This window comes from Euprymna scolopes, chromosome 6, assembly GCF_053919585.1.
Source record: "Euprymna scolopes isolate OS-2025 chromosome 6, ASM5391958v1, whole genome shotgun sequence".
Classification (NCBI taxonomy): domain Eukaryota; kingdom Metazoa; phylum Mollusca; class Cephalopoda; order Sepiida; family Sepiolidae; genus Euprymna; species Euprymna scolopes.
In genome coordinates this window covers 147,655,456-147,915,455 of record NC_136487.1, presented here as the reverse complement: position 1 = coordinate 147,915,455, position 260,000 = coordinate 147,655,456, and the positions used below count along the sequence as shown (strand labels likewise).

Sequence of the window (260,000 nt, the reverse complement as noted above, 5' to 3'; positions counted from 1 at the left end):
CCTCATATATCTTCTCTACTGATCGGCCCTACCTTTTTCCTAACTTACATCAACACTTTCTCATCTCCTCGCCTACCCAAGCCATTACATACAGTATCTATTATCTCCCCCGCCTCTTATAAACTCTTACCGTATACACTCAGTTTATCTTCCACACTTAACTGCATATAATGTCGAGTTCTGTATCGAAAAGCTCAGTATGCCAAATTATGTATTCGAACGAATCGACCGAAATATCCTGGTCGCGCTTTAATATGTTTAATATATTTAATATATTTAATATGTTTAATATGTTTATTTTACTAACATGTTGCATTCCTCATCCACTATTCCATACTAACGTTTCACACACACACACACACACACATATATATATATATATATATATATATATATATATATATATATATATATATATATACAGTAGCGTCCAAAAGTTAAGGGCTAGTAAAACCTTAGCAAGTTTAATCATATATTTGAAACAAATACACACGAACAACAAAAAATTAATTCACAATTATATAGATAACATGTATATCTTCAATGGGTCATAATTTCGTTAGCCTACACTAAGTATTTTTTGAATAACTACCATTTTAAATAAAATTGTTCAAAATTTGTGTGTCCAAAAGTTAAGGGCTAACACGATTGCGGCTTTTGTCCTTGCTGTGAATGGCTGAAATTACCAACTAACTAGTATTTGGTAAACAAACCCTTGCTATTTATGACTTATTGACACCTCTTGGCACAGGAATCCACCAACTTCTTGCAAAACGCTGGCGTTATCGCACTCCATTCAGCATGTAAGCACTGCCAGAGTTCTTCTTGATTTTTTGGGCACTGAAGTTGAGCACGTTCACCAACTATTTTCCAGATATTCTCAATAGGATTAAGATCTGGACTCTGAGGGGGCCAACGCATCGTTTCAACTTCTTCCTCGTCTAAAAATGTTTTTACTTTCTTAGCAGTGTGACAAGGAGCGTTATCCTGCATGAAAATTGCAGGTTGATAGAGCGACGACCGAAGACTAGGAACTGCATGCTGCCGTAGAATCTGCTTATAAACTTCTGCATTTATTCCACGTTGCAGACGAATCAGTAGTCCACAGCCTGCAGCTGACATAACGCCCCAAACCATTACACTTCCTCCTCCAAATTTCACAGTTTTTTTCACGCACTTAATCTCCAATCTCTCACCAGTTCTTCGCCGGACATACGTGTTGCCATCAGATCCGATAACGTTAAACTTCGATTCATCACTAAAGTGCACACGAGACCAATTTTCGGTTGTCCACACAACGTGTTCTTGGGCAAAAGCGAGGCGGAGTTTCTGATTCTTTTTGGAGATAAGAGGCTTCCTTGCTGGCACTCGAGATTGCAATCCAGAAGCGTGCAACCGGCGTGTAACAGTTTGCCGAGACGCTTGAACAATAGACCTTTGCTTTAGTTCTCGAGATATTTTAGCAGCAGTGTTAAATCTGTCTTTAAGTGACATTTTGACAATAAGACGATCCTGTTGAGCAGTTGTGATTCGAGGTCTACCAGATTTTGGGGCAGCTGCCACTGATCCTGACTGCTTGAAATGTGCCACAATACGCTTTACTACACTAGGAGACCTTCCTACGGTGTCAACAATCTCAGAAGTTTTCTTGCCATTACTATGAAGATGAATAATGAGCTGTTTTTCTTCGACAGAAACGGGACGACGTTGTTTTGCTGCCATGTTGTACTAGTGCGATACAAACACTCATTTCTTTTACTCAATTACAATAATTTTAATGTTCTTTAGTAAAAATTTGAAGTAGGATTATTCATAGTACCTGTCTGACACCTATACAGTACCTTACTGTTATAATAATTAAAGATTATACCGCCTAGCCCTTAACTTTTGGACCACGAGAATTTGGACAAACTTTTGTGTTATTGGTCATAACTTTAAAAATATCCAACGGATGCTTATTAAATTTAGGCGAGACATGAGTGATGAGTATATCTATAAGTATATATGCATATTAATTATTTTAAATGAACGGTTTTTCTTAAAAAGTACTTAAACTTGTCTTGAAACTACTAGCCCTTAACTTTTGGACGCTACTGTATATATATGATTAGTTTTTTTTTTTAAAGAATTCCAGCAGAGTGCTCAATTAAAAGGAAAATCTGAAGATATCCGAAAAGTAAGAACCTATTTATGTATTGTATTTTGTGTACAGGAAGATGTTAAATGAGATAAGTCATTGGTACCGTCGGTTTGAAGCCCAATAATTAGGACCGTTTTAGATATCCATATCAAGATCTCTTCAGCCAGCATTCTTGAGCATTGGCTGAAGAGATCTTGATATGGATATCTAAAACGGTTTTAATTATCAGGCTGTAAACCGACGGTATCAATGACTTATCTCATTTAACAACTTTCTGTACACAAAATGCAATATATATATATATATATATATATATATATATATATATATATATATATATATATTACAAAGAATATATATTACAAAGGAGTCCTCTCTTATGAAGGCTTGGAGGCCATTCGAGGATGAGGATTAATGAGTATACGGTAGTAAATGAGAAAATATCATCGTAATCGTTAGTAGTGGAAATTTGGTAAATCGGATTACTTAAGGAAACAGCACATCAAGAACTTGTTTACATTGGGCTTGAAGACGACCTTATTGTAGTCAGCTGGAAAGCAGGAAAACGGAAGAGAGTTTCACAGGCGTGCAGTTCTAAGAAAGATGCTTTTTACATGGAATCTACGTTTATGTTCAGGCACAGATAATGAGTGGGGGAAATTATTGATAGTGGTTTCAGCTAGATGAGTGTTTTTCATGAAAGTTTTGAAAGGGAGCCCGGGAGATCCTATTTAAGAAGGATAGAAGATGATAACATACTACGAACATTAAATTAGTGAGGCCCCAGTTGCGGGCTTTGGGGAGTGTGGGGCCACCCTTTAATCGCCATTGCTCCTAGGTCCACGCTTGCCCGGAGTGGTAGTACCTGTTAGGGTCCCAACTATAGGTTAAATAGAAACCGACTTGAAAACAACAAATATATTCTATTAAAAAAAAAATTCTCCAAAATCTTTGGATTCGGCATTAAATAACCTGAAAAGGGTTGATATGCCGTAAAACAAAAACAACCAACCAACCAACTAAGTAATGTTCGTAGTATGTTATCACTAGAGCTAGGACAACAGCATATTCTTTTCATTGTTTTGACTCTCGAGTGTGTATCCGTTGATATCTTATATGCTTTTATATAGAGCGATGTGGTTCTCGGTTGATTAACTGTGCCTAACTGTCTCGGATATATATTCGGTAGTCCAAACAATGATAAGAATATTCTGTTGTCATAGTTCAAGTTATCACCTTCAATCCTCTTTCTTAATAAATAGGATTTCCCGATCACCGAAGATGCAATGTAAAAAATAAATTAAAATAGAAACAAAATGATGTAAAAATAAAATATACATTCCTTGTCTTCTGGCGATGATCCAAGGGTAGTATCTGTTCTGTCTAAAGATAGTATAATGATATCATAAGTTTTTTCCGTTCACGCCGGGCGTCCATACAATGGCAATATGTCATAGAATCCTATAAAGATATTGAATATAAACCATAATAACTAGATATATTCTCACACTACATTAACTAGATTACTTAGATTAATACTTTTACAGTTTTAACAAAAAGGCTTCAATAATATCGCAAGGTCTCCATTTACCGTGAAATATTCACAGAATGCCTCGTAGCAATATATTACATATGAAATATGCCACTGTGGAATTTCCACATTTCTCACTATTTTTATATTATTGTTTTTTGTTTTATTTTTATTTTTTGTTTTTTCCCCATTATCATGCCTATAAAGAAGGCTAAAACACACACTTCCAGTCGTAAATTCAAGTTTCGCTTCACTTAGCACTTTCAGTAAGGCACAATCGGGCGCAGAACGCCAACCCTGATCACTTGCATGCGAGACAGTCCCGTGTACAAGTCACAATTGTTATATAAACAGTGCAACGGTTGAAACGTAACAGAAATGCAGATATCTTTGCCGAAGACAATAGTCCGAAGAAAAACGTACAAATTCTTCAAAAACGGTAACTTATTTATATAATGATTGAAATAACAATTCAGTAATACTATGCAGCCTACGCAGGCACAATAACCAAAGCAACATTTTTTTTGTGTGCGACTTTGTAATTCCTAATTGACGAAAGTAGATGAAGTTAAAAAATACTATTTTTCATCTCTCTCTTTATTTACCGGTATTATCGGCAAAGGGTTAGCTCACTTGTGGATAAAGCAAAATAAACGCCCCTTCTTAACCAGTGTTAAAATAAAGTCCAAATTCGATATGATTTGTGTGTTCCTTAAGAGAAACAGTTATTTCTTTGCATTGTCACGCTTAAGTTTAAAATACCATATTAAGTGGGTTTTAGTTTGAAATAACACTGTTAGATGCATCTATTTAAGGCTCTTTCTGTCAGTCTGTGATGCTTAAGTTTAAAATGACATTTCATCGTTGAACGCGCAAGTTGAATGGACGTATCTTAACAATTAATCTGTGTAGTCGGAATGCTTTTTTTTTTAATTGTTTGGCTGTTTTCTTACAAGTTCCACCACTATTATATTCTATCTCGTCTCACTTTGTATATAAATCTCTAGTTACACATGTTTTAAACTCTTCAACGAGTAAAAAAAAAAAGATACAAATGAATTTATCATAAAATATTAACAACACTTGTCGCTTCAATCTATTCTTTTCGCTTAAACTTGTCGTTATCGCATCAATTATTGATGGCTATTGATTTCCAGTTTGATCATATATGACGTGCTTGCATGTGTGAGCGACATTAGCGAAGTTTTTCTCTTATATTTATTGTTAAGAATTAATAATATATGGCATTCGAGGCGGTTTTGCGGCGCCATTTTGTTTCTGGACAATTTTAGAGAAATCATAGGAATAGCTGCGTCGAATATTGTTGTTATTTTTCTAGCGATGGTTATATTCGCCTGAGAGTTTCAGAATTATTGTTACTGAATAGTTGCCCAAAATTTACGGTATTTTAGGGACGTGTACTAATATGCGTACATATATATATATACATATATATATATATATATATATATATATATATATATATATATAAATATATATATATATATATATATATATGTATATATATATATATATATATATATATATATATATATATTTCCATAAATAGATGCAAACACATGCACACATATATTCGTTTTTTATGTATTTACTTATGATAGATAAAATAGTTATTCACGGACACTGTTTCGCCGTATATACGGTCATCAGCGAGGCTGACTATACCAAGGATTGATCCAGCAAACACAGAGTCTGTGGTCGGGGCATTATCACAACGTTACAAAGTCCCGGCTGAAATTACGTGCTAGGTTATCGTCTTTAATTTATGTCGAATTTTGTTGTTATATTTCTAGCGATAATTTTATTTGATGTGAGTTTTTTATTGCATTAGAAATAGAACACGTCTCTTGAAAAGAGCTGTAGTAGTGCTAGTAGTTTATATATATATATATATATATATATATATATATATATATATATATATATATATATATATATATATACTAGACTACCTGTGATCTGTTGGGTCAGTATGTTATATCAGCTATGACATTCATGTATGAGCGTGACATTTGTGACGTAAAAAAATAGAGGGTTTTTTTTTTGGCATAACAGAAACATTTCTATGAAAGTATATTAAAATGAAAAAAGAATATAGATAGATTTCTATAAGTCGTTCTTTTTATTATAATTGATTATTTTTGAAAAAAAAAATTTACAGTTACTGAATTATAAGTGGTTGGTCATACTTATAACTAAATATGCACTGAACAGTACCATAATACTTATTATTGTTAAATTCAAATTTTTATATATCTGCTCTTTTTTAAACCCCCACTCTTCCCATGTTAAATAATAATTTCGAAATAATATCGTTAATATTTCAGCGTCCCAATAGTTCTTTTGTTTTTTGTTTATTTTAAACCTCACTCTTCCCATGTTAAATAATAATTTCGAAATGATAACGTTAATATTTAAGCGTCCCAATTGTTCTTTTTTTGTTGTTTGTTTGTTTTTTCGCGTTTAAATTATCCAAATAAACAATTGTTAATATTGTCTGCTTTTTTTTTTTACATCGTTCATTTCTGTATTACGTTTAAGTTATTTTAAACCCCACTCTTCCCATGTTAAATAATAATTTCGAAATAATAACGTTAAAATTTCAGTGCGCAGGTTATGCACGCATACGCAACCAGATGTCGTAAACCGGAAAGTGGGTTACATACATCGTTACAAGGTCATTTGATTTTTATAATTGTATGGATATATATATAGAGAGAGAGAGCGCGAGAGAGAGAGAGAGAGTAAAAAAGAGAGAAACTAGCAGTAGTAGTAGTAGTAGTAGTAGTAGTAGTATATTTATTCATATATATATAGAGAGATGAAAACTAGCAGTAGTATATTGTATGCAAGCAATGTGCTGAGCATTAAGTAGTAGTAGTAGTAGTAGTAGTAGTAGTAGTAGTAGTAGTAGTAGTAGCAAGAGTAGTAGCAGATTATTACGCTGCCCAACACATTTATTGGTTCCCAAGGTTTCTAAGTTGATATTTAGATTAATTTGGGATTCTGAAAATCATATTAGTTTTTCATCATCGTCTGAAGTTGTTGAGATATTTTCTATTTTATGCATTTGTTACATTAAAATTATGTGTTCTGCCTCCCTGTTTTGACCCCAGCATCCCCCTTTAAATTACTCTAAACTAAAAAGTGTCCTCTTCCGCTTGGTTTTACTTCATTTTTGCAACCGCTGGCTACACATCACGCCTCTTTTTTCTTTATCCGCTCGCATCCCCGGCAACGACGGCATGTTTTACTCCTTTTTTTTTTTCCTTCCGGATAATGTGTTTGTTTACTTTGTCGTGCAACTTGACATTTCGTGTTTCATTTCTTAACGAACTTATTCAGTCTTTCGATTTCTTTAACTCCTGTATTTTCCTACCTTCGTTTGTTGTTATGGTTTTTACTTTTTCATACCTGTCATTTTTTTCTCTTTCAGTTTTTACTTTTTCTCTTCAAATAAATATACCTGTGGATTATGTACTAGTTTTCAGAGTCGTTATTTTTTATTTATTTATTTTTTTTAGAATAGTTTATCTGACTGTGACGCGTAGGAGCATGAGACGACAGTACAATAGGCGTGTTTCTATATACATTCTAGCTTTATAATTACAATTCTAGGTTGTTATTGTGGTGTATGTTGATTGATTGTGACATCATAAACCTTAAAGTAAAAGTCAAATTTGCAATGAGTTATGTAGTTGGTAAGAAGTGGACACTAAGTAGTAAATAGGCCTACTTATTGTGGCATGTTTTTGTTCATTTCTGGGTCAAAGTAAGGTTTATTCTCTTAATGTTAGGAATTCATCTATAAGTAAGACAGGAAATAATTAAGCTGTATTATTTTACTTTCGTTGCAGATTTTTGGATCCAAAATATAACCATGGCTACATCATCTAGGCGATGTCGTTTAAACAATCCAAATGTGTTTTGCTATATCTACGGGAAATATACGTTGCAATCCAGCAGGAAAGGGATTAGTGAATTTGTGAAGAGTGCTTATCTTGCTTACTTCAAAATAATGTTGGGTGATCAAAATAAGGCATTGGCACCTATATTGTATGCAAGCAATGTGTTGAGCATCTTTTACAGTGGGCAAAAAGGGAAAGAAAGTCACTTCGCTTTGATATTCCAATGGAAACGAAAACACATTTCGATGACTTCTATTTCAGTGCAATCAAAACGAAGGGAATCAACAGGAAGAAGAGGAATTCATTGGTTTATCTAAACCTCAACTCTGCAATTAGGCCAATTCCACACTACAATGTAATTCCTGTTGCAGTGTTTAAAGGCTTGCCCGAATTGGAATTGCCTGGTTCTTAAGAAGACCAAGTCTCTGTTTTGTCTACTAAAAGTAGTGAAGCCACTGTTTCAGATGTCAGTTTTTCTCCTTCTTCTCTACCACAGCCTTTTTTCTCAAGGAGAACTTAATGGTCTGACTAGAGATCTCAACCTTTCCAAAGAATCTTCTGAACTTTTAGTTTCAAGACTCAAAAAAAAAATCTACTTCAGGCTGAAACTCTCATAACCTCCTATTTTGCCATATCGAATTCTTTCAATAGTTTACACGGGAAAACGACATAGTATATTGAAACGACGTGGCCGGCCTAATGCAGCGGCTTCGTGTCGAACAGCATTATTCTCAAGATTTATAGACAATTCCAAAAGAAGTTTAAAACGTATTCTTCACAATGGCAACTTATATGGATCAGGCCATTCAACGACCCTCAAAGAAAAATATGATGGAATCAAATTTGTTCCGAAGAATATTTCATACAGACAGCACCAATGGATCATGTGTGTCTATTTGAAAATTATTGGATTCTCCTCAGGTTACAAGGTGTCTACACAAAATTTCCTTACTATTTGTGTTTGTGGGATAGCAGGACAAGAACATTGCATTAGATAAAAAAAAAGCGACTGATTCCTGGCACTATCAATGTTTTGGCTTCTCCTTTGGTGGAGCGTTCCCAAAACTGTGTTTCCTCCTCTTCACATAAAGCTTAGCATCACGAAACAGTTTGTGAAGGCTCTTAAGAAAGATGACGACTGTTTCAAACATATTTGCATGAGATTTCCAGGCCTAAACATAGGGAAATTAAAAGTTGGAATTTTTTATGGACCCCAGATTCAAAATTTAATGAATGGCGCAACTTTCTATCATTTCATGAATCCTGCAGAATTGAGTGCCTAGACGGAGATGAATGTAGTAAAATTCTTCTTGTGAAAAATAAAGGCGCTCAACTGCAAAGGCCTTGTTGAAACATTATTCATAAGTATCCATCAATTATGTGCAAATATGAGCATCAAGTTACATTTTTTGTACAGCCATCTTGCCCGTTTTCCAGAAAATCTAGGTGATGTGAGCAGCGAGCAAAGGTGGGGGCGCTTCCATCAAGACATCAGCGACATGGAAGTTAGATATCAAGGTCGTCGGGATGACATCATAATTTAATACTGCTGTTAGTTTATCGAACGGGATGATTCCTTTTGGGTCGGTTTGCTGCATTCACTTACTATATGGTTTATCGTTTCGTCTCTTTGTCCACAAAGTCTGCATTTGCTGTTTTCTTGTGTTTTGTCGATCTTTGCTTTGATGTGGTTAGTTCTTATCGAGTTATTTTGTGCTGCGCTTATTAATTATTATTATTATTATTATTATTATTATTATTATTATTATTATTATTATTATAAAGATAGTATAATAATATCGTAGGTTTTTCCATTTGCGCTAGACGTCTATACTATGGAAATATGTCATAGACTCCTGTAAGGATATCGGAGATAAACCATAATAACCAGATTACTTAGATAAATACTTTTACAGTTTTAACAAAAAGGTTAAAATAATATCGTGAGGTCTCCATTCACGCTGAACGTCCACAGAATGCCCAGGAGGAATATATTACAAATGAAAAATGACGCTGTGGAATTTTCACAGACTCCGCTAGTATTTAATGAAAATACTAGTCAAGCACAAAAAGTTAAGTAATATTAAGTAAATATATTTCTATGAAAAGAAGCGCTTACTATTCAAAATATTTATTTTTCCATTTACTTTTAATGTTCGATTTGTATCTTGTAATATTCACTCTGTGTGGAAAAAAGAAACAATTTGGAAAACATACTTTATTAAGTCGCCTGACGAGGACTTGTGGTCTTTACCGACCACTTGTTCAAAACACTAGCATGTCCAGTGTCGCGACCAAGTAAATCTGTTTATATCAATAAAAACATATATTGCTCTATCTTATTGAACATTCTTAATAACCTCATTAAATTCACGGGTTTTCTCTCCTGAATACCTTTAACTCTCTCTCTCTCTCTCTCTCTCTCTCTCTCTCTCTCTCTCTCTCTCTTTCTCTCATTCACTCTCTCTCTCTCTCTCTCTCTCTCTCTCTCTCTCTCTCTCTCTCTCTCTCTCTGTATATATATATATATATATATATATATATATAATTTTCAGAATTTGAGAGATTATATACAAGAATTTCATTAACCAAACAGATCAATCAAACCGCGCTGAAATCTGACTGTGTGCGGGGCGTTTGCTCAGTTGGTAGAGTGCTTGCTTCGCATGCAAGGGGCTCGAGTTTCGAATCCTGAGTTCGGATGTGTCTAACTGATCAGCCCAAATGAGGGCGAAACTCGAGTCTTAGACTTCTGGGTCATTGACTGTCATGGCTCTTGAGGGCTGCGACGTTGTTTGGTTGTAGAATTTATATATATTCAAGGTTAAAAAACTGAAAAGTAAATACCATTCAATTTCAACGAGGTTTGTTGATAGTGCTCAATTAAACTGGATAAAATCTGCGAACATTTTCGACTTCCATGAGTCGTGTTCAGACGAGTGACGAATTAAAAGAAATTGTGTTTAGTTAATTTATTGAACAAGTTGATTTAAATTGTTTAAAAGCACTTAAGCGTACCCCCATCCCCATCAAAGATATTCACTTCGGATTTTACAATGCAATTGTGATGTAAATTTTTATATCCTTTTCATTAACTTCCCTTACTCTATGATATTTAAATACTTAAACACTTTTGATTGTGATTTTCCATGTCTCACTGACTTTAGCAAATACGGTGTAAATCATTATAATTATTTGCTAATATTTTCTCCTATCGGATAAGGAGTTATAATATTTTTAATGTATTCTTTGTCTTACATAGAATAATAAAAATATTTTGATTTGAAATTTAACCATTCACGCGATAATTTTTTTTAATTTATTGCATGACTAAAATTTGATTTATTTGCTCTATCTTGTATATCGAGCAATTTTTATTTAGATTGGATAATACTTATAGAATATTACTGCCAATAATATTTTGTAAGACTTATAATCACCGGTTGTGAAGTATATATATATATATATATATATATATATATATATATATATATATATATATATATATATACACACACACACACACATATATATATATATATATATATATATATATATATATATATATATATATATATGAAAATCTACTTAATTGCTTTTTTACTATTTTGACGATTGATCTTGTCTACGTTTTTTTTTTAATTTGTGTTTTTGATTTGAAACCATGAATATTCGCAGGTGACTGATCAAGCCATTGTTGCCTTCTGGGCGCGGTCGTCTTATATACACTGCCAAATAGTCGAGACATTAATAAAAAAAAAACACCTGTGAATGTCACCTGTTCGATTCAATTAAGATACACACACACACACATGTATATATATATATATATATATATATATATATATATATATATATATATATATATATATAAAGACAAGCAACAAAATTATAAAATCGTTATTATTATTTTGTCCACTCAACGTTATGACCCTTGACCTCAAAGAACACTCAATGACGTTTGCTGTAACTGAATCCGTTTGATGACAGTCGTCTTTATTGGCGTTGAAATTTGAACCCTTTTATCCTACTTGTTTTATTTAGTCTTTTTTTTTAAGTTATAATAACCGTTCGGGTTATTCAGAACGAAACAATGTCTTATTTGGATTCTTCGTCTTCTCATCTTCAGTGTTTCTTTTCACAACGTTTCGGTCGATGTAGCGTCCGGTCTTCTGCAAGTGTATTTTGCCCAACTCGGAAATCTTTCTGCCGAACTTGGTCAACCGTTCTATCGAATTTGGTGAATCTCTCTGTCGAACCTGTGGATCTGTACGGAATTTCGAACAGACCACTTTATTTAATCAATGAGTATGGCATGCTCTCGCTCTGTCAGCCATGACTGGGCAGAATTCGTAAGTTATTCCCAATTGTATTTTTGGTGTAAAAGCTTGCTGTTAGATCACGAGCAACAGTAGTTAGAATTAAAGGTGCATCGATTTATTGGTAGGTTATCGGTAATCAGCTTTATCAGCCATTCTGCCGATTAATCAGTTGATCACTTACTTTTCTCTTTCCTATTAAGTTTAAACTAGTTTATCAATACCAAGTGACTCATTAGAGAGCTTTGGCACATTAACACACTAACCGCCAATTTAACATGGCATTTGTTAAATTTTGGCTTTTTGCTTTATATTTTGCTTTATTAAATGAAATTTCAAAATACAAAAGTACAATTTCCAATTCTGAAATGAATATAAGCCAGTTTACTCAGCAGTGGTAAGGTCTCTTGTGTCTTCTTCCACGACTGAAATGGATCATCATCTCTTGCAAGTAGTGATAAAGCTACATAGTGACCAAGTTCTTTTGTGCATTAACCCATAAGGGATTTACTCCTTTTGAGTTTAGATTGTGATTCTTGTATTTTTGTTGTAGTTGCCGCTGCAGTCTCCAGGTTTAACATCCTCTACCTGTTTTAAGTTTTTGCTTGTTATTGTACGCTTATTTGAAACTAATTCATCAAACAAGCTTGAATGAAATATAGTTTGACTTTCACCTTTGATCTTCTTGACCCTCAGCAGAGCGTGAAGAAGTGTATCCTGCTGATTCTGATTCATTATCATCAGTGGAAAGTTGATGTAGAATCCAATTCTTAATGGTGTTTTCCATGTAATTTTTGTTATTTAAATTTCAATCTTGGATCTAGGAAAGTGGACATGAATAAAAATCTTGTTTTGACTTGTTCAGCAGTGGTAAAAAAATTCATTAAATTAAAAAATGTCAGAATTAGATTTGATATCTTTTGACAGAAATAACATCAGAGTTAAATTTTAAGTTTTATTATGATGATACGATTGAAGTTCTATTGTTTTCCTAGTGGTTTCTTCAGATGAGCTCAGTAACTGAACAATTTTTGAACAAGTCCCCATTGCTAAGTTGTTAAGGTGGGAATTTTATTGTCAACAACATACATTACAAGAGCTTTTCGTGGCTCTAAATTTCTTTCAACATATAATGTGTTGAATTCCAGCGTGTGATCACATCTTAAACGGGTGTGTTTTTCCAAATCACGCTGATCCTGTATTTCAGTTAATTTGCTAATTGCTAATGGAGAATGATTAAAGTGAGAGACTGTATTTCTCTTCGTTATAATGATTGGGAAAATAATGCATCATTTATTGAGAGTTGTAATATATGCATGAAGCATGATAGTGATTCTAAACCACATTGCCTGACACTAGCGACCATATTTGTTCTTGGATCCCGCAAGACTAAGAAAACTTATTATTTTATACTCATCCAGAACATTGTACAATTAATCACTTATTCTTCCACCTGTGTGTGTGCCAGGGAATGGAATAACTTTAAGCACATCTCTCCACTGTTCAAAGTAATTTCTCAAACTCAGAAAGGCTCATTATTTGTAGGAGCTACCCAAATGTTTCTAGTTGAAGAAATGCTACTAATTTCATCAAGAGATAGTTGACTTTTTGTTTTTAGTTTTATAAATATATCTGAAAGTATTTTTTCAATAAAGTACGTTTTTTGATGGAATACTGTAATTTGGAAAAGTTTTGCAATAAGCCTATTAAATCCAATGTCAGATTTTACAGAATATGGTTGAATATCAACAGCAATCATTTCTATTCTCAGATAATGGATCTCTTGTAACTTGTGGCCATTAATATCCCAGATTTTCTTCTTGGACAATGTTGATTCCATTGTTTTGCTTTTTCACTGGAAGCTCGTAGTTGCTGCTACTTGTTCCTGAAATGTGTGTTCCTGCATATTTATTGAGTTCCCTTTGCTTATTTGAAACGTTTGCTTCGTTTTTGTTTTTTTACAAAGGAATCAACATCTATTAAGTCCCAGAGACCACTCGAGGATAAGGGTTAATGAGTGTTCAGTGGTCAAAAGGACAACATCATATTAATCGTTAGAACTGTTAATTTGGTAAATTGAATTACTTAAGGGGAACGGTTCATCAAGAATTTGTTTACATTGGACTTGAAGACGGCCATATTGTAGTCAGCTGGAAAGCAGGTAAACGGAAGAGAGTTCCACAGGTGTGTAGTTCTTAGAAAGAAGCTTTGTTCATGGAATTATAGGTATTTGGCTATAATAGGGGTAGATATTTAATTGTTGCCCACCACAGCAATATTTGGCACAAAGCCGGAAAGTCGGGATCTAAGCAGGCTCCCTCCAGGGGCACTCCTGCAATTGCAAAACTTGCTTGAGTAACCCCGTCAGCGGTGGACCTTATGGGAATTACCCAGGCGGTGTACCTCAGCCCGACAGGTGCTGGGTCGGTTCCAGGACCCTCACCTGTCGGGCTGAGTGTCAAGAAAGAATCCCTGACGAGTACTCTACCCTGTCTCCTGCAGCCGAAGCCGCTAGGAGACCATCCCCATCATAGTAAGACTATAATGGGGATATGATCCCAATGATTTCGGCGATCGTTTTTATAACCGTTATAATAACCATCAATCAGATCTTTTTTATAACAGTTATAATAACCAACCAATCAGATCTTTTTTATAACAGTTATAATAACCAACCAATCAGAAGCTTCAAAAGTTATTATAAAAATGTCGAATTTTGGATTCAATCATTTCGCCGTCGTCTCTGTCAGGAAACGACTCAAGATCGGGACTGCATTGATTCTTCGCCGCAATCTTTGTTACTAGAAATTACTATACACTCGAAATCGATTCTTTGCCGATTTGATTTACTGTCGCCATCTTTGTTCAACATAATGTCTCAACACTTAACAAGGTGTCTATTTACTTTTTTAGGTCTGCATTTATGCGACTCAGGACCCATTGTACCGACAAAAGTCTAAAATAAATCAATTTTCTCTATTTTTCTTATCTATTTTTTAACTGGAGAAAGTGTCAAGATTGAATTTTCCCAAGTCAAACTTGACCTAAGAAATCGTGAATCTCAAAGGTATCGCTTCGTGCTGTGATTTGACCTGTGATTTGACCTCGATAACGAAAGTCAATTATCTACTAAGCGAGGAATGTCTGTATTCAAAAGATTCCACTGTTCAAAGATTTCGATGATGGATCATCAGAAAGTCCACCTCACCTGTGTAATGATGATCAAAGGAGCCGCTTCTGTAGTTGTCGCCTGATTCGGTCACACCTTTCAAAGTTTATTACGAACTGTACCTGTGCGACCAACGCGTAGATTGGAATTAAGCCAGGTAAAGTAACACATGATTGATTTAATCTACGCGATTTCACATCAAAGTCTTTTTGGGTTGACGGACTATTTAAACATTTATCTTGTAATGCACATATGATTGTCATTAATTTTCGCAAATGCCTCACATTCATATATATATATATATATATATATATATATATATATATATATATATATATATTAGCCAATGTACCCGTCGTTGACTGGGTTCAAAAACAGCCTACAGAAAATGGACTCTGATTTATGAAAGTATGATAGGTTATGAAAACGAAGGGTTGTAAAGGTATAGCTTCGAATTTGGAGTATCAAAACCAAAGCAAAATATGATAAAAGTAAAAATAAAATAGACAAACCCCATAATTTATTATACCATACCTGTTCATACTGAAACTCTTATCACAATATTTTGTGGATCTATATAAAAAAAAAATTTGTTAAACTTTGTGACATATTTCCATTCTATGGAGGTCAGGTGCGAACGAACACCCCATAATTTTATTATACCATATTTCTTCAAACTGAAACATAATTATCAAAGTATACTTACGCAGATATATATGAAAAGTCTTTATTAAAGTTTGTGCCTATTTCAATTCTATGGAGGCCAGGCGCGAACGCAGACCCCACAATTTTATGATACCATCCCTATTTAAGTTAAAACATACTTATCAAAGTATTCTTATGAACATCTATATCAAAAACACTTGTAAACGTTTTTTTTAATTTTAAATTTTTTTATTTCCATACTTTGTGGACCATGTGCGAACGCAGACCCCACAATTTTAATGAACCACCGTTTGTCAGATCAAATATACCCATTCCTGTGTCTCGATACATCTTCTATCATTATAGGTAATCAGTTTTTTTTAAATAGTCAACCATATTGGCGTTTATTCGTGACCACACACACACACACACATACACACACACACAGCTTTATATTATAATATATATATATATATATATATATATATATATATATATATATATATATATATATATATACTAGGAGGGAGACTCAACGTTGCTCGGGATTGAATGATGATCAATGAATATTTCATACTCCTATATTTTTATTGTCATCGAAATCCGTGAATTCGCCTGGGAAGAAGCTTCGCATGCCTCTATGCAGTAACTTAGTCCTAAATATATGTTATTTTACATTGCACTCTAGAGAATCTACTTTTTCTGTTATAAAATTATTTTATATAAACTTCTCTCCAGTTAACGAAAAGAGAAAAACATAAAGAAATTTACATGCTGTGTTTGAACCTACAGACAACGTCATGTAAAAAAAAAAGCACGTACATTTTTAAGTCTTATAAAATTCTTTGCTGTTAATGAAAAAAAATTTTTAATTTTACATGCGTAGTATGAATCTGCAGACCACGTCATGCAAAACAAAAGCAAAACAAAGAAAAACAAAAAAAAACAGGCTAATAACTTACCCACGGTAGAATTTTCACGGCCCGTTGTTCTATCATTGTTGCTAAGCGACGACATGGAAAAATGACTTTACGATGATACATCAATTCAAAATAACGGTATCGATTATCGGTAATTATCGGGGGTATTCTGAGACAAAATAAGATCACTTTCAGACTAAAGTTCCGTAAATGTTGAAGAAAATCTGTTCAGCCGTTTCGGAGTCTATAAAGAAACGAACTCACATCCACACAAAGTTGCATTATTATTATTATTATTATTATTATTATTATTATTATTATTATTATTATTATTATTATTCCTTTAACAAGTTTCCAAACATTTTTGCACAGACATTTAAAATTGTCGTAGACTCTTGAAAATTCAATATATTATTGTTATAAATCTTATGAGATGACTGACCATTTTTTATGATTCCAGGTTAAAATGAACAGCTACTGTATGGATTGGAATGCACCCTACTAAAGCCTGATTTTCACAGCTGGTGAATTTTTAAAATGCAATCTGGACGTGAGGACAATCAACTTTGGTGTTCTGACTTCCTTACTCCTCCCACACCTCTCATTATCCTTCCGTCAGATTCCTTGCCTTTCTTGAATCTATTATGCCACTCAAATACTTATGCTCCAAAGTCCAAAGACAGTTTAAAGCATTCCATGCGTTTCTCTGGCATTTTTTTCCAAGTTTAAAACAGAATTTTATTGCATATCTTTCTTCTTAAGTGTCCTCGCGTCCAAATTGCATTTTTAAAATTCACCAGTTGTGACGATCAGGTTTTAAGTCGGGTGTATTCCAATTTCAATGTAGCTGTTCATTTGAACCTGGAATCGTAGACATTAGTCAATCATCTCATATGTATAGCAATAACAGACTGAATTTTCAAGAGACTACGATAATTTTAAATGTGTGTACAAAAAGTCTGGAAACTTATCGAAGGCGCCTCGTATATATATATATATATATATATATATATATATATATATATATATATATATAAGCAAGTAGTTAATAAAACATGTTTAAAAAACTTTGAAAAAGAGTGAAAAACATATTTAATTTTAAAAAGGAAATACTAAATAAATGGATAGACCTTAATTCGCGGAGTTTCGAAGGATACTTTCCTCCTATCAGAGGGTAGGATTTAGCAAAATGTGGGATCGGATTTTGCTTGCAAAAGTATTTGATGGGACTACAAGTAAGTCATAGATCTTACTTGATAACAAAATGTGAAGCAAAGGGAATAGGGTGCAGAAAAAAGTGATTTCACGTGAATGGATAGTCTGGTGAAGGGTAAAGTATCCAATGACGGTAAAATGCAGAATCCAAGGTTAAATTTACATTCGCACACGTATAATCCAAGGGAATCGCGTAATTATATATATATATATATATATATATATATATATATATATATATATATATATATATATATAAATGTTTTGAGGTACAGAATTTAAATAAAGTTTTAAATATAATGGGCGGAAGTCTCTCGAGAGCTCTTTCAGCTATCATCTCATCAGGAGAAAATCGATAGCGTAAAAATAATAATACTATGTAGAAAGTAAAAAGTTCTGATGGGGAACTATTGAATGTGCCAAAAAATTACGGGGACACTAAAATAAAGTTTATTAACGTTTAAAAAACGATTAAAATAATGGCACAACGAGGGGAAGAAAAAAAAACGAGAGAAAAGATTCACAGATCCCCAAAGAGAAACAATGTATTAGATGTTTCTTTCTGCCGGCACAAAGAAGGTTTCCGCACCGCAATAGACAGACTCCAAAATTTTTAAATGGTTTGTGGAGTCCGCTCTATGTAGTACCTCAAACCATTCAATTTTATATCTATCGGCACAACACGGGTTGTCAACCAAATGCGGGCTAATAGCAGAGTCCAAAGCTGCAGAAGGAGGGAGACTACCAGACCCCATCCTCCCTTGTCTGATCTTCGATGGAACATGCTGGTTTATACGAGTCAAAAGATGCAAGGATGTTCGCCCAACATGACCAGCATCGCACTGGCATTTAAATTGACATACAATATTGCTATTTTGGATGTAAGGCAAACTATCCTTGCGAAAAGAAGGAAATGCAGGTCTCGTAGTATATACCAAACGCAAGGGCACAGAATAAAAGCAGTCATAAATACTTCTGCGAATCCGTTTGGAAAGTCTGTCACTCTTTTCCCCAATTCACGGTAATTTTAAATAAACTGGGCATTTCAAAGGTCCAAACTTTCTAGGGGATTTAAAATCCGCAACCTTTTTGAAAATACAGTCATCAATAAGGTCAACAGGATAACAATTATTGATGAATATTTCCCTGATCTTATCGAGTTCGGCGTCCAATCTGTTAGGTGAACAAATCATCATATGTACCAAAGTATTAATTAAGTCGACCTTACATGATTTTGGTACAAAAGACAACCAGTTCACATATAGGCCAGTAAATGTCGGCTTCCTATAAATTGTATCGAGAACGACCCCCCCCCCCCATTGAACGTTCGACAAGAACATCTAAGAAGTGAAGCGAATTGTCCTTCTCACTTTCCATAGTGAACTTTAGAGCTCCATGCAAAGAATTCAACCTATCAAAAAATATCGACGCTTCACTTTGCGATGGGAAAACAGCAAAAGTGTCGTCAACATATCTGAAATATGCAGTGGGTTTTGTTGTAAAATTAAACAAAACGGATTCATTGTACCCGACGAAAATATCCGCTAAAGTTGGGGCCAACGGACTCCCCATTGAAACCCCGTCAACCTGACAGTACATAATATCACAAAAACTAAACTCCACAGATTTTGAGCACATTAAAATGAGTTCAATAAGAATCCCTTTAGAAAGACGTGGAGCAGTCAGGCGACCATCGTAAAGCGCGTCGGTACATATACGTATAGTCTCATCCAACGGTATGTTGGTAAAGAGACTAGAGACATCAGTTGAGCACATAAAAGACGTCTCTGCATTAGAATCCAACCCACGTACATAATCAACAAAGTGAAAAGACTCAGGGATACAGTGCGTGGTATATAACTCGCGCACAGGTTGCAGAATTTCCACAAGCCACTGAGCCAACGAATATTGTGCCGAACCAACCATTGATAAAATAGGTCTCAGTGGAACACCTTGCTTGTGTATTTTGGAAAGACCATACATTCTAAGACAGGGTGAACCAGAGGGTCTAATCCTGTCATAGACGTCCTTGCAAAAAACTTTCTTTTTAAATAATGCAAGCAGACGTCTTTGCATTTTTGCCAATATTGTATATCAATTTAAATGCCAGTGCGATGCTGGTCATGTTGGGCGAACATCCTTACATCTTTTGACTCGTATAAATCAGCATGTTCCATCGAAAATCAGACAAGGGAGGATGGGGTCTGCTAGTCTCCCTCCTTCTGCAGCTTTGGACTCTGCTATTGGCCCGCATTTGGTTGACAACCCGTGCTGTGCCGATAGATATAAAATTGAATGGTTTGAGGTGCTACATAGCGCGGACTCCAGAAACCATTTAAAAATTTGGGAGTCTGTCTATTGCGGTGCGGAAACCTTCTTTGTGCCGGCAGAAAGAAACATCTAAGACATTGTTTCTCTTTGGGGAACTGTGAATCTTTTCTCCCGTTTTTTTCTTTCTTTCCCTCGTTGTGCCATTATTTTAATCGTTTTTTAAACGTTAATAAACTTTATTTTAGTGTCCCCGTAATTTTTTAGCACATTCAATAGTTCCCCATCAGAACTCTTTACTTTCGACATAGTATTATTTTTACGCTATCGATTCTCCCCTGATGAGATGATAGCTGAAAGAGCTCTCGAGGGACTTCCGCCCATTATATTTAAAAAGTATATATACTTGTAAGCAAGAAAAAAATGGGCCAAAGAAATTTTATTCATTTTATTGCACTAAAAGCTATATTGAACAAAGAACAATTGAACAAGGAAACTTAAAGTAGACTAATAACACAAAACAAGACATTTACTTTAATAAATACTTAGGATGGACTCGCAGTCCCTTTTGATTTCTTCATAAGATCAATCCTTTTAGACATGCTCTCAGCCAAAGTGGAGCACTGTGAAGAGGAGATGCTATTCCATTCGCTTCGCACAGCTTCTTACTGTTTGTCATTATTCTCAAAAGTTCTTCCGACCAATGCACGTGATATTATGGACCAAATATTTTCGATTGGGTTTAAATCGAGGCTTTGATCTGACCAAAATATCAATAATCACATTTTTTTACTTTAGCAGTGTGTGCAGGGGCATTATCATGTTGAAAAATGTTCTGGGATATTCCCAGCTTTTAGATACTTAGAAACAGTCCTGTTCCTAACATTCGAATGTATTCCTTTACATTGATTGGCTTCTCACATCTATAAGTTCCCCGACTCTTGGTGCAGTAAAAGTTCCTCATAATAATATCCCTCGATTCCCGTGTTTTACTGTCGTTTTTATACAACTTGGCGAAAATCTTTCTCCAGTTCTTCGATTGCACCGTTCGGCAGCATCGGGAGCATCACTAACAAGACAAAATCTTGATTCTATCTAACCGGAAAACATTCCTGAACCAGTCTGTATCTTTATTGTCATAGCACGAGAAAAATCATTTTTTATCATTGACGTTCTTCTTAGATAAAAATGGCTTCTTTGCACGCCTTTTAGTGGAAAATTCTATTTCTTTCGTTCGTCTAGATATTGTATATCAAGAAAGAGAATTTCCAGCTCCTGTTTTAATTCTTTGCAATGGTAAACATAAGTTTTCTTTTAATCTTTCAAAATAGTTAATTTAAGCTTGTGGTCGTCCTTCAAAGTGGATGCTCTACGGCGACCAGATCCAGATTTCCCTTTTACCGAGCGTTCGACTTCAAACCTTTGACCAATTCGCTTTACTATAGAAAGAGATGTTTTCACATTTTCTTTTCTTAAAATATAAAAAATCTGCTTGTAAGTCATTTTGGACGGCCTTAATCTTGCAATTCGTTTTTTTATATCCTCGCCAAGATGCGGTCTTACCATTTTTAGAATTAATTTTTCCACTTATTATTATATGCTATGATGAGACAATTTTTATTTTTGTACCTTTTCTCCACGTTAAAAAACGACCCTGGTGTCTAACTCTGTCCCGTGGGGAGGCATAGTAAATAGGTACAATAATAATGATCTGCAAAATAGAAATTTTCAGTTAAAATTAACAAAGATTCATGGAAAAATATTGAAAAATCGATTTCTTCCTTCTTTCACTCTTGGCCCATTTTGTTTTGTTCATGAATATATATATATGTGTGTGTGTGTGTGTGTGTGTGTGTGTGTGTGTGTGTGTGTGTGTGTGTGTGTGTGTGTGTGTGTGTGTGTGTATGTGTGTGTATGTGTGTGTGTATGTGTGTGCGTGTGTGTGTATGTGTGTGTATGTGTGTGCGTGTGTGTGTGCGTGTGTGTGTATGTGTGGGTGCGTGTGTGTGTGCGCGTGCGTGTGTGTGTATGTGTATGTGTGTGTATGTGTGTATGTGTGTGTGCGTGTGTGTGTGCGTGCGTGTGTGTTAGTGTGTGTGTGTGTGTGTGTGTGTGTGCGTGCGTGTGTGTGTGTGTGTGTGCGTGTGTGTGATAGTAAAAAATAATTATGACAGCCCCTTTAAGAAATTCGTTTCTTATCGTTGAGCGCTTTCAGTTGAATTAAAGTCGGTCAATTTAGCTCTTATACATAGATCATCGTATAACGATTAGATCACTCTGACTGACGTAAGAACATTTAAAATTAAAAATGTTTAAATTCAATTAATGGTAGCCGAATGGATACGGTATTTGCTAATCGAGCCAGAGATGTCTCGTGTTGCCGAGTTCGAATCGTTCAACTGGTGTTAATCGTGACACCCTGCACTGAAGATTCCCGAAAGGATGAAACACTAGTGTCTGTAGGTATTTATTTATTATAGTAAAAAAATAACTATATATATATATATATATATATATATATATATATATATATATATATACTTAGTAAGTGGTGGCTCTCTTATCAGAAAAAATAATCTTAAAGTTCATCCATTGCATTAGGCATGAATACAAAATCGTTTTTTATTTGGGGTAGGAGTCATGGGGTCATTTAATTTTTGTAAAAAACTAAGATAGACATTCCCTCTACATCTACGTTGTGATTTGATCCCCAATTTATTTTGACCTTTGTTTATTTACCAAGTAATCTGCCGTAACTCGTGGGACAGCATTTAGAAAATTTTAAATAATAATATTTTACTGTAATTATTGTTGTGATTTCCGTCCTACGGATAACGATGAACTTTTCCGCTTACGATAAATACCGAAAGAGTATGCCTCACGCTCTTATGCACAAGTCTGGCATAGTTGGCAGTCGGACTGGCGTATAACCGTAGTCTTTTTTTCTGCTCAATATTTTTGTACCCAATAAATAACAAGTGGTGTCTTCTTTTTCCGGGTCTTTACAGGTCCATATAATGAATTAAATATTTCAAATCTAAGACATAAAAATGAAATTGTGGCCATTCTCTGACTGACTCGTGTTAAAATTCAGTGTAAAGCGTCTTTTGTGTAAACAATTTTCCCAGAGAGTTTTGAAGGTCACTGATTGGCTGAAAAAAACTAATTTGTGCGTTATTAGTTCGACTTAATATTTTATTTTTTCCAGGAAGCTCGGAGAATTCTCTCTTTGTGTTCACAAGTACTTCCTGATTGTTTCTGAAATAAAAATGAAGTCTCATAAAAATGTTGATAATAAAAGTCTTTTTTTTTATTGCAAACATTCTTCTGGAATTGTTGAATGCTTTTAATAAGCACATTAATTCGACATAAAAATTGAATACATTTATATGGCAAGGTTTTGCAAATAATTATTCTTTTATTGCAAGGGTTTGATTGATGCTTAATACACCCTTTAATATCTAAACGAAGCTTTGTCGGTAAGTCTATTTTTATTTGATTCTAATTTTAGCAAGATGTGACACAAAGCTGGAAGATAAGGAAAACCAGCTCCCCGAGTTTGATTGGGTACGACAATATAGCCGTGAGTGAACCGATCAGCATTCCCCGGTAAGTGCGCCATAAGCGAGCCTTAATAAACTAACACCTTTAAAAAAGAGGATGTAATGCTTAGAAGGGAGTATCCTCTAGGGGCAAACCGGACTATATTAAACGCCGACAACAAAGAAGGGTAATTGGTTCAAGTATGTTCCTAGGTTGCCGGAATGAGTGCTAATACGTATTCCAAGCTGATTCTTAAGTCAGTCGGTAGATTGATTATTCGGTTCAACTGTTAAGTTGAATTCGGACTATTTGGATTCTTCGGACTACTGTTCTCATCTTCAGCGCTATTCTCACACGGCTTCAGCCGATGTAATATCCGACCTTCTTCGGGTGTATCTTGTCGAACCCAGTAATCTTTCTGTCAAATTCAGGAATTTTCACGGAATTTCGACCGAAATCGTGCATTTTAAGATTTTTACAGTTGTAAAAAAAGGGAAAAAATTTCTCCTCAAAATAAAATTCAGGAAGGAAGCAAAAATTATCTGAAAGAGAATTCGTGAAAGGACCGTGAAGAAAAAGCATAAAATTACGGCCCCACGTGTAAATGTAAATTTTATATATATATATATATATATATATATATATATATATATATATATATATATATATATATATATATATATATGGTAAGGTGATTGATAATTCATGATTCATTTTGCTAATTCCTACTATCTGATGAGAAGGAAAGTATTTCTTCGAAACTCCGCGGATTAAGGCTATCCACTTATTAAGTGTTTCCTTTTAAGATTAAATATGTTTTTAACTATTTTTCAAAGTGTTTTTTTACATGTGTTATTAACTATTTGCTCTTATTATAAGCTCTATTTCCTATTTGGTTTTATCGAGCTTTTACATCTGGTTGGGATTACTTTATAAATATTAATTCATACTTTTTGGTATTACTGCTAACCCTCCGTCCGTACAGATAATTGTCACACAGAGCATACAGTAGACTGTAGAGTTTTACATCAAATTTTCCTTCTCCTAGATGCATGTCTATACGAAGACTGGGGGTGCATCTTTCCCAGTAAATTAAACTCATCTCCAGATACCAACGTGGAGATTTCTACGACTCGGCACGGTAAATACAGCACCTAACCTTCCCAAATGGTCACCCATCTGGTACTGGGTAGGCTCAACGTTGCTTAACTTCGGTGATCTGGCGAGAACGGGTATTTCAACGTGACTGTGCTGAGCACTATATATATATATATATATATATATATATAGAGAGAGAGAGAGAGAGAGAGAGAGAGAGATATGCGGGGGGGGGTATTCAGTTTCTTTATTATACAAACATTATTGGTTACATATGTGCATACATGTTCCAATGGAATTCTAATTCAAAGACACCACTTCATCGGACCAAAACAGGAGCGATATTAAAACAAGACTCAAGATTACATTCGTTTTTTATTAAAAATTCGGGTGTGGTTTACGTTCTGGAAGAAAGTGTGTTGTATGCTTTGTGAATGTAAGCAGTGGAGATTGTGGAGGGAGTGGTAAAGGAAGGGAGTAGGAGTTGCGTTGTAGAAAGAGGGGGGAGTACGATCCAGTGTGGTCAAGCTGTCCCAGCGGGGAAGTATGTGTATTATTTTAACTTGGCGTTGTTCATTGGCCTAAGTTTTCGCTTTGATCTGAAGTAATAGTATACCCTCATTTCCGTCCTTTACTATCTTAGATTTTTATGATTGTTTTTGCTTTTCTGGTTGTGACTTTGTTATCGATTTATTTTATTGATAAGCTCTATTTATTTATTTTCTTCTTCGCTTTTTTATCCGTTTATTTGTGTCTTGTTTGTTTTAAAACTAACGAAGTTTTCACCACGCTTTCTTCTAAAGCGTAAACCCCGCACGAATATCTTATATAAAAACGGATGTAATCTTGACTCTCGCTTTAATATCATCTCTTTTTTTTTTTGTCTGATGAAGTGGTCTCTTTGAATTGGGATTACACTGAAACATGTTTGTTCAAATATAACTAATAATGTTTGTATAATAAACAGATTATGTAACAACTCTGTCCTCCATTGAGTACTCTTTAATAATCATGCGGGTTTCATTAGATTTATTTCTAGGAAAACAATTTATACAACCATCACACACACACACACACACACACAAACACGCACACACACACACACACACATATATATATATATATATATATATATATATATATATATATATATATATATATATATGATAAGTGGGTCAGCGCTTATCAACGCGTAAACGCCACTCGAGAATAATTGTTCATCAGGGTCAGGCGACCAGTTAGAAACTTCGTGATAATGGGGAATAGTGGAAATTGGGAAGGATTTTAAAATGACGATATATATATATATATATATATATATATATATATATATATATATATATATATATATATATATATATATATATATATATATATGAAATAGTGTTAATTCCACCGTATACCGTTTTCGTTTAACGTGTTGTGACTGTTATGATAAAAACTGAATTATCGTTGATTTCGAGTAAAGCTCAATGCATCTATTTTATAGGTGCAGAGCATGTGTAGTACAAAACTTTGTTGAAATTCAAAGACTTACCTTTTTCCTTTGTTTATTTGATCTTGGATTTCTTGATTACAGCCGTTTCATTAATGGGATGGCATTTTTATGATTTTATGTGTTCATAAAAATCTCCCATTACTTACCAACTCGTCGGATGTTATTTCCATTCGATGTTACCAACAAAAAGTTAATTTTGTATATGATAAACCTGGTGTTTTCGTTTGGGGAAAAGAAATTCCATCTCCACGATGTTACAAGTCGGCCGACTTGTAAGAACGTGGAGATGGAATTTCTTCTTTTTTTTTTTAGCTCGTTTGCGTAGACTATAATATAATGATTAATTCACTCTGACAGACGTTAAAAAACATTTTTAAAAACTTAAAAAATATTTAAATGTCAACAGTTAACGGTGGCCGAATAGATTAGGTCCTTGCTAATGAAGCTAGAGATTGCTTCTGTTGCCGAGTTCGAATCTGTCGATCGGTGTTAATCGTGACACCCTGCACTGATGATTCCCGAAAGGATGAAAAAACATTAGTGCCTGTAGTTAATAATTATTATAGTAAATAATTATATATACATATATATACATATATATATATATATATATATATATATATAGATGCATCTTCTCTATTCTTCTGATGAGAAGCATTAGGCTTCGAAATACCTTGGCACAAAGAGTCCCCCTCTATCCCCCAACTAAATGTGTATACCCTTATTGAATAAATGAACCATTCTATATTTACTAATGTATAGTTTTTGTGATTTCATTTCCTATTCTTATTTTATATATATACTAGCATGGGTGCACGGCGTTGCCCGGGTGTTTAGAGGTGTATGCTGAGCAAAAAAAAAGGGGGTAATTTTTTAAACTTTGACCCCTATTATGACCCCTGAAAATCAAGTTATTACGTTAGATCCATGTCCACGGAACCTATATCTAAAATTTCAAGGGTGTAGACCCAAAATTGTCGGAGGAGTTTGGTAGAGTTCTTAAAGGTCAAATCGTTGAAATTTGACCCCTTAACAGCCAAATTTCTTGCTGACACCCGTCACATCGATTTTCCCAAATCTCAGTACCCGGTATTTCAAATTTCGAGTCTATAGACTAAAAATTGACAGAGTTATTGCGTAGGGAAATGTACACAGACACACAGACACACAGACACACACACAGACAGACAGACACGTTCACTTTTATATATATATATATATATATATATATATATATATATATATATATATATATATATATATATATATATATATATATATATATATATATAACGAGTGTTCATTTATTTTCAAAGTTTAAACAAAGGTTTTTTGTATGTTTGGAATTTATAAATAGCACCATATTATAACCGTACAACAAAGAAAAAAATGTTAATGATACAAGTAAGAAACGTGTTATAAAAACCCAGAATTTTCCGAATTGTAAACAATTGCTTTCGGGCAACGCCGAGTTACCTCGCTGGTTTACAATAGCTATTTACTTTATTGACTAAACAAGGTTAAATAATATTATGACTCATCCACAGCACATTGCTTCATCGGCCGATCATCGTGAGTCGTTTAAATTCTAATGACTTTACTAAAGCGTCTGACGTCAAGAACAAATTTGAAGGAGAAAAAGAGAACTTAAAATCATTTTATTACGAAGCAGTTTTGACCAATTATTTTTTTCTCTTCTCTTCTACGCTAGTAGTTTCTTCTCTCGAACTGCTACGCGGTGATTTTGGAATTCCCTCTCGGTTCCCTGCTTCCCTGACTTCATTAACTTGCAGAAATTTAAATGTAGTGCGAATAGAGATTTTGCTACCCAACTTCCTACAGCCTCTTGTTAGTTAGATGTGATCCCAAATAGCAACCCTTACGTTCTAAGTGCCAATACGTCTTTTGAGGGGGAGGGGCGAAGCGAAATAAAAATAAATATGCTTTTTAGAATTCAGTGAATGGGATGTTCGCATTTTTAGTAAACAGTGTTGAATGGTCACACAACGTGTTACTGTTATCTCTTCAGGTCGGGTAATAACTGCTGGTAAGTCAAAGCAGACCTTCGTATAGAGCGCCATTTGGGTTTTGGTACCTCGAGATACGAACTAGTTTCAGGACTATTAACCAGAATTGTAATCGGAAATTGGAAATATCGGAATTTTTTAGGATATCGGAATCGATATTAAAATCGGATAATTTTCTGCCTATTTTCCGACGTCAAAAACGATTCTTTAATTATATATTTTATTTGATTTTGTTTTGTTTTTTTGTTTTTTGATTTTTTTTGCTTTTTGTTTTTTTTACTTTTCTACTGCTAGTAGTAATAATAAAATAATAAATATTTATTGATTTCAACTTCCAATAAAATCAAAAATCTTTGATTTAAACTTTTTTTTTTTAGACGGGTATCACCACATTATCAAGGCCAAGAGGCCATTCGAGGATAAAGGTTAAAGAGTGTACAGTAGAAATTGGGCAATATAGTAATTATTAGTAATGGAAATTCAGTAAATTTGTTAACTTATATGGAAAGGCTCATCAAGAACTTGTTTACGTTAGACTTGAAGACAACCATATTGTAGTCAACCAGAAAGCAGGAAAATAGAAGACAATTCCACAGGCGTGCAGTTCTAAGAAAGAAGCTTTGTTCATGGAATCTACGTTTAGGTTTAGGCACAGATAAAGAGTGGGTGAATTATTGATAGTGTTTTCAGCAAGACAAGTGTTTCTTGTGAAAGTTTGGCGAAGGGGGACCATAGACTCAAGCTCAGTCGAACACTTTCCATGAAAATAACGATACATCAGAGACAAACTCGCAACATCTTTTCTGTAAGATAGAGGTTGCAGGGAAGAGAAAAGGACATCTCCTACGAGGCTACGAAGTCTATTTTGAACTCTATCAAGGCAGGACAAGTCCTTTCTAGCAGCTCCTGCCCAGATGTGGCAACAGTATTCCATCCTTGGACGTACCTGGCTCTTATATAGAGAGAGAATTGCATCAACAGTGAGATATCTACTGGATCAATAGAAAGACCCCACCATTTTTCCAGCGGCCTTGGCAACAGATTTGATATACGTATTCTATTTAAAATCAGGAGTAATGGTCAAGCTCAGAAGCTTGTCAAAACTTGAGGCCTCCTAAAGACGAGAGCCATTCATTTCAATTGATGCCAGATGTGGATCAGAATGTTGATGATGTAAAGAGAGAAGCCTGGTTTTAGATACATTAAAAGTAACCAGCCACTCCTTTCTCCATTGTAACACGTGCTCAAGATTAGAGGAGAGAGAATTGGAGAGAACTTGGTCGTTTACTGTCTTAGATGTGCTACCATAAATGGTAGTGTCATCAGCATAAATGTCTACAAATGATGTAAGGATGTGATTTGGAAGATCATTAATGTAGATCAGGAAAAGAGTTGGGCCCAGGATGGACCCCTGAGGGACACCAGCATTAATACTGTGAGCTTCTGATTTTTGCCCCTCAACTACTACTCTTATGAACCTATCAGAAAGAAATTATTTAATAATTGAGAAGACATTTCCAGCTATACCATAGCTAGAGATCTTGTGAAGTAAACCTTTATGCCATACCCTATCAAAGGCCTTAGATATGTCAAAAGCAATTGCCCTATAAAGGTTGCCTCCGTCGAGAGATTTGCTAATCCTATGCGATATAACTGTAAGCACATCTGCTGTAGATCTAGCAGAACGGAAACCATACTAAGTGTCACTAAGAAGGCTATTTTTGTTGAGATGGTTGATTACTTCTGTATTTAATACAGATTCCAGCAACTTACTCATGACACACAGTTTTGTAAGTATGGGCGCTAATTCCAATGAAACTAAAATCTATAGATAATTTCCTCTCACAAGTGTGTGTTTTATGTTTGAGAAAATATATGCACATTTAGGATGTGTTTTTACGGTAATCGTGAGAAAATAACCATTCCATATTGAAATATTTAGAGATTCATGACGAATCAGAATCGATAATGTATCGGAATCGTGAATTCAGTACGGAATCGGTAATTGTATCAGAATCCGGAAAAATATTCCAATCGTCCCATTACTAGTATTAACTAATATACCACTTTTACTATATCATGGATGGCTATGTGATTTTGTGTGTGTGCGTGTGTGTGTGTGTGGTGTGTGTGTGTGTGTGTGTGTGTGTGTGTGTGTGTGTGTTTTAAACGAAAGTGATTAATGTTAGTACTTCCACAGCGTTCGCCATCTTTCAGCTACCTACATTTTCGGCCCCATTAATTATCCTCGTGTTGCTTTTGATCATGATTAGTGATGACCCAGTATAATTTCTTATCCAAGTTTTTAAACCTTAAACTGTCAACTGCCCTAGTGTAACGTTGTTCGCCGAATCAACACGTTGTGGTCTCAGTAGCAAAGGTAGCAAAGAATAGGAAAGAACTTCAACTCACTTTTTGTTTTCTACAACATTTATATTCTCTTGTTATCGCTGTGACGTCCCTCACGTGAGAATCATTCACGCCTCGCACGTGATCGCGAACGTTATCAACGTCCCTCACGAGATCGCTCTCTTTCTATTTTTAATAGTCTTTTTTTTCTTTCCTTTTTTTTTAAATTTTCTTCCTTTCTAGATTGTAATGCTGGGTATGGAGTGGCCAAACCAGCTGGCAACATTGCCCTACTTTTTATTAAAACCAACCAAGTCTTTTTTTAGTATCCTCGCTGTTTCCTAAAGTGCGATTATCTTGATTTCTTTTGCACTTAGTTCACCAGGTATATTAGTTAGGTAGGACTTCAGGTTCTTCTTCATAAGCGCCTATAATAACTGGTATGATTGATATCTCCTTAAGACTCCAGTTTCTTTTCATATTATACATGAGACGTTGGTATTTGGTCTGTTTCTCTCTTTCAGCTCTATTCAGACCGCCATCATTAGGGACACTCAATTCAACCAAGGTTGCCACTCTTTCTTTTACCGGCAATGTCATTGCGCGTGTATTTACAGCTGCGCTTTCGCGCTATGTTATACTTGTGAACGGCAAAATTAAGATGTTTAGCCGCTTTCGAAGTAACGTGAGATAGTCGTACAACATTTCACTGCAATTTCTTCATCGTGCAGGTACCCTTTCAGAGGGTAACCGTTGTTTCTTGAAGCATAAGGGGGGGAGGGCAAGCAAATGCAATGCGTGCGTGAGCGCATAAGTATTTACACACGCGTGTGACGAATAAACTATTGTTCTTTCGACAGGCGAGATCATATCTTAATCAGAGGGCGGACCAGTTTGTGTTTAGCACTTGACGACCCCCAACAATTTTTCTTTTCTTTATATATATATATATATATATATATATATATATATATATATATATATATATATATATATATATATTTTTTTTTTTTTTTTTTTTTTTTTTTTTGTAAGGAAAGCCTTCGGTGTTGTTTCCTCCACGTGTGACATGTGTGCTTTGCATTTTTACACGGGACCCCGGGAGACGAAAAATGTCTTTCAAGCTCGAATCACTTTGTTTCCTGACCGCAGTCACTCAGGTCGACCGGCCTGTGTTTGTTTATTTGTCGGACGAGAAGCGTTATTTTCTGGTGCGGCTTCTCTACACGAACCCATTCTTACCACAAAAGCGACGTCACGCCTTTCAAACGATCAACATCAATGGCGAATTGTTATCGATTGTTTTTGTCGCTAAATGTAAGGTTAAAAATGAATATTGACAACACACACACACACACATTTACTGAGAATCCACGAATGTTTCATCCTCCCATATTATATTGTTATCGAAATCGGTGAAATCGCTTATTTTTGGATCAAATCAATTAATTGCCTGCTCTCGTCGGAAATCCACCGCGATGCACCGTGAGGAAGCTTTAGATGCAATCGCGCAGTGGCTTAGTCCACAAAATATTATATTTTTTACATTGCACTGTAGAGACCCTACTGTCTATTTTATAAGATTATTTTCATATAAATGGCTTGAATTAAAGTTTAAAATACAAAAGTCAAGAATCATGCTTCATTTGTGCTCTAAACAGTAGAATGTATTTCGAACGCGCCTCTGTCATATCAAAGAACGTACTGTTGATTTTATATGCTTGGCCTTTCTGCCTTTGCAGTAAAGAAACTTCTCAGATGTATCCGTGATGCTAAGCTATTTAAGGTGTTAACTTTAGTCAAAATCACCTGTTCCTTTTGTCACCGGTTTTTTTCGATTATCGATTATCGATACTTATCGAAGATATTCCGATACAAAACCTATCTAAGAATACTGCCAGGCACATAAAGTACATTTATGTGAAATTTCAAAAAAATCTGCTCGGCCGTTTCGAGGTCCTTAGTGAAGAACTCCATTTCTCTCACACATACAAAAAGCTCCTTTTATATAATTAATAGATAGACAGACAGACAGACAGACAGACAGACAGTTCCTCTTATTATTTCATTCCGCGTAAATGGGCCAGAGGAAATTGCAAATTACATTGTTATAATGACTTAATTTATGTATTCATGACCTAAAAGTTTTATCTCTCTGTTGGAGATATTGACGGTGTGAGACTAAGAAATTAATGTGCACGATCTTCTGAGACAGAGAGTGCATCATCCTTCTGGATTTCTTGGAACCAGGGTTGACAGTCAACTCTAACCGTTACGATGACACGTTGATCAAGCTGGAGGCCCGGATTGCCCGTGTAAGGCAGAGAAAAAGAAAGCATTCTAATTGCAACATGACAACGACAGGCTACACACGTTTGAAGACCACGGAATGTATGACAAAGTTCGGTTGGACGGTGATGTCTCATCCACTGTATAGTTCGTACCTGGCACCGTTAGACTTTTATTTGTTCGGGCCTCTGAAGGAAGCATTACGTTGGCTACAGTCCATCGACAACAACGCCATAATCTCAGCCGTGTAAAAAATAAACCGCCTTGGCAGTAGCTGACTTTAACAACCGAATTATCAAGGCTTTTATTCATCGCTGGCAAAAGTGCATTAAGAATGGTGGTGACTATGTAGAAAAATAAATTATGAAGCACAAATGGTGACTCGCTTTAATGGTACCACCCTCGTCTCCGTAGCTCTTCAACTTTTTAGTTAAAAAGTAGGAGGAATTACTTTTTGAACGGCCTTCGTGTTATATTTCTCTTAGTATGTCTGTCTGTAAATACGGCACAATCACGTTGGCACACCGGTTCTTGCAAGATCACCGAAGTTAAGCAACGTTGAGCCTGGCCAGTATCACATGGGTGACCATTTGGGAAGGCAAGGCGCTGTATGTACCGCGAGGGTTAGAAACTGGCGCGGTCTATCCTTCTCTCAAGGGTAGATGGGACTCTCCTAAATCGTCGTAGGCTTCCTATCTAGTGATGGCGTCACGATAAAAAAAATACCCTTGATAGCCCTGGCGAAGCATCAAGTATTCAGCTACCGACAAGATTTAAATTACAATAAAAAAAAAATAAAAAAAAAACTCGTGTAATGAGTTCAATCTCGTCTGCGGCCGCGATGGATGGATGTCTGTCTGTCTGTCCGTTTCACTTTTTCTCGAGAACTAATGGGCCGATCTGGCTGAAATTTAGTATAGAATTTTTGTTATGATAAGACGTAGATAATTAAGTGTTAGAGTATCCGTCTGATACACAGTTAGAGATTAATATGGATTAATAGAGATTAAAAGAGATTAGGCACCAAAATACTACATTTACTTTTAAAGTTTTATGGGAAACTACGGGACCGATCTGGCTGAAGTTTTTTGTATATCTCTCTTATGATAGGATGCAGGAACTAAATATTATGGGTATTTACAAAGAGCTTCTATTCTTTCGTTGCATAAAACTAACTTGAAACGTCTAAAATGTTAAGTGTTTAGACCCAAAATTGACGGAGGAGTTTGGTATAGTCTGCAAATGTCAACTCTTTCAACTTTGACCTTTTGGAAGCCAAATTCTCGCCCAAATACTGATCAAAAAGCTCGCTGCATGTCTGAATACCCTTTATGTAAAATTTCAAATGTTTCGACTCAAAAATTGACTGAGTAATTATCTTTTTTTTAATTTTGACTCCAATTTTGACCCCTTAACATTTATTGTTTTGGTCTCAAAGCATATTAAAAAGTTTGATCCATGTCCAAGTAACCTACATCTAAAATTTCAATCCAAAGTTGGTGGAGGAGTTTGATAGAATTTTCAAAGGTCAAATCGTTGAACTTTGATCCCTTGACGGGAAAATTCTGGCCGGAAACGGATTTTGAAAATTCCCCAATCTCAATACCCGTTGTCAAATTTCGAGTCTGTAGACTGAAAATTGACAGAGTGGTTTAGTATGGAAATGTACACACACAAACAATTTCACTTATATATATATATATATATATTTTTTTTTTTTTGACCACAGTTCCCGATGACTGCATAGCGAAGGCCCACAGCCCACTCGGGAACGCTGATCATGCAGTGATAATGGTTGAAATCGCCCTAAACTCTAGTCCCAAAACTGAAGAGCCAGTGCTCAAAACAACGAGATATTATAATAAGGCTGACTGGGAAGCCATCAGGGAACTAATTAGAGATGCTCCATGGAAAAATATTTTCTCTCTCCCTGCTGAACAGTGTGCAAACGAGACCACTGACTGGTTCAAAACTGCAATCGAAGCGCATGTTCCCATGCGGAAATTTTATAGTAAGCCCCACTCTCCCCAATGGTTTACGTCGACTTGTGCAACTGCCATTACTCAAAAGCAGCATGCATACCGTAGGTTTAACCGACATAAGTCTAGTTCAAACAGACTGAAGTATATAGAAGCTAGAAATAACGTTAAGAAAGAAATAGCGACAGCTAAGAGAGAATTTACGGAAACCACTAAAAAGCGCATCGAAGCACAAAAACTAGGAACTCGAGACTTCTGGAAAATCTACAACAGTGTAGTAAATAATGGGCAATCAACAATTCCCCCACTAACCAACAATCACGAGGTTGTCTCCTCAGCAACCGACAAGGCTAACATGCTTGCCAGTCGGTTTGCCTCAAACTCCACACTGGACCCTTCCAACCACCCCCTACCTGACTTTCCTATGCGGACAGACGCCACACTAGACGATTTGAAAACCACCCCTGCTTAGGTGCATGCTATCATAAAAAACCTTGACACCTCAAAAGCATGTGGACCCGATCTTATCCCAGCTGTGCTATTAAAAAAGTGCTCAGCCGAAGTAGCTCCAGTTCTCTCCAAACTCTACAACAAATGTCTTAATGAAGCTTGCTTTCCGGGCTGTTGGAAAACTACTTCTGTTGTACCAGTATTCAAGAATTCTGGCGAAAGGACAGACCCATCAAATTATCGCCCCATTAGCCTCCTCCCACTTTTTGCCAAAATATTTGAGACCATAATTAACCATGCTCTAGTCCATCATCTTACAGATGCTAAACTACTGACTGACAAACAATATGGATTTAGACAAGCCCGTTCCACAGCAGACATCCTCACCGTGATCTCTGAACGTATATACCAATCACTGGACAAAGCGGGGGAAGGCAGAGCGGTAGCTCTAGATATATCTAAGGCTTTTGACAGGGTATGGCATGAGGGTCTCCTCAGGAAGATTAGATCTTACGGTATCACTGGTAGAATACTTAACATAATTAAATCCTTCTTAGATAAGAGAAAAATCCAGGTAGTCCTCGACGGTCGCACATCTAAACAATATGATATAAATGCGGGAGTGCCCCAGGGTTCTATCCTTGGACCTCTATTGTTCCTGATATTCATAAATGACCTCCCCGACAACATTGCCTCTGAGATGGGTATATATGCTGATGACACTACACTCTATGGCAGACACGACAGGAAGACGAATGAACACATTTCTAAAGAAATGGCAGAAACACTAGAGGAAGACCTCCAATCTGTAGTGGAATGGGGACAAAAGTGGTTGGTCGCGTTCAATGCTGCCAAGACTAAACTAGTTTCATTCAATAATTACAAGAAACCCTCTCTACCACCAATAGCAATGGCCAACGACCCTTTATCTGAGAGTCCATCTTTCAAACTCCTTGGCCTAACGTTCACAGGAAACATGAGTTGGAACAATTACATTGAAGGCATTGCCAGGGCCGCTGCAAGAAAGGTAGGCTCTCTCTACCGTGCTAGAAAACTACTAACACCCGAAAGTATCCTGTACCTCTATAAGGCCACCATTCGCCCATGTATGGAGTATTGCTGCCACATCTGGGCTGGTGCATCTGCTACTAGTCTCTCGCTCCTTGACAAGGTTCAAAAGAGAGTCGCAAATCTGATAGGCCCTGAACTGGCATCTAAGCTTCAGCCTCTGTCCCATCGACGAAATGTTGCATCCCTCTGCCTGTTCTACAAGTATTTTAGTGGTGAATGCTCTGATGAACTGCAATCACTTGTGCCCCCACGACGCGAGCACCCTCGACAAACCCGACAGGCTACTAGATCCCACCCCCACACTGTAGAGGTCCCTAGATGTAAAAGATCTTTTTACTCCAATAGTTTCTTCCCCAGAACCGCAAGACTCTGGAATTCCATTCCAGGTCCCTGCTTCCCCAACAGTACTGACGTGCAGAAGTTCAAGTGTAACGTGAACCGACACCTTGCTGCCCAAATCCCTACATAGTACCCCAGTAGTTGTTGCCCCTGATAGTAGCCCCCTACACCAAAGTGGCAATTTGCCTTGTTTGGGGTGAAAATGTAATAAAAAAAAAAAAAAAAAAAATATATATATATACACACACACATATACACACACACACACACACACACATATATATATATATATATATATATATATATATATATATATATATATATATATATATATATATATATATGCAGCATGTTTGCATTCAGACAAGTATTGTTGAATAGCACGGGGTGGTTTTAAAAGTTACAAAAAAGCTCATTAAGCGTTTTTGCAATTTTTCGATTTTTCTCGGTTGAATCTGCGCAAGAAAGTCCCACAGTCGTCTTCTCCATCTGTTTTTTCGTTTGATTGTGTTTGTTGGGGGGGGGGGGGTTGAAAGTACTTTCGACGGAGTTTCATAATTCCTCTTCAGAGAGTTTTTGATTATTGTTCGTTGAAAATCTGGATGTTTTTATATGTTTCAGTTAAAATTATATTTAACTTTCTTGAACTAGTGGGGCATCTCGTGTGTAATATATATATATATATATATATATATATATATATATATATATATATATATATATATATATATATATATATATATATATACGTTTTTCAACGTACTAAGAATATGGCTGAAATAAATGTACAATGGTTTTTATATATATACACATATATATACGTGCATATATACATATATATACAAACATATATACGTTTATATATACATATACATATATATACATATATAGATAGATATATACACACACGAACATACGCGCACACACACACGCACACACGCACACACACACACACACACATATATATATATATATATATATATATATATATATATATATATATATATATATATATAAGTTTTCGTTTCGATTTCAATTCAAGATGATGCACAAAAGCCATATCGCTACATTTTTTATTTTAAAAATCGATAGAAAATTGACTCTATAATAATATATACAAAAACTGAATGAATTAAAATATCATATTTAAGCATATTTTACGACTGGGCTACGCCAGGCGTCTCTGATACAATTCATACAAAAGAGCTATATCACGGCTTCTCCATTTACGCTGAACACACACAGAATGCCAAAATTAATATGTTACATATGCAAGAGTCCACTATGAAATTTCCACAGATCTCGTTAATATATATATATATATATATATATATATATATATATATATATATATATATATATATATATATATATTCAATTTGCCGAGCGGTCTTTTTAATTTCACCAGGCATGTTATAATATTATATAAAATGGCGCCCAAAATTTGTTTGGCCATATTTTTCTCAATCGCTTTCTATCGGTTCGTCGGAATTTTGTCAGGAGCGATTGTTGTTGTTTTCTTTTGCTTTTTTTTTTTCCTTTGGGCTTGGTGTATTTATTTATTTATTTTTTTTTGTTGTTGTTTTTTTTTGCTTTTTATTTTCCTTTGGGCTTGGTGTATTTATTTTTTTATTTTTTTTTGTTGTTGTTGTTTTGTTTTTTGTTTTTTTGTTGTTTTTTTTTTAATTGGCTATAAAGGTGATTGAAGGAAGGTTGGGGCGAATTATTTTTATTTTATTTTATTATTATTTTATTTATTTATTGTCATTTCAGATTTCTTGCTTATAGTTTATTTAGTTTCATGTTAGTTCTTAAATACTGTTAATATATTTCTCCCGGTGTTAAATGAGATCCGGTTCAAAAAAGGCTGTAGTTTTTTTTATAAGTATGGCTTCTGGTAATTTTAGTCGTTGTGTGCAGTTGTTAAGATATCGAATTTTAGTATTTTTAGTTAGGATATTTCTAATGTTGGACGACTGTAGGTTTTTATCGTGGGATGTTAGATGTTTTATGGCACTCTTGTCAGCTAACTGATAGGTTAGTCGTCGGGAGAGTGTTGTTGTTGTTGTTGTTGTTGTTGTTTGGCCTATGTATGCGTTGTATAAGTTTTTAGAATGGGTTCGGAGACATCCTTCGAAGGGGCAAATAAACTCATACACTACATTAGTTTGGTTTAGTGTGGTGTTAGTATTATTATTGTTTTTAATTATTAAATTGGGAGTTTTAAATTTAGTATAATATATTATTAGTTTAATCTTTTTGTTTTAGTCGGTGAGTCTGGTGTATCTTTTAATTAGGTTTTTTATTATTTTTTCATCTGTTTTGTAGTTACTGTGTAGTTGGTTTTATGGTATACCTTGTTTGTGTCGTTTTTGTTAGGGTTTATGTTTTTGTTGTGGAGTGAGTTCAAATAGTTTTATGTGCTTATCAACTATTTTATTTGGGAAGTTATTGTTTATTAAGGTTTGTTTTATGTCAGTTCTTTGAAAAATATTGTCGGGTTGATGCTATATTGTATGAACGGTGAATCAATTTTTTTATCAGGGCAGTTATATATTTTTCTGGGCATTCGCTATGGTAATTTAAAAATATTGCGTTATTGTTGGTAGGTTTTTGTATGTTGATGTTTTGTATTTAGTTAGGTTGCTTGAATCTACTAATACTTTGAGAAATGATATTTTGTTATTTATGTTTGATTCGTGTGAAAATTTGAGGATGGAGTGTGTTTCTAGGTTTAGTTTAAGTTTTTTAATGTCTTGTATGGATTCAGCTGCAATGAATATGTCAACATATCGGCCCTAGATAATGGGTATATTTTTTGATCTGATAGTATTGCCATTGTTTTTAATTATTAAATTGGAAGTTTTAAATTAAGTATAATATATTATTAGTGTGATCTTTTTGTTTTGGTCGGTGGGTCTGGTGTATCTTTTAACCGGGGCAAATATACTAACAGCATTTAATAATTACAAGAAACTAAATAAACTATAAAATAAGAAGATCGAATTGAAAATAAAAATAAAAATAATTCGCCCCAACCATCTTGTACCCACCTTTATAGCTAATTAATATATATATATATATATATATATATATATATATATATATATATATATATATATATATATAAATGCACCAAGCCTCAAAGGTAAAGAAAAAGAAAACACAACAATTGCTCCTAACGATAATCAGATGCACCGATAGAAAGCGCTTGACAAAAATGTGGCGGAACAACAACTTTTGGGCGCCATTTTATATAATATGCCTGTGAAATAAAAAAAAAACACTCGGCAAATTGAAAAGATATCCAGAAAGATCGGCAAAAGGAATAATTCTGTCGTGTTTTATCAGACTTGTTGAATAATGACTTGTTGCGAATATATATATATATATATATATATATATATATATATATATATATATATATATATATAATATGAGCAGATAGTTAATAAAACATGTTAAAAAAACACTTTGAAATGAGTTAAAAACATATTTAATCTGAAAAGGAAACACTAGATAAATGGATAGTCCTTAATCCGCAGAGTTTCGAAGAAATACCTTCCTTCTCAGATTAAATATGTTTTTAACTCATTTCAAAGTGTTTTTTTAACATATTTTATTACCTGTCTGCTCTTATTATAAGATCTATTTCCTATTTGGTTTTATCGAGCTTTTACATCTGGCTGAGATAATTTTATAAATATTAATTCTTTAATATTTATAATATACTTTAATTTTACTTGGATCATTTTTATAAATTTAATTGTTTTATATATATATATATATATATATATATATATATATATATATATATATATATATATATATATATATATATGAGTCACCACTTAGGATAAGGGTTAATGAGTGTACAGTAGTAAATGGGACAATCTTGTAGTAATCGTTAGTAGTGGAAATTTGGCAAATGGTGCGACTCATCAAAAATTTGTTTATGTTGGACTTGAAGACGACCAAATGGTAGTCATCCGGAAAGCAGGCAAACGGAAAAGAGTTATATATATATATATATATATATATATATATATATATATATATGATGATTGCAACGTCTTGTCAGACGAGTGCCACTCCCTCAGATACTGAAAGTTCATGAGCCCGAAAAATGACATATAGTCCTGCCAGCGAATTCACATGCTCAAGCAGACATGACACTAAAGACGGTCATTGTTATACATACATATATATACACGCACACACATATATACATTCGTACATACATAATACACAATACGCACACATACATATATATACACACACACATGCAAACATAAACAAGACGGTCATTGGTATACATACATATAAATGTATACATGCATACATACATACATACATACATACATGTCTATAAGCATACGCTCATATATACCCATATACATACACAATGCATAATACACAAACATACATATACATACCCACATTCATACATACACATATACATACATATACATTCACATATACAAATACATACACACATATACTTACACATACATATACGTACACATATGCACATATATATACATACACTTACCTACATATACATACACATCCATATATATGCATTAATACACATACACACATACATGCACACATACAAATACATATACATACACACCTGCATACATACACATACATGCATATACACGCATACATGCATACAAACATTTATAAATGTATATATGTACACACACAAACATATATACACATAGACACATATACACACATATACACATAGATATAAATACATATAAACTCACATGTACATATATAAATATATACACACATACACATATAAACATACACACGCACATACATACATAGATACATATAATGATGGCAGAATAGTTGTTACATGCATCCAGCATTACAGGCATACATACGTCACAGCTTTTTTATCGCCACAGGACTTTTCTTTTTTTTTTTTATAATAGACAAATACCTAAGGGAGTATCTATACAAAGATGGTGTTACAGAGTTTTAGCTTTGTACGACAGCTAAATCTCTCTCTCGGTTCAAAATGTTGACATCAAGCAACAAGCAAGAGCAAGATAGCCAACAACAAGTCAAACTGCAGACCAGCTTAATGCGGGTACTGGTTTCCCGCTTTGTTGTTTTTTTTTTTTAAATAAAAAAAATGGTTGAGACAAACACTTTTGGAATAGTAACTGACGATGATATAAACAAATTCACACATTTTTTCACAAAAAAACTCAGCGACGAATAGTCAAAATGTAAACAGTCCAACGGACATAAGTTAAAGACGCTTATTTTTATTTTATTTTTTTTTTTTAAATAAAAAGTTTGGTTGAGATACGTTTTATTTTTTATTACCGTATCTTTCTGTTAAATAAAAAATAAAAAAATAAAACGCATATTTGCTCTGCAACAGTATTGAGCACTTTCTTCAGTTTTTATTAATTACCATTTTACCATTTCCACTATATATATATATATATATATATATATATATATATATATATATATATATATATATATATATATATATATATATATATATATATATATATATATATATATATATAACTCTTTTTCCGTTTGCGTCTTTCCGGATAACTACAATTTGGTCGTCTTCAAGTCCAACATAAACAAATTTTTGATGAGTCAGCCCCTTAAGTAATCCAATTTGCCAAATTTCCACTACTAACGATTACTATGATATTGTCCCATATATATATATATATATATATATATATATATATATATATATATATATATATATATATAGGGCTCCTTCAGTCTTTTGACAAACTATCGATACCCGCGAAGCGGTGCCTGCGCGTTAAATTTTTTGTGGCAGTTGGTGCGCAATATACCTTCTCTGGGTCGACATTGTTAAATACCAATGGCAAATGAAGTGTATGTATATGACGACTGGAAACAAATACCGAAATAAGTGGTTGTCCTTAGAAAAGCAAATATCTTAAATGTATTGAATAAAAAACTTCAAGATATTGGAAGAAAACGCAAAACGTGATTAAAAATAATACGTATAATCATCGACTTGTTTCATATATACGATATATATTATACTAAATAATCAACGCGACAATAAAACGCATTGTTTTACCGTGTACGTTTTCAACGTCTCAATTTTTTTCGGGTTTAAATTATCCAAATAAACAATTTTTAATACTTTCTGCTTTTTTTTTACATCTTCATTTCCGTATTACGTTTAAGTTATTTTAACGCAATTTTCTTACAAATAAATCTACTTTAACCCGTTAACAACCATAAGAGCATTTTACAACGGCTATTTACCCACCGCCTCCCTTTATTTTAATTTGTTATCCATTTTTAATACACCTTTCTTAAAAAACATTCATATATTTTCTTCTACACTACCAACATTAATAAATAACCCCGAAAATATGTGGGTTTTTTTTAATTGCGTTACATATAAATAATCAACGCGACAATAAAACGTATTGTTTTACTGTGTACGTTTTCAGCGTCCGAATTGTTTTGGTTTTCGCGTTTAAATTAAAAGATATATCAAAATTTGAATTTAACTTTAAGTGTTATGGTATCTGTTCAGTGCACATTTACCTATAAGTATCGCAAACTACTTATAATTCAATGGCTGTAAGTTTGTTTTTTTTTCAAAAATAAAGAATTATAAACAGAACGACTCATAGAAATCTATCTATATTCTTTTTTTCATTTTAATATACTTTCATAGAAATGTTTCTGTTATGCCACAAAAAACTATTTTCTTTACGTCACAAGTGTCACGCGCATACATTAATTCCATAGCTAATATAACATACTAACCCAACGGGTCACGGGTAGTCTAGTATATATATATATATATATATATATATATATATATATATATGAAGACTAGTTTTTCTATGGAAAGCAATCATTTATTAAGTCGCCTGATGAGGACTTCTAGTTTAACCGACCGTTTGCGCGAAACATTGGCATGTCCATTTTCGCAACAATGTAAATTTGTTTATATAATATATAAATAAATAAATAGTGTGTGTGTGTGTGTGTGTGTGTGTGTGTGTGTGTGTGTGTGTGTGTGTGTGTGTGTGTGTGTGTGTGTGTGTGTTTATATAAAATGGGTTGAGAGATTCTAACTTGAGAAAGATGGATATTTACATGAGTGGGTTCACCAACAATTGCAATGCATTTTTTTAAACATATTTTGTTATATCATATTTTCATTTTTGATTTTTAATTATTTAGATCATTGTGAAAATTTTTTTGCAATAATTTTAAACAATTATTAGAATGTTCTAAATAATTAAAAACTTCAGAATAAAAATATAATCCATTTTAATTTAAACTTTATTATTCTTGTTTGGATATACAGTGCCGACATGCCACGGACTGATAGCAGTGGGGGAGATGGACTATGTTATATGAAAACGAATAGAATGTCCAAGTATTAGACCCTCGAAGAAAGGTGGTCATTCCGACCTTCAGTCATCTATAGAAGTGCATTTCACTTTTAATCGATACGATAAAACATCCCACCACCCGCTGCGATTTCATGATCACGGCACTTATACACCATGTCATCAAACACCACATGAAAGATTGTGAAATAAAAGATGAGAATTCATTCTTGGTAACCACAACAAACAACCTAACACACACACATGCACACACACATGCACACACATACATACACATATATCTATTCCTATTATATAAAATGAACTTTGCCTGTCTGTGAATTTGTTCCCTATGGACTCGAAAACGGCAGGACCGATTTTTATGAAATTTCACACGAAGGAACTTCATGTGCCTGGCAGTATTCTTTGATATGTTTTGCATTGGAATGTCTTTTTTCTTTTTCTTTTTTTTTTACAAGGGAGTCACCACTTACCAAGGCCCTGAGGCCACCCGAGGATAAGGGTTATTGAGTGTACAGTAATCAATGGGATTATACCGTAGTAGTCTTTATTACTGGAAATTTGATAGATTGAATTACTTAAGGGGGCGGTTCATCAGGAATTTGTTTATGTTGGACTTGAAGACAACCAAGTTGTAGTCAGCTGGGAAGCAATCAAACGGAACAGAGTTCCACAGGCGTGCAGTTCTAAGAAAGAAACTTTGTTCATGGAATGTACGTTTTGATTTAGGCACAGTTAAAGAGTGGGGAAAATTATTGACAGTGGTTTCAGGCGGATGTTTATCGAGAAAGATTGACGAGGGGGGACGAGAGATTGGAGCTCAGACAATCGATAATCAAAATAATCCGATGAAAGAAGAAACATGCGATTCGGACCGAAGTTAACCCCTTATGCAGCCTTACATCGCAAGTACATTTGTAAAATTTTATTACCACACAAGTCGAAAGGTTGAACATATAAAATCAACAGTAGCTACTTTGATATAACAGGGGCGCGCTCGAAATGAATGTTTCTGTTTAGAGCACAATTGAACCATGGTGCTTGACGTTTTGCATTTTAAACTTTAATTCAAGCCATTATAAATAAACATATTTTTATAAAATCAGCAGTAAGTTCTCTACAGTGCAATACAGACTACAATGTATTGTGGAATAAATCATAGCAAATGATATGTGAGTTTCCTTCCGGTGCACTGCAATTAGAGCAGGCAATCAATCGATTTCATTAAAAGAAAAAAGTGGTGATTTCACCGATTTTGATGATAAAGACAAATATGAGAGTGTGAAACATTCGTTGATCATCATTCAATCCCGGGCAACGTCGAATCACCATGCTAGTATATAATAGAGAGAACTTGTATGCCTACTAGCACTATCCCCGAGTGTCTGAGCTCTCTCTGTACAGGGGTTTGTTAGGACAACCTGGCATGAGGATAGTTTCCCCCTACATACCGGCTAAATATTCAAAATCACATAGTATTTGTTGACTAAATAAAATCTCATTAGTATGGCTAATCCACGTTGGCTTTTACAAGGAATGGTGCACCTTCTCTAAGTGACGAAGCTGGATACTGTACCAGACTAGATGAATTCCTGTCCTGGAATCCAGTAACACTATGCCAAAAGGAAAGATGCATTATAACATATTAAAATGGTTAATTGGGGAGGGGAAAATTATGTTCTCAATTCTTGGTCTTCGGGAAAGATCAAAGCGTAGTTTATTTTATTGACTATAAAAATAAATAAATAAAAAACACACACACACGATATGATTTGAAAATCTTAGATAGGACGAGCCCCGGTGTGCTTGAGATGTTGTATTGAATGAGAACTTTAGCTAGGATCAATCATAGACTAGCACAAATACAGTGACAAGGGTGACCATAGACAACCCCTCCCCAATTTTTGAGTGGCCCTGTGCCTAATTTTCTGTTTATTTTTGTTTTAGTTGTAAACTTTCAGAGTGAATGAAAAAATATATAACTCAAAGTGTAGTACCTGTTCTTCAGATGCTGCGCTTCAATTTCATGTTCTCTCTCAGTGAAAAAGAAATCCTTCACGACTGAGACATTTTTTTTTTAATTTTTGTCCCTTTTCTCTACGTTAAAAAACGACCCTGGTGCCTAACTCTGTCCCGTGGAGAGGCATTGTAAATAGGAAGTCAGTGCTTTGCTTAAGAGATAAAAAAAACATTAATGGAACATTCGAATACATGTCTCATATAGAGTTCAAGTATGAGCCCCAAGTAGGGGAGCCCTTGGTATCTGAGAACTTCGACTGAAGGAAAATAAAACAATAATATTTAAAGTAAATTCAGTTTGGTATTCGGTAACTTTATTAGCAAAAAAATCGCTACTGATTTATGGCAGTATACACAAACACATACATACATGCACTATGCTATGGTTTTCTATCTAGATGAATTCGAAAGTTGTTTATTTTCATTTATCGTACCAATATTACCATTAAACCGGGGGGGTCGGGGTCGGGGTCGGTGACGGTGACGGTGACGGTGGCCTAGTAGTTAACGACACGAACTGACAACGTGGGTGTTCCAAGTTCGAATCCAGTTCATTCCGCGAAAATCACTTTTACTTCACGTGCTTCCTCACGTACGTATCCAATATCTTTCTAAAATGAATTCTGACTGGAACAAAATCGGGGAAACCAATGCCATCCATAAAATCTTTGAATTCAGACGATATTATAAGTTAATTAAGTACCTTCATGATCAGCTTCGAGGGTTGCAACTCCTCTTTAATAACATGGAAGTTTCAGTTTTTTTCTGGTTACACACTATTCTCTCAGTAAAAAAAAAATATCGATGTTTATTACGGTGATCGATCACGTTTATTTTCATATGGAGATACAGCGATTCCTTGAAAAAATCAATAAATCGATTCTTACACCTACTAACGACACACCACGCGATCAATATCAAGGGTTTGGTCGAGATGTAAATATTCGATGAATAAAAGAAATTTTATAGCAGAACTGTAGGGACCTCCAAAGCAAACCATAAAATCGTACTACGTCATCACTTTCTGCGTAGATTAATTATTGAGTATAACTGCTTTCATTTCACTGTTTTGAAATCCCCTCGAAATAATGTTATATTTACAGGAAGTACAGAGCGCACTGAAAGAGTAAATTAAAGATTGTCTATTACAATGTTATTTTATTATTTGTATTGAACTATGTAGCACAATATTACTTTATCTGAGTATTCATTAGTACTTATTAATTTATTTAATTTGGGTCACTTTTATATTTAAAATAGAATGAACAGGATTTCAATAGAAATGTTAATAAACTCATAAAATTCACAGTATTGTTAGTTTTTTCTTTTTTTTTTTGTCCCAAAAAACTAAATTTTTTTGCGCTATCCAGAAAGATATCAGCTTTATCAAAACATATTTGTTGATTCAATATATTTCTCATTTGTGTGGAATTTCCGCGGTTCTTGCTAGTAATTATTATTACCATACATTGAGAATATTCTACAACCGAAAAATAAAGAGAGAGAGATGAGTATTGACTGAAGAGAGCTTGATATAGATATCTTAAACGAGCCTAATTATCGGGCTTGAAAACGACGGTACCAATGACTTGTCTCATCTAACAACTTTCTGTGCACAAAATAAAATATATAAATACGCTATTATTTTAGGATTTTCCTTTCAATTGGGCACTCTGCTGGATTTCTTCTTCCAAAAAAACTAATCATATATATATATATATATATATATATATATATATATATATTTGTTTACAAGCAGGCGGTTTGAGCACTGTAAAAGTGGTGGCGGATATCTATTTAAATAGACATTCCGACGAATTATTTACGGGCGTCGCTTCTGTGGTCGAGTGGGAGAACTGCTGACTGTCTACACGACGGTTCTAGTTTCAATCCTTGGCTTGGGAGAGATGCTAGTCTAGCGGCACTGATGAGTTGTGATACAACGAAACAGGACTGTATATCGATGACTACAAATATATATATATATATATATATATATATATATATATATATATATATATATATCGGATTTTATGATACTTATATAATTAAGAATTCGGTAATCGTTCATATACTAATAAATTTTAAGTCAGTATAAGGTGATAATATATATTATCACCTTATACTGACTGATATATATATATATATATATATATATATATATATAGTAATTTATAAAATATATGGCGATTAAATTACTAACTAGCTCTACCTACGTATTGAGCACTTTTGAAGTAAATACTTAGTTTACGCATAAATCTATACTTTCGTATATTAATTTTATGTGCGTAAATGAAGTAGTTATATATATATATATATATATATATATATATATATATATATATATATGGTGTCCACAAAATCTGGCTACATAATCTACACGGTGCCCACAATGTCTGGCTGCATAATCTACACGGAGCCCGCACAAAGTCTGGCTGCATAATGTAGCCAGACTTTGTGGACACTATATATATATATATATATATATATATATATATATATATATATATATATATATATATGTTGTTTGTTTTGGTTTTAGCGATATGTTTTGAATGAATTCAATTATTTACGAAAGTGCATTTTTACCTGAAATCGAGTTGGGAATAATATTCCCTTTAACCAACTTGGTACCCCCCCCACATGGGGAGCGGTATCTATATTATTTTTAAAATATAATTATCTGCTCACACGTGTTTCGTCGTCTACGACTCATCAGAGTGGCTGAATCTAGCGAGATTCGAAATCGGGACCCCACAGTAATGCGCCTAAACCCTTTACCGCTGACCCATCTCGCACGATTATCTGGATATACGAGGTGCCTTCAATAAATTTACAGACCTTTTTCGTATGGGCACTTTTATTGATAGTACTCGCACATGAAACACTAGTCTCCTTTAAAGTAATCTCCTCTGGCTGCAATGCACTTGTACCATTCTAACGACTTCTGAAGGGATTCATGGAAGTCCGATTGTGTGAGGGTGTCAATGACCTTCGTCACAGCCTCTTTCATCTCCTCAATTGTCTCCTTGGGATCATGGAAAAAAAAGTCACAGGAGGCAAGGTCTGTACTATAGGGGGCGGGACTGTCTTGATGCCCATCTTGGTCAAATAGTCTATGTCAAGGATCTTGGAACAAACTTCGCGCAAATCCTCCTCAGCTTCAGTTCTTCGCTAATAATCGTGTGTATGGTTCTCACAATATCAAACTAAGCACTTATTGTCTCTTTACATACACAACGGTTCTTATCCATAAAATTCTTTATTTGGCCAATCAACTCTAGTGTTCTGACTTCCTTACTCATCCCTCACAGACTCCCTGCCTTCCTAGCACCTCTTACGTCACTCAAAAACTGATGCTTGATACATCCAAGATGGTCCAAAGGTAAAACATTTCATACGTTTCTGTGGCATTTTTTCCAAGTTTCAAGCAGAATTTTATTGCAAAGTGTTCTTCTAAACTGTCCTCACATCCTGATTGCATTTCTGAAATTCACCAGCTGTGACAATCAGGCATTAGTAGGGTGTATTCCAATTCCTGTTCTAGCTGTTCATTTGAACCTGAAATCATAAAAATTTGGTCAGTCATCTCATAAGATGTATAGTAAAAACATACCGAATTTTGGAGAATCTACAATTAGGCACCTCGTATGTATATATATATATATATATATATATATATATATATATATATATATATATATATATATATATATATATATACATTTAACTACTTCATTTACTCACATAAAATTAATATACGAAAGTATGAATTTATGCGTAAACTTTAAGTATTTACTTCAAAAGTGCTCAATACGTAGGTAGAGCTAGTTAGTAAGCTATAAAATATATATGCCGATTAAGCTACACTGAATATTCCGCGTTTCATCCACTCTATGGATTCTTCGGGCTTATATATATATATATATATATATATATATATATATATATATATATATATATATATATATATATATATATATATATATATATATATCGGGTTGTTTCATAAGTTCCCGTCTTTTCATAAAAAAAATTTGCTCTAAAACATGTTGTGAGATTTGGCAAAGTGTTATATATCCTTAGAAAGCACGTATTCTATTCTACAACATATATATATATATATATATATATATATATATATATATATATATATATATATATATATATATATATATATATTAAATAATGAACCATTTCTCATTTTAAGTATTGTCTTTTATTTTTTTGGCAATAAATAAATTTTATATATAATTTTCTTTTATGAACCTTAAATACATGGCTGTAGTCGATTTCTATAAAGAGGACAAACGTAGTCGTTTTTTACTCAAACAATTTTTCTTCTCGTTTTTCAGAACCGCCAAATATATTGTCAAGTAGATAAAAAATCACATTTTCAACACCTCCTTCTTTTTGCTTTCAATGGAGGTCAAAATGTGAGTGAAGTTACCAAGGATGCTGTCGTATATGGAGAAAACGCTATAGCTGAAAGCATTCTTCGAGATTGGTTTACCAGATTCAAACACAGTAATTTTGACCTCAATGACGCTCCTCGTTCCGGAAGACCAATTAAGATAGATGAAGACTAACTCAGGGTTCCTTTGAAGGAAGATAGCCATCAGAAATGTAGAGAATTGAGTGAAAAGATGAGGTGTGATTTTGCGACAATTTCACGCCACGTGTGTTTGTGTGTTTGCCTCCATTTTTTTTTCAAACTGCATTTACCTCCGAGATGCAAGGTTGTAGAACGACGCGAGGCAGATTAAATGATTACATATTTTATGGAACGTTGTTATATACATATCTGTCCATATAATTATAAAACTCAAATGACCTTGTAACGAGTGATGTAACCACTTTCCGGTTTGCAGCATCCGGTTGCGCATACGCGCATAAAGATTACCCATAACAACGTAAACAAATAAACACAAATCGCTTCTTTTGCAGGTTGTGACCTGCGCACTAAAATATTAGCGTTATTATTTCGAAATTATTATTTAACATGGGAAGAGTGGGAGTGTTTTGCAACTATTCTTTATTACAACTATACTGTCGCTATTTTCTTACAAATAAACAACTTTAACCCGTTGACAAACATAAGAACAATTCTAGTAAAGCCAAGACTACTACTACTACTACTACTACTACTACTACTACTACTACTCTCTATCCGTCCCTTTTACTTCTTTCCTCCCTTCCTTCTTTTTTTTATTTTTTGTTTACATTTCTAGATACAAAATAGTTGTGTGAGAACGGTGAATTTGTTGACACTTTTACTAATCTGTTTCAATATTAGTTTTATTTTATTTTATTCATTTAGGTTTTATTTTTATTTTTTTGCTTTAGATTTGATTAATTATTTTATTTTTTATTTTAGATTTTAAGTTTCTATAACTTGGTTGAAGGATTCCGATATGGGTTTTTCATTCTTATATTTCTCATCGGTAGATTCATGTGCGTTTTTGCTGCTAAATGACTTCCGTCAGCGGTCGATTTGTAGGAAAATCATGTTTAATTCACGATTTTTGCGCGATTACTCGAAAAAATATGCAACTTTACACGAATAGGAGGATTTTTTTTTCATGTTTGAGTGATCCGTCCGTGATTTTTTATTTTAATATACTTTCATAGAAATGTTTCTGTTATGTCAAAAGAAAAAAGTGTCACGCTCATACTTGAATTCACTAGCTAATATAACATACTGACCCAACGGGTCACGGCTAGTCTAGTATATATATAAAAGTGAACGTGTCTGTGTGTGTACATTTCCCTACGCAATAACTCTGTCAATTTTCAGTCTACAGACTCGAAATTTGATATACATACAGGATACTGAGATTTGGGAAAATCTTTGTAGTCCGTTTTTTGGGGGGGGGCCAGCAATTTGGCTGTTAAGGGGTCACAGTTCAACGATTTGACCTTTGAGAACTCTACCAAACTCCTCCGCCAATTTTGGGTCTAAACACTTGAAATTTTAGATATAGGTTCCTTGGACATGGATTTAACTTAATAACTTTATTTGAGCCCAAAACAATAAATTTTAAGGGGTCAAATTAAAAAAAAATTACTGCTTTTTTTTTTTTTTTTTTTGCTCAACATACACCTTCAAACACCCGGGCAACGCCGGGCTGAAATGCTAGTATATATATGTGTGTGTGTGTGTGTGTGTGTGTGTGTGTGTGTGTGTGTGTGTGTGTGTGTGTGTGTGTGTGTGTGATAGACTTTCTCGTCGATTTCGACGTATTAGCTTCCGCTACATCAACCAAGTTGCTCGGAAATCCACACAGACGATTTGCTTATAGTGCTAAAAGCTTTGTGTAGGACCACCCACACTTTTTGGTATTACTGCTAATCTTTGTTGGTGCAGATAACTACCACAGGACAGAATATACAATAGACCGCAAGTTTTACATCAGAGTTTACTTCTAGATACATGTCTTAACGAAGATTGAGGGTGCATCCTTCCCAGTGAATTAACACGCCCCCAGATACCAATCTGGAAATTTCTACGACTCGGCACAGTACATACAGCACCTAGCCTTCCCAAATGGTCATCTATCTGGTACTGGCCAGGCTCAGCGTTGCTTAACTTCGGTGATCTCGCTAGAACCGGTGTGTTAACGTGATTGTGCCGTATGTATGTATAAGCCGGTAAAAATAGCTGTTAGAGGGTCAAAATCGAAAAAAAAAATTAAATAAAACTTAGCAGTTGTATGTATTTCTTGGACTACTGTTCTCATCTTGAATGTGGTTTTTACAACGTTTTAATCGATGTAACCTTCGACCTTCTTCGGTCTTGTCGAATTCGGGAATGTTTTTGTCAAACTCGGGAGTATGGACGGAATTTCGAACGAAACTTTTTATTTACTTCACAGAGTTAGCATGCTCTTGTTCTGTCAGCCATGACTGAATAGAGCAGGTCTAAGTCGACGAAGTACTCCTGTGTACATGTGCAAATATGCGTTTTACGTTAAAGGTGGTCTATTTTACTAAGTTTTATCCATTTGAATGTTGCTCAAATGGTTACGACTAAGATTGGAGTACTATATGTTTTGGTTTCGATTCTAGCTGTTGGCACTGAAGTTATATATATATATATATATATATATATATATATATATATATATAACTTTTCAAATCACTTCTATATATTGGGTACAATATAATAATCAATAGAGAATTAGCTACGAAATCTGGATTAATCAAAATATCATACACGTTACACTTTAAAAAAAAAAAAAGGCAAAGTATGACTTTTTAAAGCAAAACTGCTTCAAAAAATATTCGCGATATTTGGCTTCAATAAAGACAATCTGACAACCCTGGACAAAAATATCAGAGTGACCTTCCTTTGGTGTAGCCTTGTTTTTTGAATATCGTTATATGGTCATTGTTGTAATGGTGTGAGAAAATAACTCATAGTAATTTCGACGTTTAACTTTTTTTCACCGAAGGAAGAAGTCAGCGAAACGTTATGTTGAAAGGGAACATTCGAAAGAAACAGGGCAAAAAAGGAAGAAGATTGTCTACCAAGTGTTCTGGACTGAAGGAATAAATTTAACCTTTTCTCTTATAATGTGATTTTATTATTTGTATCAAATTAAAGATTGTTTCTTATAATGAGATTTTATTATTTTCATTGAACTGTGTAGCACAATATTACTTTCTGAGTATTTATTAGTATTTATTTATATCATTCTGATCAGTTTTATAATTAAAATACAATGCACACTATTTTCATAGAAATATTAGTAAACATAATAATTTGCTGTGTGTCATTTGTTTTCCTGTCCAAAAAAACTTTTTTTGTGCTATCCAACAAAAATATCGGCTTCATCAGTTGATTCAATATATTTTTCATATCGTGAAATTTCGACGCGTCTTGCTAATTTATTAAACATTTTTACACAAAAAGGAACTAAAACTTAACTGTAACATTTTATGAACAAAAGTTTAATGAACAGTTTGTATATGTCGTTTTCAAAGACATGTGTAGTGTGCATGGGTGCTTTATCGCCAATGAACGATCCAAAAAGGAGGTGTAGTTTGATATGAAATTTATATCTGTAGTTTTTTTTACGCAATACGGGGGTCGAACATTTTTTAAGTTTATAATTGTCGTATTGTGGAGAATTTTAAGTACAAATTCGAAAGTCGTACTAAGTGAAAATTTTCGTCGTATTATGGAGACTTTTAAATACGCATTCGAAAGTCGGATATTGTGAAAATTTGTGTGTTATGAAGAATTTTTAATATACTTTCGAAAGTCGGACGAAGTGAAATTTTGTTGTGCATTGGAGAATTATAAATATGCATTCAAAAGTCGGGCGAAGTGAATATTGTCGTCGGGCAATGAAAATTTTTAAATACGCATTCGAAAGTTGAAATTTGCGAAAACTGGTCGTGCCATCAAAATTTTAAATATGAATTTTAGTGTCAGACTTTGTGACAATTGTCGTCGTCGCGAAAAAAATTAATTATGAATGGAGTTGAATGAATGAATGGAGAAGTTATGAATGGAGAAGATTAACTTAAAATTGACAGGGGATTATCTCCCTTCCATCATCGAAATCAGTTAATTCAGTTTATTTCTCCCGTACAGAAAAAAAAAAGGATTTAAGGTTGAAGACTGAATGTACTCTCGCAAATTAATGAAGTGCTGAGAAAACTGAAGTCATTTTTTAAGTTGCCCTGGATTTGTCATAATCTCGTGGTTTCATCACTAAAAATGACCTTATGTCGAACGGAAGCGATTTAATCGCCATACACTTGAAGCCGTATTCATCTCAAACAATACACAAGAGAGAGCCGAGCAGAACAAAAGTGTCCGCGATTTCAAAAGAGAAGCACACAAACGTCACTTAGTTGTACCAACCAAGAACTCCATTGTCCACTTTCTGCTAAGCCGATGGTTTGTTTTGAATTACCTGCACTAATTTATTACCCGGGCTTTCAGATCCGTGTCCAGTACGATGGAAACCGAACGAGATGTTACTATGGAAACTAAATCTAATCTGATTACCTTGTGCATTGATTAGAGAAGCAACAACCTGCCTTTTGAATAGAAGCAAAACGAAGAATGTTTTGTTCGTTTATTAAGAAAGGCGCATTAAACTCGGGTAGACTAATAAACAAATAAATAAATAAACGAGCGATAAAGAACCCCTTATATATATATATATATATATATATATATATATATATATATATATATATATATATATATATATATATATATATATATATATATATAAGGTGTAGAAGAAAGTTCTTGCGAAATTTTTAATTTTGATTTCAAATGATGTATTTCCAAATAAGTTTTCGTTGTTAATTTACTATATATCATTTTGAGGAGCGTGTTTCGTTCTATCTAGTCGTTTAAATTACAATCGTTTTAAAACAATTATGTCGTCTTTTTAGAATATAAGATGGAAGAAAAGCAAATTTGCACAATTTTCTTATTTCAATTCAAGCCGAAAAGCTGCTAAAACAACTCGGGATATATTGACAAAGAGGAGGTAACTCGATACGTTTGGCCCAGGAAGCATTACTGAACACACAGAACAATAGTTGTTTAGGAAATTTCGTGGCGACGGCGAGTCTCTTGAAGTTGATGAGCGTAGTGGTCGGCCATCGAATGTTGACAACGATCAATTAAGAGTCTTAGTCGAAGCCAATTCACGCACAACTGTTCGAGAACTAACTTCTGAATTAGACGTAACATATAAAACGATTTCAACCACTTGAGAGGGATTGAAAAGACAAAAAAATTTGATACATGGGTGCCTATCGAATTGAATGACAAGCAAAAGAAACGCCGTTATGAGGTGTCATCTTCCCTTCTTTTACGCAACAATAACAACCCGTTTCTCGGCCGGGTTATGGTTCAACTTAGTGATTAGACGCTGATGAAGCTCCACGACACTTCTTGAAACGAAAGTTGTACCAAAAGAAGGTCATGCTAACTGTTTAGTGGTTTGTGACCGGTCTCATCCATTACAGTTTTTTTTAATGCAGGCGAAACCATTATGGCGGAGAAGTACTTTCAACAAATGGATGAAATGCATCAGAAACTTCGACAACAACAACAACAGCATAAGTCAACAGAAAAGGTCCCATTCTCCTCCATGAGAATGCCCGACCACAAGTTGCTAGGCTGACCTTGCAGAATTTGAACGAATTGGGCTATGAAACCCTGCCTCATCCGCCATACTCTCCAGACCTCTCACCTACTGACTATCACTTTTTCAAGCATCTAGGCAACCTTTCTGCGTGAGAAATGCTACAAAATTTAAACGATATCAAAAACGCCTCCAGCGACTTCGTCATCATTAGAAAGCAAGATTTTCACGTTACTGGCATAAATGCAGTTTTGCGTTGGCAAATGTGTGTTGATTCTGATGGTTCTTATTTCGATTTATAAATTTTTTTTTAAACCAAGATATGTTCCTTGGAATTCAAAAGTTAACAACCGCAAGAACTTTCTTCTCAACCTTATATATAAGTTTAATGATCAAAGTTAAATTCTGCAGATCAAAATATATACTCAAGTTAAGAATTTATTGTTTGAAACAAGGAATATATAGAGAAAAATTATATTTATTTCCTTAATCCATGAGCAAATGAAATGCAATTAGCAAAATGTTCAGTTATGAATGAAAATATATTTTGCTTTTCAGCACATATATTGAAAATGTTATTTAAAAGTTATTTAAATGGTGCTTAAAATTCATAGAAAAAGGATATCATACAACCTGGTCCGTCCAATGTCAGAATGAGTTTAATAGTTTTGGGGATATTACTGCAAGGTCGGACGAGTAGTGATCCAAGAGGAGTCGCATGGCTTTGCCCGGTCGTAAAATACGCTTAAACATGATATTTTAATTTATGCAGATTGCGTATATATTATTATAGAATTAATCATCTAGTGAACATTTTCCCCGGTGTACTAATTCACAAAAACAATTTTTAAAAAATAATTAATAATACTGATAATATTAGTCATCAAATTCCGTCTGTGTTTGTTTACAATATCACGTCAGCTTATATTTGGGCTTAACGATGAATACCCTGGAAAAGTCACTTCTGATTAATGTTTAATTTTTAAATTATGCAAACGAAGAAATGATTTGCGGCGATTTTAAATTGTTCTTTTATCGTAAATTTAACACATTAATAAGAAAAAAAAGTTGAAAGATGAAGTACACCAGGGCTTGAACAAGGGATCATTGAATCTGTAGCCTAATACTCTACTACCAAGCTATGTCGCCAGATGAGAATAAATCTGGGGGGGGTTTATAGGAGAAATGATTTGTAGAGATTTTATTATTTTCCTTGGCCTGTGTAACGTAAAATATTTCCCTGTAAAAGTTATTTCTATCTATAAGAGAGAAAGACTATTTTCTAAGATCGAGCTTTTTCGATTTTCGAAAATGATTTGCTGAGATTTTATTATTTCCAGTGTTGCCAACAAAGTTTAAAAAAAAAAAAAAAAAAAACATGAGGGTAAAGAAATCTCCAGAAAATCGCTAGATTTTTAACTTTTGCCGTCTGAAATTTTCAAAACCCGCTCCATCAAAACAAAAATAAATCTCCAAAAAGGAAAAACAACAACACTCAGCATTAGTCGACAGTTAACTCCCTACCCTATATAAAATACTAGCCTGGGTGCCCGACGTTTCCCGGGTGGTGTGAGGTATTTGTTGAGTAAATAAAAAAGGGGTTAGTAGGCGGGCAGACTCGAACCCGTACCACGAAGAAGGAAAAGAATGTGAAAAAAAAACGTGACGTCTTTGCTGTTGCGCTCATCGCCAAACCAAAAGTGACGTAGGTTTAAATTAAGGCTAGTTAATCGAAAATAGGGTATGATTTTCAAAAATATCTGCGAAAAAAGCAACCCCTCCTTATAAAAAAGTGCCCAGTTGAGGGTGAAAGAATTTTTATTTTTTGCCAATTTTTCGATATTTGTCGTCCGAGTGGTCGAGCTTCGAAACGATACCAATCCTGTGAAAATCCATGTCTTTTGTCGAAAGTTTTAGGCACACATACATACATTTAAACAGACAGGTGAGCTTTATATTGAAGATTACGAATATACAAAATATTCCGTGTTTTCTCACTATATAATTTTGGAATTACATTGAAGTTGTCGGTTGGCTCCCCAGGTTTTCAAATTTTATCAGCTAGTTTTATCTGTTTTTCGGAGAGGGCATATTTTGTTTTGCAAGACACAAATCATAAAATCAAACAGTGTTTAATATATTAAAAATTAAATCGAAAGATATTACAAATTAAACATCACAATAATGGCGTCCCTACGTATTTAATATTGCCGAATAAATTCTTCTCAAGCATCAGAAAACATAATAATGGGACATCTGAATGGATGCCATGGCTCGGGGCAGATAAAAAAAATGAACTGATGTTATCCGGCACCAAAGACGCCTCGACAGCCGGAGATGTGGATGCTGGTGCTTGGAGGGTCGTTTTCCATGATGGTGTCAAAAAGCTCCTTGCAAGTTCCCAGAGTTTGACAAAAAATATTCCCAGAGTTCAACAAGGTACACCTGTAGAAGGTCGGAGGTTACATCAGTTCAGATGCTGTGAAAAAAACACTAAAGAAGAGAACACTAGTTCGATCAAATCCACAAAGATACACACGTGTTTTTTTGTTTGTTTTTTTTTATTGTTTTTTTTTATTGTTTTTTTTTTTTTTTGCTAAGAATGACTTTTGGATTTGTCTTAACGTTGGGGTTGAAAATAGTTTGAAGCTAGAAACTTCTCACAAAATGATACACTATTATGGCGTGGATTAGGGTTCGATTTAAGAAAAAACAGAATTTCTAATTTCAATTAAGTAGAAAAAGCCGAAAACCCCACCAAGTAGACATTAAAACTGACGTGTTCACGAAGTTACTGCATAGATAGAAAGTCTTGAGTGACATATAGTGAATAAGATAAGATTTTTTTTATTGGTAGCGTGAATGGATTTGGAGCGCTATAATTCCCGGTACAGAGCAAAAATAATGGCGTCTTTTTGATTTCTACAATTGAAAAAAAAGAGGAGAGACACCACAATGGGTTGATCTTATTGCGTATAAACAAAACAGCTGTTAATCGACTAGATGTGGAGCAAAATATCCTTTGAGAAAAGACAATCGACCATAACGTTACATAAGTTTAGAAATGTAAGTTATAAAATAAATCTAGCGTTTAAGAATATGACATCTGTCTATATTATGTGTGTGTGTGTATATATATATATATATATATATATACATACATGTACATTTCCCTACCAAACAACTGTCAATTTTCGGTCTAGAAACTCGAGACTTGACATAAGGAGTATTGAGATTTTGTGAAAATATTTTTTATCGGTTTTCGGTCAGAAAATTTGCTGCCAAGGGGTCAAACTTCAACGATTTCACCTTTGAAAACTCTACCAAACTCCTCCGTCAATTTTCGGTCTAAACATTTTAAATGTAGGTTACTTGGACAAGGATCAAACTTTTTCATTTGATTTGAGCCCAAAAAAATGAATGTTAAAAGGTCAAAATTAGAGTCAAAGTTGTAAAAAAATTTACCTCTGCAGTCACTATCAAATTACTCAGCCAATTTCTAGTCTAAACATTTGAAATCTTACATAAAAGGTATTCAAAAATAGGGCAAGCTTGTTAATCGGTTTGGGTCGAAAATTTTAGCTGCCAAGAGTTTAAAGTTCAAAAGATTTTACCTTTGTGGTGTCTAGCAAACTATTCAGCCAATTTTGGGGTCTAAGCATTTGAAATTTATACATAACGGGTATTCAGACATGCGGCAAGCATTTTAATCAGTTTTGGGGCGAAAATTTGGCTGCCAAAACGTCAAAGTTGAAAGAGTTGACCTTTGCAAATTCTACCAAATTCCTCCGCCATTTTTGGGTCTAAAGACTTGAAATTTTAGATGTAGGTAACTTAGATATGGGTAAAACTTTGTGTTTTGATTGGAGACCAAAATAATAAATGTTAAAGGGTCAAAATTAACCTCTGCAGTCTCTTCGAAATCAAACAAATTTTGGTCTAAACATTTGAAATCTTACATAAAGTGTATTCACACGTAGGGCAAGTTATGAACAGTACATAGGGCCCGAACAAAGCCGGGCTGAACTGCTAGTATATCTATAAAAGTGGAATTGTGTGTGTGTAAGGGGTCAAAATTGGGGTCAAAGTATTAAAATAATTGACCTCTACGGTCTCTACCAAATTACTCAGCCAATTTTTAGTCTAAACATTTTGAAATCTTACATAACGTGTATTCAAAAATAGGGCAAGCTTTTTACTCGGTTTTCGGCTGAAGATTTGGCTGCCAAGGTGTCAAAGTTAAAAAGATTTTACCTTTGCGGTCTCTAGCAAACTATTCAGCAAATTTTGGCTCTAAACATTGAAAATTTTATATAAGGGGTATTCAGACATACAGCAAGCTTTTTAATCAGTTTTTGTGCGAAAATTTGGCTGCCAAGGGGTCAAAGTTGAAATAGTTGACCTTTGCAGTCTCTACCAAACTCCTCCGCCAATTTTGGGTCTAAGTACTTGAAATTTTAGATGTAGGTTACCTGAACAGGAGTCAAACTACAATATATATATATATGCACATAAAGTTATGAACAGTACATAGGGCCCGAGCAAAGCCGGGATGAACTGCTAGTTATGGAAATAAAGTAGAGTGAACAAAATAGCAAAATTTTTCTCTTTGGGAGTCCAAAGATATTTGGGCGTATTTTTTATAGGCCTAGCCTGCCCTCCATGAACGAACGACGAAAAGCTTATGTGCTTCTAATGTATCTCTTTTTTTTTTTTCAGCTTTCTTATTTTGCTCTAGCTTGGAATTGGAGCATCCTACCGAATGCCAAACATTTATCTGCTATCTCGTACATTCCAACCTTTTTTAAAGATTCTAACCGTCATTTAAAGTGCAATGGTTGTAATCTTTCTTGCATTTGGTCCACTATGTATATTTGCCATGTAGTTTATGAAATTCTTTTTCACGAGTCCGATTGTTTCTATAATAATTTATAATGGAAATCTTCCTAAGATTCTAATTTCTTTTCATGTTGTGCACTGTATTTAATACGATTGTATTTGTAAAAAGAAAATTAATCTGGACAAAGAACATGGAAGTCACAGAAAAATAATGGAGTTATTTAATTGCATTGGCTGCGACTGTAAACAAAAATGAAGAGAGAAAGACATAGAATCTACACAACGTTTATTGCTGCTACTAAGAAAAGAAAAAAGTCACCATTGATTAGGACGTCACTATCCATTGAGACAACTACTAAGTATTGTTTTTTTATCTTTTTTTTAACTCATTGGAATTTGACTTCAGCAATAAATAGCCAAAAAGAAAATAGGTTATGAGCAAAATTATTGGATAACGTGGGTGTACCTTATTTGAAAGGTTATTGCGAGAAATACATTTTTTACAAAACAGTAATGACTTATCAAGGCCTGAGGCCATTCGAGGATAAGGGTTAATGAGTGTACAGTAGTCACTGGGAAAATGTAATAATCGTTAGTAGTGAAAGTTTGGTAAATTGGATTACTTAAGGGGAGGGCTCATCAAGAATTTGTTCATGTTGGACTTGAAGATGACTAAATTTTAGTCAGTTGGAAAGCAGGAAAACGGAACAAAGTTCCACAGGCGTACAGTTCTAAGAAAGAAGCTTTGTTCATGGAATCTACATATAGGTCTAAGCACAGATAAAGAGTTGGGTAAATTATTGATAGTGGTTTCAACTGAACGAGTGTTTTTAATGAAAGTCAGGCCTGAGGGGAGCATAGATTGGAACTCAGACGAGCACTTGCCATGAAACTAACGAAAAAGCAGAGACAAGCTGACAACAGCACTTCATCCTAGGCTCTTATACAGGTAGATAATTGCATCAGCAGTGAGATATCTACTGGAGCCGGAGAATGATCCTAGCATTTTTCCAGCAGCTTTATTTATTAACAGAATAGACTGGAGGAAGAAGACCACATAAGAAAATTTGTCTTTCTTTAACTAAAACTAGCCTGGGTGCTCGGTGTTGCCTGGGTGTTTGGAAGTGTGTGTTGAGCAAAATAAAAAATTTTTTTAAATCGTTAAAAAGTGGTAGCAGGCTTGAACCCGTACCGCGAAGGAGGAAAAGAATGTGAAAAAAAAACAAAAAAACATAACGTCTATACCGTTGCGTCCATAGCCAAACCAGAAGTGGCGAAGGTTTAAATTAAGGCTAGTCAATCGAAAAAGAGAGGATGTCTTTCGAAAATCTCAGCTAAAAAAGCGACCCCTCCTTGTAGAAAAGTGCCCAGTGGAGGGTGAAGGAACTAATTTTTTTAGCCAGTTTTTCGATATTTGTCGTCTGAAGGGTCGAGCTTCTAAACAATACCAATCTCGTGAAAATACGTCGTGTCCATCAAAAGTTTTGGGCAGTCATACAAACATACTTACATACATACATAAACAGACAGGTGAGATTTCTATAATAGATAATTCATGAACAAGCAAAAAATTTGAAAAATAAAATGAAACAAAAAAAAATGAAACTTATTAGAAATATACCAGCTTAACTCTTTGAACTCTGACCCAATTAAGGAATAATTAGCTAAAAAGACAATATATGATTAGCAAAATTATTTGATAACATAGAGGTACCTCTTCTGCCTTCGATCAGTGGAGGAGAAATCCTTCATGACCGAGACAATTTTTATTTTCGTTCCTATCCAGAGTGCACCTTTTTGGGAGCTGGATTTTCCCCACATTAAAAACCGACCTTGTATCTAACTCTGCCCTCGTGGGGAGGCAAGTAAATGAGAACGTAGAGGTACCCCTTGTTGATAGGTTATGATGAGAAGTCAAAACATCAGACATATAGAGAAATATATTTTTGAATGGGACAAACTGGAGAAACAGTACAACATAAAAATTATTAATCTAATCTTTACTTAGAAAGGAACTGCTTGGCCTAATGTTCACAGGAAACATGAACTGGAACAATTATATTGAAAACATTGCCAGGGCCGCTGCGAAAAAGGTAGGCTCTCTCTACCGTGCTAGAAAACTACTGACACCTGAAAGTATCCTGTACCTCTACAAGGCCACCATTCGCCCATGTATGGAGTATTGCTGTCATATTTGGGCTGGTGCATCTGCTACTAGTCTCTCGCTCCTTGACAAGGTTCAAAAGAGAGTCGCAAATCTGATAGGCCCTGAACTGGCATCTAAGCTTCACCCTCTGTCCCATCGACGAAACGTTGCATCCCTCTGCCTGTTCTACAAGTACTTTAATGGTGAATGGTCTGACGAACTGCAGACACTTGTGCCCCCACGATGTAGACACCCTCAACAAACCCGACAGGCAGCTAAATCCCACCCCCAAACAGTAGAGATCCCTAGATGCAAAAGATCTTTCTACTCCAGTAGTTTCTTCCCCAGAACCGCTAGACTCTGGAATTCCATTCCAGGTCCCTGCTTCCCCAACTGTACTGACATGCAGAAGTTCAAGTGCAACGTGAACCGACATCTTGCTGCCCAAATCCCAACATAGCGCCCCAGTAGTTGCTGCCCCTGATAGTAGCCCCCTACACCAAAGTGGCAATGTGCCTTGTTTGGGGTGAAAAAGTAATCAAAAAATAAAATAAATAAAAAAAAAAAAAACAAGGAAAGTGTCATCTTCTCTTACTCGAAATCACAGATTACAAGTTCTGACTGTCTCTGTTATTTTCACTTTTTTTCATCGCTGCGTTCAGATATTTCTTCCTCGCTTAATCCAATCCCATTCACGCTCGCTAGTTATCACTTGACTTTCCGACATTCCTTCACACAAAAAACTACTCGTTGAAGGTTCAATCCTTAGTGTGAGCGATGCTAAGAATCCAATTTAGAATTACATAAAACTAACACCGCAAATTAAATGAATGGTCCTGTTCGAAATTTCGTGCAGAAAGATTCCCTGATGAAGGCCAGAAGAATAGTTGGCCGAAACGTTGCGAATAAACAAACCAATAAAAAAAAAGATAAAAAAACAACTAATAAAGATGAGACTAATAGTCCGAAATGAAAATAAATTAAAGATTCCCTGACTTCCACAAGATACACCTGCAGAATATCGGAGATTACATCGGCTGAAACGTTGTGAAAATAACACTAAAAGATGAGAACAGTTGTCCAAATAACTTAATGATGTTACGATTCCTACTTGTTCAACCTTACCTTCTAACTCCCAAGAAAAGAAAAAGAAAAAGAAAACACTTGCTAAGATTGTACTTGAAAAGTTAAACGGCACCTGCAACAAATATACAACAATACTATCACTAATCTTGAATCCGCTGTGGTCATAGTGTATCGTTATGGCTAACAAATTCTTTATACAGGGTGTCCATAAAGTTCGTGTGCACTTTAAAAAATTTACAACTTTATTTATATTTGCGATAGAAATAATCTGTAAAAAATGTTATAAAGTTTCATGTATCTAGTTTTAAGTATAGTTATTGAATAATTTTTCACCACAAAATCCGTAACAATTTTAAGATAAGTAAAAAATATTTTCTTTTGTTTTTCAGAATCAATTTGATCCCATGGCTTCAATTGAGGAAAAAGTAAACTGTGTCCTTTGGTTAACTGAATTGGAATCTACTATTGCTGTACAAAGAAAGTTTAGAATTGAATAAAATAAAAAAAGCGCCTCATAGGAACACCATTGTTAAATGGATGAAAAAATTTAAAGAGAAAGGCTCTGTCCATGATAAACCACGGTGTGGAACGCCATGTGTTAGTGACGAAAGTGTTGCTTCCATAGAAGTATCTTTTACTGCAAGTCCAAGAAAGTCTGTAAGACGGGCATCATTGGAGCATCATTATTTCTATTGCAAATACAAATAAAGTTATAAATTTTTTAAAGTGCACACGGACTTTATGGACACCCTGTGTATTATTTAATTGGAATTCATTATTGAAACGAATATCATTTATTAATTTATTTATTGCGGACTATTATCCCCATCTTTATTAGTTTTTGTTTCATGACGTTTCGGACAATTATTACTCTGGCCTTCGTCAGTGAAAACAACAACTAAGAAAGATGAGGATAATAGTATGTAATAACTAAATTAATTAATAATACTCATCTCAATAATGAATTCCAATTAAATATATATATATATATATATATATATATATATATACTAGCACAAGAACCCGTTCTTGACTGGGTTCAAAAACAGCCTACAGAAAATGGACTCTGATTTATGAAAGTATGATAGGTTATGAAAAGGAAGGATTGTAAAGAGATAGCTTCGAATTTGAGGGTATCAAAACTAAAGCAAAATATGATGAAAGTAAAAATAGATAAACCCCATACCTGTTCACACTGAAACACTTATCACAATATTCTGTGGATCTATATTAAAAAACCTTGTTAAACTTTGTGACATATTTCCATTCGATGGAGGTCAGGTGCGAACGAACACCCCATAATTTTATTATATCATATTTCTTCAAACTGAAACATAATTATCAAAGTACACTTACAGATAGTTATGAAAAGTCTTTATTAAAGTTTGTGCCTATTTTAATTCTATGGAGGCCATGCGCGAACGTAGACCCCACAATTTTATTATACCGTCCCTATTTTAGTTAAAACATACTTATCAAAGTATTATTATGTACATCTGTATCAAAAACACTTGTAAACGTTTTTTTTTTAATTTTTAAATTTTTTTATTTCCATACTTTGTGAACCAGGCGCATACACAAACCCCACAATTTTAATGAATCATCATTATGCCAGATCAAACATACCCATTCCTGTGTCTCTATACATCTTCTATCATTATATGTGATCAGTTTTCTATAATAGTCAACCATAGAGGAGCCTATTCGTGACCAGACACACACACAGATGTTCAGCTTTATATTATAGAAGGTATACCATTCGGTACGGACCGACCATGGAAGATCAGATAATAAATAAACGTGGATTTATAAGACCAAAAAATCCAACCTTGATTACCCTTTGGGCCCGTGGCGCAGTGGATGCAGACGTTGAACCCCTACGGTTCCAAGTGAGAATTGTCTGAAGATAGCAGTTTCAATCCTACCCAAAGCCGGCCAGAGGCTTACTTGGCCAAAATATAGCAAGAGGACAATAATTGCTGAGAATGCATTTATGAGATTCAGAGTTTCTATTCTCTCACAGTTATGACCTGACAAAGACCAGAGGAATAATTGGCCGAAACGTCGTGAAACAACTAAGAAAGATGAGGTGAATAGTACGCAATAAATAAATTAATAAATTCTTTGACTACATTGGGTTATGGTTTCTTCCTATAGTATCGCCAATAACAATTGTCTATATAGAACAACTAGCAGACCGCCAGACATTGCCAGTCCTAAAATACGCTTAAATATGATATTTTGATTAATTGTTATATTATATTGGACCCAATATATAGTAATGATTTAAAAAAAAAAAAAAAAAAAATGACTCATGCGCTAACATCGAGAATCGAAACCATATAGTTTAGCTTGCGTTTTACTTTTTCCTTTGATATTAATGCCTGAGCTATGAAGACATGTTTGCTGCAAGGCTAAAAATTAAAACATGCATATTCGTAATACTGTCATTCGATCTTCACCTAGCAAATTGCATTTTTTTTTAATTTTCATTTTTACACAGATTTTCCCCAGCTAAAACCCAAATATAAAGTTTAACATGGGTTCGAATACCCTATATATTAAGTTTCATGTCTGCAGACCAAAAACTGACAGAGGAGTTTGGCAGGCAAAATGTTTTAAACAAATATATATACGCATATATATATATATATTATATATAGTGGTTACTGTTTACTATAACCTTTTTACGCAAATATTATGCAAGTATAAATCATATAGAATATCTGCATGAATATAATTACATCTAATAGTTAACTAAAAATGATTATCCTATAATAAAACTGAAAAATATGCAAATAAGTTAGACATTTTGCTAGTGAATGCAATACCACGACCCATATATAACAAAGTTGTATTTTCTTAAATAAATAGGAAAAAAAGTTTTTTTTAATATGAAAAAAATACATAAATGAATACACAAAAAAAAAAAAAAAAACAAATATATAGGAGTATAGAATAGAAGATCACATTGACACACAGGTTCTCGTTAGATCACCTAAACAACATTGAACCTTCTCAGTACAAGATGGGTGACCATTTGGGAATAATAAATGCTGTAAGCATTTAGGTAAGGTGGGGTATGTATAATACCTCAAGAGAGATGAACGCTCTTGCTTCACACACTTCCAGGTTACCAGTGAGCAAAGTGTAGCCCCTGTTAGCCATCTCCTGATATTCTGGAGTATGACAATGTAAGAAGATAGATGGAATTCCTCAGTCGTAGGGGAGGGGCTTGGTTGAAAAACTAAACCAGATAGAGGGTGCCAGGCGGCCATGTACAGCAATCTCATACTGATTGTGTCACAAACAAAACATCTGTTTGTCATGAGTCAGCATGGAAGTAGTAAGACCCAGAAAACTGTCATAAGAATTTAAATCAAACTAAACTAAAACCTGATTAAAGTAACTTGTTTGCGGGTGTAATAAGAACAAAATAAAATATATATTCTCACTTACCTGTACCTACATCCTCTATTGTTTGGACTTAGAAATTTTCAATTGAATACACGTTGGCATGTCTTGGTCTATAGGATTCTCATCTACCTGTACCTACATCCCCTCTTGTTTGGACTTAGAAATTTTCATTTGAAAATATTTTTTCTGGATTGCATTTTATTTTTTTTACAGCAAGTACATTGTGATGACTGCACCTTCCTAGCCATCCCCCTTTAAGGGTAGTGAAAGAGCCCCCCACCCCCGCAAAAAAAAAAAAAAAAAAAAAAAAAAAAAGAGTCTGTTCACTTTGTTATCAGACACCCAAGAGGCGAAAATCATTCTGCAACTTCCTGCAATAGCAGCCAAATCTGAAATTTAACTTCTAATGAAAAATTTCATTTTGCAGGAAACTAACTTTAAGTGAAAAACTAATATTTTCATATACACACATCCAGTCTTGCTAGAATAGGAACAATGCAGCGATGAGTAGCTCCAATCCCTGGTCCGTCCCCACCCGTAAGTCTTTCACAGCAAGAACACACTTAGCCACAACAAACGAAATTTCCATGAAGACTTCTTTTCCAAGAACATCACTGCTTCCTAATTGACTACAACATGGCTGCCTTCAACTCTAATATAAACAAATATCTGAGGAGCAACTCTTTTGGATAAACAATTCCTCTTAAGTAATTTTCTGCCCATTTCATCTATTGTTTCTAGTTCTCACATGGAGATGCTCATCATCCTATTGCTGACCTTTATAACCCTTATCTTCGAGTGGTTTTTGGGCCTGGATAAACAGTGACCCATTAGTAAAAACAAAAAGTTTCTGGAGGTGATCGCAGAGTTGTAGCACAGATCTATCCGCTGATAGAGATCTTCTCGACTGTCTTTGACGAGCTGGTTCTGAGAGCTAGCAATCCTGTCATTATGCACTGGATTGAGGTACCTCTGAGATCGATCCGGAGACTGGAATTTCAACTCAACAGATGAACTTTTGCTGTGTGCTATCAACCTGTTCTTTTCGAAAGGCCATTCTTGGTGGCACCTAGATAACGGAACCTTGGTCAGGAATGTTCCTCTTCGGTGGAGTTATTTGGGATCCACTTCCTGTCACTGTCCGACAACAAACTCGAATGGTCACGCCCCTGAATCGGGGTATACATCCAAGGCTCTGGATAAGGTTCATTGTTCGGGGTGTATTTGAAACCCATGTTCACCCATCAATTGACGTATGGCATAAGCACATCGACACACTGGTTCTCGTTACGTCATTGAGATTAAGCAACATTTAGCCTGGTTAGTAAATGCTGAGTAACCATTTGGGAATACAAACCACAAAAACATCGACTGAGGACAATTGCTTATAAACTTGATATTCCCATGAGACTTCCTCTGAAGGAAGAAGCCGGTTTAACCCGCCTATAATGAGTATCATTTTTGGTATATATCCTAGTCGACGTACCAAGAAAGATTAAATTTATACTGAGAGCGCATATACAGACAAACAAATAAGAAAAGATGAAAAATGTTTTATATGAACATATAAAATTTTTTTTTTTTAAGGAAATGAAAAAACACAAAGAAAAAATGCAGAATAAATTTATTTTTTGTTTATTCTTTTGTCGGAGATCATTGAAAAAAAACCTGATTGACTGGTTGGTCAGTTTTTTTTGAGTCTTGATGGATGGGTTAGAAAAATTAAAATAAAAAAAAATAAAAAAAGATATATATATATACATATATCTCTTTGTTGGATGGTATGAAATAGTTGGATGGTTTTGAGTCTTTACTGCCGATTTTTTTTATACCTTTCTCTTATACTATTCAGACACGTGGTGTGTTCAGCATTCTTTAGAAACGACCTTCTTCATTTCCGCTCAAAGAAAGGGTGGGTTTAAGCTTGAAAACAATCGTTTCAATAATCGATTTTAAATTTCATGGTGGGTCGGAATTTTAGTTTGGTTCCATGTCATCTTGTACATAAACCTTATTTAAAAAAATTTAAAGAAAAAAAAAATTGGTGGCAAAAATTACCATATTCTATTCATGACAAGAAATGATAGTTTGGAAAAAAAAGGGGGAGGGGGGCAGGTTAACCATTTATTTTTAAACCTGCCAAAGAAGCAATTCTTTAGCTAAACTGGAATTAATATCACCCACTAGTCTACATGTGAAGAATCCTGAAATTTATTGCCAACCTTTTAAGCAAGTATGTCTGAGATTTTTCTAGCATGACCATTGTTTCTTTTTTTTTCTTTCTGTTTACAGATTTGCACTGTCTGTTTGTACTTTTTTATATTTGTATTTTAATACTATTCAAAGTAATTAAAAAAAAAATTGGAAAAGTTTTTAAATAAGGTTAATTTACAATATGAGTCAAGGTAAAAATGTTCCTTTTGGCAGCATGTGAATATGTTATTAAATGACACAAAAAAAAAAAATACAATCACAATTGAATACGACTAGATCAGTACTTGGTTGATTGTTTTCATTAAAACGTAAAAAAAAAACAAAAAACAAATAATGCTTGTACAGTCATTGATTCAATGAAGGGAGACGGTTTGTTTTTAGATCACAAGTGGGATGAATAATTATAATAATAATTATAAATTCCCCTACATTCCGTCACACCGAAAACGTGTGGCGCAGAGGTCTAGTCTGTCATAAGTGCTGGTAAATTTCCAATGCCCGACGGCAAACTTGTGGGGAGTCCATTAAATCATATTCGAGACTGAAACTCTGAACAGACTCTTTGCCACAGTCTTGTACAATTGGACAGTAGTTGTTAATGTCTGTATTAAGGAGCCGTTCATTAGTTTCAACATCCTGGTTTTTGCCCTGTGGGTCAGTTAGCGGTTGCAGAAGCAATAATTGGCTACCATTCTGTTCACTGTCACAGCTGTCGTAAGAAAAGTCCAAAATATCCCCAGAAGAATTCGAACTGGCACTACCAATGCTCAGACGTTTTCTCGGGTCACTGTTACTACTGTTACTGCTACTACTACTGCTTCCACTGCAACTTGTGTTACTTCCACAAATGACTGCTTTCTTCAGGATACCTCGCCGCCGGACAAAGTTATCTATCCCACTTGGAATGGAATTGTTTCCACCGCGAATGTTTTCATTACTCGTGATGATATTAACGTTTCTTTCTACAGATTCGACGGAAGACGTGATGAAACCGGACCTGGGGTCGACACGTTCCTTAAGTATCTGTCCCAGTATGCTTCCATCAGTTCTGTCCGATGTGTCGTTAGCAGTAGGAGAAAGTTTTTTGGGTTTTACTAATAATTGGTCAAGAGGAACATCGTCTTTTACTACCATGTGACGTGAAGCTATGTCTACCACCGACGACAAGGGTTTCTGATACGAGGAAAAGACTTTGTAAGCCGCATTGTCTTTAGGATCCGGTTGGCTGTTTTCTTTACAAGAACTTGTTGAAATGATTAAATTGTTGGACCCTTTATGATTACCAGCACCTGTTATATGGTCATCGTTTCCAGTCCGCTTAAGAATACTCCGGACTGGCTTCCGATCAAGATCTATCCGCTGATAGAGATCTTCTCGACTGTCTTTGACAAGCTGGTTCTGGGAGCTAGCAATACTGTCATTGTGCACTGGATTAAGGTGCCTCCGAGATCGACCCGGAGACTGGAATTTTGACTCGGCAGATGAACTTTTGCCACGCACTGTCAAACTGTTCTCTTCGAAAGGCCATTCTTGGTGGCACCTAGATAATGGAACCTTGGTCGGGAATGTCCCTCGTCGGTGGAGTTCTTTGGGATCCACTTCCCCGTCACTGTCCGACGACAAACTCGAACGGTCACGGCCATGAATCGGGGTATACATCCAAGGCCCTGGATAGGGTTCATTGTTCGGGGTGTACTTGAAACCCATGTTCACCCACCAATGCCGCGCCACGGTCTCGACTGTAGCTCTTCTTTCGGGACTCACTGTCAGCAAATGACGTATTAGGCCCGCAGCTTCTGAAACAAAGAGAAACACCAATAAACAGTTAGCAGTTTCATTTAAATAAATGCTATATTATTAGGTTGTCTGGAAAGAAGTGTTTTAAAAGAACAAAGAAAGAACGGTGAAATCAAAAATACGTACTCTCTGAAAATATTGTATTTATGAGAAAAAAAATACAAAAAAACAAGTTGATTGTTATAAAATGATTTCTGATTGGTTTTCTTACTTTGCCGTCACAAAACTATTTCAAAGAATAAAACTAAGTAAAAATTAAAATTTGATGAAATCTAATTCAATCGTTCATCTGAGGATTTTCACTAATCGAGAAAATAAATTATGAGAAAAGACTAAATTGTTATGTCAATTTTCTTTCTTTTTAATATATATATATATATATATATATATATAATCTTTATTATTATATAAAAGAAACTGTGTGCGCATGTGTCTGTCTGGGTCTGTGTCTGTCCGTCTGCCTCTATGGGTCTGTGTCTGTTCGTCTCCCTCTATGGGTCTGTGTCTGTCCGTCTCCCTCTATGGGTCTGTGTCTGTCCGTCTCCCTCTATGGGTCTGTGTCTGTCCGTCTCCCTCTATGGGTCTGTGTCTGTCCGTCTCCCTCTATGGGTCTGTGTCTGTCCGTCTCCCTCTATGGGTCTGTGTCTGTCCGTCTCCCTCTATGGGTCTGTGTCTGTCCGTCTCCCTCTATGGGTCTGTCTATCCATCGCTCTGTGTCTGTTCGTGTGTCTGTGTGTGCCTTAGCTTGTTCCTTTTATAAGCAGCTGGGCTGATTTTTATGAAATTTTACATATCGGTACTTTATGTGTCTGGCCATGTTCTTAGATGGATTTTGTACTGAAATGTCTTCAACAAATATCAATAATAATAAAAAAAAATGCGATGAAAGAAGGTATAGATGATTTTGATCAAAGTTAACACTTTACACAGTCTAACATGACAAGTGCATTTGAAAAGTTTTATGACAACACAAGCCAGAAGAATCAACATAAAATCAACAGCAGGTTTTTTTATATGACAGGGGCAAGTTCAACTTTTGGAATGCCCCTTATAAATAGTAGATACTTCTAAGTTTAGAAACACAACTATTAGACATAATAAAGTGGACTATATTTAATTGAATTTGCAAAGCAACAAACAAGGAGTGGAAGCCCATCAATAAAAATTCAGAAAACTAATTTAAATTGTGAAATTTTAGCAATCAAGAATTGAAATATTTCAGATTTGCATAAAATTTGATCCACAATCGTTAAATACCAAAAGATTCCCTGGATTTAAATGTTAAGCCTTATCTAAAATTTAATTCATGTAATGGATTTTGATCAAATTTGGAACAACGATCCTAGACATGAGGTTTACTAACATTATACATTAATATTAATCTTTGTAATGGGGACAGAAATGTGGTGCAAAACTGTTCTGTTCAGGGAATTAGTTTCACCTACTCTGGGACAAATAATCCGACTCTGTATTATCTACACAAGTCCATTTCATCAGATCACAGCCTCCTCAGTGTAGCTAAATGAGCAAGTGCTTCAAGCAGAGTTTAAAAGAAAAAAATGTTTTGCCAGCAGTTGTGGCTTCTTACCACTACGCTTACTATAGGAAATTATAATACTTATATGAGCTTACATTTCCATTATCAACTACTCAGAGTGCTTAATTCTTTTTCGAAAAGCTAGGCCTAACACTAAAGGTCAACTATTTATTCCCTTAGCAGAGAGCTCAACCCATGTGGGTCATCTCCGTCTTCTCGACTATGCAAGAATCATATTTCATTGGTTGATAGTGTTCGTAGGTCTCATGTCTACCAACGTCTCTCAATGTAGATTTGAATAACGAAATTTTATTTAGCTTGCATTATCAACTACGTAGAGAGCGCGACTTTTTTTTTTTTTGAAGAGCTCAGCCAACAAATAAATGAAATACTCACCAGAAGATTTTGTTGGTTCGTAATAATCTCCGTTTGATATCTGCTTCCTTAGCACCTTGAAGTTACTTCCATCAAACGGCATTGCACCATACACTAACGTGTACAGAAGCACCCCCAAACTCCAGCAGTCCACCTAAAGACAAAGAAAAACAATAAAAATGGAGATAACAGACTGTTGAAAAAAAATAATATTGAAGTAAAAAACACTTGCTTTTAATCTATATCTTATACTAAAACTCTGAATATAATATCTATATAATTATAAAACTCTGTGGACCTTGCTTGTTTGCGTTGTCTTCAATTATCAGGTGATTCCATTATTTAAAAAAAGGCATGACAGGTGAATCTATATATATATATATATACATATATATATATACTAGCAAAAGTACCCGTCGTTGACTGGGTTCAAAAACAGCCTACAGAAAATGGACTCTGATTTATGAAAGTATGATACGTTATGAAAAGGAAGGGTTGTAAAGAGATAGCTTCGAATTTGGGGGTATCAAAACTAAAGCAAAATATGATGAAAGTAAAAATAAAATACATAAACCCCATAATTTATTATACCATACCTGTTCACACTGAAACACTTATTACAATATTCTGTAAATCTATATTAAAGAACTTGTTAAACTTTGTGACATATTTCCATTCGATGGAGGTCAGGTGCGAACTAACACCCAATAATTTTATTATATCATATTTCTTCAAACTGAAACATAATTATCAAAGTATACTGACACAGATAGATATGAAAAGTCTTTATTAAAGTGTGTGCCTATTTCAATTCTATGGAGGCCAGGCGCGAACGCAGACCTCACAATTTTATTATACCATCCCTATTTAAATTAAAACATACTTATCAAAGTATTATTATGTACATCTATATCAAAAACACTTGTAAACATTTTTCTTTAATTTTAAAATATGTTATTTCCATACTTTGCGGACCAGGCGCATACGCAGACCCCACAATTTTAATGAATCATCATTATGCCCGATTAAACATACCCATTCCTGTGTCTCGATCATCTATCATTATATGTGATCAGTTTTCTATAATAGTCAATCATATAGGATCCTATTCATGACCAGACACACACAGACGTTCAGCTTATATATATATATATATATATATATAAATAAAGTGCAGGAGATTAATAATTGTGAAATTATCAATAAAGTTTTCATAGAAGGAAACATAACAAATCCAATTTATATGTACGATCGTTTCGGAAACTATCTTTTTATTTATTCGATATTTACAAATAGAAATGGAGATAACAAACTGTTCAAAAAAATAATTATTGAAGTACAAAACACTTGCCTAGCTTTTTAAAAAATGGTCGCAAATACCAACGATCTCTTTTAGATTTTAAAAAATATCCTTATCAAGGAAGGTTTGTGCACCGAGAGGCTTCCCTATGTTAAAAAACTAGATTTACTTCGATAAGCTGGTTAAATTTTGGTATCTTCTCCCTCTTCTCCTCCATTTATGCTGGCAAAGAGACGATATCCAGAAATATTTTACTTATTTTTCGATGGTTTTATTTATAAATATTGAATGAATAAAAGGGTATTGTTTCCGAAACGATCATACATACAAATATGATTTTGTTATGTTTCCTCCTACAAAAACTTGATTGATAATTTCACAATTATTAATCTCTCACCCTTTCTATTGATACAGCTCTACGTAATTACAACTATTGAGCTTATAACTGCAATACTCCAAGCACAGCACCTTTAAATATATTTTATTGGGGCTTTGCTCATTTAGAACCTGTATATTACAATATATATATATGTGTGCATAGGGGCATGGCTCACAGGCTAAGGAAGAAAGCTGGAGAGTTGCATGCTTTGGTTTCGATTCTTGCTGATGGCACCCAAGTCATATATGTATTTATTTTTAGTTTTGATCTCACTACCATATATTAAGTTCAATATAACAATCGATACAAAATTGTCAGTATAATAATAAACAGGTAATCTGCATGAATTATACTATCATATTTAAACATATCTTATGACAGGGCAACGCCGGGTGACCTGCTAGTATAATTCTATTCTGTACATCTTGCTTGCTTGCTTGCTTGTATCTTGTCTTCAACAATTGGACGATTCTATCATTAAAAAAGGGATGACAGGCGAATATATATTATATGCATATGGGTGTGGCTCACAGGCTAAGAAATGAGGGTAGAGAGTTGCATATTTTGGTTTTGATTCTTAACGATAGCACCAATGTCATATATATATATATATATATATATATATATATATTAGTTTTGATCTCACTACAATAATATATTAGGTTAAATATAATAACTGATAGAAAATTGTCTCTATAATAATATATACGTAATCTGCACAAATTAAAATGTCATATTAAAGCGTATCTTACAACCGGGCAACGCCAGGCATCCTATTAGTACAAGTATAAAAGTTATCCATACAGCAATACTATGAGATACGAACGCACTAAGATATGATTTTTTTTAAATACAATGATACATTGTATTTATATTTTCACCCTAAGAATTTTTTGAGATATGATTTCAAAAAATCGTGCGATGCTCTCAGTAGGTTGCAGCTACTTGAGTAGATCCGAACACTCACTCAGGTTTGTTGCAATTTTATTCTGTATTTTTTTTATTCATTGTTCCTGTTGCATTTAGACTTAAATATTAAGCATTTAGTTGATTCAACATTTTTAATTGAGCATAATTAGTTACGATTATTGAATGCTAGTGTACAACTATTTTTTTTCATCAAAATTACTATATATCTATGTTATTGTTGTATTCATCTTTATTTTAGTGAAATTCAGGAATAATTTGAGTTTGTTTTGAGTAAATTTTACTTTCTTTTAATTCAAATGGGAATAATTATTTTGTGAGACAATTTTTTTTTTTTTTTTTAGATTTGTCGATCATGGAACAAATTAAATTTGGATATCAAAGTGTTACTGTATATGTATGTATATAAGTGACTTCCGTGTGAGGAAAGGTTTCTACCAAACTCCTGTGCTAATTTTGGGTCTACAGACTTAAAACTTGACATATAGGGGATTTGGCCCTGTGGATCAAATTCGATTTGGTTTTTAATTCATAAAAAAAAGCTAATAAGATGTCAAAATGTGTAAAAAAAAAAAATTTTTTTTAAATGGAGCTTGGCGTAAGTCAACTTAAAGGGTAAATATATATTTATAGGTTAAACGTTATTTTTTAGCTTTATACATACATAAATTTTTGCTTTTATATATTAGATGGCTGGGGAGTTCTATGCTTTGGTTTCGATTCTAGTTGAGACACTTGAGTCATTTTTTTTAACTTTTAAAATTCTGACTATATATAGGGTACAATATACTAATAGATAGAGAATTAACTTTATAATAATAATAATAAATATCTATTCAGCATAAATTAAAATATATTTAAGCATATTTTTATGATCTGGCAACATCAGGCGTTCTGCTAGTTATAAATAAAAATAATTGCATACATATGTTTCTATCTTATATAATACTTTTTTAGTCTTTTGAATATGTGGTATGATCACAGACACATTTTTTTCTTAGTTTGGTTTGGTTGTTTGGTTGAATGACATATTACTTTCTGAGTTATTTAATGCCGACTCCAGTCCTTTTTGTAAAAGCTTATATGCTTCAAGTTTTTGTGTCTCTTATTTATTAATGGCGTTTGGTTTGGTTTGGTTGTTTAATAGAGGAGGATTTTTGTTTTTGGCTTCGAAGAACATGATTGATTTTTGTTAAGGAAATGCAAAAAAAAAAAAAGGCATACTATCAATATTTGGTGTATTTTAAGTCAGAAAGCAGGTATCTTCAGACAGACTCATCTGGTAACACCAGCTGTTCTCATTGGGTGACAAAAGTTAAGCAATGTTGAGCCTGACCAGTACTAGATGGATAACCATTTGGGAATATCAGGTGCTGCATGTAGAAGGATAGTGATACCTCTTAGCAAAAACAAAAAGAAAAAAGGAAAAAGAAAAAAAATCAGCCATAAAGATGCATTCAGCAAATAGTCCAGTATCACAGTCTGACCCAGTCTTTTGAATATGTGGTATAATCACATAGACACATTTTGTCGTTTGGTTGAACGACATATTACGACATATCAAGCTTATATGCTTCAAGTTTTCATGTGTCTTATTTATTAATGGCGTTTGGTTTGGTTTGGTTTGGTTGTTTAATAGAGGAAGATTGTTGTTTTTGGCTTTGCAGAACATGATTGAGTTTTGTTAAGGAAATGCAAAAAAAAGAAAAGCCATACTATCAATATAGTCAGAAAGCAGGTATCTTCAGACAGACTCATCTGGTAACACCAGCTGTTCTCATTGGGTCACAAAAGTTAAGCAATGTTGAGCCTGACCAGTACTAGATGGATAACCATTTGGGAATATCAGGTGCTGCATGTAGAAGGATAGTGATACCTCTTAGCAAAAACAAAAAGGAAAAAGAAAAAAAATCAGCCATAAAGATGCATTCAGCAAATAGTCCAGTATCACAGTCTGACCAACATGTTTGCTGACACATGTAACAACTGCTTTTTGGGTGAAAGCTCTGTTCTCAATCATGTTACAAAGCTTTTAGAAACGTATGAGGGGAAAAAGCCGTTTATCAATAACCTTAACATATTTTATCAAGATATTAAAGACAGGAATTTTAACTAAATATCTAATTACAGAAATAATAATTACATAATTAAAAATTACAGCTACATTATGTTTAAACACCAGTTCTCACTTGTTGCCTTAATTTAAGCAACTCTGAGCTTATCCATTACTTATGGGTGATAGGTGGAGTCCATCTCATCCTTAAGTAATTATAGGATGGAAAATGGCATATTTTTATTGTTATATTGGCCAATCGTTTTGTGCATTTTGTTTTATCTTTTTTTTTTTTTACAACTTTCTTCCCATTCAATATTTTATTATTATATGTGCTTAAATTATCATTTCTAAGTTTCTACAGAAACTGTAAGACAGTTTTAGGTTATTTTTATTGAAAATTTTGTGCATAAGTTTGGTTATGGGGAAGTGTTTTTCAGCAATTAATTTAATTAAGCAATTTCTTGCCAAGTTTAGTTTTTATTATTTGATTATAGGGTGGTGTAAACCAAATTTTACTTCTTTTTCTTCTAATCGTATTATAATCATTGTCCTGTTGCTTATATTTAATTTTGATATAGTATCCACTATTATTTTAGAACTGTGTTGTAAATGTTGATCGATGTTTTAAATATATATTCAACGCTATAGCCTAAGTTCGATAAAATTAGGAATCTGCTTTGTGATTGATAAGGGGGTGGATTGACTTGCAAACTGAATATTTTTGTTTAAGTCTCCAGTTTAAGGAAGATTATCAACCAAGACGAAGAAAGCTTCCCCTAATTATTTTTTGATGAGGCTTGAACATGAAATTTCAAAATGTGTTATGGTTTTCACGCTACATACCTCTGGCCCCTTATACGGGATCCCATTAATAATTTCTGGGGATGCATACAATGGACTGCCACAGAATGTTGTAAGTTGTGACGCAGAACTGTAGAAATTTGATAAACCAAAATCGGCAATCTGCAAAAGTAAAAAGCAAATACATAAAAATTCATTATTCCAGGAATCTGTTATATTAAATCCAAATCTAATCAACTAGTGCCACAGAGGAATGGGCTGAGCAGAGGAGCAAGATGGGGTTCGGGAGAGAAAGATGAGAGAAGTAGAGAGACAGAAGTTTTAATGGGAATAGGTTATACTTTTGTCCAGGGCAATGCCAGGTAGCCATGCTAGTCATGAAGACAAAGACAGACAAAGCAGAATAGAGGGATGCATTGTCATAGACACTAAAAGTTTGGATCTGCGCTAGGAGGGGGGTAGCGCTATTAATAACTATCAATGGATAACAAGGTTTTCTCATGAATAAAATGAATGAATCAAACAAGTGTTGCTTGTTTCTGAGAAGATTATAGAAACGATTTGTAAATAAAATTTAATATATATATATATATATATATATATATATATATATATATACTAGCAGGTCACCCAGCATTGCTTGGTCCTAAAATACGCATACTATATATATATATATTATATTATATATTATATATATATTAATATTATATTTTAATTCATACAGAAACTGAGACATATGCATGCAAGTATAATATTTTTTTCTAAACAGTTCACTTCCTGTAAGAAAAAAAATTTTTTTCAAATAAATAAAATACTCGGGCTGAGATCAAAACCAAAACCTAAAGACAATGAGTCAAGTACAATAACCATTCGGCCAGCATGATACACTCTTAAAAATGTGTTTTTAAACCGACTTATATTTAACATAAGAAATCTGCAATGCAAACCATTCACGCATGTGCAATTATGAAACAGCAAACAGATCAAAACCGACGACCCCCACGTGCCAATTTTTCAATTTTGACCACGCAGCAGCTCCTTTTTAACAGAGGAAAACCTATTAAAACGTTTTCCACATGTCTAAATAACCTATACACCTAATTTCAAATCTGTAGATTAAAAATTCGTTGAGTATATAGGTTGAGAAGTGTCTTCACTCACACATTTTCACTTTTATAGCTATATGTATATATCTAATTAATAAAAGGCTATATGTCTGTCTGTCTCCGTATTTTCAAACCATCTCCTCTGAAACTAAAAGTCACAGAGCGGCACTAGGGGTCTCAAATGATGGGATTTTTTACGCACCATTCTTTTATGGATCTTTAGCCAGTTAAAATAGTTTTTAAGAGGTCAAAATTGAAAAAAATCGTTATACACTTTGTACGTTCATCTTAGTTAATTTTTAGTTTTTAATCACTTCATATGCTTGTCATGTAGGTACAGGTTGGTTGGTTGGTTGGTTGTTTTTGTTTTATGGCATATTAACCCTTTTCGGGTTATTTCATGCCGAATCCAAAGATTTTGAAGAAAATTTTTTTTAATATATTTGTTGTTTTCACGTCGGTTTCTATTTAACCCATAGTTGGAACCCTAACAGGTACTACCACTTCAGGTCAGAGTGGACCTGGGAGCAATGGCAATTAAAGGGTGGCTCCACACTCCCCAAAGCCCACAAGCTGGGGCCTCACCACTGGATATAGTTTAAGGTCATATCCAGGACCGATGTAGGTACAGGGGTAGCGTTACCAGCTTTGAATGCTACAGTTTTGGTTTCAATTCTAGCTGATGACACCCAAATGCGTTTTCCTTTTAACTATAATAATATATACGAAATACAAAAAGGCAGTCCTAAATGCATAAAGCAAATTTTGTATAAAATTAAAAAATAAACATTTTTTTAAAAATCGTACCTGCCGTTTTGGAGTCTATAAGGAATGAACTCACACAGGCCAAGTGCCTTTTATATATGAGTAGATATACAATAGTCATTCCAAAAGTAAGGCCTCCTATTTTAACTCAAAATCAAAAAGGTTGACGAACTATGAAAACGAGAATGAAACTATTAAGACGAGTGCTCCAGAATTTATTTTTCCACATAGTCACCACCATTCTAAAGGCATTTTTGTCAGTGACGAAAAAGGCTTTGTTGTAAAAGTCAAGAATGCGCTTTGTCACTCACATCTGTTACCACTCCAAAATCAACAAACCCATCTCCTAACTGAGCTGACATCAACTGCATTGGCTTCTATAAACGTTCAACAGGTGCCAGTGAATGTCCAATTTTTTTTACATAAATGGAATTCAATTATGCATCTCTGCTTCTGAGACACATCCATGACAGGGGTTACTGTCTTAGAGTCTCACATCGTCAATATCTGCAAGAGAGATGAAACTATCAGGTTATGAATGCCTAAGTTCAGTCATCATAACAATGCAATTTGCAATCCCTTCTGATTCATTTGGGCAGATTAAAAATAGGAGCCATTACTTTTGGAACGTCCCCCATGTGTGTGTGTGTGTGTGTGTATAGCTCAGAAATTAAAGTTTACAAAATAAAGAATTTTGGAAACTTAAAGAAATTAAATAAATTTTGATACTAATATTTGGAAGAAAATCCTAACCACATGAAAATGCTCAATATTCCAGATAAAGTATTGACATATAAAATAAGTTTAAATTTTGCAAATTAGATTTTACAACTATTATTCAAATCAAAGGATGCAGATTAAAAATTATTAACTTATTTCATGAAGTTTCAAAGAATAGCACCTATCCTCAGAGGAAAAACAGTAAGCAAAATAACAGACTAGCTATAATTTTCCTGGTTACCACAGTTTGAAAATGTGGAGAATGAAAGAAACAATGTTTTAAAGATTATATATATATATATATATATATATATATATATACTAGCATGGGTGCCCGGCGTTGCCTGGGTGTTTTGAGGTGTATGCTGAGCAAAAAAACAAAAAAACGGTCAATTTTTTTAACTTTGACCCCTATTATGACCCCTTAAAATTTATTGTTTAGGGCTCAAATAAAGTTATTAAGTTAGATCAAAGTCCAAGGAACCTATATCTAAAATTTCACGTGTTTAGACCCAAAATTGTAGGAGGAGTTTGGTAGAGTTCTCAAAGGTCAAATCGTTGAACTTTGACCCCTGTATCACCAAATTTCTGTCCGAAAACCAATCACATCGATTTTCCCAAATCTCAGTACCCTGTATATCAAATTTCGAATCTGTAAGCTTAAAATTGACAGAGTTATTGCATAGGGAAATGTACACACACACATACAGACACGTTCACTTTTATAAACAATTTTATATGGTTGTGATACTGCATATGCTAAAAGTTTCGGATAAATGGTCAATTAAAACTAAAAGTACCCATCAGGCTACTTTATAAATGGTTCCTTTCCACAGAATAAACGAATCCTCAAACATTGTTTCTTTCAAAAATTTGTTTATATTCATAAAAATATATCTTGTTCTTTTATTGAGCACTCTTCATAAATTTGTTAAATTCATTAGTTATTACTCTTAAATACCTTTTACCTGGCGTGTGTATATATATATATATATATATATATATATATATATACACACACATACACACGAGGTTATGGTGCGGGAAAATATTAATCTTGTATTATATATATATATATATATATATATATATATATATATATGTGACACACAGGGTGGAACGATAAAATTGTTGCCCTAGAAAGGATGTAATGATTCCATTTCCACTTGATGAAAACCGGTTTTCTTTGTTTTGTTGCAGACAATCTACTAGTTTGTCAGTTGTATACAAATCCCAAGAGTGATAGAAGCCTTCTATCATTGTCTGAAAGTGACATAATGTTCAACAAGCAAGATTGGAGATGCACCGCTGTACACCTCATGCTCCAAGTTATAACAACAGGACCATTGCCAACACCCTCAAAATGCATCGCTGGATTGCCGCAAATCACAGGGGCATGCCCAGGGTAATGAAAACAGTTTCCAGCCACGATTATGTTCTTCGGTGTGCTTTCAAATGAGGGCCACATCATGCCACCTCACATCTTCAATATCGGCATGAAAGTCAACACCAAAGCGTACCTGGATGTTCTAAAATGTGTGGTATCGCCTGGTGCAATCACATAGCCACTGCAGACCCTGGGTGTGGCAACAGGACTCGGTGCTGGCCCACAAGTCCAAAGAGACCAAGGCTTGGCTTCAGAAGGAGTGCTATGACTTTGTACCCTTTTCACTTCCCCCGACCTGAACCCGCTGGACTACGTTGTTTAGTTCTATGTCAGGAACATCACAAACATGACCTCCCACAACACCAAAGCCAACCTGATCACCACCATCCACCAAATATTCGCAGAGCTCCTGCCGGCGCTTGTGGAAAAGGCATTCTCCCAATTCCAGACACATAGTGAGGCTGAGGCCGGCTACATTGAATAGAGGTCAGCTCTACTACATGATCAAGTTACCTGAATTGATCTTTTTCAATAAAAGTTTTAAAATAAAGCCGTAGTGTTGTTTTCTTTAGGGCGACAATTTTATCGTTCCACGCCGTAGATATTTAGGTGGAGGGAAGTTCTATTAATAGAAATCATTGAATGCAAAGAGACGAATGAAACAAGTGTTTTTTGTTGGTGGTGGATTTGCCTAGTTTGAAACTATCTGATAGAAACGATTTATAAATAAAATTACAACATTATGTGTGTGTGTGTGTGTGCGCGTGTGTGCGTGTGCGTGTGCGCGTGCGTGTGCGCGCACGCGCATCATGGTTCCTGATGAAGCTTATCAGTATGTACTTGTGAACAGACCTGGTGCAGAGACAGACAAAAGAGTTTTTGGCGGTTCTCTTCCCATCCCTAGGGCAACCCCCTCCACACCTATCTATGCGGCTGAATTACCACCACCCCACCCCACAAGGAGAATGAAGTGAGAAAGAGTTGGGGGGGGGGGCAGACTCCCATGTTTTCATAGCCAACTCTCAGGTCTGTCAATTACGACTTGAAAAGTGAAAACAGCAGAATGGAACAAATTCCAGGAATTCCAAACACCCACACCCATGGACATACCCACATGTCTCCCTCTAAGGGAAAAATAGATGAAGGGAGAAAGATCAGAGACTGATGGAGTTGGAAAGAGTGAAATGGATTGAAACAAATAAAAAGAGGTAGAAGGAAGAAAAAGTTAGAAAAAAAGGGGTAGGAAGAAGAGAGGAGGAAGGAACAGGAGGAGGGAAAAGAGAGGAGGAAGGAACAAGAGGAGGGAAAAGAGAGGAGGAAGGAACAAGAGGAGGGAAAAGAGAGGAGGAAGGAACAAGAGGAGGGAAAAGAGAGGAGGAAGGAACAAGAGGAGGGAAAAGAGAGGAGGAAGGAACAAGAGGAGGGAAAAGAGAGGAGGAAGGAACAAGAGGAGGGAAAAGAGAGGAGGAAGGAACAAGAGGAGAGAAAAGAGAGGAGGAACAAGAGGAGGGAAAAGAGAGGAGGAAGAAGAGGAGGGAAAAGAGAGGAGGAACAAGAGGAGGGAAAAGAGAGGAGGAAGAAGAGGAGGGAAAAGAGAGGAGGAACAAGAGGAGGGAAAAGAGGAGGAAGAAGAGGAGGGAAAAGAGGAGGAAGAAGAGGAGGGAAAAGAGGAGGAAGAAGAGGAGGGAAAAGAGAGGAGGAAGAAGAGGGGAAAAAGAGGAAGAGGGGGAGGAAAAAGAGGAAGAGGGGGAGGAAAACGAGAATGAGAAAGGAAAACGAGGAGGAGGAAAAAACAAAAAAAGACAAGGAAAAGTGAATGAGAAGAAAAAGAGAAAGGAAAGACAAGAAAAAAAAGCAAAAGATTTTTAAAATGGAGAGTAAGTAGAACTAAAAATTTTCTAAAAAGGATAAACACATGAAAGAAAAAAAAAATCCTCATCAAATAGAGAGAGTTGGAGGCGGGGCAGTGGCGGGGGGGGGGGGGAGTAAATAAATAAAGGGTTTATCATTCCAATGGAGGAAGTGAATTGACACTGAAGTCTAGAAAGACATTCTTTTCTTTATGTTACGGGTGAAGGGGGGGTAGAATAACCAAATATTGGAAGATGGTTGAATGGAAACACTAACAAGATTCACAAAATTCAAGACAAGACTAGTTTTCTGCAGATTAAAATATTTTGCCAGCAAATCATTATTCAAGCACGTCTGATTAAACACAACATAGTTCTCCTTTTATCCGATTTTTTTTTTTTTTATATCTTTTCGATTCGCCAAGCGGTCTTTTTTATTTCAGCTGGCATGCTGTATATTATGACGCCCAAAAGTTGTTGTTCAGCCATATTCCATTCAAACGCTTTTTGTCGGTACATCCGACCATCGTCAGGAGCGATTGCTATTGTCGTTTTCTTTTCTTTTTTTTTTATAGTTATTTTTTTTCTCTTTTTTTGGGGGGGGGAGAGGTTATAAATATGATGGGTAGAGGCAAATAATTTTATTTTTAATTTCGATTTTCTTATTTTATATTTTATTTATTTAGTTTATTGTTAATTATTGAATACAGTTAGTATATTTGTCCCGGTATTAAATACCATTTCTCGACGTATTAGTAGATTCAAGCAACCCCACTAAATACATAACCTCAACATACAAAAAACTACCAACAATAATGCAATACTCTTAAATTACCATAGCAAATGCCCAGGAAAATATAAAACTGCCCTTATAAAAACATTTGCTATACGATATAGCATCAACTTGACATATTTTACAAAACTACCAAACTAAACAAACCCTAATAAACAATAATTTTCCCAATAAAATTGTCGATAAGCACATAAAACTATTTAAACTGACTCCACAATAAAAACATAAACCCTAACAAAAACGACACCATCAATGTATACTATAAAAACCATCTACAAACTAACTACAAAACAGACGAAAAAAATAACAAACCTAATTAAAAGATACACCCGACTCACTGACCAGTACAAAAAGATTAAACTAATATATTATACTAAATTTAAAACCTCCAATTTAATAATTAAAAACAATAATCATGCTAAACCAAGCTAATGTATTGTATGAGTTTATTTGCATCTTTGGAGAATGTCTCCGAACCTACTCTAAAAACACATACAACACATACATAGGCCACACGACAACAACACTCTCCCGACGACTAACCTATTATTTACCTGACAATAATGCCATAAACAACACCTAACATCCCATGATAAAAACCTACAGTCGTCCGATATTAAAAATATTTTTACTAAAAATACTAAAATTCGATACCTTAACAATTGCACACGACGACTAAAATTACTAGAAGTCATACTTATAAAAAAAACTACAGCCTCTTTTTAACCGGATCTCATTTAATACAGGTACAAATATATTAAGAGTATTCAATAACTAACAAGAAACTAAATAAATTAAATAAGAAAATCAAAAATAAAAATAATTCGCCCCTACCCATTCTACATCCACTTTATAACCAAAAATAAAAAATTTTTAATAATAAAACTAACTATAAATACATCAAGCCTCAAAAAAATTTAAAAAAAAAAAAAAACAATCGCTCCTGACGATGATCCAATGTACAGATAGAAAGCACTTGAAAAGAATATGGCTGAACAACTTTTGGGCGCCATTATATACAACATACCAACTGAAATAAAAAAGACCGCTCAGCAAATTGAAAAAATATTTTTATAAGTTGGAAAAAAACACTGTCCTGTTCAATCAGACGTGCTTGAATATATATATACACACACACACACACACACATACATATATAAGCTGCCTTATCATTCATCATATATGAATCTAAAGATGGTATTGTTGGCATTGGTTTCTCAGATATTTTTCTAGCCAGAATTTTTTCTAGATAGACATAGGGTACTTACAAGAGGGACCATGTGAAGGTTGCCAACATCCTAAGTGAAAGTGATTTTTTGTGGAATGAACTGGATTTGAACTTGGAATACCCAGATCGCAAGTCCATGTCGTTAACCACTAGATTACCATCACTAAGACATAAAAGAGTTACAGAGATTAGAGACTATTATAGTGGGCATCCTTAATTAGAGTTGTCCAGTTAGATGTCTGTTCATATACATTTAAATTCTTACATTTGGGTGCAGTTGGGGAAATAGTTAGCAGGGAAGGAATTTCAAAGGTATCAGGACCGATTAGGTTGGAGACTGTTTTTTGCATGCTGTTCAATAGTATGAGACTAGTGGTCAATGCACCAGCCCAGATGTGGCACCGATACACCATGGACATGGGGCGATATTTAAAAACACAATTTATAAAACAGACCAAGCTGCCAATAAATAATTTTCTTTTTTTGTGAAAATCAGGAATCTTTCTGGTTTGGTTTTGTTATATGGCATATCAACCCTTTTCGAATTATTTAATGAAAAATCCAGTAATCTTGAAAAAAATAAATAAAAAATGCCTTCATGCTTTAAGTTGCTTATATATTCAAATATTTATTAACAGTGTTTGGTTTGGTTGTTTTGTAGAAAAAGTTTTTTTTTTATGCTTTGTAGAACTTGATTGGGTTTTGAAAAGGGAAAGGAAAAAAATAATAGCATCAATGTTTGGTGCATTTTAGATCAAGGAGCCAATATCTTCAGACACGTCTGATCCAGTAATGAATCTGACTGGAAAATGAAAAAGAAATCATATAACCTTTCAGATAAGGACTTACCTTAATATTTTCGCTTTCATCTAAAACAATATTTTCCAATTTCAAATCTCTGTGCACAATGCCATGCTAAAATAAATAGAAAGAAAGAAAATTAACAAATCAAACGGTTTTCATTAATTTTTCTGATTATAAGTTTGATCTTATAAAGAAAGAAAAAAAACAAAAAGTCACTCCTGATGCAAATCTCTACCTATATAAAACCCAACGATGAGGTACTGTTGCCACATCTGGGCAGGATAAGCTGCTAGAAGCAGCTTATCCTGACTTGACAGAGTTCAAAATAGACTTCGTAGCTTAGTGGGGGATGCCCTTTTCTCTTCCCTGCAACCTCTTTCCCACAGAAGAGACATTACAAGCTTGTCTCTGCTTTATCGTTATTTTCATGGCAAGTGCTCGTCTGAGCTTCAATATATGGTCCCCCCCCCCTCGCCAAACTTTCACGTAAAACACTCATCTAGTTGAAAACACTATCAATAATTTCCCGCACTCCTTGTCTGTGCCTAGACTTAAATGTAGATTCCATGAACAAAGCTTCTTTCTTAGAACTGCACGCCTGTGGAATTTTCATCCGATTGCCTGCTTTCCAGCTGACTACAATCTGATAGTCTTCAAGTCCAATGTAAACAAGTTCTTGATAAACTGTCCCCCTAAGTAGTCCAATTTGCCAAATTCCCACTTCTTATGTTTACTACGCTATAATCACATTGACTAATGTATACCCATTAATCCTTATCCTCGAGTAGCCCCAGGGACTTGATAAGCGGTGATTCCTGCGTAACAAAAAAAATTGTAAAAATATAAATTCTAAAACTAAATTTCGAAACAAATGTAAAATATTTTAGGACGATATTTTATTTTGATTAGCTAAAAAGTCACCAACGAGCTAATGTGTCCGACCGATAGAAGTCACGAGTTACTTTAGTCAAGAATGCAAACCCTGCGACCGGTAGTACAGTTATATATAGGCAGATTGGTGAGTCCTGATTAAGATGAAATATACATTATATATATATAATTCCCAGTTAAGATATAGAAAGATAAAGACCAATGAATTTAACAAGGTTATTAATAGTGCTCAGAGCAAGATGTACTTTTATTTAATTTCAAGTAAACAATTTATATGATCACAACATAGACCATGCCGATGTTTCAGTCAACTAATAACCCCATCGGGTGACTCAAAGTTATTTCAGAAGAAATGTATCCCTTGAATGAAAACACAAAACCTGTCAAGTTTTTTAAATTTTGCAATTAAGAAAACGGGTCATAACTCGTAGAACCAAGAAAGAAAAAAAAATGAATAAAATGTGGCCATTGGTGGTGGTGGGAGGTAAGATGTGGAAAAAGAAGGAGGTAAATAGAGAAGGTTAAAGAAACCTTAACCAGATAGCAAGGACCGTCCGGGAATAATTAGGTTAAAAGTTCGGTGTCACAATTCCGGTTAACAATCGCCAGATAATCTACAGAACAAAGACGAGGTGAGGGGGTTAAAGAATATGATTCAAACTTGTTACTCATCTCGCCCCCGTCTATATTCTCCCCCCCCCCCATTTTTTTTTTCTTTCTTTCTTATTTCTGCGAGTAATTAACACGTGGCCAGTTTTCTTAATTGCAGGATTTATAAACTTGACTGTTTTTACGTCTTCATTCAAAGAATATATTTCTTATAAAATAGGAAATTTAGGTTACTTGATGAGGCCATTAGTTAACCGAAAGATTGGCATTGTCTATGGTGTGATCATGTAAATTGTTTACTTGAAATTAAACACACACATTATTTTATTACAGTTTTATCTGTTTAGTTACACATGTTTCAGCTACCGAATCGTATCAACGATTCAGTAACTTCGTCAAACTTGGACAGAAGTGGTCATTATGATTTGAAAAGACAATATTAGAAAACAACGATTTAAAAAAAAAGGGAGGGTCTTCATTTAGATTCGACAACGCCCCCCCCCCCTTTTTAATCGTTATTTTCTGATATCGTCTTTTCACATAATAATAACCACTTCTGTCCAAGTCTGACGAACTTACTGGATCGTTGATACGATCCGATAGCGGAAACATGTGTAACTAAACAGATACAACGGTAATAAAATAAAAAAAATATATATATTTGCTCTGCAATAGTATTGAGCACCTTCAAGTTTTCACTATTTACCAGTTTTGCTATTATATATATATATAATAACCATGCATCTAAATAATACTAATTCTATATATAAACATTTGATAAAAGACCATAACTGCCTCCCCTCCAATCTTAGAAAGGTCCTCGTTAACATATAAATTATACAATATGAAAATAATATGAAAAAATTAAAAATACGTGAAGCGTCATACATTAGAACCCTTCAACCTACTATGAATGATTTGGCCAAGATCAAAGTGTAGTATCTGTTCTTCAGATGCTGCAGTTCCATTTCTTGTTCTCTTTCGGTGGAGGAGAAATCCTTCGTGACTGAGACAATTTTTATTTTTGTACCTTTTCGCCACGTTTAAAAACGACCCTGGTGTCTAACTGTCCCGTGGGGAGGCACTGTAAATAGGTACTATAAATGATATTGCATTCGAGAAAAGCAGTAACGTTCTAAAATGTCTTGCGTAGTTCGAAGTGGACGGACTTTGTTAAGTGTCCACGAACTTGCCGATTTTAATACTCTAATTTTTAATCGACCTATATTTTTAATTCGATTTTTTGATTTTTTGATCGATTTTATATCGACTCTATATATTTTAACTTATCACCTAACGCCGTTTACTGTATATTTTGGTTTTCACTTTTAATTCTCATTTTCGCTCCTTCGCACTTTTACTTCAACACCTGATGATGATTCGTTGACGAACCGAAAGCGCTCGTGACAGCAACAATTATGGAACTTTTATTAATATTTTTGATTTCAATATAAAAACAAAACATTATACGGAAGATTGAAAAATAAAAAAAGATCCATAAAGCAAAGTGTCTCTGTTGTATTTAATAATATTTGCTTCAATGAAAAAATGATGCCTAAATAATATAATATATATATACACATATGCACACACACTTGTTGACTTGGCATTTTACGTGCGTTTCAGAACTCATAACGAACAAGGCCGATAGCCATTAGTCGCGTGCTCTCGTGTAATGTGTGAATGTAGGATTGATATGAAATTCTTAAAGATAAACTAAAATGACCGGAAAATGGGCTGAAATGACTTAAATTTAAAGTAAATGACTTAGAATGACTTTAATGAACTTAAAGATGAATTGAATGACCTTAAGAACGCCTTGAATGATTAAAAAAAATAACTGGTATCCTTCAAAACAACTTGAATGATCTGGAGAATGACTTCAATGGCTTTGAGACTGACTGATTGTAAAGTGGATGATCGTTTTACATTAAATTAATACAGAAAAGTGATCACAAAGTTACAAACATAAGTACAACATGTAAGAACAGATACTACACTTTGATCTGGGCCAAAAGGCCAAGAAAAGGTTAAAAAGCTAAGAGCAGCATGTATTAACAACAGATCTTTGATCTTAACCAAAAAGGCCAAGCACAAAAGTGTTAGACAGACCGACCGACGGAGTGACTTATAGAATCGATTGCACGCGACTAAAAACACTGCCTTTAGTCTATAGAACTGTTTCATTACGGGTTGTGAATCACGTGTAAGATTCTAAAGAAGAAACTATAGGCAAAGAAAAAACTCAAAATAAAAATTATGCTTGTGGTCCGATTATTTCCTTTGCTAATTGGAGTGCAATTAACCAGTATATACATAAGCTCTGAAGCTTCATTGAGCTTGAGCTTGTTGTTTGAAACAATTTCGACGATATTATAAAAGATATATACCTTAACATACAAATGAGAAATTTGAAAACTTTGAAGTCTCAGAAATAATAAAATCATTTTTATTTACTTTTTTTGTAAGTCCAATATTTCGCTAAAAATAGCTTCATCAGAGTAGGAAGTCCGGTCCGAGATTCTTTTTTTCTTTTCTTCATTAATTCAAAAAAAAAAAAAAAAAAAAAAAAGCGCGGGCCGGACTTCCTATCCTGATGAAGCTATTTTTAACAAAATATTGACTTACTAGAAAAAAATAAAGTAAATAAAAATGATTTTATCATTATTTTCGACACTTCAAAAGTTTTCAAATTTCTCATTTAAATTTTATTCAAAATAAGTGTCTTCTAAAAGTGTGTGACCATCTTTTATTTTATACCATAACATATTTTTAATATAAACGCAAGAAATGCGGGATACGGCATTAAAAATTAGTAACAAAATATAGTACAGTATATAATACACATGTATATAATCAAATAATATTATAAATAACACAGTTAGGCCGGGAAAATACCGTAACCAGGGACAGGAAAAACATATTCCACATAGTAACCTTAAAGAAAGAAAACGTATCCTAGGGTTCTACATTGTGTATTGATTTGAATTGCTAATCATACTTCAAAACTCTTATGCACCATTATAAGGCAACTACATGTTTTCCAAAACGTCTAACGCGAGCTGTGCATCGCACAAACGAAACTATGACACACCAATCGTATACAAGTGGTTTTCTTTATGGCATATGAAATGTGGATGTCTCTCACAAAGAAAAAGAAACGTTCACATTAGACTTGCCTGGAGGTTGGAGTTCGAGTTCAGTTAAAGTGCCCCAATTACATCAGGCTTTTTGCACCTGAAAAACGGTAGCATAGTCTACCAGTACAAGTTAATTTTGAAAACCTTGCGGTCACCAGTCCAAGGCTCTACCCTAAATTAAATCGGCAATTGCGTAAAGTGTACGATTTCAAAATAAAAATAGTACAACATTTGACCTTTGACCTGACGCATTCAGAATATTTCGCTTTATTTTGAACTAGAGCACAAAATAGATAACCTTTAAGAGTGATTTAGTGTTTAGGCGGCTGCGGTGGTTGTTGAAGAGGCTGGGTGGAGAAAAAAAGATGTCGTAATTATCTTGTCTTCCAAAGAGTGGGAGCGGGACAGGGGGCGGCAAGGAAGATGTAGAAAAACTATGGGCGTTGAGGAAGGGGACAAAATATGCATCGGAAGAAAAAAGGATGGGGTGTGAGAAAAATGAGACAACGGAAGAGAGAGAGAGAGGGGGGGAGACGGGCAAGAGACAGGGGAGAGACGGACAAGAGAACTTTAGTCAAGGGTTCGAATCCTGTGACAGTTATGTATATAAGCACACTGATGAGTCCTGTTTAAGATGAATAGAGATGGACATAGGCTGAAGAGACGGGCATGGAAGAGAAAAGAGAAAATCAAAAAGGAGGAAAAATCCGAGACGGAAGATTAAAGATTAAGGGAATTAAAGATCTGTAAATACCAAATGCAAGCATAATAGTAAAATAGTCAGAGAGTGTTCTAACGACTGGAATTTATGAACATCGCACACACACACACACACACACACCTATGTAAGGTTAATGGAAGAGAACTCTAGCAGAGTGCTTATTAAGAGAAATTTAAAATGAAGAGCATAATATTCATTCATGCAGGTGTCACAGAAAATCAGAACAACGGTATCGTCGGTATATTTCCAGCGAGACGGATATGAACAGAGGCTGAAGAGAGTCCGATATTGGCCGCCTTTTGTTTGGATTTGAAAACGACGGTAACGATGTTTTTCTGCTCTACTGTAACACACGTATATATAAACAGGAAAATGCTGCATGCTATTTTAAATGTAAAGAGGACATGGGGTTAGACAAGGGGTCATCTGTTAGCCTAAATTTAACTCTAATGCCGTAATAACCGTGAATTGATTATCTGCTGCTACTCCTCCTGAGCCGCGGCATACATCTTTACCTCTTCAAAGCTTTTTGAATATAATTAGCTGAACTAAGGGGTAGATGGAGGAGTTGAAAGGGACTCTTTCTAAAATAAAACTTGAATGGTTCCAAACAAATGAATCAACTTTTTTTTCTCTCATTAAAAAGAAAAAAAAAAGAAAAGAAAAAAGAACACTATCATTTAGTAGAGTGCACATCACCACCAAGAAGCTCAGCAGTTGCTTTTTATTCAGTAGTAAACCTCTATAAAAGTTATTTTTTAATCAAATTTATAATCTTCATTTAAGATATCTTGATTTGTAGCCAACGTCAAAATAAATAAATAAAATTCTTCGTTCGTTCATATATATCGTTAAATTCAAATGATTTTAATCTTTCTATGGCGATGGAAAAGTGATGTATAACAGAAACAGCTTTTTAGCGGAGTTCGAACCCCCCCCCCCCGACCAATAGCAATCGTCACTTCCTGCACTGATGATTGCGAAAGCACGAAACACTAATGTTTGTAGGCATAAAAATAATTACTTACAATTATTAGTTCCTTTAAGAAGTTGAACACTGAGAAATATAAAATAAAATGGAAGTTAGTTAACCTTGTGCGATGTTAAATTCCGGTCGTTTGAGCACTATTGACTGTCTTAACATTGTGTCCGTATTTGGCATTTGTAGTTGTTAAATTTCCTTTAATTCTCGTGGCGGTTGATCATAGCCTGGAAGTAACGTCCTAGCAAATGGAACACCAGTAGCAATCGTCACTACCTGCACTGATAATTGCAACATCAAACACTAGTGTCTGTATATATATATATATATATATATATATATATATATATATATATATATTGAAAAAGGATTCCAACAGAGTGCTCTATTATAAGGAAAAATTCTGAAAATAAGAACGTATTATATATATATATATATATATATATATATATATATATTAATTTACAGAAAGTTTAAATGAGATACGTCATCATTACTGTCGGTTTCAAACCTGATAATAGGGGACCGGTTTAGATACCTAGATCAAGCTCTCTTCAGCCGATGCTCAGATGTGTTGGAACGATTAATTGGAAATCATAACTTTTGGGGATATCGGAATTGTAAAAATGTGTGCCTATTTTCCGATGCCAAAATACAAGTCTCCATTTTTTTCATTTGTTCGTTTTTGTTCAAAATTTAAATTATCGATCGTGACACTTATGATAAAATAATAAATATTTATTGATTTTTAAACTACCGGCAAAACTAAAATCTTTACATCACGCCCCCCCCCCCCACAAGTGTACATTTGCATTTTATCAAAATCAAAAGAAATATTGGAATCATCCCATTACATATATAACTACTTCATTTACTCACATAAAATTAATATACGAGAGTATAAATTTATGCGTAAACTTTAAGTATTTACTTCAAAAGTGCTCAATACGTAGGTAGAGCTCGTTAGTAAGTTATAAAATATATATGGCAATTAAGCTACACTGAATATTCCGCGTTTCATCCACTCTGGGACTCTTCAGGCACATAATTATATTTTATAACTTACTAATATATATATATATATATATATATATATATATATATAGATAGATAGATAGATAGAGAGAGAGAGAGAGAGAGAGAGAGAGAGAGAGAGAGAGAGAGAGAGAGAAATAGAGAAATAAAAAGGAACAAACCAAGTTATGCGTTCATCAACGTTTGGTCTTCATTGCAAGACTTCCTGTGCGTGTGTGTGTGTGTGTATATATATATATATATATATATATATAAACTAGCAGTCTGCCCAGCACTGCCTGATCATAACATACGCTTAAATATATTTAAATTTATGCAGATTTCATATTTATTATTATTGAGCCAATTTTCTATTGATTATTATATTGTACCCAATATATAATAGTGATATCAAATGTAAAAAAAATATTTTGTGTGCACTTACACCTGCCAAATTCCAATGTTTTTCAATTTTTACCCCATAGCAGCTATTTTTACCGGATAAAAACTGAATCGCATTTGTTTTCCAGGTTCAAGTCTTCTATATGTCAAGTTCCAAGTCTGTAGACCAAAAATTGACAGAATAGTATTGCTAGAGAATTGAGAATTTCAGAGAAACGAAAAATGTTAAAAATGCCAGAAGCTAAAATACAGATTATTTACTTAACAGTTACGCTACATATTCGAGAGCTATACTGTTGTGGAGACACCTACTAATTAACATAGGCGGGTGAGCGAGATATATAAAGGTATCAATCACCAATACCGGGAGAGTCCGGCAACGACCGCCAAACAGGCAAGATGCCTATGCTCCATCCAGTAAGACATGCAACACGCCACCTGCCGGAATATTTCCAACTGAAGTATATCTGAAGACATGTAAATATGTATGGTTTCATCGACATGGATTGACTTTATTTTGTCAGCTGCTGAGGATTTTAATGGATTAACAGCATTTTTAATTGTAAAAGATCAATCCATGTCAATGAAACTATAGTACGTCTCTGGAATATGTAACAGTATATGTATGTATGTATGTATGTATGTATGTATGTATGTATGTATGTATGTATGTCTTTGGAAATATTCTTTATTCACTTATATTTCCTTTTATATATATATATACGCCAATCCTTATTTAAGAATCCAAAATGGCGTAATATAAGGCATTTGCAGCTTCTCTTCCAATTTTTGGATTTTATTTTTACTCATGCCCAATTGCATCTTATTTCCTTTCAGTGAATTGATTGTTGCTATTTCTTCTGATGAGTTAAGGGCAAAATAGATTCACTAATTGATATAATAAGTGATCGTTTTTCGCTATGAAACAGATACTGTCAAGAATTGTAAATGTCAACTGAATTAAAGGAATAAATTGTAAGATGGTCAACATCATGAAATTTGGAATATAGACTTTTGTCATTAATTCATTCATATGTGTGTTCCTGCATTGAAAGCGTTGTTTAAAATGGTAATTAAACTGAATTAAAAAAAAATATTAAAAAAGATGGGTTGCATCGAAATATATCGACTTAAATAAACATTCGTTTAAAATCTTTGTGTTGTCTAGCGTTTAAACATTAAATATACATATTTCAATTTACTATATACAAGGTGTCACAATAAAATGTATACACTCTTTAAATGACCATAAAACCAACATTTATTATGAGAAAGAAAAGTTTCATACATCAAAATACTGTGAACAAATATAGAAACTAGCTAATTATCAAGTGCTCCATCCTGATGGAAGTGCCATTCTGTATTCTTAAATATCTCTTGGGAACGTGGCATAGCGTATTCATGTAGCAAGTTGAGATAATTTAAAGAGTGTATACATTTTATTGGGACACCCTGTTGTACAAGCAATTCATCTAATGCACTCACCTCCAGAAGACAGAAAGTCTGTTCTGTTTGCTGTCAACACACAGGGGGAAGAAGAGGAAGAAGTGGTAGATGTGGTTGGTTTTATGGGAAAGAGGGTGAGACTAACCGTGAAAATTCCGAGATTCGAGAGGAATAAAAGACCGAACTCAGACGGATAGGCGACTGTGCTTTTGCTCAAGCAGAGAAAACAGTGGGAGGAGAAAAGAAAGTTCCGGCTCAAGGTGAAAAAGAAAGTGAGGCTGAAGGACCCAGCAGTTTTCAACTGTAATGTATATTATTTACAAGTTCATATAATTCAGAGGCAAAATATTTAATGAATTCAATCAGGTTCATACAAGAGTGCTCAATGCCAAGGTAGAGCACAATATACTTTTCATTTATTTTTGCATAATCATTTAGGTATCGCTACACATTCATGAGTATGTTTCAGTCGACTAGTTATGACTAACCAGAGACATTAGCTTTAACAAAAGTGTGCAGTTGCTTCATTTTGTGTCATCTGTAAGCGTTAATTTTGCTGGGTAGATTTTGACCACAGTCAAAGGTATATTTTCAAAAATGTTTGTTTCTGGCTAAATCAACATTTAATATTATAACAGAAAAAAAATATACGAAATGACCGCAATGGTCTGGCGACTGGTCTCGGTCATATAGTATCGACCAATAAGCCGGCTGAATGACACCTTCCTCCTCCTCCTCGTTCTGTGCAACAAGCAGGAAATAGTTGTTTTCAAATGACATTTAAAATTCGATAAGCACATTCTATTGTACAGTTGCAGTTGCTAAGCAGCAAGCGAATTTATTCTTCTTTTTAAATCTATAACAGATTTATGACAAAAAAGAAATCAACATGTGTAAATACAAACAATATATACTTTTTTTTTATCGATCTACTTTGGATTGAAGACGATTAACAAAGCAGGTTCTTGATTGATTTCAAAAACACTAGGTTGGTTGTTTTTGTTTTACGGCATATTAACCCTTTTCACGTTATTTAATGCCAAATCCAAAGATTTAAGGAAAATTTTTGAATAGAATATATTTGTTGTTTTCAAGTCAGTTTCTATTTAACCCATAGTTGGGACCCTAACAGGTACTACCACTCCGGGTCAAAGTGGATCTGGGAGCAATGGCAATTAAAGGGTGGCTTCACACTCCCCAAAGCCCGCAAGCTGGGGCCTCACCACTGGATATAGTTTAAGGTCATATCCAGGACCAAAAAACACTAGGAGAGCGACTACGTGTATGTGCTAATGTTGAATCCAGTTCATTCCACAGAAACACTTTCACTTAGGATGTTGGCAACCTTCATGTAGTTCCGTCCATAAGTATTCAATGTCTTTTTAGAAAGGATTCTGACTAGAAGGATATCGAGGAAACTAATGCAATCACTATTATATATCGGGTACAATATAATATATAATAATCGATAGAGACTTGACACTATAATAATATATATGAAATCTGCGCATTAATTAAAATATTAGATTTAAGGGTGATTTACAACGAAGTAAGGTTGTGTGCCTCTGCTACTATATTATCTGATTCATATGAAACTAGTGGGACCTATGGAAATTCCTCAGTGGCATCTTTCATATGTAATATATTGCTGCTGTGCATTGTAAACATTTAGCGTGATTGGATACCTTGCAATATAATTGTAGCTCTTTTGTTAAAGCTGCAAAACGTACTTATCTAAGTAATCTGATACATGTAGCGTCAGAATATATATCTGGTCCTTATAGGAGTCTGTGACATATATCCATTGTATGGACACCCGGTGCAAACGATATCATTATACCATCTTTACAGGTGCTCAATACCAAGGTAGAGCAAGATATACCTTTTATTTATTTTTACATGAACACTTGGGTATCGCTACACATTTATGAGTATGTTTCAGCCAACTAGAGACATCATTAGGCGATGTGTTCTTCGTTAAATAAAGAAGGATGCAGCATTCTTCCAACTCCAAAACCAATGAATAAGAACATTTTCCCCCACTCTCAAAAGATCCGCAGGCAGAAGAAAAGATAATTAAAATCAATTCCTGTTTAAGAATCAAACATAATTGTCGCAGACATTTTCCACTCACCGAATGGCAGTAATAAATGGCAGCAGCAATTTGCCGGAACATTCTCCGGGCTTCTTTCTCGGACAATGGCTTATTCTTATTGATGTATTCGTATAGTTCCCCTCCAGCAGCGTAGTCCATAACAAGGATTATCTTCTCTTTGTTTTCAAAAACTGGAAAGAAAGAAATTAACAAAATAAATAAATAAATAAAAAAGTATCTACAAAAAATCTAGATAATACTAACATTCGATAATCTTGTATGCTTGGTTGATTTGTTTGCAGGGGATCAATGAGACAAAGAGTGGTGGGAAAAGGGGAATAGAGATGCATTAAATATATACTATTTTTGTGAAGGCTGTCTGTTCAATCACTGTACAAATACGTTTTTGATTGGATTATTCGGACTGCTGTTCTTATTTTGAGTGTTATTTGCACAATGTTTCGTCCTGTGTAACCTTCGGCCTTCTTCAGGTACATCTTGTCGAACTCTGGAATCTTTCTGTCAAATCGGGGTATCTGCATGAAATTTTCTCATCCTGTCAGCCATGACTGGGTAGAAGTCGTAAGTAACTCACAATTTTTATTTTTGAGTGTCGACCACACTGAGAATTGAACCTACAACATACAGAAAGGTGGAACTTGACAACTGAATTTTACCAAGTACTTATCCACTAAGTCTCAAATTAGACAGATGGTACGTTCCCTAAGTCCAATGGTACGTTCCCTAAGTCCAATGGTACAATCCCCAAGTCCAATGGTACAATCCCCAAGTCCAATGGTACAATCCCCAAGTCCAATGGTACAATCCCCAAGTCCAATGGTACAATCCCCAAGTCCAATGGTACAATCCCCAAGTCCAATGGTACAATCCCCAAGTCCAATGGTACAATCCCCAAGTCCAATGGTACAATCCCCAAGTCCAATGGTACAATCCCCAAGTCCAATGGTACAATCCCCAAGTCCAATGGTACAATCCCCAAGTCCAATGGTACAATCCCCAAGTCCAATGGTACAATCCCCAAGTCCAATGGTACAATCCCCAAGTCCAATGGTACAATCCCCAAGTCCAATGGTACAATCCCCAAGTCCAATGGTACAATCCCCAAGTCCAATGGTACAATCCCCAAGTCCAATGGTACAATCCCCAAGTCCAATGGTACAATCCCCAAGTCCAATGGTACACCTGAAGAAGGTCGGAGGTTAAATTGACCGAAACATTGTTAAAATAACATTCAAGATGAGAATGATAGTCCAAAAAAAAAAAAAAAAAAAAAGTATAAATAATCAATCCTCATCTCAAAACTTCAAAAACGTTCAATGAGAACGATAGTCCAAGTAATCCAACTAATTCAGATTGGAAGACATTATCTAAAAATGAAAACAAAATCAAATTATCCAAAACAAGGTTTTTATGATTATATTTAATCAAACAACAAGAAAATATTTCAGTTGAAGCATTATCTTGTATTTAATCTCGATTTGCAAACAGTTTTCGAATAAGCTTCTTAAATAAAGCATTATAAAAAAAAAAAATAATTTTGCATAGAAACAAATAATGGAAAGTGGATTAAGGGCCGAGATTTAGGGATCGCTGACAGACTAAGTGACACTATCACGGTTTGAAGGAGTAGGGCTTTACAAGATTAAAAAAAAAATGTTGGGGGGGGGGGGGCGGAAGAGGGGGTTCTAACTAGTGGATCCTCAGTTATACAAAGGTCAAAAGCCATTCAAGTGTAACGGTGAATGAGATGGAAGTTTGGTTTGGTTATTTCATTTTATGACATGTCAACCGTTTTCAGGTTATTTAATGCCGAATCCAGTAATTTTGGAAAAATAGTTCTAATGCTTTTAAAGTTTTTTTTTTTTTTTTACATCTTCATATATTTATTCATGGTGATTTTTTTTTTTTTTTTTTACATCTTCATATATTTATTCATGGTGATTTTTTTTTTTTTTTTTTTTTACATCTTCATATATTTATTCATGGTGATTTTTTTTTTTTTTTTTTTTTTACATCTTCATATATTTATTCATGGTGATTTTTTTTTTTTTTTTTTTTACATCTTCATATATTTATTCATGGTGATTTTTTTTTTTTTTACATCTTCATATATTTATTCATGGTGATTTTTTTTTTTTTTTTTTACATCTTCATATATTTATTCATGGTGATTTTTTTTTTTTTTTTTTTTTTTACATCTTCATATATATTCATGGTGATTTTTTTTTTTTTTTTTTACATCTTCATATATTTATTCATGGTGATTTTTTTTTTTTTTTTTTACATCTTCATATATTTATTCATGGTGATTTTTTTTTTTTTTTTTTACATCTTCATATATTTATTCATGGTGATTTTTTTTTTTTTTTTTTTTACATCTTCATATATTTATTCATGGTGATTTTTTTTTTTTTTTTTTACATCTTCATATATTTATTCATGGTGATTTTTTTTTTTTTTTTTTTTACATCTTCATATATTTATTCATGGTGATTTTTTTTTTTTTTTTACATCTTCATATATTTATTCATGGTGATTTTTTTTTTTTTTTTTACATCTTCATATATTTATTCATGGTGATTTTTTTTTTTTTTTTACCTCTTCATATATTTATTCATGGTGATTTTTTTTTTTTTTTTTTACATCTTCATATATTTATTCATGGTGATTTTTTTTTTTTTTTTTACATCTTCATATATTTATTCATGGTGATTTTTTTTTTTTTTTTTACATCTTCATATATTTATTCATGGTGATTTTTTTTTTTTTTACATCTTCATATATTTATTCATGGTGATTTTTTTTTTTTTTACATCTTCATATATTTATTCATGGTGATTTTTTTTTTTTTTTTTTTTACATCTTCATATATTTATTCATGGTGATTTTTTTTTTTTTTTACATCTTCATATATTTATTCATGGTGATTTTTTTTTTTTTTTTACATCTTCATATATTTATTCATGGTGATTTTTTTTTTTTTACATCTTCATATATTTATTCATGGTGATTTTTTTTTTTTTTTTTTTTTACATCTTCATATATTTATTCATGGTGATTTTTTTTTTTTTTTTTTTTTACATCTTCATATATTTATTCATGGTGATTTTTTTTTTTTTTTTTTTTTACATCTTCATATATTTATTCATGGTGATTTTTTTTTTTTTTACATCTTCATATATTTATTCATGGTGATTTTTTTTTTTTTTTTTTACATCTTCATATATTTATTCATGGTGATTTTTTTTTTTTTTTTTACATCTTCATATATTTATTCATGGTGATTTTTTTTTTTTTTTTTACATCTTCATATATTTATTCATGGTGATTTTTTTTTTTTTTTACCTCTTCATATATTTATTCATGGTGATTTTTTTTTTTTTTTACATCTTCATATATTTATTCATGGTGATTTTTTTTTTTTTACATCTTCATATATTTATTCATGGTGATTTTTTTTTTTTTTTTACATCTTCATATATTTATTCATGGTGATTTTTTTTTTTTTTTTTTTTTACATCTTCATATATTTATTCATGGTGATTTCTTTTTTTTTTACATCTTCATATATTTATTCATGGTGATTTTTTTTTTTTTTTTTACATCTTCATATATTTATTCATGGTGATTTTTTTTTTTTTTACATCTTCATATATTTATTCATGGTGATTTTTTTTTTTTTTACATCTTCATATATTTATTCATGGTGATTTTTTTTTTTTTACATCTTCACATATTTATTCATGGTGATTTTTTTTTTTTTTTACATCTTCATATATTTATTCATGGTGATTTTTTTTTTTTTTTACATCTTCATATATTTATTCATGGTGATTTTTTTTTTTTTTTACATCTTCATATATTTATTCATGGTGATTTTTTTTTTTTTTTACATCTTCATATATTTATTCATGGTGATTTTTTTTTTTTTTTTTACATCTTCATATATTTATTTATGGTGATTTTTTTTTTTTTTTACATCTTCATATATTTATTCATGGTGATTTTTTTTTTTTTTACATCTTCATATATTTATTCATGGTGATTTTTTTTTTTTTTTACATCTTCATATATTTATTTATGGTGATTTTTTTTTTTTTTTTTACATCTTCATATATTTATTCATGGTGATTTTTTTTTTTTTTACATCTTCATATATTTATTCATGGTGATTTTTTTTTTTATGACATATAAAAGCTTGTTTTGGGTTCAGTTATTTTGGTACAAAGTTTTATGCTTACCCATTTATGACCAGGTTGAACTAATTCGTTCAGTTGTAAATAAATGAATATAACGGCATAAAGTGGGGCTTAATTCAAACACACCTTGTACGTATTAGTTTAGTATTTGTGTAGATGCCAGATATCTTCAGATTGTAACTGTCCATTGCTTACATTCAGTATGCCGCCATCTGTCTTAGAGTGGAGGATTTCGTTTGTTGTCATAAACACACTTTTTCAAGCACTGGATAATAATCAAGGTAAGTTTATGAAATGCAAGAATTCTCAGTGGTAGTTTAACTATTGTTCATAATTTTTCCAGTTTGAAGACAATCATAGTCTCATTATTCTATAACTAGAATTAAAAATACATATTTTTTTATCATCTACATCATAACTCAGGTCATAAATCGTTAAAGTTATTTACATCTTCAAATATTTATTCATGGTGTTTGGTTTGGTTTGGTTGTTTTACAGGCGAAAACTTGTTTTTAACTTTGCAGAACATGATTGAGAACAAAAAAAAAAGCACTATCAATGTTTGGTGCATTTTGGGGCAGGGAGCTGAGATCTTTAAACAGCCTGATCTGGCAGTATCAGCCCATTGACTGATGTTGCCAGATCAAGCTGTTTGAAGATCTCGGCTTCCTGACCTAAAATTTAATAACGTAAAGTATCAAAAATACATATATAAAAAAAATTCTATTAAGAAATTAAATTCACCAAAATGCATTTCAGTTTCTTCAGAAATAAGTCAGCTACTTTTTATCTTTAATGGAAGAGATGAAGAACTTTCAAAGGAGACCGAGAATGATCGACGGAATGTACCGAACATGAATACTAGCAAGGATGGTTCATGTTGTAATTGACAGGAAAGTAGTTTCTTGATAATGTGTTCTTCCACATATTTGAAGTAGAAAAATAAGCAACTAATAGTGTTAAAGGCTAGAATTTTAATGGCAGTTTGGCAAACCAAGGGTCATTATCTCAATTTGGAGAAGAGATGCTTCCAGAGTTTAAGCAATATTTTTTGTATTATTTTGAGGGAGGAGGGGGATCAACAGTAATCAAGGCCAAAAGCTACTCGAAGATAAAGGTTAATAAGATGAAATCATTGTGAATTTAGACATGATGAACTTGATAAAAGACAGAATAATTGATGGATGCACCATGTTTGAATATTTGCGGAGACTGTTTAAATGGCATGAATTTGTTAACATTGGATTTGAAGATGACTATTTTTTTTTTTTTTTACAAAGAAGTCACCACTTATCAAGGCCCAGAGGTCACTCGAGAATAAGGATAGGTTAAAAAGTGTACAGTGGTCAATGGGACAATGACATAATTGTTAGTAGTGGAAATTTGGTAAATTGGATAACTTAAGAGGAACGGCTCATCAAGAATTTGTTTACATTGGGCTTGAATTCAGAAAGCAGGCAAATGGAAGAGAGTTCCACAGGTGTGCAGTGCTAAGAAAAAAGGTTTGTTCATGGAATCTATGTTTAGGTTTAGGCACGGATAAAGAGTGAGGGAAATTATTGATAGTGTTTTCAGCTAGACGAGTGTTTCTCGTGAAAGTTTGGCAAGGGAAGACCATAGATTGGAGCTCAGACGAGCACTTGCCATGAAAATAACGATAAAGCAGAGACAGAAGCAATCCCCTCGTAATGTGTCCCAGATGGGAATTAAAGAAACAATAAAAACAAAGTTACGATTTAGGAACCGCCTGACAGACCAAAAGTTCTTATCTCATTTTAGGGGAGAATGGTTTCCATAGATGAGGCAAAATGAATATAACAGCATAAAGTGGGACTTAATTCAAAGACGTCTTGTACATATTAGTTTAGTATCTGTATACAGGGTGGTCAAAAAGTCAGGTAACATGTTAAAGGTAGAAAAAACAATATGATCCATTATAATCTTATATAGGGATCTTACCCCTCCTGATTTCTGGCTTTGGGGCTATGTAAAGGATAGCGTTTATGGCAAGAAGCCTGATACAATAGCGTCTTTAAAGTTATTTATTGAAGAGGAGATTGCGCGGATATCAGCTGACATGATTACACGTGTTACACAATCAGTGGTTAATCGCTTCCAGCGATTGATAGAGAGAAATGGACGACAATTAACAAAATAAACATATTTCATGTTTGTTTCATTTTATATTTCAATGTATGGTACTTAAATATACGTGTATTGCTAATATCGTTTTTCTTTAAAATGTTACCTGACTTTTTGACCACCCTGTAGATGCCAGATTGCAACCGCTCATTACTTACATTCAGTATGTCGCCATCTGTCCCAGAGTGGAGGATTTCAGTAGTGAATAGGCATTTAAACTATTAAAAAATATATAAAAACTATACTCCTAAAATTGTGTCACGATCCCTCGTGTATCTGTTTTTCGTCTCTACGTGACTTGCACGTTTATTTGTTCTGTTATTTTATTTTGTTTGTTTTATTATTTTATGTTATTCTATTTTTATTGTTTTTATGAATCGATTATCTATTGAAAACAAAAATTTAATAACGTAAAATATCAAAAACAATTATATAAAAAAATTCTATTAAGAAATTAAATTCACCGAAATGCATTTCGATTTCTTCATAAATAAGTCAGCTACTTTTTATCTTTTGTTTATAGTTGAAAAAAGAAGAAAAAAAAACTAGTTTGTAAATAAGAATTAAATTATTACCAAACAATATGGTCAAATTTAATCCCCTGAAATTAATCCACAATTCCGTTTTAACCCGATTAAAAGCAATAAAGATTTGGATTTACTAAACATTAAAAATTAAAAAAAAAAAAATGGAAGATTTAATTGTAAATTAAACCTTAATCTGACATCTTAAACCCTAATCATAGTTTTTTTTATGGGGAGGGAGGTCACGGAAGACGGATTCCCTTTCATCAGAAATGCTTACGATTAATTTTTTTTTTTTTTTAAGATTATATTTAAGTTGATTTGATTGTATGCTTAGCTTAAATTTAATGAGTAGGATAATTATCCAAAAAGCGAAAGGAATTATAGTAAGAGGTTTTCAAAGAGCACGTTTAAAAAAAACGGTTCTGGTAGAAAAGATTTGAATATAAGTAAAAAAAAAATCTATTACTCGATCTCTTATATTACGGTATCTATAATTTAATAAAAAATAAAACTGTCCTCTAGTTTTGGGATCGATGAGTGCATTTTTTTTTTTTTAATAGCCAGTTTTCACGTTTGTATAAAACTAAATATAGCCCACATTACCTAGACAGTTACGATGAGGAGTTATCTTAAAAAGTTCATAATGATCGGTTAATAAGTTTTGAAGTTGAAAACGACAGAAAGGACAAAAAACGAAAGACAAAAGGAAGAAATAGAAAGAAAGAAAGAAAAAGAAAGATAGAGAAAGAAAGAAAAAGAAAGATAGAGAAAGAAAGAAAAAGAAAGATAGAGAAAGAAAGAAAAAGAAAGATAGAGAAAGAAAGAAAAAGAAAGATAGAGAAAGAAAGAAAAAGAAAGATAGAGAAAGAAAGAAAAAGAAAGATAGAGAAAGAAAGAAAAAGAAAGAGAAAGAACGAAAGAAAAAGAGAAAGAAAGAAAGAAAGAAAGAAAAAGAAAGAGAGAGAGAAAGAAAGAAAGAGAGAGAGAAAGAAAGAAAAAGATAGAGAAAGAAAGAAAGAAAAAGATAGAGAAAGAAAGAAAGAAAAAGATAGAGAAAGAAAGAAAGAAAAAGATAGAGAAAGAAAGAAAGAAAAAGATAGAGAAAGAAAGAAAGAAAAAGATAGAGAAAGAAAGAAAGAAAAAGATAGAGAAAGAAAGAAAGAAAAAGATAGAGAAAGAAAGAAAGAAAAAGATAGAGAAAGAAAGAAAGAAAAAGATAGAGAAAGAAAGAAAGAAAAAGATAGAGAAAGAAAGAAAGAAAAAGATAGAGAAAGAAAGAAAGAAAAAGATAGAGAAAGAAAGAAAGAAAAAGATAGAGAAAGAAAGAAAGAAAAAGATAGAGAAAGAAAGAAAGAAAAAGATAGAGAAAGAAAGAAAGAAAAAGATAGAGAAAGAAAGAAAGAAAAAGATAGAGAAAGAAAGAAAGAAAAAGATAGAGAAAGAAAGAAAGAAAAAGATAGAGAAAGAAAGAAAGAAAAAGATAGAGAAAGAAAGAAAGAAAAAGATAGAGAAAGAAAGAAAGAAAAAGATAGAGAAAGAAAGAAAGAAAAAGATAGAGAAAGAAAGAAAGAAAAAGATAGAGAAAGAAAGAAAGAAAAAGATAGAGAAAGACAGAAAGAAAAAGATAGAGAAAGACAGAAAGAAAAAGATAGAGAAAGACAGAAAGAAAAAGATAGAGAAGGAAAGAAAGAAAAAGATAGAGAAGGAAAGAAAGAAAAAGATAGAGAAGGAAAGAAAGAAAAAGATAGAGAAAGAAAGAAAGAAAAAGATAGAGAAAGAAAGAAAGAAAAAGATAGAGAAAGAAAGAAAGAAAAAGATAGAGAAAGAAAGAAAGAAAAAGATAGAGAAAGAAAGAAAGAAAAAGATAGAGAAAGAAAGAAAGAAAAAGATAGAGAAAGAAAGAAAGAAAAAGATAGAGAAAGAAAGAAAGAAAAAGATAGAGACAGAAAGAAAACATAGAGACAGAAAGAAAACATAGAGACAGAAAGAAAACATAGAGACAGAAAGAAAAAGATAGAGACAGAAAGAAAAAGATAGAGACAGAAAGAAAAAGATAGAGACAGAAAGAAAAAGATAGAGACAGAAAGAAAAAGATAGAGACAGAAAGAAAAAGATAGAGACAGAAAGAAAAAGATAGAGACAGAAAGAAAAAGATAGAGACAGAAAGAAAAAGATAGAGACAGAAAGAAAAAGATAGAGAAAGAAAGAAAAAGATAAAGAAAGAAAAAGATAAAGAAAGAAAAAGATAGAGAAAGAAAAAGATAGAGAAAGAAAAAGATAGAGAAAGAAAAAGATAGAGAAAGAAAGAAAGAGAAAGAAAAAGAAAGAAAGAGAAAGAAAGAGAAAGAAAGAGAAAGAAAGAAAGAAAAAGAATGAAAAAAGAATGAAAAAGAATGAAAAAAGAATGAATAGAATGAAAAAAAAGTATGAAATAAAGAATGAAATAAAGAATGAAATAAAGAATGAAATAAAGAATGAAAAAAAGAATGAAAAAAAGAATGAAAAAAAATAAAAAAGAATTAAAAAAAAAGAATGAAAAAAAAAGAATTAAAAAAAGAATGAAAAAAGAAAAGACAGCACACCATAACAAACGTTAATTTTCGAATGAAGAAAGGAAGGGTTTCTACGCTTTTCATGCCCACCTATGACCCTTTAAATACTGTGATGATCAATTTTGGGAATCTCCATCAAATTTCATGCAAATCGGAAATATTTGAATTGGGGATCACTCTTATTTCACCACACTCCGAAATCAGACAGTTTCAATAACATTTTTAAATTGTTCTGAAATACATTTCTACGCCAGTTCTTGTTGAAATGAAAAAAATAAAACAAAGTTTTCAGTTAAAATATCAAGATGGCTGCCGAGAAAAACGAGGCGTTTTGTAGCTTTATCAATTTCTAATTGCAAGATATTTTTATATTTAGAAATGCATGCAAGAAGTAACATGTCACACCCGCTCAACGGACGGACAGTTTCATCAGACGATCAAGTAATTGCTGACCCAGTTATTAGAGAGAGCTGTCGACAACTCTAGTATTCAAACGACGAATACTCTTTATTCGGACGCCTTCCAGATGCGTCCAAGCATCTTTTAAAAGGGTTCCGTCGGTCTGTCTGTGGTGACCCGACCATCTTCGTGATTGTGCTACGATAAAACCCAAGACAAGTATTTGATACAAACTACGTAAGCTGTGTGTGTGTGTGTGTGTGTGTGTGTGTGTGTGTGTGTGTGTGTGTGATACCGTCACAAAGTATATAAAAAAAAAGAAACACCAAAAATTGCCCGTCAGTAGTTGTCTGTTCGTGTCAATTCCCAGTAATTTTTTTTTTTTTTGGGGGGGGGGGGGTTCGATCTAGCTTTTCCCGGTTTAGACTCCAATTTCTCTCGGGGGACCTTCGAACCAATAACTCTTTCAAAATGAACCGTTGTGACGACTGGACACTGTTCTTAACTGAAAACTGTTCCAAAACTGTTACAAAATTCATTGCTATTCCTCAACGTGCTGGTAAACTAACTCGAAATATATCTACGAAGGTCGTTCCAAATTTAAATCTTCTATATAATTAAAAAAAGTTAAAGAACTATAAAGATGGGAATGGTACCATTAAAACGAGCGACCGTTTGTGATTCAGAATTCTTTAATCTGCCAGAAATTCAAGGACGCATCTCTGCTTCTGAGGCACGTCCATGACAGGGTTGCTTTCTTAGAGTAAGTAAGGAATTTCACAGCAAGATATCTGTTTACATTACACTAGAACTTCTGCATGTCAGTACAGTCGAGGAAATAGTAACCCGAAAGGAAATTCCAAAATCTAGCAGTTCTGGGGAAGAAACTATTAGAGTAGAAGGATCTATTGTATAATTATGGGATTTTGCTACTTGTCGGGGGTATTTACGTCGAGGGGGCACAAGGACTTGTAGTTCGTCAGAGCATCTACGATTAAAATACTTGTAAAACAGGCAGAGAGATGCATTTCCTCAATGGGAGAAAGGCTGACGTCTGGCTGACAGTTCGGGACCTATTAGGTTGGCGACTCCGTTTGAACCCTGTCCAGGAGCGAGAGACTGGTAGCAGATGCATCAGTCGAAATGTGACAACAATACTTCAGACATGGGCGAATGGTGGTTTTAATAAGTCTAAATATGCCCAGAATTTTATGTTAAGACTTGAAAGTATAAACATTTAAATTTCTTCAGATGTTTTTAAACCTTCGTTAAATAAAAAATAAAAAAAGTATATTATTTTATTAAACCTTTTATTGTTTAAATAATTTGACTTTGTTCATTTTATTAAAAAAATTAGGGTTTGTGTAACTATACACATAGATTCGAATAAGTTGTCAAAAATCAAATATATAACAAATGTTATCAAAGGCAAGATAAGTTACTCCTCTACCTATCTGCAAACGTTTTTAGTGGTTTTACTCACTTTAAAACGTGGAATCTTTCGGAAATCATACTGTGTTTATCGATATATTTGAAAAAGAAAAACGACGGCGTGCTTACTGTTGAACACGATAAGTTTGGGAAAATGAGTTCAAACTAAATAATTATACAAAATACTGTTAGAAACTCACTCAGTATATGTTACCGTGACATAGGCGGACATATAATCGATGGGTTTCTAACAGTATTTTGTATAATTTAGTTTGAACTCATTTTCCCAAACTTACACACACACGCACTAATACAGAGGGATACAGCGTTTGTTTCTTAACGTCATTTCTTTTCCCCATATACCTTAATAACAGAAAATACATGCGTCAACATTCTTTAGTTCTGGTATTGAGTTATGTTTTTAATTGTTCTAATTGTAAATTGTAAATAACTGATTAAGATGCAGAGATAACTTAGCACTGTATTTCTCTCACCCTCTCTATGTCGAACCAACCACTCTCTAATATATTTTATGTCTGTGAACATTTAAAAAATGAATCTTTAAAGTGGAATAAATAGCGATTGTGATTCAACGAGTCACGGGTTGTCTACAGTATGTGTGTGTGTGTGTGTGTGTGTGTGTGTGTGTGTGTGTCCGTGTGTGTGTGTCACGCGCGCGCAGTCGCGCGTGCGCGTGACACAGAGCCGCGTGTATTATGACGGATTAATTTGTTGAAAAGAATCGAGTTTCCCAATTTAAATAAAAGGGAACGTGAAGCGTTAATAGCTATCTTCCGATTACTTTTTAAATTATATTATTGCCTAGAGTGATTAACTATTTTTTTTTATTAGTTTTTCCCCTTATTTTATTGAAATGCGGATGAACAGTAAAAAAAATAAAAAATAAAAATGGAATATCGTCTTAAACAAATAATTTTTCAACAGGGATGATGGAATTCAAGCAGGTGACATTGTATTTTTGCTTTAATGTTTTCCTTCAAATTTATCAGATATTTTTTTTTTTTTGCTGATTTTCAGAAAAAAATGGTTATGGGATAATCATATTTTTACAAAGAAATTTTTTTTAAACGGGGGGGGGGGGCTTATGCATTTTACTTTTTAAGGATGTTTTTAGTTTTGAAGACTCACACTCGGAACAGGGAGGGGAGATAATTCGAGTTCTTAAAAGTTATTCAATAATGACTGTTCAAAATTATTTTTAAATTTTAATGCTTAATTTTATTACGAAAAGTTTAAAAAAGAAAAAAAAATTTTTTATAAAATTAAGTCATACATTTTCATAAGACAACTTCTGGAAGTCTTAAAAAATAAAAACAAAAAATGTTAACATGAAAAACAAAAGTTAAAAAAAAATATGTATGTATGTCTACCTAAAACTTTCGACAGAGGAGACGGATTTTCACGAGATCGGTATCATTTTGAAGCTCGACCGTTCAGACGACAAATATCGAAAAATTGGCCAAAAACATTAATTCCTTCACTCTCAACTGGGCACTTTTCGACAGGGAGGGGTTGCTTTTTTCGCCGATATTTTCAAAAGTCATCCACACTTTTCGATTGTCTAGCCTTAATTTAAACCTACGTCACTTCCGGTTTGGCGATGGACGCAACAGCAAATACATGACTTTTTTTTTTTTTTTTTGCACTTTCTTTCCCTCCTTCACAATACGGGTTCGAGCCTGCCTACCAACTACCACTTTTTTTTTCTTTTTTTTTTTTTGCTCAACACACAACTCGCCGGGCATACAGGCTAGTTAAACTTAAAATTGAAATTTAAAACGTAAAAAATTTTAAAATATATTTAAAGAATATTTGTGTATGTCTAACTGTAGTTAACAAAACGAGAAATTTGGATTATTCAGGGCCAGTTTGCAGGGATACTATTTATGGAGTTGAGCAGCAAGGAACCTGAGAGGGAATTCCAAAGTGAAGCAGTCCAAGGGAAAAAGCTATTCGAGTAGAAGGCTCAATGGCATCTAAGGATCTTTACAGTGAAGGAGTGGGATTTTGCTGCTTGTTGGGTTTGTCAAGAGCGTTGTCGTCAAAGGGTGATAGTGCTCAGAGTTCGTCAGAGCACTTGCCATTGAAATAGTTGTAAAACGGGCACAAGGATGCAACGTTTTGGCAATGGGCAGAGGTTGGAGTTTAATTGGTAGTTTAGGACCTATAAGGTTGGCAACTCTTTTTTGAACCCTGGTTAGGAGTGAAAAACTAGTGGTAGACACACCAGCCCATATGTGGCAACAATAGTCCATGTGTTGCAATATTTTTGCACTATAATGGGGTATGATCCTGCACAGTCGGGAAATTCTATTTATAAACAATGCTGCTAGGAACTGACAAATCAAATTAATTCACGTTCTGCTACCAACCAATCAGAAACCAGAATTGTTCCATAAATATTAACCCTTTTCTGTAGCAAGTGTTGCATATGTTTTCTTCATGTCAACACGTAAAGAATCACCTCCAGGACTTGAGTAGGACAATTAACCATCGGAAGCTGTTCTGAAACTAAACATGGCTTACAACTCTAGAGGTTATGGGACCAATGCGCTTTCACTGGCCACATGTTAATATATATATTAGTGATGGGACGATTCCAATATTTTCCCCCCGATTCTGACTCTTTATAAATCTCTAAATATTTAACTATAAAAGTATTATTTTCTCCCATTATCGTAAAAACATCTTAAATGTGCATATATTTTCTCAGATATAAACACATAATTGTGAGGAGATTATCGAGAGATTTTAGTCTTACTGGAAGTTTAAATCAATAAATATTTATTATTTTATTATTACCATAAGTAATGGAAGATTTTTCTTTAAGCAAAATCAAAAAAAAAAAAAAAATAATTAAAGGAATCAGTTTCGGCATCGGAAAATAGGACAAAATTTTTCAGATTCCGATACCCCCCCAAAAATTCGATTTTTCCGATTCATCGTCCCAATATATATATATATATATATATATATATATATATATATATATATATCATATATACATCAGTTAATATATATATATATATATATATATATATCTCATATATACATGTTAATATATATATATATATATCTCATATATACATGTTAATATATATATATATATATCTCATATATACATGTTAATATATATATATATATATCTCATATATACATGTTAATATATATATATATATATCTCATATATACATGTTAATATATATATATATATATCTCATATATACATGAGTTAATATATATATATATATATCTCATATATACATGAGTTATATATATATATATCTCATATATACATGAGTTATATATATATATATATCTCATATATACATGAGTTATATATATATATATATCTCATATATACATGAGTTATATATATATATCTCATATATACATGAGTTATATATATATATATATCTCATATATACATGAGTTATATATATATATATATCATATATACATGAGTTATATATATATATATATATCATATATACATGAGTTATATATATATATATATATCATATATACATGAGTTATATATATATATATATATATCATATATACATGAGTTATATATATATATATATATATCATATATACATGAGTTATATATATATATATATATATCATATATACATGAGTTATATATATATATATATCATATATACATGAGTTATATATATATATATATATCATATATACATGAGTTATATATATATATATATATCATATATACATGAGTTATATATATATATATATATCATATATACATGAGTTATATATATATATATCTCATATATACATGAGTTATATATATATATATCTCATATATACATGAGTTATATATATATCTCATATATACATGAGTTATATATATATATATATCATATATACATGAGTTATATATATATATATATCATATATACATGAGTTATATATATATATATATCATATATACATGAGTTATATATATATATATATATCATATATACATGAGTTACATATATATATATATATATCATATATACACGAGTTAATATATATATATATATATATCTCATATATACACGAGTTATATATATATATCTCATATATACATGAGTTACATATATATATCTCATATATACATGAGTTACATATATATATATATCATATATACACGAGTTAATATATATATATATATATATCTCATATATACACGAGTTAATATATATATATCTCATATATACACGAGTTAATATATATATATCTCATATATACACGAGTTAATATATATATATATCTCATATATACACGAGTTAATATATATATATCTCATATATACACGAGTTAATATATATATATATATCTCATATATACACGAGTTAATATATATATATATCTCATATATACACGAGTTAATATATATATATATCTCATATATACACGAGTTAATATATATATATATCTCATATATACACGAGTTAATATATATATAGATATATGACCAAAAATAGGTTAGAATACATAGATTGCAAGGAAAAGGTTATTTTATTTAACAAGCGAAACATCGACTCTCCTATAAATAAGACGCTGGTTACTTGTGATATATTTGAGAAATTAAGAGGATATATTAAAGATAAAAATGTTTACCCTATGATAAGAAGCAAAGCATTTCACACAAAAAATTACATTGCTTGTTTGGCAATATTGCAGACTCAATTTATATACAAGTTCAGACATAATCGAACAAATAGAATTTTAGCAAATTTTACAATAATTTTTAAGATTGTTGGTTTCAACAACTCTAGGAGAAAAGTTGATGATTATAGAGGAATTTTAACTTTTCTTCACACTAACTATCCATTAAGCAATACTATTATATATTATCTTATAGATTTTAAAAAGAAATTATTTGGTGTCCCATTTAGAGGACAAGGCCACCTAATGGGTTAAGCCATTCTTACTTTCACAACCTGAGTAAGTTTTTGGCAGACAAAGTAAAGGATGCGTCTTTGACAATCAGTTCGCCAGAGGCTGAGTCGTTGTAGATACTTCTGGTAGAACGGAGATATTGTTCTGGATAGTCCTAGGAGATCCACCCTCCTAGGCTTTACCTTCTTTTCGCTGCTCATATATTTCTGCAAGATCAGAGCATGCTACCTCTTGTGTGCTGTCTACTATCCGTATCTAACTGTCCTTGTACCAGATCTTCCCATGGTGGGAGGAAGGTAAATACTTTTACTGCAGGTTGTTTGATCTTTCAGCTCTTATTTTATACAATGTTCATTACTCTCGTTTCCGTCTCTTTCTCTTAACAGTCAAATATTATATATGCATTTCTATTATTATATATAAGGAACCGTGTGTGTGTGAGAGAGAGAAAGAGAAAGTGAGTGAGAGAGTTCTGATAGATTCCGAAATGGCTGGACCGATTTTTTTTTTTTCATACGAACGCACTTGACGTATCTGGAAGTGTTCTTACATAGGTTTTGTATCAGAATGCGTCTGGTATGTATCGATAATCAAATAAAATCTAATTTAAAAACATCTGATTTGACAAAAGTTAACACTCTTTTATACAACCTAACATCGAAAGTGCATTTGAGAAGTTTTATTACCACTCAAATAGTAAGGCGCAGCCTCTAAAATAAGCTGTAGATTCTTTTATAAGACAGGGGCGCGTCCAAAAGAAATGTTTCTTTTTTAGATCACCAATGAACTATAGTATTTGACATGTTATATTTAGTTTTGATTAAATTATGTAAAAATGATTTCATAAAATTAACAGTTGATTCTTTGATAAGACAGGGGCGCACTCGAAATGGAAGTTTCCGTTTAGAACAATTAAACCATGATACTCGACTTTTAAGTGAAGCCATTATTTACAAATAATTTTATAAAATCAACAGTAGATTCTCTACAGTGCAATGTAAAGTACAATTGTGGACTAAGTCAGTGTAGGGGAGGTATGTGAAGCAAAAGACGTGTGGGATGAATAGATTCCAACTAGGAAATCAGAACTCTTATAAAATCAACAGTTGGTTCTTTGATAAGACAGGGGGATAGAGAGAGAGGTGGGTATTTAGAGAGAGAAAGAGAGAGAGATGGAGGTATAGAGAGAGAGGGTATAGAGAGAGGGGGGAAGGAATACAGGGAGAGGGTGGATACAGAGAGACAGGAAGGAATACAGGGAAAGAAGGAATACAGAGAGAGGGGAGGGAGGGATACAGAGAGAGGAGAGGGAGGGATACAGAGAGAGGAGAGGGAGGGATACAGAGAGAGGAGAGGGAGGGATACAGAGAGAGGAGAGGGGGGAGATAGAGGTATAGAAAAAGAGAAAAACAGAGACTCATTTGGAATTTTATCTTTACTTTTTTAACTGGCTTTGCGAACTCATCTTTTTCCGATTCAAATGATCTAATCCAAGCTTGTGTGAAATATTGTATTGATTCAAACCCATATAGAAAATATCAAATCAACTTTAACTATTTCCCCTGTTTTTCTTGCTTTTTTTTTTCCAATTCTTGAAAGAAACCTTCGAATATAATTTAAGACGAAGAAGTTGACTCATCCCTTTCATGACAAACGAGTTGAAAGCTATAACGCATTTTAAATCGCAGACTTTAAAAGGGGAAAAAAAAAGAAATAATATACACGGAAATACATTTTTGAAAAGAAGCAAACTAAAATAAAATTTAAAATTCTATTACGCCATTTTGTTTTTTAATTTATTCAAAGAAAAAGAAATGCAAGAACCTAAGAAATGCCAGTAAACAAGTGACAGTTAAACATATGACTCATATAGAAACTCATTTGACGGTGGTTGAGTAACTATATGTTAAGTCAAGATTTTTTTTTATTATTATGCCAGCGGTATTTACCCTCAGTGGGTTGAACAGATTCCTGCGAAGGATGAAAGTTTCTAGGGAATATCAACTTCTTAGGTATGGACAAAAAAAAAACAAAACGGACCCCTATGCTTCTTAAAAGAGGCTTATATTTTTTTAGTTTACGTCTAAATTTTAATCATGTTTGGAAGATAACAGATGAAAGTTAATCTCTAAAAAGAAAAGAAAATGTATCGTTATGTGGTTAAAAAATACAGTAATATATTAACACCTTTTTAGTTAAATATTTAGAAGTGTCTAAAGAATCGGAATCTGTACTTTTTATCGGAATCGGAAATTTAATACGGAATCAGTAAATATAATGGAATCGTCCCATCACTAATATATATATATATAACTTAAAAGATAGCTTGTCCTAATAGCTAATTCAAAGAATGTTCATAGGAAAAGTCCTTTTAATTCGAGAATCCATATAACATTTTTCATTATACAGATGTACGAAACAAAAGTGAAAATCCATCAAAAATGTTTTATGATTAGAAGTCTATAAACCCAAGGACAATATTTATTGTTATGAGTGGCGAAACGTGCGTAAGATGAGGAAAAAATATAGGCATTCACAAAAAATAAATAATGATCGTGGACTGATTATTTACTTTTCTCATTGGGATGCAATCAACCAGTATATATGCTCTAGAGCTAGAAACATAACTTCATTGAGCTTGTTATTTGAAACAATTTGGAAAATATAGGGGATATATACCTTTAAAATATATTTTTCTATTAACTCAGAAATTACACATGTATATATAATTCCAAATTAATATTTTTCAGAGGTATAGCAACCAGTGAAGTTTTAACGAGATTAATGCAAGAGTGCTCAATACCGAAGTAGGACAAGATATACTTTTTGTTTTACATAAGCATTAATATATCACTACACATTCATGAGCATGTTTCGGTCAGCCAATTACAATTAACTAGAGACGCCTTCAGGACTGGTATTTTCTGTGGAAAGTAACCATTTATTAAGTCGCTTGAAGAGGACCTCTAGTTTAAACGATCATTTGTCTGAAACATTAACATATCCCATGCCGCGACGATGTAAATTTGTTATATATAATTACATAGAAAATATGAAAAGTAATATGGTTAAGATTAAGCTTAGAAAAGTAAAAGACTAGTTCTTAATTCTTGAAAAAAAAAAAAAAAAAAAAGATATTTTAGTAAAAAATATAAATTTATAACTTTAAATATTGCAACATTAAGATTAATTTTTTAATTAAATTTAACATTATATATAAATTATTAATGCTGCAATATTTTAAGTTATAAATTTATTATATTTTTACTAGAATATCTTGTCTCCACCCCCCCCCCCAGTTTTAACAATTAGTTCTTTTACTTTTCTAAGCTTAATCTTCACCATATTACTTTTCATGTTCGCATTTTTCTATAGAATCTGATTTTTCCAGGCTTTGCTTTGAAATAAGATTTTCTTTTTTGTGTTTAATATCATACGCATTGTCAACAATCCATAAAAAAAATTACCAACTTCTTAAATTGACTAAATAAAAAAAATCAAATAAAAGATATAATTTAGTAAAGCAGAAAGAAAGAACAAAAAAGAAAGAAACAGAATTAACGGGCGACATCGTAAACGAAATATTATCAGCCCTAGCAGGCAAAGAGCGTCACTTTTGTTAACTCTCTATATAACCCAAATAAGATGGCATGCTAGCGACATTCCGGTTATGATTTATGAAGGTGTCGACAACAAAAAAGTTGCTATGGTAACCAACAGCCTATCAGAAGAAACCATCTCACGTTCCTTAATCATTCTAAGGACTTTTGAACACTAGTAATTTTATTATAACTTCTGTTTTAATGAACTAAAAGTTGCATTTATATAATTGTAGATAGATAGATAGATTGATAGATAGATGTTCGTGTGTATGTTACACTTAAAAGAGGATGCTAAAAACACACTAACAGGCTCTGTTTCCATATAGTTTCCAGTTTTTTTTATGCACCGGACGTTAATAATTGACCTTGTGTCACACCTTGGTTGATTAGGAAAGGGAAATCGGTTATCAGCGAAATATCTGTTTTGATCTCCCGTCGTCAGCAGCCGCGAGTTCAAGTGGCTAATTGAGACCTTTTACCAATTTCAGATTAGACTTGCATTAACCCAGTTTACAGGGAATTTTTTTGTTTTGTTTTATTTTGTTTTTAAAAAAGGAAACATTTTTGTCTGTTTTTACTTTTGTTTTTATTTGACATATTTCTCTTCGATCTGAAAAGTTATCAAGGTCGATTTTTTTTTTTTTTTTTTTTTTAGACCTGGAATTGTTTTTTTTTTTTTTTTTTAATAGACTAATATATTTTCGGAACATGTCGTCGGATTAGGTTAACAATAGACATTAGCGTGAAACGTTTTAAATATAGACCTATTTCACACACGATTCAGTGTTCAAACACCAGTCATTTTATTTTTCCGAATAATTATCATAATATATTACACGTGTAGATTTTAGATAATTTATTTCCGTAGTGCTTAATACGCGGGCAGAACCTAGATAGTAAGTTATAGAAAACATTAATGGGAATTAAGTTACACAGAGGCGTTTGCGTTTCATCCAGTAAGAAATGGTCAGGCTAAGTTCATGGAATTACTGTTACTCTAGATTAACACGAATTTTATGCTCTGAGCCTGACGATTCCTCATGCGGATGAAACGTGGATGCTTGTGTAGCTTAATTGCTATAAATATATTTTCATAATTTTTTTCATGTTTTTATTACCGTTTTTTGGTCTGCTTAGTTACACGTTTCCACTAGCAGAATTGAATTAACGATCTGATAGTTTCTTCAGACTTTGCAGACTGAAGAAATATTACAGGAAATAGATAGAAAAAGTAGAAAGTCAAAATTATAATCAGTAGCAGCAATAATCATTATATATATATATATATATATATATATATATATATATATATAAACATCCTTAAAACAGACAAATTATCAATTTTCACTGAAGAATTTTTATCAGTAATCCACACTTGATGGGTTTGATGCATGTTATTTAGTAAAGGGAGGATATATAATTTCATGTATCCACATAATTTTATAATGATATACTATTCATAAGGAACGTGTAGTTTAATTGCATATATATATATATATATAATATTACTACTATAATTATTTTTAAAACCTACAGACACTAGTGTTTCATCCTTTCAGGAATCATCAGTCTAAGTAGTTATCATCACAGCCAGTCAGGAGATTCGAGCCCCACTACAAAACCATATCTGACTCCATTAGTAAGGAACAAACCCCATGACAGCCAACGTCAACAACGAGAAATACAGTTGAAATTAGTATTTATATAAATGTCAAGATGGAGAGAGTAATCTTATGATTATATATAGTTGTATACTTAGTCCGTCAAGTCTAAAGTAGCTGAGCAACGGCTTGGTTCCCATCAGTTTTGGCAAATAGCAAACAGAATCCTGACTAGGAGCTTGTGCTCTATCCCAACTATCATCAATGGACCTGGGGTAATCTCGTCAGCATCAGACAAAGCCAAACTATTTGCCAAGAACTTTGCAGTAAATTCTACCCTTAACAACCAAGGCCGTCAACTCCCAGCATTTCCTCGTGTAACTGAAGACACGCTATGCAACATACAAATATCTGTACGTGATGTTGCCAAGCTAATCAAAAACCTTGATTCCAGTAAAGCAACTGGCCCTGACAGAATTCCAATTATAGTGCTCAAAAAACTTCAACCAGAACTAGCCCCCATACTTACAAAGTTATTTAAGCGTTGTCTTAAGGAGAAATGCAACACCATGGAAAATCTCATCAGTATGTCCTGTATTTAAGAATTCAGGTGATCGATCATTTTCCTCTCAGTATAGGCCAATAAGTCACCTGTGCGTCATGAGTAAGTTGTTGGAATCCGTGTTAAATAGAGAAGTAGTCAACCATCCCAGCAAAAATAACCTCCTCAGTGACACACAATATGGTTTCCGTTCTGCTAGATCTACAGCAGACGTGCTTACAGTTTTATCTCATAAGATTAGTGAATCTCTTGATGGAGGCTTCCTCTCCAGGGCAATTGCTCTTGACATATCAAAGGCCTTTGATAAGGTATAGCGCAAAGGTTTACTTCACAAGATCTCAAGCTATAGTATAGTTGTAAATGTCTTCTCAATTATTAAATCATTTCTCTCTGATAGGTTCATAAGAGTAGTCGTTGACGGGCAGAAATCAGAAGTTTTCGGTATTAACGCTGGGGTCCCTAAGAGGTTCATTCTGGATTCAACTCTCTTCCTGATCTACATCAATGATCTTCTAAATCACATCCTTACATCATTCGTAGACATTTATGCTAACGACACCACCATCTATGGTAGCACATCAAAGACAGTAAACGACCAAGTTCTCTCTGATTCTCTCTCCTCTGATTTTGAGCACGTGGTCAATGGGGAAAGAGGTGGCTGGTTACTTTTAACACATCCAAAACCAAGCTTCTATCCTTACATCATCAACGCTCTGATACCCATCTGGCATCAATTGAAATGAATAGCTCTCGTCTTGGGGAGGCTTCATGTTTTGATAAGCTTCTGGGCTTGACCTTTACTCTCTATCTAAAATGGAACACCTATATCAAATCCGTTGCCAAGGTTGCTGGGAAAATGGTAGGATCCTTCTATCGCTCCAGTAGATATCTCACTCCTGATGCAATTCTCTACCTATATAAAAGCCAGGTACAGCGAATGATAGAGTACTGCTGCCACATCTGGGCAGGAGCTGCTAGAAGCAGCTTATCCTGCCTTGATAAAGTTCAAGACAGACTTTGTAGCTTAGTGGGGGATGCCCTTTTCTCTTCCCTGCAACCTTTTTCCCACAGAAGAGACGTTGTGAGCCTGTCTCTGCTTTATCGTTATTTCCACAGTAGGTGCTCGTCTGAGCTTCAATCTATTGCCCCCCCCTTGCCAAACTTTCACGAAAAACACTTGTCTAGCCAGAAACACTATCAATAGTTTCCCCACACTCTTTATCTGTGCCTAAATCTAAATGTAGAGTCTATGAACGGAGCTTATTTCTAAAGACTGCACGCCTGTGGAGCTCTTTTCTGTTGGCCTGCTTCCCAGCTGACTACAATCTGATTATCTTCAAGTCTAATGTAAACAAGTTCTTGATAAACCGTCCCCCTACGTAATCCAACTTACAAAAATTTCACTATGTTAAAAAATCTATAATCACATTGACTAATGTATACCCATTAATCCTTATCCTCGAATGGCCTCCGGGCCTTGATAAGTGATGATTCCTTTGTAAAAAAAATATATTATTCGGCCATTCCAGTGCGTCACTTTTTAATCTTGTAATATCAACTAAAAGACGAATGCCTACATTAATGAAAGCACGTGTTTATCTTTTCTGTAGGACAAAAAATCAGTGGGAACTAGGTTGAAAAGATCGCACGAGGTGAAATACAACTTGGCCTAGAAAAATTCCTAAGCAGCCCCATCGACATTCCTCGGTATGGGCACCTCAGCTGATTAGTAATAAACTGATCCATTTTCAGGGAGAAGATAAAGCCTGGGAGAATGGACTTCCCAGGATTGAAGCTCAGCCCGACAACCGGCCTGATTGTCAAGGACGTATCTTTGACCGGCATGAGCAGTGCGTGTGTGTTATGTAAATGAAATTAAAATGTTGAATAACTACGTACCAAGCGATTTGATTCTTATTAAAATTCCACTTAAAAAAAAAAAAAAGAAAAAAAAATACAGGAAAATCTTTATGATGTACGTACCCGTCACGGAAAGAAGACATATACCAAAAATCAAATAGTTTTTTTTTTTCTTTTTATATAGTGAAAACTAATTTTTTTTTAACGATTTTAAATAGTAAATTGTATCCATAACGATGCTGATTTTGATCTCGATAGTTCGAATTGAGTTATCTCTCCTTTATAAAACATGACTAATAAAAAAAAATTGCGCCTCGCATCGTAATAAAATTTGATTTTCTTATATTAAAAAAAAAAATACTATACGTGATTTTTGGAATACAACACCTTCGGACTGTGATGAATATGTACAAAGATTTTTCTGTATTTCTGTTTTGTTTATAAGTCAAATTCTAAATAAGATCGAGCGACTTTAGATGCCATTCGGATTTCCTCGTTGTAACAAATGCAGTGATTTTATTGGATAATGATCGCTGTTGATTATCCAATTAAATTACACGGCGAGTGGGAAGAGGACAACGATAATAACATCACAGAAAGCGACACCTCAAATATCGTGGAGGGGGGGGGCATAAAATAGTGGGGCTTTATTATAGTTTAAAGCAATTATAATAATTTTAAAAATTACTAGTTTTCTCCCAAATTTTTTTAAACCTAAACGAAAATCGATTCAAAATTCAGCCAATCGAATAAAAATTTAGGTCCCTAATCGACATGCAGTTTATGTTATAAAAAAAAAACGAACAAAATAGAGAATGTCTCAGATGTGATGGAAGAGAGCGAGTGTGTTAATATCGATGGAAGTATATATACATCATTCAGACGGACAGATAGACATGGAAAGAGAGGCCAAGAAGAGAGAGAGAGAGAGAGCGGGAGAGATGCCAAGGAGAGAGAGAGAGCGGGAGAGAGGCCAAGGAGAGAGAGGCCACGGAGAGAGAGAGAGAGCGGGAGAGAGGCCAAGGAGAGAGAGAGAGAGAGAGAGAGAGGCCAAGGAGAGAGAGAGAGAGAGAGAGAGGCCAAGGAGAGAGAGAGAGAGAGAGAGAGAGAGAGAGAGAGAGAGAGAGAGCGGGAGAGAGGCCAAGGAGAGAGAGAGAGAGAGAGCGGGAGAGAGGCCAAGGAGAGAGAGAGAGAGAGAGCGGGAGAGAGGCCAAGGAGAGAGAGAGAGAGAGAGAGCGGGAGAGAGGCCAAGGAGAGAGAGAGAGAGAGAGAGCGGGAGAGAGGCCAAGGAGAGAGAGAGAGAGCGGGAGAGAGGCCAAGTAGAGAGAGAGAGAGAGCGGGAGAGAGGCCAAGGAGAGAGAGAGAGCGGGAGAGAGGCCAAGGAGAGAGAGAGAGCGGGAGAGAGGCCAAGGAGAGAGAGAGAGAGCGGGAGAGAGGCCAAGGAGAGAGAGAGAGAGCGGGAGAGAGGCCAAGGAGAGAGAGAGAGAGCGGGAGAGAGGCCAAGGAGAGAGAGAGAGAGCGGGAGAGAGGCCAAGGAGAGAGAGAGAGAGCGGGAGAGAGGCCAAGGAGAGAGAGAGAGAGCGGGAGAGAGGCCAAGGAGAGAGAGAGAGAGAGAGCGGGAGAGAGGCCAAGGAGAGAGAGAGAGAGAGCAGGAGAGAGGCCAAGGAGAGAGAGAGAGAGAGAGCGGGAGAGAGGCCAAGGAGAGAGAGAGAGCGGGAGAGAGGCCAAGGAGAGAGAGAGAGAGCGGGAGAGAGGCCAAGGAGAGAGAGAGAGAGCGGGAGAGAGGCCAAGGAGAGAGAGAGAGAGCGGGAGAGAGGCCAAGGAGAGCGGGAGAGAGGCCAAGGAGAGAGAGAGAGAGCAGGAGAGAGGGAAGGAGAGAGAGAGAGAGCAGGAAAGAGGGAAGGAGAGAGAGAGAGAGTGGGAGAGAGGCCAAGGAGAGAGAGAGAGAGCGGGAGAGAGGCCAAGGAGAGAGAGAGAGAGCGGGAGAGAGGCCAAGGAGAGCGGGAGAGAGGCCAAGGAGAGAGAGAGAGAGCAGGAGAGAGGGAAGGAGAGAGAGAGAGAGCAGGAAAGAGGGAAGGAGAGAGAGAGAGCAGGAAAGAGGGAAGGAGAGAGAGAGAGCAGGAAAGAGGGAAGGAGAGAGAGAGAGCAGGAAAGAGGGAAGGAGAGAGAGAGAGCAGGAAAGAGGGAAGGAGAGAGAGAGAGCAGGAAAGAGGGAAGGAGAGTGAGAGAAAGCAGGAAAGAGGGAAGGAGAGTGAGAGAAAGCAGGAAAGAGGGAAGGAGAGTGAGAGAAAGCAGGAAAGAGGGAAGGAGAGTGAGAGAGAGCAGGAAAGAGGGAAGGAGAGAGAGAGAGCAGGAAAGAGGGAAGGAGAGAGAGAGAGCAGGAAAGAGGGAAGGAGAGAGAGAGAGCAGGAAAGAGGGAAGGAGAGAGAGAGAGCAGGAAAGAGGGAAGGAGAGAGAGAGAGCAGGAAAGAGGGAAGGAGAGAGAGAGCAGGAAAGAGGGAAGGAGAGAGAGAGCAGGAAAGAGGGAAGGAGAGTGAGAGAAAGCAGGAAAGAGGGAAGGAGAGTGAGAGAAAGCAGGAAAGAGGGAAGGAGAGTGAGAGAAAGCAGGAAAGAGGGAAGGAGAGTGAGAGAGAGCAAGAAAGAGGGGGGGGCGGATATACAATATTTAAACCGTTAAGAGCAAACAAAGAAAGGAGAAGAGATAATGAGTCCCACCTCTAAATATTTCGTTCACAAAAATACAGTGACTCATGTTCTTATATATTAGTTCTATGAGAAATGCCAGGTTTTGGGTTTGTAGGGTTAAGATAGGGAGACGGCGGCTGGTGGTGGTGGGTAATTGTCTAGGGCTGGTGAAGGTGTGGGGTAGGAAAAATGTGTGTGTGGAATTAGACAGAGATTACAAGAGGAAGGAAGGAAACACAATGGAACCCGAAGTGTAGAAAATCACAAATTAAAAAAGTGGATGACGGAGAAAATAATGAATCGTTGAGATTCTTCCGGCTTCATAGCTTGGAAAATTATTAGGGTTCCATTAAAAAAAAAAAAACACACCTTTTTTTTTGTTTGTTTGTTTGTTTTTAATGCGGAAGGTGTTATTGCCTTAGGGTAATATCAGAATCTAGAAATACACATTGTCACATACACCCTGTTGATAGCTTATTAATCGATTAATGGTAGAGAACTAGTAGATTGAAAACAATCAACACAAGAAAGATAACGGACAATATAGGGCTCATGGGTATACAACGTAAACTACATTTTTGTGTATAGATATTAGGTGTTTGCTTATAATTCTCTCTATATTAAAAAAAAAAAAAAGAAGAAAAAGCTGTATGTACTTGTGACGGACAGAAAATATCGTATTCCAAGAATCTCGTAAATTGTACAAATAATTTTATTTTTATAAATAAAATAATTTTTTAGCAATTAATGGAAATTCGTAGGCATAACAAGAAAAATCTTGCAAATTTGAATTGTAAAGTTATTTCTCTTGCTTTTGACACTATTTTTAAAATGGCGTCGCCATAATTACGTAAATTGTACAAATAGTTTTATATTTACAAATAAATTTATTTTTTAAGCGATGGGAATTCGTAGGTATTACAACAATTCTCGCAAGTCTGAATCGTGTTGAGATTTCTTTTGTTTCTGAAGACTGTTTTGAAAACAGCGTCGCAAGCTCCTCGGTTAGCCATAAAATTTGATTTTCTTATTTGAAAATGAAACTACATTATAAATTTACGTGATTTTCCATCCATCCATAGCCCTTTAACCCCTGGAGGGGCATAGGCCATCTACAACTTTTTGTAGATGCTTTTGTAGCGGGGAGTTTTTTTTTTTTTTACAGGGTGAGGGTGCTGGCCCCACGCCCAACCTTCCCAGAAGGTACATACAGCGCCTAGTCTTTCCAAATGGTCACCCATCTGGCACTGACCAGGCTCAATGTGGCTTAACTTCGGTGCTCTAGCGAGAACCGGTGTGTCAAAGTGATTGTGCTGTTATTTTTGGAACATGATATTTTCGTTTCGTCATGGGTACGTACATCGTACAGATTTTTCTTTCTTTTTTTAAGAGTATGTGTGTGGGGGGTTTTGGACAAGCGTTTGATATTGCACTGGGGGATGGCTTTGCTTGGACATAAAATACGCTTAAATATGATATTTTAATTTTTCAAGATTTCATATATATTATCATAGAGTCGTGATTTCTAAAGTAAAAAAAAAAGTACATGCTTAAAAATCAATTAAAAATTTAAAATAAACCAAGATGAGTGTACAAAATGTTTAACGTTTTTTTTTTTTTTTTCAATTTTAACCCATTTTTGACTCCTTAAAAACAATTTTAACCGGCTAAAGACCCATAACAGAACGCCTCGTAAATAGCGCCGCTCTGCGATTTTAGTTTCGGAGGAGATAGAGTTTGAAAATATACAGACAGACATATAGCCATATATATATATTAGATTTACAAAAGAGTTTTGGTAATAAGTTAAAGAAAAAAAATAAATGAGCAGTAATCGATTGATTGACTTTTTATTGTTCATTAAATGAAATAACTAGATACTGAATTTAATTAAATCTCATAAAAATCCAATCAAAAAATGGGAAAGAATCTCAACAGCTGTTTAAAAATATTTCGTATCATGTCGATTTTATCTTTATATAAAAAAAACGGACGAAACTATTAATGGGATTTAAATTTGTCCTACGAATATATAGATTTTATTGAAAAACCAATTTTTTAATGGCATAAAAACTATTTGTCCTTCGTTACCAATGAAGATAACAAACATCACTGATGATGCTGCACATGAAATTTTTGTGGCAAGAGTTGCGCAATCTCGAACCACACATCTCTTGAGTCAGCGTGGTTAAATACCAGTGGCAGGTTCAGGATGACTGAAAACAATGCCAAAATAAGTGGAAAACACAACACCTGCTAATCACAAATGGTTACCCATCTGGTACTGGCCAGGCTCATCATTGCTCAACTTCGGTGATCAGATGAGAAGCAGTATGTCAACATGATTAATGGCATATATTCATCGACTGACATAAGAGGTGACGATGGTTTAGTGGTTAACGACACTGATGAGGACCTGGGCGTTCCAAGTTCAAATTCAGTTGCTTCCTCAAAAATCACTTCCACTTAGGAGGTTGGCAACCTTCACGTGATCCCTCCAGTAAGTAACTAATATCTTTCTAAAACTAATTCTAACTTGAAAAATATCGGGGAAACCAATGCCAACAATAAAAAAATTCGAATTCATATGATATGATGATGATGACTGATTGAAATTACTTTTCTAAAAATATAAATATTTTCGGTCAACAAACTAAACTCAGGAAAAAGAGGAGGGAGTGGTTTTTGTTTTACAGCATATCAACCCTCTTGGGGTTATTTAATGCTTAATCCAGTAATTTTGGAGAAAATATTCTATGCTTCAAATTCTTTATATATTTAAATATTTATTCACAGAGTTTGGTTTGGTTGTTTTGTTTTAGGGCATATCAACCCTGTTTTGGTTCGGCTTTTTTGGCAAATGTTTTTATGCTTCAAGTTCTTTATATATTCAAATATGATGTACGCATAGTGTTTGGTTTGGTTGTTTTATAGAAAACCAAGGCCGATAGCCATTAGGCGCGTGCTCTCATGTAATGAATGAATACGTGAATGTAGGATTGATATGAAATTCTTAAAGATAAACTAAAATGACCGAAAAAATGGGCTAAAATGACTTAAATAAATAAAAAGTAAATGACTTAGAATGACTTTAATGAACTTAAGGATGAATTGAATGACCTTAAGAATGACTTGAATGCTTAAAAAAATAACTGGAATCCTTCAAAAACAACTTGAATGATCTGGAGAATGACTTGAATGGCTTTGAGACTGACTGGTTGTAAAGTGGATGATCATTTTACATTAAATTAATACAGAAAAGTGATCTCCCACTTTATATCACAAAGTTACAAACATAAGTACAGCATGTAGTAAGAACAGATACTACACTTTGATCTTGGCTAAAAAGCCAATAAAAGGGTATTTATTTGCTCCCCCACCGAGCAAATTAGGCACAAGGCCGATTTTGAATGTGAGGAGTGAAGGGGAAATGGGGACCAACTCCCCGGTGAATAGGGGAGCTGGATAGTGACAATTGGTATAAAGGGTCTCCCCTACATTGACCAATAACTTATATGTGGGGCTGCCCCCACATATGGTCTTTGCTTGCAGTATCTGCCGGAACAGATACTATACTTTGATCTTGGCCAAAAGGCCAAGAAAAGCTTAAAAAGCTAAGCAACACCTACGGGGTGACCCAAAAAGAACGGGCCCAACTCTTTAGACCCCCGTTTCTTAGTGTTTTGTCTGAATGAAATGAAACTTTGGTCATAACTAGTTTATTATATTCAAAACATCACATCAAAACACAAGGGTCTTTGGCCCTTTTTTCCTCCGTTGAGTGTAAAATGCTCAGAAAAACAATTGAATGTCCTCCGTTTTTTGGGGGTTACCCTGTATTAACAACAGACCCTTTGATCTTAACCAAAAAGGCCAAACACAAAAATGTTACGGACAGACCAACCGACGGAGTGACTTATAGAGTCACTTGCATACGATTAAAAATTGTTTTGGCTTTTTACTTTGCAGAGAGAAGTGAAAATAACAAAAACAATAACATCAATGTTTTGTGCATTTTTAGACCGCCTGATATGGTAGCACCAAAAATGGATAAAACAGTAGATAAGCTTAACGCTAACCTTAACTTCAGAGCAGCAAAGAGAGATTTAAATTTTACTAGAAGAGGCGCTCGGTCGTAAAATACACTTAAATATGATATTTTAATTTATGCAGATTTCGTATATATTCTTATTATAACTAATTTTCTATCGATTAGTATATATTATATTGTACGCAATAGATAGTGATTTCAAAAGTTAAGATATATATATATATATATATATATATATATATATATTAAAATCAGGCTCCTTTAGTCTTGGACAGACTATGGATACCCATGAAGGGTTGCTTGCGCGTGAAATTTTTGTGGTAGGAGGTGCGCAATCTACAACCACACCTCCCCTGAGACGACATCGTTAAATACCCGTGGCAAGTAAAGTCCAGGACGATTGGAAACAAATGCAGAGATAAGCGGAGAGCACATACAGCGCCTAGAATTCCCAAATGGTCACCCATCTGGTACTAACCAGGCTCAACATTGCTTAACTTCAGTGATCTGACGAGAACTGGTGTGTCAGCACAATTATGCCGCGATATTATATATATATATATATATATATATATATATATATGAGTTGGGTGCCATCAGCTAGAATCAAAATTGGAAGCAAAACTTATGAAGAATTCTTAGTAAAATTATTTATTACAAGATGCAAGCAAGCAAGGACGGCCGAAGGGTCCACAGAATTTTATATTTCTTAAGATTAGCATGTGTGTATCTATTTACTTGCCTCTCCATGATGGCAGAGTCAGACACAAGGTCGGTTTTTTTATGTGGGGAAAATTCAGCTCCTCAAAAAGAGGCAATCTGGATAGGACCAAAAATGAAAATTGTCTCAGTCATGAAGGATTTCTCCTCCACTGACCGAGGACAGAAAAGGTAGAGTGTAATATCAGAACAAATACTACACTGTGATCTTGACCCGAAGATTAACATATGTGTATTTCGTTTAATTCTTTAGCTTTTTGGAGGTTTAGTCAGACGCACAGATTAAAGGCATATATTAGTGTTTGGGTGATTAATTGGAATCGGTTTTGGGAATCGGAAAAATCAGAAGATTTAGGGGTATCGGAATCGGTATATAAAAAAAACTCATGCCTATTTTCCAATGCCAAAACGATTCTTTTGCCTTTTTTTATTTGATTTTGTTTAAACCAAAATCTTCCATTGCTGGTAATAATAAAATAAATATTTATTGATTTTAAATCACCAGGAAGGATAAAATTCATTTGGTAAATGTAGTTTATGAATCATAAACTACATTTACCAAATGAATGCATCGGCGATGATACGTACGACTTTTAGGAGACGAACTATTAAAAGATACATCTGCCTTACTTAAAAAAATGTTAGGTTTATTTTTGGTGTCTTTAAAAAAAAAAACACCCAATATTTTTGCTGATGAGGAGACTTTGTTTCAAAAAACTATATCATACAATTTTTGTGCAAGACTCACTGTCTATCACAATAAAAACATCGTTTCCGAAACGATCGTACAATTTATTGATTTTGTTTGGTCTTCCTTATGAAACAGATTTTTAATTTTAACTATAAATTATCAATCATCTCTCTCTCTCTCTCATATATATATATATATATATTCGGTTGGTGCAAAAATAATGTTTTTGGATGCAAAGTTGAACGTCAAAAACAACATTATTTTTGCACCAACCTAATATATATGAGTGAATAACTAAATGTCTGTCCCAACTTCAAGTATAAATTGGAAAGACTGGGAGAAGAAAGTAAAAAAACAAAAAAAGAAACAAAACAAAAACAAAAAAAAAAACTGGCAGAGTTCTCGGCTGTTTAGGGCAGGTGGTGAGAGGAGGTAGGAGCTTGAGAGAGATCCACGGAAGATGGGTGGAGGGGAATGGTAATCCGGCCGGGCTGAACACAGGATTTATCTAATAAAGAGGAGATTGCAGAATTACTGAATGGGAAGAAAACAAGCCTGTTGGTTTGCTGCCCGAGAGGAAAAGGGAAAATAAAGGAAGTTGATGACGGAGACAATCAGAATGGAGTGGTTGGCTCGAGACAAAGGACGGGGTGGGGTGAAACAAAGCGACTCCTACTCCCGGCATGCTTTCGTTTGTAAAAAGACTGCAGGGAGAATGGAGGGAGGAAGGGTAGAGATGCGTCACCTGTTATGAGGTCTTGCATTCTTGGATTTTGAATAAAATCCAAAATAGTTGTGCCAAATCAAATAGTTGTGCCTAGAGAGGGGGGGGGGACCAAAAATCTATCCCACTTTAAAAACCGATCTTGTATTTAAGTTTCGTCTCGTGGGAAAAACAAAGATGAATTGCTTTTGTTACTCATCCGCAGCTATTTTCATTGTCCGTCACGTTTCAGTTTATAGTGGTATATTGTCCGTCACGTTTAAGTCTCAAACGCTATTTTGTCGGTCACGTTTAAGTCTCAAACGCTATTTTGTCGGTCACATTTAAGTCTCAAATATTAATTTGTCATTGTCAGTCTCGTTGGGGTTTAAAATACTTTGTACGTCACGTTCGAAATACTATTTTGTCCATCACGTTCGAAATACTGGTTTGTCCGTCACGTTGTAGTTTGAAGCAGCAATTTCATCCCTTAGCATGCAGATTGAATAGACGTATCTTAATGAATTTGTTACAGAGGAAAAGAAAACTTGTACATACCTTCTCGAACATTTATAATATTTGGATGATGGAGTTTTGACATAATTTTAATCTCCCTCCGAATCTTGGTGAGGGCTTGTTCGTGCCGAATTTTGTTGAGCTTTATGTATTTAATTGCAACCTACAAAACAGAAGAAATCATTGCATTATTTTTATCATTCGATTTTGTCGGGGTTTAAAAGTTAAATATTATTACTATATATATTGCGATGCCTGTCTGTGACTGAAATTGCGGCACAGTTCTTGAAGGTTTCTATTAGATTCTGAAATAAATTTATTTGGTCTAACCCGTTTTTCGTATTTATTAGGTCCATAGCGAACCGATGTTATATATAACATGTAAACTTGTGTGGGGTCTTCTTCAATCCTTATTGTGAACGACTGGCTGGCATTGTGTAGTAAACAAAAAAACAGCTGTCCAACTCTTTAGCTGATACGTAGTAATTGTCTTGTTAGATAGTGATGTGTTAATCTTTTCTTCTTTTTATTGCTGGAATAATAGAAGTAATTAAGAACAACAAATAACTCCATTATTTATTCTGGATTCAATGTACTTCTAACAATAATTTGTAGTAAGTGCAGGAAGATAAGTTGCATATTTTCTTTCTGTAGAGTAGAAGAATCCTGTCATAAAATTTACTTACTTAGAATTTTCCACTCTATGCTTAAATTCCAAGTAATGTTAGAATTATCTTAAAAATTTCAAAATAAAGTAAAAACAAAAATGTGGCAAATCGAAAATGAAACAAAATACACATAGAAACACATTAAATAAATGTCACTAATAGTGTGTAAATATAAAGTTCTACCAGTGTTTTGTCTAATTTTCCGGTCTTTGAGCGATTATTGAGAATCCAAATGACTAACAAAACTTTTTTTTTTCATTCTAACTCAAGAGGTTAGGGTTAGGGTTACTACTTTGTTTTTAAAAATAAATAAATAAAAGTCCAAAATTAGGTTTGAGGTGAGATGAGAGTTGACTATCATCCATTTCATTTATTCTCTAAACTAGTTTCAATCACCAAAATATCACATTCACGTTATTGATAAACTTACTCTGAGTTGATACAGACTTTAAATGTCCATTTTCAAGGACTTGGGGGTTTTCAAATTTTTTTCAAGGCTTTTTCCAGACAAAATTCGAGTTTCCAAAACAAAATTTGGGGTTTGTTTTACAATTAACAGCGATTCGAAAAAAAGTGGTAAAATATCATATATTAACAAATAAATGTTAACGTAACCAATAAAAGTTACTTTGCAATCTACTTGAATCATTTTTTGGTGGTTTTCATTAGTTTTAAATGCTTTTTATTTCATCTCGAATATTAACTCTTTACGACTTTTAAATTTTCAACCAAATGGCTTCCGTCTTGTCCATTTTTTTTTTCGGCTCGCCCACCTTCATTTTCGATTATCATAATTTTTATTTTATTTTGAGGCAGAAGTCCATTTTTATTTATTGCAACTGGCGTTACCCCACCCCTTGCCCCACTTTCCTCCTCAAAAACTTCAATGAAAATGAGAGCTAAAAAAAAAAAAAAAAAGGGAGATTTGACCCCCCCCCCACCAAAAAAAAAAATGAGATAAAAATTATTTTATGTAGATGTGCAAATATGTGGTTAAAAAAAACGCTTTAAAAGAAGTTAAAACACACAAAAAAATCTTATCCAGGCAGAAGAGTAACTGACCATGCCTTTGGTAACATTTGTTGTATAGATTTATTTTTTTATACATCCTTTTTAGCACTTCTGCAGTATACGGACGGCGGCCATCTTTTTTTTTGTTCATTTCACAAAACTGTCGCCAGGTGGCACTTCCTGGTCAAAGGACAAAGGACGATAACTCGCACTTTTGGAGAAATTCTTCAGAAACTAGAAATGGGCGTGAATTCCCTAAATATGTGCGATATTGAATTGTTGAAGTCAGACATCCAGGATACAATTTGACCTTTTGCAGACTAACATATTGTTGTCGGCCACAGAGCAGTGTCAATGTGGACAACGTATAGTATTACAACCCAGCAATAGTAGTAGTGACTGATTCTGCTGGAAATGTTTTAATTAGAAAAATGTTCGATTTACATTAATTTGTTCGGAAAAAGTAAATAAACGAATTTACTTTATAAAAATGCAATGTTTTAATTACAAAATTGTTTCATTAAAATTATATTTTTTTACCTTTCAATAAATGTTTTTACAATTAATATACTGATACATTTTTATGCAATAAATGTTTTGATTTTCAAATATTTTTGTGGTCGGAACAAAAAAAAATCTTGTTTGTTATTTATTTGCCGTGTTATTTAACCAAGAAGAAATTGGTGTTATCGCTCCAAACATTGCATCCGTCCGTATACTGTAGAAGTGCTCCAACCCTTTTTTTTTTTTTGCTATTGTAAAAAAGAATTGCTCCAAAATTTTTGTCCCAATTCAGAGTGGCTCTTTTGTGAGTGCTTAATTTCATCCACATTAACCGCCGACCTTGTGTCTTACTTTCCACTGGTAGAGAGACAAATAGGAACTGGCAGACGTTTTATCAGTTATTTATTAGATTCTTATCGACCGCGACCATCTCCACATATCAGGAAATATAAAGATTATGGTGTCACATTAAACAGTAATTTTCAAGTTGTGCATAGTTGCACCACCCTCCCATCCACACACACACACACATACAATCCAGACAGTTTCTCTTTTCCTTGCTTCCCTGCCCCCTGCTCCCTACCCCGGACACAGATTCTACCTTGGAACAATTTTCAAAAGGGGCCGGTAGAGAGAGTAACCGATTACACAAGGCTGGCACTGGGCCAAACACCCTTACATTCCAAAGCAACACATCATCCCATTGGCTCGAGTCTGAAAAGCTTATCTCTTCCAACCAAAGCAAATTTATCGGGGCGCAACAAGATGGGGGTCACCGTTTTCTTTGGGTGAAGACATTTTTTTTTTCAGAGAAAATTACATTGAACAGACAAAAGTTTAAACGCCAAAACTGAATCAATATGAACCAGAATGCTTAAAAATTTCAAATTAAAAAAAATAAAATGAAAATAAAGCTTTTTTTTTCAATGTTATTTGAGTATTGTTTTATGGCACGTGTTTTGTATGGTCTCTCTTCCCCTGTAAAACATTCATATAAACAAAACTCGTCTACCTACATCCACTATCAATAATTTTCTGTTCCCTTTCTCTCTATTTCTCTGTCTGTGTCTAAAACTAAAATCTTCCATATGCAAAGTTTTTGTTTTTTTTAAATACCTATCTATTGAACATAATACAGCTAGATTGCTTTCTAGCTAACTATAACATGATCGTTTTCAAGTCCAATGTAAACACATTCTTTTTGTTGATCGATCCTCTTAAATAATCAAATCCTGCCCAAGTTTCACCATTACCAATCATCACGATGTTGTCTCACTGGCCACTTGACATTCATTAAACCTTATCCTCAAGTAACGTTAGGCCTTGTTAATTAGTGACTCCATATAAAAAAAGAAAAAGAAGGAAAAATGGAGTTGTGTAAAACATTAACAAAAAAGAAACGTTGCCCCAAAGAACAGACGAAATTCGAGACGTAGCAGAGGAATATTAAATATACACAGTATGTGGAGATGTGTTCAGAACAGGAGACTTTGTTGGTATAGTCACATCGAAATAATCAATGAGAATTATTAACCTAGTAGATACAAATGTAGGATGTTTTTCTCTTTTACAAAACTCCTTGTTCTGCAAAGATAAAAACCAAAGCAAGTTTCTTTTATATAAAACAACCAAACACATCAATATCAGTAGATAATGATAAGTGATGAGTGATGATAAGTGATGATGATGAGTGATGATGATGAGTGATGATGATGATGATGAGTGATGATGATGATGATGAGTGATGATGATGATGATGAGTGATGATGAGTGATGATGAGTGATGATGAGTGATGATGATGATGATGAGTGATGATGATGATGATGAGTGATGATGATGATGAGTGATGATGATGATGATGATGATGATGAGTGATGATGATGATGAGTGATGATGAGGAGTGATGATGAGGAGTGATGATGAGGAGTGATGATGATGAGGAGTGATGATGAGGAGTGATGATGATGAGGAGTGATGATGATGAGGAGTGATGATGAGGAGTGATGATGATGAGTGATGATGATGAGGAGTGATGATGAGTGATGATGATGATGATGATAAGTGATGATGATGATGGTAATTAGGATGATGAGTGATGATGATGATGAGTGATGATGATGATGAGTGATGATGATGAGTGATGATGATGAGTGATGATGATGAGTGATGATGAGTGATGAGTGATGATGATGAGTGATGATGAGTGATGATGATGATGATGATGAGTGATGATGATGATGAGTGATGATGATGATGAGTGATGATGATGATGAGTGATGATGATGAGTGATGATGATGATGATGGTAATTAGGATGATGAGTGATGATGATGATGAGTGATGATGATGATGAGTGATGATGATGAGTGATGAGGATGATGAGTGATGATGATGATGATAAGTGATGATGATGATGATGATAAGTGATGATGATGATGATGATGGTAATTAGGATGATGAGTGATGATGATGATGAGTGATGATGATGATGAGTGATGATGATGATGAGTGATGATGATAATGAGTGATGATGATAATGAGTGATGATGATAATGAGTGATGATGATAATGAGTGATGATGATAATGAGTGATGATGATGATGAGTGATGATGATGATGAGTGATGATGATGATGAGTGATGATGATGAGTGATTATGATGAGTGATTATGATGATGAGTGATGATGAGTGATGAGTGATGATGATGATGAGTGATGATGAGTAATGATGAGTGATGATGGTAATTATGATGATGATGGTAATGAAATAAAATAATGATAACAATGATGATGATAATAATTGGGAATAGCTGACTCAGGTCCTGAGGAAACCTGACTCAGTTGTCCCCAAAAGAACATATATATTTTTTTTTAATTTAAGATATTATTCATTTTAGACAATGCCGATCAAAAGTATACCAACTTTGTGGTTGTTTGTTTTGTAATTTGTCTTTTTTTGCTATTTTTACTTTTAGCTTAGCACACACTGCACCCGTTTATATAATACTAGCTGGTCGCCCAGCGTTGCCTGATCATACAATACGCTTAAACATGATATTTTAATTTATGCAGAGTGCGTATGTATTATCATAGAATCAATCTTCTATTGATTATATATTACGAAGAATAATTTGCCCTGTGGACTAATTCGCAAAAAAACAAAAAATAAATAAATAAAAATAATGCTAATGTCGTTCATCAAATTCCGTCTATGTTTGCTTACAATATCACGTCAACTGATATTTGGGCTTGACGATAAACGATCTGGAAAGGTCACTTGATTAATGTTTAGTTTTAAAGTATTCAAACGAAGAAATGATTTGTGGCGATTTTAAATAGTACTTTTTCTTTTATCGTAAATTCAACTCATTAATAAGAAAAAATTAAAATAAAATATGAGGTACACCCGGGCTTGAACTGGCAATCATTCGATCTGTAGTCTATTGCTCTAGCACTGAGCTATATCTCTAGATGTCAATAATGCTGGGTTTTTTTGTTTGTTTGTTTGTTTTTTTAAGAAGAAATGATTTGCTGAGATTTTATTATCTCCCTTGGATTGTGTAACATAAAATATTCCCCTGTAAAAGTTTTTTTTTTTTATTTATCTACAAAAAAAGAAAGACTTTTTAGGATCGGATTTTTTCGGTTTTCGATACTTATCAGTTTAATTTCTGCACAAAACATATCTAAGAAAACTGCCAGACATAAATTACCTTAGTGTGAAATTTGCAAAGGATAGGCCCAGCCGTTTCAGAACCTATGAGGAAGGAACTCATACAAAGTGATATATATAAGTAATAGCAAAATCTTCAAATTCAAAGGTATACAAAATTTTAATTATCTGACAAAGAGTACAGATAAACTTGAAAGACCTTATTCTGCAGAGTTTCGAAAAATGCATTTCTCATCAAAGGAAATAGCTTTGCAAACTATACCATAAATTTTGGAGATTAATGCATTAAAAGAAACCACACATATGAACCGAGCCATATTTGCATAAAAAAAAATTTAACAGTTAGTGAAGGTTTATAAAGATTCATAATGATCATGAAAACAGAAACCAAGTAGAAGTATAACAGATAAAAATTCATTCAGCAAGGAGCTAAAATCCAGGAAGAGAGAGATTATTGATCTCGAAATTCAAACTACCACAAAGAACATTGTTCAGTTTCATTAACATTTTGCAACAAGAAAAATATTGGTAACCGTTTTCATTCCATGTGTTTAGTATTAGACATGGTATTTTAAAAGTCATTGTTGATTAGAAAGGAGACAATTCTTCGAACAGAAAGTCGTTAACTTTTAATCTGAACTAAATTTGTTTATCATGAGATAATTGTCTTTATTTCCTGTTGCATTCCTAGAAATATCGTTATCTCATCCACCGTGCGTCACAAGATAATTACAGCTTTGGCTGTTTAAGAGAGACTAACTATAATCTAATTTATAAAACTCACCGTGTCTGTCTGTCTGTCTCCATATTTTCAAACTACCTCTTTCGAAACTAAAAGTCACAGAGCGCCGCTAGGGACCTCAAATGATTGGATGTTTTATGAACCGTTCCTTTATAGGTCTTTAGCCGGTTATAATAATTTTTAAAGAGTCAAAAATGAGTCAAAATTGAAAAAAAAAAAAATCGTTCTACATTTTGTACATTCATCTTAGTTTATTTCTAATTAGTTCATATAAGTGTCTTGTTGGTACAGTGGTAACGTCACCAGCTTTGAATGCTACAGTTCAGCTTCCGGCTTCGATTCTAGCTGATGGCACTCAAATACTTCTGAAATCACGACTATAATAATATATATGACATATGGACAAGCTAAAATATCATATTTAAGCATATTTTATGACCGGGCAAACCAGGCGCCCCCTCCCCCGTTGGTTGGGATATAATTTTTAAAATAGAAAGCATCAACTGCTCCCTCTCGCCCTATCCCCACATGATACTCGTAATATGGAAACAGTTCTACCTCCTTCATTTGGAAGCGGTAGACATGATTATAACATAAGAGAAACGTCCAATTACAATTATATTACAAACCAAAGAGACAAACGTTACTTATACAGTGGAATCTCGAGATACGAAAGACCCAGCTAAGGCAAATTTTAGATTACGAAACGTGATGTGAAATCTTTCTGTTTCTGCATCCGAAAAATTTTCAGGATACGAAAGATACGAGTGACAGAGATCTCGTTCTCCCGGAGTGGTCAACAATAACCGCTATTTTTCAGACACCTAATTCTTCGAAACTGTTTAAAAGTTTTATTCGATTTTTAATTTTTTTCTTGGTAATTTTCTGGAAATATTTTTATAGATTTCTAACTGGAAAACCTTTTTGGTGACTTGCATTTATTTTTCCTACTTACCACTCCCATAAATGATTTAAAAATTTGAAAAATTAATACACGATGTAAGATTTTTTCCCATAGTTGAAGAATAAAGATTGAATAAAAGTTTTATCACACAACCTCGGAAACTTGTAAAAGTAGGGGAGTTATCGTTATTCTTCTTAGAAATCGTAAATTAACGGTAAAGAAGTAAATAATCCATTCCACTTTTAATCCTTTGTGCGGTATTAATGGTTAGGTATTAATGGTTAGGTATTAATGGTTAGGTATTATTTGGTTTTATTTCATTCTGGTTTTACCCTCATTGCAAAATTTAACGAATTAAGCGATTTGCGTGTAAAACGTCCTTCAAGATACGAAAATTTCAAGATACGAAAGCCAAATAAAGGAGCAATAAATTTCATACCTAGATGTCAACTGTATTCAGTTTAACGTCCGTTTTCCATGACAGACCGAGAGGATGAGGAGAGACAGAAACGAGAGACAGACCAAGAGGAGGGGGGGCGAACAGAAACAAAAGACAGACCGGGGGGGGCGGACAGAAACGGGAGACAACAGACCGGGGGGGGCCGAAACGGGAGATAGACCGGGGGAGGGGGCGGACAGAAACGGGAGACAGACCGGGGGGGTGAGGGCGGACAGAAACGGGAGACAGACCGGGGGGGCGGACAGAAACGGGAGACAGACCGGGGGGGGCGGACAGAAACGGGAGACAGACCGGGGGGGGCGGACAGAAACGGGAGACAGACCGGGGGGGGGGACAGAAACGGGAGACAGACCGGGGGGGGGGCGGACAGAAACGGGAGACAGACCGAGGGGGGGGGCGGACAGAAACGGGAGACAGACCGAGGGGGGGGGCGGACAGAAACGGGAGACAGACCGAGGGGGGGGGCGGACAGAAACGGGAGACAGACCGAGGGGGGGGGGCGGACAGAAACGGGAGACAGACCGAGGGGGGGGGGCGGACAGAAACGGGAGACAGACCGAGGGGGGGGGACAGAAACGGGAGACAGACCGGGGGGTGGGGGCGGGGCGGACAGAAACGGGAGACAGACCGGGGGGTGGGGGCGGGGCGGACAGAAACGGGAGACAGACCGGGGGGGGGGCGGACAGAAACGGGAGACAGACCGGGGGGGCGGACAGAAACGGGAGACAGACCGGGGGGGCGGACAGAAACGGGAGACAGACCGGGGGGGCGGACAGAAACGGGAGACAGACCGGGGGGGGCGGACAGAAACGGGAGACAGACCGGGGGGGGCGGACAGAAACGGGAGACAGACCGGGGGGGCGGACAGAAACGGGAGACAGACCGGGGGGGGCGGACAGAAACGGGAGACAGACCGGGGGGGGCGGACAGAAACGGGAGACAGACCGGGGGGGGCGGACAGAAACGGGAGACAGACCGGGGGGGGCGGACAGAAACGGGAGACAGACAGGGGGGGGGCAGAAACGGGAGACAGACCAAAGGGGGGGGGCGAGAGCAGACAGAAACGGGAGACAGAGAGGAGGGAGGGAACAAAAAGGGTGAGAGACAGAGAGGAAGGAGGCAACAAATAGGGAGAGAGACAGAGGGGGAAGTAACAAATAGGCAGAGAGACAGAGGGGGAAGTAACAAATAGGGAGAGAGACAGAGGGGGAGGGAACATATAGGGAGTCCGAGGGGGGGGGAGAAACATAGGTAGAGAGACCAAGAGATGAGAGACCAGAACAGGGAGAGAGACAAAAAGACAGAAAAGAACAGAGAACAGAGAGAGAGAGAGAGATGTTCAATAAAGCAGGTGTCAATTGAAGTTCACCGGAGATAAAAAGTAAAAAAATAAATGAAAAAGACATCTGGCATATTTGATGTCATTAATTCGTACAACTAAATCGCATAACCGACTTAAGTAAAATTAGCAGATGTTTAAATAAAATAAAATAAAAAATGTCCAGGTCATAAGTCCTCATTTATTTGTCTCCCAACAGAATCAATTTTAGACACAAGGCCCGTTTTTAACAAGTAACAAAAATTCAACTACCCCGCCCCCCTTTCACCATGAACAAAATTGGCCGAGTTGAAAAGGATTTCTCTATCTCTTGGTCGATAGCAGAAACGTTGATTCTAAATGTCGCAAGTTTATGAAGTTTGTATTAAAATTCAAACGTATTAAATCGTGGTTTCGTGCTGACGTACTTTAATACAGAGGCAGACAAAATGGTGAATGTTTTTCATCACTTATCAAGGCCGAAACGCCACTCGAGGATGAGGGTTAAATGACAGGTGGAGCATCATTCATTGACTCATTTTGCATGAATCATGATTATTTTTGGCATTCGCTTCACCAATATCTCTCTAGTTAGAATTCTCTTTTCGCAAAACATCGGGTACTTACGGGAGAGACCACGTGAAAGTTTCCAACATCTCTAAATGAACGTTTCTGTGGATCCAACTGGATTCGAACTTGGCACACCCAAGTTCGAAGTCTGTGTCGTTAATCATTTAGCCACTGTCACCTGTCTCTCAGATGAACAATGAGAAAACGCGGTGATGATTGGTAATGATAATGATGGTGGTTGGGAAGAACTTGATTATTTAAGAGGGGCGGTTCAACAAGAATTTGTTGACATTATACTTGAAAACGACCACGTTGTAATCAGCTGGGAAGCAGCCTTGCGGTACTATGTTCCACAGACGAGCATTTCTAGGAAAAACTTTGCCAACGGATTTTTTTTTTTAGTTTAAGGTAGGTAAAAAGAGAGGGGAGGTAACTATTGATAGTTTTTATAGTAAGACGAGGTTTTGATGCTAATGTTGTAGTGGGAGAGAGATATGTTAGTGGTTCTCAACCATCTTTGCTCCGCACTTCAACATTTTTTTTTTCAAACTGGTTGGATTGAATCTATTAAACAACGTACTTAATGGCAACTTAATAACACTACTTACCCCTAAAAGGAAAGCAAGTAGTAGATTGCTAACACACACACACACACACAACATATATCAAATACCCTATATTTGAGTTAAACCCGTGGGAGTGCGAGACGATATTTTGGCATAGATTGAAGTTCAGTCGAGCACCTGCCATGAAATAACGATGAACATCCAGAAATCATATCATGTAATACGATTTCAAATAAAGATATAAAAACTACTTGCTACCAAATTGTACCAAAATGATGAATATTGAGACTATGCAGTCTCAGAATTCAACGCGGTGTGCGCACACGCCCTTGGCGTAGTTTTGTGCGTCCTGTTTAAACATGCGTTGAGTTAGGGTTATTTTGACGACGTTAGTTTTTTTTGTTTTTTTTTCTCCACCTCCCCCACATCTCTCTCACACCGGAGGGTGTTGTCGTATCCCGGTATATAGCATCTGGTAGTCTCGAAATGTCACCCATCTGTTACTGATCAGGCTACACTGCCACTTAAAATCGATGATGTAACGAAAACCGTTGTGTAAACGTAATTATTTACAAAAACAAATATTGCCCATTTTGGGCGATATTAAATTATCTACCTAGACGTTGCTAATCCGAATTAGTAGCTGTGGGTAGCCATCAACAGATTGCCTCCCTTGCATGAAACGGTCCTGGTTTTAAAAAAGAATTAAAAAAAAAAAATCTTTTTCAAGTAAAATTTCCTAATTAAAATTTACTGCTATATATTTAAGAATTAACGGTTACAAAGACCAGAACAGTGTGAAATTGTTTTTAATAAATATTTATATTTATTAAAAATAAAAAGTTAATTTTTTTTTCAAAATTTTTGAATAATAAATAATTCATCCTCAGGATAGTTGGTTTTTTTTTTGTTTTGTTTTTTTCCCCTTCTTTTTCTACTCCCTTGTATGCCATGGTGGTGATAAGTCCTGGGATGATTTTAGGTGCTTGGTGTTAAGTCAAAAGGATGTTCATATATCTGATTACAGTTTTGGGGGTCTGTCGAACGCATGTGTAAACAAAGGAAATTCGCTGTTTGAAACACCCGATAATAATTTAAGATTTAAATGATTCCAAGACTTATCACCACCATGGTATATAAGAGGAAGAAAAAAAAGAAAAAAAATAAAAAGAACAAACTGTCCAATTTCCTGAAGATTAATATTTTATTATTCAAAAAACTTGAAAAAAAAATCTATTTTTAATATACAGCAATATTGTATTATTATTCATCGAACTACTGTTCTCATCTTGAGTGTGATTTTCACAACGTTTCGGTCGATATAACCTCCGACCTTCTTCAGGTGTATCTTGTCGAACTCAGGAATGTTTAGACGGAATTTCGAGCAGAACCCTTTATTTACTTCACAGGGGTAGCGTGCTCTTGTTCCGTCAGTTATGACTGAATAGAGGTCCTAAGTAATTAGCAAATGTATTTTTCGGTCACCCACAGAATTGAACCTTCAATCTTCAGGAGAATATCACTTGATTTTTACCAGTACTCTAACCACTGCTCCATGGGTCCTTGCGGAAAATTCCAATACGAATTTTAGGAGCCTTAAACCTATTTTTATTTCTAGTTGTAAATATTACTAATCATTACTATATATATATATATATATATATATATATATATATATATATATATATATGAATCCTTATCTCTAAAATCCAGAAACGTCACAGCAATATTTATTAAAAAAATAATTTCACAAACGTCTGATCTTTCTAACCGTTAAATTTTAAATTATTATCAAACGGTGAATTTGCTTTTATTACAGGTATACATATTTTCATGAAAAATATCAAGGGTGGAATTTTTACTTGATTGCTAAAAATCATTAAAGATTAGAATTAATTACTTTTAGTGTGCAATCATTTACATCTGATCAAACTCAAACCATTGCCTATGATCGCGTGAGAAAAGAGAAATAGTCCACCGCATGCGGTCTACCGTCACAAATTTGGCTAGCAGCATATAGAGTGTGAGAAATTCTACAATTATAAGGAAGCTCCTCATTGGCTGATTGCCCACCCACTGTCTTTGTTTAGACCAATCAGATTAGTCGAGATTTTAACCGCCGAGCGATGGGCTTGGCGGGTTTCTGAACGCTTTTTCCTTTTCAGTTCCAGTAACAGCAGCCGTTGAAGAAACATGGAACTCAACTCTCTTTGGATATGGGGCATTTGGCGCCTCCACCCTTCGTCTCCTTAAGACTTTATTTTAAAGCCTAAATGATAGGGCTAAGTTATTATGTCTCCCAGAGACATTTTATGATTAGAATTATTGACCTGTCTTTATGACAGTTCCTTCAAATGAACATGCTTTATGAACTTCTGTAATATCGACTCTAATCGAGAATTGAATCAATCATCAGAAGGCATCATACCAACCCCCTCAAACGGCTGTAATTAATCCTATCTTCGAACAGTGCGGAACCCGAATTCCAGTTCCTGCTGAAAATTAAAGACTATTACCTTTCAAGGTGTTACCAGCTCTATTCAGAAGCAAATTAGGCATTTCCTTTCTTTTTTTTTTTTTTTTTTTTTTTTTTGCAATGAAGAACGAATAAAATTTATGCCAAATTTTAGAGGAATGCTTTGTTGTAATTGTGAATTTTTTTGCCACTGTCTTGGAGCTAAAACGGATGAGAAGAACATTCTTACAAGATGAGATAATTCGGTACTTATATTAAAAAATAATAAAAAGACTAAGAAAAATCTGTATGATGTACGTACCATTGACAAAATGAAAATATCATGTTCCAAAAATCACGCAATTTGATCAAGCAGTTTTATTTTTAAATATTACATCAAATTTTACGGTTAACCGAAGAGCGACCGTCTCGCGACACTATTTTCAAAACAGTCTTAAAAGCAAGAGAAATAACTGAACACGGTTCAAACTTGCGAAATTTTTGTTGTAATGCCTACGAATTCCCATTGATCGCTTTAACAAATAATTTCTTCGTAAATATAAAACTACTTGATTAAGTAAAGTGATTTTTGGAATACGATATTTTGTTTCCATTACGAGTATGTACATCGTACACATTTTTCTTCATTATTATTTTTATTATTATTATTTTTTAATATGGAAAAAAGACAATACCGATGATTCAATATCGCTGGCTTTTTTTTTTTTTTTCGGGGCTTGTTAAGAGAGTCGACAGATCGATTTTCTTAAGCATGTTCCTTTAAGAAACAATAATATTACTTAATTGCCATGTCGAAAATAGTAATATATCCAAAAATTATAAAAATTCATGGAATAGAAAGTTATTTATCAAAAATAATTTTTAAGGAAAATTGAGTAAAACTGCATTTTTCTTAGATGTTATAAGGTAGACGGCGAAGAGTTCACACACAGAAAACATAACTTGGAATACATTTTTTTTAAATTCCAATATTTCTAACCTGTATCGATAGACTTTTTTCTTTCTTTTTTATTTTTTACTAAAAACACGATAGCAGTCGTTCTACTGTAACTTTCGTAATTTGGGAATATATTACTATTTTCGACATAAGTAATGCTTTTGCTTAAAATGATACATTGAAAAATATATTAACAAGTACCCTAATTTCATACACACATAAAAAATATTTTTGCTCGATCGTTAAAACAGCCTAACTCTTAAGAAAAAATGCGTGTCATGCGATGTTTTTGTGAATAGACAAACGGCCATTGTAGCAGAAAATATTAGCAATAAAATCTGAGAATAGTTAAAAATAATTTTTAATAAGAAGACAATAAAATATTACAACAAAAAAAAAAGTGTGCTTACAGATCAGCAATTAAACAAAGAGAATGGATTTATTTACTTTTTAACGCGTTTATTTTTTTATTTATTTTTTTTTACATTTATTTTGTTTTTATTCAAGCTGTATTATGTAATGTATACCCTAATCTTAGCCACGTGACCCGTCTAGTAAAACCAGTTTTTTGTCAGAAAAAAGAGAAAAAGAAAAGAAAGAAAAGTAGAAAGAGAAAGAAAAGAAAGGAAGAAAGAGAAAGAAAAGAAAGGAAGAAAGAGAAAGAAAAGAAAGGAAGAAAGAGAAAGAAAAGAAAGGAAGAAAGAGAAAGAAAAGAAAGGAAGAAAGAGAAAGAAAAAGGAAGAAAGAGAAAGAAAAAGGAAGAAAGAGAAAGAAAAAGGAAGAAAGAGAAAGAAAAAGGAAGAAAGAGAAAGAAAAGAAAAGAAAGAGAAAGAAAAGAAAAGAAAAAAAAGAAAGAGAAAGAAAAGAAAAGAAAGAAAAGAAAGAGAAAGAAAAGAAAGAGAAAGAAAAGAAAGAGAAAGAAAAGAAAGAGAAAGAAAAGAAAGGAAGAAAGAGAAAGAAAAGAAAAGAAAGGAAGAAAGAGAAAGAAAAGAAAAGAAAGGAAGAAAGAGAAAGAAAAGAAAGGAAGAAAGAGAAAGAAAAGAAAGGAAGAAAGAGAAAGAAAAGAAAGGAAGAAAGAGAAAAGAAAGGAAGAAAGAGAAAGAAAAGAAAAAGAAATGAAGAAAGAAAAGAAAAAGAAATGAAGAAAGAAAAGAAAAAGAAATGAAGAAAGAAAAGAAAAAGAAATGAAGAAAGAAAAGAAAAAGAAATGAAGAAAGAAAAGAAAAAGAAAAGAGAAAGAAAAGAAAGGAAGAAAGAGAAAGAAAAAAGCAAAGCGTAGACAGATAAGATAGCCTTATGAATGGGCTGAATTCTAAACAATAAAAAAAAAAAAAGATCGGTTGTTACACGTAAACGTGACAGATGACTAAAAGAGAGGGGGTAAGAGTTGTTTAAGAATAATAAATAAAGCGTGGGTGGAGACAAGTTTCAAGAGAGAGGGGAATGGGGTAAATAAAAAGGTCTCTTTTTGTTAGGTTAGAAAGGGTCGTCGGTAGACTTAATAGAATCCAATGAATATAACAATCCCAAGAGAAAGGCCAGCTGTTCAGTTTAGAAACTATTGACCAATCAAATACAAGTCTCACGAAGCAGAACGCCGAGGATTTGAACGAATGTTCAAATTACAGACTAGAACAGGTGCTGTGGTTGACATTAACTTTGAAGTATAACGATTAAGAAAAAAATGTTTTAGTGCTTTTTTTTAATTTTTTTTTTACTATTGAGTCATCGTTTATCAAGGTCGCTACTTACTCAAGGATAACGGTTAAGGAGAGCGAACGGAAAGGTTGTCATCCGAAAATACCAGGGATTTTCCTAGGGTACTAAAGTCTAAGTCAGGGGTAAGTAACCTTTTGGAGAGCGGGAGCTAAAAACCTATGCTGAAGGGGAGGACCAAACGGCTTTCGACACATTCTAATAGAGTGCAATTTTTTTTTTTTTTTTTTTTTTTTTACAAAAGGGGTAACCACTTATCAAGGCCTGGAGGCCACTCGAGGATAAGGGTTATTGAATGTAAAGTAGTCAATGGGATAATTTCTTAGTACGCGTTAGTAGTAGAAAGTAGTAGGTAAATTGGATTGTTTAATGTGACGGTTCGTCAAGAATTTGTTTACGTTGGACTTGAACAACCAAATTATAGTCAGCTGAGAAAACCGACTAACGGAAGAGAGTTCCACAGGTGTGCAGTTCTGAGAAAGAAGCTGTTCATGGAATCTACGTTTCGGCTTAGGCACCGATAAAGAGTGGGGGAAATTATTGACAGTGGTTTCAGCTAGACGGGTGATTAAATATTACTTTTCTGTGCGTTTGGAGAAAAGAAGGGTTAAATATATGATCATATTTAAACGATATCACTTATTTTACAATAAGAGTACTTCCAAAATAAAATAAAATAAAAAAATACGTTTTAAATTTATATTTTCACCCGAGTAATATATGACTATCAAAACAAAATTCTCCGGGGTCGGATTTGGCCTGTGGGCCGGAAATGCCAACCCGTGGTATACGAGTAAGTCATTATTAAGGTGGCATCTTCTTGGTTGACTGATATATAGTCCAATGCAGTTCGCGGAGCTCCATCATATACTTCTCATCTTTTGAGGTGTTAGTTCATTACTAAGCACCTGAAGCACCTCTACTGGAAATACCGGAACGGCTGCACAGTTATGTTTTTGATGTCATCCTATAAAGTGATCGATTTTCATCACAGGTTAGTTGAGAGAAGAGAGGGATATAAACCATGTTACAATTTTGTACCGGGTAGCCTTGCTAGTTGTTAAAACTAAGAATAAAAGTTACGTAAGTGTGAGAAATACACAGACACACGAGAACTGGTCAGAATTTTATTAATCTACATATGATTGTTCTACTTTATAGATTTCATTTAATAAATTATTTACGTGTTAAAATGTGTTCTATTGTTTGATAAATTTGGAGGCGAGTACCCATAGCAAAACAGTACTGTTGCCACATCTGGGTAGGTTGGTTGGTTGGTTGTTTTACAGCATATCAACCCTTTTCAGGTTATTTAATGTCGAATCCAGTGATTTTGAAGAAAAAGTTTTTAATAGAATATATTTGTTTGTTTTTTTTTTCAAGTCAGTTTCTATTTAACTCATAGCTGGGACCCTAACAGGTCCGGGTCAGAGTGGACCTGGGAGAAATGGCAATTAAGGGGTTGCTCCACACCCACCAAAACCCGCAAGCTGAGGCCTCACCATCAGATATAGTTTAAGGTCATATCCAGGACCACATCTGGGTAGAAGTTGCTCAGAGCACCTCTCCTGCCTTGATAGAGTTCAAATCCGGCTCCAAAACTTGGTAAGCGATGTCCTTTTCTCTTCTCTGCAATCTCTTCCCCACAGAAGAGACGTTGCTAGCCTGTCTCTGCACTATCGTTATTTTCATGGAGACTGCTCATCTGAGCTCCAATCTGTGGTCCTCTTGCTAAGCTTTCACAAAAAAAAAAAAACACCCATCTAGCTGAAACTACTATCAATAATTTCACCTACTCTTTATCTATGCCTAAATCTAAATGTGAATTCCCTGAACAAAGCTTCTTTCTTAGAACTGCCCGTCTGTGGAACTCTATTCGCTGGCCTGCTTTCCAGCTGACTACAATATGATTGTCTTCAAGTCCAATGTAAACAAGTTTTTATTTAGCCGTCCTTTTAAATAATCAAATTATTCTAAATTCCCACTACTAATGATATTATACTGATGATTATCGTTCACCCATTAACCCTTATCCTCGAGTGGCCTTCGGGTTTTGATAAGTGGTGACCCCTTTGTAAAAAGAAAAAAAAAACTTCAGAATTTAGAGTAGGGAGTTAGTTTCACTTATAAATTTAATATAAAATGACCTATTTCCAGTGATATAGTTGTTTTGTTTTGTGTTTTTGTTGTGTTTTTTTTTTTGTTGTTTTTTTAATTCTACATTTTTATCTGTATTGGTAAGACTCAAGTAGCTTTCCACAGTAATAAAGCTTGAAGTCTGTTGCACGCGTTGAACACCATTCGGGCTTGTTGATTAAAAAAAAAAAAAAAAATCATTATTCAAGCCAGATTTTCAGGTCATACTTAACGCCATGTTCATTTTGAAAACTTGATTTGGAATTTAAATCGGTCAAGCAGATATAAAAATGGTGTGAATTTTTATGCGGACGTTTTGAGAAAATACAAAACCGTTGAAAGAGAAAAAAAGAAAGAGCTTTTGAAAATAGCCGGAGTGTCGTGTGCAGTGAATAAACACGTGAAACACAAAATAAGTGAGCCAAGTGATTCGAACCAGTTTCTTTCGAGTGGACAAAATGGCAGATAATGCGTACTCGAACGGATTCCACGCATACAAAGCCACCCAAATAAATATCAGGGAGGCGACAATGTCTTAACGACACCGACTGACAATCTGGGTGTGCCAAGTTTGAATTCAGTTTGTTCCATAGAATCACTTTCACCTAGGGATGTTAGCAACCTTCACGTACTGTAAGAAACCAATGTTTTTTTTATAGAAAAACAAGTGAAGCATGCATGGTCCCCCTTAACTGCACAGTGAACGAGGCATGAGAAAAATAATGACCAAGTTCAGCATTTGTAACTGCCCTCATTTAGCCCCAAAAGTCCCCAGGGGATGTCAAATCCCGGTGAAAATGAACAATGAGTGCAGTTTTAGGCCTTAATATATGTAAATTTGAGTTCTGCACCATGCAAAAAAAAAGAAATGGCTAAGTCCATCATTTGCACCCACCCCCCACACACACATTTAGCCCCAAAAGTCCCCAAGGCCTTAACATATTTAAATTTGAGTTCAGCACCATGCAAAACTGCTAAATATACATACAGAGAAAAATTTGAACAAATATGGTAAAATAGTCCTCAAATGAAGTGTTTTTATTAGCCCTAAAAGAGCCCCTGGGACACACACAAAAGCTATCGCGAAGTATAGACAAACAAAATTGTACAGAAATCAGTTAGTTACAACTTTTCAGAAAGTTTTATAAAAATCCAAGATATCAATTTTTTTTAATAAGCACAGAAGTGTCAACTTGGGCATTTTAACCTGAAAGGAACCCCTGGGGGGGGGGGGGGGGGCAACTAGTTTTCCCGGAAAATCTGTTCTGTTACATTTTCTCATACCATGTTTAATGTTTGTGCAAAATTTCCAAAATTTTCAAGGCATAGTTATTGAGAAAAGTGTGGACAGACGAAAGGACGAATGGACAAGGATGAATTTACAGGTCCACCCTCCTTTTGTTGGGGGACCAAAAACTAACTAGAAAGATACCAGGGAAATGAATACCAACAATAATCAGATTCATACAAAAATAAATGAATGAAACCTAACAAACATTGTATTTATTCATAGTCTTAATTTTATTAATTTCAGCATCCTAAGAGTTCTTCATGCCAAATCTGTTCCTATTCGTTCCAATAGCTTCGAAAGAAAATGATTTAGTCTGTAAAAGTCATTTGATACCTTCTTGATAATCAGCCCGACAGACATTGGTCATTTTAATGCCTTATTTTTCATGAACATCTCTCCAGAAAAGGCATAAAGCCATACGGTGAGCTTAAAAAAAAAATGAACAAGCCCACCTGTAAAAAAATTCCTGTTGGTGCAACCCCCGACACCTGAATTGGGGATCTGTCAAGCTCAGTTTTATGGCCATCAGAGCTTGAAATAATTGGAAAAGTCACACGGACACATCGGTTCTCGAAATAAAGCAATTTGGAATCTGATCAGTACCAGATCAGTGACTATTTGGAAAAACCAGGCGCTGTATGTAGGAGGACATTGAAAATGTCCTTGCAAGAACTGCAAAAACTTAACATTGCTATTATCCCTGAATGGGATATACATGCAACTGGAGATCACTTGTGACTTTATTATTCCTTTGACATTTCTTCCTTTGGAGTAGGCTGGTTCAACCCATCTAGAATGAATACCATTGGAATTGCAATTGGTGAAAGCTGTTTTTTTAGTGCAGCAGTTAATCTAAAATGGAACCGATTATACAGTGTAATCTGGATATAAAAGACCCGAATATAAGAAAAACGGATATAAACGATTTTCTCTGGTCCCAAATTAGAACCTGTGTTCATGTACAGTATAACCCGGATATAAGAGAGATTAGAGCCCGTGGATGCGGGATTCTCTTATATTCGGGTTATGCTGTATATTGTTTTCTTTGAAAATTATTACAGAATAACATTAAAAATCCGCGTAAAAAAAAATCTCTTACAAAAACTAGACCATTTAACAATCACAGAATGATTTTTTTCCAAATTAACCCAGATATAAGAGACCAGAATATAAGAAAAACGGATATGAGAAAGTTTTTTTTTTTTTTTGTTCCCAATTAGAGCCTGTGTTAATGTACGGTGAAACCCAGATATAGGAACCTCGGATATATGCATAACCCAGATATAAGAGCGATTCAGGCCTTATAAGAAGTCTCAGAAATTACAAGTCTCTTATATCCGGGTTACACTGTATACTGAATATCTATGTTTGATCAAGTTCTCAGAACTCAAGAAAAGAAAACAAGTTAGAAAAGCAGTAAACATTAACAAAATGGCGCAACTGATTTGATTATTGTCAACATTTCAAAAGAAATTTCCCCTTGATCTGTTTAATCCAAGGACAAATACAGACAGAAACGTGTCCATCTTTAAGACACATTCATTAATGGGCCAACCCACAGCATGTCAAGTATTCTTTGAATGAATTAACATTGTCCAGAGTAACATACAGAAACCAGTGGCCGTCTAGGCTGCATCTGTCCAGAGAAGCAGGAGATATGTGTTTCACAGAGATTGACCCAGTTGAGACATGGAAGGAGGAATGGAGAAACAATACTCCCAAAAGAGGGGGCATCATTGAAGATCCAACTTTGTACCTCTCAGGTTTTGCTATAAATAGTAGGAAGCAGTGGGTAGCCGCAAACCGGATCAGAACAAGACACTGCAGGACTGCGGTAAACAAACACAGACAGAGACAAATAGACTTTTAAATTTGCCCAAAGTGCAAGGAAGCCCCTCAGGACACAGACCACCTGACCCTACACTGGACAGTCACCTGACTAGAAGGAGGTTATATGACAGTCCATCCATCTGAAGATAATTTCTAAGACTGGCTAAAAAATAGCAGTGTAGAGATCTAACCCGTACGATTCTACTACTATTAAAGACTGACCATCAACATCATGTCACTATTGTGAGCACTGGGCAATATTTGATGAGATCCCAAAATCCAAACCTCATTATAATACATCAACGTCAGGAAATATAAGTTGCAGAACAACCTCTATCATAAAACTGGCCGATCATTATAATATCTTACAAATAGAATAGAATCACGAAATTAACCTGCTACAGAAATATCCCAATAAAAATACAGAAATAGCCTCAATAAAAATACACCAAGACCTTTCATTGCAAAAAATTGGAAGAATGCATGTCAAGTATTTTCTGAATGATTTGACCCATGAATATATAAATAAGGAAGGCTCTGTAGGCTGGCTAAAAAGAGGATCACTTCACTGTGATCAAGAGAGGATTATAAAGACTGTCCAAGATCAAGGCTTGATGATCAATGTTTTTAAGATTATGAGTGGTCTCAGAAATGACAACAATTGCAGGTTTTGCCACACATAAGTAGAGAATGTGCGTTGTAAGCTTCTGCTGGTGGACGGCTACTATACGATGTGACAAAAGGGAATGTGTAAATATCTCCATTGGAATATCTGTAAAAAAAAAGTTGTTTTTTTTTGGGGGGGGGGTTCAAAGGAATCACCATTTATCAAGGCCCAAAGGCCACTCAAGGGTAAGTGTTAAAGAGTGTACAGTAGTCAAAGGGACAATATTATAGTAATTGTTAAAGTGTAAATTTGGTAAATTAGATTACTTTAGGGGAACGGCTCATCAAGAATTTGTTTACATTGTACTTGAAGACAACCATATTGTAGTCAGCTGGAAAGCAGGCAATCAGAAGAGAGTTCCATGGGTGTGCAGTTCTAAGATAGAAGCTTTGTTCATTGAATCTAAGTTTAAGTTTAGGCACAGATAAAGAGTGGGTGGAATTATTGACAGTGTTTTCAGCTAAACGAGTTTCTCGTGAATGTTTGGTGAGGGAGGGGAACCATAGATTGGAGCTCAGACAAGCTCTTACCATCAAAATAACGATAAAGCAGAGACTGGCACGCAATGTCTCTTCTGTGAGAGAGAGGTTGCAGGGAAGAGAAAAAGGCCCACTAGGCTACGAAGTCTATTTTGGACTCTGTCAAGGCAGGATAAAGTTTTTCTAGCAGCTCCTGTCCAGTTGTGGCAACAATACTCCATCTTTGGTCGTACCTGGCTCTTATATAGATAGAGAATTGCATATCAAGTTGAATATCGAATGTAGCAACAAGTGCTGGGAACATGTTTACCAAAAATAACAGTTGGCAATAAGTCATGCACCATGCACTATGACAGTGATATGGAACAAGAAGGAGACAAAAGCAACCTCAGAAGTTTGTGTCTCCAATTATGCTGGGTTAATCAGAGCTGAGAGGGGAAAATGTAACAAAATATCAAAGTCTTATGTATGACATTAAAAGAAACTGGAATCTTAGGAAGATCTTCATTCCAGCAATTATAGGAGAAACCGGATTTGTGAAAAAGAATTTCAAAAACTGGCAAATATACCCGATGAACCACGTGCAAGGGAGGTACATAGAATTACACTTAAATGGACAGTTAGAGTTTTAATAAGATTTCTGGGTGGGAATGTCTGAAATCTGCAGTTAGAACAAAATAAGTTGAGCAATGGAGAGAACTTGAATGCCTACTAGAAACCACCTTCAAGTATAGTTGGTCGCTCTGCATAATGGTTTGCCAGAGAACCTGCCATGACTTCCCATTTGAAGTAAACCTTAAGCAGATCAAATCAAACATAAAAAGTCATCCAGCACATCCTCTGGGTTGTAGACAAGCGCAGACCTATTAATAGACGGTTGCTTTTAAAAATAAATAGATAAAGTCGTAGACAATGAGAAATTCGTACAAAAATACAAATAAAAACCAAAATACATACGGGTAAGCGAGAACCCAGGATAAAAAGGGTCCCTCAAACCATTTCTACACCAGGCGGAAAGAGGTAAAAACAATAGTGTAATCCTTCCTATCTGGAAATGGCACTCTAGTCATGACAGGGTCAGCCATTAGGCTATGATAAAAAAAAAAAGGGTCCTGGACCCCCTATCTCCATCTTTTGGAGCAACAAAAAAAAGGGGGGGGAATAAGAGGTTTAAAAGCCCACTCATGGTCCATGGCACAAAAAAATGAAGGTGCTACTGTTTTGCTACTATTCAAAGTTTGAAAATTGGAGCAAAACACCAAATGAAAGGTTGGGGGTTATAGTTATAATAAATTGCATTAATATAACTGATACATAAACCTATTCAGAATACTGTCCTCCTACTTTTGGCTCCCTGTATATATATATATATATATATATATATATTTGAAGGCATAATCACGTTGACACACCGGTTCTTGTCAGATAACTGAAGTTAAGCAAAGTCAGTATTAAAATGGGTGACCATCTGGGAATTCCAGGTGCAGTTTGTGCTTATGTTGGCATTGTTTTCAGTCATCTAGAACTTCATCTTTCCACGGGACACAAGCAGTGCCGATTCAAGAGAGATGTGGTTGGAGATTGCGCAACTCTTGCCTTACAATTACATGCATAGCTAACTTTACAGAGAGTATCCATTGTCTTTCAAGACTGAATGGAGACATCATATCGTATTTGAAGGGATCCTATGAAATTTTTTTTTTCTCTCTAGTAGTTGGCCCTTGAATCTATTATATTTTTAATACTTTTTAATATATTAATTTAAAATATATTAATTGTATAAGAAATGTTCAGTAAACATTAAAAAGCTTTACCGAAAATCTTTCGTAGAGTACGTTTGCAATGGATTTTACCTTATCGTGTTTTATGGATTACATCATATGCATGTACACATTTGGACATTAAAAAAAAAACTCCATTTCGTTTGGATTATACTTTTCTTCATTGTCTTTGATCTTTCGATTGTGGCTCTATTATTCTAATATTCTTATTATTGAACCTACACCATGGAATTTGCAATGGATTTTGCCTTATCACGCTTTATAGATTTATATTAGCCTTTTCGCCCATTAAAAACAGCCAAAGTTATAGCCCGTTCGTAGAAGGAGCACTTTATGCTAAATTGACGGTTAAATTTGTGCTCATTTTTTGCATTAAATACTAATTCTTATAAATCCCTAACTGTGCAAAGGTCTATATAAATTTCAGCTATATCAACACAGTAGTTTGCGAGAAAACTTCGAGAGTAAATGTGGTATTGTGGTGACTAATACAACAGCTGAAGACATTATATGCATACATATTTGAACATTAAAAAAAAAAAACTATTTCATCTAGATTACACTTTTCTTCATTGTCTTGGATCTTACGACTGTTCCTCTATTTTTCTTCATTGAACCTAACTACACCATGGAATATCATTTTCTAATCTTGGCTTCCTTTAAACTTTCATGCAAACTTTTTAATTTTTTAATCTATGTGCTAAATAGCAAAATTTATGATTGCCTATAAACATTATTTTGCTAAATACATTACCGTTGATGAGATGAGTCATTTATTGAAAATCAATGGATTAAAAAAAAAAAAAAAAAACTTTATTTGTATTCCTTGTCAAATAAATTTGTAGTAAATTTAATTTACTGAATTTAATTGCAGATTTTCATTGATATATATGAGAGAAAGAGAGCGAGAACTTAAACACCTATTAGACACTGTCTTCAATTGCTTAAGGTCTCAATACAAGAGTTCGCCATGACAATATATATATATATATACATACACGCACACACACACACACACACACACACACAGTCCTTTATACTCTTTATTTTCATCATTATAATATTTTCATTCATTTAACAAGACTAATGATTATCGCATTAATTGAAATGGACCTCCTAGAACTGCACAGAACTAAACTCCCACCACAAACTCAACAGGGAACAGATCATTACAAGAATGGTCTAATCTGTTGATTTTGAGGTCCAAGGATAAAAATAAAAGACCCTAGAGATGTTTCCATCCATTTGCTTTAAATGCATTTATAAATGTTGTGCCTCTAAACAGATACGTCATATAAAAATGGCGTCACCCCAAAATAATATGAAAACATTGACTCATAAAGGAGCAATGTCAATTATGTTGTCATGGGAACGTAAGTTACTTTAGAATTCATAATTTATACAAGAACAAAAGGAAAATATTTAACAAGCAGGTGATTCTGGCCCGGGTACTGTCTGGGTGGCAGCTAAGTCCCTCTCGCACGCACACACCTGGTATATTGTATTGGTTGAGTGCTCACGCAACACACCTTGGCCCAAGCAGAGCGTGCACAGTCAATATCTACTCCTCCTCTCACCACCACTAGCATCTTGAACCACTTGTACCAATCCATGCGTAACAATTGCCACCCATTTTTTTTTTTTTTTTTTTTTTGCAGGGGGAGAGGGGAGACTGAAGTCTGTGGGCATAAAATACACATTGTATTAGAGTACATCGATTTTACTAAGCACTTTATAAATATACTCTCCAAAAATATCCATTTATATGAAGTTTTTGTTTGTTTGTTTTTATTGTTTTGTTGTTTTTTTTAATCTTCTTACCAGTTTGTTCAAGCGGGGGATGGGGCATCCTACTGGATGCCAAACTCAGTATTCCAACCGGGAAATCTTTTTAAGATTCTGAACGTCCCTTCCAGGTGCAATTGTTTGAATCTCTCTAGCACTTGGTTCACTGGGTATATTTGCCCGGTAATTCCTTTTTTTTAAATTTTTTTTTACTCTTTTACGAGTCCAGTTTGTCCTATAATTAATGGAATGATAGAGATCTTCCTAAGATTCCAGTTTCTTTACATGCCATACCTAAGAATTTTGTATTTCGTTAGCTTTTTCTTCTCGACCGTTTAATCCAACATAATTGAGGGTCACTAACTTCTAAGTTTGCTTCGTTTTTGTCCCATATCACTAATAGCTCCGTTTTCTAGATATGAAACTTTAGGGATTATATAGTTATAGTGGATGGTATATGACTTATTTCCAACTAATATTCATAGTTGTGCATACATGATTTTGTACTAAACTAATTAACTGATCATTATGAATTTTGGAACAGTTTCTAGGCATGTGGAATCTATATATCTATAAAAGTGAAATTGTATGTACGTGTGTGTACATTTCCCTACCAAACTACTCTGTCAATTTTCAGTCTGCAGACTCGAGGTTTGGCATAAGGGGTATTGAGATTTGTAAAAATCTTTTTAACCGTTTTTTGGCCAGAAATTTGGCTGTCAAGGGGTCAAAGTTCAATGATTTGTCATTTTAAAACTCTACCAAACTCCTCCACCAATTTTGGGTCTAAACACTTGAAATTTTAGATGTAGGTTACTTGGACATAAATCAAAATTTTTAATTGAATTTGAGCCCAAAACAATAAATGTTAAGGGGTAAAAATTGGGGCCATGGTTTTAAAAAAATGACCTCCGCGATCTCTACCAAATTACTCAGCTAATTTTTAGTCTAAACATTTGAAATTTTGCAGAAAGTGTATTCAGACATACGGCAAGTTTTTTTAATCGGTTTTTGGCCGAAAATTCGGCAGCCAAGGGGTCAAAGTTCCAAATATTTGACCTTTGCGGTCAAACTATTCAGCCAATTTTGAATCTAAATATTTGAAATTTTACATAAAGGATATTCAGATATGCAGCAAGCTTTTTAATCAAGTTTGGACGAAAATTTGTCTGCCAAGAGGTCAAAGTTGAAAGAGTTGACCTTTGCAGATTCTACCAAACTCTTCCAACAATTTAGGGTCTAAACACTTGAAATTTTAGATATAGGTTACTTGGACACAAGTCAAACTTTTTAATATATATATATATATATATATATATATATATATGCACACACACATATGCACATAAAATTATGAACAGTACATAGGGCCCGAGCAAAGCTGGGCCAAATTGCTAGTATATAATATTTATCTTAATATATATATATATATCTTTAAAAATGTAAACCTCGCAAGATAATCAAAAGCTCAATATACTAAATAGAGCAATTTAAGCAATAGGAAAAATTTGAAAATATAATTGAAAAAATATTTATTGATTCATCAAATTCCAACAAGAAATTTTAAATCATGAACATCCTTAATTCATGGATTTTGAAATTGAACTAAATTGTCTTTTTTTTAAATCGGTCATTATTTACCGAACAAACTAACATACACAAAAAAAAAAAAAAAGAAAAAAAAAAAAAGAATTGCATACTCTCTCTGGAGAGCTTCACTACATGAATGAGAACAGTGCTTAAGAGAGGGTAGAGTAGTGGGTAGAGAGCGAGAAAGTAAGTGGGTGTTAGAGAGTGATGGGGGAGAGAGAGAGAATGAGGGGGTCACGAGTCAGAGAAGGAGGGGGTCACGAGTCAGAGAAGGAGGGGGTCACGGGTCAGAGAAGGAGGGGGTTACAAGAGAGGGAATGAGGGTGAACCTCCTAGAATTGCACAGATACGGCATCCACTTTTTGTTACCTGTTCTAACCTACGCTCTAGTGGAAATCCAGTTTACCCTGCTTGTTTTTTTTGTCCCCCCACCCTTTTTTTTTTTTACAATAAAAGAAACTGGTAGGATATATTTTATCTCCACCCCTTCCTCAAAAAAGCATTACGTTTTCCCGCCAGTTTTGCTTGCGGTGCGTCACCGGGTTCGTAAATAATCGTAGGCAAACAGGATACGAATCTCACAGCACGAGACAAGTAAAAAAAAAAATGGCTTTAATAAAATTAAGCATGCAATACTCTTTTCTGTGTCATCAGTAATAGCCTCATTAGAGATGTTAACCACTCCTTACATAATAGTGAAGAAACTTAGCTTGCTTGGAGTAATACTCAGTTAACTAGTATCATTGAAACAGACATATTTACATCTAATACATAAAATAAAGTAAGATTGATTTTCCACTTTAAACCTAATTAGCTTTCATCCTAAAATATCAACATTTCCTTTTGAATAGCAATTTCTTTTTCTTTAGCATTCAGGCATGTTGTTTCAAAGAAAAATTTATATTTAAAAAAAAAATACAAAAACAATTATGATCTACGTACTCGTTACAGAACGAAGGTGCCACACTCCAAAAATCACGTGGCTTTGGCTAATAACTTTTCTATTTGGCTAGTAAACGAAAATATTTAGTTGCTAAAGGTCAACTAAAGATAAATTTGTCCGAAGAGTCCTGTTCTATATATTTAAAAATATGCAAACCAATAAAAATTAGAAACTGGAATGACAAATTCATCCAAGATAATGCAGAGTAGATACAGCTAGTTTATATATATATATATATATATATATAATTATCATTATTATTACTACTATCTACACACACTAGTGCTTCATTCTTATGCAAGGAAGTGATAATTACTGTCTGTTGAAGGATTTGACTACAACCCGATATCCAACCTCTAAGTCAACATCAATTAACATGAAAAAAAGTAGAGAATTTAAACCATGTAATGCTGAATTAGCAGGATATATATATATATAATTCCAGGTTAATATTTTCCAGAGGAAAAGTAACCAATGAAGTTTAACTAGGTTAATACAAGAGTGCTCAATACCAAAGTAGGGTAAGATATACCCTTTATTTGTTTTACAAAAGCAGTAATATGTTACTACACATTCATGAGCATGTTTCGGTCAGCTAGTTATTGGTAACTAGAGACCTCTTCAGGCGCTACAACTCATATGAAAGCAAATTTTGCTTTCGTATGAGTTGTAGCGCCTGAAGAGGTCTCTAGTTGTCAATAACTAGCTGACCGAAACAGGTTCATGAATGTGTAGCAACATATTACTGCTTTTGTAAAACAAAAAAAAAAAAAAAAATATATATATATATATATATATATATATACACACACACACACATTCTATATATACTAGCTGGACACCCGCGTTGTCTAGTCATACAACACGCTTAAAGATTATATTTTAATTTATGCAGATTGCGTATGCATTATAGAATCAATCCTCTTTTATAACAGGAGGAATAATTTGCTCAGTAGACTAATTCGCAAAAAAAAATAAAATAAATAAAAATAATAATGATAATGTCCTTTATCAAATTCCTTTGTTTGTTTACAATATCACGTCGGTTAATATTTGGATTTGACAATCTTAAAAATAGTCTTTCTTCTCTCATAGATAAAAAAGAATTTTTTACAGGGAAATTTTTTACGTTACCCCGGCCAAGGTTACACCGGTGTAACGTAAAATATTCCCTTGTAAAAATTCTTTTGGATCTATAAGAGGAGAAAGACTATTTTTAAGATCAGATTTTTTCAATTTTCGATATTTATTGGATGAATTTCTGCACAAAACATATCTAAGAGCACTACCATCCCCATAACTTACTTTTGGGTGAAATTTGCAAAAGAAAGGTCCAGCCGTTTCTGAACCTATGAGAAAGGAACTCCCACTCTCTCTCACACACACACAAAGTGATTTTTTTTTATAATAGTAGAAATACATATACTACAAAAAAAAGATGTCTGTATGTGTGTCCAGACATTAAACATGGCTGTCAAAAGAATCATTTTCCCATTCTGTTTAGCTGGACAGACAAACACACATAAGTCAGAAAGACTTGCAACCTTGGTTGAAGTGAGTGTCCCTAATGATGGAGGTCTGAACAGAGCTGAAAGAGAGAAACAGACCAAATACCAAGGTCTCATGTATGATATGAAAAGAAACTGGAATCTTAGAGAGATATCAATCATACCAATTATTATAGATGCCACAGGGCTTATGAAAAAGAACCTGAAATCCTACCTAACTAATATTCCTGGTGAACCAAGTGCAAAAGAGATCCAGACAATTGCACTTAAGGGAACAACGAGGATACTAAAAAGAGCTCTCGGTTGGTTTCAATAAAAAGCAGGGCAATCTTGGCAGCTGGCTTGGCTGCCCCATACCGAGCATTACAATCTTCAAAGGGGGAAAAAAATGTTTGCAATTTATATAATAAATTGATTAAAAATCCGTTTACCCTTTTAATTGCATTTTCTAATTCTTGTTTCATGATCACATATTTAAAATAAACATAGCAGACAACAGAGACATCCTCTCCAGGCATGACTATAAGCAAACTGTATGTTCATATAAATGTCTCTGTTCAGAGATGCGTTTTTATCTTGCTTATAAAAACAAAAAAGAAAAAAAGAAAAAGAAACATGATATGCCAGTTGAAAGAAAGAATGAAATAAAAATTAAGGAAGATAGAAATAGTGGTTGTCCTATGATAAAGTTTTGGAAACTTTTATCTTTCAAGAACTGAATAAAATTTGAGACTATAGTATAGAGAGGGAGGGAGGAAAGAGCATAGAGAGGGAGGGAGGAAAGAGCATAGAGAGGGAGGGAGGAAAGAGCATAGAGAGGGAGGGAGGAAAGAGCATAGAGAGGGAGGGAGGAAAGAGCATAGAGAGGGAGGGAGGAAAGAGCATAGAGAGGGAGGGAGGAAAGAGCATAGAGAGGGAGGGAGGAAAGAGCATAGAGAGGGAGGGAGGAAAGAGCATAGAGAGGGAGGGAGGAAAGAGCATAGAGAGGGAGGAAAGAGCATAGAGAGGGAGGAAAGAGCATAGAGAGGGGGTACCGAGTAGAGACGGGGAGAGAGCGAACATAAATTTTAGATTCTCCATATATCTTATATTTAACTAGCTTTGCAAACTCACTTTCTTCCAAATTCAAATAATCCTAGTCAGAGTTCAATGGCCAACTCAACGGGCCACGTTCTTTTTTCTTTTTGCGTTTTGTTAATTTTCTAGTCGAATGCTGAAACTACTTTTATATAAAAATACATGTATAACTTAAACAACTCCGTGCGAAAGTGAACTTCTAGTCAGAACTAATGAAAGAAGTGTAAATTTACAGGGTTCCTGCCAGACTTTAAGACGTCGTTAAATCGAAAGTTGAATAACAAGCAATTCTCTAAGAAAAAAAAAAAGCAAAACGAGACGTAAATTGCCTGAAATAATCAGAAAATAGAAACTCACTTCTAAAAGGAAAAATTTATCCTTGAGCACAACTTTTATTGCCTTTTTTTTTTTTCGGCGGACAAGACCCACCGCAACCACCTTATGCATTTGTTTATAGAAATTGTCCTAGCTGAATAGAGTTATGGTTAGAGTCAAGTTTTTTTGTTGTTTTTTTTTTTACTGAGTGGGGGGGGGGTACCGCTAATGAAAGCCCCGAGGCCGCCTCAGGATATTAATATAAGCATTAGGTAGATGGTGAAACAAAATGATCAGTAATGGTGGAATTTTGGTAAAACTAAATTATTTAAGCAGACGGCTCAACAGGGACTTATTTACATTAGATTTGAAAAGAACTATGTTATAGTAAGTTGGAAGCAGCCCCGCAGTGTCGTGTTCCACATACAGTTCTAAGAAAAAAACTGTCGGTAAAATTTTCGTTTAGTTTTAAGCACAGATAGAGGAAAACTTGACAGTTGTTGTACTTATTTACTATGCCTCCCCACGGGACAGAGTTAGACACCAGGGTCGTTTTTTAACGTGGAGAAAAGGTACAAAAATAAAAAAAATTGTCGCAGTCGTGAAGGATTTCTCCTCCACCGATCCAAAATAGATCTTTAGATAGAATGTATTCAAAAATAAGTCCAGCGTGATGATGCATATAATTCGATTGGAAGGTTTTCTAATAAGCTCTACTCTCTATTGCGTATTGAGCTTTTTTTAATTTTTTTTTTTTTTTTTTTTTACAGTGATCACCACTTATCAAGGCCCGGAAGCCACTCAGGGATAAGGGTTATTGCAAGTACATTACGTTAGTGTGGAGATTTGATGAAGTGTTTAATTAGGGAGCGGTTCATTAGGAATTTGTTAACATTGGACTTGAAGACATCCAAGTTGTAGTCCGGAGGGAAGCAGGCAGACGGAACAGAGTTCCACAGGCGTGCAGTTCTAAGAAAGAAGCTTTGTTCATGGAATCCACGTTTTGATTTAGGCACGGTTGAGATTAAATTTTCTATATATAAATACTGTTATTTATATTAGTTTGAAGTTTACCATTGCGTATATCAGGTGAACACTGTCACTACACCCCTTTGTTTTTATTAATATATATATATATATATATATATATATATATATTACAGCCTCGGTCAACAGGGAAGAAGGCAATTATGTAAATGGCCTTGGAGACCAAGGAAGTCTTATTAATGTTATAAACAGGTTTAAAAACAAAAAACAAAAAAAAAAGGGGGGGCTTGATGAATATCGCGGACATTCAATAAAATAAATAACTAAAAAGTTTTTACTTTTCTTTTTACAATCTAATATCCGTTATTCTTTCTCGACGCCAAAGATAGGCTTATAAGTCAAGCTAGTCACTGGGTTAACAAGTCTATTTGCGCCATTATTTGACTCAAAGAGAGAGAGAGAAAAAGAAAGATGGAAAAGCATAAATTAGTAGCCTTGGTAGATTTTTTTTTATTTTTAAGTGAAGTAACCAATCGACAACCTGGTGTAAGTGGGTGGGGGATTAACGAGTTCTTGTCAGGTTGACATTTCGTACACATTCACTCAGCAGAGGAAACCACAGTCATCAAGAAGCTCCGTTCAAGACATTCCCCACGCACATGTGGTGGCACGAGATGGTCATTTATTTGTCCGCATACGGCATAATCTTATTGAAACACTGGTTCTTGCTAATATCACCGAAGTTAAGCAACGCTGAAACTGGTGAGTTGCAAATGGGCGACCATTTGAGAATACCAGGCATTGTATGGAGGAGAACGGCGACACCTCCATGCAAGAACTGCAAAAGCCTAACGTTGCCATCTCCCCTGGCGGGGAATGACTGCTTTTTATTTTATCTTTTTTTTTTTACATTGGGGTCACCACTTATCAAGGCCCGGAAGCCACTCGGGGACAAGTGTTATTGCGTGTACAGTAATCAATGAAATAGTATCGTAGTAATCATTAGTATTGGAGATTTGATAGAGTGTCTTACTTAAGAGAGCTGTTTGTCAGGAATTTGTTTATGTTGGATTTGAAGACATCCACGTTGTAGTCAGGTGGGAAACAGGCAAACCGAAGAGAGTTCCACAGTCGTGCACTTCTAAGAAAGAAGCTCTGCTCATGGAATCTACATTTGGATTGTGAATTTGATAGATCCATGAAACATCCTCCTTAGGGAGGAAATCAGTTTAACCTGTCTAGGGGGAGTACCGCATTGGAAATTGGTATGAGGACTTCAGCTTACCAAGATTGAATCCAGGCAGTTTCATAGTATCACTTTTACTTCCAGTAAAAGGAAGAGGATGTCCAAAAAACATTTTATATATGTCATCCACATACTGTACTGTTTCACAGCTCATCAGTGCGGCTAGACAAGCAACTACCTAAAGCCAGGATCGAAACTCGATCGCCCAAACGACAGTCGGAGCTTCTAATCGTTGTGTTATACAGCTGCTGCTATGCGGGCAATGAATTAACAATGTTTTGACATTGTCCGAAGTACCTGAGCTCAATTTGTTTACACAAAGAGCATCACTTCATACGCTAATGGTAATTTGTATATCATTTCTCAAAATGCGCAACCTAAGGGTGCATAACGTATTTGAGGACACTTATATTTTGTAATTTAATTTAAAAATATAGTAATGAATGCACCTGAAGATGGCCTGAGGTTATATCGGCTGAAACGTTGTGAAAAAAAAAACAACAAAAAACAAGATGAAAATAATAGTCCAAATACAAAAAAATAATACTTATGAATGTTTTATTTATTTATTTATTTTTTGCTTTCAGAAGATCCCATGACAAATATCAGCATAACTAATGGAATGGATACGTTATAAAAGGGTCTATAAAAGCGAAAAATAGCAATTCAAAAATTGCAAGATTTCTAAAAGTCGCCAATGATGATTTTCGGTGTTGCTAGCTGTGAAGGGCATACCATGTCTCCTCATTTTTTTTCTCCACAGAGTTTTAAAGTCAATGCAGATTCCTATGTCGAGACTCTTCAAACCATTGTTAAACCTTGGATCGACAACGTAGCTAATTACAGAGCCTATGTCTTCCAACAAGATTCGGCACCATCTCATATATCTCCCAAAACTCAAAATTGGATGGCCAAGAATTTTCATGATCATATCACAAACTTTTGACCTTCTAACTCACGTTCTTAATTCTTTGGATTATTACGTGGGGGACGTCATTGAAAAAGGAGATTAATAAGCATCCTGATAACACCAGATCTTCTCTGGCAGCAATAGCCTGAGAAATGGAGGACATTAATGAAGACCACTAGATCAAAGCTTGCAGTTGCTTTCAAACTCGAATTCAGTAGGTGATAGAAGCCGAAGGAGCATATATACAGAATAAAACTTAGATTAATATTACCTTGTAAATTTCAACGATTTAACATTTTTATTTCTGTTTTTCTAAAATTGTTTAAGGTGTCACATATCTATATATCTATAAAAGTGAACGTGTCTGTCTGTGTGTCTGTGTACATTTCCCTACGCAATAACTCTGTCAATTTTTAGTCTATAGACTCGAAATTTGAAATACCGGGTACTGATATTTGGGAAAATCGATGTGACGGGTGTCAGCCAGAAATTTGGCTGTTAAGGGGTCAAATTTCAACGATTTGACCTTTAAGAACTCTACCAAACTCCTGACAATTTTGGGTCTAGACACTTGAAATTTTTGATATAGGTTCCTTGAACCCTTATCTAACTTAATAAAGTGATTTGAGCCCGAAACAATAAATTTTAAGGGGTCATAATAGGGGTCAAATTTTTAAAAATTAACCATTTTTTTTGTTTTTTTGCTTTTTTTGCACAGCATACACCTCCAAACACCCGAGCAATGCCGGGCACCCCTGCTAGTATATATATATATATATATATATATATATATATATATATATATATATATATATATATATATCTGTGTGTGTGTGTGTGGAACATTTTTTTTTGTTTAAGGAGAGGGGTTGATCAATACAGCTGGGGAGCCATGATTTAATATACTGTTTTGTTTTTAAAACCTCCGAAACAGTGTTTTATGGCAAACAACTGATGATCCCTGAAAACTTTAGACTATCGTGAGTTCGAGAAAGCACGTCGATTAGGTGATTGAAGGAGATTAGATGACTTACTGACAAAATAATATTCCAACGATGGACAGAAAATTAAATTAAAAGAAAAATCGTAGTTTTCAAGATTAAAAAAGCTTCCAAGACACGCACACACACGTTTTCGTGAAAATCAAGACAAAATATAAAATGAGAACATCATCTTGTGTATTTTCTTAGGTGTTACAATTGTTTCATAACCATTTGGAAAATTAATTAGTAGATCGTAACATGTAAACAAAGTTTATACGAAACTATGGTAGATTGAGGAAGAAATAGTGGAACATCTAAATTTAAACTAGATTTTGAAGTTGTAGATTAGTATTTGGGAAGAAAAATAATTATTAAAATAAAATACATACAAAAAATTAAATTAATATTAAAAATAGGTAATTGGTTTAAATATCATTTAAAAGGTAGAAATACAAAAATGGGGTGATTATTAAATTCAAAAACTATCGAAAAAAAAAAGTAAATATAAGAGTGGTAGAGAAGTAGGTTCACCTGCTTGATCTCTTAAAATAGAGATTATGAGTGTATTCATATATGTATAACTAACATATTTTGCCGTCGGAAGAGTAACTATTTTGGAATATTTTTAAATGATATGGTATTTAAAATTGCCCAGGCGGTTATAAAACATAACATACGAGAAAATACACAATATGATGTTCTTATTTTATATGTTGTTGCTTTGATTTTTGCGAAAATATTATCTGCTTGCTCGATTATGAATACTGATAATCATGACGTTTTAACAATGGAGTCAATTAATTTTGATTTTATTGGCACAAGAACATTACCGGAATGTTAATATATTAAAATTTTGGTTAAAAAATAAATAAGGTATATATATATATATATATATATATATATATATATATATATATATATATATATATATATATGTGTGTGTGTGTATGGATTAAGGAAAAAATCTTTACTTTATTCCATTTTTTTTTTTTTTTACAAATAAATTTTGCATTTTTTTTTATGTCGTTTAAATTTCTTTTGAGATGCTCTATCTCGAATATTGAGCGTCTTTTTTTCAGAACAGGATTGAATCTTTAAATACTCATTTTATATTAACATTTTGAATATATATATATATTATATATATGGGAGAGGCTTACGTGATTGGCGTTACACAGTTCAGAGCTATCGGCAAGAGATTCAAAACGCGCGTGTATTTTCGTATTCTTGTCCGTCACGCACACAATAGAAAAATAGACGGCAGTTTTTCTTTTTTTTTTTTAAAAAAAAAAAAGAAAAAAAATCGAGGTGGAATAGGAACTTTTTAAAATTACAGGTTATTTTGTATAGAAGGCAAACCACGAACGAAAATAAAATGAATTGGGAAGTTAATGCAATCTTAATAGGTAAAAAGACGTTAACAAAACTAAAACTGTTCCATCATGGCCGCCAATTATACAATCCAAGGTTAAATTAAATCATTTTGTTAATAGTTATCAGTTACTAAGTAAAGTAATTGATAGTTATTTACACAGAAAACTTCAACATTTCAATCAAAATCAATCAGTATTTAAATATTAGCCTCGCCGTTCATGTAAAAAAAAAAAGAAAAAGAAAAAACGTTTTCGAACAAATAAAAAAAAATCATTAGAAAGTTGAGTTATATCCCCTGTTTGAACAAACTTAAATCAAAATTGATCTGTCGCCTTTGTACAAGCACAAAATATCTTATAATAAAATGTTGGTTGGCAGAACGCGGATACAAATATACATTTTGGTCATTGGGACTGAGAGCCCCAGCTTCGAAGTGTTTTTAAGTGACCCACAAGGCGCAACTTCACATCGCACACACTATTTACTGCAGCAAACCTGTGCTTGACATGCAGGTTCAAGAAGGCATCTTGCAATAGGTTGCCAGTACACTATTAAGTAGAGTACTGCTTTGTCACCTACTTGCCAGGCGAGTTTATTTGGGAGTGCATCTCCATCAATGAATTAAACGTGCCCCTAGATACCAACTTGGAAATTTCTATGATTCGGTGTGGTATATACAGCACCTAGCCCCCCCCTCCCTCAAATGGTCACCCATCTGGTAATGACCAGGCTCATCGTTGCTTAACTCTGGTAAGAACTGGTGTGTCAACGTGATTAGGTTGTACACAATAAAATGCATTTTAAAAATAAATAAATGAAAAAAAACTACAGTGTTGTCACAAAAAAGCGGAAAACTTTGGAGGTTGTAAATATATTGTATCACTGTCCTAAACGCAGGAAGAAGACAGTAAACCCACACGTTTATTGCGGAGAGACGTGCTCACAAATGTTCCACGATATAAGAAAAGGACATGACAGCAATATGGTGCAAAGGCTCACACAGCAAGAACTTCAATTCAATTTATTCGGCAACCTACTCTTGATCTCATTGCACCGGAGATGAGTGGCTCTCAAAAAGTCGGAATTCAAATGTAACGGATTACTGTGTTTATTATTAACATAAAGACCGAAATTTGGACTCGACAGACTATTGATGATTGAAAAACGTGATTGGCAAATCCTTGGGATTATATAGCAAAAGGTTATTCTTCAAAACACCATGCGAACTTGGAGGTATTTAGTTCTCTCACACTGCAAGAACTGGGACACCAGGGTCGGAAAGTGGAATTGAGAAGTCAGCGCCCCATAGAAGGTGCACTCTGACCTGCAAAAAGTGCTTGGGCAGTCCCGTCAGCATTCCTCAGTAAGGGTCCCTCGGGCGATTAGCAATTAACTTACCCCTTCCAAAAGAAGGGAGGCAAAGCCTGGGAGGGTGGACCTCCTAAAACTGCACAATAACAACATTACATTGCAATCAACAGGAACCGGGTCATTATAGAAATGGTCTAATCTTTGATTTGGGACAGCTAAGGATAAAAATGCTGGACTATGCGAACTTGAATTTCTAGGTGACAACGCTGTTATGAAGTGCACGGGCGATATTTTGAGCATCTGTGAGTTTATTCTGATATTAGTTGATTAAGTTTTAAAAAATTCAGTAGTCAAATTTAAGACGTCGAAAGTGAGCTCGGTTAACCTAAATATGGAACGGAAGTCAGTAAACATAAAACGAAATACGAAACAATATGGTAATTTATTTCAAAAAAATATTTTAGTTTTAACACTTCTTGTTCTTTCATGAAACAAAAAATAAACTTTAATTTTTTTACATTTCTATAAATCGTTCTTTTTTGTTTTAACATTTTTGTCATCACGAAAAAAACAACTGAGGATTTTTATTATTGACATTTATATAAATGGCGTCTTTTTGAAATAATATATTTATGCTTTTAACAAGAAATAATGCATGAGAGTTTTTTTATTAAAACTTGTGTTATCAAAAAACTTATTTTAAACATTTGCATATAAAAATTTTCTTAAAATGAAAAAATAGAATGTTGTCATAATAATAAATGAAAGTTTTTTATTAACACTTCTTGTATCAAAAAATAATTTCATTTCATGCTTAGTGACTTCCCTTCCATATTCAAGTAAACCGAGTCCACTTCCGGCGTCTTAACTTTGAGTACTGATTTTTTTTACGTAATCTATTGGTCTTTGAAAAAAATGTTTTTCATTATTTTTTATAAAATTATAAATAAAATTACCATTTGAAAAATGTCCTGCTTTTATAGCGATCACTTCGTAATAGAATATTAAATTTGTTCAGATGTATATGCCGATTCCAGAAGTGCTCATGACCACAGACAGAGTAGGTGCGTATGATAACACAGTAAAGTGGCATAAAATTCATCCAAAAGTGCTCAATATCGTAGATAGAGCAATATCGTAGGTTGAGCAAGTGCATGTAATGATCTCGTATTACATTGCGTAAGTAATATATGCTGAATCATAAAGTGCTTCATGCGATAAATATAGCAGGTGTGTGTAATATCAGGGCGATAACAACAGCATATTCTTTTTTGTTTTGACTCTCGTGGGTGTATCCGTTGATATCTTATATGCTTTTATATAGAGTGATGTGGTTTGTCGGTTGATTAACTGTGCCTAACTCTGTCGGATATATACTCGAGAGAAAACAATGAAAAGAATATGCTGTTGTGATAGCCTTAGTAATGATACAGTATTACATTTGGGAAGTGGTATATGCTGAATTTATAAGTGCTCAATACCATAGATAGAGCAGGTATGCATAATAATATAGTAGTTTTTAGTGAACACCCTGTATTTGCATTGTACTAAGTAAATGAAGTTCATCCCAATGTTCCTATTTACAATGCGTCCCCACGGGACAGAGTTAGACACCAGGGTCGTTTTTTCAATGTGGAGAAAAGGAACAAAAATAAAAATTGTCTCAGTCGTGAAGGATTTCTCCTCCACTGACAGATAACAAGAAATTTAAGTGAAGATCTGAAGAACAGATACTACACTTTGATCTTGACCCAAAGGCCAATAGCGTAACATTTACTGCAGTTTCATGGTAAGTCCGTTCATTTCTATAGCACGCGACCGTATACATTCTAATGCGAGCTCAAACTACAAATATGTTAGACAGGGATACATTTGTGCCGTTCGGATTCGTCGTGAAATTGGCGTAAATTGCGAAGATAAGTAATTTTAGGTGTTTATTATTTTAGTTTTATTTGAAAGGATACCGCGTGTTTTATGCGTGTGTGAAAAATACATCTTAGATAGGATTTGTTCCAAGCCAGACATTGATTATTCATATTAAAGAGAGAGAGGGGGGGGGGAAGAGAGAGAGGGAGAAAGAGAGAGAGAAAGAGAGAGAGAGAGGGGGAGAAAGAAGGAAAGAGAGAGAAAGAGAGGGAGAAAGAAGGAAAGAGAGAGAAAGAGAGGGAGAAAGAAGGAAAGAGAGAGAAAGAGAGGGAGAAAGAAGGAAAGAGAGAGAAAGAGAGGGGAGAAGGGAGAGGCACAGCGTCTGCTAAAACACGACAATCGATTTATTACCGTCAACACATGACTGTGTTCTTTTTGTGAATGAATTTGTTTCTGTAACTGATGTTTTTTTGTTTTTATTTTATTTACTTTTTTCAGATATACAAACGAATTTAAACATACGCACATACACACATAAGCAGAGAACTTGAATGCCTACTAGACAATATCCTCAAGTGTCTAAGGTCTCTCTGTACAAGGGTTTGTCAAGAAAACCTGGCATGAGGATACTTTTCCATAGAAGTAAACCCTGACCAAATATTAAAAATCACATTTCGTATTCGCAGCCCAAATAAGATCTCCTCACTATGGCTAACTTACATTAGCTTTTACGAGGAATGGTGCAGGTGCACCTTCTCCAAGTGATGTTACCTCAAATAACAGCACGAAGCTGGATACTCCACCAGACTAAATAAATTCTTGTCCTGTAATCCAGTCAGACTAAAACGAAAGATATACTACAACATATGAAAATGGTTAAGTGGGAAGATGAAAATTATGTTCTCAATTTCTTTACTAACTCAGTGTTTTAGAAATAAAGAACTTTAATGGAACATTCCAATATCTATGTATCTCATATAGAGTTCAAGTGTTAGCCTCAGGTAATGGGCCCCTTGATTTCTGAGAACTTCGATTGAAGTAAAATAAAACTTGAAAGTGATTATATATATATATATTATATAACACACACATACATACATACATACATACATACATATACACACACATATGCTCATATACAAAAGATAAGGGAAAAGATGACGAAATACCAAGGTCTTATGTACGACATGAAAAGAAACTGGAATCTGAGGAAGATCTCTATCGTTTCAGTAACTATGGGAGCAACTGGACTCATGAAAAAGAATTTCGAAAACTACCAGGAAAATATGCCCGGTGAACCATGTGCAAGAGAGATTCAAACAATAGCATATAAACGGACGGACAGGATCTTATAAAAGATCTTTCGATTGGAATATACAAGATAGTGAATGTTTGACATACGGTAGGATGCCCCATATCTAGCTTCAACAAACTGATAAGAAAAGTGAGCAAAAAAGAAAAAGAAAGTTGTTCTCATAAAGAACAAACGGAGTTATGTGTTCATCAACGTTTCGTTTTTATTTCGATACTTCCTCTGAATGAATTATAAATAAATACGAAACATTGATGAACACATCACTCGGTTTGGTTCTTTTTATTTCTCTATTTCGTCGGAATACTATTTCCATTAGAGTAAAAACTTCAATGTTCACATTTTAAAAAGCGTTAAAAATTTGATTGCATGACTATTATAATCACAATTTTTGCCCCGGTCTTTTAATCCATTTGATTTTTAGAGGTCAGACAATCTGAGACACTGGGACGAGGTTTAGGCGAGCGTCTGACATCTCGCATTATCGATAGCATTGTAATATTTATTCCTCTACCTTATTCTATCATCTCTCCAACTTCACTTTTTCTTTCTCCCCTTTCAGTAAAAACCAAACTTGTTTTTCAGTCCGACGAAAATTTTGGACTAGCTTACTCATTTGAAAAGGCTCGATTGGGTTAAAATAAATTTGAGATTTGACAAAACTTTTTTTTTTTTTTTTAACTATTGTTCTACTACGTATTGAGCTCTAAATTGCTATATCCTTTCTGAATTCAAGTGATTTTGTGTGCCTACGTAACTGTCAATTTTTTATCTAAAGATTTTAAACTTGATATATGGGCTATTAAGACCCGTGGAACAAATTCGATTTAGTTTTTTGCCTAAAAATCTTCTAAGGGGTCAAAATTGAAATATTGGAACTTGGCAGGCATAAGTCGAATTAATATGCATCCTTTATGCATGTGCAAATATACGTTTAAGTCGGTTAATTCGTAAAGTTTTTATATGAGTGTGGCTTTAGCTCAGATGGTAGCTTATAACGCTGTAGAGCTAAATGTTTTGGTTTCGATTCTAGCTGAGGCCACCCGTCATACATTTTTTTTAAGCTTTTGAAATCATTATATATTGGGCACAATATAATAATCAATAGAAATTGGCTCTATCAAAATACATATGAAATCTGCATAAATTAAGATATATTTAAGCGTATTTTACGATCGGACAACGCCAGGCGGCCTGCTAGTGTATATATTATTCTTTCCTTCCTCTTCCCCCGTATCTGATGACTCTTCAGAACGCAGCCAGCGGAAGATATCCCCCTCCCACAATACACTTCTTTTTAATGCTTTTTTTTTTCTCTTTTGCCACCCTCCCCCCTTCTTAAAAAAAAGGCAGACGACTGTTTTAACATCGAAAGTGTTGCATCCACTTAAACTTTAATTCTCACACTGGTGGAACCAAACCCAGTACGCACACACACACACACACACACTAAAAATCTCTTCACTATCTTAGATAAAAAAAATAATAAAATAAAATAAAATAAATAAATCGTGACAGTCTACTTCAATGAGTCATATTAGATGGGCGGGTGGCAACTTTCGTAAAACGACGGTTGACGAAATAATCTTTCGGGATTTTACATTTTTTATAAAGTTCAATTTATAGTGGTGTTCGATAATACACGTGGCATCGATTGGTTTGTGGGGTAGGAATATGAATACAAAGGTCCTTTTAGAATTTAACTTCAAATTTTTAAAAAATACAGAAAATACAGACGAATCTTTATGGTGTACAGACTCGTCATGGGACGATGTCATATTCCAAAAATCACGTAAATTAATCAAATATTTTAAAGAAAAGTTTAAAAGTTTATTACGAGGTGAGACGGTATTTTTTTTTTTATCTGCCATTTTTTATAGATAAGACAACTCAATTCAACTATTACGATCAAAATCAGCCTTGAAATGGATACAATTGATGCTTTCTCTCTCTCTCTCTCTCTCATAATATGGTTAAGCTTAAACATGGAAAAGTAAAAGGACAAGATACTATAGTAAAAAATATAATAAATTTATAACTTAAAATATTGCAGCATTGAAAAATTGATTTTATAATGTTCAATTGAATTTTTAGAAAATGTAATGCTGTAATATTTTAAGTTATAAATTTATTATATTTTTTACTATAGTATCTTGTCCTTTTTTCCATTTTTAACAACTAGTCCTTTACTTTTCCATGTTTAAGATTAACCATATTAATTTTCATGCTCGAATTTTTCTTTTGTATCTATACTAGCTTTTCAGCCCGGCGTTGCCCGGGTGTTTGGAGGTGTATGCTGAGCAAAAAAAAAAAAAAGAGCAATTTTTTTTTAATTTGACCCCTATTATGCCCCCTTTAAATTTATAGTTTCGGGCTCAAATAACTTTATTAAGTTAGATCCAGGTTCAAGGAACCTATATCTAAAATTTCAAGTGTCTAGACCCAAAATTGTCGGAGGAGTTTGGTAGAGTTCTTAAAGGTCAAATCGTTGAAATTTGACCCCTTAACAGCCAAATTTCTGGCTGACACCCGTCACATCGATTTTCCCAAATCTCAGTACCCGGTATTTCAAATTTCGAGTCTATAGACTAAAAATTGACAGAGTTATTGCGTAGGGAAATGTACACAGACACACAGACAGACAGACACGTTCATTTTTATAGATATATAGATAGATTTATCTTTGTGTGTGTGCATATATATATACATATATATATATATATATATATATAAACACACTCTTAGAAATTGTTTTTTTGTTTTTGTCTTTTTTGTATTCATATTCATATTAAAAACTATTTATTTGAAAGAAAATACGACTTTATTATATATGGGTCGTGGAATTGCATTCATCAGCAAAAGATCTAGCTAATTTGCATATCCTTTCAAACATTCATCTTAATTGATTCTCTATTAGATTTTTTTTTCGGTTTTCTTATAGGATGATCTTTAGTAAACTATTATGTGTAATTATATTCAAGCAGATATTCTACATGATTTATACTTGCGTAATAAGGTCATAGTAAACACAAACCTTATATATATATTTGTTTAAAAAAAAATGTGTCTACCAAACTCCTGTCAGTTTTTAGTCCACAAACATGGAAATTAATATATAGGGTATTTGTATCCATGCGAAACTTTATATTTCGGTTTTAGACGGGGAAAATTGGTGCAAAAGTGAAAATTAAAGAAATGGATTTTGCCAGGTGAAGGTCGAACTTTAGACCATTATTATATATTGGGTCCAATATAATAAATACGAAATTTGCATTAATCAAATTACCATATTATAACGTATTTTACAACTGAGCAATGTTGGGCGGCCTGCTAATATATATATATATATATATATATATATATATATATATATATATATATATATATATATATATATATGCACACACATGATTTATTGTTTATTTGTTTGCGATACGTTTTGAACAAATGTATTCATACGAAAGAGCCTTTTTCTACCTAAATGCTAGTTGAAAAAAAGTTTCTTCACTAATGTGAATCTCTCTCTCACGTTATATGTATATATTTACACTTCATTTTTTAACGTCATTTCTTTTGGTCCCTTTCTTTCTGAAAAAGAGATTATATTCTCGAAATATCAAAGATTTCTACCATCCCGGTTCTTACAAACAGTAAGACTATTTTACTGCTTTGTATCTTTGCTTGATCTGGAAAATAAATGATATGAAGATTAAATTTTTTTTTGTGAGGATTAGTGAAAAGATTGGTCTATGCCTCCCATTCCAAAATACGTAGATGAAGTCCCGAATAACAACCATTGACAACACAATGCCGAGATGCTTTTGTCAAGAATTAGACTATCGGCTTGATATGTGGTGTGTGGCCAATGGTGCTCACATTGAATGTTTTTAACATTCCATGAAAAACTTGAGATTACAAGTTTTCTTAATATACCAGATGCGTTTTTATTTTCTTAATAACTTTTGAGATATTCAATGTCAAAATGTGCCCAAGACTTGGAACACCCTCTATCTATCTATTTATCTATCTATCTATCTATCTATCAGAGAATTCTGATGCTTCTTTGAAAAATATTATACTTAAATAATCATGTTGACACACTAGCTCTCAATAGATCACCAAAGCGACATTAAACCTGGCCAATACCAGATGGGTGACCATTTAGAAGCCGCTGTACGTACGAGGAGATCGACACTTCCAGCAACTCTTGCATCCAGCTGTCTTGACTCTGTCCTGCCGCTGGATCAGGCTGGTTAAGTTGAGAGAACGAGACTGGTTTTACACAAACCAGCTTCACTTAAAATAAAACACCAGGAAGGGTTCTGTACAAACAGATAAGCAAAAGAAATATTGGAATGCCTACGCTAAAAATTGGAATAGTTACAAAATAAGACCCCACCACCACCACCAGCATTTTCTATGGCGGGGATTATTATAAATAAGTATTATCATCTAGGAGACACTTGTTTCCTTAAGGGACAAGAAAGAAAAGGAAAAAGTATGTCTCCTTGCTAAATTCTCTAACAGGCGATACTTTCGTGGCAGAGAGTGCGTTGGTGGGGAAGGAAACGGGGCGCCGGAAGAAAACTGTTATTTGAATTATGAAGCCGTCACTTCCGGTATACATTAACTCGCCCAGCTTCAAATGTCGAGCACCTGTCGTTGCTATAACAACAGTCGCCATTTCACAGAGAACTAGCCTTTAGTTCTTTTCCACATTAAATATCAACATCTCCTTCGGGCGTGTAAATGTTGTACTAGAATGATTACTCGGCATTGTCCGGTGTTGAAAATAACATTGCACAACAGCAGCAAAGTCTAGCATTGCTACAAATATAATTTGCTGATTTCTTTCTGTCCTCTGATAAGAATAGCAAGAATAGTAGTATTTGAAACTCCGCGGAATAAGAACTTTGCAAATTGTTTTTTGGAGTATTCAGTCGAACAATAAATTTGATTGTAAATTTCAACTTACAGTTTTATTTTTTTTTTCTCTTATAATAAGCTCTACTCTCAATTATGTGCGTATTGAGCTTTTTTATTTGGTTGGGATTAAAATATCTATATATATAAATACTGGTATTTATATTAAATTGAAGTTTAGCATTGTTTATATCAGGTAAACACTGCATCTCCTTTAATTTCATTATATATATATATATATATATATATATATATATATATATATATATATATATATATACACACACACAGGGTGTCACAATAAAATGTATACACTCTTTAAATGACCATAAAACTAACATTTATTATAAGAAAGAAAAGTTTCATACATCAAAATACTGTGAACAAATATAGAAACCAGATAATTATCGAAAGTGTTTAAATTATTGGCCATTGTGGTTCATGAACAGCTGACAACGCTCACTGATTGAATCGGAAACGTTCCTAATGTGTTCAATTGGCATGTTGATATCTTCATTCATTGTAGCTCGTTTTGTGGTGTGAACCCTGCGTTTAACATGCCTCCACCCACCGACCCTCAAAAAGCAGAAAAATCCGGAGGGAGGGGGTCAAATCCGGTGAGCGTGGACAGTACTCGATACTTCCTCTTCGTCCTAACTATCTGTTTCACAGGTGACTATCAAGATATACTCTTACGTCATGATGATTGTGGGGAAATGCTCTATACTGCTGGAAGTGCCATTCTGTATTCCTAAACATCTTTAGGGAACGTGGCATAGCGTATTCATGTAGAAAGTTGAGATAATTTAAAAGTGTATAAATTTTACTGGGTCACCATTATATATATCTATCTATATATACACACACACTAGACATTTTAACCAGTTATATATATATATATATATATATATATAATTGCCAATTTAAACTGGTTAATTATGAATTCAAAGATTAAAAAAATGGAACTTGATATTCCCTTATCACTCAGTATTAAAAAAAAGGATCAAGGACAAGTGGAGTAATCCTGAGAATAGGGTGTCGCTCTCCCCTATACCTCAATGTGGCAGCTAATGAAAAGGGTGCCTTCGGGTCGTCCTCGACTATAGTCAACTATTAACAGTTCATCATTTTGCAAGAGTTAGGGTGTCATGGCCTCCACTTCAACCTAATAGAAGAGAACCGTAGTTTATTATTATTAAGTTTCCTTCAGTCTTGACAGAATACGGACCCACAATTATAGGTGCTTGCATAATCTCCAATCACAACTCTTACGAGTTGGCATTGTTAAATATCAGTGGCAATTGGAGATTCAGGACGACTGAAAGCAATGCTGAGATAAGCAGAGAGCACACACAGCAGCTAGACTTCCCAAATGGCAACCCGTCTAATACTAGCCAGGCTCAACGTTGCTGAACTTTCGTGATCTGAAGAGAACCGGTGTGTCAACGGGATTCTGCAGTATCATTATTATAACAATATAGTTTATGAAATTTATTTTAGTCTCGTGTTTTTTCTAGATTGTTTTATGTTGGTCACATTCCAGAAATATTTTGATGGTTCACTGTGATATTTGTGACGAGAGTTGTTACAATTTAGCATTCTTTGAGCTACACCATTGGACTTGGGTGTATGTTGTAGGTAAATGGAGTTTGGATACTGTTAACTACCTTTGATCGAGGTAGCAACGGCAGTGAATACTATTATTATGCATCGAATCTAGATTGGACAAAAGTTCACATGAGTAGGGTTATTTTTATTTTTTTCAATCACTGTGCAACAAATATTCAGTGCCGAAATCTTGCACGTGCTATAAAAAAAAACTATAACAAAGCATTTCTCCATTTCCGGTTCGTTTTTCGTTCAGTGACAACCTACCTACCTACGTCACAATAAAAACATGGACGCTCAGCTAAGCACATAAACACTGCTCACCGAATTTACATGCGCAGTTTAGGCATACATTTTCACTAACAAAACAGGTAAAATAATAATATACATACACACACACACACACACGCCTCCATGCCATTTACACATACCCCTCCACCCCACCCCCAAAAAAAAATTTTTATCTACATAACGTCCGTGTGGACCTTGCTTGCTTGAATCTTATCTTCGACGATCGGGCGATTCAATCTTTTAAAAAAGGGATGAGTGAAATATATATATATATATATATATATATATATATATATATATATATATATATATATATATTAGCATACTCAGCGTTGCCAGGGTCTACATGAAGTTCGGTTTGGCCACACTAAGAATATTGAGCAGCTTTTCATTATCATATGTCAACTCCATCGTTACCCCAACAAAAATTTTTAAAATATAAGAACGAATGAAAACACGAAAATGTAACACCCCCCACCCCGAAAAAGGAAGTACGTGACAAACTCTCCACCAGATATTTCGGCAGAAGGGATACGAAGAGAAGCTATTTTCCGGATATAGAGCGCCTTTTTATGACTATATTCCAGTTTAAGCGAATTTCTTTTATTCTCCCTTAGTCTAGAAAGATTTGTTATTACGGTTTGTTGCAACGAAAACAAACTGTATATAATTCAGTTTCAAAAATACTAAAAATAGAATTTGTGTTAACCGAAATACACGTTTTTATGTTATAAAAAGGATGAGTTAGCAGTTACGATGTTTAAAAAAATGTTAAGAAAAAAAAACGGCAAAAAAAAAAAAAAAAAAAAAAAAAAAAACGTAAATGAAAGGGTTGGTTTTGTTCGTTTTAAATAAAGAATCGTAGTTGAATTGGATTGTTTGTGTATTTTAAAATAACAATTCACTGGACCAAAGCGTTAATTGCGAAATCACGGACATTATTTTATTTGAACTAATTCCAAAGATAATGCTTGAAAGTTTGTGTGAATTATTAGTCGCGTACAAGCGACTCTATAAGTCGGTCGGTCTGCCGGTCTGTCCGTAACACTTTTGTGCTTGGCCTTTTTGGTTAAGATCAAAGGTCTGTTGGTAATAGATGCTGTTCTTAGCTTTTTAAGCTTTTCTTAGCCTTTTGACCAAGGTCAATTTTTTTTTTGTTCTTTTTTTTTCCGCCTTCGACACAAATGAATTATTGTATTACCTTTATTGTTATCTTTTTTGTTTTTACCCGCCAATAAAAAAGGTTTTAAAAATTGGGTGCTAAGTAGGACGTCCCCAAGTACAAAAGGGCGAGTGCGGTATTATGGTGAAAGAAGATTCTAGCTAAGAGAAACTTTTGTTTAGTTCTAGAGTGACAAGGATGACCAACGACCCCCATCCCCCCCCCCTTTTGAGTTGGCCTTGTGCCTAAGTTTTTAGTTCATGTTCATTTTTTTGTCTGAATAAAGGATTTAATATCTCAAAGTGTAATATCTGTTCTTACTACATGCTGTACTTATTGTGATATAAAGTGGGGGATCATTTTTCTGTATTAATTTAATGTAAAATGATCACCCACTTTATAACCAGTCAGTCTCAAAGCCATTCAAGTCATTCTCCAGATCATTCAAGTTGTTTTTGAAGGATTCCAGTTATTTTTTAAGCATTCAAGTCATTCTTAAGGTCATTCAATTCATCCTTAAGTTCATTAAAGTCATTCTAAGTCATTTACTTTTTATTTATTTAAGTCATTTCAGCCCATTTTTCGGTCATTTTAGTTTATCTTTAAGAATTTCATGTCAATCGTACATTCACGCATTCATTCATTACACGAGATCATGCGACTAATCACTATTGCTCTTGTTTTTGTTTGATTATCCGCCAAAAAAGAGAACAAAACCAAAAAGAACAAAGTTAATGTCTAGGGGAAATAACTGAAACTGTTTTATAAAAAAAAAAAAAAATCGATGTCGGTAAAAATAAATTAAATATGTTATCAATATAAACAAATTTAAATAATAAACTTAAAAAGAACACTTAAAACAATTTATATATATATATATAGTCATCCACATACAGTACTGTTTCGTTGTATCACAACTCATCAGTGCAGCTAGACTAGCACCTTTCTTTAGCCGGGGATTGAACCTACAATCATCGTGTTGATTGTCAGCAATTCTACCTACCAATCCATGTGATCGGTGTTCGCAAATGACCTCAACAAATGTTAATTTGAATAAACATTCGCCCACCACTTTTACAGTGCTCGAACTGCAACCCTCGATTTTTATATAGTTTTTATCTCACGACTACCAGCTCCCCTAAAATAAGTGCAAAAAGGGGGCACTCTGGCAGTATCCAGGAGAAAATAAAAAATTTTTTAAAATAGTAATTGTCTCAGCATGAAGGGTTTCATCTACGTTGACCAAGGACTAATTAACTTAAGTAAAGTATCAGAAGATACTACACTTTGATCTTGGCTTGAAGGCCAAGTAAGAAAAAAGGCAGAATCGATAGAGAATTGTCTCTATAATAATAAATACGTAATCAGAATGAATTAAAATATCATATTTAAGCGTATTTTACGATCGGGAAGCCTGCTAGTATACTCATACATAAAAAACTTAAGTTTTTTGGTGTTTTTTTTTTGTTTTTTTTTCACTTCCAGAATCAGTCAAGATGGTGCCCAACATATTGGAGAAAGGTGCTTCCCAAACATATTATAGTCAATCAAGCCACAGACGTTTTGCGTGTAAGCCTAAAGCGTTTCTTGACATTTTATGAACGTTAATAAAATCCAATAAAGTCTATGTGTTCTGTTTTCGTATTTTTTTATGAGGTGAGGGGTGGTACCCTGTATTATTTGTACTCACCAGGAATTCTCATACTGGTCATCAGAGATTGCTCAGTGATAATATCGGTGGTGTTCCCTGGAGTCTGGGTGGCAACAAGTCTTCCGAAATTTTAGTACCCTCTACCGCTTTCGATAACCTTTGGAAATGAATGTGTGTTATCACAACAGCAGTTTTCCATTGATTTCTCGTTGGCAACCACCATTGGTATTCAATGGAATTTGGGTGGCAATAAGCCTCCCTAAGATTTCAGTCCTCTACGCACTCATCCAGTGGAGGTCTGGTTAGTGCTTTCTCTACTCAGTCTATCCACCATCCTCTCAACTATTTGGCATGTGCCAATCGATGCTCCCACCACAATATAATTTTTATCTTACTTTTTTTTTTTCGGAAGTTAAAGTACATTAAAAAACTGGACAGTGTCTATCTCGCCCCTTATGAAGGTCCCCGCTTCAGTCTCACAAAAGGAAACTGCAATTAATTTGCCAATAAAACAATAACATAAAATAAAATGCTCATCTAGAGATTTGAAAGAAAAAAATGTCTGCAACAGGTATGTCAACCAATCAGATCAATGTATTCCTCCCCCTTCCCTCCATTAAAATAGTGCCAATCACCAAATTCGATTGAGGTTATGTGAGAAATGTTATCTCGGCCAAGGAATTCGTTTTTCCGACGTTCACAAATACAAACCAGTTACGCATTTTTGTTTTTACAAACAAATGATTGCCTCAATTAAACGAATAACTAAAAACGTTAACAAACAAAAATTCCAATACATCCTGACATTTTTTATTTATTTATTTATTTTTTTTTTTTTTGAAACTTGTATAGACCGGTATACTAAAACAATAACGAACCAACATACGCCCATTCAATCTCCGCGCTTAATGATGACTATGCGATTTCATACGGCATAATCACGTTGACACACCGGTTCCCGTCAGATCACCGAAGTTAAGCAACGTTGAGCCTGGTCATTGGAAGTCCAGGTGCTGTATGTAGGAGGACGTCTACACCTCCCTGCAAAAAGTTGCAAAAACCTAACATCGTCATCTCCCCTAACGGGGATATACATGCGACTGGAGACTGCTTGTGAATTTCATACTCCCATGAAACTTTCTCCTTCGTAGGAAGCCGGTTAAACCCTGAATAGGGTTGATGCCGACTGCAAAAAAAATAATAATATGCGATTTCGAACTAAAAATGGACAAAAGGGTTTTACTAATTACGTACGACAAATTCAGGCACGACATATACTACTATTGATTCTATATTTGCGAGATTTAGGCACGTCATTTGGCAACCTGGGATTTTTATGTCAAGAACAACAAGAAGCAACACGTTTTTTTTATTATTTAAACAGACTGGATATTTATTTCTCTTGCATCCATTTCCAAAGGTTATCGAAAGAGGTGGAGGGTACTAAAATCTGGGGAGACTTGTTGTCATCCAGATTCCAGGAAACACCACTAAAAACAAACCAGAAACGAGGAAATGCTTTGTTACAGTCACAAAGGTCGGAAAGTGGGATTGAAAAGTCGGCACACCCGAGGAGACGCAAAAAGTGTTTGAGCATCCCCGTCAGCATCTCCTGCAGGGAGTTTCAGGCGATTAGCAATAAACTAACCCCCTTCTCAAAGCGTGATGATGAAGTTTGGAAGGGTGGGTCTCCTAGAATTCCATAGAACGAGCATCATACCTCAATCAACAGGGAAAATGTCATTAGATGGACTGGCATGTTTTTATTACCTTTTTTTATTTCCTTGAAATTTTTGTAAAAAATCAGACTGACATGCAGAGATTTGGGTTGGTTGTTTTTGTTTTACGGCATATCAACCCTTTTCAGGTTATTTAATGCCGAATCCGGTGATTTTGAAGAAATTTTTTTTTTAATAGAATATATTTGTTTTTTGCAAGTCAATTTCTATTTAACCCATAGTTGGGACCCTAACAGGTACTACCACTCCGGGTCAGAGTGGACCTAGGAGCAATGGCAATTAAAGGGTGGCTCTACACTCCCCAGAGCCCGCAAGCTGGGACCTCACCATCGGATATAGTTTAAGGTCATATCCAGGACCCCCATTGAGGGACTTTTACCCTCTGCAGGGGGGCAGTCGGTGTATTCTAATGCCCCACCGACAGAGCCGCAGAGATTTGGGGGAATTTGTTGATATATTTACTTTTCATTGTCTTTTTTTCTTCTTCTTTTTCGATAAACATTTACTATTAACAAAAAAAAAATCATTTTCGATTTTAACAAAAAACTTTTTACTTGTTAACTCAAGAGAACATTTCTTTTAATGTTAGACTTGTATCTTTTAATACCAACTCACCCTGTTTGGAAAAAAGGCGAAAAAATAAAAAAACAGGAGCAATTTGTTGTGCCTAAGTATCTCACGAGTAAAGAATCAGCAAGAGCTCAATTTGTCGTACCTAAATAATAAAACCGATAGAAAAAAAAAAAAAAGAAATCTTCTATACTATAAAAGTATGACAGGAAACTTGCATACAAAATGGATACACTATAAAATAAAAAGGTATTTATCCAGTTTGCGACTAAATCTCCGCCAACTTTGCATCAACATCTTCCGGCATGGTATATAAGCAGTCGGAAAATGCCAAAGCAAAGACTGCCAGATTATGAATTCAAAATATGGCGTCCTTCCATTTCCCCAGGTTAAGAATAACTTTCTATTAGGAAAAAGAGTTGTATTTTGCCAAACACTGGAATACCCGTGGCACAACGGATAAAGTACTAAGTAAAATTCAGTTCTTAGTAACAGTCTTCTGGGGAGAACGTGCAGGTTCAATCCTCAGTTGGAGCAATATTAAAAATACAATTGCAAATTAACTGGAGACTTCTACCCGGTGATGGCTACCCCAATCGATTAAATAAAAGGTTCCGTTTGAAATTCTGTACAAATTCTCGAGTTTGACAAAGATTTCACAAAAGTAGTTAAAATGGCTGACTTTTGCTCTAAGAAATTGAAAAGCTTCCTAGATAGTATGTCTCGCCTCCCCCTCTTGTTTTTTCCCTCTCAACTGTTTAAAGACGATACATTTTAAGAAGTTAAGGTTTTTTGTGTGTATTTTTTTTATACCTCCTCACTAGGATATTGACATAGGACTGGAAACAAGATTAGCTTGTATATACCCAACAAAACCCTGAACCATATGAACGAAGACGCATCTCTTATGAACAAAAGAGGAAATGCCTGGGAGGATGGCTTCATAAGACAGAATATATAGTACAGGGCTCTACGGACAAATTTATCTTTACTTGACTTTTGACAACTAAATGTTTTCGTTTACTATCCAAATAGAAAAGTTACTAGACAAACTCATGTGATTTTTGGAATACGACAGCTTCGTTCTGTGACAAGTATATACATCATAAAGATTTTTCTGTTTTTTAATAAGTGTAATTCTAAATATACACCGAATTTTATGCTGATACTTGAAGGTATAAACATTCTAATTTCCTCAGATGTTTTTTAAACAGCCTTTGTTATAAAATAAGTATTGCTTTGTGAAACTCTTTTTTTTGTTTAAATAATTTAACTTTGCTCATTTTATTAAAAAAAAATATAAAAAGCTGAAAAGATATTTTTCACTCAGTAATGAGCTTTGGAAGATTGTCAGTGAAAGAAATACAATCGCCAAAAGATAAGCGTTTCATTATTTCTAGTCGCAATGTAGAGCCTTGTAGTACATACATTTCAGAGTATATAGTACATTTAAATCAAAGATAAAAATCCTGAGAAGTTCGTAACATAAGCAGAATTTAAAAAAAAATGTAGAAAAAGTGGATAAGGATGGGTTCCAGAGTAAAACATGGTGGACACTTTGAGGGTGTCAAACACAGAGAATGTGGAAAGTTGTTGGCAGTAGTTGCAGTTAGGTGTATATTGTTGCGATTGTTTTATGGGGAGAGACCACAGATTGAAGCTCAGCCGAGCACCTACCATAAAAGTAACAATAGAGCAGAGATAACACTCGCAACATTTCTTTTGCGATAAAGACGAAGTAGGGAGGTCAAAATGTCATCGACCACTAAATTTCAAAGACGGGTTTGTACCCTGTCAAGGCAGGTAAGGATGCTCTTAGGCGCTCGACCCCAGATGTGGGTAGATATCTCATTGAGGATTGAACCTTCAACCTCCAGAAAAGTACCATTTGAAACTGAATTTGCATCGGTTCGTCATGAGCCTATCTCTGCTTTATCGTTATTTTCATGGCAAGTGCTCGTCTGAGCTCCAATCTATGCCCCCCTTGTCAAACTTTTATGAAAAACACTCGTCTAGCTGAAACCATTGTCAATAATTTCCCCCCACTCTTCATCTGTGCCTAAACCTAAATGTAGATTCCATGAACGAAGCTTTTTTCTTAGAACTGCACGTCTGTGGAACTTTCTTCCGTTTGTCTGTTTTCCAGCTGACTACAATTTGGTAGTGTTCAAGTCCAATGTAAACAAGTTCTTGATAAATCGTCCCCTTAAGTAATCCAATTTACCAAATTTCCACTATTAACAATTACTACAATATTATCCCATTGACTACTATACACTCAATAACCCTTATCCTTCAGTAGCCTTCGGGTCTTGATAAGTGGTGACTCCTATGTAAAATTTAAAAAAAAACAGCATTTTTTGTTGCTAAACGTGAGAATTTGAATGCCTACTAGACAACTATCCTTGGGTGTTTAAGGTTTGTCAGGACAACCTGGCATGAACATGTTTTTCTCATCAAGTCGTTGACAGGATACAAATATACATTTTGCTCATTAGGATTGAGCCAGTCTCAACTACGGAGTGTTTTTAAGTGATCCACGAGGCGCAAATTCCTGTCACACACATGTCACCATTCGCTGTGAAAAACATGTGCTTGACATGCAAGTTTAGGAAGGTATCTTGTAGCAGGTTGCCGGAACATCGTCACATGGAGTACCATCCTTGTCGCCTACCTGCCAGGGCAGTTTATTCGGGGGTACATCTCCTCTGAATTAAACGCGCCCCCAGATACCAACCTGTAATTTCTACGATTCAGCGTGGTACATACAGCACCTAGCCATCTTTACAAGTAAACACTGACTAAATATTCAAAATTACATAGTATTCATAGCTGACATAAGATCTCTTTTGTATGGCTAGCTGTCACTGACTTTTATGAAGAACTAGCCTGGGTGCCCGGATGTTTAGAGGTGTAAAAAATAAATAAATAAAAATTAGTAGTAATTGTCTCAGTTTAAAGAGTTTCTCTTACATTGACCAAAGACGAATTACAGAACAGATACTACCGAGCCGAAAGGCCAGGTGCCAGTTTGCGTTCGATTAGTTTCGCTTTATTTAGATGAAAAAGACAAAAACAAACACTCGAAACGACGGCATTAAGGGACTTTTTTAAAACTAGATAAAAAAAAAAAGATAGAGACTATGTCCATTTGCGGATCTGAGATGATATGATCTAAGAAGTATAAGAAAACTTCTCCCGGAATCTAATTGATGCAAAAAGCCTTTCATGGACAAACACAAACGCGTGCGCGCCTATTTTGCCTTTTATATATTAGACGTGCCCGGCGTTGCCCCGGGTGTTTGGACATGCGTGTTGAGCAAAAAAAAGTGGTTGTAGGCACGTAGGCTCGAACCTGTACCGCAAAGGAGGAAAAAAACATGAAAAAAATAAATAAATAAATAAAACATGACGTCGCCAAACCGGAAGTGATGTAGGTTTGAATTAAGGCTAGACAATCGAAAAGAGGGGATTACTTTCGAAAATATCAGCGAAAAAAGTGACCCATCCCTGTAGAAAAGTGTCCAGTTGAGGATGTAGGAATTAATGTCTTTGGCTAATTTTTCGATATTTGTCGTCTGACAAAAGGAGGGGGGGTAGCCAGATGTGTACAATGCGCACTCCCTTATTTTTTTTTTTTTTTTTCTTTTCGGCTTTTTGCAATTTTTTCAGCAGATTATTATCAATTGGACGCTAATCTAGCAGATTATATAAAACAAGTCAACATTTGGACATTTGAAAGGGGGTGCTCAGTTTTTAATTATAATGTTCTAGTAAAGCATTCCCTCATATTGGAAACATTGACAAGAACACGTTACGGGGGGAGAGTTTTTTTTTATTTTTTAATTTGCTGGAACTTGATTATTTTTTAAAAGAGTGGGTGTTTTAAACCCACCCAAAAAGTTAAGTTATGAAAGCAAAAGAAAACTTTTCTTGCGCGAACGGGTCTCTCCAATCGCGACTCCGCACCCCCCCCCCCAAAAAAAAAGACCCTCGCTCTTTTCAAAAATAATTTTCTCCAAGTTCCAGCAAATTAAAAAAATAAAAATAAAACTCATATTACATGTTCTTGTCGAATGTTTCCAATATGGGGGATCGATTTACTAGAATTAAAAGTTCTAGTTTTTTTTTTTTTTTTTTTTTTTTTTTTTTTTTACACAGTGATCACCACTTATCAAGGCCCGGAAGCCACTCAGGGATAAGGGTTATTGCAAGTACATTACGTTAGTGTGAAGATTTGATGAAGTGTTTAATTAGGGGGGGGGGCGGTTCATTAGGAATTTGTTAACATTGGACTTGAAGACATCCAAGTTGTAGTCCGGAGGGAAGCAGGCAGACGGAACAGAGTTCCACAGGCGTGCAGTTCTAAGAAAGAAGCTTTGTTCATGGAATCCGCGTTTTGATTTAGGCACAGATATAGAGTGGGGGAAATTTTTTACAGTGGATTCAGCTAGACCGGTGTTTTTCGTGAAAGATTGGCGAGGGGGGGACCAGGGATTGGAGTTCAGACGAGCACCTGCCATGAAAATAACGATAAAACAAGGATAAGCTCGCAACGTCTCTTCTGTGGGAGAGAGCACCCCCCCCCTTTCAAATGTCTAAATATTGACTTTTTTTTTCTCAATCTGGCAGATTAATGTCCAGTCGATAATAATCCGCTGAAAAAAAATGCAAAACGAAAAGAAAAAAAAATTATCAGGGAGGTGGGCATTGTACTCGCTCGCCAGTAGGTAATGTGCGACATTTTTTGTGCTAGAGCTAACGTGAGATTTAGTCATGGTTTCTTTGATAGCTTTTGTCCCGGTCGAATGGAATGAACGTTTCACAAAGGATAAAAGATAAAACAAAAGTCTAAGGCGCCCTCGCAATATTTTAGAGTTTTAGAAATATACTATTATTAATACCAGCAGAGACATCAGGCGTTGCCCGGGGGAAAGTAATGTCTAACAAGAAACCTCTCCTCTGGTACGACACTTCCTATTTTCTATCCTCGATCAATGGAAGAGAAATCCTTCTAGACTGATGTAACTTTTATTTTGTCCCATTCAGACTTTCTCCTTTTGGGGGAACTGGACTTGGCCCACATTACAAACCAATCTTGTGTCTAACTACCCTCGTGAGACAAGTAAATAGAAACAGTACTAGTAGGAAATTTTAGGAACTTGTACACTATTTGATCCGCTAAAATAACGTTATTTATTTAGAAAGCCATTCGGCGGACCTGTACGAGAGTGCCCATCCACTTAAAAAAAAAAAAAAAAAAAAAAAAAATACGTGTTGTTCACTTTTTTTTTATTTATTTATTTTTTTTTTTTTAAGTTTTTCCGACGATTATCATTAATTACAGACTTAAGTATCTTATCAGCAGAAAAAAAAATTGAAAAAAAATAAATTTAATGACTTTTAAGAAGGAGGGGAGATTCACTTTCTGGTTATAACGTTCTAATCACGTGACATGTCGGTAAAGAAACGGACAGTAAGTCAGGTAGCAATGAAGTAGAACGTTATAACGAGAAAGTGAACCCCCTTGTTAAAAGTCATTTTTTTTTTCTAATATGATACTTAAGTCTGTAATCTATGATCATCATCTGGAAAAAAAAAATTGATGTGTAAAACACGAATTAAAAAAATAGCGCGAGTCAAATAAAACATAAGCTCTAAATTTTATTTAATTTTTCTGAGGGGGAGGGGTATCTTTTCGGGCTTTTTTTTTTAATTTTTTACAGTTAAAACGACTTATGAAACCTTAAAATTATATTTTAAGTTAAATTTTATTTTTGAAAGATATCAGTATAAACCATCTGTAAAATAAACAAAATGGACAAATATGTTCGAAAGGATAAATCACTTATCAAGACCCCTATGTCTCTCGAGGATAAGGGTTTATGTGTGTAATGGGGTCAGTGAGAACAGTTCAGTGATCATTTTTGGAGAGAATCGAGCAGAATTGGACTATTTAAGGAGACGGGGTAGCAAGAACTTGTTCACATTGGACTAGAAGACGACCATGCTGTAATCAGCTGGGAAGCAGGCCAGTGGAACAGAGTTCCACAGTAGGCTAGTTCTAGGAAAGAAGCTTTGTTCATGGAATATGCGTTTAGATTTCGGCATCGATTGAGAGTCGGGGAACTTGATGGTAGTTTTAGAAATTGACTTCCAAACTAATTTATTTCCGACGAGATCTTGGTTTATCCCTCTTTCAAATTCATTCTCCCATGCTTTTGGTTTTTTACCCAATCATACGAGCTGACCCTGCTACCTCAACTGTTCTACCGGTCCTGGATATGACCTTAAACTTCATCCAATGGTAAGGCCCCAGTTCGTGGGCTTTGGGGAATGTGAAGCCACCCTTTAATTGCCATTGCTCCCAGGTCCACTAACTCGAAGTAGTAGTACCTGTTAGGGTCCTAGCTATGGGTTGAATAGAAACTGACTTGGAAAAAAAAAATATATATTCGATTAAAAAATTTGGTACTAGTGCACTGATTGATCCGTGCTGAAATAATGTTATTTAAAAAGCCATTCTTAACATGAGGAAAGGACGGTGTTTTATACCTATTCTGTACTTTAACCTTACAATTGAATAAAAAAAAAAAACATAGCCTAAAACTTTAATTAAACTTGGAAACACGATTTAAAAGTTAGCGTGGATCAGTAAGTGCATTAGCACCAAAAAAATGTTTTTTCAAAATAACTGGATTTGACATTAAATAACCTAATGGTTGATATGCCATAAAACAAGAACCACCAACCAACCAACCAACTGTTCTATATGTATAGGGTGTCCAAGAAGTCACTTGGGGAACTTTAATTTGAATAGATTCATTATTTCCGATGAAATGAATGCGTATCTAAGGCAATGGTTGATATTTTAAAAGAAAATTTCCAGTCTGCAGAGGAATGGATGATAAATTTTATTGCTACTAAGACTAAGCTTCTTTCCTTTAGGAATTACAAGAAACCTCAATCGCTGATTGACATGACTAATAATACGCTACCTGAAAGTTCTGAAACTTTTCTGCTTAACACTCACTAGCAACATGAATTGGAACAAATACATTGAATGAACATAGTCAAGGTTGTTGCAAGGAACGTGGATTCTCTCTATTGTGCTAGACATTTGTTCACACCTGAGATTATCCTACATTTCTAAAATGCCACCATTCACTGATGCACGGAGTATTGCTGCCACATCTAGTGTTGTGCACAATCCACTAGTATCACACTTTTAGATAAGATTTTAAAACGAGTCTCCAATCTGAGAGGTCCTGTGCTATCAAATAAACTCCATCCTCTGTCCTATTGCAGAAATGTTGCTGCATATCTGTGCCTATTTTCACAATTATTTTAATAAAATATGCTCCAACGAACTCAAGGTACTTGTACCTCCTCAACGCAAATACATCCAACAAGCTGCAAAATCCCACCCCTACACCGGAAAGATCTCTAGATGATACTTTATTTTGCATTTTAAACTTTAAAGTCGCCATTATTTACAGATAATTTTATAAAAATCAAAAGATTCTCTACAGTGCAATGTAGAAAATGTATTGTGGACCAAGGCACTGCGGGGAGGCATATGAAGCTTCTATCTGGTGCACCGCAAGTGGGGGGGGGGAGGGTCCCTAAGCAGAGAAGCCAATCAATCGATTTAATTGAAACATGGGCGATTTCACTGATTTCATTAACAAGTGAAGCACGCACGGTCTCCCGTGAGTGCACAGTGAACAAGTCATAAAAATCAGCACCCCCGCCCCCCTCCATTTATCCCCAAAGAAGTCCCCAGGGGATGTCAAATTCTGGTGAAAATAAACAAACGGTGCAGTTTTGAGCCTTAACATATGTAAATTTGAGTTCTGCACGATGCAAAAAAAAAAAAAAAAGTGACCAAGTCCATCACCCCCCCCCTTATTTAGCCCCCCCCCCACCTCAAAAAAAGTCCCAAAGGCCTTAACAAATTCAAATTTGAGTTCCACGCCATACAAAACTGCTAATAAATAGACATATACAGATAATTTTGAACAAATATGGTAAAGTAATCCAAAAAGTGGAGTGTTTTTATTAGCCCTAAAAGAGCTCCTGGGGAGTGAGGCACACCCAAGAGTTACCGTGAAGTATAGACAAACATAATTATATAGTAATTATTTAGTTACAACTGTTCAGAATGTTTTATAAAAATCCAAGGCATCAATTTTTTTTTTTTTTTTTTTTTTAAATAAGCACAAAACTGTCAATTTTAGCCATTTTAACCCGAAAGGCACACCTAGGGGGCAAGTTTTTTGGAAAATATGTTCTGTTATTTTTTTACCCGTATCATGTTTAATGTCTGTGCAAAATTTCAAAGAATTACAAGGCGTAGTTATTGAGAAAAGTGTGGACAGACGCACGGACAAGGGTTAATTTACAGGTCCACCCTCCTTGTGTTGGGGGACCATTAAAGGTATGAGAGGTTGGACATTTGTTGATCCTCATTCAATCCTCCAAAACGTCGGGCCTCTATGCTAGTAATATATATATATATATATATATATATATATATATCAGATTACGACAGTCAGAATGTTTTGCATGACGTAATCAAAATCTATATACAGCATAATCTCATTTTACACACCAGTTCTTACGAGACCATAGAAATCAAGCAACGCTGAACCTAGCCCATACTAAAATGGGTGACCATTTGGTTATACCAGGCGGTAGATGTTCTCTCCGCTTATCTCGGCATCGTTTCCAGTCGTCTAGTGCCAATCCAGGGGAGGTGTGGTTGGAACTGCGCAACACTTGCTTCACAGTTACGCGCGTAACCACCCTTACTGGGGGGGTGTATCCATTATCTTTCGAGACTGAACGGAGGCGATGAGACACAAAAAGCAGATAATCTGGACTATATCAGAAACACTGGCAAATGTGTATTTTCAAAACAAGATGGCAGCCTCGATTGTCGTACATTCAGTCTAATAAAAAAAAATGTTGAAAAAAAAAATTAAAATTAAATTTCTTCGGGTTTATTTCAGCCTTAGTGTCTAATAATGTGTTTTATATGAAAATAAATAATTTTTATAAATTTTTGTCCGTCAAATAATTTACGCCGCTGAAATACACATTTGCCCGATCTTGTGTCTGCCTGTCCTCGTGGCGAGGCAAGTAATAGGAAGTTTCGGTCAACGCGGAGTAGGTACAGCAAGTCTGAGATAAATCCAACCACTTGGAAATTAATTACATATTCATTTTATTGTGGTAATTTGAGATCGGCTTGGCTTTTTTTATGAATGAATATTTTCTTTACGACAGAAGCGAAGGGGACGTTTGTGAGAATGGGAAAAGGCGTTACAACAATAACTATCAAAATGGGTCTTTTGCGCCAAGCCGGCAAAGTTTGGTGTAAAACGGGAATTTGGGTAAGGGCGAGGGGGTGGGGGGAAAATAACTAAATAAAAAGTCACTTTTGTGTGTGTGTGGGGGGGGGGGGGTAGAATGTTTTTTTTATTTTTCAACTATTTGTTTTTTGCGATGCTAAAATTCTGTTTAACCACAACCTAACTCTTCGTATGCTGATTAGCATCGTTTTTACCTTATTTTCTAAGGCGTTTAAATCGTAAACAGCATTGGCTATTTTCGAGACCCACTAACTCCGAAGTTAAGTAGAACCCCGGGATATGGTGGCCGGTAGGATACGTTTTTTTTTTTTTTTTTTTTTTTTCTGGTTACGATGTTTTTCCGGTCCCTGGTTACGGTATTTGTCTCGGCTTACGGTGTTATTTCTAATGTTATTTGCTTATATACACGTGTACTATATACTGTATTTTGTTACTAATTTTTAATGTCGTATCCCGGGGTCTTACTGTATTGAAATTCTTTTGATTCGCCACAAGTGTCAATAATGTTTGGATATATAGTGCCGATTTTTATGGGAGATGCATTCATCTAAAATTAATATCGACCATTTTGCCCTCGTGGGGAGGCAGGTAAATACAAACAAAGATCGGTGTGACGAGAAAATCAATTTTTTTTAAATCTATTGTTAAGAAAGTGAATAGACCTTTTCTGGTTATGAGGTTAGGTAAAAAAAAATGCAAGTGGAAAATTAGAACGGGAAGTAAAAACGAAAAAAGTGAAACTAGTTTTAAAAATAGGATTTTTAAGATGAAAAACGGAGAAATTTTTCAGCGGGTTATTACCGAATGGTCCTAGTCTATCAGATTATAAAAATCTTTTTAAAAAGGTCAATATTTAAATATTTGTAGGGGTAGGGGTGCTTCTTGGGTGCTCGCTCAGTTTATAATGTAACGTAACCACTCGATGTTTTTAGGCCAAATCTCGTGAATTTAGACTCCCTCCTTTTATTTTTAAATAATCTTTTTAAAAAAAAAACGGCTAAACTGCTTAAAAAGACTAAATTCGCGAAGTTTGGCTTAAAAATATCGAGTGGTTCTAAAATGGCTGATCGATTTACTAGAACGTTGGATTAGAAACTGAGCACCCCCCCCTACACATATTTAAATATTGACGTTTTTGATAAGCTGGTAGACTCGTGTTCATTTGATTAAAAAAATTTTTAAAAATAAAAATTTTTTTAAATTAATAAATGAAAAAAAAAAATAGAGTGGGGCAAGATTCTTCAGGTCCACCTCTTTTTATTAAATTATTATTACAAAATAGTTACAAAACTCATTCCCCTCCTCATATTAAGAATGGCTTTCAAAATAACATTAATTCAGCACGGTAACATAAGTGCACAAGTTCCGTAACAGTTTCTGGAAAACGAGTTCATACTCAAATCGTAGCAAGTTTCATCGCACACATGAAACGCCGAAATGAAAACTCGACAAGAAAAAAGTAATCGCCATTTTTATAAAGACGTCCACAAAGAGGAAATTGGTCATAAAACTAAAAACTATATTTGGTACTTCACAGGGAACGTGGACCCTGCGTAAACTTTTTTTGTTTGTTGTTGTTTTTGTTTTTTTAAATGACTGCTTCCTGAAATGCGCAAAAGGTTTTCTTTCACTTTTTTCGTGTATATCTCATACACTTTTTTTTTTTTTTTTAAATCAAGCGTGTATTTATTTTATTTTTTTATTTATATTTTCTTTACTTTATATTTTTATTTTTTGTTACATTTATTTTTTCATACATATTCAAATAATGCCTTTGGCCTTTTTTGACTCAAATAGTACCTTCAAAAGATTTTCGTGATTAAACCAATGAAAACCTTTCGTGCATGCGCTTTCAGGGAGCAGTCATTAAAAAAAAATGCTTACGCACGCAGGGTCCACATTCCCTGTGAAGTATTTTATATTTTTCGGAGCTTACATGTCAAGTGAAAAAATTACGTAGTTCCGTGTCATGGAGAAATTAGTTTAAACTCCAAAAATTTATAAAAAAAATGATCTAGTAAAAAAAAAAAAAAAAATAATAATAATAATAATAATTGGTCAATGTGCACTAGAGTACCAACAAAAGACTTATATTTTAAAAGTTTGTTTTCAGGGGTATTCGGGTTTGTTTTGAATTAATATCACATTTAAAATTGTCGCCAATGAGTAGGTTTTATGATATTAAGGTCATTATTATCCAATGCATGTTTTCATTGATGGCCATATTTGTTTGCGCGTACATTGAAGTTTTCATTGAATTTCGCGTTCAAAACAGACCCAAATACCAATAAAAATCAACCTTTTAAAATATAAGTGTTATGTTGATAAGCGCACATTGGCCGAACTGGTTAATATATTCGGTCATGGATATGCGAGCGCGACTTCATAAAGTCGAAATTCTGTTTAATTCTCTCCCACTCAACTACAATAACTCAGACACCAGGGTTGGAAAGTGGGATTGAGAAGTCAGCGCCCCCAAGGAGGGGCACTGACCCGCAAAATGTGCCGGGATAGCCCCGTTGGCATTCCCGGGCGAGAGCACCTCAGGCGATTAATAATAAACTAACCTCTTCTCAAAGAGAGAAGGCAAGGTCTGGGAGGGTTAACCTCCTAGAACTGCACAGAACTAAACTCCAACCGTAAAATCAACAGGGACTGGATCATTACAGGAATGATCTAATCTGTTGATTTTGAGGGCCAGGATAAAACATTTCGATACCAGTGCAGTGGCACATTTCGATACCACTGCACTGCACTGCAGTGCACTTATTGATCCGTGCTGAAATAACGTTATTATTTAAAAAGCTATTCTTAACATGGGGCGGGGAGGGTGTTTTGTACATATTCTGTACTTTAACCTTACAATTGAATAAAAAAAAAATTGTTTTTTTTTTTTAAATCAAAACAAAAAAAACCCGTAAAACTTTAATTAAACTTTGGAAATACGATTTTAAAAATAGCGCGGATCAGTAAGTGCATTCATTAGCATCAACATTTCGATACTAGTGAAATTATCGATCCGTGTTGAAATAATAACGTTATTTAAAAGCCAGGTGCTAATGCAGAGAGTGATCCGCGCTATTTTTTAAATTGTATTTCCAAGTTTAATTAAAGTTTTGTTTTTTTATTCAATTGTAAGGTTAAAGTACAGATTAGGTACAAAAACACCCTCCTCTCCCCATGTTATGAATGGCTTTTTAAATAATAACGTTATTATTTCAGCACGGGTCACTCTCTGCATGCATGAGTACCGAGAGCCATTCTTAATATGGGGATGGGAGGGTGTTTTGTACCTATTTGTAATTTAACCTTACAATTTAATAAAAACTAAACTTTAATTAAACTTGAAAATACTATTTAAAAAATAACGCGGATCAATAAGAGCAAAAGCACTAGCACCAACATTTCTTTCAAAAACCAACGTTCATTCATTTTATGGTTTGTTATTGAATGATTGGTTTTAACTATTACGCTCAGTTTAATTTGTGCATAGTTTCTTCGTTCTAATTGCCAAGCAGTTAGGAAGAAAATGTTATAGTACACACACACAATATATATATATATATATATATATATATATATATATATATATATATATATATATATATATATATATATATGTGTGTGTGTGTGTGTGTGTGCGATACGGTCTCTACCAAATTCTCTCAACTTTTGATCTACAAACTTGAAATTTAATATACAGATTTGAACCTACAGAACAAATTCGATTGGCTTTTTCGCCCGCAACTAAGGAATCAAATAAAACATATCGAACTTAGCAGGAATAAGTCGACTAAATCCGTAACTTCTGCGCATGCGCAAACATATATTCATACGTTAAAGTCAGTTCATTTTTAAGGGTTTCTTATCCCTCTGTCGATATGTTAAACGATAACAACTAGTGCTGTCTGTGGGTCGCTAAATGTTTTAGTTTCGATTATAGCTGATAGCATCAAGTCATTTTTTAACTTTTGACTTTGCCAGATAGATGTTTGCGGTCCTGGTTTTGGGTCTGTTCATCGTTCCAAGGGAAAAATTTCCTAGATAACTTTGTGGCATGCGTGGCACAGAAACCCAGGAATTTGCACTTTCATTTAGGAGGATGGACAATATAAACTCGGCAGCAATCTCCAATGGGCGTCAAGTCTACTTTTGAATGCGTTTACCGTTTGTGCTTGTACAACTGCATCTGGGGGATCGATACTCTATATTGGGTACAATATAATAATCAGAGATAATAAATACGAAGTCTGCATAAACTAAAATATATTTAAGCGTATTTTAAACGCCGACAGTCTGCTAGTAATTCATATATATATATAGTGAAAATTTTCAAACGACATAATGTTTGAATGTGTCCAAATGGACTTGAAACAATTGTAACTAACAATGAAATATACTTTTTGTTGCTATCAACTCATTTTTTGAAGTCTTGGTTTTTGTTAAAACAGTATATATATATATAAGTGATTGTGTGGTTACAACGAGAGAAAAAAGTGTATATTTAAAAGAGTGTAGCTATCAACAATTGTAGGTTTTTCAGACATTTAAAAAATGATAAGTCTGAAAAACCTACCATTGTTGATGGCTACACTCATATATTTGAGAGAGAGAGAAAGAGAGAGAGGCGTTTATGCAATAAGACAACATGCTAGAAGAAATAAGGTTTGACTTTAATGAATATATATATTAAAAAGTTTGACTCTTGTCCAGGTAACCTACATCTAAAATTTCAAGTGTTCAGACACAAAATTGACCGAGGAGTTTGGTAGAGACTGCAAAGGGCAACTCTTTCAATTTTGACCCCTTGGCAGCCAAATTTTCGGCCAAAACCCGAGTAAAAAGCTTGCCCTATGAATACATTTTATGTCAAATTTCAAATATTTAGACCAAATATTAACTGAGTAATTTGGTAGAGACCGCAGCGGTCAATTTTTTTTAAACTTTGACCTTTAACATTTGTTTTGGACTCAAATCAAATTAAAAAGTTAGATCCATGTCAAAGTAACCTAAATCTAAAATTTCAAGTGTTTAGATCCAAAATTGGCGGAGGAGTTTAGTAGAGTTTTCAAACGTTAAATTGTTGAACTCTGGCCCCTTGACAGCCAAAAGTCGATTTAAAAGATTTTCCCAGATCTCAATACCTTTTGTGTTAAATATCTAGTCTATAGACTGAAAATTGACAGAGTAGTTTAGTAGGGAAATGTACACACGCACAGACAATTTCACTTTATAGAAATATAAAGCCACTCGAGGATAAGTATTAGTGATATTTTTTGTACTTATACGAAATTTGAATCGAACAGTTTTTTTTTCTTTTTCCACTCCAAGTTTTAGGTTTAGTTCGGTTCAAGTTCTATAGAAGCACCATATTTTCAATGGAGTGATTGAGTACTACTATGAAAGGATTAAGAGCTGTGATTTCACAGAGAGACATAACAGCTATTAGTACTTATGCACTTATGTTACAGTGCTGAAATATTAACGTTATTTTGAAAGCCATTCTTAACATGGGAGAGACGGATGTTGCCTTTTTTTCTGTACTTCCACGTAACAATTTAATAAAAAACGGGGTTTGTATTACTGTACACAGATTCGAAAAAGTTGTCAAAAAACAAATATAGAACAAATAAATGTTATCAAAGGCAAGATAAGTTACTTTTCTACCTAACTGGATATATTTTTTGTGTTTTTATTCAGTGTAACATGTTTATTCAGCTCGAAAAACATGCAGTGTTTACCGATGTATTGGAAAATTCAAAATGGCAGCCGACTCTCTCTCGGAGAGGGTACGTTTGGGAAAAGGTATTATAAATAATAAACTAGACAAAATACTGTTGGAAATTCGCTCAATATATGTTACCGTGACATAAGTTGACATGTATTCGGTTGTTTTCTAACAGTATTTTGTCTAGTTTATTATTTATAATACCTTTTCCCAAACGTACCCTCTCCGAGAGAGAGTCGGCTGCCATTTTGAATTTTCCAATACATCGGTAAACACTGCATGTTTTTCGAGCTGAATAAACATGTTACACTGAATAAAAACACAAAAAATATATCCAGTTAGGTAGAAAAGTAACTTATCTTGCCTTTGATAACATTTATTTGTTCTATATTTGTTTTTTGACAACTTTTTCGAATCTATGTGTACAGTAATACAAACCCAAAAACGATATCGTGAAACTTTAATTTAACTCGAAAATACTATTTAAAAAATAGCACGGTAACATAAGTGCATAAGCACCCAGATGTTTGTTTAGATTGGACTTAAAAACGACTACCGCGTAGGACATAGGGAAGCATTACCGCGGCATTGCGGCAATAGGTTCCACATGTGGGAAGTTCTTGGAAAAACAAACTTTAGACGTTCCGTTAGATTCTAGGTACCCGGGTGAAGAAAGGAGCTCTTTAAAAAGAACTTTTTGCTGGGAAGGATTGGGGGGGGGGCAAAATTTGAAGCTCAGTCGAGCCGAGCACCTGCCGTGAAAATACACACCTGTTTTTTTTTTGTTTTTGTTTTTTAAATAAATATAAATAAAAATGAGTGTTACCTTTTCACCGGTTGATCTTTCGATGGCCATCTTAACTTTTCCATAGGTGCCTTCACCAATGGTTTCTTTCATCTCGAACCGATGCCGTAAATTGTGCCGGTGCGTGTGGATCACGGGTCGATTATTCGCAGTTGTGGTCGTAGCCACCTCGGTGACCATTACTCCTTCCTCCTCGGGTGGATTTTTTGCCGGCATGATTACTTTTAGGATTATTAGAGAGATCCTTGTCAAAAATAGAGAAGAGAGAGCACTCTCTGCACAAAAGAGTCCGTTTCAGTCAAACGAAAAAAGGAATGAAATTTTTAATATTGAAACAAAGATTTTTTTTTTTTTTTCAAGATGTTTGCAGGATCCAGGATGGGGTAACCGATTTGGATTTAAGATTTTTTTTTTTTTTTTTACGTTAACGTTGTAAACCCCGAGTATGATGGGAGTTATTAATTATTAATAATAATTGGGGAGGGGGGGGGTCAGAAAAAAATTGGAAAAAAAAAAAAAAGAGGGGGGAAGAACGTTGTTTAGATTTTAACCCATATGATTTTTGAACAATTTAAAACGGTATCTTTTTTAAAAAGCTATAAAAGTTTGTATTTTAGATTAAAAAAAACTAAAAAAAAGTTAAATGTTTGAAGTTGTAATGGTTTGAATAAAAAAAAAAGACATGGACATTGACGGCATATAAATGATATGCATTCGTACTGTGCGCGCTCGCACGCGCGTGTGTGTATAAAAACAAGACGAGGTCGTCTCCAGTTTTTGTTCAAAATCTATGTATTCCAGATTTAAAATTTGTTTTTGACCCCCAAATGTGAAGAAAAAAAAAAAACAAACAAAAAAGCTCACTTCGTAAATATGTACGAATTGCTTTTGAAACAATTTTTCAGGAAGATCCTTGGTTGGCGAGATGTTAGTGTGTAATGTCCAGCCTTGATCGTCGATTTGTTGCGTTTTTCTTGCTTGTCATATAAATTATCCCAAAGTGAAAATTCAGCCTGTTGGCATTTTTTCCTCTTGTTTCTGTATTTAAATTATTTAACTAAAAAGAGAAAGGGTAGATCCATGAACGGAAATCTTTTATCTTATAAGGAAATTAGTATATACAACGTTTTCCCGGTATCAGAAACAAATATATAGACAGATTTGATTTACGACCAATTACAAAAATTAAAGCAAGTTGCGTCACTCCCAATAGGACACTAACTAAAATAAAATAATTTAAAATATATGTGCATATAAATTGTACATTTAAATTGTAATAAAACTTACGTTGTTGAATCTTATACTGTTTGCACTGTTTTGTTTTAACGAATCCAGGTTGTATGTGTGTGTGTGTTTTTTTTTTTTTTGTTTTTTTGTTTTTTTAAATATGGTTACAAAAATAATTTTTAAAAATAAGGGTTTAATTGGTTTCCTTGTGTAGCGGGATATAAAAGACCTGAAGTCGGACAGAAAAGGGAGACTTTCTTATTTGTTATTAAAACTGTGTTTTGTTCTTTGTATTTAAAAGAAGAAAAAAGAAAAATGCGTGTGTGCGCAAGTCTTGTTTGTAATGTTTGTTGAATGTAAGCAGATTCGTAACGTGTAGTCTTGGCCGTCTCTGTCCCTCTTGGGCTATCGTCAAACTGTGTTCCACGTCGTTTCTAAAGACAGGGGAATAAAAATAATAATAATAATATCCATGCATGAACTCTCGCCATGAAAAAAAACAACCAGTTTAACCGCTGCGAATACCAAGAAAGACTACAAGAAAGAAACCCTGCGAGCTTGTTCACTGTACGCATACGACAGGTGACCGAGTAGTTTCAGACACTCTCTTAGCTGTGTTCTCCCCCACCATTATTTTCTTTCTTTCTTTCTTTCTTTCTCTCTCTCTCTAAAATCTCTTTTTTCCCCTTCTCTCTCTATCTTTCTGTTGCTCGGCCTTCCTTCCCGTTACAAATTATCTTTCACGCACTTTGCTATTTCCTCTTCGTTTCATTCGGCCGGCCTGCTAATGGCTACGAGCTTTCTGATTGGTGAGGTATATGTGACGTCATAAGGGGATTTCCCCTCTTCAATCTCTCCACTTAACGCATTTCAGTCTAATCTGCGCCTAGAGCGCGCGTGAGTTGGAAGTTTTACTATTCCTTTTTACTATAGACATACTATTTGCATTATTAATCTCTACATTAATAAGCCAACTTGTCGTGTTCCAGTGGGTTTCTCTACTTGAATTGCACATCATTATTATTGTTATTTTTTTTTCTAAGAAAAATGCAACATCGTAGAGTAAAAAAAAAAAAAAAAAAAAAAAAACGGTTTTCATTTAAAATTAAAAAAAAAATACAGACAAATCTTTTTGTCCGTATCCGTCACGGAACGAATATGTCATATTCCAAAAACTACGGGAATTAATCAAGTAAGGAAATCAAATGTGATTACGAAACTAAATGCTATTTTTGATCGGCCATGGTTAATAAATAAAGTTAGACAACTCAATTAGAACTATCGAGATCAAAATCAGCCTCATAATATCTACGATTATTGACTCTTAAAATCGACAAAAATCGTAAAAAGAAAATGTAATTTTCTATATTAAAAACTACTGATCAATTTTTGAATTTTGGAATATGACATCTTTATTCTGTAATATATATATATAGACCATAAAGATTTTCCGTAATTTTTTTATCAAGTCGAATTCTAAATAAAAACCAATATAACTTTTAAAAACCTTTTTTTAATAGTTCAATAACGAAATAAAATTCACCAGAGTGCGTCTCTTTTTTCGTAAACAAGTCAACTTAAATACATAACACTTAATTACTTTGTGATGCTTTAAGATTTGGAAGGATTTAAACTGTCGAACAGAAAGTCATTTAAAGTGGCTTTAAAATTCTTAGCAGACCCTCCCGTCTGTTCTTCGGATGCTGCACTTCAATTTCTTGTTCTCTGTCAGTGGAGAAGTCCTTCCTTCACGACTGAGACAGTTTTTAATTTTTGTTACTTTTCTCCACGTTAAAAAACGACCCTGGTGTCTAACTCTGCCCGTGGGGAGGCCTTTTAAATAGGAACCCTCCTGTTTTAAGGATTGAAAGTTTCTGGAAGTTGTTTGCATCGAATAATTTTCTAAATGAATAAGAAAACAATATTAACGTAACAAAATTAGTTAAAGTTTTAGGTGCTCCTACAGTTTATCGCCGAAACTGGAGACGCCATTTTATTTCGCGCACCTGTCTTTCAAATCCATGGGAGAAATCAGTATTTTAAACTATGACCTAAGTTAGAAATAAATAGCAAAAAAATTAAACTAGATATTAATTACTTCCGGAAAGAACTATGAAAAAAGAAAAAATAAATAAAATGAAAGAGAACTGTAATTGTTTAATTGGAAATGTTTCGATTTAATTAATGAAAATGGGGAAATTTTTTCATGAAACGTGTGTGTGTGTGTGTGTGTGTGTGTGTGTGTGTGTGTGTGTGTGTGTTTTTTTAAAATAGAAAATGAAAATGACATATTCATAATTGCCTAAACTGGGCGAGCGCCATTTGAAAACCAAAATATTTACTGTATCAAAATTTATCAAAATATGATTGTAAAAACATTTATTGAAAAGTTTCCGTAAAAAAATATAATTTTAATAAAACAATTTTGTAATGAAAGCAACATTGGATTTTTATAAAATAGTTTGTTTGTTTTTTTGTTTGTTTTTTTTTGTTTGTTTGTTTGTTTGTTTTTTTCGAACAAATAAATAATTTTAATGGAACATTTATTTGAATTAAAACGACTTTGAAGGGTCAACAACAAATTAATTTAAATGAAAACGAAAAATCATTATCTAGTTTAATTTTTTTGTTGTTATTTCATGCTTCGGTCATAGTTTAAAATACTCATATGGAATAATGTTGCCCTTTTTCTTTTTTTACAGAGGAAAATCAAATTTTAGCAATAATGATCGCCATCTTGGCAATTCCAGCTATGAGGTGAGGGGGGGGCATGAAACAGCGTCGTAACCCTAACGTCCTAAAGAAAAGAATCGTGCAACACTTCAGTCGGTTATCCAACGAGAAGTTGTTGAAGACTTAGTAATCTATTTCTTGTAGATATTAATCCAAATTAGCACTGACCAATTCTTGCGTGTCTCTGTGTGGTTCACGTCTTTACGTAACCTATACACAATCGTGTGGTGATGCCCTTGCCCTGGTAATGCCCAGGACCAACTATTTAATTGTACGCCTGAAGTTATGACGTGGTACTGGCGTGGAAAATGGCCTCCAGTACTACTGGCCTTAATGGAGGCTATTTTCCGCGACCATAACGTTTTTGTGTATTGCCAAGAATTACATCAACAATTAATATGTATTGAGGCATAAAATATGTTTAAGCGAAGGAAGAAATTGAAGGATATCTGGACAGGAGCCGCTAGAAAGATCTTATCCTGCCTTGACAGAGTTCAAAACAGACTTCGTAGCCTAACGGGGGAACCCCTTTTCTCTTCCCTGCAACCTCTTCTTACAGAAGAGACGTTGCAAGCCTGTCTCCGTTTTATCGTTATTTTCATGGCAAGTGCTCGTCTGGGCTCCAATCTATGGTCCCCCGTCACCAAACTTTCACGAGAAACACTCGTCTAGCTGAAAACACTATCAATAATTTCCCCCACTCTTTATCTGTGCTTAAACCTAAACGTAGATTCCATGAACAAAGTTTTTTTCTTAGAACTGCACACCTGTGGAACTCTCTTCCTTTTGCCTGCTTTCCGGCTGACTATAATACGGTCGTCTTCAAGTCCAACGTAAACAAGTTCTTGATAAAGCATCCCCCTTAAATAATCCAATTTACCAACTGTCCACAACTAACAATTATTACAACATTGTCCCATTGATCACTGTACACTTATTAATCCTTATCCTCGAGTGGCCTCCGAGCCTTGTTAAGTGGTGACTCCTTTGTAAAAAAAAATTATATATATAAAATGTTTATTTTTTCATTCTGACATTGATAATAAAAACTACTTTTCCTATTTAAAAATTAATAAAACGAACTTTTAACTCAGTCATGGATATGCGAGTGACTTCGTGAAGGTTAAATAATTTGCATATTCCTTTGAAAAACGAGCCTTCGTTAATTATTCATTTTATTTATGGTTCCTTATTAGATGCTTGGTTTCATTTAATTATTACGCTTAATTCTTTTTATGCATAGTTTCTATATCGTGCATAATTGCGTAGAATTTATGATTAAAACCTTCTAGCACGCTGACGTTTTTATCTATCTATCTATCTATCTATCTATCAATCTGTATATATATATATATATATATATATATATATATATATATATATATATATATATATATATATATATATATAAAGTAACCTTATCTGTGTGTGTGCGAAATGTCTTTACCAAACTCCTCTCTGAAATTGGTCTACAGACTTAAAACATGATATTTTGGGTATTTGGACTTCTGGCAGACTTTCGATTTGATTTTTTGCTAAAAGGTCAAAATTCAAGAAAAAATGTTTACCTTGGCAGGTGTAAACCAACTAACATTTGAGTATGCATACACATACATTTTTAGCTTGAAATTGCTTAATTTGTAACCTTTTGTATCATTCGGTGATTGCTCAAATGGTAACGACGAAGGCTGGAGCGTTAAATAACTACCATAACTAGAACGCTGAATGTTTTGGTTTCGATTCCAGCTGATGGCACTGAAGTCAATTTTTTTTTCAACTTTTGACATCATTACTATGTATGCATAATCATTATAGAGAATTTACACTATATAATAAATACAAAATCCGCATAAATTAAAATATCATATTTTAGCATATTTTACGACCGGGTAACAACGCCGGGCGAGTTGCTAGTGAATTTATAAATACCAAAAGAGTCGATAATTAAATTCTGTTACTTTTTATGATTTTTTTTTTTTTTTCGATCAGGAGTATTTTTCTTTTTGTTGTTGTTGTTGTTGTTGTTGTTGTTGTTGTTGTTAAAAATCGTTTCGAATTAAATGATTTGTGTGTGTGTGTGTGTATGTGTGTGTGTGTGTGTGTGAATGATTTATTTGTGTGTGCGCTGTTTTTGTTGTTGTTGTTGTTGTTTGAATTTCCTATTTATTTAGTAAAAGTCGATTAAAGTCAGACTGAAGGTTTTACGTAAAGAAAAGCCGATTCTATTGTGAAATGGATGAAAACGAATTACTTTTTAGTCAATTAAAATCAGTTAGTTCGCAAGTTGATCCAGTAAATCCGATGCAGATTGGTTCAATAAACATAATTGAAAAACAAAAGGTCGAGTGTATTTAACACCGAATGAATGCATTTGAGAATCAAACACGCAACAAGTGTTGATCAATGTTTTTTTTGTTTTTGTTTTAGTTTTTTTTTTTTTTTTTGTTAAAATGGAGTCGACAAATCGATTTTTTTATGTATATTGTTTTAAGCAAAAACAATATTACTTGCTAAATTGTCATGTCGAAAATAATAATATTTAAAAAAAAAAATACGAAAATTTAACGAGCAGAAAGTTATTTATAATTAAAAGTTTGCGGAAAATTGAATAAAATTGCATTTTTCTTAGATATTATAAAGTAGACAGTAAAGAGCTCACGCAGGGGACATAACTCGTAGCTCATATTACACTGTAATGACTTCCAACATTTCTAACCTATAGCGAGACTTTTTTTTTAACACGATAGCAGTTGTTCTCCTCGATGAATTTTCGTAATTTTTGGATATATTACTATTTTCGACGTGAGAAGTAAGTAATATTGTTTTTGCTTAAAACGATATGTTTAAAAACTTGATCTGTCGACTTTATCTTTACAAGCACCTATTTTATTGCTAATTTACACAGAGATACCTGCCTGTCGCTTAACGGTTAAAGATAGAGCAATAATTTGTGATGGCTTATACAATAACTGTATACGCAATGATAACATTACGTGTACAGTGGCTACTATATCCGACTGTGAGGGAAACTAATCATATCCTGTGTAGATTGTTATAGGCAATTGTCAGCCTATAACCATTCCGGATTTTATTCAGTTGTTATAGGAGTAGAAATATATAAGATCATTTTCGTGGAGCTGATGTCATGCTTTCTGGATAGTTGTTTAGCTGGAAGGTTTATCTTAAATGTTCACCGTCTTTTGATATGCAAGAAATTTAGACCAAACACCAAAGACACGACTCGAAAAATCACCACAGTTTGTATACCATACATGAAGGGCTTGCCAGTAAAACTTCAAAGAATATATAATCCATATGACTTATCTCGGCATTGTTTCCAGTCATCCTGTGACAGAGCGCGGACGCGCGTATGCAAATACCGAGCCGTGTGCAACGTGACGTCGCGGTAAGGAAAAGGAAAAACTATGAAACGAAGAGAGAGAGGGAGGGAGAGAGAGAGAGAGAGAGAGAGAGAGAGAGAGAGAGAGAGCACGTTACAAAAAAAAACGATCACGTTAGAGACGTGGGTGATGTCACGGTCGTAACGAGAAGTCACGCGTGGCGCGAAAATGAGGAAATAAATGTTGTTACAAAAAAAACAAAAGGAATCGAGTTATTATGTTCCTTGCGACGTACTCTGCTACAACGTGCTGAGTCTATATGCACGACGTTACACTTGCCACTGGACTCAAGCAAGGCCGATTCAGGAGAGGTGCAGTTGGACAATACGCAGCCCTTGCTTCACAATTACAGGCACGGCTACCCTTACAGGGCATATCGATTGTCTACCGAGTTTGAACGAGGCATCAATTCAGGGCCGTATTCAGGAGCGATTCAACTCTCCGGAAGCATGTTTTTCTGGAATTTTTAGACGATGGTGCCTTTCAACCACTTTAAATCCATCCTACCCCAAAATTACATTACTTTAGATTGATTGATGATAAATTACACACACGCGCGCACACACACACACACACATATATATATAAATATATATATATATATATATATATATATATATATATATATATATATATATATATGTATATATATATATGACTTTTTTAGAACCGTTGAAATTTAAATTGACAACTCCATTTTCTTTAATTGCAGATTTGGCAACTATCGGTTATTTTGAATTCAGCTTGGTTTGGGCAATTAAAACAGCCGTTTACAAAGTGCACATGATACGATCAATTTACTCAGAGAAATATTTCACGAAATGGGCCTGTCAACTAGCTACCTCGTTCGTGCGATTGAACCCTATTAGATTATTTTCTTTGGGGATATGTAAACTAATAAACCAAACACAGTAGACCACTTGGAAACAGCATTTGTCGCGTTATTGTCGAAATACAGCCTAACTTAATGCGTAGAGTTCGTGAAAATTGGACCTCTAGATGACATCATGTATGCGTGGGCATGCCTGTAATTGGATTTAAATTATAAATGCCAAAAAACAATCTTTGAAAGAAACCACATAATAAACATATTTTTCTATGATTTATTTTAATTCATAGTTTGTCCCTTCTAAAAAAACACTCTTTTATATTAGGTTGGTGAAAAAAATAATGTCGTTTTTTATATATAGCTGAACGTCAAAAACATTATTTTGCACCAAACTTACAGATGTGTGTATATGTGTGTGTATATGTATATATATCTATAATATAAAGCTGAATATGTGTGTGTGTGTGTGTGTGTGTGTGTGTGTGTGTGTGTGTGTGTTTCTGGTCACGAATAGGCTCCTATATGGTTGACTATTTTAAAAAAACTGATTACATATAATGAGAGAAGATGGGTATGTTTGATTTGGCAGAACGGTGGTTCATAAAAATTGTGAGGTCTGCGTTCGCGCCTGGTCCACAAAGTATGGAAATAAAAAAATTTAAAATTAAAAAAAAATAACGTTTACAAGTGTTTTTGATATAGATGTACATAATAATACTTTGATAAGTATGTTTTAACTTAAATAGGGATGGTATAATAAAATTGTGGGGTCTGCGTTCGCGCCTGGCCTCCATAGAATGGAAATAGGTACAAACCTTTTCATATCTATCTGCGTAAGTATACTTTGATAATTATGTTTCAGTTTGAAGAAATATTGTATTATAAAATTATGGGGTGTTCGTTTGCGCCTTACCTCCATAGAATGGAAATATGTCACAAAGTTTAACAAGTATTTTAATATAGATCCACAGAATATTGTGATAAGTGTTTCAGTGTGGACAGGTATGGTATAATAAATTATGGGGTGTATCTATTTTAGTTTTACTTTCATCCTATTTTGCTTTAGTTTTGATACTCCAAATTCGAAGCTATCTCACTACAACCCTTCCTTTTAATAACCTATCATACTTTCATAAATCAGAGTCCATTTTGTGTACACTGTTTTTGACCCCAGTCAATGACGGGTACTTTTGCTAGTATATATATATATATATATATATATATATATATATATATATATATATATATATATATATATATATATATATATATACAGTAGAACCCCGGGAGTATATATAATACACTTGTATATAATCAACTAACATTGTAAATAACACTGTAAGGCGGGGCAAGTACCGTAACCAGGGGCATGAAAAATATCGTATTCTACACCGTAACCTGAAAAAAACGTATCCTAGGACCACCGTATCCCAGGGTATATATTTGTGCGCATAAACACGCACATACACACACACACACACACACACACACACACACACACACACATACATATACATACACACACATATTACAAAAATTTAAGACTATAATTTATATTTTACATAAATATCGACAGAATACTCAAATAAGATCTCTCTTTCTCTTTCTCTTTCTCTCTCTCTCTCTCTCTCTTCATACGTATATATATATATGTGGATATATATATATATGTGTGTGTGTGTGTGGATAGATAGATAGGTGGGAAGGCAGATAGATAGATAGATAGATAGATAGATAGATAGATAGATAGATAGATAGATAGATAGAGAGATAGATAGATAGATAGAGATATATTAGCTTTCTAGCTAAATATGTGGCACCATTTTTTTAATTTTATGAATGTTCCTGATACTGTTAAAGAATTCCAGTAATAACTAATACGTTTTCTCTTTTTAGTTTGTAAAAATATATTTATTTTTTCCCCTCTTATTTGTGTGGAACGAAATTGATGAGGAAACTTCATTCAATGCGATGTTTCAAAAGCAACGTCTTTGCAACGTCGCCAGGTAACGTGGCGGGAAAATCGTTATGGTAACGTTTTTGTGACGTTGCAAAAAAGTTCTAATAACGTCATTAGTATTCGATGGACAAGTCATGTAATATATGTCTATCTATCTTTGTTCATATCTATCTATCTAATTCTGGTATGCTAGTATTTATCTAGTTGTCACACACACACACACACACACACACACACACAAAGGGAAATAAGCAATATATATATATATATATATATATATATATATATATATATATATATATATATATATATATATAGTAAAAATAGTAATTAATAAAAGCTGAAAAAGGTGCTCACCACTGCTCAATACTGTTGTAGAGCAAATATGCGTTTTATTTTTTATTACCGTATCTTTCTGTTAAGTTACATTATTGTTTCAGCTACCCGGCCGTTTTTTTTTGTTTTTTTTTTTTGCCGTCTGTAGCTTCCTCAGACTTTTACAGAAATGTTCGTTATGATGGGATGGAAGAGTGAATGATGTCAGGGGAGGGGTGAGAAACACTCATTCCTGTAGAAAAATATAGTGTGAGGAATATAGTGAATAAATAACAAAAGTCTATATTCCAAATTTCACGATGTTGACCATCTTACAATTTATTCCTTTAATTCAGTTGACATTTACAATTCTCGACAGTATCTATTTCGTAGCACAAAATCAATCACTTAATTATTATATCAATCAGTGAATCTATTATGCTCTTAACTCATCACTGATTAATATAATAATTAAGCGATTGATTTTGTGCTACGAAACAGATACTGTCAAGAATTGTAATGCGTGCATATATATGTGTGTGTGTGTGTGTGTGTGTGTGTGTGTGTGTGTGTGTGTGTGTGTGTATGCTAGTCATATTCAGTGAGTTTGTAAAACCAGTTAAACAAAACTATAACGAACAAAATTTTTAATTCGATCCTCCTTTTCTCTGTCATCCTCTCTTCGCGCACATGTCGCGCGAGATAACCCAAGAGTAGAGGTTTAGGCTTCTAACCATGGGGTCGCAATTTCAAATCTCGCTAGATTCGTGTCAGTGGATAATTATATTTTAAAACAATACATATGCCGCTCCTCATTTGATGGTACCAAATTGGTAAAAGGGAAAATTATTCCCAACTCGCATTTAGGTAAAAATGCGCTTTCGTATAAATACTTGAATTCATTTAAAAGAATCACAAACAAAAACAAATAAATAACACACACACACACACACAATCACATGCACACACACACACACACAATCATGCACACACACACATATATATATGCACACACACACACACACACACACACACACACACACACGGAAATGTTATGTCAATGTTTGTATGCGTGACTGACCAAGCGACTATAAATAGCCGTTAAAGAAATGTTTGGACGTATCTATTAAAAAACGAGTGTATAGTCAATGCGCGAACGGCGGGCCTTTTAAAACACGAACACACGGACACAGAACCTTACCAGTCAGTCTACGTATGTTGACTTGTGCGTGTGTGCAGATGACTTGACAACAAACGGCCGCACAGAACGCAGAACCCCCCCCCTCCCCGCTCCCGCACACATACAGTATGAAAAAGCGAAAATAAAGAAAAATCTCTATAATATATGTACCGCCACCGGTGACAAAAAAAAAATAGCGTATTCTAAAAATCACGTGAAGTAAGTGATAGTACTTTTATTTTCGTAAAGAAAATCATTTTAAAGTGAATTTGAGATTTTTCCATAGCTCCCATTTTTCCCATGTTAAGAATGGTTTTCTAAAGTCTCAATCTGGAGTTATCTCCTTTTTTTTTTTCTCCAGCTGGTTCTCAAGAGGGCATCGCAAAATTGTTGCTTGTTGTTTAATCATAAAATTAGATTTTATTATTTCACGAAAAAGTACTTGATTAATTTGTGATTTTGGGCGTACGATATTTTCTTTTCGTCGTGGGTACGTATATTACATAAATTTTTCTTTATTTTTTTTTTTTTTTTTTATATGGGAAGAATTCTAGACAAACATCACAGATTTTGTGTCTAAGCTTGCCACAATAGGAAGAAGTTAAACAATCCCTTCCAGGTATTACCTCATATTTTCACTTGAGATATCTTCGTTCTGGGTGCGATTCCGAAGTGACAATAGAGACATGTCTATGAACGTTTTCGGAAAACTCGATTTTTTCTATAAACAGACACTCAAAGACGACAGTAAGCACATTCTCCCGGGCATTGCCTTCTCCTTTTGAAGAAGGGAAATTTTTATTATCTGACGTCTGAGACGTCCTCGTTCTGAATTGAATTACAACGAGACAATGCAGATATTTTTGGTCTAATCGATCCAGCTTATTACAATATGATTGTCTTCAAGTCCAATGTAAACAAGTTCTTGTCAAGCTGCCCTCTAAATAATCCATTTCACCCCATTCTACCAATAATACGCTCCGTACACTCGTTAACCTTTATCCTTGAATAGCCTTCGGGCCTTGATAAGTAGTGGCTCCCATGTAAAACAAGTGAAGCATGCATGGCCCCTCCGTGAGTGCACTGTGAACCAGGCATTTGACCCTACCCCCATTTAGCTCCAAAGGTCCCCAGGGGACGTCAAACGAAAATGAACAAACTGTTCAGTTTTAAGCCTTAACATATGTAAATTTGAATACTGCACCATGCAAAAAGACGAAATGACTAAGTCCATCATTTGCCCCTCCCCTCCCATTTAGCCCGAAAAGTTCCCAACCCCTTAATATATTTAAATTTGAGTTCACCACCATGCAAACCGCTACATAGACTTACACAGACAATTTTGGACAAATATGGTAAAATAGTCCTAAAAATGGAGTGTTTTTATTAGCCCTAAAAGAGCCCTTGGGACACACCCAAAAGCTATCGCGAAGTATAGACAAACAAAATTATATAGAAATCAGTTAGTTACAACTTTTCAGAAAGTTTTATAAAAATGCAAAGCATCAGTTTTTTTTTAATACGCACAAAAGTGTCAATTTTAGCCATTTTAACCCGAAAGGCACCCGGTGGGAGGGGGCGTAGTTTTGCCGGAAAATCCGTTCTGTTTTTTTGTTTGTGCAAAATTTCAAAAAATCCCATGGCGTAGTAATTTAGAAAAGTGCGAACGGATAAGGGTGAATTTACAGTTCCACCCTCCTTTTTTTCGAGGGACCAAAAAAAAAAAAATGTGCTCAATAAATCTGCAGTTCAAAATGGCGTTCAAAATTCAAAATGGCGTCCGACTGTGACGTCCGATTAATCGTCTACTATTTTAAATGGTAATATTTCGTGAATTTGTCCCTACGTTTACAGAAAAGAACTTACTATCTATATATTAGTATACTTCTTTCCTTAGTTTGCCCGCACGTTACACTTTGAAAAAGGCCAGATAACATTTTTTTTTAGGGCCAAACTGCTTTAAGAAAAAAAAAAAAAAAGCCGTCAAATTCGCGAAATTTGCCTTTAAAAAGGCCAGTCTAGCAATCTTGGACAAGAATGTGAGAGTTACCTCCCTTTGATGTAGCCGCGCTTTCGAATATCATTATAATAATATATGATCATTGTTGCAAAGGTGTGAGAAATGAACTCGTAATAATTTCAACGTGCAGCGGTTCTTCACCGAAGAAAGAAGTCACTAAAACATTATGTAAAAGGGAACATTTGAAAGAAACATGGTAAAAATAGACTATCTGCTAAGAGGAGCTGGACTGAAGAAATAAATTAAACATTGTCTCTTACAATGTGGGTTTATTATTTATATTGAACTATGTAGCACAATACTACTTTCTGAGTATTTATTAGCATTTATTAATTTATATCATTAGGGCCATTTCTCTATTTAAAATACAATGGACACTATTTTCATAGAAATTTTAATAAATTCATATTTTCTGCTCGTTATTTTTTATTTTTTATTTTTTTCTGTCAAAAAAAAACAAACATTTTACGCTATCCAGAAACATATCAGCTTTATCAAAACATTTGTTGATTAAATATATTTCTCATTTGTGGAATTTCCACAGGTCCTGCTACTTCGTGAATTACTCAATATCATCGAGGATTGACAACTTTCATAAAACAATAGAAATTGTAGATCATATAATGTATACAGTAATACCTTGAGATACGAATGCACTAAGATATGGCTTTTTTTAATACGAGGATGTATTATATCTATATTTACTCCCTAAGATACGACTTTTTCTATTTAGATCCGATTTCAAAAATCGTTCGACACCAAGGATTTAGAAAAATAAAATATAAAATATACAAAATACCCCCAATACAAAACCCAAAGCAAGAAAAAAGTGTGTGTATGTGTATCGTAGCCCCTTTTTAGATACCCTATCGCACGTGTGTGTGTGTGTGTGTGTGTGTGTGTGTGTGTGTGTGTGTGTGTGTGTGTGTGTGTGTATGCGTGGTAGCCTTGCTTCTCTTCCTCCCTCCTTTTTACATGCATCACGTACGCAAGCTCTCGCCTAGGCGGTGAGTGCAACTGTATTTTTTCTTGTTTGTATTAAAATCTATTAGTATATATCAATTTCTGTGTCATTACTATTGTATTTATATATCTTTAGTGATTGTTGCGAAATTTTAGAATAATCTGAACTTGTTTGGGGTAAATTTTTCACCTTTGGAACGTATTGTTTCTTTTAATTCAAATTCAAATAGAAATAATTTTTCGAGATACGATTTTTTTCGAGATACGATTTTTTTCGAGATACGATTTTTTCGAGATACGTCGGCGGTAATTGAACGATTTAAAATCGCATCTCAATTTATTACTGCATACTGTCTCTATGATATGTATGTTTTGCAGAAGCGTGTGATCCTCGGACAGTTAGCATAAACTCTTATGGATAATCAAGACTATGAGACATAGTATATTTTAGACACAGGTTTCTTCGTCATTGGCAAAGGTAAAACGCCCATCCTAGAAAACTGAAATGCTCCACTTTGAAATTCCTTTAAGCTTTCTACTAGACAAAATTGAATGTCTGTCACGCCTCGGTTTTAAATGGCATTTTTGGTTGTCTGTCACACCTCAGTTTGAAATAGACTTTACATCTGTCCATCACGCATCAGTTTGGAATAGCATGTTAGCTTGTCTGTCACGCCTCAGTTGTAAATAGCATTTTTGTATGTCCGTCACATCTCAGTATGAAATAGCATTTTTGCTTATCCGTCTCACTTCAGTTGTAAATAGAATTTTTGCTTAATCGTCACACCTTTGTTTTAAATAGCCTTTTTGCATGTCCGTCACACCTCTATTTGAACTAGTATGTTTACTTGTCTGTCACACCTCAGTTGGAAATAGTATTTTTTTTGTCTGTCACACTTCAGTTGTAAATAACAGTCTTGCTTGTCCGTCACGCTTCAATTTGAAAAAGCATTTTTGCTTGTCCTTCACGCCTCAGTTTAAATCAAATATTCTGTCCGGGATCTATCTGGGATCATTTTACATTAATTTTAAACGCGAAACTGATTCCCAACTCCAAGGTTTAGAATAACTTTATTATATTTTTTTCATTCCGCCAAGTTTTTTAGGATATTCACACGTAATCGCTTTCAAAGAATAAATTTCCAAACTAATGGACTGTACTTACAGTAACCCTTATCCCTGAGTGGCTTCCGGGCCTTGATAAGTGGTGACCACCTTGTAAAAAAAAAAAAAAAAAAAAAAAAAAAAAAATTAGTCACCCAGAAGTAAAACACTCACACACGCGCGCGAGCGCGCACGCGCGCACGCGCACACGCGCACACGCACACGCACACACACACACACATAAATGAACTTTCTGACGCTTTTCTCGACTTATTTAAGAACTTTAAAACTTCTTGATAAAATTTGATCTTTCAAAGTACAGTGGAACCCTGTGATACGGCATGAAAAATTAGTAATAAAATACAGTACAGTATATAGTACACATGTATATAATCAAATAATATTATAAATAAAACCGTAACGCGTAACCAGGGACCGGAAAAAACATCGTATTCCACATCGTAACCTGAAAAACACGTATCATAGGGTCACTGTATCCCGGGGTTCTTCTGTATATTTGAAATTTTTGTAAAATTGTTGATATAAAAATATTTTGTTCGTTAATTCATGTTTCCTTATTTATTTACACAATTACCATTTATTGAGTAAGCACTTGCTAACTGGTGACCCCTTCATCACATTCATATTTTTATCTATTTTTCATTCGCCAATTTAACTACATGTATATTGATTGTTAGCATTGTTCTTGGCAATTTTCGGAAACGTTAATGTCGTCAAAATACACTACTTGTAGCCAGGAGCTGTACCACATCCCTTCGACGTAAACACCACTGATGTGACCCAAACAGGAAGCAAAATTTCACACCTTTGCTGTAGAACTCTCCCAATACCATAAACTTTTCTATCTGAAAGTTTTTTTCCTCAAATTACTCAACTTTGGAAATCCCTCCCTGTATCCTGCTTTTCTGGCTGTTCTAACACGCAGAAGTTTAAATATAATGTGAACAAACATTTTGCTGCTCAACCCCTTACTTAGAGTGTCCCTGTAGGCATGGTACCTAATTCGCAGTAGCCTTTTATGTTTCAGTAGGAAATGATTTCGTTTGGGATGAATATGAATTTAAAAAGAAAGAGAAAAAGCAAAAATATATGAACGGTTTTCTAATGCCAATCAAAACTATTTAAATAAACTCTTGAATAACGTTTTTTCTTTAAAATACCATGTAAAAGAAAAGCATAAACAAATATATCGTAACATATAAATAAAAATTTACATGAAACTAAGGCGAATTGAGAACTGAATAATTCGATATATAAATAAAGACTAAAATTCGTAAGGTGTACTTTAAGATTTAGGGAGCAAATCAATTAAATAATCAAAAACAAAAAAAAATAATTAGAAAAATTAGGTAAAAAACATTTGTAGGTTAAATAAATAATAGAAATCAATTAAATAATTAAAAAAAAATGAGAACAATTAGAAAAAAAAAACGTAGATTCCATGAACAAAGCTTTTTTCTTAGAACTGCACGCCTATGGAACTCTGTTCCGTCTGCCTGCTTCCCTCCTGACTACAACTTGGATGTCTTCAAGTCCAACGTAAACAAATTCCTGATGAACCGCCCCTTAAGTAGACACTCTAAAATATCCACAATAACGTACTGCACTTACAATAACCCTTATCCATGAGTGGCTTCCGGGCCTTGATAAGTGGTGACCACTTTGTAAAAAAAAAAAAAAAAAAAAAAAAAAAAAATTTGCAAAAATCGAAAAAATATTTTTTGGAATTTTGTTGTTTAAACGCTTCTCGCCAGTGTAAGTTTAAACATGAATCCAGCTTCACCACCATTTGGAAGGGGGCATCTGATAGGTTATTAAAAAAAATAAAAAGTTATGATCGAAATAGTCGGCATTTCTCAGCAGAGTCTTCTCAGGTGAGCAGTAACAATCAAATCCCTCCCTTGAATGGGGTGATAATGTCTGGAAGGGTGACCTGAACAGGTGCAACCGATTCAAATGTCTGGTCTCTGAGCAAGTCAGATAAACCCTGTTCGCAGACTGTGGTTTATCTTGTATCTTTCAATGAGACGAACACACAGACATAGCAGAAACAAAGGTATGACTGATTGCGCGATTTCTTGCGGGTGTGCATGAATAAAAAGAAGATCTAAAGTTAGCAGTACATCACACCTCCTCTCCCAAATATATATATATATATATATATATATATATATATATATATATATATATATATATGATGAAAATAATGGAAATAGTATTCCGACAAAATAGAGAAAATAAAAAGGAACAGACCGTATTATGTGTTCATCAACGTTTCGTCTTTATTTCGACAACGTTTCGTCTTTATTTCAATAAATCCAGAGGAAATCTCGAAATAAAGACGAAACGTTGATGAACACATAATACGGTTTGTTCCTTTTTATTTTCTCTCTCTATATATATATATTTATTTATTTACTATAATAATTATTAAACTATATATAATTGTTAAATACCTACAGACACTAGTGTTTCATACTTTCGGGAATCATCAGTGCAGGGTGTCCCGATTAACATCAGTCAATAGATTCGAACCCGGCAACATATCCATTCGGTGACCATTAATTGCGAGAAATACTGTTGAAATTTGAACATTTATTTTTTAAATGCTTTTGAACGTCTGTCAGAGTGATCTAATCATTTATATGATCTGCGCAGATGAGCTAAATTGACCGGCTTTTTAATACAACTGAAAGTACTCAACGATAAGAAACGAGTTTCTTTAGTTGGCTGACATAATTATTTACTATAATAATTATTGAACACTTACAGTCACTAGTGTTTCATCTTTTCGAGAATCATCAATGCAGGGTGTCACGATTAAACCCAGTCGATGGATTCGAACCCGGCAACAGAAGTCATCCCTGGTTTCATTAGCAAGGACCGAATCCATTCGGCTACCGTTAATTGCGAGAAAGATTGTTCAAATGGAAACATTTATTTTTTAAATAGAAGGTCAGAAAAACCTCGGCTGCCTTGAGAAAAATCAGTATTTTAAAAGCCAAGTGTAAAGAAAATCGTTAAATTTAAATCGAAGATATTTTGAAACTCAGTTTCTCTCAAAACACATTAATCAGAACTTACTAAAAGATGAATTAAAAATATAATTTCAATAAATAATAATAATAATAATAATAATAATAATAATAATAATAATAATAATAATAATAATGATAATAATGACAATAATAATAATAATAATAATAATAATAATAATAATAATAATAATAATAATAATTAAACGAGGGTCAAAGAGGATAGTAAAACCGGGGAGAGAAAGCACTAGCCAGACCTCCGCAGGTTGAGTCCAAAGAGGACTGTGACCTTGGGAAAGCTTATTGTTATCCAAATTCCACTGATGGCAAACGGTCGCTACCAACGAGAAATCAATGGTAAGCGGCTGTTGCGATAACGCAAGTTCATCTGCAAAGGTTATCGAAAGAGGTGGAGAGTGCTGAAAATCTAAGGATACTAGTTGTCACTCAGAATCCAGAGAACACCACTTGTTGTTCTCAAAGAGAAATCTTTGATGATGACCTGTGTGGAATACTCCTACAAACATTACAAAGAATATATATATATATATATATATATATATATATATATATATATATATATATATATATATATATATATATATATATATATATATGCTAGCAAAAGTACCCGTCGTTGACTGGGTTCAAAAAAGCCTACAGAAAATGGACTCTGATTTATGAAAGTATAATAGGTTATGAAAAGGCAGGGTTGTAAAGAGATAGCTTCGAATTTGGGGGTATCAAAACCAAAACAAAATATGATGAAAGTAAAAATAAAATAGATAAACCCCATAATTTATTATACCATAGCTGTTCACACTGAAACACTTATCACAATATTCTGTGGATCTATATTAAAAACCTTGTTAAACTTTGTGACATATTTCCATTCTATGGAGGTCAGGCACGAACGAACACCGCATAATTTTATTATACCATATTTCTTCAAACTGAAACATAATTATCAAAGTATACTTACACAGATAGATATGAAAAGTCTTTATTAAAGTTTGTGCCTATTTCAATTCTATGGAGGCCAGGCGAGAATGCAGACCCCACAATTTTATTATACCATCCCTATTTAAGTAAAAACATACTTATCAAAGTATTATTATGTACAGCTATATCAAAAACACTTGTAAACTTTTTTTTTTAATTTTTTATTTCCATACTTTGTGGTCCAGCCGGGTACGCAGACCCCACAATTTTAATGAATCATCATTATGCCAGATCAAACATGCCCATTCCTATGTCTCGATACATCTATCATTATATGTGATCAGTTTTCTAGTATAGTCAACCATAGAGGAGCCTATTCGTGACCAGACACACATACAGACGTTCAGCTTCATATATCTATATCTATATCTATCTATCTATCTATCTATCTATCTATCTATATATATATATATATATATATATATATATATATATATATATATATATATAAGTGAAAGTGTCTGTGTGTCTGTGTATATGTGTGTCTGTGTATCTGTGTGTCTGTGCACATTTCCCTACGCAATAACTCTGTCAATTTTTAGTCTACAGACTCGAAATTTGATATACAGGTTACTGAGATTTGGAAAAATCGATGTGATCGATTTTTGGCCAGAAATTTGGCGATTAAGGGGTCAAAGTTCAACGATTTGACCTTGGAGAACTCTACCAAACTCCTTCGACAATTTTTGGTCTACGCACTTGAAATTTTAGATGTAGGTTCCTTGGACATGGATCTAACTTAATAACTTGATTTGAGCCCAAAACAATAAATTTTAAGGGGTCATAATAGGGGTCAAAGTTTAAAAAAATTTACCTCTGCGGTCTCTTCCAAATTACTCAGACAATTTCTGGTCTAAATATTTGAAATTTTACATAAAGGATATTCAGAGATAAGGCAAGCTTTTTCATCAGGTCGAAAATTTTTAGTTATCATATAATTGTATGCACGTATGTCTGTTTGCATGTCTGCCTTAAACTTTTAATAGAGGCGACGGATTTTACCAAGTATTGTTTGAAAGTTTGATCTTTCATACGACAAATATCGAAAAATTGGCTAAAAACATTAATATCTTCCCCTTCAACTAGGCACTTTTCTACAGGGGGGGGGAGGCATTTTTTCGCCGATATTTTTTAAAGTTATCCTCTCCTTTAGATTGTCTAGCCTTAATTTTTAAAAATGCCGCTTCCGGTTTGGCGGTGGTCGTAACAGCATAAACGTTAGGTTTTACCCCGTTCTTTTCCTCCTTTGCGGTACGGGTTCGAGCCTGCCTTCCTACTACCACATTTTTTTTTTTTTTGCTCAACATATAAATCCAAACACCCGGGCAATGCCGGGCACCCATGCTAGTATATATATATATATATATATATATATATATATATATATATATATATATATATATATATATATATATATATATTAGGTTGGTGCAAATATAATGTCGTTTATATATATAAATTTTTAAATATTTTTTATATATTTTCTACATGAAGATTTAGTACACAGTCATGAATATGTTTGAGTAAACTAGTTGTAAATAGCTAGAGAGTTCGTCAGGCAATGTTGCTTTTACAAAAGCTAAATCCTCAATAAAAAAAAATTGGAAAACATTCACAGAAGTCTTTATTTGGAGAGCAATCACAAGATATTAAAAATAAAACAGATTGAAAGTTTAAATAACAGTTTTTTAATTTGTGGAAAAAGAAAAATTAAAATCTAGGAAAAAATATACGGACAGTAAAATGAAATTTCTTCTTGTTTTTTTTTTTTTGTTTTTTTTTTTTTTGATTGTTTGGTTTTTATTTTGGGGTTTTTTTTCTAATGATGATTCGGCGTGTTTCGTTTTTTAATATATTTTTGTGGTCGTAATATCTACTTTTAAAATCCGGAGAGGTCATTCCTATTTCTAGTAATTATAGTTTTGTTGTTTGTGTTGTTTTTTGTTGTTGTTTTGTTGGTCACTTTTTCTTTTTTCTTTTCTTTTTTATTACTCTCATTTAATATTGTATTAGTATGCGCTTTAATTATCATCTCTAAGTTTTCACAGCAACTATATGGCAGGTTTAAGTTGTTTATTAAACTAAAATATCTTTTATTGTTGTTGCTTATTCGTTTCGTATGAATCAGATGGTAATCGTTGGTACTCGTTTATCTGATATCTTTCTTATTAGAAATTATTTTCTGTGTCCCTTTCTGCCTATACATCTATAAGACGAAAACGAATATAAGATACAAGTGAAGCACGCATAGTCCACAAGGAACGAGGCATAAAAAAATGACTAAGTTCAGCATTTGCCCCCATCCATCCCCATTTAGCCCAAAAAGTTCCCATGCGACGTCAAATCCTAGTGAAAATGAACAAAGGACGCAGTTTTAGGCCTTAAAAATTTTAGCTCTGCACCTGCAAAAACAAAAGAAATGACTAAGTCCATCATTTGCCCCTCCCCAAAAATGAAAAATCATTTAGCCCCCAAAATTCCCAAGACCTTAACATATTTACATTTGAGTTCACCACCATGCAAAACTGCTAAATAGACATACACAGGCAATTTTGGACAAATATAGTAAAATAGTTCTAATATTGGAGCCCCTGGGGGCACACCCAAGAGTTATCACGAAGTATAGACAAACAAAATTATATAGAAATCAGTTAGTTTCAACTTTTCAAAAAGGTTTATAAAAATTCAAAGCATCATTTTTTTTAATAAGCACAAAAGTGTCAATTTAGGCCATTTTAACCCGAAAGGCACCCGGGTGGGGGAGGGACAACTGGAGTTTTCCCGGAAAATCCCTTGTGTTACTTTTTTACCCATATCATGTTTAATGTTTGTGAAAAATTTCAAAAGATTCAAAGACGTAGTTATTGAGAAAAGTGCGAACAGACGAACTGACAAGGGTAAATTTACAGGATAACCCTAACCCTAACCCTCCTTTTGTCGGGGGGCCAAAAAGTATGTAGAAAATAAATATCTGTTTAAAAGAATTTTAAAGTTATTGATTTTATTATATAAATCAGAGTCACTTTTTGGAGTCTCTATTTGAACCCAGTCAGGGACATGTACTTCTGCTCGTATTGTACCTATTTACTATGCCTCCACACGGGACAGAGTTAGACACCAGGGTCGTTTTTTAACGTGGAGAAAAGGTACAAAAATAAAAATTGTCTCAGTCGTGAAGGATTTCTCCTCCACCGAAAGAGAACAAGACATGGAAGTGCAGCATCTGAAGAACAGATGGTATTTATTTGCTCCCCCACCGAGCAAATTAGGCACAAGGCAGATTTTTAATGTGAGGAGTGAAGGGAGGGGGAAAGGAAAATGGGGACCAGCTCCCGAGAGGTGGGAAATGGGAGCTAGTTAAAGGTCAGGCATGTGGGGTTGCCCCACATCTGGTCTTTGCTAGTCATAGCTTGCAGTATCTGCCGGAACAGATACTACACTTTGATCTTGACCAAAAGGCCAAGAATAAAAGTCGTATTCCTGTCTGCTCGTTTGTTCACAGCGTAGCGGATATATATATATATATATATATATATATATATATATATATATATATATATATATATATATATATGCAATATACGTCATATATGACATCATCTATCATCTACTATGACATCATATATGATGACGTCATAGCAAAATAACAAATAGGAGAGGCAGCAATAACGAAAGTAAAGATTTCCATGACAACGCCGAGTAGATTACCTAGTATACACACACACACACACACACACACACACACACATATATATATATATATATATATATATATATATATATATATATATATATAGGTATTGCCTGTCTAGCCGCACTGATGAGCTGTGAGACAGCGAAACAGTACTGTATATATATATATATATATATACACAGTGATCACCACTTATCAAGGCCCGGAAGCCTCTCAGGGATAAGGGTTATTGCAAGTACATTACGTTAGTGTGGAGACTTGATGAAGTGTTTACTTAAGGGGGCGGTTTATTAGGAATTTGTTAACATTGGACTTGAAGACATCCAAGTTGTAGTCCGGTGGGAAGCAGGCAGACGGAACAGAGTTCCACAGGCGTGCAGTATATATATATATATATATATATATATATATATATATATATATATATATATATATATATATATATATATGTATGTATATTCAATTAACTTTCTTGAAGTTACATATTTGGATTTTATCGTCACTGGATTATTCCACCAGACTATCCATTCATGTGTAATCACCTTTTTCTGAGCCATATTCCCTCTGCTTTACTTTTTTTGTTTTCAAGTAAGATCTTTGACTTACTTGTTGTTTTATCAAATACTTTTGCATGCAAAATCCGATCTCGCATTTTTCTAATTCCTACCCTCTGATGAGAAGGAAAGTATTTCTTCGAAACTCCGCGGATTAAGGACTATTCACTTATCTAGTGTTTTCTTTTCAGATTAAATATGTTTTTAACTCATTTCAAAGTGTTTTTAACATGTTTTATTAACTGTTTGCTCCTATATATATATATATATATATATATATATATATATATATATATATATATATATATATATATATATATATATATACTTGTGAAAGTGTCAGCAAGTGTAAGGAAAGGTTAATGTTCCAATTTTCTTTTTATAGACCCCCAGCAATGGCGAGGAGCGTCTCCTCTGGACCCTAGGAGATTTAGAATGCAACAAAAGAAACATTCCGTTGGTATTCCCCATAACACAACAAATAAAACCTCCAGTGTTTACAAACATCGCCGAACCACGTGCATGTTTCCCCCCACACACACACACATTACCCTCATACCCCACCTCTGTCACTCCCGGAGACTAAATGTTTATTTCCATCGCTTAGTCAGTCAGTCGGTTGTTCTGAAAAAGGGACGCTTGTTATTGCTTCGTTAACGACTAATTCGTACACTTTTTATTCCTCATACGAATATTACAGCACATGACTCACCAATGAATACAGTTTTATCGTTTATAATGATGACAGCTAAATCTGTAATGAACCACCCCCACCCCAAATCTAACTACAAAATGTATCGAGACAATGTGGCCTAGTCTCTGGCCCTGGTAGGGTCGTTTTAGACGACGATAGCATAGCAATTGCAAATAAAATTATCTATTTTCTCTCGCGAATCAATATCCACTGCAAGTGATTCGGCCACACATTGACCAATCATCTGGCAGGGCGTACTGATTCCATTTGTCCTCTAAGGTACTTCTTTACTTCTTTAGTCCTTTTTGGGAATCATGGTCTGTCAGCTGACAGAACCCGGCAAGCATCGAAGACAGGCCTCTTCCCACTTCTCCTTTCTCCCTTCTTCCCCTCTTTCCCTCTCTCTCCTCTTCTCCTATTTCTCCCTTTCTCTCTCTTCCTCTCTCTCTCTCTCTCTCTCTCTCTCTCTCTCTCTCTCTCAAATGATTCATACGAAATGATTAAATGAATGAAATTCATTCTCCTAGGTTTGGTAAATTGAATTCAGATGTAGATTGAAAACCACGTAACTCTTAACAGGTATACACGCCGTTCTCACTCGTTAATAAATAGACAATACCGATGTCTGGTTTGCCAAGGAACACAAAGGCCATCTAAATTAGGATGGTCAATCAAGAGGACTGTGATAAAAGACCGGACATAGAAGTCCATACATTTAGAGTCAATTTAGGAGTGCGATTGAGTTTTGCGCCAGTTTACGACTGTTCCTATAGTTTACGGACTGTTGAGAAGTTTACGACAGTTTTCAGTTTACATACAGTTTTGCGTTTGAGACAGTGAAAAGCAGGTTGTGTCTCGGGGTGGATTGGGAGATGAATTTATCAACCGACTCACGAGCATGGTCTTTACAGAAAACTAAAATGTGAACATTAGCGTTTAGAAAATCGATGGTGTCACACACACACACACACATACACGCATGCGCGCAGTGCAACTGATATCCGCAGAATGCGTCGAAGCTTGTGTTTTCTCTCGTAAGTTCTCTTTATGTCTTGTACTTGTAAACCAGTGCTCCGTGCGGTAGTTGCCAATGGGTGAGAAACGCCAACACGGCCAGAACGAGAATGAAAGATGAAAGAGAGGAAAAGTTGGGTCGGCGATTGTTGTTTAACAAGTATGTACAAATCACAATGGAGCATAACTTACAAAATACATCGGCACAATCGAAGTATTGTATTGTAATGGTCTAAAATATTGAATGAACGGCCTTGTGCCTGGCATAACTGTTTTGAATCTCTGATTTTTTTTCTTGTAAGTAAAATGAAAATCTGATCATTTCCGAACGGAAATATTTCAGATGAGTAATATAAATGAGAGAGGTTAATAAGTGCACGATGGTTACCAAGACAACTGCATAGTGATTGTTCCTTTTTACAATGCCTCTCCCACGGGACAGAGTTAGACACCAGGGTCGTTTTTTAATGTGGAGAAAAGGGACAAAAATAAAAATTGTAGTCGTAAACATTGTGTAGAATTAGAGTATTTAAGTGGACATCTCAATAAGAACTTGTTTACATTAGACTTGAAAACGACCATATTGTAGTTAGCTGGAAAGTAGGACAGCGGAACAGAGTTCCACGGGTGGGCAGTTCTAGGAAAGAAGCTTTGTTCATGGAAGTTGCGTTTATACTTAGGCACATATAGAGAGTGGGGGCGTAGAGTTTTCTTAATGATGATAAATGTAGCAACACAACATGTGCCGAGTTCAAAGGAGTGGGATGATAAAAGAGACAACTGCTTGACGTTAATCTCGCGTACACAATGCTACATCCAACATTTCAAAATACAACCGCTAAGAGACAACGCGCGGATCTTTACAAACAGACGTTTCTTTCTCCAACTTTACAATATGGTAAGAAAGAAGAAGAAAAAAAAAACAACATACTGAGGATGGTGTTTGACCCCGAAATATATTTAAATTATAAATTTCAAGCAAGTAAAATATTTGTTTATTTTCCTAATATTGCGTTGTGATTTGGCTTTCAAGCGCACTTGATGTGTATTTTATTTTATATAAATGTATATTTTTTACCTGTGGCACTTGTGTAAGTCTCTCATGATTTGTTAGGTATATTCATGCCATTTAATGAAACACATGTAAGATGCAGCAATTGAACAATATGAATGTGAATTCAGTTAATACTTCTGTGACTTTAGAATGTAAGAAAGTTTTATATATATCTATAATATAAAGCTGAACGTCTGTGTGTGTGTGTCTGGTCATGAATAGGCTCCTATATGATTGACTATTATAGAAAACTGATCACATATAATGAAAGAAGATGTATCGAGACACAGGAATGGGTATGTTTGATCTGGCACAATGATGATTCATTAAAATTGTGGGGTCTGCATGGCAAGAAAGAAGAAAAGTAGAAAGAAAACAACAAACTGAGGATGGTGTTTGACTCCGAAATATATTTAAATTATAAATTTCAAGCAAGTAAAATATTTGTTTATTTTCCTAATATGGCGTTGTGATTCGGCTTTCAAGCGCACTTGATGCGTATTTAATTTATATATATATATATATATATATATATATATATATATATATATATATATATATGAGTGTGTGTGTGTATGTATATATATATATATATATATATATATATATATGAAATCTAAAGTAAGAGAGCTCAATACGTAGTTTAGCAAAAATAAAATTTAAAAGAAAAAAACAATATAAAAAACCTTAACCCAATCAAATTATAAATTTATTTCAATCTAATAGTGCCTATTTAAATGAGAGGATTAGTTGATATTTGCTATTCAACTGAGCTCAATTTAGTTAAATCAAATCCGGTACCTTAAATTCTAGAAGAGCCTATGTTACGGGCAGTGAGAAACCTGATATCGAATGCTATAGTCGTAAATAATAGAACCATTTCTCTAGGATATCTTAAGTAGGAGAGCTCATTGCGAAGCAAAGCAAAAATAAAAGTTCAAAGAAAAACAATCTTGGCAGCAAATATCAACAAACCCTCTGATTTGAGAAGGCCCTATTGGGTTGAAATAAATTTATAATGAGATCGAACTGAGTTTTTGGTTGTTTTTTTATTTCTTTTTTTTCTGTATATATTATTTAAATAATAAGGATTTATTATTGAAATTAGTATTATTTATTAATTTATTTATCACGGACTATTATCCTCATCTTTTTCAATTGTTTCACGACGTTTCGGTCAACTATTCCTCTGGCCTTTGTCAGGTCGTAGGAACTCCGAATCTCTGAACTGCATCCTCGGCAATTACTGCCTTGTTATCTCACCACGTTTTGGGTAGGATTGAAACCGCTATCTTCTTTTTTGTGATAATATTTTCTATAATTCTCTTATATTAATTTGATATTTAAAATCAAACAAGCGCGAACAAAAATTTGATGACAAATAAAAAAAATTTGTACTCGTATGGTTGACCTTATTCTTCCAATTATTGACTGCTCGAGAAAATGAGAACTTTAAACAAAGGATGACCGAGTCTTATAAAAATAGTAATTGTTTTTCAAGAAATGAAACACCAATGAAATACAATGCGGACAATTTCGAACATCTATGCAAAACAATGCCAGACTCTTGGCTTTCCGCTGACTCATACAAACATGTACGCATACACACAATATCGCAATGAGTTGAGCAGTTTCCTATAATTGAAATGGCATTTACGTGAGGCGGTCGGTCTGTTTTTACGGCATATCAAACCGCATATGCGCCTTTTGTCGAGATTTGTAGATTAATAGCATATTTTTGTTCAGAAAAATATATAGTTTGAGCTCAGTTATTTCTCGCAGATTAAAAGGTCCACTCCTTTTATTACTAACTAGCAAGACTATTCGGCGTTACCCGGAGACATAACAAAAAGAAAAGGCTAAAAATTGTATTTATACTAAAACTATCTCTCCATTGCTGTCAATCCGTCCATCTATTTTTTTTTTTTCTCTTTCCTTCTTTCTCGGTTTTTCTGCATCTTTCTACCTCAATCCATTCCTCCTCGCACACAAATATCACACACAGAGGTATTGAGTTTATATATATATATATATATATATATGTGTGTGTGTGTGTGTGTGTGTGTGTGTGTGTGTGTGTGTGTGTGTGTGTGTATTGGGTTTTTAGATATGTATGGCATCTAAAATCTCAAGCGTTTAAACCCAAAATTTACGGAGGAGTTTGTAGAGTCTGTAAAGGTCAACTCTTTCAACTTTGACCGCCTGGCAGTCAAACTTTCGGCCAAAAATTGATAAAAAAATTTTAAACAAAAAAAAAACCTTGCTGCATGTCTGAATACCGTTTATGTAAAATTTCAAATGTTTAGACACAAAATTGGCTTAATAGTTTGCTAGAGACAACAAAAGTCAAATTTTTTTAACTTTGACTCCTTGGCAGCCACATTTTCAACCCTTGTCCTATCTCTGAATATACTTCATGTAAAATTTCAAATGTTTAGACCAAAGATTGGCTGAGTAATTTGATAGAGACCGCAGAGGTATATATATAGTTTTTTTTTAACTTTAACCTCAATTTCGACTCATTAACATTTATATTTTGGGGCTCAAATCAAATTAAGAAGTTTGTTCCATGTCCATTTAGAAGTTTGATTCATGTCCATTTAGAAGTTTGTCCATTTAGAAGTTTGATCCATGTTTTTTTTATCCATTTAGAAGCTTGATCCATGTCCATTTAGAAGTTTGATCCATGGTAGAAAATCTAACATTTCAAGTTTTTGATCCAAAATTGACGCAAGAGTTTGGTAGAGTTTTCAAAGGTCAAATCGTTGAACTTTAACCTCTTGACAGCCAAATTTCTGGCCGAAAACCGATTAAAAAGATTTTCTCAAATCTCAATACTCCTTGTGTCAAATCTTGAGTATTCAGACCGAAAATTGACAGAGTACTTTGGTAGGGAAACGTATACACACAGACAGACACGCAGACAATTTCACGTATACATATATATATATATATATATATATATATATATATATATATATATGTATATGTATATATATATATAGTAGCAGAAGTACCCGTCGTAGACTGGGTTGAAAAACAACCTACAGAAAATGGACTGTGATTGATGAAAGTATGATAGGTTATGAAAAGGAAGGGGTTGTAAAGAGATAGGTTTTGATACTCAAAAATTTTACCCTAGGCAAAATATGATGAAAGTAAAGATAATTTTCGCGAAAATATATTTTTTATATCAACTTTGTTTCCATTCGTGCCAAGAGTGACCAACAAAATGATGTTTTCTTTACAAAGAGAAAATGTTATATATATAATAATATAAATATACAAGAAATAAATGTTACTATAGTCAATAAAAGTTACTTTTATGGTAGAGAATTTCATTGGTTTGTATTTTTAAGTAGGTTGTAAAAAAAAATTTATTTTTAATTCACGAACCGGTTTTTAAAAAATTAAAATGGCAGCGACTTTGAAATGGAGAGCCCCGTTTAAAATTTGAAGGAGGGGCACCTGAGCATTCTGTGTTAACAATTTAAGAGAATTCCGTAAACGTAAGGAATATTTATAAACATATTTTAATGTTTTCCATTATTTTGTGCTTGAGGAATATTCGATTATGTCATGTGTAGTTTATATAAAAATTCGTTTAAGTAGTTATCGCCTTAAATTTCGTTTTAATTTCGGTTCGCTGAAATTATTTCAAGTAAAGAGCATTAAACTTATTTCAAAACAAAAAAAAACATGAACTGAACTTTTATTGACTATGGTAACATTTATTTCTTGTATATTTATTTTTTCGGGTAGTCGTTTGTTGGCTTTTCTGCTAAACACTCTTACTAAATAATATCGACGAAATATGGAAAAACAAAGAAACAAAAACAGTTTTGAAAAATAATGAGGCTTTAGTAAAATAATCCGAAACAGCAAAATGGGATATTAAAAAAGTAAACACGTAATTACTTCAGTTTTTTTAAGCAAAGAATCGATATAAATATGAATAAGAAGAAAATGGCCCCTTTTCAAGCAGATCAGCTTCGTTTCAGTTTTACAGTATTGAACGGTGTAGTATTGCGCCGTCGGATTCAGGGTTGTACTATTGTAATGTAAAGAACACACAGAAAGGGTTGTAATCAACTGAATTTCTTCTAGTACACTGACAAAAAAAAGTTTAAACAGATATATAAATAAAAATAAAAAGGTTATGTAAATGTTTTTAAAAAGACACGTAATCACGTGAGCAGGATTTTTTTCCTTTTTTTTTTGACACGATAACAAGTAACCTTCTTATTATTTATTATTTATTTATTTCGAAAGAGTGGTACGTGCAAGTGGAGAAGGAAAAAAACAGAGTTATGCAAAATTTGCGTCGAAAATTGTCTAAAGTTCCGACTTTTTTTTTTTTTTTTGGCTTTCACTTTAATAAGAACGTGAATTTATGAAGTGAATTTATTCGACACAATATAATTCAACTCAAAAAAATAAATAAAAGCTAACGCGAATTAAGATTAAAGTTAAGGTGTTATTGTGGACCCTCACCCCCTTTTTTAAAAACCTTGTTAAACTTTGTGACATATTTACATTCTATTGAGATCAGGCGCGAACGAACACCCAATAATTTCATTATACCATATTTCTTCAAACTGAAACATAATTATCAAAGTATACTTACGCAAATAGATATGAAAAGTCTTTGTTAAAGTTTGTGCCATATTTCCATGGAGTACAGGCACGAACGCAGGCCCCACAATTTATTATACCATCCCTATTTAAGTTGAAACATACTTATCAAAGTATTCTTATGTACATATATATCAAAAATCCTTGTAAACGGTTTTTTTTTCTTTTCAATTTTATTTCCATACTTTGGGGGCCAGGCGCGAAAGCAGACCCCACAATTTTTATGAACCACCGTTCTGCCAGATCCAACATACCCATTCCTGATCCTCAATACATCTTCTATCATTATATGTAATCAGTTTTTTAAAATAGTCAACAATATAGGAGCCTATTCGTGACCACACACACACACACACACACACTTTCAGCTTTATATATATATGTGTGTGTGTGTGTGTGTGTGTGTGTGTGTGTGTGTGTGTGTGTGTGTGTGTGTGTGTGTGTGTGTGTGTGTGTTGATCTATATAGATGATAGAAAACGACCTCCTAACGACTATTTTTGTTGTTGGTTATTATTCTGAATGCCGTCTTATTTTATTTTTAAAAAATTTAATAATATTGTTCAGAACAAAATTATGAGTGGCTGTAAGCGTAACGTTTCCGGTGGATATACCGTCGGTGTTACCCTAATGACGACCTTCTTTTTTAACTGCGAAAGACTGAATTTTTATAATAAAAAAAAAAAAAAGAAAAACTATTTCAAGTAAACTTAACAGTTGAAGTTATGAGGAAATATTTAAATGTGCTAGACCGGTCTAAACACGATGTCTGAATCGTCATTCATAATTATAGACTTTTTCATTCATAATTACCGACTGTTGGTTCATTCATAATTATTTCGTTACGGAAAGGAACACGTAGTAAATACGGTTAGCAAGCGAACAAGGAAAGTATATACGATGCCGACGTTGAGTAAAACGTTTCCGTTATGAATGAACGCAAACGCATTCCCGGGCGAACGAGGGGGGGGTATACACTGGTATTATATTATGGTGTTAAATTGCTAGCCGAAAATAATGTTTCCGGTGTATTACGAAAAAGCACAATTTGGAACTGTGCGCTCCTTTCGGATATTTTTAAACTTGGTCAACAACAAAAAAAAAAAAAAAAAAAAAAAGAAAAGGGTCAACAAATAAATATGCAACGAATAAATGTTACAGACAAAAAAAAAACATGAAACAAATAGTGAACAAATAAATGTTACAGACAAAAAAACATGAAACAAATAGTGAACAAATAAATGTTACCAAAGACAATAAAAGTTACAATTCTACTCACCTGCTTTTTATGTTCTTAAGTATTTTAAAGCGTTTCTATTTATATTTTTGTATTGTTGCCTGCTGAGTCTTGTAAACCAGACGAATTACACTTTTTACCGGGTTTTACTCGATGTGAAGCCTGGTCGTATCTTTGACAATTCAGATATTAGGAATTAAACAAAAATACAACTAATATCTATTACCCATCGCCTCAAGTGACTAACAACAAACGAACCTTCTCTCAAAAAAGGAAGTAATGCCTGGGATCGCATACCTTTTAAGATCAAGCTGGACCATATCTCTACTTAAAATCAGGGACTGATGGTTTAATAAAGTCCTTAGGTAGCTAGAATGATACTATGGTGAACGTTGGCCTGTATGACAATGGTCAGAAATCAGTTTGTATTCGCCGACAGTGATGTTTCAGGCTACCAACAATAAACTTCACCGATGAGAAGGTAATTCCTGGGTGCGCATTTCTTAGCCAAGAAGAAACATTTACTTACTTCCCATCAGCATGGTCGGAAATTGTGGAAAATCGGTTTCCCCAGAGAGGGGCGGATACTCTGGTCGTGTTAAAAAATATATGAAAACGGATCAGTCGGAATTTTCTGTTAAAGATGCTTTAGTTCACCGGTAATAAACCATTTCTGCTACGAAAAAGAGGGTAAATCTTGGGAGAGTGCAATTCCAAAGATCTAGTTGAACTACGCCTAATCCTGGAGCTTATCATTCAGGACAGACACTTAGCTTGCCATAGATAGATACTCGATTAGTTTTAAAAAGTTGGTAAAGAAACCACTCATCCTACCCAATAATATAGGGGTGGGTAGTCTGGTGATGCCCGAGCCAAATGACATAAAATACAGTAAAATATGAGAAAGGAAAATATTTTGAAGTAGTTAATAAAATGTGCGATATCTAAATTTGCCGTTGTATTTATTAAATGGAATATGATGTAAGCTTTCGGCAAATATAATCCAGTACTCTGGAAATATATTCGATCAAATTGCGTGAAAAATGAAATCGAAGAGGAAGAGAGCGGTGATTATTTGAGTAAAGAAGGTATAATTGGTAAAAGATAATTATATTAGATATATATTATTATACAAGGAATAATAAAAATAAATGACGGTCTTTTTTAAACACTTTCTAATTTCCTGTGAATTATGGGAGAGTGGTAGTAAATTTTGTTGACTGGATGATATATACTCCTACCATCTCTAAATATAAGTTGTTTTTTAGAGTAAGTTTGCTAGGAATTAATGTGTAACGCGACCGTTAGACTTTATCCGTGTCGTTACATTTCAATCACTGTGACCCACCCGTTGTCTGGTACCGTCGCAGGAACAAACAAACAATGAAGGACATAAAAAATACGACTCAGCATTTTTTTTTCTAAGTGAATACAAAAAAACATTCATTCCAGTAATTTCCGACAACGCAGTTCACTGTGTTTCAAAATATCACTCACGCATCGAACGTGTCTGTCAAGACGCCCTTTCACGCACGTCTTTTTCGTCGTCTGTCTTTCGACATTTTCTCTCTCTCCACATACGAGTCAAAGCATGTATAACCGCTTCCTTCGTTCGACCATGTGCTATCATTTTATTTCCCTTTTCTCCCCTTCTTTTTCAATGACGTCAGCGCGTACACGCTTTTATTACATACTAGCCTGGGTGCCCGGCGTTGCCTGGATGTTTGGAGGTGTGTGTTGAAAAAAAAGTGGTAATAGGCAGGTAGGTTCGAACCCGTACCACGAAGGAGGAAAGGAATGTGACCCCCCCCCCAAAAAAAAATGTGACATTTTTGCCGTTGCGTCCTTCACCAAACCGGAAGTGGCGAAGGTTTAGAGGGGAGTGATTTTTGAAAATATCGACGAAAAAAGCGACCTCTCTTTGTAGAAAAGTGCCCAGTTAAGGGTGAAGGAATTAATGCTTTTAGACAATTTTTCGATATTTGTTATCCGAAGGGTCAAGCTTCAAAACAATACCGATCTTGATCTTGTGAAAATCCATCGCCTCTGTCGAAAGTTTTAGGCAGACATACAAACAAACAAATAAACAAACAAACAAACATACATACATACATACATACATACATACATGCATGCATGCATGCATGCATACATACATTTAAACAGACAGGTGAGACGGCTGCTGCTGCTAATAATAATTTCGCTAGTCAGCTATCCTACGGCTGTTGTTGATTTTCTCACACGCGCGTGATACGCGCTATGTTGCAAATGTAGGAAGTTATAAAGTTGTATAAAACCGACTGATAATTTCTGGAAGCATTCATCAAATAATGGCAGGACTATATTGGAATTATGTGTAGCACCTGTGTTTATAGTCCTGTGATATCTGACTGAAAAAGAGAAATAACAATTTTACTTTATTAATAGATCATACATACACACAGATATCATATCACTTTACACCAGAGAGTATCTAATATCTTTATTAAGCTACAATTCGCCCATGAGTATTATTGCTATGTAAAAAAAAAAACCCGTAACGTATCATGCGGCCGCAGCTGAGATTGAACTCACTACACGAGTTTGTAGTATAATTCAGATCTTGTCCGTAGCTGAATAATTGATGCTTCTGCCAGGGTTATCAAGGGTATTTTTATCGTGACGCCATCACGGCTTAAGAGGAGCCCATCTACCCCGAGAGAAGGATAGACTGCGCCAGTTTCCCAACCTGGAATTTTACCTCGCGGTACATACAGCGCATCGCCTTCACAAATGGTCACCCATCTGATACTGGCCAGGTTCAATGTTGCTTAACTTCAATGATCTGGTGAGAACAGAAATCTCTCTCTCTCTCTCTCTCTCTCTCTCTCTCTCTCTCTCTCTCTCTCTCTCTCTTAGGCAGGATTCAAAAAAGAGTTTCAAATCTAATAGATCCGGCACTGTCTGCCAATCTCCAATCTGTGCCCCATCGTCACAATATTGCATCCCTGTGCCGGTTTTAAAAGTACTTTAAAGAAATATATTCTTATGAATGCCTAACACTTGTGCCCCTCGATATACATATCCCGACGAACCCGACAAGCAGCAAAATTCCGCCTCTTCTTAAATGCCGGGAAGGCTTCTACTCTAATAGTTTCTTCCCTCGGACTGCTAGACTTTGAAATTCGCTCCATGTTTCTTACCTTCCTGACTGTACTAACCTGCTGAAGTTTAAATGTAATGTGAACAGACATCTCACTGCTCAACTCTCCACAGTCCCCTGCTAAATATGATCCTAAAGAGTATCCCTTTACGTTCCAAGTGACAATATGCCTTGTTTGGGAATGGAAGAGAGTACAAAAAAAATCTCGGTAATTAAATGAATAACGACACAGACTTCAAATTCAGTCGGTTCCATAGTACTATATTCACTTGTGGATGTTGGCAACCTTCACGAGGTTCCTCATGTAAGAATGCCAACGACAGAATCGAGATATTCAACAATGAGCTGTTCCATAGAAGTTAAAAAATTTACCGAATTTCCATTATTAACGATTACTATATTGTCCAATTTCTACTGTACACTCTTTAACCCTTATCCTTATTATTTCTTTCTAAGAACTTCTCATCTTTGGAACACACTGCCAATGTACTGCTTTCCTGCATACTACAAGTTATCATATTCAAGTCTAATGTCTACAAATATTTGTGACGTCAGGTAATGGCAATATTGTATAACAAATATTAGGATGAAGTAATAGAGCACGGACGTGCGTATGACAGACGAAAGTCATCTTCTCTTTTCGATTTTCTAGCCTTAATTTAAACCTACGTCACTTCCGGTTTGGCAATGGGAGCAACAACAAAGATGTCACATTTTTCACGTTCTTTTCCTCCTTCGCGGTACAGGTTCGAGCCTGCCTGCCTGCATGCCTAATACCACTTTTTTATTTATTTTTATTATTTTTTTTTTTGCTCAACACCCCCTCCCAAACACCCGGGCAACGCCGGGTACGCCGGGCAACGCCGGGCAACCGGCCTAGTAAATATATAAATAGCAAGTGAAGCTATGAACGTTTATGTTAAATACTAGTTGTCACTTACTTCATTCTGGTTTTACCTTTTTTATAAAAGTTGACGAGTGTTTTCATGGAGATTGGAAAAGATTAGCCGATTTACGTTGTGAAACGCCTTTCAGGATACGAAATTTTCAAGATACGAAGGCCGAGCTAGGCCCAATTCATTTCGTATCTAGAGCTTCCACTGTATTTTTAATCAAATTACATAAAAGAATAACATTCAAACAGAAAATTATAGCGCGTTTAATTGTATATGTGAAACGTTGAAACGAAAACACGCCAGGAAAAAAAAATGATTGCAGTTTTATAAATAAGTCGAAAACTCTGCTACGTAAATATACCTCAAGTTATAATTTATTCAAGTTTATAATTTTCTAAGTTAAGAACAATGAACCATTTGTTTGTTTATGTGCGCGTGCGTGTGTGTGTGTATGCGCGTGTGTGTGTGTGTGCGCGCGCGCGTGTGTGTGTGTGTGCGTGTGTGTGTGTGTGTGTGTGTGTGTGTGTGTGTGTGTGTGTGTGTGTGTGTGTGTGTAAATATAGAAAGAAAACAGTATATTATTTTACCATTTTAGATATTCTTATAAAACTAAAATGAGGTGTTTATCAAGTTTCATCTCAAATTCTTTCATCGGCCATTTTTCGCTTTCATGAGGCATCCTAAATGATTACAAACTTTAAGAGTCAACCAAGACCCCCCCCCCTCTGCCTGTTAAGAATGGATTCGAAAATTTGCACGGCGATTATTTGCTTTTATGTTTAAAACGAATACTGGATAAATTTCAGTAAATTTTGAAGTACGTTTTTTTTTTAAACATGACAGATAGGAACCTAATAATTTTTTTGTGCACTTATAATTTTTAAATATTGGGGTAACACTATATAAACACCTAAAATAATATCTGCCCTATGTATTACATTACTTTTTCTTTTTGCTCCAAGAAATTCCAGCAAAAGCCCAACAGTTAGCCGTGGTTCATCCCAGAATGTGCCGCTGCCATTGCGCACAGAAATCATTATTCTCGTAGCTTCTAACGTAATAGATGTTGTGAAAATTAAACCACCTTTAGAACTGCCAGCAACCATTGTAAAAGAGTAATAAAGAATGCAAGAGATTCGTATGCTCATTACGTCAAGTTTAAAGTAGCTGAGCAGCGGCTTGGTTCCCACCAGTTTTGGCGAATAACAAACAGGTTCTTAACTAGGAGCGTGTCCTCTATCCCTACCATCATCAATGGAGCTGAGATAATTTCGTCAGCATCTGACAAAGCGAAACTCTTTGTTAAGGACTTTGCAACAAATTCTACCCTTTGCGGACAGGGACACCTACTCCCAGTATTTCCTCCTGTGACTGGAAACACACTATGCGACATACAAATATCTGTACTTGATGGTGCCAAGCTATCAAAAACCTTGATTTCAGTAAAGCAACTGGCATACCGATCATAGCGCTAAAAATGCTTCAACCGGAACTAGCTCCAACACTTACAAAGCTGTTTAAACGTTGCCTTAAGGATAAATGCTTCCCAACATCCTGGAAAATATCATCAGTCTACCTTGTATTTCAAAATTTTTAAGATCGGTCATCTCCCTCTCAGTATAGACCAATCAGTGTCCTGTGCATCATGAGTAAGTTGTTGAGTCTGTGATAAACTGAGAAGTGATCAACCACCTCAGCAGAAATAACCTGCTCAGTGACATGAAATGTGGTTTCCGCTCTGCACGATCTACAGCTGATGTACTAACTGTTATATCACACGGGATTAGTGAGTCTTTTGATGGGGTTTCATTTCTAGAAAAATAACCCATAACATATCAAAGAGTATGGCATAAAGGTCTACCTCACAAGATCGACAGCTATGGAATAGCTTGAAATGTTCTCTCAATTATTACATACTCTGATGGACTTATAAGAGTAGTCGTTGATGGGCAGAAATCAGAAACTCATAGTATTAACGCTGACGTTTCTCAAGGTTTTATCCTGGGCCTTGCTCTCTTCCTGATCTTCATTAATGATCTTTCAAATCACATTCTTAGAATATTTGTAGACATTTATGCAGACGACACCACAATCTATGGCAATACTTCAAAGACCAGCAATGACCAAGATTGTTCTGGTTCTTTCTCTTCTGATCTTGGGAAGGTGGTGCAATAGGGAAAAAGGTGGCTGGTTAATTTTAACGCATCGAAAACCTTTCATCATAATCGCCCTGACCCCCATCACGCATTAATTAAAATGAATGGCTCTCGTCTTAGGGAAGTCCCATGTCTTGACAAGCTTCTGAGATTGACCTTCGCTGATCTGAAATAGAACACATACATCAAATCTGTTGCCAAGATCGCTGGAAAAATAGATCACTCTACCGCGCCGATGCAATCCTCTTTACATATATGTGCAAGAGCCAAGTACGCCCTAAAATGGAGTGCTGTTGTCACATCTGGGCAGATACTGCTTGGCGTGCCTATCCTGCCGTGATCGAGTACAAAACCGACTTCGAAACCTAGTAGGTGATACCCTTTTCTCTTCTCTGCACCTTCTTTCCCACAGAATAGACTTTGCGAGTCTGTCTCTGTTCTATCGTTATTTTCATGGCAAGTGCTAAACTGAATTCCAATCTATGGTCCCCCCGCCCCTGACAAACTTTCATTAAAAAACACTCGACTAGCTACAACCGCTATATACAATTTCCCACACGCTCTATCTGTGCCTAAATTTAAACGCAGATTCCATGAACAAACCTACTTTCACAGAAATACCCGCGTGTGGAAAACTGTTTCGCTGGCCTGCTTCCCTCTTGAATACAACATGATAGCCTTCAAGGCCAACGTAAACAAGTTCTTGTTGAGCCGTTCCCTTCAATAATTAAATTCTATTTAATTTAAACCATTAACGATTACTATTCCGCCACCTTACATCCATTAACCCTTATCCTTGAGTGGCTTTCAGGCTTAATAAGTGATGACTCCCAAGTAAAAAAAAAAAACATATAAATTTGAACTATCGTTTTTAAGCCTCAGCTGGTTTTTAAAGATAGCAACTATATTTTTCTGGCAAAATTTTCCTGTCAATGTTTCACGCATCCTACGAAGATTTGTTTTTGTTTGTTTGGTTGGTTGGTACAAATGGTTATCATTTTATAGAATAAGTTGTTTGGATGAGTCATGATGAAAACATATCAGTTTAAATAATGTACGTGAGCAAAGTAGGAGTTAAGCGCCCACGGAATCTACTGGCCCATGTCGACTTGATTATTTTTAACTTGCAGTTCTATAAATAATTTCAAGGTATTAAACAAAGGTTAAAAACTAACGGGAAAGCGTGAAACCAGGATGCGGGCGTGCACTTGCGTCAGAGAGAGAGAGAGAGAGAGAGAGAGAGAGAGAGAGAAAGAAGAGAAAGAAGAGAGGAGAGAGGGGAGATGGGGGAGGACGACATATGTTCGTCAGTGAAAGATGGTCATCGGTGACTAAGGTAACGAGTCTAGAAATAAACTGTAACAAGAAGTTGGAGTAAAGGCTAAAACGGAAAATAAATTTAACTATGATGAAATGACAATAAACAATTAAGGATGCCAAGGGCACAACGACTCTCTCTCTCTCTCTCTCTCTCTCTCTCTCTCTCTCTCTCTCTCTCTCTCTCTCTCTCTCTCTCTCTCTCGTCATACAGTCATATATATATATATATATATATATATATATATATATATATATATATACGTGTGTGCATATATGTTTATATACATATATAAGTATTTGTATACATATCTATATGTATGTGTATATCTATAGACATACATCCATGTATACATGTATATTTATGCATCCCTGAAGGATTAAAAACAAGACCTTTCAAGGGCGAATGAACCCTTTTTCGGGGCCAATGGCCAACTAGCACCGTGTGTGTTTGTGTGTATGTATGTGTGTGCTGGGGCGAAGAGGGCTCCCGTAAGCCGTGGTGAAGGCAACCTTTCTAGGAGAAGCAAATCTCTGATTTAAAAAAGCATAAAGATGGAGACCAGTACCCACATTAAGCTGGTCTGCAGTTTAACTTGTTGCTCGCTATCTTACTCTTGCTTGTTGCTTGATCTCAACATTTTTAACCGAGAGAGACACTCAGCTGTCGTACAAAGCTAAGACTCCGTAGCATCATCTGTATATAGATACTCCCTAAGGTATTTGTTTATAAAAATGGTCCTGTGGCGATGGAAGTCATTTTTGGGCTCATGGACTTCAAGTGTCTGCGGGAATGGCACTCGTCTGACAAGACGTTGCAATCATCATCTATATATATCTATAAAAGTGAACGTGTCTGTGTGTCTGTGTGTGTGTCTGTGTGTCTGTGTACATTTTCCTTCGCAATAACTTTGTTAATTTTCAGTCTACAGACTCGAAATTTGATATACAGGGTACTGAGATTTGGGAAAATCGATGTGATCGGTTTTTGGCCAGACATTTGGCGATTAAGGGGACAAAGTTCAACGATTTGACCTTTGAGAACTCTAACAAACTCCCCCGACAATTCTGGATCTAAACACTTGAAATTTTGAATATAGGTTCCTTGGACATGGATCTAACTTAATAACTTGATTTGAGCCCAAAACGATAAATGTTAAGGGGGTCATAATAGGAGTTAAAGTTTTAAAAATTTGACCTCTCCGGTCTCTACCAAATTACTCTGACAATTTCTGGTCTAAACATTTGAAATTTTACATAAAGGCTATTCAGAGATAGGGCAAACTTTTTAATCGGTTTGGGTCGAAAATTTGAGCTACAAATATATAAATCTATGTATGTATGTTTGCATGTTTGCCTAAACTTTCGACAGAGGCGACGGATTTTACCAAGATCAATATTGTTTTGAAGTTCGACCTTTCAGACGACAAATATCGAAAAATTGGCTAAAAACATTAATTTCTTCACCCTCACCTAGGCACTTTTCTACAGGGAGGGGTCGCTTTTTTCGACGATATTTTCGAAGGTCATCCCCTCTTTTCGATTGTCTAGCCTTAATTTAAACCTATATCACTTCCGATTTGCCGGTGGTCTTAACAGTAAAGGCGTCATGTTTTTTTTTCACATTCTTTTCCTCCTTCGCGGTACGGGTTCGAGCCTGCCTTCCTACTACCACTTTTTTTTTTTTTTTTGCTCAACACACACCTCCAAACACCCGGGCAATGCCGGGCACCCATGCTAGTTTATTATACATTTGTTTTTGACAACATTTTCGAATCTATGTGTACAGTAATACAAACCCAATAAAAACACTAAAAATTATCCAGTTAGGTAGAAAAGTAGCTTATCTTGTCTTTGAAAACATTTACTTGTTATATATTTGTTTTTGTTGACAACTTTTTCAAATCTTTGTGCAAGTACAACCCCAAAGGTGGTATTTTTCTGTCTATTTTTATTTTTGGTACTGTGCTATTTTAAAATAGTTTTTCCAAGTTAAATTTAAATTTTACGATATCTTCTTTTTTTTTGTAATTTTATATTAGGTCCACCTCCGCAATTGTCTTTAAAATGACTACGTTTTAAAGGTTTTCAACTATGCTGAATAAGAAAATCTTATTTAAAATTTGCAGAGGCAAGTAGTTTTCGAGATACAGGGTGGGCCAAAATAAGGGTCCTATTTTTAAAAATTCATAAATTCATGTAAGTTTTAAGAAGTGTTTTTCGGCCAAAATTTGTTTTGTTTATTTCAAAAAAAATCTCCGAAGGGTCAGTCTACACACACATAAAGTTTGGTGAGTTTAACTTTTATTTTGTGGAAGTTATTCAAATTTAAAGATAGGGCCCTTATTTTGGCTCACCCTATATAAAGACCTGTACTGTGCACTATAATTCACTGGCGGCCATGAATAACCCACCCAAACCTTCCATATTAAGAACAGCTTTCGGAATAAACACTGCTAACCTCCCCATATTAAAAATGGCTTTTGGAATAAATACCATCATTCCCCCCACGTTAAGAACGGCTTTTGGAATAAACACCCCCAACCTACCCATGTTAAAAATTGTGGAGGTGGCCCTAATGTGAAAATTTACCTTTTGTTTTTTAAGAAATGTTAGTTAAAAGCACAGAATAGTTACAAAACACCATCCCTCCCTATGGTAAGAATGGCTGAAAAAAAACTTTTCTGCATTTCACCTAACAATTTCTTTAATAAAGAAAAAGCATTCATATTTTCTCATATAAAAGCAACTTCTGTAAAAAAAGTGTACTTTCAATTTTGTTAAAAAAGTTTTTTTGAAGAAAAAAACAAAAAAACTTTAACCTAATAATTTACGGTAAAAAAAGCAAAAACAAAACAATCGAATCTTAATTGGACTTTATTGCCAAATAGGCTCCGGCTATTATGTTGAACATGCCGTCCGTGTTGTTTTTTTTTGTTTTTTGTTTTTTTTTTCAAGTTAAATTCAACTTTCACAATATCTTCTTTTTTATAATTTCATGATATCTTTTTTTAATAATAAATTGTTAGTTGAAAGCACAGAATAGTTACAAAACACCATCCCCTCTCTATGGTAAGAATGGCTGAAAAAAAAATAAAAATAAAAAAGGTATTATTTCAGCACGTTACCAAAATGCATATGTTACCGTGAATTTTCTTTGAAAAAAAAACTGTACTTTCACCTAACAATTTATAGTTTTAATAATAAAAAAGTCCATAGTTTCTTATATAGAAACAACTGTTTAAAAAAAGCAAAAAGAAAACAATGTGCTGCCAATTTTGTTAAAAATGATATTTACAACAAAGATGGTTTTGTTAAGGTTCTTCGACTTTTATGTTTCAACTCAAAACCCACCTTCTGGCAAGCAATTTTTTTTTAATTAAAAAATTTGGAAAAATAAACAAATGAATTTAAATTTTAAAAATAGGGGATTTTTTTTTTACTTATCAATTAGAGTTGTCAAATCATCGTGCATGAATTGAAATTGTATAACTACCCGAAGTAAAAACCGAGCAGTCACGCAGAATCAACTTGCGAAAAATCTTTTTTATTTCATTTAATTTATAATTTGCAATATGAATTTATTTTAATAACATAAAAACATTCCTCGGCTCTAAGGATAAACTGTCTGAAAATTTGAATTTAATTGGTAATGTAGAAATATCGTTTTATTGATAACTAACGAACCAAGAATTAGATTTGCATATACATAGATATATGCTTTTATAGTATACAGCTTCACGTGGAACAGGCACTTAAATTTATGCTCATCTAAAAACCAATCAGTTATATTTATTATATGTTTTTATTATTATTCTTATATCAGTGTGGTATTTATCAGCGCTAAGAATATACATAAAACAGCAACAAAAAGGCTCATCGCTTTAGAGATAGTCCACCACACAGACAGATACATTCATAATTTATGTGGCATTTTACTTCGTTTTTTTCCTTCACAGTTCATCATCATATGCTATATATATATATATATATATATATATATATATATATATATATATATATATATATATATATACTTTACAAGGATGCGATATAGGTAAAATAGTTTGGCTTGTTTTCTTTTCCTTATAAGGGAAATGGTTTCCATAATGTTATATTGGGAAAGTGTTTTTATTCAATAAGTTCAGCATCATATGCTACGCGCCTATATATATATATATATATATATATATATATATATATATATATATACACACATACATATATATATATAAGTTCCTCATATATATATGTATATATATATGTATATATACATGTATATATATATATGTATATATACATGTATATATATATATATATATGCCTATATATATATATATAACAAATGACAAAAAGTTATATTCCAAAATTCAAAATGTTGACCATCATATATAATCGTATAATTTATTCCTTTAATTCAGTTGACTTTTACAATTCTTGACAGTGTCTGTTTCGTAGCGCAAAATCAATCACTTAATTATTATATCAATCAGTGAAGCTATTATGCCCTTAACTCATAAGAAGAAATAGCAGCAATCAATCCGTCAAAAGGAATTGAAGTGTGATTTGACATGGTGAAAATCCGAAAATTGGAAGGGAAGCTGCAAATACCTTTTTATTTTTCCATTACGCCATATTGAATTTTTATCAAAGTCATTAGGCCCACCTATTCGTACTAACAATTTTAATTAATTTATGAATCTTCTACCAAAACATTCTATTTAATAATTAGTAAATTTATTAATTCTAAGTTATGTATACATACTTATGAAAATAATATCAACAAATAATAAACTATTATACATGTTTGTATATACGAAACTAAATTAAGCTAAATATATATATGTGTGTGTGTGTGTGTGTGTGTGTGTGTGTGTGTGTGTGTGTGTGTGTGTGTGAAGAAGCAACGGCAGAGCGTGTCGATTACACGAATCATGTAAGTTGTCCAAAATGGTATTTTTTAAGTTAAACAAGTGAAGAATATGTGACTAAAAATGCAGCAATAACATAATGTTGTATGCTTATTCATCGCAATACAAAACAATATTGTAATGGATACCTTTTGAAAAAGTAATAAATGACCAATTGAGAAAACTTGATAGTTCGAATTTGAAGAATTATTACATTACACTAATATATACTCTGGGGCCCAATAAAAAGGCATTCATTGAGCTTGGATTTTTTACAAAATTTACAAAATTACATATAAAAAAATTTTATTGTAAAAACTTTATTTATGAGAAATATTTTTTAATCTATTACGATTGGTATAAGTTCTCTTTTTTTTTAATCCATTACGATTAGTATAAGTTCTCCAAGTTGCAAAGTTTTCTTAGTTAGTAATTTATTGCTTTTCAAACGGTAATCTTTACAATATTGTTTAGTTCATTGTTAACAAGTCTGAAAAATTATGTTTTTTGCTGCATTTTTAGTCACTTACTTATTAGATGTTCACCTTAAAACACTTTTGTTAAATATAATGTTTTTTTTAAATTATGGAAAAAAAGTTTAAATCTATTACGATTAGTATATACAAACTTAGTAACGTCTAAAGTAAATGATTAACACACACACACACACACACACACATATATATATATATATATATATATATAAACGAGTGTGTATATATATGTGTGTGTATGCGCGTGTGTGCGTGTGTGTGTAAATATATAATATATATGCATATATATACATATATATACATATAAATATATATATGTATATATATGTATATATACATATATATATACACAAACACACACACACACACACACACACACACACACACACACACACATATATATATATATATATATATATATATATATATATATATATATATATATATATATATATATATATATATGGCATCATAATGTTGACACATTGGTTCTCGTCAGATCACCAAAGTTAAGCAACATTGAATTGAACCTAGCTAATACCACCAGATGGGTGACCATTTAGGAATTCTAGGCTCTGTATGTGTTCTCTGCTTATCTCAGCATTGTTTCCAGTCGTCCTGAACTGCCACTTGCCACAATAAAGAGGTGTGGTTGGGGATTGTGAAACTCTTGCCATAAAAATTCCACGTGCAGGCACCCTTACAGTGGGTGCTCATAGTCCATCACTAAACCCACACTGATGAGCTGTGATACAGTGAAACAGTACTGCATGTGGATGACTATAATGCTCCCTATCTGGGGTTGAGCATATTGGGAAGTAATATACAAAATTGCCATTAGTATATTAAGCAATGCTCTTTATGTAAACAAATTGAGCTTAGGCATTTGGACAATGTCAAAACATCGTTAATTCACTACATGCCCAGAGTAATGGTAAGAAGCCTTAACTGTCATTTGGCCAGTCGGGTCTCAATCCTAGCTTGAGAGCTGTGATACAGCAAAGCAGCATTGTATGTGGATGACATATATATATATATATATATCGTTATTCAACATTCCAAAGCCAAAGATGCATTTAATAATGACTCATAGTACTTCATTCATATTAATTTTTATGAAGTATGTCTTACACGTGTTTCGTTGAATAGCAGAAGTCCACTAAACAACTCACCAGAGACAAAAATATATTGTTCAGAAAATAACTGGAAAGATCTTTTTACCTTGGAATAGAATTTAGTAAGAAAAATGTCGATAAAAGAAAATGACGATATTTAAATTTTGTATAAATACTTTATTATTGCAGTGTTTATAAAAACCTACCTCCAAAGAAAAGCCATTAACTTCAACCCACGCATGTGGAATCAGTTTTTGATATATATATATATATATATATATATATATATATATATATATATATATATATATATATATATATATATATATATATATATATATATATATATGTTGTGACGTGTCCCGGGATTAGCCTAGGGGTTAGGAATTTCGCAAGAAATTTTATACTCCCATACACATCGTAAGAAAAAGAAAAAGTGTGGAATTTTGCCGGCCGTACTAATATCACAACCGCATGGCATTTCCCAAGTTTCGAATCAGTGGAATCGTCATGGACTACCCGATAACATTCACGTTTAATAACAAAGATGGCAGGGAATGAAAAAGGTCGGACACCAAATGAATAACGTTAAAACATATAAATTTATTATTCAAACAAAAAAAAAAAACAAATGTAGGAAATAAAAATAATAAAACAGTCATAATGAGAGTCCAGTCACAGACAACATCAGATCAGGATGGCGGGGGGGGGGTCATTGTTGGAGATATATTAATTTTTCTCTTCCTTTTCTCTCCTTTTCTTTCTTTTCTTTTTTTGATAAAATACAGAGTCACAGTTAGAACAAAATATTAGAATATTCAAAATGAAAGTGGGGTCACTGACTTTGGCAAAACATAAAGACACAGACCAAACAAAATATTAGGATAATCAAAATGAAAGTCGGGTCGCAGACAATATCAGGTTGGGATGGGGTTATGATTTCTCTTTTCTTTTGATAATGCATAAAGTCACAGTTGAAACAAACATGAGAACAATCAAAGTGAAAGTTAGGTAACAATGTTCTTTCTCACTTTCCCTCTTTTCTTTTTCCAATTCTTTCACCTTTATGCTTGGTGAGGAAAGAAATTATTTCACGGAAAGAACTCAACTGTCACTAAGCGGGCTGAGGAGGGGGTGAAATATGAGAGAATGGATATCGAACAATACTTAGCTTTTTTGGTGGGAATTTCTCCCCTGACGCGCGCATTTTGATGACGTGATAATGTCCTTAGTTTTTCTTTATCACTTCTTTTTCTTTCTTCGTCATCTTCGATATGCGGTTTGTCCTGACAAAGTTCTCGGGTAGAATGGCTCTCGTTAAATTATGTTGACCAAGGTAATTCCATGTTGGAGTAAATGTCCCTTTTTGTACGTTCATTTCTCGTCATGAACTGTATTTGAATGTACATACACACACAACAAACTCTACATTAGACGATCACAACCCTAGACGTTTACGGGTCACACGTAAATATACATGTATATAGACTCGCATACAATCAGAACATTAGACGATGATATAAATAAATATATATTCACATGCCTCCATCTTATACAGACTCCTATAACATTACAAATAAAAATTACATCATTTTTCATGTCATTAAAAACTGAAACATGGAATATAAAAAAGTAGTATTTTCTTTATTCCATGGAGTTTCAAATATTATGCCTTTCTCTTAAGAGCAAATGACTAGCAAAATAAAAGTAAAGAATTTCTGGTTTGTATACATTTCTCCAATCTTTTATCGTTATTTCCATGGCAGGTGCTCGTCTGAACTCCAATCTCTGATCTCCCCCTCGCCAATCTTTCACGAAAAACACCCGTCTAGCTGAATCCACTGTGAAAAATTTCCCCCACTCTATATCTGTGCCTAAATCAAAACGCGGATTGCATGAACAAAGCTTCTTTCTTAGAACTGCACGCCTGTGGAACTCTGTTCCGTCTGCCTGCTTCCCACCGGACTACAACTTGGATGTCTTCAAGTCCAATGTTAACAAATTCCTAATGAACCGCCCCCTTAAGTAAACGCTTCATCAAATCTCCACACTAACGTAATGTACTCGCAATAACCCTTATCCTTGAGTGGCGTCCATGCCTTGATAAGTGGTGATCACTGTGTAAAAAAAAAAAAAAAAAAAAATTTGAAAACTTTGAAAATTGTAAGTAAAAGAATCGCTACCATATGTTAATGGAAAAGGTTTTGTTTGTAATTGATTGCAAAATTGTAAGAAAGCTAATGATTTCTTTTTTAAAACAAAGCCGATTTGTATTAGTTCATTACTATCTGAAAAAATGCTGTTTGAATTTTTCCATAAACAATTGACAACACTTGATGACTGGTATGCAAAATAAGAAGATGGCGGAGGAACAGAATAGTTAGAGTCCCTCCCTATGTTTAGAATAAGTTTTTAAATAATAATGTTACTATTTAGAAAATCATTCTTAACACGAGGAAGGCAGGGTTGGCTTTATTAAATATTCTGTGCCTTCTTTTAATTAATAAATAATTGTTATCCAAATTATAAAGATTTGACCAGTTATTGTGACTGTCAACATATATATATTAAAAAAAAATTTTTTAAATTACATTTTCACCCCAAACAAGGCATATTGCCACTTTGTTGTAGGGGGCTACTATCAGGGACATAGGCATCAGGAGTACTGTGTAGGAAGTTGGGCAGCAAGATGTCGGTTCATGTTGCACTTGAACTTCTGCATGTCAGTACAGTTGGGGAAGCAGAGACCTGGCAGAGAATTCCAAAGTCTAGCTGTCCTGAGGAAGAAACTACTGGAGTAGAAGGCTCTCTTACATCTAGGGATCTCTACTGTGAAGGGGTGGGATTTAGCTGCTTGTCGGGTTTGTCGGAGGTATTAACGTCGAGGGGGCACAAGTGCTTGCAGTTCCTCAGAGCATTCACCGTTAAAGTACTTGTAGAAAAGGCAGAGGGATGCAACATTTCGTGGATGGGACAGGGGCTGAAGTTTAGATGACAATTCAGAACCTATCAGATTGAGCGACTCTGTTTTGAACCTTGTCTAGAAGCGAGAGACTAGTGGCAGATACATCAGCCCAAATATGACAACAATACTCCATACATGGGCGAATGGTAGCCTTATAGAGGTAAAGGATACTTTCGGGTGTTAGTATCTTTCGAGCACGGTAGAGAGAACCTACCTTCTTCACAGCGGTCCTGGCGATACTCTTGATGTAATTGTTCCAACTCATGTTTCCTGAGAGCGTTAGGCCGAGGAGTTTAAAGGATCTACTTTCAGATAAAGAGTCATTGGCCATTGCTATTGGTGATAGAGAAGGTTTCTTGTAATTATTGAAGGAAACCAGTTTAGTCTTGGCAGCATTGAATGTGACCATCCATTTATGTCCCCATTCCACTACAGATCAGAGGTCATCCTCTAGTACTTCTGCCATTTATTTAGATATGTGTTTATTTGTTTTCCTGTTGTGTCTGTTATAGAGTGTGGTGACGTCAGCATATATATCCATCTGACAGGCAATTTTGTCAAGGAGATCATTTATGAATATTAGGAATAACAGAGGTCCTAGGATAGACTCCTGAGGCACTCCTGCATTTATATCATACTGTTTAGATGCATGATCGTCGAGGACAACCTGGATTTTTCTCTTATCTAAGAAGGATTTAATTATGTCATGCATTCTTCCAGTGATACCATATGATCTGATTTTCCTGAGAAGACCTTCATGCCATATCCTGCCAAAAGTCTTAGATATATCTAGAGCTACCGCTCTACCCTCCCCCGCTTTGTCCAGTGACTGGTATATACGTTCTGATATATATATATATATATATATATATATATATATATATATATATATATATATATATATATATATATATATATATTTATATTTAAAGGAGATTAGAATAATAGTCTAAAGAGCTAAGTGTATTTTAATGTAATAGTGAAATTACTAGTTTAATTAAAATACAGGAAATGCTCGTTGTAATTTAGATATATAATAAGCTCGATAGTTAAATGTCCTAGAGCTAATTCAATATTAAGTAATGTGATTTATAATTTAAAAGTTTTAAAATTTTTAAAATTTAAAAATCAAAATTTAATTAAATTAAAAATCAGTTTCATAAGAAGGAACAACAACAAAGTCAATTATCTGTACGATCGTTTCGGAAATTCGTGCTTTTTATTTGTGGTATACATGAAGTCACGTAGAATAATTATACATAGTTTTTTTGGTAAGCACGGTCTCCTCATCAGCAAATTTAGGAGGATTTCTATTGAATTGAAAAGACACCAAAAATAAACCTAGCATTAAAAGTAAGGCAGATGAATCTGAAAAATTGAAATAAAAGGTTTGGATTTAAAATTTATAAGAAAATTAATAAGAAAATTGGTATAGGTTAGAGATAGAAATGAGTAGAAAAAAAATATATATTTTTGAATTTACATAATAAATTTGATTTAAAAATATATAGATATATAATTACCTTTTGGTTTTTCTTTTTTTGAAATCAGGAACTGTATTTAAAGTAGTCATTTAGATGTTTGCTATAGCTTTTTATTTTATTGAATGATGAATTTTAAAAGGGCGACGCTCGTGCAGTAAATTGTTTCCGTTAGCGTATTTTGATTTAGAGACGCTACAGTTAATATCTATAGAGAGAGAGTTTTTTTTTTTTTTTTTTGCAAGTTTTTAAGGGGAGATAATTGTCATGGCTTTATTTATTATTTGATTTACGAGTCTAAGGGCGGTAATTGGTTTAACTTAATTTATTAAAAAAAAAAAAAATCTATTTTTACTAATGAGTAATTTTTAATGATTTAAGGTGGTTTATATTTATTAAATTTAAACCAACGTTTATGATTACACGATAGAAGCTCGTGTCTTGAATTTACTAGTTTGGTTGTGCTTTTTATATCTTCATATTTTAACATTTTTAGGGTTTCTTTTGTACATAATGTACAAAATTTATCTCCTGGTTTATATGATTTGCAAGTCTCAATTATTTGCCATTTTAAGTTGAAAGAAATATTGCTATTTTTTAGTTGCCAAATATAGTTGGATAGAGTAGTTTGGTTTTATAGAGAGTTATTTTTAAAAGAATGTTTGTGCGTTGAAATTCTATGTTTTATTGGGCCAGATGTGGAACCAATATATATTACCTCTTGATTATTATGATTATTTTCCGTTAGGTCTATTGTTGGATTATAATGTGGTGGGTTGGTTAATAATTGATCGGTAGATTGATTTAAGTTGGTGTTATTATTTAATCTGGTAGTTGAGTTATGGCTGTTGATAGGTTCTTGTATATTTGGAGTTTTTGATACTGTGCAGCTATAGATAACATTTTTAATTTTACATGAGCCTTGTAGGGGACATTTATTTTTTCTTCTACAGTTACAGTCCGATGTATTTTGTATAGTTGCATTTTGTAGTTTATTAATTTTATTATTATTAGAGCTAATTATTTTCTGATGAAGGTTAGGCATAGTAGAGTAAGAGACTTTAATTGTGTTCTTATTGAAAATCTTATTATATCTATGGGGGGCTTTAAAGTTCTTATCTAATATTTTAAAAAATTCTCTAGCTATGTTTGTTTCTAGGTTTTTGGAATACGGGGGGTTGAACCATAGGATCTCCTTGTGTCTATTCTTACGTTTGCGGGTTTTAGTTTGTTGTTTATTTATATTATTATCTAATATTTGTAGTTTGGTTTTATCTTTTTTTGTCTCCTGGTTATTTTTCTTAACTCGTATACGGGAAGACATTGCCATATTATATGTTATTACGCTCTTAATAGGTTTATTTTTAATGCAGTTTATGTTTCTATCATTTTCATTTATGAATTTAATTTGTGAATTATATCCAGAGTTTTTAAAGGCTTCATTATAGTATTTTTCATTTTTGGTAAATATTGATTTAGTAGAAGACAGTCTAGAAATTCTTAGAGCGATATTGGGAACTATTGATTTTAATATTGATTTAGGGTGGTTTGATTGATTGTGGACATATATAGAAGTGATTGGTTAGGTTTATGGTATGGTTCAAAGGTAGAATTTTCAAGATTTAAGGTTATGTCTAAGAAATTAACAATTTTTTTATTAGGGTCGATTTTTATACTAAGTCCATAATTTTTAAATAATTTATGTAGAGCTTTAATTGCATTTTCATAATTTTTATTAGTAGAATTCGTTATGAAAAGTGCATCATCTCTATATAGCCCTCCTACATTATGTACAAAAGAAACCCTAAAAATGTTAAAATATGAAGATATAAAAAGCACAACCAAACTAGTAAATTCAAGACACGAGCTTCTATCGTGTAATCATAAACGTTGGTTTAAATTTAATAAATATAAACCACCTTAAATCATTAAAAATTACTCATTAGTAAAAATAGATTTTTTTTTTTTTTTTTTTTTAATAAATTAAGTTAAACCAATTACCGCCCTTAGACTCGTAAATCAAATAATAAATAAAGCCATGACAATTATCTCCCCTTAAAAACTTGCAAAAAAAAAAAAAAAAAAAACTCTCTCTCTATAGATATTAACTGTAGCGTCTCTAAATCAAAATACGCTAACGGAAACAATTTACTGCACGAGCGTCGCCCTTTTAAAATTCATCATTCAATAAAATAAAAAGCTATAGCAAGCATCTAAATGACTACTTTAAATACAGTTCCTGATTTCAAAAAAAGAAAAACCAAAAGGTAATTATATATCTATATATTTTTAAATCAAATTTATTATGTAAATTCAAAAATATATATATTTTTTCTACTCATTTCTATCTCTAACCTATACCAATTTTCTTATTAATTTTCTTATAAATTTTATATCCACACCTTTTACTTCAATTTTTCAGATTCATCTGCCTTACTTTTAATGCTAGGTTTATTTTTGGTGTCTTTTCAATTCAATAGAAATCCTCCTAAATTTGCTGATGAGGAGACCGTGCTTACCAAAAAAACTATGTATAATTATTCTACGTGACTTCATGTATACCACAAATAAAAAGCACGGATTTCCGAAACGATCGTACAGATAATTGACTTTGTTGTTGTTCCTTCTTATGAAACTGATTTTTAATTTAATTAAATTTTGATTTTTAAATTTTAAAAATTTTAAAACTTTTAAATTATAAATCACATTACTTAATATATATATATATATATATATATATATATATATATATATATAGGTAATTCATTTACTTGAAACCTACTCAGTTTGTATATACTAATCGTAATAGATAAAAAAAAAATCTTTCTCATAAATAAAGTTCTTTATAATGAAAAAATCTTTTTTTTTTAATATAGGGATTGATTGTTTTTTAAGCACTGTTAATACAGAGAATACAAACTCAGACATTAACAGTTTTAATATTAAAAAATGCAACCATTTTTAAATATGTTTATTTATTCAAAAATAAAATGTATGCATTTTTTTGGTCTTAAAACCGTTAAAGTTTAAATCTTTTTTATATATTTTTTATTGAAATTTTGAAAAAAAATCCGAGCTCAATGAATGCGTTTTTATTGGGTTCTAGATCATATACAAAACAATATTGTAATGGCTACCTTTTGAAAAATAATAAATGACAAACTGAGAAAACTTGATATTTGGAACATGAAAGCTTATTATATTACAATATATATATATATACGTTTCTTAAAGAAGCCCGCATAAATCGGGCAAAACGTTGAGTATCCAGGTCCTTCCACCTCCATTTTATTTCATATCGTCGGATTTAATCCAGCTCAACAATCATATATATATATATATATATATATATATATATATATATATATATATATATATATATATATATATATACTAGCTGTACCCTGCCACGCGTTGCAGTGGCTCAATTTGGTGTAATGGAAAAATTTAATAAAAGAGAAAATGCATGTTTCTTATATTAGTACAGCAATCCACTGCAAAAAGTGAAAAAGAAGGCGAAACTGAAAAAAATGGTGCTCTTGCAGAATTTGATCTGGATCCTCGAGAGTTTCTGTCAATCATTGATGTTTTGGACTTGACCAACAATCAGTGGATGAAGCCGAACGTAGCAAAAATGTTGAAACGCTAAATGCTTTTTTTTTTGTTGTTTTAAAAAATGTGATTTAGTAATTAATATTTGGTTGATGGTGGGGGGAGGGGGGGTTACTATACACAGATTCGAAAAAGTCGTCCAAAAACAAATAAATGAAAGCAAAGGTAAAGTAATTTACGTTTCTACCTAATTGGATAATTGTTTAGTGTTTTTATGTAATGTAAAATGTTTAATTAGCTCAAAAAACAGAAATGGTCGCGAATTCTGTTGAATACGTTAAGTTTGGGAAAGTAAGTTGAAAACTAAAAACTATACAAAACAGTGTCTGAAACTCACCGAACATATGTTACCATGACATACGCTGGCATAATGGATAGGTTTCTGACAGTATTTTGTATAGTTTTTTTAGTTTTAACTCACTTTCTCTAACTTAAAGTAATCAACAGTGTCCACCACCATTTGTAGCTTTCAAATACACCAATAAACACTGTTTTTCGAGCCGACTAAACGTTACATTAAATGAAAAGGGTTTATATTACTAAACACAGATACAAAGAAGTTGTCAAAAAATAAATATATAACAAATAAATGTTATCAAAGGCAAGAAAAGTAAGTGTTCTACCTAACTGGATAAGATTTTAGTGTTTTTATGTAATGTATAATCGGTTCAAAAACATTCAATGTTTATCGGTATATCTGAAAAATACAAATGGCGGCAGACTGTATCGAACATGTTAAGTTTGGGGAAATTTTGGGAAAATGAGTTTAAACTAAAAATACTGTTAGGAACTCACTCAATATATGTTACCATGATGTAGGCTGGCATATAATCGGTGGTTTTAAACTTTTGCTCGATACAGGTGACGACTTTTAAAAATCCCTTTTAGTGATTACCTGGTGTGAGGATATTTGTACAACTAAACGGCAAATCTGCTCAAAAAAATCTGGTATTATTTTACTTTAAGGCCCGTTTCACGTTCATATATAACGAAATATTTTATTGTAGATTTCGGTGTGCTAAAAACGAATCTGCAAACCGTTTACGTAGCAAAAAAAAAGTTTTCATGACATTCATGAAATTACTTTTTCGAAAAGTGGGTGATCACTTTACAATGTAAATTTAACTTAGAATGAGCACCCACTTTCTGGCCACCTGAGAGAGGGGCATTTTTCTGTTTCTTGGCTAAAAAGTTTTTTATTTGATTTCTTTTGCATGGTAATAACCCCTGAACTCTGGGACTATTTTCCATTTAACAGCCGTAGCCTTCGTTTACGCTATGCGTAAGCATAAACGAAAGCTGTTTAGCCAATAAACATGGGAAAAAATCCCCCCTCTCTCAGGTGGCTAGAAAGTGGGTGCTCATTTTAAGTTAAATTTACATGGAAAAGTGATCGCCACTTTTTCGAAAAAGTAATTTCTTCATATCATAAAAACTATTTTTTTGTGACGTAAACGGTTTGCAGATTCGTTTTTAGCACACCAAAATCTACAAAAAAAATGTCGTTATTTACGAACATGAGACGCACAGCCCTTAATGGAAAATTATATCAAAAATCCGGGGGAAAATAGTTTTCAATAAAAACAGCAAATGAATTCGATAGAAAAAAAATGGATGCTATTTTTTTTTTCTTTCTGTGTGTTTCTTGGCTTAAAAGTCTTTTTGTTTGATTTCTTTTGCATGGTATTAACCCCTGAACTCTGGGACTATTTTCCATTTCACATACGTAGCCTTTGTTTATGCTATGCGTGAGCATAAACGAAAACTGTTAAATATGCATTCGCGTACCAAACTGCCTTGTAAAAAAAACCTTTAAGCCAATAAACACGAAAATAAATGCCCCTTCCTCAGGTGGCCAGAAAGTGGGTGCTCATTTTAAGTTAAATTTAGATGGAAAAGTGATCACCCACTTTTCAGAAAAAATAATTTCTTCAGATCATGAAAACTATTTTGATACTCCTTGGGCGTTGAGTTCCATGGCGACCCGCAGAATTTTTTAATGGTCGTTCCCTTAGTACCCCCCTAGTCAAGGCTAACGCATGCGCACGTAACATTTTTTATTTATTTACTTACGTGGTGGAGTTTCTATACTGATAGGTTTTTTGAAATTTTTTCACTGGATTATTATTGATTGAACACTAACCAGATTATGAAAAAAAATTGAAAAAAAAAAAAATCATTTCAACATTTGAAAGGGATACTCACTTTTTAGTTACCACGTTCTGGTAAATCGGTCACTTTTTATTTATTTATTTATTTTTTTTTTCTAAATACGGAAGTGTCTTCGGGAGATATAAAATGGTCGCATGTTGACAAAGCAATGTATCGGGAGGTGTACGGGATTAAAAATTATTGGTAAATTTTTAGATTAGGTCCACCTCCTCAATTTTCTTTTAAATGACGATTTGAAATGGTTTTTGACTATGCTGAATACGAAAATCGCATCGAAATTTTGCAGAAATAAGTAGTTATCAAGATATAAAAAGTTGTATTATGCATTGTAATCTTTGGCGGCCATCTTTTTACGTGTGTGTATTTGCTTATGGCGCGTGTGCACGTAAAAAGATGGCCGCCGAAGAATACAATGCATAATACAACTATTTATTTCCGCAAAATTTCAATGCAATTTGCGTGTTCAGCATACTCGGAAACCTATAAATGTCGTCATTGAAAGGAAAATTGTGGAGGTGGACCTAATCTAAAAAAATACCAAATTATTAAACATTTCTCCAGCATGTTAGTGAAATTTATAATACTTTAAAAAAATTAAAAAGAAACAAAACAAAAGTTTTGAAAAAAAACTCACCTTTCACAAAAACGATTAAAAAAAAAAAACCACAAACTGACTAAATAAATAAATAAAAAAAATAATTAAAAATCTCGAAACAAAGTCCTGTTCTCTCTATTTTTTTTTCTTTGAGAGACAAATATATTTCTGACTTACAAATGCGGTAGAGACTCATTATTTTTACTTTCTATGGTTTTGATATACCGCGTTTTTATTGCTTACAAAATGGGTGACTGATTTATCAGAACGTTGTAACTAAAAAGTGAGCACCACTTTCAAATGTCGAAATAATGATTTCTTTTTTACATTTTTTTTTTTTTTTAATAATCTGTTTAATTAGTGTCCAATCAATAATAATCCAGTGAAAAAAAATTCCAAAAACCTATAAGTATAGAAATTAAGCATGGGAGTAATGTTTGTACAACAACGTAACGTCGCCTTTCGCACTTTTACAAACATTTTTTAAAAAAGTAACTAAACCATTTATTGATAATTTGTCACGTGTACAAACATTTATTTATTTACGTAGGCTTAACTCCTTTCATGAATAAGAAAAGTTTTACTCTTTAAGAATAATAAAAGGAAAAAGTTACTGAACATTTATAAAAGGACTTCTTTTCATGAAGGCCAGAGGAATAGTTGGCCGAAAATTCGTGAAACAACAACAATAAATAAAAATGGTGCTAATGCAGAGAGCCGCGCTATTTTTTAAATCATATTTCCACGTTTAAATAACGTTTTACGATATGTTTTTTTATTTTTTTTATTTATTCAATTGTAAGGTTAAAGTACAGAATAGGTACAAAACATCCTTACCTCCCCATGTTAAGAATGACTTTTTAAATAATAACATTATTTCAGCACGGATCACTCTCTGCATGAGTAATTTTATATATAAAAAAAAAAAACTCAAAAGCAAGCAACAAACTTTTTTTTTTTTTTGGCCTTATATAATAAAGAAAAGATGTGTAAATTAAAAAATTTGGAAGATAAACAAATGAAATATGTTTTTTTTTTGTTTTTTTTTTTTACTTATCGAGTTAACAGAAAATTAAACCTTTCGTCAAATTGTGGCTGTGAAATGAATCGAACCGGAAGTTCAGTTTTATCAACAGAACAGATTCGCAGAAACGATAAATAAATATATTTATTTTATTTAATATTTTAATTTTAATTATGTAAATTTATTTTAATAACATAAAAACATACCTCGACTCTAAAAATGGGTTGTTTGAAAATTTCAAATAAATTGGTAACGTATAAACATGGTTTTATTTCTTTAGAACGAACCAACTTTACATTTTTATATATA

The 260,000-nt window shown here is 34.2% G+C and overlaps 1 protein-coding gene and 1 pseudogene across 2 annotated transcripts; both read right to left on the bottom strand.

Annotated features, from left to right (window-relative positions):
* Window positions 1-70,002: 70,002 nt before the first annotated feature.
* Window positions 70,003-203,015, bottom strand: LOC145278031 (uncharacterized). Of its 2 annotated transcripts, none has more exons than XM_080130248.1 (7): window positions 201,163-203,015; window positions 132,395-132,515; window positions 99,195-99,346; window positions 87,901-87,966; window positions 79,245-79,364; window positions 73,761-73,893; window positions 70,003-71,823 (listed from the first exon to the last, which is right to left on the bottom strand). In XM_080130248.1, exons 1-7 carry the CDS (start codon window positions 201,355-201,357, stop codon window positions 70,502-70,504), a joined length of 2,109 nt encoding a protein of 702 aa, XP_079986374.1. In that variant the 5' UTR covers window positions 201,358-203,015; the 3' UTR covers window positions 70,003-70,501. The 2 variants fall into 2 exon arrangements, with proteins under 2 accessions (XP_079986374.1, XP_079986373.1); XM_080130247.1 differs by having other exon boundaries at window positions 70,323-71,826.
* Window positions 91,267-91,386, bottom strand: LOC145278449 (U2 spliceosomal RNA; annotated as a pseudogene).
* Window positions 203,016-260,000: the final 56,985 nt, after the last annotated feature.

What these genes read in the sequence shown, in the direction of transcription:
- LOC145278031 (XM_080130247.1), bottom strand. Translation starts at nt 201,357, where the DNA reads ATGCCGGCAAAAAATCCACCCGAGGAGGAAGGAGTAATGGTCACCGAG. An exon ending in TATTATAAATGTTCGAGAAG is followed by an intron (nt 99,347 to 132,394) that starts GTATGTACAAGT and finishes CTTTCTTTCCAG; the next exon opens with TTTTTGAAAACAAAGAGAAG. An exon ending in TCCCGTATAAGGGGCCAGAG is followed by an intron (nt 73,894 to 79,244) that starts GTATGTAGCGTG and finishes CTTTGTCTTTAG; the next exon opens with GTGGACTGCTGGAGTTTGGG.